Source organism: Pogoniulus pusillus, chromosome 26, assembly GCF_015220805.1.
Source record: "Pogoniulus pusillus isolate bPogPus1 chromosome 26, bPogPus1.pri, whole genome shotgun sequence".
Taxonomy (NCBI): domain Eukaryota; kingdom Metazoa; phylum Chordata; class Aves; order Piciformes; family Lybiidae; genus Pogoniulus; species Pogoniulus pusillus.
In genome coordinates, this window is record NC_087289.1 from 3,231,708 (window position 1) to 3,513,543 (window position 281,836).

A 281,836-nucleotide genomic window follows, 5' to 3' on the forward strand; every position below is an offset into this window, starting at 1 on the left:
GGACTCTTTCTGGCTCTGGGACATCCTTTTGTACTGAGCTTTGGTTCATCCAACGCAGGCAATGGCAGGACTTGCCTTGAGGCTGCAGGGACTGGCGTTGGTTACATTTGGTTTGGGAGCTGAAGTTCCTTTCCTTGGTGCTTTCTGCAACTGGAGCATTAGGTGGGCAGATCTGGCAGCCCTAGATGCCAAGCTGAGCAGACATCTACTGTGCCTGCCCAACTGTTGCAGAAGGATTAAAAAGGGGGCAGGGGACTTCAAATAGCAGCTCCTGACACTTTGGAGCAGTTCTTGAGGCAACAAACCTGTCCTCTATGGAAAGCATCAAGTGGATGGCTAGTAGCAGTGGTAGCCATGTGGTATGGCTGGGGCTTCACAAAAGCTGCTCTCTGCCTCCAGCCTCTTCTCAGCCTTCCCTTTCTGGCTCTCTTTTGCAGTCTGGGACCTCACCTGACTGCAGCCAGGGTTCTGTTCTAGTTGACAAGCTGTGGTGGTGCTTGCTAGTGGAGAACTTAAAGCATCTCCTGCTACTTAAGGTATTCCAGTGGAGCCATCCTCCCCTAGCTCTGCTTGCTGTGTAATACTAGTTAATTAAATCCTTGAATTCAAGTAAAGGCACAGACCTTAGAGCTGTGCTTTAAAGGTCTAGAAAAATAGACTTAGGACAGTAACTTCTGGTAGCTTAGAGCTCTAAGACCTCAGGTACCCAGGTCTTTCTGTCTGGGTGGTTGTGTGTGAATGATGTGGCTCACCCCAGAGCCACTGAGAACAAAATCTGTAGCTGCTCAGCCTTCTTTTGAACTCCTTTAGTGACAAGGACTGGTGGTTTTTTGGTACTTTGATTCAAACCTGCAGATTGTAAGTACTGGACTAAAAGCAGCTCAAAAGGACCATACATTCCCTCATCCCAATGTCTGATGTTCACTTCTGCTTATGCCTGTCCTTTGCTTTTTCCTCTCTGATGGCTCAGCGAACACTGTCAACCTGTCCAGCAGAGCTGAGGTGCTGCTATTTGATCTTGCTGGAGATCTACTACAGGGTGGTGTTTCCCTGTGGTGAGAGCCAGCACTTCTGAAGAGCAGAACAAACCCAGTTTTGCCTCAGGAGGTGTAGTTCATGAATGCACAGGACACTGAGGTGGAAGGCTGAGGCTGCACTCCAGCAGAGACGGCTGCAGGGCTCCTGCTGCTCTCCCAAGTTGCTGCTCACGCCGGTAGCGAATTGTGACGATAAGGTACCTTGTGTTACTGCTCCCCTGCACTGCGGGGTCAGGAGGAGATCTTTCAAAGGAAACAATCCCCACAGACCTTGGCCAGGGGTCAAAACAACAATGGGTTTAGTTTTTAAAAACGTTGAAAGGGACCTGCCACTTCCAATAAAGTAACAGAACGACTGAGGCTGCTGGAACTGTGTGGTGTAAGGGAAAGGCTTTGGCCAAGCTGCCTTTCCTGCTGCCTTCTTCCCTGCTGCTCTTCCTGCTCCATGCACACCCAACAGCGACCCATTGAGGTAGCTGTGCAAGAGGAGAGTGCAGCAGAAGGTACCCAAGAGGACATCTTTGCTGCTGCTGTACACTGGTGGTAAGAGGCGCATGCTCCAGAAGGGTAGCTCTGGAAAATACTTCAGCCCAGTCTATTTTCTGCAGTGTTCAGGCTCAGGCTCAGCTGTAAAAGCTGATGAGGATAGTGGTGTCTTCCTCATCCTCCCTTGGCAGTTGTGAGAGTGATTGAGCAGTGGCACAGGCTGCCCAGAGAGGCTGTGGAATCTCCATCCTTGGAGATAATCAGAAGCTGTTTAGTCCTAGAAAACCACCTTGCTTGACACTGCATCATCCAGTATCTGAAGGGGACTATAAGAAAGCCAGGGAGGGACTTTTTACAAGGGCTGTAGTGACAGGATGAGGGCAAATGGCTTTGAGCTTGAAGAGGGGAGATTTAAACTGGAGATTAGGAACAAAATCTCTTTACAGTGAAAGTGGTGAGACAGTGGAACAGGTTCCCCAGGAACGTCATGGAAGCCCCATCCCTGGAGGTGTTCAAGGCCACGCTGGATGAGGCCTTGAGCAGCCTAGTCTAGTGGGAGGTGTCCCTGCCCAGGGCAGGGGGCTGGAACTAGGTGATCTTGGAGGTCCCCTCCAGCACAAGCCATTCTGTGAATCTCTCTAGGTCGCTGCCACCCACAGCTATACTGAGTGTGCTCTTTGTTCTGGCCAGGAGCCAGGGCACCTCTCACAGCATATGCCAGGGCCTGTGTACTGTCCCTCAGCAAACACAGCCTGCTTCTGGGGGCTCCAGGGCCTCTTGCCACAGGGCTGTTCTGGCCCTAGCCTGCATTGCAGAGGGTATTTTGTCCCCTGTGCCAGGCTGCAGTCTTAGCCTTGCCCTGTTTCAGGTGGCGTTTGTCAGTCCCTTCCTCCCACCCTGCCCTGGAGCTGCTTTCCCACACTGGTGGCACTCACAGGCTCCATTGAAGGTGGTTCCACCACCTTCTCCACACAATTCTTACTCAGTACTGTCTCTGCTGCTTGATGCTGAGTTGAGCTTGGAAAACTCAGTAACTTGAACATGCTTAGAAAAATGTATTTTATATCCTAGCCCCAGGAATCCCTGCAGCAACTAAGGGCTGAGGTGTAGGGACCAGAGCCCCAGGTGCTGGCAGAGACCCTACTCCTGCAGAGCTGCTCTGCAAGAGGGCAGCAAGTGCATGGAAGAGTTCTCATGCAGGAAGAAAACACTCCTGCTGTCCTGCTGAGCAGCTGCTGTAGTGACCACGGCAAAGAACCAGCTGCCATCACCCAGGAGAAGCACTGAATGCAAAGACTCACCAGTGTGAAACCTCTTGGGCCTGAGGAAAAGCAACGCTGCAGTGCCGATGCCAGCCAGAGTGTGGCCATGGACTGGGAAGAAGAGGCTGAGAGAGTTTTATACCAAGATGCTATTTACTTCCAGCTGTGCTGTGCCTAGGCAGTCCACACGTACACACCTACAACAGGTAATTAAAAACCACCCAAAACCAGACAGCACTAATAAATTAAATACATTTAACTTAAATGGGACACTGGGCATGGTGAGGGGGAGTGAAGGCTGGGGCTGCAGCCACTCTTCTCTAGCATGCAAAGGCCAAGCACTCAGTCTGGAAAAATCCCTCTGGAACTCCATCCCAGGCATGTTTCAGACCATAACTTACAACAGCCTTAGACAACACACGCTCTGTCCTCCGTGGTCTGCCAGACCTCGCTACCCTCCTCTCCTCACAACACACAAACACTTGCCTGTTTCTTTCACTGCACCACTTCATTGCTCCTTCTACTACACAAACACTTTTCTATCTAATAAATACAAAAGCAGAGTCCCTAGAGCCCATCAAAGCCTTTTTGTGGCACTTAGCTCATGTCAGTCCGTCTGTGGGCGCAAGCAAAGGTGACTGCTTTACACAAATGGAACAAACCCAAACAGTTCAGATTTTACACAGAGGTTTAATGGAGCCCACAGATGCTACTGTTCTACCTGGCACCCACTGACTTCCTACACCTTCATTAGAAAGAGAAGATGGATCCCATCCTGAATCTGAAGGTATGAACAGGGACTTCCAGGAGTCTTTGCATGACATAAGCACAAGCAACAGTGACTTTCAGAGAAGCTTGTTCTCTTGTATTGCTTAAATGCTTTGAAAACATCAGCCAGATGAGGGTGGAGAGTGTGTTTGCCATCCCATGCCTTAAATAATGCCTGCTAGAGGATAAAGAAGCTCTGGAGCTGTGATACGAGAATAGCAAGTGACCCTCTCAGCATGCACCACGGCAGAGTTCAGAGCAGGGACCATGCACCCTACCTGTACTGACCCACAGCAGACCAAAACCTCAGCAGCCTGGCTGGGGTCCAGGCTTCCTGCTCCCCCCATGGCAGCTGCCAGCATTCTAGGAGAGCTGCAGTCCCTGTTCACGATGGATTGTTTAAGCTACTGCCCCTGTGGATCCCTCATTAGTCTGAGATGACTGTGCCAGCAGGTTGATGTTAGCAGCAGCAAGGCAGCAGTTGTACAGACAGCCATGCTGGGCATCAGGGGAAGGGACCTTTGGGGAGCCAGCAAGCCCTGGCAGCAGCAGCTGGCAGCCAACCACACCGCTGACAGCTGCTGTTTTTCTTCCACGTATGCTGAGCATCCAGTCCAGATGGAGAAACGAGGTGGCATCTGCCTTCAGGGCAGGCAAGAGTGTTACTTTACAGGTACAGCTGGGACAGTGAACCTTCCATGATGTGTGTACACTGGAGCTCTGTGGTTGTTAGGTTCTCTCCAACTAGGTTCAGCTGGAATAGACTTGGCCCTCCTCCCACACCCCTGGGAATGGATGTGATTCCCACCTGCAACTCCTTCGTTCCTCCTTTCCAAACCAGGTGGAAATGAGCCTGCTGTTTTTTTATCAACTCCTGTCTGCACCTGCCTCTTTTGGTGATGTCTTGCTACAGATCCTGCTCTGTCCTGCTTCAGTCTGTGTGACTGTCCTTCTCATCCTTTGGAGGCAGCAGGTTTGACCTGGCTGGAGAGCTGGTGGCTTTCTTGATCACCTCCATCCACCTGGCAAGAAAGGACACGAGAAAGGCTCAAGCCTTCAGGCCTGCAGTTAGGAGCTGTACCCCTCTTTCACCAAGCCTCACAAAACATCTCTTCCTTTCTTAACTCTTTTAGAAAACAAACTCTCCAGCTGAACAGCTTGAGGTGTGGTAAATAACACTGCACAGCCTGTGAGAGATGTTGCTCAGGATTCACTAGCTCAGGCTCCATCACTTGCCATAGTAGAGCAGAAACGCAGTAGAATTGTATTGAATGAGCAGTTCCTACCAAGAAGGGGTCTTAGGAAGCAGAAGAAAAGCACAAGCCATTGACCATCCTCATTCCTGCTCAATCCACAGCTTCCTCCCCCTCAGAGAGATGTTCCTCTTGTGTTCTTTTATACCCCAACTCCAGCTGTCCCTGCCTTGTAGGTGACATTTAGCATGACTTGGGCAGAGAGCTGAGTAATACAATCGAGTCTGTTCAGCATCTGTTGTGTTTAGTTCATTGTCACACTGAGCTGCACCAACTTTGATGCTAAAATTGCTGTTACTTAGGCAAAGGTCTTTGCCTGGGGCCCCTGGCCTGCAAAATCTGATTGGAAGCTGTGTGGCTTGCTACTTTAGTCTTGCCTCAGGAGTTTGAGACAAAACAGGGCTGGCTTCTGCTCACAAGGCTCCCTCCTTCAGCAGCTTCCTTACTGAGAATGTGCTGTAAGGTATTCAGGAGGAAAAAGGAGGGCTCTGGGTGATCACCCAGTGAATGACCAACACATCCCATAGCAGTAGAGACAGAGAAACCAGAAAGTTACCTCTCAAAGGTGTATTTGCTCTCAGCCCTGAAGAAGTACACGTGGGACTTGAACTGCAGCTTGAAGACGTAATCCTTGTGAATGCCATCTGCCTCGACAGGGGAGCTGATGGTGTAGCCCAGCAGCGGGAGGCTGGCCAAGGGGTAATCATCCTGCAAGAGTCAAACACCCCAGCTCTGAGGGCAAGGCATGGTCCACCCCAACACACCCTCCTCTGTGCTCTGTGGGCAAGGTCTTTGCACTTTCGTTCAGAGAAAGCAGCAGGAGGAACAGACTTTATCTTCTGAGAGGATTCTGATAGCTTACAATGAACCCTTTCCCCAGCTCCTTTCACTGTGCTTACAGAGCTCCTTGCTTCTAGTCCCCTGCCTGATGCTGCCTTATGGGCTCCCCTGTGGTTGCTGGACAGAGCAACAATGCTCATGAAGGGTCTGGAGAACAGGTCTGGTGAGGAGCAGCTGAGGGAACTGGGGTTGTTTAGCCTGGAGAAAATGAAGCTGAGGGAGACCTCATTGCTCTCTACAGCTCCCTGAAAGGAGGTTGGAGCTAGGTGGGGGTCAATCTCTTCTCCCTACTATCAGGTGATAGGACAAGAGGAAAGGGCCTGAAATTGTGCCAGGGGAGGTTGAGGTTGGAGATTAGGAAAAATTTCTTTTCTGCAAGCCTGGTCAGTAATTGGAACAGGCTGCCCAGGGAAGCCTGGAGTCACTGTGCTTGGAGTCACTGTCCCTGGAGCTGTTCAAGAAACATGTGGACATGGTGCTTTAGGACGTGGTGGTGTTGGGTCAGTTGTTGATTGAATGATCTTAGAAGCCTTTTCCAACTGATAGCCTCCTCACACCCTCTCTTTGGAGCTCCAAGCACAGATCCATCCCAAAAGTAGAAATACCCCTCCCAAAAAAGGTGCTCTCCAAGGCAAAGAACCTGGATAAAATAAAGAGAGCTTACTGGGCCAGTAAGATGAGAAGACAGAGGCTGTACTGCAGCACAGGTCACTACTGAGCTCCCACTGAAGGCACCATTGGCCTGTTTGTGCTGAAGGCCAGCAGGGAGAGAGATGGACAGAGACTGACCAGAGGCTGCTGATTCCCCCCTCTGCCATTAGCCACTGCATGAGGAGATGTTTTCTCCCTCACCCACAGAAGGTTAGGACCACTAACAGAACTGGAAACCCTGAAAGAAAGGCCTTAGAGAGACCAGCTTTGTTATTGACCACCTCCTCTTCCACTTGTTACTCTCCTTCCACCAGCAGTGAGCTGCAGCTGGAGCAGAAAGCCAAGGACCTCCAGGCTCCCCCTCCACTACAAGCATGGCCCAACAGCTGTGTTTGCTCACCTGGTGTGTTTTGTAGAAGAACAAGCAGAAGTTGGTGAAGACAACCCACAGTTTCTGCCAGCCATTGCTGTTCTTGAACTTCCTCAGCAGGTATCCAGAGAGTTGGTTCTAGCACAGAGCAGACAGAAAAGTACCATGAAGCCAACCACAGGCTGCTGTCCTTCAGAAGACAGCTACTGCAGGTAGAAAGCTTGCTGCTGCTTGCCCTAACTGCTCCTCCACTTCCCCCCATGCTGTAAAAGGTGACTGAGTGACTTTGTATCTTCAGTCCTCTAGTTCCCAACTGTCTCCTGACTAAACCAGTGATTTCTCTCCACCACCAGCAAGTTCTCCTGCCCTGGCATGGCTGAGCACTTGGCACATCTCAGTGCACAGGAGGGCACTGCACTGACCCATCCCTCGAGTCAACCATTCTGTTGCTGGAGACACAGGTCAGTGTAGTGCCCACCTGTGTGGTCAGAGGGATGTGACAGCCAGGAGGGCACCCAACCCTTCAGTATGTACAGGAACACCAGGCAGGACACACCAAGTGAGAGGGAAAACAACAGCAGAAGAGGAGAGAGAGGATGCCAGGGTTGTGGCCAAGTTATGTGTGGTAGCTCCACAAAGCTAAGCCCAGCAGGCTGCAGGGAAAGTTCCACCTTGGAGTCAGAGCTTCTGAGTGCTTCTGTGGTGGGACAAGGAACCTAGAGCACAGAATGGCAGCAAATGGAGCAGATGTGCTTGGAGAACCACTTTGGGAAGCACAAACTTGAGGAGATCCTGCATCACCAAGGCAAGGTTGTAGCTGCCCTGGCTGGCTGGGGCTTCCTCACGCCAGCAGAGGTAGGCTCAGCGAGCGAGCGCAAAGCGAGCGGCAGGACACTTTCCTTGGCATCCCATGGCTCCTCCCCACCAGCACACAACTTGAGAGGCATTTTTACCTGGATCATGCACAGGTAATCAGACAGGGATAGGCTCTGGTTCCGGTACCAACAAACATGGGTGATTGTGTTGGGCCGTTGGGCCTGGCCCAGCAAATAGCGAGGAGGAAGCTCTGGAGAAACAGCAAGAGAGCAGAAAACTGAGCAGAGAAAAGCAGGAGAGAAAGAGAAAAGCAGAACATTAGGATAAGAGAAGTGATGCAAGAAAGGCATCTGTTAAAGGAAAATGAATTGTGTGAAAAAATGGTGGGGTTAGAACACAGAACAGATGAGAGCAAGAGGGAGCTGCAAACCCAACATGTTCGACCTCTGGGCCGGCAGCTGGGCAGCCTCATCACCCAGGGGCAGAAGAGCAAGATGGTGCCTTCCACGAGGGAAGGAAGGCAGCCTCCTCCAAAAGAAACCCCTTCTTTGCCAGCTGAAGTGTCCCACTTGTGGACCCTATGCCATAGTTACACCTCTAGGACTACCTTCACTGAGCTGATGGGTAGGCTTTCTACATCACAACCCCCCAGGTGCTTCAGAGCCCAACTTCTACCTCCTTCCATCGAACTAAAAGTGCCCTACCAGGAGGGCAGGGAGGGTGGGAAGGTAAACACACAGGTGCAGCACCCTACCCCACTGCTGTCTGTCTAGCCAGTGACTTTCTTTTTCTAGTCTAGTTCTCCTCTTTCTGCCTAGTTGGTGACCATCTTCATGGTATTTTGGGTCCATCCCACTTCTGGAAGATTTCCATGCATGTGAGCCTCCAGGAAGGGGTCCCACCTGGCTGCCTTTGCCAAACTGCAGCCGACAGAGAAAGCATGGTGCCAGTGCAAGCAGAGCTCTGTGTAAGAGACACTGGTCTCAAAACCTGCAGGATTCAGTACCAAAGTGTGCTGCCAGTGCTGCATGCAGTTCTTCTCTCACATCAACATCCTAGAGTATCTCCACAGCTAAAGTAGCCAACATTGCAATCCAGAAGGATCACTCCCCTTACACAATGGCCTTATTAATGCTGATGACATTATAATGGTGTGTTGGCTTTCCATTAAGTCCTTACAGCCAAGTTCTTATGCATGATGAGACGTGGTGCTGAGGGGCATGGTTTAGCACCAGACTTGGTAAGATTAGAGAACAGTTAGGGGTTGGATTTTAAAGGCCTTTTCAAACCAAAAACCATTTATGATCCTATGATCAAGCCCTGCTGAGTGGTGAGACCCAAGGAAACTGCAGCCCAGCAAGGCACATCATAAATCCTTATTCAGTGTTAACATAATGCTGGCATAAAATGGTCCTTTCTAAGTTTGCTGCTCACACTTGCCATGAGAGAAGGGAAAAGAAGTTGTCCTCCTACTGAGCCTGAAGCACTCTCATTAATTCCAGGTATACTACAGCAGCTAACCAGACCTCAGTGCAGCAGAGCCAATCTCTGAAGGAAAACATCACGGACAGGTAACAGCCCCCAACAAGGCTGAGGAACAATCCAGTCCTCCAAGATCACAGACTGGCTTAGCTTGGAAGTGACCTCAGAAATCATCTACTCCAAACTCCCTGCCAGGGGCAGGGACACCTCTCAACTAGACTTGGTTGCTCAAGGCCTTATCCAACCTGGCCTTAAACACCTCCAGGGAGGAGGCATCCACAACCTCCCTGGGCAACCTGTTCCAGAGTCTCCCTACCCTTGTACTGAAGAACTTCTTCCTAAGATCCAGTTTAAACCTACTCTCCCTCAGCTTCAAACCATTCCCCCTCATCCTGTTGCTACACATCCTTATCACAAGTCCGTCTCAAGCATTCCTGTAGGATCTTTTTAAGTACTGGAAGGCAGCTCTAAGGTCCCCCCAGAGTCTTCTTTTCTGCTGGCTGAACAACTCCAACTCCCTGAGCCCATCCTCATAGCAGAGTGCTCCAGCCCTTGGATCATCCTCGTGGCCTCCTCTGGACTCACTCCAACAGCTGTGTCCCTTAGAGCCAGCGCTGGACACGGCCCTGCTGTCAGGAGAGGTGTGCATGCAGACACAGACATGCAGAGAAGGACCAACATGCAGCAGCCTTCTAGGGGCCTCTGCTCCCCCGCGGCTGCGGAAGCACTGCTGAGGAGCAGGGGCAGATGGAGCGGATGGAGGCTGAGCAGCAGCCGAGCGAGCCAGGACAGACAGTGACGCGGCAGAGTTGTGCCCGGCAGGTACCTCGACAGCCACACTGTGGTCAGTCATGGAGATGCTCGTGTTGCGGTACCAGCACACGTGCACGGTCGTGTTGGCACGGTGGTGGCTCTGCCTGTCCAAGGAGCTACGAGAGGAGTGAATGTCATCTTCGGACTCCTGCTCTAGAGACACCTCATCAGAGGATCCTGGGGGAGGAGAATTTGGCAGCGGTTTAAACGTGTGCAGCACAAAGAGCAAGAGGAGCTGCGATTCCTGGGAGAAACCTTTTCCTCTTGCGCTGGTCCAGGCCTAAAGCAGGTCAGCTTGGGTTTGTTACACAGCTCCTGAAGGCCACTCTGAGCAGATCATTTTGGCTTTCATCACTGGGCTCTGCTTGGGACAGCTGACTCAATACTGTGTAAAACAAACCAACCAAGATCCCCACGATCCCAGTTCAGCTGATCTGTAGCAAGGAATAGAGAGAAGCGCTCCAAGAAGGGACGCTCCACACTTCAGCACATCCATAACGCCACCAGAGATGGGCACAAAAGTGCTGGGCTATGAAAGCTGATCTCCAAAGACCACACACTTCTGGAGAAGAGAAACTGCTCTCCATGGTTAAACTGAGGCAAAACCCAGGGAAGAGCTGGGTAAGAAGTGTATCAAATGAACAGCTCTGCAGCTGGAGCATCTGCTGCTGCATCTAAAGCTAGCAGGAACATCAGCCTAGGAAGGCAAGCATATTGCTTTTGATTAAAACCAAACAGAAGCACAATTAACTCTCCACTGCCATATGAGCTACAAAAATATTCCATGAATGTCCTGGAATTCACAGCAGCAGAAGTGGGAGGACTTGACAACTGATGCTCTTCAGGAGGGCAGGAAGCATCACTTACTGTTGGAACGGCTGCACACTGAGTTTTCCAGAAGCATGTCAGATTTCTCAGTAGATTTCTTGGCCATTTCAATTGCCATGTTTAGGTCTTCCATCCACTTCCCCATCTCCAGGCGAGTACTGCAAGGCAAAGCGAATGGAGACCTCAGCCTGGAGCCCTGGCACAGTGCTGGGTTGCTGGAGGAAGGCACAAGTCACTGCCCAGTACAAGGAGTAGTCCCTCTCTATTGACTGCATTAAAGTAACAAAAATTCCTCCAGAGCATGAACTTCACAAGCAGGAAGCTGGCTTCACACAGCTTCCACCTCTATTTTCAAGCCTTGAATGCAGATTAAAATAACCATTGCCAATCTAGACTTTACAGCAGAGAGAACGAGCCAGAGGAGCATGTGATATCCCACTCCAGAGCTACTGGTTGCAGAAGAGGAATTACATGACCTAGATCTTGTTTTCTTCATACAGAGAACTTCATAGCCAGTAGGTTATTTCAAACACAAACCCATACTTCACTCCAAAAAGAAAGTTGCCTGAAGGAAGAGGACCTGAAGGTGTTTGGTTGACAGCCAGCTGAAGGTGAGCCAGCAGTGTGCCCAGGTGGCCAAGAAGGCCACCAGCATCCTGGCTTGGATCAGCAACAGTACAGCCAACAGGACCAGGGCAGAGATGGCCTCCCAACACTGGGCACTGATAAAGCCACACCTCGAGTACCAGGTTCAGTTTTGGCCCTTAGGGTGCTGGAGTGTGTCCAGAGAAGGGCAAGAAGGCTGCTGGAGGGTCTGGAGAACAGGTCTGGAGAGGAGCAGCTGAGGGGACTGGGGTTGTCTGGTTTGCAGAAGAGGAGTCTGAGGGGAGACCTCATTTCTTTCTGCAACCCCCTGAAAGGAGGCTGGAGCCAGGTGGGTGTTGGACTCCTCTCCTTTGCACAGACAAAATGGAAATGGTCTGAAACTGAGCCAGGGGAGGTTGCAGCTGGAGGTTTATGAAAAAGTTCTATCCTGCAAGAGTTAGAGATTGGAACAGGCTGCCCAGGGAGCTGCTGGAGTCACCATCCCTGGAGGTGCTCAAATGTGCAGACCTGGCAGTTGAAGCCATGGTGTAATGGCCTTGGGGGCGTTGGGCTGATGGTCGGACTGGATGATCCTGGAGATCTTTTCCATCCGAAGCAATTCTGTGATTCCACACTGGAAACAAGGCAACCCAAAAGGCAGCACAGCTTTTAGAGGGGATGGAGGATTCACCTTACATTTCAAGGAAGTAGAATCATAGAATCAAGCAGGTTGGAAGACACCTCAAGATCATCCAGTCCAACCTAGCACCCAGCCCTAGCCAGTCAACCAGACCATGGCACTAAGTGCCTCACCCAGGCTTTTCTTCAACACCTCCAGGGACGGAGACTCCACCACCTCCCTGGGCAGCCCATTCCAATGCCAATCACTCTCTCTGTGAAGAACTTCCTCCTAACATCCAGCCTACACTTCCCCCGGCACAACTTGAGACTGTGTCCCCTTGTTCTATTGCTGGTAGCCTGGGAGAAGAGGCCAAGCCCCACCTGGCTACAATGTCCCTTCAGGTAGTTGTAGACAGCAAGTAAAACACAGAGGGAGGAAGATGAGGACTTCTTTCACCCAGAGTGTCCATTGCAGTGACAGGGCTGATGCCATGATGACAGGGCTGAGAGCTTTGCAGCTGATACCTGTGCAGCTGTGTCCATGGGTAGGTGGCAGTGTAAGGTTTCCCCACAGGCATGGCCACAGTGTGGCTTTTTTACCTCTGGCTGCATTCCCTGTGTGCACAGCTGCTGCTGCAGGGCCATACATAGCACTGGGGTTTGCTTGGGAGGGGCTGTGGCACTTCTGTTTGGTTGGGTTGGGTTTTTTTTGGGTAACCATCTCTTTTTATTCCTGCAAGTTTTTCATTTAGCCTGGAAATCCCACACGTGGCCTAAGCCCAACAGCAGGTTTGTTTTTGTTGTTTGGGGTTTTGTTTTGGTCAGGTGCCATAAATAAACCCACCACCTTTGAACTACTTCTAAGCCATGACAAGGGAAAAATTATGTGTAGCTCTCCACATTTAAGAACCTTGAATCATAGAATGGTTTGGGTTGGTTATTTGTGGCCTCCAAAGGTCATCTAGTCCAACCACCCTGCAATCAGCAGGGACATCCTCCACTAGATCAGGCTGCTCAGAGCCTTGTGGATCCTGACCTTGAGTATCTCCAGGGATGGGACCTCAACTGCCTCCGTGGACAATCTGTTCCAGTGTTCCACTACCCTCATGGTAAAGAACTTGTTCCTAATACCAAGCAGTAAATCCCCCAGCAGCCCATTCCAGTGCCAATCACTCTCTCTGTGAAGAACTTCCTCCTAACATCCAGCCTGTATCTCCCCTGGCACAACTTGAGACTGTGTCCCCTTGTTCTGTTGCTGGGTGCCTGTGTGTTTAGATTTTGTTTTGCCCCCTGCTTCACAGCAGTTGTTTAAAAGCTGGCACCGGCAAAGTGGCATCCAGGAGGACTGCAACGTCACTGCTGCTGCTGAGTGTTTGACCACACAGTGCCATGAGAGCAACCCTTCCCCCCAAAGCACAGAGGAGTTTTGAAGTGTCCAGTCATGCATTCCTGAGGATGCATGAACCACTCCTCTGGCTCTGCACCTAACGAGCCAATAGGAACTCTTTGGAGCAGGCTGCCTATCAAACCTCCAGGCAACTGAGGAGAAGAAACATTACCTTGCTGCCACCACGATGGTTTTTTGTGCTGAGTAGATGGTGAAGCAGTGTGGCACAGCCCAGTCATTCTCACTCTCCTCCACCTGCAGAAAAAGAACAGCTTTTTCTCATCTCTGCTGGGTGAGTGATACTAAGCTGTCCTCCTTGGCCTGCTAGGAAATTGAGTCAAATATGATTACAACCCAGCTGCACCAAGTGCAGAACAGCTACTCTTTTATGAACACCACCTACTTCAAGTCTATTTTGGCTCTACATGAGCATCTCTACTGTGCACTTCTACAGCTGCAGCACAACACCACATCTAACAGCACAACAAGAGGGTTCTGAGCAGGTGGCAGCTTGATACTTACCGGCGGATCCAGCACTATCAGCTGCAAATCAGACACAGAAAGAACAGTCCCATTAGAACAGGGGAACTGAGCACACACTTAGGTGTATGCACAGTGGAAAAACACCAGGGCAAAGCTCTGCTCCCAGTTCAGCTTCTCACAGCAGTGTGAAGGTGAATGGTGACAAGGTGCTTGAGCAGCTCTGCTAAAGCCATGGAAAGAACAGGCTTATCAGCTCTAGACACCTTTGTGACATGCAGGTTGGGGCATGGAAGGTCCAGGCCATGGTCAGCAGCACCAGCAGGCTGCTGGCACTGTCCTGTGAGCATCTTGTGCCTTTGTTCCTTGTGCCCTGAAGGAATGCCTCACCCTACTGCAAGGAAAAGTCATTTACTTGACACTGTGATGCTGCTTGAAGCCACTTACCAACATGCCATGCAGAGGCAGATGTCCATGAATTTTGAACTGGTTTGTCCCTGTAACTCCCTTGCTTGTGTACAGCAACATATCTGAGAACTGGAAAAGGCAGGAAAGATACAATCAATACCAAGCAAAGCCTGGATGAGGCACTGCTGCCATGGCCTAGTTGACTGGCTAGGGCTGGGTGCTAGGTTGGACTGGATGAGCTTGGAGGTCTCTTCCAACCTGGCTGACTCTATGATTCTATGAATATTCTGAAGACAGCAAGCAGGGCCAAATACTTTGAGACAACTTTTTCAGAACCTGTTGTTGAAAGGTCACTGTAGCTGCATGAAAAAAGTGCCACTTCTTAAATCAACTGAACCTACTGTTTTTAACCTACTCTTTTGTTTACTTACAGAGAGAGGGAATTAATTTTTCAAGGCCTGTTACAAGCTGTGCTGTGAAGGAACCCAACTGAACAGACACTATTGTCAGGCCACACTCAACCTAAAAGTCCTTCAGAGGGAGTTTTAAGGTCCAGTTACTCATTCCCATCACAAACACACCTGGACAACAACTTTAACTTGAGTACTTTGGCTTTATGCAAACCAGAAGCAACACCTACCAGAAAGAACATCCTCTGCTGTAACCCCTTCTTGGTGAGCTTGTACAAGCAGCCTTCCCGGATAAACTCCTGCAGGGGGAAATGAAAAGTTAGGCAAAGCTTTGTCTTTCCCAAACACTGAGAATTTCAATGCTTGTTGGGTTTTTTTTCACCCCAAAGTACACAGATGTTGATTGGTGCCCAGCAGTGCTCGCTAACAGATTCATTAAACACCAGATGACATCTTTCCTCCTGCCCTGTAACATCAATCAACTTCTTGCTGCAGCAAGCATTTCAATCAACGAGGCAAGAGAAGGAAAGAGAACAGAGTTCCTCCTGGAGAGCAGCAGTTCACCTATTCCACTTACATCCCACTGCAGTGACTGCCATGCACGATGTTCCTGCACTTATGCTCAGTACATCTATCAAAAGACAACACAGAGAGGCAGTGACCACAAATATGTGGTTGAAAGGCACTTCCTGGCAGTAAAAGCAAGAGAGTCTCTGAAAACTAAGCTGAGGTGCTCACCCTGCCAGGTGCTGTGAGGTTGTCTATGCCAATCAAGTCATGCTGAAGCTCTGTCAGCTTCTGGAAGTTCTCCAGGCGGATCAGACTGTGCTGCAGCTGAGATGTCATTTCTGTCACTTCCTTCAGGGCATCTGTAAAGAAATGGGCACCAAGGGGGTGAGAAGAGAGCAGACAAACCCAGGCCACCCGTGGAAAATGGAACCTGAAACACACTCAAATTTAAAACAGTTGGAAGGGACCTACAATGATCATCTAGTTCAACTCCAAACATATTAGAGTGCATTTTCTAGCTCCCTAAGAGCAAAAAAGAGACTAACAAGGAACTTCAGAGTGCTTCCCATGCTGCTGAAGATTATTGTGTCTCCCACATTACATTGTGTAATTCATCATGTAGCCAAAAGTAAATTAGAGCAAATTATTTTTGCCAAAGATTACTTAATAAACAGATAGAATTTACTATACAAGCTCTTGACACTCCAAAGAATTTACTTTTGGTCACCACCCTCATATTGAAGAACTTCTTCCTAAGATCCAGTCTAAACCTACTCTCCCTCAGCTCCAAACCATTCCTCCTTGTCCTGTCTCTAGACACTCTTATGAAAAGTCCCTCTCCAGCCTTCCTGTAGACTCCCTTCAGCTATGGGAAGGCAGCTCTAAGGTCCCTGCCAGAGTTTTCTCTTCTCTAGGCTGAACAACTCTTGCTGAAGAAGAATGAGCTACAGAAGCACACTTTGACATCTGGCCTGTGTTGCTGCCTCAGGACATCACAGCTTCACCTCTGAGCTGAAAGCAGAGTTGGCTCACCCCTTTCCACCAGGAATCCCAAGCTGCACTAAGTGCAGGGTTAAGATGACCTGAAAGACTCTCTGCTGAAAGCGTGGTCAGGCTGCCCAGGGAGGTGGTGGTGTCACCACCCCTGGAGGCACTAAAAAAGCAACCCTGTAGACATGGCTACACGTAACATGGTTTAGTGAGCATGGTGGCATTGGGTTGATGGGTGGGTTTGATGGTCTTGGAGGTCTTCTCCAACCTTAGTGCTTCTATGATTCCTACAGGGTGTGGGCAGAGCTTTATCCATGGGCTCCTGCCTCACATGTGTAGAGCTGAGAGCTTACTCACTCCGGCAATCTGCGAAGTCTCGGTGCTCTGCTGTGTAGTGCTTGCAAAGTCTGCCCAGGATCAACTTGTAGTGCATCAGCCTTTGGATTGGTTTGAGCAGGAAAGTGTTGAGAGGCAGGTAGCAAACCTTCTGCAGCTCAAACTCCTTATAAACCATTTCCAGCTTCTTGAGGCGTTTGGTTGCTTTCTCCAGTTCTGTCAGGACCTCGTCGTGCTTCTGCAGGTAACTGGTGAACTCCTGTGGAGTCATACAGGAGATTACTTGGCTGTAAGGAAAGCAGTCTGCAACAGCTTGATCTGTGCCTGAGATTGCCCCAACCCAAGTGCAGGACCTTAAGAGTCATAAAATGTTAGGGCTTGGAAGGGACTTGTGAGTCCAACCCCCCTGCCAAAGCAGGATCACCTAAGGCAAGTCACACAGGAACGCATCCAGATGTGTCTTGAAAGTCCCCTGAGAAGAAGACTCCACAACCTCCCTGGGCAGCCTGCTCCAGGGCTCCAGCACCCTCACAATAGAGAAGTTTCTCCTCACCTTGAGGTTCCTGTATTCCAGTTTGCATCCATTCTCCCTCATCCTGTCCCAGGACACCACTGAAAAGAGACTGGCCCCTTCTTGGCACCCACCCCTCAGGTACTTATGAACATTACTAAGATTCCCTCTCAGCCTTCTCTCCTCCAAACCTGCTGGTGTTGAACTCCGTGGGGTTAGCACAGGCCCAGCTCTCCAGCCTGCCCAGGCCCCTGTGAATGCCATCCCTTCCCTCCAGCATGCTGACCACCCCACACAGCTCAGTGGGGTTGGCAAATTTGTTGAGGGTGTCTTGAGCACTTCTGAATCTGTTTCTGTACAGGGGAGGACTCAACTTGTGCAAACACAGGAGAGCTGATGAAGCTCATTAAGTAATCATGGTGTCCTGCTAATTAGCCAACAAACTACCACCTTGTCTGCAGATAATGTGCAGGTCACCAAGAACAGTGGTATAAAGCATTGCTGCAGCTACTCTGCTTGCTTTTTAACTTGTTTATCAACAACAACTGTTTGCAAGTCGCTTCAAGTTTAGCAGAAGCACCAAACCTTGATTGAGCTCTCATCTCTGATAAAGGGGGGGAAAAAAGACACTGAAATAACCCTGAGGTTCTTTGATTTGAATGCTTTACCTACCTTTAGAGCATGCATATTCCTGAGCATGATGTCTCCAATGCGCTGATAATCTCCTTTCATGTAAGCATTGTTTTTGCCTTCCCTGAAACACAGGGAAGGAGATGAAGTGAGTAGGCACAGTGCATAGGAGATGCAGAAATTCCAGTTTCTTCCCTCCACCTTTCAATATACTTCATAGGCTCACAGGATGTTAGGGGTTGGAAGGGACTCAAAGAGATCATCGAGTCCAACTCCCCTGCCAGAGCAGGACAATGCTATCTGACACAGGTCACAGAGGAACACATCCAGACAGGCCTTGAAAGTCTCCAGAGAAGGAGACTCCACAACCTCCCTGGGCAGCCTGTGCCAGTGCTCTGGGACCCTTACAGTAAAGAAGTTCCCCCTTGTGTTGAGGCAGAACCTCAACCTTGGAATGGGCTGCTCAGGGAGGTGGTGGAATTGCCATCCCTGGAGGTGTCCAACAAAAGCCTGGATGAGGCTCCTAGTGCCATGGTCTAGTTGACTGGACAGGGCTGGGTGCTAGGTTGGCCTGGATGAGCTTGGAGGCCTCTCCCAACCTGGTTGATTCTATGATTGAAGTGATCATTTCTGAAAAGAATTTTTCCTTCATCCTAAGCATGTTTAAATACAGACTACACATGGGTTTGGCAAGAGGATGGAGGAAAAGCTACCCTCCACTTACCAGAGTGACAGCCTTTGCTCAATCTCTTTCAGAAAGCCTCGGTGAAACTCATAGATTGGGTCTATGTTGGAGAAGAGCAAAGTCATCAGGCCCTCGGGCATGGCATTCTCCTTGAGCACTGCGCTGCGGAACCACTGCAGAGAGAGCAGAAACCCTGAGACGTGGCTCTGGGACACACATGCATGGCTGGCATCAAACGTGTCTGCTGGGAAGGAGGGGAAAGGGGGAGGCAAGAGGGAGGGGGCAGAAAAGGAGGAGGCAAGAGGGAGGGGGCAGAAAAGGAGGAGGCAAGAGGGAGGGGGCAGAAAAGGAGGAGGCAAGAGGGAGGGGGCAGAAAAGGGGGAGGCAAGAGGGAGGGGGCAGAAAAGGGGGAGGCAAGAGGGAGGGGGCAGAAAAGGGGGAGGCAAGAGGGAGGGGGCAGAAAAGGAGGAGGCAAGAGGGAGGGGGCAGGAAAAGGGGAGTCAAGAGGGGAAGGAAGATTTCGGGATGACATGACCTGAGCAAAATGTGCATTTTTTTCCTTGCCACCCATCACAAGTCTGAGGCTTATGATCAGACCTGGGCACAAACAAGTTTCTTAATGCAATGATGAGGTGGTTGGTACCAGCTCTAACTGACAGTCATCACCACATGGCCACCACAGCTGATGTCACAGCACTGCTTTCACTTCAGCATAGGTAAAACTGCTCCTTCAGAAAACCTGGGGAGCCCTGTGCAAGTCATTCAGTAGCTGGAGACATCCTGCTGCATATCACATAGAATCATAAACTGATTTGGGTTGGAAGGGACCTCTGGCAGGGACATGTGCATCTCAGAGCTCCTCTGAGGTGTGAGGTGTTCCCCCATCTTTGAGGGGACATGATAGGAAGGCTGTAGGAGGAACTTGAGTGAGATGGTGCTCACTGAGAAACCTCAACTGAAGGGACTCAAACCTTCTCTTTGCTGAAATTAAAACGTTAGCTTATGGAAAAGCAACAGTCCCAGCATCCAAACCTGGAGTGACAGAAACAAAAAGCCCTTCAAGAAGGAGTCTGAAACCTAAATAAGGGTTTGGGAAACCCAAACAACCTCCAAACAAGGAGTTACTTGAAGATTCTGGGATGAAGGAGGCAAAAAAGGAAAGAAAAAAGCTGACAAACTTCTCAAACCTCTCTGAGCCTCAATACCCTTTGCAGCTGTCATCTGCTTGTGCTGTCAGAAGGCACAAAGACAGAAGCTTCCCGAGGAATAGCAGAGGGATGATGGCTGGATTATGAACAGAGCTGACAGCAGTGACTGTCACTGAAGCTGAATGCAGAAGGTTTCTATGGTGCCTCTGCAGACAGCTTTCAGAAGGGGAGTTTGCCTAAGACATCAAAGTGCCATGTGCTGTAGCTGCTGGAGCTAATGGTAGAAGCCTACAGGAGGTATCTGCTCTCCCCCGTGAGGACCTGAGTAACAAGGAAGTTGACAGCTCCACAGCTCGTGGATTATGGTTTATCATAGGACCTCCTTTTTCTGTTACCTGGAAGAAATGCCAAGTTTTTGCAAATCAACAATTACAAATCTGTGAAGAAGAGGAAAAGCATTAAAGGAAGTTAAAGGCCCTTACCACTGTAATCACTTCCAGGTCCTTTAAGTAGGTCCGTTCGGTAGCAAGAATCTCCTTTGCTATGAAGTAGGCCTTGTCAGTTGGGTAGCGCTGGAGGGACAGGCAGCAGTTGGCAAAGCATTCAAACAGCATCAGAGACTCAGAGAAGTGTTTTGGTTGAAAAAAGGCCTCCAAGATCATCAAGTCCAACTGCCAACCAAGCATTTCCATGCCCACTAACTCGTGTCCAGATATTATTTGAATGCCACCAGGGATGCTGGTGAAAGGCTTGGAAAGGCTCCCTATAAGGAGCATCTCACCACCCTCACTATAAAGAATTTCTTCCTAATCTCCAGTTCAAATACCTTCTGCCAGCTCAAAGTCCCTTGTTCTGTCACTACAAGCCCTTGTAAAAAGTCCCTGCCTAGAGGCTGAGGGAGCTGGGGGTGTGCAGCCTGCAGAAGAGGAGGCTCAGGGCAGAGCTCATTGCTGTCTATAACTGCCTGAAGGGAGGCTGTAGCCAGGTGGGGATTGATTTCTTCTGCCAGGCAAGCAGCAACAGAGCAAGGGGACACAGTCTCAAGTTATGCCAGGGAAGTTCTAGGCTGCATGTTAGGAGGAAGTTGTTGGCAGAGAGAGTGATTGGCATTGGAATGGGCTGTCCAGGGAGGTGGTGGAGTCACCCTCCCTGGAGGTGTTGGAGTCACCCTCCCTGGAGGTGTTCAAGGCAAGACTGGATGAGGCACTTAGTGCCATGGTCTGGTTGAGTGGACTAGGGCTGGGTGCTAGGTTGGACTGGATGAGCTTGGAGGTCTCTTCCAACCTGGTTGATTCTATGATTCTGTAAGCATATCCTGAAGACCCTGAGTTGTTCCTGCTTTGACACCTATGGCACCCACAGAAGGCAGAGCCTGTTTTAACTCTCACTTTTGAATAAGCAAGCCCCAAGCTTGTGCAAGGCCAGAGCACTGTCCACATCTCAGGGAACAGAGAGGGAACAGTCACTTATGGAGAGAGTAGCTCCACCAATACTTGTTTCTGTTCTGGGGTATAAAAGGCAATTTTGAGTGTAGCTCCCTGCCATGCCAGAGCCATCAGCAGGTGTTCCTGCGAAAACAGTGGGAGGTGCTGCCAGCAGCAGACACCAAGAAAATCCCTACACCAAGAGGGCAGTGGAGACCTCTGCCACAACAGTGAAGACACACAGATCCAACCAAACCTTCAGCACTGGAGTCTGTAACACTCACCACAGGACACATCTGTTCTACCACCAAACACAACATCACCATTCAGTGCTCAGCAAGAAGAGCTCTCCCCACCTGAAGCCAACACAGCTCTCCCCAGCTCTCCCCACCCGAAGCCAACACAGCTCTCCCCAGCTCTCCACCCGAAGCCAACACAGCTCTCCCCAGCTCCCCACCCGAAGCCAACACAGCTCCCCCCACCTGAAGCCAGCACCTTTCTCTGGATGGCAATTCCCAGTCCCATCAGCATCTTACCTTGCGTTTCATTTCGTCATCCTCCTCTATCCTGGGACCGCCAGCATCACTGAGGACAGGACTCAGAAGAGGAGATGAACCCTGGCCAGCTGTGTTCAAGTTCACCTGAAAGACTGGGTTCAAGCCCAGGGGACTCTTCAGCATGAGGGAAGAGAGCTGAGAATGGTCCACTGGCAGGCCTAGGGAAAAGAGAACAAGAAGATGGAATGGAAAAGGAGAGAAAATGCTTTGGAAGATAAAGCATCTAAGACAATTAGCCACTGCAAACTTTAATTGCAGTCTCATTAAACAATGAGACTCATCCATAAGATAGACTTAGGTGGGCACCACAAAGCAAAGGGGAGTGTTCTCTGTAACCCAGCTGTCACTAACAGCACAGCAAGGAAAAGCAAACACTCTCACAACAGCATCCAAAGGGAAAGGACAAAGTGTTTACAGCATCCAGGAAAAAGTGCTCCAATCCTTTTGGATTTTGTTGAGCACCAGCAGAGGATGACACTGCAGCAACGAGTTCTTAAGTCTTCCTTTTTAAAAGAAGAATCACTTTTCACTCCAGGCAAAACTAGGACAAATCATTCTGCTACTCCCCACTCCAGAAGTTTATAGCTTGGTAAAACTACATTCAGAAATCTGGGAATCTCTGAAATGGGAGAGGAAAATACATTGCTACACAAAAAGGGAACATGAAAGAGATTTCATTCTGGCTCTCCAAAGTCTAGGAGCATTCATTACTGATCTCAAAGGAAAACAAGGCTGTAGCACTGAGCATGAACTGGATGCACCTTGCTGAGCAAACCCTGCCTGAAGCAGCAGTAACATGTCCTGCTGTGCCTTAGATCAGTAACTGCCAATCTCTCTAGCACATTTTTATTCCATCTGTGGACCCTCTGGAGCTTTCTAGCATGTAAGATACCATTACAGTGACTTAAAGCCTACAGACAGTAGCTGCCTTCCTCTTTTCTGCACGCTTCTTCAAAGCAGCACACAGAGACCCCTCAGGTCTTCACTGTCCAAGCAGTTCTCCTTTTTGGGACCAAACAAAGGCAACAGATGCTCCAATTGCTCACAGTATGCCCGCAAAATCCCTGCCTCCTAATCCTCCCTATGATAACAGACAAGCTTTGTCAGATCTGGGAACCGAACGGGTACCCAGCAAGAGCTGCAGTACCCAGCACCTTCACTGCACTGCTGGGACACTCTGCCAGGCTCTTAGCCCTCCCCCAGCACCAGCTGCTGGGTGCTGCCAGCAGAGAGCAAGGGTTACCTCACCTCGCCCAGGCGAACAGGAAAAGCAGCCCAAAGTGCCAACTCATCACTTTCCAGACTACTTAAAAGTCACCTCAAAAGGCGTTCAGGACCCCAGCAGCCCCCCCCCCCCGGCTATCTCCTGTCTCTGAACACAGCCACGGGACAACAGGCATGCTGGAGGAGGAGTGAGGAGCTGCTGGGGGCACTGCCGGCTGGAGCCGCTGCGCTGCCCGGCTCAGGCAGCAAAGGCAGGGCAGCGACAAGGGCGAGGGAGCCTGAGCCCGGATTTTCCCACTGACAAATGCAGGAAGCTAAACAGTGCTGCGCTCAGTCACCTGGAAGAGATTCAGATCACTGAGCTGGGAGTTAACTATTCCTGCTCTAGCCCTGCCGGAGCAGCTTCATTCCTGCCCCAGCCTTTCCCGCAGCCCTACTGCTTTACACAGCAGCACAGCAAAGCCACAGCTTCTGAGGTTTGTTTCACCTACACAGGGACAAGAGTTTATTGGAATTCTGCTTTTCCACCTCAGGAATGCGGAAACAACAGCTTCAGAGCAAGCTAGAAGCTTACAGGGGCGAGGGGCTTCTTTAAATCCTTGGAATTTAACCCAAACTTCCCCATTTTGTAACTTGCTTTGCTCCAGGACAGACCAAACGTTCGGATAAAAGGGGAGCAGAGAGGCTGTACCTTGTGACACACAAATTCCACTGCCTGCTCATTTCCATCGAGTTGTTGTGGGTTTTATCACCTCCATCGGGAGGCACTGACCATTAAATTCATGTCAGGCACTTGACCAGTGGGGCAAGAGCCCCAGTGCCCGGAGCCAGAGGGGCTGATGGCAACGAGAGGTGCATTCAGCTCCTTGAGAAGCCTGAAACAATGAGCAGACCTCAGGGAGGTGGCTGAACTTCCATCCTCTGTATGTGTTTACAAGACACAGAGATGTGGTGCTGAGGCACATGGTTTGGCATCACACTGGTTAGACTTGATGATCTTAAAGGTCTTTTCCAACTCAATTCTAACTCAAGATGATGAAGCTTTCCTCCAAGCCTGGGAGAGGGCAGAGAGATGTCTGTTGCATCTCCAGGGACAGCAGTGGCCTTTCTGTGCAGACCAGGTCCTTGCTGTCTATTTCCCCAAGATGAAAATATTAAAGAACCCAGCAAGGAGCTGTTACAGCTGCAACTTTTAATAGACTGTCAACTCAAATGGTAAATTCTGCAGAGAGACTTTCCCAGGTTCATGTGACTCCTGCAATCTGCCTTTTCTAGAAAGGCCTCTGAAGTGTCAGGGAGCAGCTCGGGTTAGCTTTTGGGCTAACATTTGTTTCAACGACTGATCTAAACTCCATTTGGTGGTGTAAGTTGGCAGGTGACACTATGAGCACACACTGAAATTTTCACTCCTGCAATCCAACAGCATTTCTCCAGTAGAGCTGGAGAAAGGAGCAGCAAGGAGGAGGCTCTCAGTCAAGCAGATTCTCTATTCTCCCAGGGAAGGATCCATGCAATAATCAGAGCAGCCATGGCTGCTTTCAGTGGAAAAAATCCCATAAAACTAGGTAGGAATCACAGAATGTCAGGTTGGAAGGGACCCCAAGGTTCATCTGGTTCAACCTTTCTAGGTGATGGTGTAAGCTGAAATGAGCTGGCCCAGATCCCTGTGAAGCTGAGTCTTCAAATTGTCCAATGGAGGGGAATCCACTGCTTCCCCTGGGAGATGATTCCAAGGTCTGACAGTTCTCAGAGGGAAACATTTTCTTCTGGAGTCCCCAACAGTAGCCTGTCTCTATCACTCTCTGTCTTTTCCACGGGACTCCCTGTGAAAAGGGAGTCTCTATCCTCCTGGTAGCCACTCTGCATACTGGTCCATGGTTATAAGGTCTTCCCTCAGCCTCCTCTTCTCAAGGCTGCACAAACACAGCTCTCTCAGCCTTCCTTCACTGGAGCAAAGATCGCTACACATCAATGATTTACAGTGGCATCAAACCCCGGTGTGCCACAGCCTTCCCTGCCTCGCAAGCAGCAGCAGCATCCTCCAGGCGTATGAAAAGAGACTGCTCTTGGAGAGGAATGTTTCCACCTTTCAGCATTCTGCACAGAGAAGAAATTTGTTCTCTGCATCTAGGTTGTAACCATCCCTGCATGTAACAACCATCCCAAATTCAGGAGCCTTGCTGTAAGCAGGAATCAGGGTTTCCAAGCAGCGACACGGTGAGCGCTCAGGGCTGCAAACCAGAGCCTCACAGACATGACAGTGCTCTGTAGGTGACCTACTCCTGCTTCCACATCACAGTCAGTCTGGTGTAATACACCACACAGTCAAAGATCTTTAAGAACACTAATACTTCTTAGTAGATTCCACCATGTAGTTACAACCACACGCTCTGAAACAATCAAAACCAGTTCCACAAAGAGACCAGCATGCATTTGGTTGGGGAAAATTGATCAGTGTCACTACAAACTCCTGTAAAAGCTCTGTATTTTGCATGAACACAGCCATGGAGCTGAGTGAGGATGCCAGTTCTTATCTGTCACAGCCACTGGACAATATTGTCCAACCAGTTTATTATTGTTTATGCTGCCTTCTGTCCAGGTATAAAACCTCAAAATCCTCTCATTTATAAACCTATAACTTACTACAAATGTTTGTCTGCTCTGCTTTTTACTGAGAGGATCTTTGGTGTACACAGATGTGAAGGTTCATTCTCAAATTTGGAAGAGAAATGTGTTTAGGGCATTATACAAGACCAGTCACAAGGAATTCATTAGGGGATAACAGAGCAACCTTCAAGCCAGCTGCTGTAGCCATGACCTTACCTTGTGTTTTCTTCAAGAGCACTCAAATCCCAGCCCTCTCACTACCATTATCACACTTCACACACAATTGTTTTCCTTCCCTTCTTCCCCTCAATGCATCTGTTTAGTGTCCAATATCCAAAATCCTTTCTTATTTGCCTTGCTAATAGAAATAGAGCAGATGTCTTCTCTAACCTGCCAGCCATTTTGCAGGGAATACATTTCTTTACTCTCTGCAAACTTCAAAGCTCTGGGTATGGAAGGAAAATTTCTGGAAGCCACCACCCAATGTCAATCAGCAATGCAAGAAAGGGCAAGGAAGCAAGCACACAGCAACCAGGTATGAAGTCTGACTTGTAGTTTACTACATTAGCATAAACCAGTTTTGTGTCCTTATTAAGGACAGCAGCAGGTGACAGCCTATGGAAATGAATCCACCTCCCTGATCAAGCTTTGACAGTAAGAAGCTGCTGATACACAAAATATTATAACTATTTCAGGGGAGAGAGAGGGAAGAGAGAGGGGTAAAACATAACTGTTTTCTAAAACCTCCTGATGTTCCAAAGGAAATCAGAGTTAATTCTACCACTAATGCCTCCTTGCAGAAAAGCAAAGTTTTTTGGAGCAGGTGTTTTCAGCAAATTAAAAAGAAAAATCATCCATTTAAACTAGCCCAGAAACCTGCTCAGTTTTCCCCATGCAAGCACTACTGTCTTCATCACAGCAAACGTTTACATGATGGAGGAAAAGAGGATTTACCCACACATTGGTCACTGCTTCCTGAGGAGAACTTCCAACCTCAAAAACAAGCAGTCACCTCCATCCCCCTTGCAATAAAGGACAAGCTTCCAGTGACAACAAACATGCAGGAGAGAGTTTGAAGGATAGACTTAAGTTTAAGAGCAAATGTCTCCATGAGAAGCATAAATCCTGTAATGAAATCTGAATTTCTACTCCCATTTGTAAAGCCAAGCAAAAGGGCTGCACAAAGCATCAACTTGAAAACCACAGAGCAGGATTTGCCCCCAGTTGGGCTCTTTCAACAAAGAAGCACAGGAGGAGAACTGCCTGGAGAAACCTGGTAATGAAACTCTAAGATGGCTTGGCTAAAAGAACAAACATTTATTCTATTTCAAACACAAGGGTAACCAAAAAAAAAGAAGCTAAAAAGCCCAGGTTGTAATTTATATAAAAGTTTTCCTCATTTTATTGCATGAACAATTAAAAATGATGAATTAGTACAAATCTGTAGGTTGATAACTGGCAATCTGAACAGACACAAAGATATAAAAAACCCCAACAAGTCATTCAATAAAACATTTCCTGGATAAAAGATAAAAGTTGAAGAGATCAGTTAAGAAATTCCAGCCCTCTTTTGTTTTCTTAACACAATCCTTTCCTGGAAAGAGTAGCACCTATTGAGCTGGGGAGTCACTGACCAAGGCAGGCACTGAAAAATGAGGCATTTGGTGTTCCTGACCCATCTGCAGGGCTGGTGCAGGCTCACAGCTGCCACCTGAGCAGCAGCAGAAGGTTTGGAAAATGAAGAGCAACACCTCCCCCACAAATCAGGCTCAGTTAACCATGCTCCAAACGTGCAACCTGCAAAGCCACAGCTCACCCAGGGGACTAATCCTATGAGCACCATGGGCAGGTAATCACATGGAATTTATGATAGAGATTTGGAGCTGTAAAGTCTCTCCATGTGATGCAGAGTGTCCATGTACACCCAGGTGCACATGGTGCAACGTAAGAGCTATTGGTGACAAGTGCAATGTAAGAGCTACTGAAAACTAGCCTGAAAATGGCACTGTTGATTCAAACCAACACCTGATCCTTAAGGCTGAGAACCTGTTGCAAAATGACAATAATGGGAATGACTTACCGACAGGTTGGCACCAGAAAGCACAACATTAGAATGACTTTTATTAGTGTCTCCAAGAATTCTTACCCTCCTCAAGACTTGCAACTGAATAAAAACTATCACCACAGGAAAAAAAAAAAAATCAACCACCAAACCAACCAACCAAAACCACCCCAAACAAAACCAACATCAAACCACCAACCAAAGGGAAAAAAAAACCCCAACCAACAACATAATCATATCCTCTAAAATCAACTACATTTAAATATACACAAAGGAAAGGGAGATTAATACTTGGTATTGTCCAGCAATTCTGAAATCAACTGGAAATTAAAGGAAAAGTAGTGAGCAGGTAAATTTTTATCACCCTATTCCCATCCTAATACCAAATATACAACAGGTACTACTGAAATCATAAGTACTTCAAAAGGCTAGTAAAGTTTACTAAGGTTCAGCCTGGTGGTGGATAGGTCAGAGACTATTCTATGACCTGTGTTTTGTGCAAATTAAAGAGTTCCAGTAACTGCATATGTGAAGGTCAGAGGTGCTCTGATATGTAGTGCTTTTTGGTGGTGTCCAGCAACAGGACAAGAAGCAGTGGACACAAACTGGAACACAGCAAGTTCCACCTCAACGTGAGGAGAAACTTCTTTGCTGTGAGGGTGCTGGAGCCCTGGAGCAGGCTGCCCAGAGGGGTTGTGAAGTCTCCTCTGGAGACTTTCAAAAGCCACCAGGATGTGTTCCTGTGTAACCTGCCCAGGGTGATCCTGCTTTGGCAAAGGGGTTGGACTCAGTGATTTTCAGAGGTCCCTTCCAACCCCTAATGTTCTGTGATTCCATGATTTAATGGATGTGTTTAAGCACAGAGCTGCTGGAAGTGCAAATACACAGGACTACAGGTGCAGATGAAATTACTCATCCAAGACACACATCTCTCAGTGTCTTTTAGTCACGCTGCAATGTGCCAGTTGAGTACAGAGTTAAAGCCAACAGCCTAACACATTTTGAAAAGCCACTAATGGTGACATGCTCCCTGTGGCTGTGAGTGGTTGCTAAACCAGGAGAAGAGAGAAGCAAAGGGATGGAAAACCGGCCTGTTCCACTTTAGAGCAGGAGTCTCACAGCTCTGCCTTCACTGAGCTGGTGGATGCAGTCTGGAGAACAAGCCTGGAAACTCCACTGGTTCCCCATTCTGGAAAAAGGTGGCACTAAACCCTGTACCTGGACTAGAAGGATACACACCTATAGACAAGCCCCAAAGCCTCCCCCAGAGCTGGGCAGGAAGCAAATGTGATGGAACATACCTGCAGAAGGGAGGATAGCAGGGGAAGGGGAGGACAACTACTCACTTGCTGTGGTTAAGTCAAGGTTTGTACCTAGGCTTTCATCTGCTCCTGCCACAGCTCCTAAAATTCTTTCTTCTCAAGGCAAGCATGTATGGGATACTCAGCAACCATCTTCTGAGTTTTCATGTATCACCTCCTCAGCTTTTGCTGTTCGGGGTCTGCAAGGGTCTCAGCTACATGGCTGGCACCAACTCCTTATCAGCCAGCTTACCATTCACCTTCTTGAAGGAATGCTCATGTGCTCAGGAGAGAAACAGAAATCAGTACCAGAACTCAGTGTTAACAGTACCAACACTGTGGAAAGAAACCAAAGCAAACTGTGAGGAGAAGCACTGAAAGCTTAGCAGCATCACTGGCACCTGAGACACAACCACCCAAGCTCACCAACCCCCTTACACTGCCCAAAGACAAACAATACAGAGAGACAATGCCATTCCTTCTCTCACCTTCTCCTGGCATCTCAGGAGACAGCTAGGGGAGGGAAAAATGCCTGGCATGGCTTTGTTATTCTAAACCAATTCACAACTGATACTCGAGTCCACTCCTGTCCCCTCGCTGCTTTTCTCTCCATCTCTAGTGGAAAGTGAATCTGAGCTGACTCCCCTGGGGCAAATGATGAAGAACCTTCTCTCACAGTTTTCTTGCCATAATAAAAACCTCTACTTACAAACTCCATTTTCTTCTCTTTTGTGCCTATCTAGGAAACCATGAATAAAACAACAGAGCTATGCACACGATGTCCTCAGAAGCCACACAGCTTGGGATATCAGAAAAGCCTAGAAAGAAACCATGGCAGCTATCAATTAGCAACAGCAAAGCTATAAACAGCAGGTAGCAGGGACACAGGCAGCAGCACTAAATTCTCACCCAGCCTGTGAGCACACCATGATGTGCAGGTGTGGCAGAGGACACTGCTGTATAGGTGCTGATCAGCAGTGTCTTTGTGCAACCATCCCAAATTCAGGTCTAGAGGAGTCAGACGATGTGAAGGATAAACGTTCCTGCTAACAACCATAACTAAAAGCTTTATCTGCACAGGTCCTCAGCAGAGTATGGAGCTTCCTCCACCCCCTCCTCACCTGTGCACCCACACATCTTGCTCTAAGCTAAAGGATGGAGGTTCTAGTCACTGCCATTGCTTTAGAAAACAAAAGGAGCATCATAACTGTTATTGCTTCTTTGGAAAAAACCCAAACCCTGAGCTTCAAAATTGCCAATAGATCTGTGTCACTGCAAAATACAAGAGAACCAGAGAAGATGCCTTTCCAAACTAACTGCAGGGCAGGAGAGCATGTTGGCAAGCCTTCTCTCAGCATTGCCAAGCATGCCTTGTTGAAAATACAGGCAGCTTGTTCCTAAGATCATTTGAAATCACAGAGAATTTACTTGGGTTTCTTCCCACATGAAGCAATTCTAAGACATTTATAGAGCATGCTTTTGATGGAAGCACAGAACATGAGACAGAAGCAGTTATATAGGAATAGCTGAATCCTGATTTTCAATTTCCTTCCTCCAAACCTTTCCTTACACATCTGTTGCTGTCACCTCTAAGACAGTTTGGAGACAGATCTCTGTCTTTTTGAAGTTACAGAATGGAGTTAGTTGTGGGAAAGAAATCATACAAGCCACCTAAAACCACCACCCTATCAGCTTTGGACACAACTGAAGACCTCCTCCAACTAACTGCCTGTTCAGAAATGTCACATCACACATCCACAACATCATCTCCACAGGTATAAGCAAAGTTACACCAAGATCCAGAAGACACATCCAACAGAAGGAAAAGCAAAGCAAAACAACCTGTCTCAGACAGCACTTATTAACAAAAAAGAGTAACCAAACTGCTGGCAATTCCTGGAGGTCCAAATTAATCCTCTGTTTTTAGGCTTCTCATGCAACAGCAGTGATTCCACTCAAACATGGTAAGCAGGACATAAAAGCAAGAGCTGCAGAGAGTAATCACACCTTGGGAAAAACTAAACTAAAAGAAAGGAGTGACTGAAAGAGGTCTGACCTCTTTGTGTTCTATCTTATGTTGAGAGGAATTCTCCTTTAGTTTGAGTTCTGGAAAATGATACTCATTTTTAGATGTTTAAATATCTCAGTACAGAATAAGGCCCTTTAAGGATATATCAGGATGACATAAGGATATAGCCAGATGATAGTTAAGAACGCTTATATGGTGTCCCTGCCCATGGCAAGGGGGTTGGAACTAGATGATCTTCAAGGTCCCTTCCAACCCAAATCATTCTATGAATCTATGAATAATAATGAGCATAAAGTTATAGCAGTAGCTGTAAGCTGCTTATTTTGAAGGCACTGATTGTACAAATGCTGCAAGGGGCTGGAAACTGGGTAACAAGGAACCAAATGGCTGAAGGAGATGATGCCTTCCATCACAAGGTTTTTGGTCATGTGTTTCAAATTCTTGCTTGGACAAAACCAGAATACTCTAAAAACCCCAAAACTATTATGAGATGAAGCTCTGAATTTCCATCAGGTTGGAAGACAGGAAGGACATTTCACAACTTGTACTGTTCCAGCTCAATAAACATTGCTAAATTAACCAGTTCAGTAACTCTCTTTCCAACCACACTATTAAGCTTACAGATGAAGCCTCATGTCAAAAGTCACCTAACTAAAACTCTGAGAGCAGTGAAGCCCTAGCTGTTGCCTGCAGTATTCAGTCACTCCTGATCTCAGTTCCTCAGAAAGATCACAGCATTTTTCTGAATGCAGCCCACACTTTAAAAAGTTAAAGCTATCACCAGGTTTACCATCACCTGCCTTCCACAGATTAAAGGGCACTTTTAGGAGTTAGTCTCTAAGCAATTTTATGCAGGGTGATTACACAAAGCAAATGAAGGGAAGGCAAAATGCAGTGGGGATGCTTTTAGAGTCTGTGCATATTATCTCCAAAGTGCTGCAGAGCAGAAGAGCAGTTGTTTGTTGCTGGACTGCTGAAGGCACTCCTAAGTCAGATAATACAATGATTGTCTTCACAAAGCAGTTTTGGCGATTGCAGCTTTAATTTGGTTGTGTGCACCTTCCTTCCTCTAAACTACCACCTAGGTTATTTGTTCTGTGAAGCACACCACAGACATGTTGCACAGGTTGATGTAAAACTTGCCTTCATAGCCAATCTGAAGACTGTCCCATTTTGGTTTGGATTGTGTAAACAAAAACCCACCTCAAAACAAGGACTCTCACCACAGGATAGCAGAACAGTTGGCTTTGCTGGATGCAGCTGCTCCGTCACAAGCATGTGGCAAAAGTGGGTGCTGAAGGAAGAGCCTACTGTATCAAACCCTGACAGATACATTTCCAGCCAAAGAAGTCCTTCAGTGCACTGCCATTTGTGATGTCTGCACGAGCCAGCTGATGATACTTAACTTCTCTGCAACCAGTGGGTCTTCCTAAAGGTAGTATTTTGTGAACATCGTGGCCTCTTCTAACACATTCTGGATGCAGTGCAAAGCACAGAATGCAGCACCAAAGCTAGGATGCTTTGAGAGAAACTGGAGCAAAATCATCATTCTTGTTGTGTTATGTAAAATCCAGCCCCTGGATTAGTGTTCTTGTTTAAAGTGACTGACATCGCACCCTTTGGACTTCTGAGCCTGAAGAGTGTAGTGGGATCCACCAGGAAAACCAAGCCTCACTCAATTGACATGTGTCTTCTCTGCCCAGTCTTCCTGGGTGAGGTTTTTCAAATTATTCTGGAAGTCAAAAGCAAAGTTCTCACTGGTGGCTTGAGCAAAAGGATTGCTGAAGAAGAGGTTTACATCCAGCGGAGCAGCGTTTTCGGAGTCCCACGAGTCCGTGTCTGTGCTGCTGGAGTCCTCCGTGGTGGTAGGTGGGTAGCTCAGCTGCTCCAGCTGGTCGATAATGTCTGTGAACTGGAAGGCTGAGCTGGACTCGGAGCGGACGGAGTAGGCAGGGAAGTTCACCATGGAGCTGGCCTCCGAGTGGTTGGCAGAGCTGTAGGTGTGCAGGGAGCAGGTTCCGTTGAGCGGCAGGTTCGTGAGGGAGCTGCTCTCCGAGCGGTTGTTGAGGAGGGAGCTCGTTTCGGATGGGCTCAGCAGGCTTTGCATCCTGCTCGCTTGGGCTTTCACCTCAAACAGCTCCGAGGTATCCGAGGGCCTCTCGTTGCCATTGAAATCGCTTCCTTCCTCAAATTCAAACTCATCCTCCGCGTTCATGTCCACGGCTTCGGTGGAGTATCTGTCAGGGCTTGAATGGGCAGAGCCTGCCTGCTGCTGAAGGAGGTCTGCACTGAAACCAGGAGACTCAGGCACCCGCTTGGGAAAATCAGAACCCTTCAGCTCTAAGCCACTGTACGCATAGGAAAAGGCCTCAGAGCCCCCAGCAAAGAAGGAAATTTCTGCTGGGTCATCATCAATGAACTCCTCTGACACCTGCAACTGGGAACTTGCCAAGGGGAAAAGAGGGGCACCCCGACTGCCATGCTGATGTCTTGGTTCAGCAACAAAAACACCTGTGGTAAAGTCATCCTCATCATTGTCATTTTTACACACAGCAGCCCTGCTCTCATCACTGCTCCTCTCTACATCTACATCTACACCACAATCACTCTCAACAACAGGACAAGCAGTGTTACAGTTTCCTGCAACACTACCAAACCCAACACCTTGGAGCACGGGAGATCCAGGCTGCTGCATCAGTTTCCTTTCCACCTCTTCTGCTGGTGCTGCAGTGTTTTTTTCTGGAATCCTTGTGTGTGGCACTTGGGGGTCCAATGAGGAAGGGTTGGTTTCTGCAAAGATGGTCAGGACAGGACTAGAAGTGGCCGATGAGTGAACTGAGTGGAAGGGGGCAGCTGCTGAGGCAGGAGACCCTGGGGTTCTCAAACCCTCAGTGAATGGGACACTCTAAGAAGAAAACAAAACAAAACAAAAGCAGAAACAGACACATAAAGAAAAATTTATAACACATATATCCAATGTGACATCCACTTCCCGATGCAGAGGGGTGAAGTGCTTCAAAAGAACTCCCTACACAGCAAACAAAACACTGCATACAGAAACAGATCCAGCAGCCTCAGCAAAGGGCAAGATTCTTGGTTTTTGAATTCTGATAATTGGATGGAAAATTAAACCCAGGTATTTTATATCCTCTGCTGAAAAAGGATCCACAAAGGAAAGTAACACAAAATGACAGCAAGATTCTGGGGTGCTTCCTTAAACTCTGATATGTTAACAAGAGCATTCAGTGAAATACTTGTTTCTTGCCTTGCTGTGGAAATAATCTACACAATCAACAAGACTTGCACAGAAAGCAGTTAGAGAGCACCTGAAGACAAACTAACCCTCTGAAGTAGTAACATACTAGAAAGCAAGATAGATTTGTTTCCAAGATAGATTTGTTTCAGTTCAGTTGAACTCTGAAAAGGAAAACACTACTCACTTTAGACTCCACTGGCTACAGCTATCAGAACTGATACCACCCACAGAGAGAAGAAAAGCTGCAGCAGGGACAAAGATCAAGCAGTAAAAGCAACTCGAGAGAAACATGTCACTTGGAGCACCTTTCCTGCACTATCACCTCAGGAAGCTGGCTGTCAGCTGCCCTGGCTGCAGTGTAGAAGGTGCAGCGGAACTGACCTGTTTTGGCACGTCTGTGTTGGAAGTGCGAGTGGATGCTCTGGCTCTGCTGTGTCTCCTGCAGAACAGAGAGCATCCTGAGTTTCCAAGACATGAATCGGCCTTCTCCCTTCCCCAGTGTTGAGCTACTGCCACTCTAGTAGGCAGCTGAAACACCTCAAGCTGTGTTTTATCAAGTTTTGTTAATAATGAGTACAAAATTTTAGAGCTGTAAATTAAACAAGTCAGAAACATACAGAAAAAGGAATCAAGACAGATTCTTCATACCACTGAAGAAAAACTCAAGAGCAATCTGGGGCAGAAGCTAAAACAGCACACTTCATTTAACTTCTTCCTTAGTCACAGGATTAAAAGATGTTAGGGGTTGGAAGGGACCCAAAGAGATCATCGAGTCCAATCCCCCTGCCAGAGCAGGACCATACAATCTAACTTAGGTCACCAAGGAATGCATCCAGACAGGCCTTGAAAGTCTCCAGAGAAGGAGACAGTACAAACATCTACAAATGAACAGCTTCAAAACCAGAATGAGCTCATGTGTACCAATTTCATAAACAATTTACAACTGAGTCAACCCTGTCATCTGTGGCATAAAAAATTCTCTGTCACACCCCAAAAAGTGGTCCCCTGCATCATACTAGATTCATTCTATGGCAACAGCTTACTAGAAAACTAACCTTTCCCACAGGAAAGCAGCTCAAGTGGAGTCCAAGACATGTAAATTAATCATTAATTAATATTTAAGAAATGACTAAATAATAATACTAGGTTAATGCAAACTTCTTCACACTCCTATTAAGTTCCTATAATCTTTGGAGTGAAAGGTCTGTGAAGAGTTTAGACAGGGTGGTTTCATATCAAAGCAAAAGACAATTTCATAATGAAAATGTAGCTTGTTAATGTAGTGATAATGCTTAGAAATGGTTACTTAAGGTCAGAGTTGCAGAACTCCAAGTTCAATTACATGCACTCACACTGATTGCTTCCATCTCTGCAGTCAGGTACAGACAAGTCCCCACTAAGTCTTTGAAACATAACATTGGTTTAGACAGCTGAGTCACACAGTGCCCACAGACTGTAAAATGCAAGGCTGAAACTTTCCTAAACTCCCTCCCATCAGCACTAAATCACATTGGTTTTATTCAAATTCAAGTCAGCTACTTCAGCTTTGAAGTAGACCTCAGTAACTGAGCAGTCAGCACATGATCATGCCTTCTCCAAGTACCACCAAGAAATGCTTAGGCAATAAGGGCACTGTGGGATTCTCAACTGCATTTCCCCTCCCCAAATTAAGTGCACTTACCTCTCATATGGGGTTTTCTTCATGCCACTGTCCTTAATATAATCCACCAGCTGCTTCTGTGTTCGTCCACTGTGAACCCACAAAAGTACAAATGTTAGCACAGAAGCACAGGATGGCTTAGGTGGGAAGGCACCTCAGAGATCGTGGACTCCAACATCCCCACCATGGCCAAGGACACCTCTCAATCAGACTTGGTTGCTCAAGGTCTCATCCAGCCCAGCCTCAAATACCACCATGGAGGAGGCATCCACAACCTCTCTGGGCAAGCTGTTCCAGAGTCTCAGCACCCTCACACTGAAGAACTTCTCCCTAAGATCCAGTCTAAACATACTCTCCTTCAGCTTCAAGCCATTTCTCTTTGTCCTGTTGCTAGACACCCTTAGTCACTCTCTAGCCTTCCTGCATGATCCCTTCAGGTGTTGGAAGGCAGCTGTAAGGTCGAGTGAACGAGAACCAAAGATGGAATGACTTCAGAATGCTTCCTCCTTTTGATCTTCTAGGACAGAAGGAATTTAGCTTTAACAAATCTGTTATGTTTCTCCCTACCTGTATCTGAACGATGACCCTCTGGTGAAGAACACCGCTTTAGCCTTTGGCTTTGGCTGATCAAAGAGCCTAAAGAATGTGTGATATTCCACACAGATTTTCCAGAAGTTTTTACACTCATCTCTACTTCCCATAAGAAACTCCAGTGTATCCTGATAGGGGCCCTGGGAAGAAAACACCAAAGTTAGGTAGCACATAAAATAGCATGGGAGGAGAAAAGGAGAGTGCAGGAAGTGCCACCAAAAAGGCTGAACTCCTGTAAGATGCAGCATTTTGCTAGCCTTGGGTTTATTTCTTTCTTTCTGTTTTACATTTACACATGTTTATGGCTACATCAAGGAGAAGCTGTGGCTGACACATAAAACTTAGAAATCTAAGACAACAGACATGAGGTGAGAAAAGATTTTTAACTTGAATGATGAAACCAAGCCTGCCTCACTAATGCTGTTTGATAAAATACCAAATTGCAGGGTTTTTTGGTAATAAAATGGAATATACATTACACTGACCAGCCCACTATTAGAGTAAAACTTACACAGACCTCTGGATGGAGTTTAATAAGGAATCTTTTCCTCTTGAAGCTAAGTTTCCGGACCTTTGACCAGTTGAATGTATTGATTTTTGTATTGCCCTGAATTAAAACAGTAACAGTTAGCTAAAACAGTCAAAAGCAGTTAAAACAGTTAAACAGTGATGCTGTGAAAAGCTGGCAAATGTTGCAGGAGTAAGAGCAGCAAATAAAACTCTGTTGGGACTACATGAACATGTGCACATGCATCACTCCCAAACCCTGTTGGATTTTGACTTCTGGCGCCAAGATTCCCTGACACAGCGACATCAATTCATCATTGTGAATGGTTTGGGTGTTACCTGCCCCCCTGCTCTTATGAAATCACCCAGACTTGACTCAGCCAAACTGGAAATTAAGGAATGAAGCTATATTTACAGCTTAGCACAATACACAGGCATATATACAGCTATATACAAAAATATACAAGTGAAAAAGTAATACAGAAACACAGCAGCCCTCCCAGAAACCAGAGTCCCCAGCAGGGGCTCCCAACCACCTTTGCACCTCCTTTTCACCCCTCTACCTTATCCCAGACTTTGCCTCACATTCAAGGCAAGTTTGGAAGATTGGCCAGGGAGGTTATAAAGCAGGAGGATTAGTTACACAGAGAGGGAGAAAGGTGCAGGCAGCCAGAGACACACAGCAAGTGTGTTAGCTATGTTTGTGTTCTTCTTTATATACATCTCAGCAAGCCCATGAGTGCAGCAGACATCACCACTGTTTCCTTTTCACAGCCTATCATCTAATTCTTCTCACCAAAATATTCCAGCTAGCTTCAAACTAGCAAATAAGCCAAGGTAACTGCCACATTCAGATGAAAGTGATGGTTAGACAATTGTTCTCCAGTACAAAGTGATTGAAGCTAACAAAGCCCACTGGTTTTAAGGAAGGTGGAAAGAATTTCTTCCTAATCTCCAGTCTGAATCTCCCTCCTTTCAGCTCAAAGCCATTGCCCCTCATCTCATCACAATGAGCCCTTGTAAAAAGTCCCTACCCAGCTCTCCTGTAGCCCCCTTCAGGTACTAGAAAGTTTCTCTAAGGTCTCCCCAGAGCCTTCTCTTCTCTAGAGTGAACAGCCCTAATTCTTTCAGCCTGTCCTTCAATGCTCTCCTTTCTCTACCAAGGACAAACTGCAACAAACAGTATTTTGGGGGCTTCAACGACACCCTCTTGAACATTCACAATTGCTACATGTAAAAATGGTCAGAGACAGCTGAAATGAAAATGAAGGACTGATTCCCAAGAGCTGCTAATGGAAGGACAGGGCCACGTATGCAGCACCTCCCTCCTGCCTCACCTGGAAGACCAGCACACCCATGTGTGAAACAGCCAGGCTGATTTTGGTGCCCTCACGGTCAGAGGCTGGGTGAAATCTGATGCCATACATCTCCAGTTTGCGAGCAATTTCAAGCACTTGAAAGTCTGATTCGGCTGGGGTCTGGCCTCTGTAATGAAGAACAAGAAAGTTTTAAGAACAATCCAATTCTGTAATCTTGCCAAGGTGGTCAATGCACTGAACTCAGGCACTACAGGAGATTTTTCTCTCTCATCTCTTTGAGCAGCTTTACTCCAAGTATGACACTGAAACTTCTGTAATAGAAGCAATATGCAACAGCAGTAGATGACCAATCTAAAATGCATCCCACAGATTTGAGGTATATTGTGACATTAACCAGTTCAGAGATTATCTAGGTCAGAGATTTTTCAGTTTAGGAACAATTAAGCTGAACAAATTCCAGTTTGATCCACGAACCTCCTTCTTCTGCTAAAAGTGACTGACAGAAGAGCAGCACAGCCAGCACAACAGAAACAAAGCAAATATTGCCATGGAATGCCCCATTTCATGAAGGGTTTCAGGACTACATCAGAATTGTTAAAATCATAGAACTGTTGGGGTTGGAAGAGACCTTTTGAGATCATCAAGTCCAACCACCCACCTGGAGCTCACAATCCCACCACTGCTGCTAAGCCACTGAACCACATCCCTCAGTACCACACTGATGTGTCTTTTAAATACATCTAGGGATAGGAACTCCACCACTTCCCTGGGCAGCCTGTTCCAGAGCCTGAGAACCCTTTCTGTGAATCACAGGATCACAGAATGGCTTTGGTTGCAAGGGATCTCAGAGATCATCTACTCCAACCTGCTTACCATGGGCAGGGACATCTTTCAACTCAACCAGGTTTCAGTGGCCTCATCCATTCTGACCTCGAGCATCTCCAGGGAGAGGGCATTCAAAACCACTCCGGGAAACGTGTTCCAGAGTCTCACCACCCTCATACTGAAGAACTTCTTCCTAAGATCCAGTCTAAACCTGCTCTCCTTTCAGCTTAACCCCTCTTGTTCTGCCACTAGACACCCTTATGAAAAGCTCCTCTCCAGCCTTCCTGTAGGCTCCCTTCAGGTACTGGAAGGCAGCTCTCAGCTCTTACCAGAGTCTTCTCTTCTCCAGTCTGAACAACCCCAGCACCTTCAGCCTATTCCCATAGTAGAGGTGCCCCAGCCTTTGGATCACCTTTGTGGCCTTCCTCTGGACTTGCTACCACAGCTCCACACCCTCAGTCTGCCCTCCTCAAGTTTGTATGACCCAATGAACAGTGCATCTCCAAAAGAAAAATCTCAGCCCTGCATGTCAGGGTGTCCTGTTGCACTCATCCTGTCTCTGCTCCTAAAAGGAACAGTCTGGAGCAGGGGCAGCTGCGGAGCAGTGCTGGGCAGCCCCTGCTGTGCCACAACCAGCAGCAGTTTCAAAGTCATTACCCTCAGATGTTAGCTACAGACTAATCTGCAGAGACCAGTCTGAAAGCAATCTGGTCTAATTTTGTTCATCCATTAAGCAGATAAATCTGCTTAATCTTCCCCAGGTCACTGGACAAACAGACAACCTACTACAAGTATTATGCTGCAAAAACTGCTGTCAGTGCAATAGGTGTTGAAGCATAAAGGTTCCTTACATAGCTCCAACTACATGAATACTGGGGCTGAGGTTAAAATATTGATCCAAAATAAATGCTGTTAAGTGGCTTACAGAGCATTTAAACCCAGGGATTAACAGAGAGATGAACTGTCAAAAGAACTGCAGGCAGAGAAATTGTTTTGACCAAGTAGCAACTTCAAGTTGTAGCTTTTTCTAATTCACAAACAATGGAAAGAATCTAAAGCACTGAGCTAGTCTGAAGCTAGCTGGAATATTTTGGTAAGAAGAATTAAGATTCTAGGCTGTGAAAAGGAAACAATGGTGAGGTTACTTCACTCATAGGCTTGCTGAGATGTATGAAAACAAGTACACAAACACAGATAACAGAGTTGCTATCTCTGGCTCTGGCTTCCTCCCTTCTCTCTCTAACCTGCTGTCTGTGTAACTAATCCCTCTGCTTCCTAACTCTCCTGGCTGATTCTCCAAACTTACCTTGAACATAAGGCAAAGTCTGGGATAAGGTAGAGGGGTGGAAAGGAGGTGTAAGGGTGGTTGGGAGCCCCTCCTGGGGACTCTGGTTTCTGGGAAGGCTGCTGTGTTTCTGTATTACCCTTTTAACTTGTCTAGTTCTGTCTATAGCTGTAGATATTGCCAATACCTGCTTGTGTATTGTGCCAAGCTGTAAACATAAAGCTCCATTCTAATTTCCAGCTCGGCTGAGTCTAGTCTGGGTGATTTTCTTAAGAGGTTGTGCAGTCTCTTTCTCTGGAGACTTTCAAGGCCTGTCTGGATGTGCTGCTCTGTGATCTGTGCTAGATTGTATGGTCCTGCTCTGGACTTGATGATCTCTTTGGGTCCCTTCCAACCCCTGACACCCTGTGAATGTGCTAGAGTCCTGGAGCAGCCTGCCCAGAGAGGCTGTGGAGTCTCCTTCTCTGGATAATCAAGATCCATTTGGATGCAATCCTGTGTGACCTGCCCTAGGTGTTCCTTCTCTGGCAGGGGAGTTGGACTCAATATCTCTGGAGGTCCCTTCCAAGCATTCTGATTCTACTGCTATATCCAACTTATCTTGCTCAGTGTAACTGGTATTTAACTCACACCATCTTAACATCATCCTATGATGCAGCATGCACGACCTTCACAAAGGAGTATCCATCAGGGCTATGCACAACCTTCACAAGGAGTATCCATCAGGGCTGTACATTACTCTTCACTTACACATGCTTTCTGTGGAACTCCAGAATCTTTCCTTCAATTCTCTCCTGGTTTGGCAAATACTGATTTGTTTTAAGGTGTTCTCGATCCTCTGCTTCATCGAAATCCCCGATTTCAGCTATTGCAGAAGACAAAACAATGTTAGAGTAAGGAAAAACAGTGGAGAAGGACAATGTCAGAAAACATTCCAGTCTTTGAACATCATTTGGAACATTTAGACTTCCTTACAATCAAAGATGTGAGCCTTCTAGAAGACCTGTGCCATGGTCTAAACATCTCTCCCTTACCTCGTACCTAAGCACTGTGTTTCAGTTTAACTTTTCTACATACAAGTGAAATAGTTACGAAGAAGCCTACTTGGGAAGAAGGCAAATGACATTTGAGGAATTATCCAAAAATAAACAGATAGAACACAGAGAAAGGAGTCTTGTGTGACTAAGTCTGCATCTTGAGTTTTGGTCTCCCCATTACATTTCCAGGCCTTTCAGAAACAACGTTGTGGATTTCACTGCATTATAGAATGGCTGTGGTTGGAAGGGACCTCAGAGATCATCTACTCAAACTGCCCTGCCTGCAGGGATGCCTTTTAACTAGACTCAGTTGCTCAAGGCCTCATTCAATGAGAGCTTGACCATCTCCAGGGAGGAGGCATCCACCATCTCTCTGGGCAACCTATTCCAGAATACCACCACCCTCATACTGAAGAACTTCTCCCTCAGATCCAGTCTAAACCTACTCCCCTTCAGCTTCAAACCATTCCCCCTTATCCTGTCCCTAGACACCCTCATGAAAAGTCTCTGTCCAGCCTTCCTGTAGGCTTCCTTCAGCTATTGGAAGGCTGCTGTAAAATTCCCTACAAAGTTTTCTCTTGCCTAAGCTGCCCTCAGCCTATCCTCACAGCAGAGGTGCTCCAGCCCTTGAATCATCTGACAGGGCAGAATGGTTTTTAAGCTGAGGGAGAGCAGGTTTAGACTGATCTCAGGAAGAAGTTCTTCAGTATGAGGGTGGTAAGACTCTGAAATATGTTGCCTTATAGATTGTGGATGTCCCCTCCTTGGAGTTGTTCAAGGCCAGGTTGGATGAGGCCTTGAGCAACCTGGTCTTGTTGAGAGGTGCCCTCTTGCCCATGGCAGGGGGACTGCAGCAGATAATCTCTGAGGTCCCTTTCAACCTAGGCCATTCTGTGATATAATACAGGAGAGGATTTAAAGAAAAGACAACCATGAATCAAAGGAGCAGAACAGCTTCCATGAGAGAAGACATGAGATGACTTTGGCTTGCCAAAAGCAAAGCAGGAGGCTGGCAGAACATGTGGCAGACGTATATAAAAAATCCCAAAGGGAATAAATAATCCTTTTAGAGCAATGTAACTTTTCTCATCATAAAATACAAAGCTACACTGTTAAATTAAAATGCAACACTTCAAAAAAGACATTGGCTTATAAACTTCCATAAAATTAAAGATGGGAAGCTGAAGTGTGCCAAAAATATAAGCAAATTCACAAATCAGACAAACACATGGAAGGAGAGTCCATCTAGCTCAACCAAATGAAGAGCTGCAGTCAGGTTTTGGCTTAAAAAGGCCAGATGCAAAGATTACTGGATGGCTGCAGCAAAGGAAGCATCACCACATGCTTGCTCCACTTTTGAAGACTTCCCCAGAGCATCTGCTATCAATTACTGTCAGAGAAAGAAGAGTGGACTAAATGAACTCACAGTCTTGTCCAAGGCAGCTGTTCTTGAAAAGCCAGTACAGGAAACAAGATAATAGAATAAAATTGAAAGGCAAATATTGGAGAGTAATTTATGTTAAAAACAATCAGATTCTTGCTCACTTCTTTTCTGATAGGGTGGAATCAAGCAAAGCAAGGCCAGATTCTGAGATTTGCTCTCTAGCTCCACACTGACTGCAGAGTGGAAAGCTTAATCTGCAAAATCATCAGCAGAATGTAATTGTGCTACTTACACAAGACAGATCTGCTCTTTCAATCAAGTAACTACTATTATTATCATTGTATTATTAGATTACAATGCAGAATTCTCTAACTTACAGCTATTTAGTTGTGCACAAATGAAGAGGTAAGTATCACTGAAGAGCTTTTGTTTCAAGCCAGCAAGGAGGCACAAGCTCCCCTTTCTGCAGCTGAGGTTACAGAGGACCATTACTTGGCTGCTGCTTGAGCTGATGAGGTGCTGTGAACCTATTCAAAGTTGGTAACTCTACTGCTGAACTTGCTGTGGTGGGTTTCTAGTTTTATTTCAGCCCAGTTTTTGTGCAGACTCATCATCATCAGCCTCATTATTTACAGATTCATCACCCCCCAGCCAGGGCAAAACGAACTGAAGCTGAGGAAGCAGAACAGCACACAGCAGCAGCTGTCTGGAAGATGAGTGCCCTGGTTTGCAGAGGCAGGGAAAGCAGACAACACACAAAAGGGCTGGTTCCCTGCAGTCTGCACAAAGCCCCAAATCTATTCTGTACATAAGCATCAACTGCTCCTCACCAGAGCTAGCCCTGATTATCTCAGTGATCAAAATCAACAGGTATGCTGCACATGCAGAACGAAATGCCACGAGACAGAAAACGCTGCTACCAAAAGCTTCTGTATGTTCTGTGCCTCGGTTTAGCAATGGCAACATCACCTGCTGGCACCACAGCTTGGTACTCACATTGCAGCAGGTGAGAGACCAGAAGAGCTGCTGTATTGTCACTGCAGGTCAATCGTTCCTCTGCCAAGTCTCTTTTGATTTGCAATGCAAACAGGTATCTGAAGAGAGAGTTTCAAGCACCAGGGTTACAGGTACCACCTCGACATGTGGAAGAACAGTAAAATGGCTGAGCAGTACTTTAGAAACCCAGCATCTCCTCATTCTTCCTCTCCAAATCCAAGGCAACACAAAAGTCTTGCTACCAAGAATGTTCAAATTGAACCAAATAAATCCAGCACCATTCAGTGAGACCTGGACAGGCTGGAGGGTTGGGTGGAGAGAAAGCTAAGGACACATGTAGAGTCTTGCATCTGGGAAAGGACAAACCCATGGAATGGTGGGAGTTGGGGATTGACCTGTTGGAGAGCAGTGTAGAAGAAAGAGACCCGGGGGTCCTGCTGGACATAAGGATGACCATGAACCAGCAATGTGCCCTGATGGCCAAGGCAGCCAGTGGCATCCTGGGGTGTGTTAGAAGGCTGTGGTTAACAGGTGAGAGAGGGTCTCTTCCCTCTCTGCTCTGCCCTGCTGAGGCAACATCTAGAATATTGTGTCCAGTCCTGGGCCCCTCAGTTCAAGAAGGACCTCAGAGAACTGCCTGAAAGAGTCCAATGCAGAGCCACAAAGATGCTGGAGGAGGTGAAACATCTCCCTGATAAGAAAAGGCTGAGGGAGCTGGGGCTCTTAGGTTGGAGGAGTCTGAGGGGTGACCTCATTCATGTTTATAAAGATGCAAAGGGCAGTGTTGGCAGGATGGAGCCAGGCTCTGCTCAGCCATGTCCAATGACAGGACAAAGGGCAACAGGTAGAAGCTGGAGCATAGCAGCTTCCCTGTGAATACAAAGGAAAACTTTTTCACCATGAAGATGAGAGAGCCTTGAGGCAGGCTGTCCAGAGAGACTGTGCCGTCTCCTTCTCTGCACGCTTAAACCCTCCTGGATGTGTTCCTGTGTGACCTGCCCTAGGCAGTCCTACTCTGGCATGGGGATTGGACTTAATGATCTCTAGAGGTGCCCTCCAACCCCTAACATTCTGTGATATATCAGCACAAACACACACACAGGAACAAAGAAGCAGAAGGAAAACCATGCTTTTAACGAGCCAGACTCATGAAGTAACCACAGGTGAAATTTTTAGCTGGAAATAATTTTAACAAACACTGAACTGGTGTTTATTTATCAGAAAAGAAAGATGGAAGACCATCACTTGTTCTGCTGCCTTGTTAGGGGGAGACTTGATGTGTCCTTGGGCAGCTTGATCTAGTTGGAGGTGTTCCTGCTGACTACAGGGGAGTTGGACGAGGTGACTTTGGAGGGTCCTTTCCAAGCCCATGTAATCTAAAGTGTGAACAGTAGAGCATTTTTTCTAGGTGGAAATGAAGTGTGGGCTTTAATAAATCATTTATTAAGCTATGTGCAGAGTATTTTAAACACAGGCTGTTAGTAATTTTAGGATTCTCTCTCTATCCCATCTCTTTTGACACCATGATGTCTGTGCAGGGTCTAATCTGCACAGTCTTCTGTTCTGAACAAGATCTTTTGAACGTTCACCTGCCAATACAGATTCATAGAATGGTTTGGCTTGGAAAGACCCTTAAAGATTATCCAGTTCCAACCCCCATGCCATGGGTAGGGATACCTCCCACTAGAATAGGTTGGTCAAGGCCTCTTGCAACCTGGCCTCGAACACCTCCACGGAGGGAGCATCCACGACCTCCCTGGGCAACCTGTGCCACTGTCTCACCATTCTCACTGTCAAGAATTTCTTCCTAACATAGAATCATAGAATCAACCAGGTTGAAGAGACCTCCAAGATCATCCAGTCCAACCTAGCACCCAGCCTGATCCAGTCAACTAGACCATGGCACCAAGTGCCTCATCCAGTCTTGTCTTCAATACCTCCAGGGAGGGTGACTCCACCACCTCCCTGGGCAGCCCATTCCAATGCAAATCACTCTCTCTCTGCCAACAATTCCAGCCTAGACCTCCCCCTGCACAACTTGAGACTGGGTCCCCTTGTTCTGTTGCTGGTTGCCTGGGAGAAGAGGCTAACCCCCACCTGGCTACAGCCTCCCTTCAGGTAGTTGTAGACAGCAATGAGGTCACCCCTGAGCCTCCTCTTCTCCAGGTCAAACAACCCCAGCTCCCTCAACCTCTCCTCAGAGGGTTTGTGTTCTGTCACACTGACCAAAACTGCCCTTGCTCAACTTTAGTGTAAAGTTCTGTTTGGAAACACATAAAATGTCTTCCTTCTCTTCTCCATATTTCAGTAGGTAAAGTAAACCATTTCCTTCAGAAAATACTTTACCTTGTGTATTCCTCTTGCAACTGGCCTGGGTCTGGAGGGAAAAACTTCACAGCAAGACGAAGCATTGTAGTCTTTGGTCCTGTAAGAGAAGTTAGCCAGTTCACAAAAGCTCTTTCTAAGCTCATTCACGTTCTGTTTGCCAACATGCACAGAAATCACAGAACCATTGAGGCTGGAAAAGACCTCCAAGTCCAACCATCAGCCCAACATCACCATGGCCATTAAGCCATGCCTCCAAGTTCTGTGTCCACACATTCTTTGAGCACCATCCTGGGCAGCCTGTTCCAATGTCTGACCACTCTTGCAGCAAAGACATTTTTACTAATCTCTATCAGCTAACCAGTCTGAAGTCTGTCACATTAAAGCCCATGAGAACATTTAACATTCCCCTGCTGCTGGCCTAAAAGCTACAAAGTTAACTTTATATCTATGTATATGTACTTAAAATCTATAACTTTCTGAAAAATCCAATCCAACAACCCAAAAATCCAAACCCCAAAAGACCAAAACAGAATCTCAATGAAATTTCTAGTGGGATACTGGAACAAGTTGCCCAGAGAGCTGGTGGAAGCCTCATCCTTGGAGCCATTCCAGGTGATGGTTAAAGTTAAAACCATCACCTTAAAGTGAAAAACACAAAACAAACAACCCAAGAATCCAATCCCCAAAAGACCAAATCAGAATCTCAGTGAAATTTCTAGTGAGATACTGGAATAAGTTGCCCAGAGAGCTGGTGGAAGCCTCATCCTTGGAGACATTTGAGGTGATGGTTAAAGTTAAAACTACCACTTTAAAGTGGAAAGCCCAAACCAAGCAAGCAAAGAAACAAAAACCCAAACCCAAACCCAACCCAACCCCCCACCATCCTGCTCTGTCTCTAGAACTGCTGATTCCTGCCTGGAGCAGCCTGCCCAGGTTGGTTGTGGAGTCTCCTCCTTTGGAGACTTTCTGGAATCAGGATGAGGGGCAATAGTCTGAAATTAGATGAGATTTAGAGTGGATGTTAGGAACAAGTTCTTGCCCACGAGGATGGGCTCAAACACCCTCACAGTAAATGTCATTTCTCTTAAAGGAAAGGCTTGAAACACAAACCCTATGAGGAGAGGCTGAGGGAGCTGGGGGTGTGCAGCCTACACAAGAGGAGGCTCAGGGCTGACCTCATTGCTGTCTGCAACTACCTAAAGGGAGGCTGTAGCCAGGTGGGGTTGGTCTCTACTCCCAGGCAACCAGCAATAGAACAAGGGGACACAGTCTCAAGTTGTGCCAGAGGAGGTCTAGGCTGAATGTTAGGAGGAAGTTCTTCTCAGAGAGAGTGATTGGCATTGGAATGGGCTGCCCAGGGAGGTGGTGGAGTCACCGTCCCTGGAGGTGTTGAAGACAAAACTGGATGAGGCAACTGGTGCCATGGTCTAGTTGATTGGCTAGGGCTGGGTGCTAGGTTGGACTGGATGATCTTGGAGGTCTCTTCCAACCTGGTTGGTTCTGATTCTTATTCTACCAGCTGACCTGATCTTTCAAGATATTTATCACAAAGAACTATATTCTCAGCAAGCTTCCATTCCACCCACTCCCTACTACATACTAAAAAGCTCAGCTCTGCATGCCTTAACAGGAACCACCATCATCCCTACCAAGTCCAATAAAGCACAACCAGTAAATCAAGTGGTAATTGTGAAAGGAACCCACATAAAACAGATGCAAATGAAGGAGAACTTCCTTTTTTACAACTACTTACTCCGGATTTGTTTAATAACAGGTTTCATAGGTTCCAGCCAAATCTGAAATGGAAGAAAAATTACAAACTGGCATTGAGATTTGTGTACAACATGGAAACATCAACAGTAAATTCCAACAAAACACTCATTTAGCAGTTTGCTCTTCTTCTTCACTGCAGGAGTGCAGCAATCTCTGTGCTTTAAAAAAGCTGTACTTAGCTATTGGAATTTACAGGAAGGACATGGAGCTGGTCCATAACCAGTGGCTAGAACACCTCTGCTATGAGGACAGGCTGAGGGAGCTGGGGCAGTTCAGCTTGGAGAAGAGAAGGCTCCAGGAAGACCTAAGAGAGACCTTCCAGTACTTGAGGAGGTCCTACAAGAAGGTTGCAGAGGGACTCTTTCCAAAGGCCTGCAGTGATAGGACAAGGGGCAATGCTTTGAAATTGGATGGGCTTTAGACTTGGGAACAAGTTCTTGACCATGAGGATGGTAGAACACCAGAACAAGGCCAGGCTGAACACAGCCTTAACTAACCAAGCCCAGTTGAGAGATGTCCTTGCCTTAAAAATTATTTAGTTCCAACCCCCATGCCATAGATGGGGACACCTTTCCCTAGACTAGGTTGCTTAAGGCCTCACCCAGCCTGGTCTTCAGCATTTCCAGGGAGGGGGCAACCTGTTCCAGTGTCTCACAGCCCTCACTATAAAGAATTCCCTCCTAACCTCCAGACTGAATCTCCCCTCTGCCAGCTTCAATCCACTCCCTCTCATCCTGTCATTACAAGCCCTTGTAAAAGGTCCCCTCCCAGCTCTCCTGTAGCCCCCTTCAGGAACTGGAAGGTTGCTCTTAATGCCTCCCTCGAGCCTTCTTTTCTCCGAGTTGAACAGCCTCAACTCTCTCAGCCTGTCCCCTGGGAGAGGTTCTCAGCCTTCTGATCATCCTCACGGCTCTCCTCTGGACTCCCTCCAACAGTTCCATGTCCTTCTTCTGCTGGTGGCACCAGAACTGGAGGCAGTCTCCAGGTGGGGGTCTCAGGAAAGCAAGGCAGAGAGGAAGAATCACCTCCCTTGTCCTGCTGCTCACACTGTTTTTGATGCAGTCCAACACAAGGCTGCCTTCTGGGCTGCCAGCAACCATAGCTGGGTCATGATGAGTTTGTCATCAACTGACACCCCCAAGCCCTTTTCCTCCAGACTGCTCTTGAGCCACTCACTCCTCACCCAGCCTGGATTTGTGCTTGGAATTGCTCTGATCCAGGTACAAGATCTTGCACTTGGCTTTGTTGGACTCCCTCCCCTCTGCCACATGAGTTATCATTCCAATAAGCAAAGCAGATCCACAAGAATCAAAGAGATAATCATACAGAGGACTCCAGTAGACTTTTGACACTTAAGCAACTGAATTCAGACAACTATTTTATGACAGTGGATTTGGCAGTGAACTGTACATACCCAGCAGGACTGTGTGTTCTGGAACTCAATCCCAAAGTAGTCTGATTCAATCAAATTCAGATGCTTGTAAACTTCTGTCAGTAATGTCTGCCCATAGTACTTGGACTAATGAAGACAAAAGAGTGAGGTTAAACATGAGTAAGTTTCCAATAAAGTAAAACAAAAGAGCTAAGGTATCTTTAGAAACTGTAGGAAAACACCTCAAAGGTTTGGCACATTATTCTTGCACTCTCACATGCAAACATCCCATGTGCAGGTCTGGCTCCACACAAACAGCCTTCACAGAATCAGAGCAACTCAAGTTGGAAGAAGCCACTGGAGGTCATTTAAGTCCAACTTTGAAGCAGGGTCAGCCATAAGACCAGATTAGATCAGCTGCAAACTATCTGCAGCTCCTTCAGTAAACCTGCAGCATTTCTTTGTCTAGCTGGACAGTGCAACCCTCCCTCACAGCTGCAGCAGGCAAAACCACACTTGTAGCAATCCCTTTGCTTCTACCAACAGCAATACTCCCTTCCTGGAAGTACTGAAGGCCAGGTAGGATGGGGTCTTGAGCAGACCCATGTAGGGACAGGTGTCTCTGCTCATACTAGGCAGGACAAGGAATCAGTAGGACAAGGAACAAGGGTACAAACTGGAACACAGAAGGTTCCACCTCAACATAGGAGAAAGTGCTGTGAGGGTGACTGGAGCAGGCTGCCTAGAGAGGTTGTGGGGTCTCCTTCTTTGAAGACTTAAAACCCACCTGGAGGTGTTCCTGTGTGACCTGCCCTAGGTGATCCTGCTCTGGCAGTGGAGTTGGACTCAATGATCTCTGGAGGTCACTTCCAACCTCAAACATTCTGTGACTGTGTGAAGGTCCCTTTCAACCCAGACCATTCTATGACGATTCTATGGCCACACATAACTTGCACACCAGCAAGACCTGAAAACTCAGATGCTTTAGGGGAGTCCAAGATGGCCCATGAAGGCTGCTACAGGGGGTGGTACCTGGCCAGAATTCCCCTGAGATGGAAAGCTCTGGTAGGTCCTGCATGAAAGCAGGAGCTGTGCAAACAGGACTTGCTTGGGGATAGGCTGGCTGCTGCCAGAGATGGCAGTGGCTGCTTGTCACAGCTCATGCAAGGCCATTGCTGATAGAATGAGCACTTGTCTTCTACAAAGCAACATCTCTGAAAAACCTGAACTGTTTTCTTCAGTAATGGCCAAAACAACACAAGATGGTAGCATTTGTTCTGTTAGGAAATCAACAGGAAGGCTGCAGCTGCCTGGCTAAGAAACCAGTGAGAAGCCCAACGCTGCCCTCTCACACCATACCATGCCTTCTCTGCAAGTCCTCTGTGACAAATTCCTCCTTCAAGAAACCCACTCACTAACCTTTTTCACAGTCCAGCTAGATGAAAAGCCACAAGACAAATGCCAGCAGAAAACAGCTGTGGTAATAGGGGAGAAAGCAGGAAACTTCCACAGTGCACACAAAACAGCTGCGCTCAGGTCTGCTTCGCAGAAGAGATGAGCTGGCTCTCAGCACCTGTGATTGCCTGGCTGCAGCAGCCAGCCACAGGAGGAGGACAAAGGAGGGGACTCTGCCCCTCTGCTCTTGGGAGACCTCACCTGCAGCACCACATCCAGTGCTGGGGCCCTGCTGACTGAGGAAGGACATGGAACTGCTGAAGAGGGTCCAAGAGGCCACCAAGATGATGAGAGGGTGGAGAATATGGGGACAGGCTGAGACAGCTAAGGCTGTTCAGTCTGGAGAAGAGAAGGCTCCAGGAGACCTTAGAGCAGCCTTCCAAGGGACTTTTTACAAGAGCTGGCAATGATAGGATGAGAAGGAATGGATTGAAGCTGGAAGAGAGGAGATTTAGATTGGAGATTAGGAAGGAATTCTTTATAGTGAGGGTGAGACACTGGAATAGGTTGCCTTGGGAGGCTACAGATGCCCCTTCCCTGGAGGTGTTGAGGATCAGGCTAGATGAGGCCTTAAGCAACCTGGCCTAGGGGAAGGTGTTCCCATTTATGGCACGGGGGTTGAAACTAACTAATTTTTAAGGTCCCTTCCAACCCAAACCATTTGATGATTCCATGAAATAAAATGCATTTAGGAACTCACATATCAGGCCATTAAAAGCACCTTTAAAACTTCTGCATCCTTTGGGATTATTTCAGCAACACACAAAAGCTACCAAGATGGGTAATGCATGAAGCAGAAGGAGGCAGCACAGTCACCAGCATTCATGCTTTACTTTGGATCATGGACAACTGCAGCACCAGGGTCTGGCAACACTGTGGTCAGCTGGGGGATTATGCAGAACACAGCCTGGGCAACTGTGCTACCAAGGACCTTTTTATTTGGAAAAACTGGAGTGCTGGAAGACTCTGCAGCTTTCACATCCAAGCAGGCACACAGTGCTGTAACTGACTCTACACCCAGAGCTTGTATCTTATAGCAGTACCAGGCATCAAAATACATTTGCAAGAGAACTAGGAGAATTTATTAAAACAGAGACACCCAACAGAAAGAACAGATTACTTCAGGTTAAAATAAAGAGAGGATTAGAAAGCAAGAAAGTAGTGAAAGTCCAGGAAATTGTTTCATGGCACTGAGATGCACAAAAATTCAAGAGGAATTCCTTCTTACAGGAAAAGGAGATTAACTGGGGATGGTTTTAGAACTGGGAAATTTAGCTAAATACCTGTGGACAACTTCTGAAAAACCCACTAAACCCCAAACTTCAGTGAGAAGAAGCTCTCTCACTGGCAAATCATAGAACAGTTTGGGCTGGAAGGGACCTTCAAGATCATGTACTCCAACCCCCCTGCCATGGGCAGGGACACCTGCCACTAGACCTGGTTGTTCAAGAACCCCTTCAACCCAGCCTTGAACACCTCCAGGGTTCCTGCTTCCTGGACAACCTGTTCCAGTGTCTCATCACCCTCACTGTAAAGGATTTCTTCTTCATCTCCAGTCTAAATCTGCCTTTCCCAAGCTTCAATGCATTCCCTCTCATCCTATCACATCTGAAACTGCTTTGGTGCATGTGGCCGTTGGAGCTAGATTTCTAGCTCGGACATAAGAACATTCAGAACAGAGAAACTTAGAAGTAGAAGCTCTGAAGGGAGAGGTGAACATTCTAGGGACAGGCCATATCATGGCAACAATGGATAAGTTAGCATCATTTCATTGGAGCATCAAGAGCTTCATGTCTAGAAGCACAGCTTGGAGCTTCCCCTTGCTGCTTCTGCCGCTTCAGCTGCACTCACTGCTATCTTTCCCCGCTGCTTTTGCTGTTTCGCCGCCGCTTGACCCCTTGCCCACCTTTGCTAAGGTTATTTTATTTCTCTAGTTGTTTATTTCTCCTTATACTGTTCTATTTAAACTATAGGAAATACTATTTCATTTTCCCCTGATTTCCAAACAAATCAAGTTTTGTAGTGAGTTTGTTCTACCGGGAGAGGGATCTACCCTAACCTGGGACAGGCGCATCATGGTGTGAACAGAGCCAACTGAATCCAAGGGGCAAAGCACAGAAGCAGAAAGGCAGAACTGTCTCATTCTCCTCACTCACACTTTCACCAGCACCAAATATCTCTAAGGGCAATCACAGGTGTGAAGCAGAGGTCAGGGCCCATTCACCTGGCACAAATACCAGTCCCCAGCTTACACTGTTACATGGGATATATGCTATACAGCTCCCCCAGCCTATTCTCATAGCAGAGGAGCTCCAACCCTTGGATCATCTTTGTAGCACTCCTCTGGACTTGCTCCAATAGCTCTGTATCATTCTCATGAGGGGGACAACAAAACAGGCTGTGTTCAGAGGCCATTCAGATGTGACACTTAGCAATATGGTTTAGTGAGAAACTCGGTAGAGTAGGGTCAATGGTTGGAGCTGATGATCTCAAGGGTCTTGTCCAACCTGAATGATTCTGGGACTCGGAAGCTGACAAAAAAGAAAGCTATACAGTGGGCATCTCTGTGTCATTGTTCAATCTGCATAAAACCAGCACAAAGCAGAATCCTTTAAGTAACTACTTAATAAGTGCACTTTTGACGTCAGGGCAAGAAGCTGCATGAATGCATCTAAGAAAGGTCCTGTTCCCCATACAAATTCAGAGCACAGCATACTTTCCATTCCAAACTTCTCAATTACTCTTTATATGCTGCCAAGATGACTGCTGATATTACTGAATTACTGAATTATTCCACACTAAAAAAGAACCAAACCAAAACCACTACACCACAGGGCAAAACCACAAAGCAAGGAGGCTGCTAACAAAAGCTTTCTCTGGTTACATAGATCCAGCTGCACTATCAGGCTCTATCAGAAGGCTGTCCAAGATGATTGCAGCCTGCATCAGGGCTCCATAACCCTCACACCATTCCTGGAGGTGTTTAAGGCCAGGCTGGATGAGGCTCTGGGCAGCCTGATCTAGGGTAGGGTGTTCCTGCCCATGGCAGGGAGGTTGGACCTAGCTGATCCTTGTGGTCCCCTCCAACCCTGACTGATTCTATGATCTCTAGAGGTCCCTTCCAACCTCTAGCACTCTATCACCCTATGATACAGAATGAAGTGGCCACTGACTCCAAACTTCAAACACCAGCTGACCTTGAATTTGATTACAGATTCTCTGCAACTGTTGGAGTTAAAAAAGCATTCAGCAAACATCTTATCTGCATGAGAAACAAGAGTTTATAGTCACTGGGAAGAAGTTTACATCATCACCCATGAGTGGCCAACACAGAGCATCCCACAAGCAGCCAAAGAGAAGCACAGGCATGAAAAGTGAACTGAAACTGATCTAAGATGTAATTCACCATTCACAGATTGATTCTTCTGTCCAGTGGGTGCATGTGAGTGGTCATCCCAGTGCAAAAGTGATTCTTTATCTTCTGGCAGTTTAAACAACTCACATTGGGCAGCTAAAGGCAGTAGTTACAACGGAGTTGTTATTTCCTCTCTTGACCAGAAATATACAAACATTTTGGGGAGTTTAGAGCTCTGTTTATCTAAAGCCCTTTTCTAATCTGTTAGATCTCTGTCCAAACGCAGAGGGAGACATCAAAAACACCCTCAAAACTCCTTATTAATAACTGTCATTAAGGCTGTGTCTAAACAAGACCTGCATTTATGACTCCAGGGTGCTGTTTGAAGCACAGCTGTTACAAAGAAGGAAATAATGCATGATAGCAAGAGATACCATTCATTAACTTTTTGTTTTCATGGCTAAAACAAACCCACCTTGTCTAGTTTTCCATCTGCATGAAAAGTATTTTAGTGGAGAAGTAAAAAAACAGCTGTTTCATTGTACAGCAGTTTATTAGTTTTGCTTGGTATAAGTAACTCAAATGGAAATGGGCCCTGCCTGCTCACAGAAATGGGCATCTAGTGACAAGACATTCATAGAATGGTTTGGGTTGGAAGGAACCTTAAAGATCATCTAGTTTCAACCCCCTGCCATGGACAAGGACACTTCCCACTAGAGCAGATTGCTCAAGGCCACATCCAACCTGGCCTTGGCCACCTCCAGGGAAGGAACAGCCACAACTTCCCTGGGCAACCTTTTCCAGCATCTCACCACCCACACTATAAAGAATTTCTTCCTAATCTCACGTTTAAATACCCTCTGTCAGCTCAAAGTCCCTTGTTCTGTCACTACAAGCCCCTGTAAAAAGTCCCTGCCTAGAGGCTGAGGGAGCTGGGGGTGTGCAGCCTGCAGAAGAGGAGGCTCAGGGCAGAGCTCACTGCTGTCTGCAGCTACCTGAAGGGAGGCTGTAGCCAGGTGGGGGTTAGCCTCTTCTCCCAGGCAACCAGCAACAGAACAAGGGGACACAGTCTCAAGTTGTGTCAGGGGAGGTCTAGGCTGGATGTTAGAAGGAAGTTGTTGGCAGAGAGAGTGATTGGCACTGGAATGGGCTGCCCAGGGAGGTGGTGGAGTCACTGTCCCTGGAAGTGTTCAGGAAAAGCCTGGATGAGGCACTTGGTGCCATGGTCTGGTTGATTGTCTAGGGCTGGCTGCTAGGTTGGACAGGATGAGCTTGGAGGTCACTCCTAACCTGGTTGATTTTAAGATTCTCTCCTGTAGCCTCTTTCAGGTGCTGGAGGATGTTCTGAGGTCTCCCTGGAGCCTTCTTTTCTCCAGGCCAAACAGCCCCAACTCCCTCAACCACAGGGGAGGTTTTCCAACCCTCTGACCATCTTCATGGCTTCCTCTGGACCCTTTCCAGCAGTTCCACGTCCTTCTTTGTTGCAGACACCAGAACTGGATGCAGTGCTCCAAGTGGGGTCTCAGCAGAGCAGAGCAGAGGGGCAGAACCACCTCCCTTGTCCTGCTGGTCTCAATCCCAGGTTTCAGGTGCTCAGCTAAGCAGTATTTAATATCACTGTCCCAGCATTTAACAGTAAGTTTCAGCCTCAATTATTGTATTTTTTCCTCTAATACACTGTTTAAAAAACCCTGTGTTTCAAATAGATGTTTTTGGTTTATTCACTCAATAAGTGGTCTCAACTACAGGTTATTTTATTACTACAGTACTTCCTCCATGGAGTTGTTCAGGATGAGGCACTGAGCAACCAGACAGGATAAGAGGCAATGGCTTTGACATGGAAGAAGAGACATTTAGAGTGGAGATTAGGACGAAATTCTTTTGAGTCAAGGTGGTGAGACACTGGAACAGGTTGTCCAAGGAGGCCATGGATGCCCCTGCCCTGTAAGTGTTCAAAGCTAGGTTGGATGAGGCCCTCAGCAACCTGTTCTAGTGGGAGGTGTCCCTACCCATGGCAGGGACTTAGAACTAGACAACTTTGAATGTCCCTTCCAGCCCAACCCATTCTATCAATCTATGACAATAGCAAAACCAGTTTGCACTGCATTTAACAACCTAAAGAGCATCGGACGCACAACCTGGGATGTCAGAGCTTTTTGATTCTCTTCTACAAGGTCCTCCCACTGGTTCACACTCCTGCAGCCCCTGCTTACAGAAGACAACAATCCTCACTTCTTCCAAAACTGGGTCAACAGCTGGGAGTCAACCTGGCAGGTAGACAAGGTTTGTGAAACATCTACTCCTTCTCTAGTCACCGATAGGTATTCTTTTTCCCAGCCCAGTGAGTAGAGCCCAGCTGCCAGCACACCCAAGGTCTTGCACCCAAAGCAATTTCCTTCCCTCTGCACAAATTCAGCTAGCCTACATCTACACCTTGAAAACACATTTCTTTTGTTAAATAAGGTGTGGCACAGAATTCCTGGGTGGCACTGATCTCCACTTTGCTCAAATATGAAAGCTGCAAAACCAAGGAGACATTTCTGTTATGTTATTAAGCTGCTGGTTTGGCATAGGCACTCTAAAAGAAAAAGAAATCATTCTAAGACTCTTTCCCCTCCCCAGATTGTTTGTTCTAAGATTTCAACTGTTGGTTCATTGTGAAGTATGAGGTTTGTTTTTCAACAGAACACAGCCAGGCAAAAGATTGACAGAAAATAAGCCTCTGGCTCATTTAATTAAGGTTTGCTTTAAAATCTGTGATCATTTAAAAGGTTCAAGCAGTGTTAAAGCACTTTGCTGCCAAATGAACCAGCTCTACCCAACAAACATGCTTTTCCAGAGTGACTAGACTTGCCTGATGCCTGAAAATAGGAAAACAATAATTTGTTGACATGAGAAAAGATCTCCAAGAGGGAGGGAACAATGTGAATGAGACTGGGAAATGTGTTCTTAAGAAGACAGCAGGTAGAGACAAAAAAAAATGGTCCAAAGAGTGCTCTCATGCTGAAATACCTGTAGCAGTGAAAATAAAACATGTTGTGCTCAGAGAAAACAAAACCAGCACCAGAGCTAAGCATTCTATCAATGTGTGGTCCCCAGGCACAGAGGAGCCACATAAAAATTAGTGAGCATCGAGCAGAGCTGCTCAGTCAGTTCCATTAGCTGGAGAGAAAGACACCTGGAGAAGAGGAGGCTCAGGGGTGATCTTATTACTGTCTACAACTACCTGAAGGGACATTGTAGCCAGGTGAGGGGTGGCCTCTTCTCCCAGGCAACCAGCAATAGAACAAGGGGACACAGTCTCAAGTTGTGCCAGGGGAGGTCTAGGCTGGATGTCAGGAGGAAGTTCTTCACAGAGAGAGTGATTGGCATTGGAATGGGCTGCCCAGGGAGGTGGTGGAGTCACTGTCCCTGGAGGTGTTGAAGCAAAGCCTGGATGAGGCACTTAGTGCCATGGTCTGGTTGACTGGATAGGGCTGAGTGCTAGGTTGGACTTGATGAGCTTGGAGGTCTCTTCCAACCTGGTTGATTCTATGATTCTACACAAGCACCACTCCTCAACACCTCTGCTTCACACACTGCTCTTCACTACCTGGAGTACAAATAGGTCACCCAAACTAACCACATCACAGAAAAGAATTTCACAGGATGTTGCTGCTGGAAAATCTGGCACCAGAGTTGATACTTCCTCGTAATTAAACACTCAGATGACAACAGCAACAGCAGCAGCACGGAAAGCAACTGCTTTGGGGTGGCTGATCCCACAGAGAGGTGGCAGTAGAAATGCCAGAAGATTGCACTAATGGTGATGCTGAGACAGTTTTTACAACACATACTATTTCCAGCAACCTGCAAAGGGCCAGAGAATGCTCACTGGGAAGAGGATTCAGCCTCCTCAGCTGCTGCATTAGGTTACCTGCCTTATTTCAAGACCTTATATAACTTGGTGGCTGAAATAAGCAAGGACAGTTATGCATATGTGTTATATATAAGAAAATGTAATTCATATGTATGTAATTTGCACATAAAAGGTTTAGTTATAAAGACTGCCTGCCGTCAAAAGGGGCAATACTAAGAAAAGTGTGGCCAGCAGGTTGAGGGAGGTTCTCCTCCTCCACTGCTTTGTCCTGGTGAGACTACATCTAGAGCACTGTGTCCAGTTCTGGGCTCTCCAGTTCAAGAGAGACAGGGAACTACTGGAGAAAGTCCCACAGAGACCATGAAGATGTTGAGGGTGAATGGAGCAGACCTCTGATGAGGAGAGCCTGAAAGACCTGGAGTTGTTTAACTTGGAAGAGAGGAAAAGACTCTTGGAGGCACCTTATAGCTGCCTTCCAATACCTGAAGGGAGCCAATGGGAAGGCTGGAGAAGAACTAGTGACAGGACAAGGGGAAACGATTTGAAGCTGAAGCAGAGTAGTTTTAGACTTGAGAAGTAAATCTTTTATAGAGGGTAGCCTCACCACAGCACAGCTTTGTAAATATTCCATTTCTGTGATCTCCCTCTCACATGAGTAGGCAACTTGCCCTTGCCAGAGGTGCAGCTGGTTGAAAGGAGAAGCAGATGACACACAGGTATGCCTTTGCAACCCTGCTGATTGCAATTCACATTCCCAAGGCTGTGCTCCTCTGATTACTGCTGGGCACCAAGAGACACATCTGTGATCAAGGCCCTTTGTGCAGCAAGACTAACCTAAAATTCCTCTGTGCTGCCTCTCAGCACACTGCAATTCTCTAGCTGCCCTTAGAAGGCTGACAGCTGTTTTTTGGGGTACTGCTGGTGCAAAGCAGTAAATTGTTTTTATAACACAATTGAAGCACATTTGGTCCAATTTAAAAATGAACACTCCCCCTCCCCCCCCAAATGTCTGTCAATAAAATGGCTGCAATTTTACTTCTCCCCACCCAATACCACATTCCTACATTGCATCAAAAAAGTCCATCCCCAAAGACAAAATAACAGGTCTAAAAAAAAAACCCAAAGCAGTAGAATTAACAAGTGCCCAAATTGCAAAGCTTCACTTATGCTCTTTTTAAACCCTATGATAACTTCAGATAGTGAATTACTAACTTTCTCTTCTGAGGTCAGACAAAAATAAGCCCTAAGGCAGCTTATTTTCCCTATTTAGGAGAGTCAAAGCAGAGCAATGACAAACATCTGGCTATGATTCTTTCTGGAATTTTGACTATTTCTTCTCAGCCAGGGAAGAAAAACACTGAGCTGACTAACAGCATCTCGATTCCTTCAGCACACTGCTTAATAGGATTCAGAAGCAGCCTGTCCTCCCACTTCCCACATATTTAAGCTGTTAATACTTTTACAGCACAGAGCAAGGAAAAAAGGCTTTATGAAAGGAAGGTCTAAGGAGGGGAAGGGAGAGCAAGGGCTAGGCAGCTGGTGCCAGAGCCTGCCTGTGTTGGAGAGCCCAGAGCAGGCTGCCTCGTCCTGCCGCAGCCAACGAGGCTCTGGGCTTTGCCACAGGAAGAAGAGCCTCTCTGAAATGCCATTGCACAGGAGATGTTTTGCAGTGCCCACAGCACACTCTCCATTTTTAACAGACAGATTTATCTTAGACTTGCACAGTAACAGCATTTTAAGCTGCAGAATTCCTGCTTTGGTCCCAGTGAAGTCCTCATCCCTGCAAGGAGTTACTGATAAGCAGCACTTCCAGCGTGCACAAGCTGAAAACAACTCTCTTCCAAACCACAGGAAGTCACAAGGCATATACAAGCTGCTGGATTGTTTCCTTCACTGCCTCAAAAACCTCCCGTGGGCCCAGCCCAGCTCCTGATTTGGCTCCCCACTGTAACCAGTCTTGGCTGCGTGCTCCAACAGCCAGTGGTAAAAAAGGGACATCTGAAGAAGTGCCATTCTCATGACACCTTTTTAATGGCAAAGTCCTGGCAACTGCACAGAAAGCAGAATAACTAAGCACAGTTATTTTACTGTAAACACATGGACAGACAGAAAGCAGAGTAACTAAGTGCAGTTATTCTAATCTAAACACATGGAAAGTAACTTTGTGCTTGCAATAATGCATTTTGTGAATTTAAATCAAGCAAGGAAGAGTTCCATAGGTGGCCAGCAAAGACAGTAGCACCGAGGGACAGAGCAATTACCAAGTGAGCTTAGTATCAAATAAGCCACTAAAGTATTGTGGTAATACAGAATGACAGAATCAGACAGGTTGGAAGAGACCTCCAAGATCATCCAGTCCAACCTAGCACCCAGCCCTAGCCAGTCAACCAGACATGGCACTAAGTGCCTCATCCAGGCTTCTCTTGAACATCTCCAGGGACAGTGACTCCACCACCTCCCTGGGCAGCCCATTCCAATGGCAATCACTCTCTCTGCCAACAACTTCCTCCTAACATCCAGCCTATACTTCCCCTGGCACAGCTTGAGACTGTGTCCCCTTGTTCTGTTGCTGCTTGCCTGGCAGAAGAGCTCAACCCCCCCTGGCTACAGCCTCCCTTCAGGTAGTTGTAGACAGCAATGAGCTCTGCCCTGAGCCTCCTCTGCTGCAGGCTGCACACCCCCAGCTCCCTCAGCCTCTCCTCACAGGGCTCTGCTCCAGGCCCCTCACAGCTTTGTCGCCCTCCTGTGGACACCTTCCAGTACTGCAACATCTCTCTTGAATGGAGGAGCCCAGAACTGGACACAGCACTCAAGGTGTGGCCTGAGCAGTGCTGAGTACAAGGGCAGAAGAACCTCCCTTGTCCTGCTGCCCACACTGTTCCTGAGCCAGGCCAGGATGTCATTGGCTCTGCTGCCCAGCTGGGCACACTGCTGGCTCATGTTCAGCTGCTATCTACCAGTACCCCCAGGTCCCTTCCTTCCTGGCTGCTCTCAGCCACTCAGTCCCCAGCCTGGAGTGCTGCTAGTACTAAGTTTTACATGTACACCAGTAAACTCCAAAACAGATATGATTCTATGATTCTATATAAGCCTTGAGATAATGATACTTAATAAAAATAGACAGCAAAGGGGAAAATAACAAACAGAAGTGCAATTTAACTTAAATATAATTAAAACAATTCTTCACCGCACTGAGACTTCATTTCAACTCTGCTCTGACTGAGAAAGGCTGGATCAGATGATCCTTGGGATCCTTTCTAACCTGACATTCTGTGATTCTGTCTCTGATGTGGAGTTCCCTCCTTTGAATAACTTCAAAACCCATCTGCTTTGGCAAGGGGGTTGAACAGAATGATCTGCAGAGGTCCCTTCCCTGCCTCCCACCATCCTGTTTGAGAAGCCTCATGAATGGCACCAGAGTATAAACATTTCCCTCCAAGGCCACCCAGCAGTGCCAGATGGAGAGGGCCACATGGCACAGCACTGCAGGCATGTGAAACATGCTCCAGCTTTCTCATGCTCAGTAACAAAAGGAGAAAAGGTACAAGCACCTTCAAGAAACTGAGTCATGCCCAAGAAACAACAGGCCTGGTGCTTCAAGAAACTGAGTCATGTCTGGGAAACAACAGGCCTGGTGCTTCAAGAAACTGAGTCATGCCTGGGAAACAAGAGGCCTAGTGGAATACAACAAAAAAACCCAAAAGTCCCAACAAAATGAAAAAGCATTTTCCTAAATCCTAGCTTCACACTATGAGGTGTGAGCCTGGCTCATGCAGAAAAACCTCGAGGGCATGGTGAGACTGCAGGACAGAACAAAATTCCCAGTACAGTCAGTTAGTATCCTGGGCTGCATCAGAGGGACTCTGGCCAGCAGGGCAAGAAAGGGGACTCTGACCCTTTGCTCTTGTGAGACACGACCTCGAATGCTGCATCCAGTCATAATAAAGTCTCAGAGGTGTTGAAGCAAGTCCAGAGGAGGGCCACAAAGAAGATCCAAAGGCTGGAACACCTCTGCTAGGTTGAGGATAGGCTGAGGGAGCTGGGGTTGTTCAGCCAGCAGAAGAGACTTTGTAGGGAATTTTAGAGCAGCCTTCCAGTAGCTGAAGGGAGCCTACAGGAAAGCTGGAGAGGGACTTTTCATAAGGGTGTCTAGAGACAGGACAAGGAGGAATGGTTTGAAGCTGAGGAAGAGTAGGTTTAGACTGGATCTGAGGAAGAAGCTCTTCAGCAATGAGACTCTGGAACAGGTTGCCCAGGCAGGCTGTGGATGCCTCCTCTCTGAAAGTGTTTAAGGCTGGGTTGGATGATGCCTTGAGCAGCTGAGTCTAGCTGAGAGGCACTGCTGCCCATGGTGGGGAGGTTGGAGAGGATGATCTCTGAGGTCCATTCTGTGATTCCATGAAAGCTAAGGTGAATTCAAAGCAATGTAAAGCTAACTCATACTACTGATGTGTTTTGTTGAGAAGCAAGTTGCTTCACTATTTCTAGGAAAAGAAAGAACACATTTCTGTCCTAAAAGCAACCCCAAAAAACCCAACAGCACAAAAGAAAACAATTTAGCCTAAGTGTTCTCATCGACTAAAACAGGCAGGCAGACCCAGATGACTTTGCAGAGCACTAAGAACTGTACTGATTTTTACAGTGGTTATTGCAGCTCTACAGAATTCATTCCCCAGTAGGTGGAAAGAAAGAAAAATTCACCTACAGGATAATGTACAAATATTTCTCTCTCCCTCATTTGCTTTTATGTTCAAGCAGAAGGAGAAGAGGAAGTACAGGCAGTTGAAGAGGAGCCAAGTTCTCCTTACACGGAGTTTGGTAAACTTGAAGCATAATAATCTAAACTTCTTTTTTGAGGGCACTTCCTCATTGCATAGAGCATAAATCACCTAATTAATGCAAGGCCATATATTTCCTATCCAAGGAACACCATAGAGACTAAATATTAAACATCACATTCTGGCAGCAGTGCCATCAGATGTCCTCTAAGGTTATGCAAAGAGAAAACTGGGTCAGAGAGGCAGACCTCCTAATCTGCCTATCTACAGACCATGGAATCATAGAAAAGAGCCTGGCACCTTTATCTTGGCACCCCCCCCTCTCAGATATTTATAGGCATTAATAAGATCCCCTCTCAGCCTTCTCTTCTCAAGACTAAACAGGCCCTAGTCTCTCAGCCTTTCTACACAGGAGTGTGTAGAAAGGCTGAGTTCCAGTCCCTTCATCATCTCCATAGCTCTCCACTGGACTCTCTACAGCAGATCCCTGTCTCTCTCAAATTCTGGAGCCCCAAACTAGGACACAGCTTGCATTTTTTGACATCACTACATGTGTCCACCATGTCTAGGTGCTGTTGGATGAGAAGCTGGACATGAGCCAGCAATGGGCATTTGGAGTCCAGGCCAGTGGCATCCTGGGTTGCATCAGAAGTGTGGCCAGCAGGTTAAGAGAGGTGATCCTGCCCCTCTGCTCTGCTCTGGTAAGACCTCACCTGGACTGCTGTGTCCAGCTATGAGACACTCAACACAAGAGAGACATGGATCTGCTAGAGAGGGTCCAGAGGAGGCCAGGAAGACGATCAGAGGGCTGGAGCATGTCTCCTTTGAAGACAGACTGAGGGAATTGCAGCTGTTTAGCTTGGAAAAGAGAAGGCTCCAAGGAGATCTCAGAGCTGCATTTCATTATCTGAAGGGGACCTACAGGAAGGCTGAGGATGGACTGATCAGAAGGGCTTGTGGTTATAGAATGAGGCAATGGTTTGAAACTGAAGCAGGGTAGATTTAGGCTGGACATCAGGAGGAAGCTCTTCACAATGAGACTGATGAAACACTGGAACAGGTTGTCCAGGGAGGTGGTTAAGCACCATCCCTGGAAACATTCAAGATCAGACTTAATGTGGCCCTGGGCAGCCTGATCTAGCTGGAAGTGTCCCTGCTGACTGCAGAGGAGTTGGACAAGATGACCTCTGAGGGTCCCTTCCAACCCAATGTGATCTGTGAAACTAAAAAGAGAGGGAGCCAATGATAAGATGTAGAAAAGGGTCAGGCAGTAGCAGCTGAGAGGTACAACAGCTGAACAGGCTGAGTCTTACTGCAACACGTGAAATGGAGTTGGGAAGGCTAAACCCAACAAGAAGGTGATCATGAGAATGAAGGTGTGAGATGAGGTGGTCCTAGATGACAGCAGTTTCAGCTGTTCAGATAAACAGCCCCACCCTAGAGACTCTGTACACAGAGTGCCTGTAGGAGATGGCCCACTCTAGGAAATGAAGGAGCAAAAGGTCAACAGAAACCACCTCACTGGTCAGACAGCTGAGACTGGAGCATGAACCACAGTGGTCCAAACAAAGTAACAGTGTCAGTGAGCAATTGATGGAGTTCACCATAAACATGCAGCTTGATGCTGACACACAAATATCCAAACCAGGTCTCAGCAGGCAAAGGCTGATTCTATTCAAATCTAAGAGACAGTCAAGAGCTGAGACAATGTAAAGAATGGAGCCAGAGCTGAACATGCATTCAGAGATAAGACTGAAAAGAAAGTGCTGTGGGGTAAGACAAGTGATAGAGGATGGAGCTAAGCTGAACCTGCACTGGAAGCTAGAGAGCAATGAAGATAACTGGAAGGGTAGAGAGTCAAGACTGCTCCAGCAGGTGAGGGAGAACCAGGTCAAGACTGTTTCCAAGGAGATGGCATCCACAACCACTCTGGACAACCTATTCCTATGTCTCACCATCCTCACACTTAAGAACTTCCGAAGATCCAGTGTGAACCCACTCTCCCTCAGCCTAAAACCATTCTCCCTTGCCCTGTCCCTAGATACCCTTATGAAAAGTCCCTCTAAAGCCTTCCTGTAGAATCCCTTCAGGTACTGGAAAGCAAATCTAAAGTCTCCCCTAGAGTTTTCTCTTCTCCAGGCTGAACAGCCAGTGTTTTCAGTCTGTCCTCATAGTAGAGGAGTTCCAGACCTTGGATCATCTTTGTGGCCCATCTCTGGACTTGTTCAAACAGTTCCATATCCTTCTTACGATGAGGAGACCAGAAGTGGATGTAGTATTTGAGGCTGGGTCTCACAAGAGCAAAGTGGCAGAATCACCTCTCTCAACCTGCTGGCCACACTCAAGTCAATTTGATACTAATGCAGCAGATGAGATAGCTCAGCATCTTCACCAGAGCAGAGCTTTTTCTAACAGATTTTTAGGCAAGCCAAAGCCTGAGCAAGGTTAATGCTGAGAACAAAACAAGAATCTGAAGAACAAACATTTTTTTTAGAAGAACCACTCCAATTTGGTTTTTCTTCAACTCTTAATTAAGCAAGTCTACTTTTTAGCACAGATTTTCAGCAACACTCTCACCCCCCTGCTGCCTCCTTCCCAGTGTGGCAAAACCCAACATCTTCTAGATAGGGGGCAAGTGTACCTAGAGAGGCTACAAACCACCGAAACAACGAACAAGAAGTGGTAACTAATACAAACCCCTCTTCTGCTCTCCCAACTGCAAATCAAAGCTGCAACTAGCTCAGGAAGCAACACCAGAAAGTCACTTGGTGTGTGCCCCCCCACAGCAAGTGACAGTTAAAAGTTTCTTGATAAAGTATGTGCCTGCAGTTAAGGTCTGTTAAAAACACAAAACACCTGGTACACCTAAAAGACTTCAAAACCCAAGCTCTGCTGCTCCTTGAACTGCTTGTAATTAGGCAAAATCCAACAGCAACCCGTGCTCTAGATATCACCTCAAAGCCTCCCTGCCCTGCACAGCAGCAAATCCTCTGATCTTTACATCACCAGAGGTGAAGTGCACTTGAAAGCAGGTGTAAACCTCTCTTACCTCAATCTCAAGCACTTCCACCGTGTTGTCCAACATCTTTATTTTGATGGGTAAGTCACGCTCATGACTCTTGGCAGGTGATGATGCCATTGCAGTAGAAAGGTTCTGTCCTGGCTCCAAAGTGCTCACTCCTGTGGTCTTTTGGACACCCAAACGAGAGCCAGGAGTCTGCAAGACTCTGTATGTTCCTTCTATCTCTCCCATCTTCCAACAACAACAAGAAGAGAGTAAAGAAACCTGGAAGAAAAAAAGTAGGATTACATCCTGAAAGATGTAACCAATATCCTGCATGAAAACACCACCCACTGAAGCACAATCACACACCAAGTCCTTATTTAATGCTCTTCATAATGTCATCAAAATTACCAATAAAGTTAATGAAACTGGCCAAAAGTCCAGCTGCTGGAGGAAAAAAATAAGTGACAAACGGCCCCTAAACTGTTCCAAAACCTGATTAGGAAATAGGACACTGAATTCATAGAATCACAGAATAGCAGGGGTTGGAAGGGACATCTCTGAAGATATTGAGTCCATCCCCTCTGCCACAGCAAGATGGCCTAGGGTAGGTCCAAGAGGAATGCATTCAGGCAAGTCTTGAAAGTCTCCAGAGAAAAAGACTCCACAGCCTCTCCGGGCTGCCTGCTCCAGGGCTCCAGCAGCCTTACAGCAAAGAAGTTTCTCATGTTGAGGTGGAATTTTTTGTGCTTCAGTTTGTATCCACTGCCCTTTGTCCTGTCATAGGACACCACTGAAAGACTGGCACCTTCTTCTTGACATCCACCCCTGAGATACTTATAAATGTTCAAAGATCAACTCTCAGCCTTCTCTTCTCTAGGCTAAACAGCCCCCAGATCTCTCAGCTTTTCCTCATCAGACAGGTGATCAACCCTTCCTCAGCCTCACAGCCCTCACTTGGCCTCTCTCCAGTATTTCCCTGTCACATCATGCCCTCTGCCCATCTTACACACCAACATGTCAATTCCCAGTTAACTGTTCTGCAAATGTACCTCCCTAAACCAGGTCTTGTGCTCACAGCACAAGAAAGGCCACATGGAGCAGGCAGTGGAACGTAAGCCAGGACACTGCCACTGACTTTGCTGCCACATGAGACTGCACCCCAAGATAACAGGAATAATTAACTTTCTTCATCTTCCAAAGTGATGACTCAGTCAAAACCATAACTGCTCCAACCCATGCTGGCAGCTCAGAGCCTTCATAATGCAGATTCCTGCTGCAGATAACAGTCCTTCAACTTATTAGCAAACCTCTGCTGGATCCAGATTAAGTCAGTGAGTAAAAATCTCAATTACAGACATCTACACTAGTTCAAGTAGGCTGACTCCTACACGAGCCTTACATTCATGCTTTCGTGGCAGTTGTTTGTAGAGCAAATGTTCCATTTCACATGGGGAAAAAAAAAACCTTGCGTGCCTCTGCCCAGCTCTTCTGTGCCATGGAAGCAGCAGCAGGATCTGCAGGTGGACTGCAGCAGGCTGCAGTGGCAGAGAGTGCTGGAGGCAGCAAACTTCCCCCAAATGACTCCAAAATATGGTTAGGAAATAGGACACTCATTTCATAGAACCACTGAACAGTAGAGGTTGGAAGGGACACCTCTAGAGATCATCAAGTCCAACCCCTCTGCTAAAGTAGAATCACCCAGGGCAGGTCACACAGGAACAAGTCTAGATGGGTCTTGAAAGTCTCCAGAGAAGGAGACTCCAAAACATCTCTGGGCAGCCTGCTCCAGGGCTCCAGCACCCTCATAGTAAAGAAGTTCCTCCTTGTGTTGAAGTGGAACTTCCTGTGCTCCAATTTGTGTCCATTGCCTCTTGTCCTATCACAGGGCACCACTGAAAAGAGACTGGACCCTTCTTCTTGATGCAAAGAAGGTGGTGCTAGTCCAGGACCTGGCAACGAGGCCCTAGGCAGAAAATCAGCCAAAAACCCAACAGGCTCCTGGCTGCTTTTGTTGCATTTCCCCAAAACCAGGCTAGGTCTGAACAACTGGCAGCATTTGGACACCAACACTGGGACAACCTTTTGCACAGCCACCACACTAGAACCATCCAGTGAAGTGTCAGGTGATTGTTTGGTAATGAAGGTGTTTTGTGCAAAAAGGAGAGAGGCAGATCGCAAAACATCTCTCTGTCCCTCTACACTTTGAGTAGGTAGGCAGCCTACTCTGGGGATTTAAATGGAGCCAGCCTTACCTGTACTAAGAACTGGCAGGGGAGGTTAGGTTTCGATCCTTGCACACTCTGAGGTTGGTGAGACACATTCCCAGCTTGCAGACTGGTGAGTTTCAACATTACACCTGAGGTTTTACTCTTCTCATTTTATAGTTTCAGACCCCTGCACAGGTAAACATGTCACAGATGTCACCTAATTACACCTACTGGAAGGCTTGTTTGTCTTAGTGGACTCTCAGAGTCCTTGGGCTGTTGCAGAGCCCTGCCTGAGCAGCACAGCTTGCAACCACCACAGAGGTGCCTCCAGCCTCCTGGCTGATGACACATATGATGAGAAAGATGATCTCAATCTTAAAAGTGTGCACACACTGTCCAGTGCCAGATCTATCTCCTGGTAGGAGGAAAAGTGAGCTTAGGAGGCTTGGCCTCATGCCCTGCCAAAGACACGTTTGAAAAAATACCTACTTCTGGACTAGTCCCCAGACAGCACAGAGATAGAGCTCCATGGAATCGTTTGGCTTGGAAGGGGCCTTAAACATCATCCAGTTCCCAGCCCTCTGCCATGGGCAGGGACACCTTCCACTAGACCAAGTTGCTTAAGGCCTCCTCCAACCTGGCTTTGAACACCTCCAAGAAGGAGGCATCCACAACCTCTCTAGGCAACCTGTTCCAGCATCTCACCACTGTCAAGCATTTCTTCCTAATCTCCAGTTTAAATCTCCTCTCTTCCAGCTTCATTCCACTCCCTCTCATCTTGTCATTACAAGCCCTTGTATAAGGTCCCTTCCCAGCTCTGCTGTAGCTTCCATCAGGTACTGGAAGGCTGCTCTAAGGTCTCCTTGGAGCCGCCTCTTCTCCAGGCTGAACAGCCCCAGCTCTCTCAGTCTGTCTCCATAGGGGAGATGTTCTGAGTCCTCTGGGCTCACTCCAGGAGTCAGATGTCTCTACTGTGCTGGGGGCATTCAGATTTGAAAGGTCTAAGGAGCATCTGGTCAGAAAACACAATGTGCTCCCCTGGAAAATCAATGCCCTGCCCACTGTGTGGCTGTGACCATCTCCCCATGCCACATCCCGTTCCCTCCCCATGCATGCTACCAACACCATCACAAGTATTAAAAATCACCCAAATAGCCTGGCCTCCCTCAGCTGCCTCCAAAAACTGACCTGTGAGGAGTATTAACAAGCCAAGCACTACTTCCAGTTTCACCATCACTTATAGTTACAGATCAATTTTCATGCAAACAGACTGCATAGAGCATCTCTCAACAAAAACTGCTGTGCAGTTCAGGCTGTTCAGGCAGCACTGCAGTCCAGGGAGCTGACTAAATGACAGGCAGAAGGAAATCAAAGAGTAAAGCCTGAGACAAGCTGCAAGTACCAGGAAGAAAGAGAGGTTCTAAGGGCAGAGCAGAGAAAGTGTCCAACAGTACCGAGAGCCTCCTACCCCAGGAGAGCCAGAAGAAATGAAGGTTCACAGATTGCATTAGGTGGAAAAGGACCCCCAAAGGTCGTCTTGTCCAACTCCCCTGCAGTCAGCTGGGGCACCTCCAACTAGATCAGGCTGCCCAGGGGCACACTGAGTTTGACTCACAGATTGCATAAGGTTGGAAGGGACCCTCAAAGATTGTCTTTTTCTAGCCTCCCTGAAGTCAGCAGGGACACCTCCAACTGATCTTGAATGTCTTCAGGGACGGGCCCTCCACCACATCCCTGCACTGCCTGTTCCAGTATTTCACCACTCTCATCGTGAAGAGCTTCCTCTTAATGTCCAACCTAAATCCACCCTGCTCCAGATTCAAACACTGCCCTTTGTCCTACCAACACAAGCCCTTCTAAACAGTCCCTCCCCAGACTATCTGTAGGTCTCCTTTGAACATTGGAATGTAGCTATAAGGGTCCCTTAGAATCTGCTCTTCTCCAGATCTCATCTGCCTTCTCACCAATGTGAAATAAAATGCCACATTACCGCATTCAGGTTGAAAAAGACCTGTATGATCATCAAGTCTGATCATAAATCTAACATTGCCAAGTCCACCACTGAACCACATTCCATATTAGCAGTTCTAAGAACAAAAAACCTTCCCTGCATTCACTCATGCTGAAGATCTTCACACTGAGTGCTTACTCCGATTAATTTCCCATCAAACCTAAATTAGGTCCCTGAGGCTCAGTGACAGAATGACTGCCACACTCAGCCCCACATTACAGAGTCATGGAATGGTTTTGGTTGGAAAGGACCTTAAAGATCACCTAGTTCCAAGCCCCCTGCCTTGGGTAGGGGACACCTTCCACTTGACTGGGTTGCTAAATGAAGAAGCAGACAGACTAATATGTAAAAATTTCAGGTAGCTACCTACGTCTTTTGTTGCCTTTTATAAATAACTTCAAAGTCTCAATGATTTTTATTTTCCACTTAGGTGGAATAAACTTATTTTTCAGAAGCAAGACAGCATTTTTCAGCTAGCAGCAGGTCTGGAGGGGCAGCCTTCACAAGACACCAAAGGCTTTCAAATGAGCTGCTCCAAGGACGGTGCCTCTAAGTCAGTGAAAACCACTGCATGCCACCCCTTGCCTCTGCAGAAGCCTGGGCTAAAGTAATGCCAGGGTCCCAGCTCTCCAGTGTGAGCAAGACGATCTCTGCCTCCCAGGAAAAGGGATCTACCTACACGCGGTGGACTCCAAAAGGAGCAGCATGGAAGTGCTCTCAGCAGGAGCTCTCAATTCGGCTCCCCTTCAGCCCACCAGACGCAAACCTTCCTCTGTTATCCTTTTCAAAAGGCAACAGCAAGCTGCCAACATCGCAACGCCGAGGGGGCCCCAAGGCATGCACCGAGTCCAACGACTGCAACCCAGAGGGACGAACCCCAGGAGTGTCCCAGGGACTTCCGAAGAGCCACCTCTCCCCGGAGCCCTCACTCCTGCTACAAACAGTTCCTGTCACAGCCACGGAGGGGTCGCAGCTGTCTCCCGCAGCGCTGCATGGCTGCGGCCAGCAGCACCATGTGCCAGAGGCCACAGGCTTGCCTGGAAGACGGATGTGCAGGACGGGAAAGAGAAGAACTGGCCCTGCCAGAGCAGTGGGGCTTCAGGAACGCTTCTTCAGGAGATCACGGGCAGTCAGCGGGGTGCGTCAGCGCTCACAGCCCCCTCACAGCCCCAGCCCCAGCCCGACGTGCGCGGGGAATGCGTGGCGGGGAGGCCGATGGTGAAGGGCTGGGCGCAGGTGCTCCAACACTCCTGGCCACGGAAGCAGCGGCGGAGCCGCCAGGCCAAGCCCCGCGCCACACAACCGGGAAGGCGCTTCCGACCCCCCGCCAACCAAAGCCCCTTGTGCTGGGGCCAGAGAAGCCAGGACTGCGGACCCCGCGGCGAAGCGGCCAGGGCCGAGCCGGGCTCTCTTCCATCGAGGCTCCCACGCGAAAGCCTCCGCCCGGAGCTGCAACTCACGACAGCGCCCGACGCGCCCACGGAGCCGACCGCGCCGAGACGGACCGGGCCGAGCCCGACCAAGCCAAGCCGCCAGCCCGGGGCGCCACTCGCCGGCAGCCTCGTTCCGGGGCCCACCCGGGGGCTGCCTCCCTCACTTCCCACCCCCGCCAACCCGGGCCGCCGAGCGGCTGTCAGCCAGCCCGTGCCGCCGCCGTGCAGGACGCCTCGAAGAACGCCGCACCTCACCTCGGCGCCGAGGGCCAGGCCAGCGCCGTGCCGCCGCCGTCCCGCCGCAGAGCCCCGGCCCCGCACTGCCTGCCCGCACTGGCCCGGCGCCGGCCCCGCCCCGCGCCACCATTGGCCGCCCGGGCCCGGGGGTTCCGGTGACGCCGACTCGTCTCGCCGTGAGCCTGCGCCGCTGGCAGCGGGATGGGGTCCGGTGGCCGGTCGCAGAGCCCGGGCGGGTTAAGGGGCGGCAGGGTGGCGTCCTCCCCGCCGGCTCAGGCACGCAGCGCTGTGCCGCACCGCTCGTCCCGTCCCTGCAGCAGCCTAAAGTGCTCCGTAGGGTTGTCTGAAAGGAAAAAATCTAAGCCCCAAAGTGTATTTCTCCCTCATGAGGAAGGCGCTGGGAGTGGGGAGCTTTAAAAGAACGCTTACGCCAAGTCCTTTCCTGCTGGCTGTAGGCATCCCACCCCCAAACTGCCAGAACAGCATCATCGAATCATTAAGGTTGCATAAGACTTCTAAGATCATCAGGTCCAGCTGTCAACCCATCGCCACCATGCCTGCTAGAGCATGTCTCCGTCTGCCATGTGTACACATTTTTTAACACCTCCATGGGTAGTGGCTCCACCGCTTCCCCAGGCAGTCGGCTCCGATGCCTGACTGCTCTTGCAGCAAAGGAACTGTTCCGAAATATCCAATCTAAACCTGGTGCAACTGGAGGGCGTTTGTTGGCTACAGTTGCTGGAGCAGGTCTGGAGAAGGGCAATAACACTGGTGAAGGGTCTGGAGAGCAGATAGGTGAGGAGCAGCTAAGGGAACTGGGGTTGTCTAGGCTGGAGAAAAGGAGGCTGGGGGAGACTTCATTGCTCTCTACAACTCCCTGAATGGAGGTTGGAGACAGGGGAGGGTCAGTCTCTTCTCCTTAGCATCAGGTGATAAGAGGAAATGGCCCACAATGGTGCCAGGGGAGGTTTAGGTTGGAGATTTAGGAACTATTTCTTTCCTGCGAGAGTAGTCAGACATTGGAACAGGCTGCCCAGGCAGGTGCTGGAGTCACCATCCCTGGAAGTGGCCAAGAGATGTGTGGACATGGCACCTGGGGACATGGTTTAATGGTCACGGAGGTATTGGGTCAATGGTTGGACTGAATTATCTTAGAGGTCTTTTCCAACTGAAATAATTCTATGCTTCCGTGATTTATTCTTATCTTATCACTTGTAAGGTACAAGGAAGAAGGGGGACACAGAACAGCTGGAGAAGGACATTTTACAAGGGCCTGTAGTGACAGGGTGAGAGATAATGGCTTTTAGCTGCAAGAGCAGAGATTTAGACTGGAGATTAGGAAGAAATTATTTAGTGAGGGTGAGGAGACACTGGAACAGGTTGCCCAGGGAAGTTGTGGATGCTTCCTCCCTGGTGTCATTCAAAGCCAGGTTGGATGAGGCCTTGAACAACCTGGTCTAGCAGCAAGTGTCCCTGCCTATGGCAGGGGACTGGAAGTAGAGGATCTTGAGTTCCCTTCCAACCCAAACCATTCTATGCTTTTAGAGAATTCCATTTGTAAAGCCATCTGTGGTTGAAACAAACTGTGGAGCTTTCACTGCTGAAATGAGTGTTTCACTCTCCTGCTTTGCCTACCATTTGCATTGCATTTCTATAGGGAATGAAAATGTAGTGCTACGTTTTATTTGCAGCTGAAGCATTAATACAGTTTCACATCCTTTAAAGTGCAGACACTTCAGAGGCATCTTCACTTCAATCACTTTAACATCTAAAAAGAGAACAACATTTTTCTCATGAAAAAATAAAAGCAGCTGTGGCTAAGATGGAGAACAAATCTGCTGTGATCACTTTAAAAGCAACATACAGCAATCAGAGGGAGGAAGCTGTAATTATAAAGATGGTAAAGTCTTTTGGAAAAGACTTTTAAGATCATTGAGTTCAACCATTTTCTAACTCTACCAAGTCTGGTGCTAAACCATATCCCTCAGCACCACATCGTATCTCATCTGTCTTCAGAAGCATCAACTCCCTGCTCTTAATGCATAAGTGCATATTCATAGAATCATAGAATGGCTTCCATTTGAAGGGACCTCAGAGATCATCTATTCCAACCTCCCTGCCATGGGCAGGGAGACCTCACAAATAGACTTGGCTGCTCAAGGCCTCATCCAACCTGGCCTTGGACACCTCCAGAGAGGAAGCATCCACAACCTCTCTGGGCAGCCTCTTCCAGAGTCTCCCTACCCTTGTACTGAAGAACTCTGTCCAAAAATCCAGTCCAGACCTACTCTTCCTCACCTCAAAACCATTTCCTCTTGTCTTGTCGCTAGAAAAGTTCCTCTCCAGCCTTCCTATAGGCTCTCTTCAGGTACTGGAAGGCAGCTCTAAGGTTCCCCTAGAGTCTTCTGCTGGCTGAACAGCCCCAGCTCCCTCAGCCTATCCTCATAGCAGAGGTGATCCAGCCCTTGTATTATCTTTGTGGCCTCCTCTGGACTGGCTCAAACAGTTCCATGGTTTTACTGCTAAGCTTATTGCTTCTTACTGCTCTTCTTGCAAACCTTTATGGCTTACACAAGACTCAGGTAGGGTACTGCACTGAGACGACCCAGCAATGAAACACACCTAAGGCTCAGTGTGTTTAGGTGTCCACAGACCTAGTAGTTCTGTTTCTACATGCAGCTCATTTCCAGTCTTTCCATCCACACAGGCAAAAAGAACTATTTTCCAACACAGCACGAGGAGTTTAGCAGGATGCACAAGTATTCCTCCAAGACCAGTTTAGCTGCTGGGAACTTGAACCTTAGGAAGTCTCTCCTTTTCATACCTGCATTCTTCAGGGCAGACAATATATGCTGATGGCACCTGGCAGCTATCACTGCCTAGATGCTAAAACCTTTCTGTAACACACATCCAAGTCACTGTAACAGGAGACTCAGGCCACAAACACACGTGGTACCACTTGCCACCTTCAGTTCTTTCCACCAAAAGCAGAGGAAGGGACAAAACTGAGTAGACTCCACTGTGACAAGGCAGAGACAATGCTAGCTCTGCCCTCAGTTCTCACTGAATCATTGGCAAGGAACAGCCCATGAAGAGATGCTGTGATTCCCACTAGCAACCAAACACAGCACAGATAAATTCTTTACAGAGAAGGTGGTGAGACACTGGAACAGGCTGCCTTGGAAGGTTGTGGGTGCCCCTATCCTGGAAGTGTTTAAGGCCAGGTTAGTTGATGCCTTGAGCAACCTGGTCTAGTGGAAGGCATCCTCCCCCTGCAGGGGATTGGAACTAGATGATCTTTAAAGTCCCTTCCAAGCCAAACCATTCTCTGAATCTATGAATCAAAAAATAGGACATACCTTCTCAAGCTGAACCTCCTTTCTACACACTCAGTCACATACACAACTCCTCAGCAACTGGGACACCAAAACCATGCTTGAGACGTGGTGTTTGATGAGTGGATTTGAAATGTAGGAGTTGGTTATCCAACCCACTAGACATGGACTCAGCAGCATGTTCTTCACTGCTATCCACAAACACCTCCAAGTTCCTTAAATTCCTTAAACAACTAAAGGTGTTCAAAGCCAGGTTGGATGAGGCCTTGGGCAACCAAGGCTAATTGAGAGGCATCCCTGCCCATGGCAGAGGGGTTGGAGTAGATGATCTCTGAGGTGTCTTCCAACCTAAGCCATTCTATGATTCCCTTAACTCCCATGAAGGGAAATTTTCTGCCCATCCAAGGCAGTATGCCTGAAGCATTTAGAGGAGGAAGAAGTTCAGAGAACAAAGCTAGAAGAGGAAGAATGTCATTAACACATGCAAGTCACCTGTTGCTATTGAGAGGACACAGCGCCAGGACAAAGTACATTTTCATCCTTGTGAGATAAAAAGTGCTAATGAGCTGTAACTCATTCACTCAAAGAACACTGCAGGTGATCTACACCACACTCTCCTCTTGGCCTGAGTGGAACAATTAGAATTACCTTTTACTACACTGATGTCAGGTCTTCTTTTAATCACCCTCTGGATGTGGGTGGAGGAAGTCCTTCAAAGCAGACTTCTAATCCAACCAAGACAAACAGCAGCTGGAAAAGCTTCTTCCTGTTCAAATTCCTCATCTGCAGACTGCAACATGATGCCTATTGCTAACTTTGGTAGCACGCAGGAGGAAATGGGCTTCAGTTGAGGAAATTGAGGGGAGGTTTAATAGAACCATAGAATCATAGAATCAACCAGGTTGGAAGAGACCTCCAAGATCATCCAGTCCAACCTAGCACCCTATCCAGTCAACTAGATCATGGCACTAAGTGCCTCATCCAGGCTTTTCTTGAACACTTCCAGGGACAGTGACTCCACCACCTCCCTTGGCAGCCCATTCCAATGGCAAATCACTCTGTGAAGAACTTCTTGACTGGAAGAGTGGTCAGGCACTGGAACAGGCTGCCCAGGGAGGTGCTGGAGTCACCATCCCTGGAGGTATCCAAGAAATGTGTGGTCATGGCACTTTGGGACATGGTTGTCCCAAAGAGAGTCCCAGAGAGCTTTTACAACTGAACCAATTCTACGATTCTATGAAGTGCTTTGCAGATTGCAATGTCCTGTGCAGCAGAAGCAGACAGGAGACCACTTGTCTTGTCTCTGGCTTGCCCTCTATACTGACTCAGACATCTCATCAGTCTGGGGTCATGGACTGCAGAATCATTGCTCAGCCTGTCTCATCAGTGGGAACAGCTTCTCTACTTAGCATCTCAGAACTCCACCAGACCACTTCTCAAATAGAGAAACAAAGCATGTTCCAGTGATTACTGTCAGGTGTTGCTGAGTACCTACACCTCACTCATACCCCTGATGGTGGGAAAACATGCAAAAGAAGAGAGTGAAATTACACAGTTTGATTGGTACACTCACTGTCAAAAGCAAAGCTCAAAAGAGCAAAGCCAAATTGAACAGGAATTGTTGGATAAGCAGAGATTTGTTCTGCACTATCAGGACAAATCATGACAAAAATCCATCCAGGAGGGCCATGAAGATGATCAGAGGGCTGGAGCACCTCTCCTATGGGCACAGGCTGGCAGAGTTGGGGTTGTAAAGCCTGGAGAAGAAGAGGCTCCAAGGAGACCTTAGAGCAGCCTTCCAGTACCTAAAGGGATCCTACAGGAGAGCTGGGGAGGGACTTTTTACAAGGGTCTGTAGTGAAAGGATGAGAGGGAATGGATTGAAGCTGGAAGAGGGGAGATTTAGACTGAGATTGGGAAGAAATCTTTTACAGTGAGGGTGGGGAGACACTGCAACAGGTTACTCAGGCAGGTTGTGGATACCCCCTCCGTGGAGGTGTCCTTGAGCAACCTGGTCCAGTGGGAAGTGTCCCTGCCTGTGGCATGGGGGCTGCAACTGGATGATCTTTGAGTTCCCCTCCAACCCAAACCATTCTGTAAACCTATGATTTTTCCTGAGCTCTTCCACTCAGACTCTACCTAGCAATTACATTGCCCTTTAAGAAGCACAAAGTCCACCGGCCTCAGCCCATGACCCACAATTAAAGTGTCAACATTACCCAGCTCTCTGGAACCCGCCTGGGCACTCTCACGTACAGCAAAGGTTTCTGCCAGTCTGCTAACAGAGGAAAGGGGTGGATGCAAGCCCTTTTTTATGCAATCTCCTACTTTGCCTTTCATAGTTGTTCGGGTATGCCAAATTAGCTCTCCCGGGGAAAGTGGCAATTAGAGCAAACAACTGGAGCGGGGCAGATGCCCGTCCCTGCGCACGCACACGGGCACTTGCTCTGCAACTCCCTGCAGCCTGATTAGGGCTCTTGTCTAAACACGTTTCTCCTACCCGGGAGGTTCAGTCTGTAGCCGGCAGCAGTCGTGAAGCAACAGGACAGAAGACGGAGAGCAAACACAGGCTGCAAAGCTGCGGAAGAAACGCGGCTGCTGAGCCCCAGGGCCGAAGCGAACGTCCGGGCGCTAAGTGCCCGCGGGGCCGCCCAGCGCCTCACGCCATAGGCGCCTAGCCGCATGTCGCCCCCGCGTGGTGACTGCGGCTCACTGCAGAAGAGCAGAGCTGCACTCACAGCTGCCCGCAAGCGGCTTTCGGCTCAGCCCCAAGAGCTTTTGCTCTGTGTGAGTTCTTGGGCTGCAACAGCCTGAGCAGCCTCTGTGCCCCAGCGCTCAGGGCTGGGGCTCACTTTAGGGGCTTGATCAGTGATCTGGATGGGGGGTTTGAGGCAGCCTCGGTAAGGATGGAGGTGGCAGTAAATTGAGCAGGAGTGCTGATCTGCTGGAGGGCAGGAATGCTCTGCAGAGGGATCTGGGCAGGCTGGCTTGATGGGCTGAGGTCATTTCTGTGAGGTTTAACAAAGCCAAGTGCTGGGTCCTGCACCTGACTCACAACAACCCCACGAACGCTCCACTCTCATTGTGAAGAACTTCCTCCTAATGTCCAACCTATATCCACCCTGCTCCAGTTTCAAACCACTGCCCCTCGTCTCATCACCACAAGCCCTTCTAAACAGTCTCTCCCCAGATCTCCTGTAGGCCCCCTTCAGATGCTAAAGCGAAACTCTAAGGTCTCTCTGGTGCCTTCTCTAGGCCAAAGAGCCCAACTCTCTCAGCCTGCCCTCATAGGAGAGGTGCTCCAGCCCTCTGATCATCTTTGTGGCCTTCTCTGGATCTACTCCATCAGGTTCATTTCTCTCTTGTGTTGTAGAGAGAATGGCTTTGAGTTGGAAGAGGGTTGATTTAGACTGGAGATTAGAAAGAAATTGTTTACAGTGAGGGTGGTGAGACACTAGAAGAGGTTGCCCAGGGTGCAGTTAAGGATGCCCCCTCCCTGGAGATGTTCAAGGCCAGGTTGGACTAGGCATTGAGCAGCCTGGTCTGGTGGGAGGTGTCCCTGGCTCATGACAGTGGTCTTGGAACTAGACAATCTTTGATGTCTTTTCCAACCCAAACCATTCTATGATTCTATGAGAAAGAAAAGCAGGTGTAGTGCTATTTCACAGACAGGATAATGTTTCTTTTTGTTCTGAAAGAAGCATCCATCTGCAGACACGAACCACAGATGGGCATGGCAATTATGATACTGCCAATTAAACCTGGCTTCAGCTTTTCAGTGATGCTCTCCTCCTTTCAGTGATGCTCTCCTCCTTTCAGTTACTTTCAAAATGAGGCAACCCAACTGTAGACTGCTAGCAAAACAGTGATTCCTCATTCTGCTCCCAAAATCAGGAATATTGTTTGTGCCAGGAAGCAGAGTGGGCAGCTCCCAGCTGCTGCTGGAAGGCAGAAAGCAAGCAGAGCCCCGGGCTGCATACAGCTGGTGGACACGTGTGTGCCATTCCCGCAGTGCTCTTCTGGCTTTGAAAGCAAAGCAGGCAGCCTAAAACTATCTGCTGGTCATGAAAACAGGATGAAACAGTTTTCTTGCTCTAGGGACAAGCTTCCCAAAGCCAGCAAGTTAACCCCCTCACTGAAACCCCACTGGAGAGCCAGAGCACGTGTTCTCTTCAGGACAAACAAGCTCTGAGCTTGCAGCAAACACAACCACAGAAACAGCTTGACCTAGGTTTTAAGGCTCTCCCTTATGGAAAGGTTTCTGCAAAGTAAAACTTCATCAAAAACATGAAAACAAGAGAAGAATTGCAAATTACAAGGCATAGGAGTGGGCATGTTCTGAACAAAGCCTTTTACTGTCAGTGCCTTTCCCTTTTTTAAATAAATATGCTGTTGAAGCAGCCCAGTGGCTGCTTTAATGAGCATTTTGCATTAGCTCTTAAGGTGTGTTTATTTACTCACTCTACAGAATAAGCTGAGCTATCTTGACATAACTTGGGAGTTCTTCCATTTCCTGCATGGGAATTTTCCCATGAATTTTTGGCTTGTGTTTATGAAAAAAGAGGTGATTCCTTCTCTTGTTTCTCAGTAAAAACCAGGACAGCCAGCCTGAGGCATTTTGAGCACAATATCTCAACACAGCAAAGTTGCAAATGGCCAGCATGTCTTGCAGCTTAGATATCTCTGCCCTTTTCACAGAGTGGTAGAGGTTGGAAGGGACCTCAGAAGATCATTGAGTCCGACCCTTCTGCCTGAACAGAGCCACGGAGAGTAGGTGACACAGGAATGCATCCAGGAGGGTTTTGAAACTCTCCAGAGAAGGAGACTCTACAACCTCTCTGGGCAGCCTGCTCCAGGGCTCTGCCACCTCATGGTAAATAAGTTTTTCCTTACGTTCCTGTGGAACCTCCTATGCTCCAGCTTGCACCTGCTGCCCCTTGTCCTATCACTGGATGTCACTGAGCAGACCCTGGCTCTGTCCTCCCGACACTGCCCTTCACAGGCAGTGAACGAGGTCACCCTTCAGTCTCCTCTTCCCCCAGCTAAGAGCCTCAGCCCCCTCAGCCTTTCCTCATCATGGAGATGTTCTACTTTTGCTTTACCCTCCTCTATGTGCCCTACGTAGTTGAGCAGAAGTTGGTATCTGGCAACATGGACCTCTCACGGAACACAGCCACACCTCAAATCCAACGCACCAAGCACAGGTTACATCACCACAGAAAGTATGTGCAAAGCTGAGGATCCAAGGAGGGAAACTCTGAGATAGAGCATAAACAATTAACTGCATCAGTCCTACAAAGCCTTTGATACTGTGTTTCAGGCAAATGAGCAGGAGTAAGGCACAGGCTTGGCAGAATTAGGAGCTCTTTTCCTACCAAGGATCTAGGTCTTTCCCACAGCAATCAAAGCACTGCACTTCTTGCTTTGTGGGGCCTGTTGCTTACAGTTGAGTGGGCGGCCTGCATGGCCTCCTCTAGCCAGAGGTGGTTTCCAAAATGCCTCTTGTTCTCTGTCTGAGATAGCTGGACACCTCCTCTGTCTTGCTCGATTTACAGGCTCTCATTCCTGTGGGTGGAAGTCAGCTTAATTTGTCTGCTGCATTTCAAGCACCGAAACCAAACCTGCAGCTCCATCAGATCTTCCTGTGCTAGACGCTGTAGAAACTCCCCACTGCACCTGAAACTTTGACACACCCTTAGGTGGCTAGGAGCCAGATCCAGGCAATCCCATTGTGTCTAGGCAGCACTGGCCACAAAACTGGCCATCAAACCACTCCTTCAACAAACATTTTCTCCCTCATACTTTCTCCATTTTCAGTTTCCAGACTTGACCCAGAATCACGCCAAATCTGACTTTGCTGCACGTGCTGTCACCTGGTTACTGGCACAAAAGTCACAGTGTCATTCAAGCCTTCTTAAAAAGGGCACACCATTCTGACCCTCTGCTCTGCTGAGACCTCACCTGAAGTAGTGTCCAGCTATGGGGCCCCCAACACAGGTCCAGAGGTGGGCCACAAATATGATCAGAGGGCTAGAGAACCTCTTCTGCAGGGACAGGATGGGAGAGTCAGGGCTGTGCAGCCTGGAAAAGAAAAGATTTCAGGAAGACCTTAGAGCTACATTTCAATATCTGAAGGGGTCCTACATGAAAGGCTGAGAAGGGACTCTTTAGAATGGCCTGCAGTAATAGGATGAGGGGCAATGGTTTGAAACTGGAGCAGGGTAGATTTAAGTTGGACATGAGGAGGAAGTTCTTCGCAGCGAGAGTGCTGAAATAGTGGAACAGGATGCCCAGGGGGATGGTTGAAGCTCAGTCCCTGGAGATATCCAAGATCAAACTTGATGTGGCCCTGGGCAGCCTGATTCAGTTGAAGGTGTCCTTGCTGATTGCAGGGGAGTTGGGCAAGATGATATTTGAGAAACTCTTCCAGCTCAGTGCAATCTGTGAGTCTGTGAACGATGAAGAGATCTTTCAGAGTACTGAGCTCTCTAACAGCCTCCTTGCATGCTCTGGCAGCAGGATGCCACACAAAGGACAGTAGGACACAGGTAGAACAGCAATGGCTGGTCTAGCTCACAGAGAATACCTATCTGGCTGGTGCACTGGTGCTATCTGGGCTTCCAGAGAACAAGATGTGCTGCAGCCCAGCACCACAATGAAGCATTTCCACAAAGAGGCAACCAATAGGGTGGGAACAGGGCTCGAGACAGAAGCTCTTAGCTCATTTTAACTCTCCTGAGAAATGCACCCTGCAATTGTTGCCTGTGGGAAAAGCTCTACAGCAAGTTGAATGATGAAGTGGTTTAATTACCCAAGTGAAACCTTTCCTTGTGCTGCTGGAATCATTCATGATCTTCTTTATGGCTTTCTCTCGCTACCTGTCAGCAAGAATCTGGTGTTAATCATTTTGTGCACTATTCCACACAGAGTGTTGGGAAAACAGCATTGAGATCAGACTCAATGTGGCCCTGGGAAGCCTCATCTAGCACGCCTTGAGTGCTGTGTCCAGTTCTGGGCTCCTCAATTCAAGAGAGATGTTGATATACTGGAACATGTCCAGAGTAGGGCACTAAGGCTGGTGAGGGGCCTGGAGCACAGCCCTGTGAGGAGAGGCTGAGGGAGCTGGGGGTGTGCAGCCTGCAGAAGAGGAGGCTCAGGGCAGAGCTCATTGCTGTCTACAACTACCTGATGGGAGGCTGTAGCCAGGTGGGGTTTGTCTCTTCTCCCAGACAACCAGCAACAGAACAAGGGGACACAGTCTCAAGTTGTGCCAGGGGAGGCCTAGGCTGGATGTTAGGAGGAAGTTGTTGGCAGAGAGATTGGCATTGGAATGGGCTGCCCAGGGAGGTGGTGGAGTTGCTGTCCCTGGAGGTGTTGAAGAAAAGCCTGGATGAGGCACTTAGTGCCATGGTCTGGTTGACTGGCTAGGGCTGGGTGCTAGGTTGGACTGGCTGATCTTGGGGGTCTCTTCCAACCTGTTTGATTCCATTCCATGTATATGCCATCCCTACGTGTTTATCTGCAGTACTGCCAATGCACTGCAGTCCCTCCAAAACAAGCTTGGGTTGATCAAGGAAATTAAAATGAAAAGAAAACCTGTTGCAGCATGTGAGCATTTAACTCAAACCCCTCTGGTATCAGCAGTTATCTCCAAAAATCCAACAACAAGGACACAGCCTCTGTGCTCTTAATCTGTAACAGCCATAGGGATGTTGTTTCACAGAAGATCAACCCTAAATTATTTTGGATTATCAAGGACACCCTTTCACTGTTTCCAGAGATAAAGCACAATTAACTGGAGGAAAAACAATCACCCTTCACACTTAAAGCACCACCTAATAAGAAGCTTCATTACACATTAATGTGATAAGCAAGATACTTACAAGTGCGGTGAGAGAAGCTGAAAAACAAGATCCCATAGGTAGGACTTCAGCAGCTCTGCAGACATCCACAGGTAAATGCAGTGCACTAATATTTTGCCTGGAGAAAAGAAGGCTGTCAGGGAGACCTTAGAGCAACCTTCCAGTATGGGGCTACAGGAGAGCTGGGGAGGGAATTTTTACAAGGGCCTGTAGTGATAGGACAAGGGGCAATGGCTGAAGAGAGAAGATTTAGACTGGAGATGAGACAGAAATTCTTGACATTGAGGGTGGTGAGACACTGGAACAGGTTACCCAGGGAGACTGTGGATGCCCAACCCTGGAGGTGTTCAGGGCCAGGCTGGAGGAGGCCTTGAGCAACCTGCTGTAATGGAAGATGTCCCTGCCTATGGCATGGGGGTTGGAACTAGATCTTTATGGTCCCTTTGAACCCAAACCGTTTGATCAATCTATGAATATACTTAGAGCATACAACATTTAATGACCATACTTTATGCAGGTTCAATCAATATATCCTCTTTCAACCATCTCTATATTTCTCCTTAATATAAATTAACATTGCCAGGCTTGATTATAAGAAAGAATCATAACACATACCTACCCCCCAACAAAAAAAAGTGTGTTTTAGCATTTTCATTTATTGTAACTTTGACTAATGGCAGTACATAGAACAGAGTTTTGTACCAAGAACAGGTGGTTTTTTTGCTACCAACTATAAAAGTCTGCAAATTCAGAAATCTTTTTACTCCTAAAACAAAAACCATTACAATGCTACAACAGAAAAAGAACTGTAGCCAGTTCAGCAAGCTACCAAAACCATCTACCTTTTGTCTCCAAGCCTTTCTTCTACTGGTAGTTGAGTTTGTCTGAAATACAACCTGAGAAAGCTACCCTCAACTTTTCATGAAACCACTAATTCTAAGGTCATCACAAGATTATTCCAAGGTCATCACAAGATTGGATGAGGTCTTGGACAATCAAGTCTAGTTGAGAGACATCCCTGCCCATGGCAGGGGAGCTGGAGTAGATGATCTCTTAGGTTCCTTCCAACCTGAGTCATTCTATGATTCTATAAGGAAAAGCAAAGGAGACAGACCTTCAGAGACTTCAGGAGACAGACCTTCAGAGACTTCAGGAACACTACAAATAATTGCCCCAAAGACTTGGGAAGAAGCAGCAATTATCTGTCTTAAGCATTTCACTTAAAATGGCCAAGTGCCACAACCTTGTTTTTTCCTGTTAAAACCCAACACAAACCAAAAGCCACACAAAAATATTTCTCCTGCTAGAATTTGGAGATCAAAAATGATTTGCCTGAGAATCAAACAAAATCCTTTATCCCAATGAAAAGATTTTAAGATGCATGATATGATTTCATAAAGTATTGCTTAAAATAATTCCACAGGTAGTGACCAAACAGCACTAAATGCAATGTGTTTCTGTGCCTGTGTTAGGAAATACAGGCAACTATCAAACCCAGACACAAGTACAAGCAGTTCCTCTGTGCATACACTTTAGATTTCACAGTTTTGATTCAAGTATGGGTTCAGAGCACTGCTGCAGCTTACCGTACCCTCCCAAGCTTAGAGATCAAACGTTGCTCTCCTTGGCAAAGCCAAGAGCAGCTGAAGCATGCTGTGTTCAAACATTTAACAGTGAGATGCCAGACAAAGAGCTCAAAAGTGGACAAATGCTGCATTGTCAGGAAAAAAAAAAACACCACAAGGATTTGTGGCAATGGAGGAACAGCAAAGCACTGTAGGAAGATTTTTCTGTAATTTTATGTCAATCCACACAGAAACACCCAAAGATTTAGAAATCTCTAAGGTCTGGTGGAGTGTTTTCTGCCAGTACTGCCACAGGTGCTTTTGGAGAAGACACTAAGTTAGAAGTAGCTGGTTTTACATCTAAGGTTTAGGTGTTGCTGTTTGACTTAACACTTCTGTGCATCTCAACATACCAAAAAGGTTCTCATGGTCTCACTGTCAGGAAATGTTGAATGAGATGTGCAGGACTTTGACAGTTGTTGCATTTGAGGAGAAAATGGAGCTCCCTAGCAAAGGATACAAGGCAGGATTTGACAGAACAGGACTCAGGGGTGCAGGTGGATGAGAAGCGGGACGTGAGCTAGTGCTGGATGCTTGCAGCCCAGAAGGCCAGTGGCATCCTGAGCTGCACCAAGAAAAGCATGGGCAGCAGATAAAGAGAGGTGACTCTGCCCCTCTGCTGTGCTCCAGTGAGATGTTACCTGGAGTACTGTGTCCAGCTCTGGAGCCCTCAGCACGGGAAGGACACGGATCTGAGGGAGCAGGCCAGAGAAGGGCCACAGAGATGTTCAGGAGGCTGTCCTGTGAGGACAGGCTGAGGGAGCTGGGGTTGTTCAGCCTGGAGAAGAGAAGCTCCAAGAAGACCTAATAGCAGCCTTTCACTACCTGAAGAGAGCTAAAAGAAGGCTGGAGAGGGACTGTTACCAAAGGCCTGTAGAGATAGGATGAGGAGCAATGGTCTGAAATTAAAGAGGAGCTTTAGATTGGATGTTAGGAACAAGTTCTTTACCATGAAGGTGGTTGAAGACTAGAACAGATTGTCCAATGAGGTAGTTGAGGCCTCATCCCTGGAGATATTCAAGGTCAGGCTTGACAAGGCTCTGAGCAACCTGAAGTAGTGGAGGATGTCTCTGCTGACTGCAGGGGGGTTACACTAGAAGATCTTTGGAGGGTCCCTTCCAAGCCAAACCATTCTATGATTCTACAATTCACATTTTTAGAAAGATTCAACTATGAACCAGCTCATAAGCAGTAGTTTCAGGCAGGTAAAAATGTCAGCTGCTTAGCAGGTTTATATTTAACCTGGCCACCTAAGTACCACTGGAATGACACATTAGCTGCAGAAATTCTCCAAGTTTTCTGAAATCCCATCCCTGTATCTTCTTAAGGCCAGGCTGGATGTGGCTCTGGGCAACCTGATCTAGTGGAAAGTGTCCCTGCCCATAGCAGGGGGCTTGGAGCTAGATGATCCTTGAGGTCCCTTCCAACCCTGACGATTCTGTGAGTAAAAAAATAATATAGAAGTCACAGCTGCACCTGAGCACAAGTAAGAGTAAGAAGTTGCCATTCTCTTTTGTAACTGTTGAGATGATAATACTCTGCCACAGATCAGATTAGGAGGTCTGATTGCTGGCTTTAATGAGAAGTGGTGGAAAAATCAGCCACAGTGCATCCTTGCTTACCCACTTCTGCAGTTGTTATCACACACTGCTGATATACTGGAACAGGTTGCCCAGGGAGGTGGTGGAGGCCCTGTCCTTGGACACATTCAAGATCACACTTGACCCTGTGGCCCTGGGCAGCCTGACCTAGTTGGAGGTGTCCCTGCTGGCTGCAAGGGAGTTGGACAAGAGGACCTTTGAGGGTCCTTCCAACCTGATGCAATCTGAATCCGTGATATGTAGCACAAGTCTAGTTAAGCTAAGAAACAACCTACTGGTGTCAAGGAAAGTGACCTTGGCCTAAAACCAAACCCAAAGAGTCACTTCTGAAGTAGTACTGCTAAATCCATCTTGAAGCAAGAGCTGAAAACATAGTTAGGTAGACTTTTAAAGGAGAAGTGTGCTGGTATAGATTTTATACTACAAGTAACAGTTGGCAATGTGCTAAAAGCAGTATGGAAATAATCATTAGGAATTAGGATATAGGAAACACTCATGCATAAAAAACTGCTGTGGAGTGTTTATCTCATTTAACAATTTCAATATTACTCAAATTTATTTGGCTAGAGCAAATAGCAGGACTAGTTCTGCTGTCCCTCATCATAAGATGGACACAGAGCTGTTGGAGAGAATCCAGATGAGGGCCACAAAGGTGATCCAAGGGCTGGGGCATCTCTGCTGACAGGATAGATGGAGGGAGCTGGGGGTGTTCAGCCTGGAGAAGACTTTGGTGGGGACCTTAGAGCTGCCTTCCAATATCTGAAGCAAGCCTACAGAAAGGCTTAAGAGGGACTTTTCATAAAGGTGTCTAGTGACAGAACAAGGGGAAATGATTTTAAGCTGAGGGAAAGTAGATTTAGACTGGATCGGAGGAAGAAGTTCTTCTGTACAAGGGTGGTGATACTCTGGAACAAGTTGCCCAGGGAGGTTGCAGATTCCTCCTCCTTCTGGGTGTTCAAGGCCAGGTCAGATGAGGCCTTGGGCAACCAAGTGTAGTGGAGAGGTGTCTCTGTCCATGGCAGGGAGATTGGAGTAGATGATCTCTGAGGTCACTTCTGACCTAAGCCATTCCAGGATTCTATGACTGATTTGTGCTCACCTACAAGACACTCTAGAAGTTATCTACAATAGAGGGAGAGATTTGAGGCAAACAATAAAGAGTACATGTCCCTCGAGGTTATATCTGAAGGAAATAAAGCCTGTCACACAAAATACAGTGTGAGTCTCAAAGAGACATTTCCTCTTATTTCTTTCCTTAAGACACGAGGCATGGTGGCAGTTTTACTGGATACTTGCAGAGGCAAAGGAGATCATCTACACTAAGCAGAGACAGGGCTGCTGGTCTCACAGACACATATCTGTCAACACTGCATGGATTGAATGTTGCAGGGATCCTTACTGAGGTGACTACAGCATGCCACTGGACAAGGTGTCACTGCCACTTATTTATTTCTAAATGTAATACAAAGTTAAAAGCAGGGAGCTAATAAAACCAGATTTAAAAAGGACTGAAAAAACAAACCCCTAATGTTGTACCAAGCTAGAAAAGTTTCAATTTCTACTTTTGTATCCTAATACAATGAAAACCTGAAAATAAACTCAGTAGAAGAATTACTAAACAAAGCCAAAGTCAGCTGTGTAGACTATATAAAAATACCAAGAGATTACATGTTGTGAAATACTTATCACCAAAGTGACTGCAATGCATTTCCATCTTAAACTCTAAACCAAACTCCCAGTCACGTGTGGAGCAAAAGGCATCCTTTCTGCTGGAACACCACCACAACTCAACTCCAGGTCTTCTTTCAGTCAGAGTACAAAATGTTCTAAAAAGAGGAGCAAAAAAAAAGAAAAGAAAAAAATAAAATCAGCTGAATTGTTACAGTTAGAAACCTGAAAGCCATGTAGGCATTTCAGAAGTCACAATGAAACAGCCACTTTGGCAGCAGTTTGAGAATTGCCTCTTTACACAATTTCAAAGACTCCTTCTGTGACTCAGGCCAGCATATATTGTATAGCCTTTGGGAAAACTTCTCTCTCCCTCCCCTTCTCTCTCCCCTTGTCTCTCTCTCTCCCTCCTCTGTCTCCCTCCCTCCCTCCCTGTCTCACTCTCTCTCCCTTCCCCTCTCTCCCTCTCTCTCCCTTCCCCTCTCTCCCTTCCCCTCTCTCTCCCTTCCCCTCGCTCCCTCCCTCTCACTCTCCCTACCCCTCTCTCTCTCCCTCTCCCTCTCCCTCTCCCTCCCCCTCTCTTTCCCCCTATCTAAACTGCAGTATGCTGGGCTGCATGAAGAGGAGTGTGGCCAGCATGTCAGGAGAGGTAATTCTCCCTTGTGAGACCCCACCTCCAATACTGTGTCCCACTCTGGTGTCTCTCATAGAACTGTTTGATCCAGAGGAGGCCACAAAGATGATATAAGGACTGGAGTACCTCTGCTGTGAGTATAGGCTGAGGGAGCTGGGGGTGATCAGCCAGCAGAAGAGAAGACTCTGAGTGGACCTTAGAGCTGCCTTCCAATACCTGAAGGAAGCCTACAGGAAGGCTGGAGAAGGACTTTTTATAAGGGTGTCTGGTAACAGGACTGGATCTTATGAAGAAGTTCTTCAGTACAAGGGTGGTAAGACTCTGAGACAGGCTGCCCAGAGTGGATGTTCTCCCCTGGAGGTGTTCAAGGCTAGGTTGGATGAGGCCTTGAGCAACCTGTTCTCCTTGAGAGGTATCCCTGCCCATAGCAGGGAAGTTGGAGTAGATGACCTCTAAGGTCCCTTCCAACCTAGGCCATTCTAGGATTCCATGATACATTTACACACAGAACCACAACAATGTTTAGCTTAGTTCCAAGCCATTTAACTTCACAAACAGCAGCTAAACCTTTAAGACTAGAAATGTCTGAAACCTCTGCAAACCCAGCTTGTAAGCATTTTTGGAAAGCTTATTGCTAACCACAACAATGAGCAGTTAAAAGAAAAACCTTTGAAGTGGCTGTTTAAACACCTTACCAGATTAGACAGGGTGTCCATGAACTGCAGTGTTATCTCCTTCTCCACTTTGCATCTGCAGCTGCATCTGTGCCTGCATCCTAGCAATCATCTCCTGCATGCGACGAAGCTAGAAAAGTAGAACAGAAAAACCCTGCAGCCTAATCTCACTTCAGAACAGGATTCCTTGCTGCCACCACAACATTGATTCTTCATGTTAAACAGGGAACATATATCTGCATTAACCTCATCTCCCCTCCCTGAAGGTGTTCAAGGCCAGAGCAGATGGGCCTTGAGCAACTTGGGTCTAGTGGGAGGTGACCCTGAATGGGGGTTGGAACTAAGATGATCTTTAAGGTCCCTTCCAATCCAAACCATTCCACTTAGTGCCATGGTCTAGTTGACTGGCTAGGGCTGGGTGCTAGGTTGGACTGGATGAGCTTGGAGGTCTCTTCCAACCTGCTTGATTCTGTGATTCTATGATTCTGCCTTGTGCTTCATGTCTCCACTTCAGTCTTTCTGCTGAGTTTTTGCTATTCACTGGACTTTTTCTAGTTTTGGCTACATTCTTTTTGGGTTAAGGGGACAATGAGAACACTGTTAGAGCTTTGCATTATGGATTTATCACAGTGGCAGAATAGGAAGTTCTGTTTCACTCTCTATTCCTGACAATTGCTACCATTGTTTCCTACTTCCCTGCAGAGCTGAACAGACTTCTTCCCTATCTGTAATTGCTTTCTTCAGAACCTTCCTGACAGGAGGGTGGCTCTCCCTCCTCACACAACATGCAGCATCTCCATCACTGATAAGCACACTGAAATCAGGCATTTCACTAGATTCCACTGGTTTCAATAAATCAGTATCCTGAGGCTCCTCTACACCTCTTCATGTTCCATTTTCTAATGAGCCTTAAATAACTTTGTAACAGCAAATTCTGCTCTTGCCTTTACCAATGATCAACATCACATAAGTAATTTGATCTAAATAATTTGATCTGAAGAACTGTCAAAAGATTAAAAAGTCTCCCCATAAATAAAGGCTACAAGAATAAAAATCCTCATAGTAGAGTTCTGTTATCTTACTTCAGCTTCTTTTTCAAGCAGAATCTGGTCTTTATTTACTTCTTCTTCCTCTATTTTCCTAAAATCAGAAGAATATTGTCAGTAACATGCATGCATATGCATGATTTAAATCCTCTGAACACTAGCAAAGACTTAGTTATTTTAGATTCCATTACATCTAAGACTTTTGTACATATCTGTTGGATAACAGGTACCAGAACTTGGCAAAAGCAGGGGTTAGTTTTTGCAGCTTGAACTTCAGAGGACAGGGGGAAAGGGTAAGTCATTTTGCCTGAGGAGAAAGCTGGATCTGCAGGCCAACCTACAAGCAGAGAGAAACTAACACTCCTGAAAACTGCCCTGGCATGTGACAAAACCTCTGTCAACAGCACGATGGAAAAAGCTTTGCAAAATATACCAAACCCACTGAAATGTGTCATTATGAAACCCTCTAGTGGTTGGAAAAAGAGAAGCAACTGAAAAATCTAAACCAGGAAGCACCCAATTTTCCACAAGAACTCACAAACTCAACTTTACCAACCCTGTTATTTTAGTTTCAGAGGGGGTGTTCTGCCTGCCTCTCTTAGCAGGAAAGCTGTGCCATACCCACCAGGGCTCAAAATCAGGTTGAAAGACATTCTCCTGTGACTGCTACACCAAGAACATGATTTATGTAGAGCATGTTTAATAAAAGCACAGAAGGTGGTCTTGAGTTCTCTCTTTTTAAAGGTGCAGCCCATTAGTTAATTCTGAAAAAACTCCTTTTCTTTAACATATCAGCACTGACCTACCTCACAGATTTTCAACCACCACTGCCCTACTTACCTCAAACATTCCCACCCAACTGTAGGAAAGCTTTAAAAGAAAGCAGAGATCTAACTACACCTTTTTAATTCCACAACTCTCTCTGCAGATTTAGGTAATGCTTTTATCTTAAGTCTCAGCATAAGCTGGTTGACTGGATTTGGTGCAGACTGGAACTGCCAAATCCTAGCAATGAAATGGTAGGAGGGGGCAGACACTGAGGGAGAAACCAAACAATGAATTCAGAAGAGGAAGACACAGCCTGTAACCACAAGACACCAACCTGCCACCACGTTTGAGCCTCTCAGAGCGGAAGTTCTCGTAGTGAAGATCCTGGGTAACCTCCTGGAGATCCTGCATGTGAGTGCTGGAGGAAGAAAAAGAAAGGAAAGATAAAAGACACCTGTGTCACATCAGCTTGCTTAACCAGCTCTCACATTCAGCACTGTATTGAGTCAGTGTGCTCAGCATGTAAATCCACTGACATGCTAACTTAGAAGCTACTTTAAGATGAATTGATGCAGTTAAAGTCACATAAAGAGACCACCTCAAACCCTGACATAAGCTGAGCTCCTGGGTGAGACAAGTGATGAAGCACTGCTGGGTAAGGGGGAATAGCAAAGCTTGACAAAAATCTACCAGTGGACTGTGGATGTCTACTGCTTTGCAGATATTTATCTACAAACAGAGACATTTAAATAAGCATGAAGTGTGTAGCAACCAGTTTTATGTTCCCAGGGATCTGCAGAGCAATCCAACACAGTGTCTGACAACAGAATTAGACAAAAGATTATTTTCACTGAATAAATGATGTTGGAAAGAACCTATGGAGCCTCTGTGGCCCAACCCATTCCTAGGCCTAGGCCAGCTAGGTCAAGTCTGCTTGTGGCCTCCAAAGATTCCACAACCACACCAAATGCCAATACAGTGTTTGCATAGCTACCTGGTGATAGTTTTTAGACTATCATAGAATCAACCAGGTTGGAAGAGACCTCCAAGCTCATCCAGTCCAACCTAGCACCCAGCCCTAGCCAGTCAACCAGACCATGGCACCGAGTGCCTCATCCAGGCTTTTCTTCAACACCTCCAGGGATGGTGCCTCCACCACCTCCCTGGGCAGCCCATTCCAATGGCAATAATTTAATTGGGATATACATAATTTAATTGGAATCGTCTCACTTACATTAGCATGGTCCTCAGCTTCAGAAAATCATTATGTTCTGGATTCTCCACTTCAACAACACCCCATGGGTAGAGTCGGCCTCTAACTTTTTTACCTTTGGCTTCAATGAGTTGATTGGATCCCACTACACAAAATGGAATGCTGGCCTGAAAGCCAAAATGTAGAAATTACTAGTGAGGAATCAGAACAAGGAACTCCAAGAATGATTCTTGCTCTGCTCAGCACTGCACACTACAGTACTAAGTTTGTAATGCTTTTAAAACAGGAATTATCAGCATCATCTTCCAGATCGGGAAGATGAGCCACAGAGACACAGGGACTTGCTCAAGGTCTCATGGCAGGTCACAGGATGCATCTTATGATAAAGCCAGTTGGGCAGCCTGAAAAAAGTACAGTGTGTTAGATTCACAGATTGGGTTGGAAGGGATCATTAAAAGTCATCTTGTCCAACTCCCCTGCAGTCAGCAGAGACACCTCCAAGTAGAGCAGGCTGCCCAGGACTGCATCAAGTCTGTCTTGAATGTCTCCAGGGACAGGGCCTCAACCACCTCCCTGGGGATTCTGTTCCAGTGTTTCACCACTCTCATTGTAGAGAACTTCATCCTGATGTCCAACCTAAATCTGCCCTACTCCAGTTTCAAACCATTGCTCCTCATCCCATCGCCACAAGCCCTTCTAACAGTCCATTCTCAGTCTTCCTGTTGGTCCCCTTCAGATATTGAAATGCAGCAGAGCCTTCTCTTCTCCAGGTTCAAGAGCCCAAATTCTTTCAGCCTGTCTTTGCAGGAGAGGTGCTCTAGCCTTCTGATTACCCTCCTCTGGACTTGGCCCAGCAGGCCCACGTCACTTATGTGCTGGGAGTTGCAGAGCTGGACGCAGTACTCCAGGTGAGGTGGCACCAGAGCAGAGCACACTGCAGAATCACCTCTCTTGACCTGCTGGCCACACTTCTTTTGATGCAGCCCAGGATGCCATTGGCTTTCTGGGCTGCAGGTGCCCACTGATGGCTCATGTCCAGTGTCTTATCCACCAGTGTCCCCAAGTCCTTTTCTATAGGATTGCTCTCAATTTCATCATCCCCCAGCCCACAGATCCAGTCCACGAAGTCAGTCCTACCTTTAGCAGTCTGGTCTGCTCTTTAAAATCTTCATCTTCATCTGATTCTGCATCAGGCAGGTGATAAATCTTGATGCCATGCTCTTCTATTTCATCCAGAATCTGAGATTTAGAACACAAGCAATTGAGTTAGCACCCAGATAGAGTCAGTACTTCTAAATCCTGAGGTCAAATTACTTCACCAGTTAGACACAGTCTCTTCAGAAACATGGACCTATATTACAGAATGGAATCTCTCTGTGAATATTTGCTTTTAAACACCATTATTTCTTAATGATATTCAACAACTACTTGGCACAGATTTTCAGACAAAGAGCAGTGTTCAAACAACACTGTCATTTGTGGATAACACATAAGAAATTCAAGTTCTTTCAAACCTTTGCAGCCTGTTTAAACTACAAAACATCAATTCAAGAGAGATGTTGAGGTGCTGGAAATGTGTCCAGAGAAGGGCAACAAGGCTGGTGAAGGGCCTGGAACACAAACCCTATGAAGAGAGGCTGAGCTGGGGGTGTGCAGCCTGCAGAAGAGGAGGCTCAGGACAGAGCTCATTGCTGTCTACAACTACCTGAAGGAAGGGTGTAGCCAGGTGGGGTTGGTCTCTTCTCCCAGACAACCAGCAATAGAACAAGGGGACACAGTCTCAAGTTGTGCCAGGGGAAGTCTAGGTTGGATGTTGGGAGGAAGTTGTTGGCAGAGAGAGTGATTGGCATTGGAATGGGCTGCCCAGGGAGGTGGTGGAGTCACCATCCCTGGAGGTGTTGAAGAAAAGCCTGGATGAGGCACTTGGTGCCATGGTCTGGTTGACTGGCTAGGGCTGGGTGCTAGGTTGGACTGGATGAGCTTGGAGGTCTCTTCCAACCTGGTTGGTTCTATGATTCTATGACTTGGAAGTTATAATTGCTTTGAGCAGCCTAAAACTCTTTGCTCTTGCTTCTGAATTACTATATGGGACTATGGGTGACAGTGTTTAAAAACGTATCAGAGTTACAAACACAGCAAATATTTTTTTCCCTCTGTCTTTGTGACTGCTAAGAATGGTCTCTGCAGCTGGGATCCATTTGTCATGAACCCAAATTTGCTCTCTAAAATAAATTCATTTCTGCAGAATCCTGGCACAAAATGTCTGTCAAGCTGAAGTATAGGTCTCTATTTTGATTGTAAATTGGGTAAGATAAGTGTAAGGATATTCAGAATCATTGAGAAAACTGCAGTTGAAGTATTAAATACAATAGCTAAGAGTGGACCAAATGTGCCTTCTGGCAACTTAATTCTAACACTTCTAAATTTCATAGTTGTTATTCACTCATGATGGTTTGTTTTGCTGTTTATCTGCCCATAGCAAGCACAGTATCAAGTCCTGCAAGACTGAGAGCTGGGCTGGAGAAGAGAAGGCTCCAGGGAGACCTTAAAGCAGTCTTCCAGTACATGAAGGGAACGACAGGAAGGCTGGGGAGTGACTGTTTAGAAGGGTTTGTAGTGACACATTGAGGGGCAATGGCTTTGAGCTGCAACAGGGGAGATTTAGGCTGGAAAATAGGAAGAGATCCATTACAGTGAGGATGGTGAGACACTGGAACAGGTTGCCCAGAGAGGTCATGGTCCCTGGGAGTGTTAAAAGCCAGGTTAAGATGAGGCTTTGAGCAACCTGGTGTGCCCATGGCAGAGGACTGTAACTAGATGATCTTTAAGGTCCCTTCCAACCTAAACCATTCTGTGACTCTATGAATGTGTAAGAGGTCTTGTCTGTGGAAGAAAAAAACCCCAGGAATATATCAGAAGAAGGGAAGAAAACCAATTGCAGAATCAAAAAAATCTCTGAAAATGCAAATTTTCAATCACCAGAATTCTGATTGGGTAAGAAAAATATGCATGTTACAGATGCAGATACTCATCTGCTTTGTGACTGATGAAAGAGGTAAGTGAGCAATTACCATCAGCAAGTGCATTTAAATGTTTGAGCAAAGACTCAAATTTCACCTCTATTGTAATTGTCAATGCAACCAGGCTGCTACTTTGAAGGCAGCATTTTAAGGACACTTTCAGAGTTGAATGCATAGCAACTGCAAGAAGGACACTGAGGTGATGGTCCAGAGAAGGGAAATGAAATTGGTGAAGGGCCTGGAGAGGAGCAGCTGAGGGAACTGGGGTTGTTTAGTCTGCAGAAGAGGAGGCTGAGGGAAGACCTCACTGCCCTCTACACTTCCCTGAGAGGAGGTTGGAGTGAGGTGGGGGTTGGTCTCTTCTCCCTAGTATCAGGTGGTAGAAGAAGAGAAAATGGCCTGAAATTGTGCTAGGGGAGTTCCAGGTTGGGAATTAGGAACAATTTCTGTGCTGCAAGAGTGGTCAGCCATTGGAGCAGGCTTCCCAAGGAGGTGGTGGAGTCACTGTCCCTGCAGATGTTCAGGAAACGTGTGGACTTGTACTGCAGGATATGGTTTAGTGGCTATGCTTGGGTTGATGGTTGGAGTCAATCTTAAGATTGCAATGCAATCTTAGCTGCAATTGCAATCATAGCTGCAATGCTATGATTCCATAAAGAATTTATAAAGCACCAAACCATGTTTGAAATAGAATCATAGAATCAGTCAGGGTTGGAAGAGACCACAAAGATCACCCAGTTTCAACCCTCCTGCCATGGGCAGGGACACCCTACCCTAGATCAGGCTGGCCACAGCCTCATCCAGCCTGGCCTTAAACACTTCCAGGGATGGGGCCTCAACCACCTCCCTTGACAACCCACTCCAGGCTCTCACCACTCTCATGGACAATGTTACACGGTGCATAAGATTGTACTTTATTCAGCTGGAACGAAGTGATGTCGAATGAGAAAACCTCTCTCCTCAGTGATCATAGAATCAAACAGGTTGGAAGAAACCTCCAAGATCACCTAGTCTAACCTACCACCCAGCCCTATCCAAGCAACTAACCATGGCATCATGTTGCTCTAAGTGAAGTACAGCTTTTACTGGCAAGCTAGAAAAGTACTCACCCGTTTCTTCAGCCTTTCTCGCTCTTTCAGACAAAGTGTGTCAGCTTTTGCAATCACTGGCACAATGTTTACTTTGTTGTGTATGGCCTTCATAAACTCAACATCCAGAGGCTTCAGGCTAAAATTGAAATACAGAAAATCTTAAATCTAAATTGACAAAAGACTTAAGGCGAACATTAAAATGGTTTTTAAAGTTAATTTATTTTTAATTAAAGCTACGAGTTCATTTCACACCAGCAGAGATCTCTCTCCTTACACAGGGAGAATAATAGAATGGTTTAGGTTGGAAGGGACCTTAAAGATCATCTAGTTACAACCCTCTGTCATAGGTATTGGCACCTCCCACTAGACCAGGTTGCTCAAGGTCTCATCCAACCTTGCCTTAGAATCATAAATCATAGTCAACCACATTGGAAGAGACCTCCAAGATCATCCAGTCCAATCTAGCACCCAGCCCTGTCCAATCAACCAGACCATGGCACTAAGTGCCTCATCCAGTCTTTTCCTGAATACCTCCAGGGACAGCAATTCCACCACCTCCCTGGGCAGCCCATTCCAATGCCAATCACTCTCTCTGCCAACATCTTCCTCCTAACATCCAGCCTAGACCTCCCCGGGCACAACTTGAGACTGTGTCCCCTTGTTCTGTTGCTGCTTGCCTGGCAGAAGAGACAAACCCCACCTGGCTACAGCCTCCCTTCAGGGAGTTGTAGACAGTAATGAGGTCCCCCCTGAGCCTCCTCTTCTCCAGACTAAACAACCCCAGCTCCCTCAGCCTCTCCTCATAGGGTTTGTGTTCCAGGCCCCTCACCAGCTTCGTTGCCCTTCTCTGGACACCTTCCAGCACCTCAACATCTCTCTTGAATTGAGGGGCCCAGAACTGGACACAGCACTCAAGGTGTGGCCTGACCAGTGCTGAGTACAGGGACAGAATAATCTCCCTTGTCCTACTGGCCACACTGTTCCTGACAGCTCCTACAGGGAGGGGACATCCAGAGACTCCCTAAGCAACTTGTTCCAGTGTTTCATCACCTTCACTGCAAATAATTTCTTCCTAATCTCCAGTCTAAATCTCACCTCTTCCAATTCCAAGCCATTGCTCCTCAGCCTGTCCCTACAAGCCCTTCTAAACAGTCCCTCCCCAGATTTCTTGTAGCCCTCTTCAGACACTGAAAGGCTGCTCTAAGCTCTTCCTGGAGCCTTCTCTTCTCCAAGTTGAAGAGCCCCAACACTCTCAGCTTTTCCCTCTATGGGAGGTGCTTCAACCCTCTAATCATCTTCGTGGCCTCCTCTGGACCTGCTCCAAGAACTGTCCTTGTGCTGGGCAACACACCCAAATCATTCCAGCTCTTCTAGTGCTACCTTACGTAACAGTACTCTACTTCTGAAAATCTAAATCAGAAGGCACAAACCAAGCCCCAAAGTAAAATAATTTAACCATGCAAACAATGGAGAACCACTTACCCATGCCCAAAGGGCGAGATGAAATAGAAGCAGCAATGAACTCGGTTGTCTATGATGTGCCTTCTGTTCAAGCCGCTCTCGTCGTGCAGATAGTGCTCAAACTGCTCATCGATGTAAGAGATTATGGTCTTAAAACTGTAGAAAACAGATGGAGGCAAGATGTCATGCTCCTTACCACATGCTCAAGGGTTTTAGTGATGTTTCAAAGGTTATACTAATACACTAAGATGTCCTGCTGATCAACCAGCCTGCTGATGGACAAAAATCCATTGAGTGGTGCTGTAACAGTAGGACATGCATCTTGAATTCCAGAATAACATCCTCCTGCATGGGTTCTGGGATTTTATAGTAAGATAAAACATACACCCACCAGCTTCTGCAGCACATTTCTCGTGGGTCAGTATTTCTCTTTTCACTAACATTCATTATTGTTGTCTACAACTACCTGAGGAGTGGTTGTGGCCAGCGGGAGGTTGCTCTCTTCTCTCAGGTGTCCAGCACCAGAACGAGAGGACACAGCCTCAAGCTATGTCAGGGGAGATTTAGGCTGGAGGTGAGGAGAAAGTTCTTCACTGAGAGAGTCATTGGACACTGGAATGGGCTGCCTGGGGAGGTGGTGGAGTCGCCGTCCCTGGGGCTGTTCAAGGCAGGACTGGACGTGGCAGTTCAGGTTCAAAGAAATCTCCAGAGATCATCCAATCCAACCCTCCCACCAGAGCAGGATCATAGAGTAGAATCACAGAGTCAACCAAGTTGGAAGAGACCTCCAAGCTCATCCTAGCACCCAGCCCTGTCCAATCAACTGGACCATGGCACTAAGTGCCTCATCCACTCTTTTCCTGAACACCTCCAGAGACAGTGACTCCACCACCTCCCTGGGCAGCCCATTCCACTGCCAATCACTCTCTCTGCCAACAACTTCCTCCTAACATCCAGCCTGGTTTAAAAAAAACCACAGAATGGTTTGGATTGGATCACAGAATGCACTGGGTTGGGTGGGACCTCTAAAGGTCATCTAGTCCAAGGCCCTCACAGTAAGCAGAGACATCCCCAACTAGATCAGGTTGCTCAGAGCCCCATCAAGCCTGGTTTTGAATGTCTCCAGGGCCTCCACCACCTCCCTGGGCAACCTTTTCCAGCATTCCACCGCCCTCACATTAAAGAACTTCCTCCAAATTAAACCTATCCTGCTCTAGTTTCAAATCATTCCACCTCATCCTGTCACTACAAGCCTTTGTAAGATATCTGTCCCCAGCTTTCTTGTATGCTTCCTTCAAGTACAGGAAGGCTGCTACAAGGCCCTCCTGGAGCCTTCTTTTCTCCAGGATGAACAACTCCAACTCTCTCAGCCTGCAGGATCATCTAGTCCACTCCCCCTGCCATAGGCAGGGATATCTTTCATTAGGTCAGATTGCTCAAAACCTCACCCAACCTGCCCATGAGCACCTTCAGTAATGGGGCATCTACAACTTCTCTGGGAAACCTGTTTCAGTGTTTCATCATCATCACTTTTCCTTATGTGCAACCAAGTCCTACCCTATTTCAGTTTAAAGCCATTGCCCCTTGCCCTGTTAGTACAGGCCCTGATGATAAGTCTCTCTCCATCTTTCCTTCCATGTATTTAAAGGCCTTAATAAGGTCTCTCTGGAGCCTTATCCTTTCTAGTCTGAACAACTCCACTCTCTTAATCTTTCTCCATTGCTCTTCCAGACTTCTGACCATCTTTGTGGACCTCCTCTGCATCCATTCTAACAAGTGCTGGGGGCTCCAGTACTAGTTGCAGGTCTCAGTGTAGAAAGGGAGAATCACCTCTCTCAACCTGCTGGACACATTCCTTTGGATGCAGCCCAGGATACAAATGGCTTTTGGTGATGCAAGTGCAGACTGCCAGCTCATGTCCATTTTTTTTGTCCACCAGTATCCCAGGGCTGCTCTCAGACCACTCATCTCTCAGCCTGTATTGATACTGAGGATTTCCCCAACTCAGGTGCAGGATCTTGCACTTGGCCTTGCTGAACTTCACGAGGTGTGCATGGCCCCACTCCTCAAGCCTATCGAGGTCCCTCTGGGTAGCATTCCTTCCTCTAGTCAATCAACCATACTCCTCATCTGCAAACTTGCTGTGGGTGGAATCAATTCCACTATGTCATTGATCAATACATTGAAGAGCTTTGGTCCCACTATGAACCCTTGAGGGACACTACTCATTCCTGGTTCCCACTTAGACTGTGAGCCACTGCCTGTAACTCTTTGGGCACAGCCATCCCACCAATTCCTTATTCATCTAAGTCTGTTCATCAAACACATCTCTCTCCAATTTAGAGGAAAGCATGTGATGGAGACTATATGAAAGTCTCTCTGTAAGATAGATGACATCATAAGAAGGCCACCAGATTAGTCAGGCACAATTTGCCCTTGGTTAAGCCATTAAGGGTTGTGCACAAACATCTCCCTGTCTTCCATATTTTTCAACATATCTTCCAGGAGGATCTAGTTCATAATCTTACTGGACACAACAGTGAGACTGACTGATCAGCAGTTCCTAGGATCCTCCTGAAATAAATGAAGCAATATTTCCCTTTTTTCCAGTCACTGGGGATTTTGCCTGACTGCCATGACATCTGAAACATGGAAAATGGCGTGGCAACTACATCTGCCATAGGTAACCTGATGGGATGTGATGCATCTGGCTGGGTCCCTGTGGTTTCACAGAATCACAGAATGTTAAAGGCTTTGGAAGGAACCTTGAAAGATCATTGAGTCCAACTCCCCTGCCAAAGCAGGATCACCCGGGGCAGGTCATGCAGAAACAAGTCCAGATGGGCTTTGAAAGCCTCTAGAGAATGAGACTCCATAACCTTTCTGGGCAGCCTGCTCCAAGGCTCCAGCACCCTCACAGTAAAGAAGTTTGTCCTCATCTTGAGGTGACACCTCCTGTATTCTAGCACAAACCTGTTGTTCCTTGTCCTATCACGGGGCAATACCATGAAGAGCCTGGCACCTTCATCTTGACACCCATCCCTCAGATATCTATAGACATTCCTAAGATCCCCTCTCAGTCTTCTCTTCCCCAGACTAAAAAGCCCCAGGTTTCACAGCCTTTCTTCACAGGATTTCTCCTGTGATGTCCCTTCATCATCCTTGTAGCCTCCGCTGAACTCTCTCCAGTCCCTTTTAAGTTGGAGAGCCTCAAACTGCACAGAGTATTCCAGGTGTGGTCTCACTAGGGGAAAGTAAAGGGGGAGGAGAACTTGTAGACCTGTTGGACATGTAGACCTGCTGAACATGTAGACCTGCTGGACACACTTTGGAAAAGACCAATCATAACTATAGCTCCACTTCATTTATTCATTCCACTTACCACTGTTACCCCACCTTGAACAATGATGAAATGGGATACCATTCTTCATCCACAGCTCAATACCTTTGTGTACTGTGTGTAATACTCTGTGTATAATAACATAACAATACCCTCTGCACATACCAGTCTCGACAGTTGATAGCATCGCCATAGCCTGGTGTGTCCACAACTGTCAGCCGTAGCTTCACACCTCTCTCTTCAATCTCAACTGTGGAGGCTTCAATCTGCACAGTGCGTTCAATCTTCTCTGAAAGACAAGAAACTTCATCTTTCAGAACAGAATCTGTAGGACTGTCATTTTGAGATAAGCTCAAAAGATCTAACTGGCAGATGCAAGCATGTAAATATAGTCTACGCAGATTACTTTCCAAGCTTTGACAATTGCTAGACACAATACTTCAGTTGTTCAGATTTTCTTAAGTGTATGAGATTTCATATTTGCCTCTAATGTGATGTAGAAACTAAGGCAAAAAGGACTGAGGAAAAACTGTATGTAAGCAGCAATTTGGACAATACTAAATTACCTGTAATGGGTTCATTTTTGATGGCTGAATCATCAGCTAACAGGATCAGAGAATGTTAGGGGTTGCAAGGGAGCTCCAGAGATAAATCCAAGTCCCCTGCCAGAGCAGTATCACCTAGGCAAGTCATATAGGAGCACATCCAGGTGGGTCTTGAATATTTCCAGAGGTGACTCAACAACCTCTCTGGGTAGCCTGCTCCAGGGCTCCAGCACCCTCAAAGCAGAGAAGTTTCTTCTCGTGCTGAGGTGGAACCTACTGGATTCCAGCTCAAATCTGTTTTTCCTTGCCCTGTCACTGAGCACCACCAAAAAGAGCCTGGCACCTTCATCTTGACACCTGCCCCTCAGATATTTCTAGACATTCCTAAGACCCCCTCTCAGCCTTCTTTTCTCCAGGAGAAAAGAGCCCCAGGTCTCTCAGTCTTTCTTCATAGAAGAAATATTCTGGTCATCCTCATAGCTCTCCTCTGAACTCTCTCCAGCAGACCTCTATCTCTCTCGAACTGGGGAGCCCCAAACTGGACACAGTATTCCAGGTGTGGTCTCACCAGAGCAGAGTAGAGGAGGACGACAACCTCCCTGGACTTGCCTGCCACACTCTTCTTAATGCACCCCAGGATGCCATTGGCCTTCTTGGCCACAAGGGCACATTTGTGTCCCATGGATAACTTACTGTCTACTAGGACTCTCTCCAAGGATAAACTGGAGCAAGTCATTCAGCAAGTACCAAAGAGGGGGGAAATAGTGATTCTTCTATTTTTTTACAACATTTTCTTTGACTGGATTACAGTGCAGTTAACAGAGCCCACTGTAAAGCTTCCCTGCCCTCTAGCAGATCAATTCCACCACACAGCTTGGTGCCAACTGCAAACTTCCTGAGGGTGCACTCAATCCCCTCATCCAGATCATTAATAAAGACATTAAACAGGACAGGCCCCAGGACTGAATTATTTCATCTAGAAATCAATACTGAGTATGACTGAAATCCAAAGATAAAAGCATTCAGTTCCAAAACTCACTGAGAACAGAGAAATCAGAACAAAGGTGTTCTTACCAGCAGCTCCTGGGATGATTCTTTCTGGGTAGAGATCTGTCAAGAAGAGGCTGTTTATTAATGTAGATTTTCCCAATCCAGATTCACCTGTGAATCAATATGAATTCAATTTATTTACATAAGTAATTTCAGTTGCATCTAGACAGTAAGATCTGATTAACTAGAAAATCTACAACTTACAGTTTTGCTTTAGGAAACTTTATAATCAAAAAGCTGAATAACAAGTTTTACATCTCAGCTTTATAATACACTTTTCTCAGAGCTTTCACTGATGATTCAGTGAGGCAAAGTACAAGGTACTGCATCAAATTTGGGGCAATCCTAGATATCAGTACAGACTGGGGGAAGATGAGATGGAGAGCAGCCCTGCAGAAATGGACCTGGAGGTGCTGGTGGAGGAGAGCCAGTGATGGACACTTGCAGCCCAGAAGGCCAGTGGCATCCTGGGCTGCATCAAAAAAAAGTGTGGCCAGCAGATGGAGAGAGGTGATTCTGCCCCTCTGCTTAGCTCTGCTGAGACCTCATCTGGAGTACTGTGTCCAGCTCTGGAGCCCTCCACACAGGAAGGACATGGACCTGATGGAGCAGGTCCAGAGAAGGGCCATGAAAATGATCAGGAGGCTGGAGCACCTCTCCTATGAGGACAGGCTCAGGAAGCCTGGAGAAGAAAAGGCTCCAGAGAGACCTAGTAGTGGCCTTCTAGTACCTGAAGAGGGCCTACAAAAAGGCTGCAGAGGGATTGTGTTGTGTCTAAAGGCCTGTAGGTATAGCATGAGGAGCAATGGCTTGAAATTAGAAGAGATTTAGATTCTCTAGTTCTTTACACCACGAAGGTGGAAGAACACTGCAACAAATTAAACAGCCCTGGTTCCAGTACCAGCCTGAGGGATGTCGCTTGTCTACATTTGGACATATTCTAAGTGCATTCAATGAAAGATAATGTGAAAAACTATGATAAAATTCTAGAAATTAGATTATGATAACATAGCCTTATAGATATCTGACTGGATAAAAGAGTCAGTTATGATCAAATTCTAGGAAGATAAAAATAAGGATCAACTCTGCCCAACACAAAAGACAGAAACAGGATAAAAGCAACACTAGGACACTGATTTGGCAAAGGCAATGAGAGGCTTGAAACCAGACTCTTGTGGTAACTACTGCAGTCCAAAACACTCAGCATTTAAACATCTCTTGTCACAAAGGTAGATTCAGACTAGAGAGTAAGAAGAAATTCTTTAGAGTGAGGGTGGTGAGACACTGAAACAGGTTGCCCAGGGAGGTCAAGATCTAGGTGTCCCTGCTCATGGCAGGGGGGTTGGAACTAGACAATCTTTAAGGTCCTTTCCAATCCAACCCATTTCTATGAATCTCTGAATGTACTGCCTCATCTTTCCTCCTTATTTTCACTGTGCTCTCTCTTGGACAAATCTAACACACAAATAGGATTTACTTCTTGTGACACCAAGTAATAAACTAATTCTATTAGGATACTTTTCACAAAAGCCTGTTTCAAAGGTTAGGCTTACAGAGTTCAACCAAAATCAGAAGTTACAGCTCCTAAGCAAATAGAGTAAACCAGTAAAGATACAGACCCAAGCATGATTTGGGATCCTATCTAATAACATCAACTTCTCAGACCATTGAAATATTTTTGCAGGCACACCAGCTTTTTCTTTCTAGTCCAGATATCAACACAGATTCTCCATGAAATACTGAACAGAATTAAACATTACAAGTGCTAAAAGAAAATCAAGACCAATTTAGGAACTAAGTTCACATCAATAAAACCAATTCTCATTCTTCTCTTACAACAGCATTCAGAAGGTATGGGTACAGCAGAGTTCAGATTTTTTTGAACTTTATAATCATAAGGAAAATTTTAAACAGAAATGTCTCCTTAATGCTATTCTTTTAATCAGGACAAAAAAAGTAAACAAAGATTGCATTCAAATGCAAAACTAGTTATAAATTGTCTTCCAAATGGAATGCTTAGATCCAGTAAAACAGAAGGAAAGAAGCAATGATCACTGGAGTGCACAACAGAACTCCTTCACATCACCCACAAAACCATTAATATATTCAAACATGGCAGATTGAGAGGTGATTCTGCCCCTCTGCTCTGCTGAGACCTCACTGGCAGCACTGTGTCCAGCTACGAGGCCCCCAAGATAAGAAGGACATGGACCTGATGGAGCAGGTCCAGAGGAGGGCCACAACGATGATCAGATGTCTGCAGTACCTCTCCTATGGGGACAGACTAGGACAGTTGAGGCTGTTCAGCCTAGAGAAGGTTCCAGAGAGATGCTAGAGCTACATTTCAACAGCTGAAGGGGACCTACAGGAAGGCTGTGGAGGGACTGTTTAGAAGGGCTTGTAGTGACAGGACAAGGGACAATGGTTTGAAACTGGAGCAGAGTGGATTTAGGTTGGACTTCAGGAGGAAGTTGCATACTGTGAGGGTGGTGAAATACTGGAACAGGTTGCCCAAGGAGGCAGTTGAGGCCCCATCCCTGGAGATACACAAGATCAGACTCCAGTGGTCCTAAGTAGTCAAAAATACTGGAACAGGTTGCCCAGGAAGGCAGTTGAGGCCACATCCCTGGAGATACACAAGATCAGATTCCAGTGGTCCTAAATAGTCAAAAATACTGGAACAGGCTGCTCAGGGAGGCAGTTGAGGCCCCATCCCTAAAGATACACAAGATCAGACTCCATGTGGTTCTAAGTATTCTGATCTGGTTGGAGGTGTCCCTGCTGACTGCAGGGGCACTGGACAAGATGCCCTTTGAGGGTCCCTTCCAACTCACTGCAATCTGTGAATCTGTAGTTGGTAATGTGGAAAACAATTGCCCCATGAATTAATAAACCATAAAAGAAAGCTAAATGCTTCAGTAGAGAACAGCTTTCTGATGCAAGCTAAAGGCTTAGAGAAGTCAGGGCAACATTCATTTCAATGCCACATTCCCTGTGAGCAAGTGCTCACGTTGAGGAAGATCATAAAACATTTCCTTACCAACCACCATGAGAGTAAACTCAAACCCCTTTTTCACAGACTTGCGGTGAACCTGATTGGGAAGGTTTGCAAATCCAACATAGCCAGGGGTTTCTGGATTGGTAAACTGAGCAGGCTGTTGCTAAAATAGAAACAAAACAAGACAATGATAAGCAACCACTCAAGATGTACTTGTTTGTGTAACTGCTTTCTGCAGTTATTTCAAATGATTTGAGTCTACATGACAGAGAGAGAGAAATCTACACAAGTGTTTACTCAACAGTTTCCCAGTGAAGTCCAGGAAGTCTGAGAACATCCTTCTTTTAAATGGTTCTTACTCAAAACACAGTAGCAGAGTGGAAGTTCTGATGAAAATGCACTATCATAGAATCATAGAATCAACCAGGTTGGAAGAGACCTCCAAGATCAGCCAGCCCAACCTATCCCCCAGCCCCATCCAGTCAACTAGACCATGGCACCAAGTGCCTCATCCAGTCTTTTCTAGAAGACCTCCAGGGATGGTGACTCCACCACTTCCCTGGGCAGCCCATTCCAATGCCAATCACTCTCTCTGTGATGAAATTCCTCCTAACATCCAGCCTATACTTTCCCCAGCACAACTTGAGACTGTAACACCCAAACCACTACAGCATGTTCAAGGCCAGTCTGAATGGGGCCTTGAGCAGCTGAGTGCAGCTGTGAGCCAGCCCTGCCCACACCAGGGATGTTGGTGCAGATGACCTCTAAGGTCCTTTCCAACTGAAGCCATTCTATGAATTCTTATTTATCACCCACAACTTTAGTGAACACATGACCCTTAAACATGATGAAAGTTACACTTTCTGCCTTTGCAGTAAATTTAAAAGCTAAACACTTGTTTCACATTGTTACATTAGAAGACAGAAATCTTATTCTTACCTTGGACATTTTTCAGGAAGGTCAGGAACAAATCTAGAAAAAGAAGAAGTTTTTTTTTAGCTTATTAAAAACTGTACAAGGAAAAAAAAAAAACAAAACAAGTGAAAAGCCCAACAAAGAACAACAATTTTCTATCCACTGTTGCACACTAAGTTGAAAAAAGAGCAGATGTCCAGATTAGACACCCAACTATTGAAACAATATCAGCTGTTTCAGAGTGCAAGTACTTGATTTTTCAGAACTAACAAGAGGCAGAATTTACAGAAAGCATTGCTCTCAAACAATTCAAGCAAGATGAGTGTGGGGTGGCAAAGGCACTAGATACACAGCAAACCGTTTTGATGCCTGAAGAAAGTAAGGTCACATTCTTTCCGGAAATGAAGCAAACCAAACACACTGCTTCAAGACATCTTGCTACTTACAGGAAACAACTTTGAAAAGCAAAGGCGAGAAGGGCAACAAGAGGAGGAGGGCAACAAGAGGAGAAGGGCAACAAGAGGAGAAGGGCAACAAGAGGAGAAGGGCAACAAGAGGAGAAGGGCAACAAGAGGAGAAGGGCAACAAGAGGAGAAGGGCAACAAGAGGAGAAGGGCAACAAGAGGAGAAGGGCAACAAGAGGAGAAGGGCAACAAGAGGAGAAGGGCAACAAGAGGAGAAGGGCAACAAGAGGAGAAGGGCAACAAGAGGAGTAGGGCAACAAGAGGAGAAGGGCAACAAGAGGAGAAGGACAGAAAGGGCAAAGAGGACAGAAAGGGCAAAGAGGACAGAAAGGGCAAAAAGACCACCCCATTCCAAAACCCCCCAACCCAACTCATGTGTAGTATCTTTTCCACCCTCTTTCCTCTCAACATTTCCTTTCATGCTCAAGTGTTCTGTAGAGTTGACAGCTTCAAAAGGAAACATTTTCTCCTCCTCTTTCATCTGGACGCTTGCAAACTCAACCATTTTAACTTCTGAGGCCAAGTTAAGATTTTCACATGCAGCTGCATCACTTTGAGGGAAAAAACAAACCACAGCTTGCATCTAACAAAGATAAGAGTCTCTTGTCAAACAAAGACCTGCTGACACAAGAGAACTACCATGATAACCTGCACCACTTCAAGAGACCGCATAATTTACTATAGCAACATAAAGATGTCAGCATATGCTGTATCTTCAGAGATAAGCACTCGAGCTCTCCAAGACAGTCCCTAGCTTGGCTTACCCTCTAAGCAAAATGTTGTTTCCACTCACAAAGCCATATCTTACCTACCTAACTCACTTCCAGTTTTATTCCACAGATTTCATAATATCAGTGACTGATTCTTCCCATCTTCCAAGCAGAGTTTTGTCAGTGAGTTCAGCTTCAAAATGAAATGACACCAAATGGCCTGAGCATACAGCACCCTTCCATCAGAAAGCCATCTTGAAGTCATGAGTAAACCATCTGACCCTCGGTATAGAAAAGCTCTTCTTTGAGGAAGGCTTTTTGGTGGGAGTGACAGACTAAAGGTGCAAAACATTGAAACAGTTTAGTGTCATTTCACTTGAATCCAGGCTTGCTGACAAAAGCTGGAATCCTGATTACACAAAGAGTATATAAACTGGATAACATGCTTCTCAAGTGAAATTTCATGCTAAAAATAAAACCCAGTATCTCCAGCATCTGTATTTCAGTCAAGAAGCTGGTCTATGACCTATAAAGTATTCAACTACTAAAGAGGTTATCTGTGAGACCTTTATCACTGTACAAAATTGCTCTGATGGGATCTCTTCCTTCCAAGAGTGCTTCCTGCTGAGTGATGTCATTGATCTCTGCTTAAACCATTCTCCATGAGAAATTTGCAGTGCCAAACAAAACCAGATCCTGCTAGAACACAGAACATTCTTTTAGCTTGCAAGGCTTGTCTATCACCCAGCTATTTCTCAGAGGCAAGCTAGGAGGCTCCAAGAAGCTCAGGAGAGTATTTATGCAGATGGGGCTGCATTTACATTGCATTTTAATACATAGATCAAGCACAGAAATCTTTCAGGAAAGATCTTGAAGCCAAATTCTTCTCAGCGGTGTCCAGTCACACGAAAAGGGGGCAATGGATACAAACTGGAACACAAGAGGTTCGATGCAAGTGTAAAAACCCTAAGTTATTCACTCTGATGGTGCCAGAGCACTGGACTAGTCTGGCCAGAGAGGCTGTGGAGTCTCCTTCACTGGAGGCACTGAAAGCCCGCCCGGACGTGCTCCTGTGTGATTGAGTCTCAGTGATCCTGCTTTGGACGCTTCCAATCCCCACCGTTCTGTGACTGCGATCCCTCCCCCAGCACTCCCTTCAGGGCAGCTGCTGAGCGTTCCTTCAAACGCCGGAGCAGTCTTGGAGCAGTCCTAATTTTCCTCTGGAGCTGGTCAATCATGTTCCTCACCCTGTGGTTTCAACAGCCCGGATGGAGTTTTCTACGATAACGTCCTCTGAAGCATTATATGCGAACAGCATCGGAGCGATTCCCTCAGCCGGTGTCTAAAAAGGGAACCGCACCTCCGAGGCCCTCCCGTCGGCGGGTCGCAGCCGTTCCGGCCGCCTAGGCGCCCACAAGGCCCTGCGCTGAGCGGAGGCAAGCAGGCTGCTATCCATCCTTTCCGGAACCTCCAAGCAGCTGGCGGCCCAAAGTCCCTCTCAGCCCGCTTCCTCCGCACCAGCATCCCCTTGACAGCCCTCCCGGCCGCCCCGCCGCCTTCCCTCAGCTTCGGCCCGCCGAGCGCATCCCGCGAGTCTGCCCAAAGCTTTCCGGAGAGTCCCCGGAGATCTGGGGACGCGGCAGTACTTTAACGAGTTTCCTGAAGGGCCCCGCAGACGGACCCCAGCACCCCAGACCCAGGGCCGCAGGAAAGGAAAGAAGGAGCCCCGCTCGCCCCGCTCGCCCCGCTCCTCGCCTCACCTGCCCGCGCCGCACGCAGCCAGAGCCCAGCTCCGCTCCCGCGCACACCGCCGGGGGAAGGGAGGAGCCTCCGCCCCGCCCCGCCCCGCCGGGCTGGGCCCGCCCTCAGGGCGGGGCCTGGAGCTCCGCGCAGGGCCCGGTGCGCATGCGCCTGCCCCGTTCCCATAGCAACCGGCGGGCCGAGGGTGCGTGTGGGGAGGTCACGCACAGCCTGCTTCGTTACCAAGATGGCGGCGGGCGCCTCGCTCTCCTACCCGGCATAGGCTTCGCTGCGGGCCTACTAGAGGTAAAGCTGCTCCCGGCGCCCGGTGGTGCCGGTCGTGTGGGAGAGCGGCTAGGGGTGGGGAGCACCTCAGGTAAGCGGGAGGAAGATGCGGGTTAGGACCTGGGCCCGGGCCCGGCTGTGCGGCCGGGCGCGTTCCGCCGCCTCCAAGAAGATGGCGGCAGCAGTGAGGCAGCTCCGCAGCCGGAGCGTCTGGCGGGCGCCCGGCTCCGCTCTATGGTCTGCGCCCTCCCCATTGGCGCAGGGTGCGCCACGTGCCGCCGGGGCTCCCCGCACCTCCTGCCTCCCCCTGCCGGGACGGGGGGCGAGGGCCGCGCCGAGGGCCGCACCGCCCCGCACTGCCCCGCCGGCCTCTCCTCGCCGCAGGCTTCGCCCGCTGCCGCTCCCTCTGGCAGTGTCGCCCTCCCTCCCCCGCCAGGCTGCGTCGGCGACAGAGAACGCTCCGGTGCCAGACGAGGAGCGGGCAAAAAACATGAGTCATTCCCTGTTTCACCTCCCTGCATCGGCCGCCAGGAGTGTTCCTGGGCCTCTTCTGAGGGGACGGAGCCCAGGAGGGCTCCTGTGCCCCTACCTATAATAGCACAGCTGCGGTCCCCTTCCCCTCTTCGGCATAGTGGCAGATCTTGCCCTGTGTCCCGAGGCTCTCTCTGTTTCAGACTATTTAGGGTGCGAGCTTGAGTGCAGTAGTCTTTTCTTGCACAGCTGCTGGGCCCAAAAGCTGATGCTTCGGTGGTAGACTGCTCTGGAGAAGGGTTCCTGCCTCACCTGTGGCTCTTCAGGTGAAGCCAGTTTCTTTTGATAGAGCAGAAATTCTGCCTCTTCACTGAACTGCTCTCTAGCCCTGTGTTACAGTTTCATTGCAGGTTATTTATAGAACAGGCTGATCAGCAGTCAAGCAGGACTACAGAGGGTTAAGTTCAGGGAATTTATGACTCTTGGGTGCAGCTTGGCTATAGCTGAAGTGGCTTGACACATAAGTAGTGCTTCCCATGCTGGCTTTCCACAAACGGTAGGAAGGACTCCCAGCTGGCAAGGATAATTCCTTCCACTGAAAAATGAGAAGCAGGAGAGCAGGTCATGCTGGGAATGTTAGTAATAGCAACAGCAATTCACTTATCACTGATTAGATGAGCCAAGGTCTTTGAATTCACAGCTCTGGTTTAGAATTTTAATCCAAATTCACAACTCTCTGGCTGGAAAGTGAATGTTAGAGATACTCAGTTGCAAGGTGTGGGAAGAAGTCTCTTCCTAAACTGTTGGTAATGAAGAAACACTTGGATCTGTTTTATTGCATTTCTTTCTCTTGAATCTCATGATTTAGTCTCTATTATTCCTAGTGTTGCTGTCCAAAAGCTACACAATTGTAGTCAGTTAGAAGACAATTTCATAGGTTAATTAAAATGATTAGTTAATGGCTTTTTTCCTGCCATCTCCCCTTCCCCTTCCCATTCCCCCCTGAAATCAGACTGGAAAGCAGTGTTTTGTAGGTGGATTGGATATCCCTCTGGTACAGGAGTATACATCACAGGTAAGGAGACATGGCAGGAAAGGAAGCAGTGACACAATTTGTAGCTGTGTTTCTGCTAAACCTCTTATTTCCCACCCTTTGCATGTTTAGATGTAAGCTGTTAGAAGAAAAAAAACCCAGTCTTCCTGTTTGTTCATGACCTAGCTCATAGGCAGGGCCTCCCACATACTCAAACCACAAAACCCAATGCTTTCTTCCAAAAAAGTCTACAACAGTGTAGTTTTTCACAGATCAGAATGACAGGCACAGGAAGAGCTCTGTCTGCATGTGGAGGTAGCAGTATCCGGAGGCCTGTCTAGTGGAAGAGGCACTGTAACTTGAGCTTTGCCACTGTAGTAGCAAAACTTAGCAAGCCTAGGTCATGCTCAAAAGATAGTTTTCTAAGTGGCTTCTGAGAAACAGTTAAGAAAGATTGCCCAGTGTTTGTTTATGTAGATAAATTGTTAGGGTATTTCAGTCCTGATAGACACATACTCCTGTCTCTGCTTTGTTCTAAGTTAAGCTGGGGTGTTTTTTTATTGTCTTCTTTCCCTCTTCTCCCTCATTTCTGCTTGAAAAGGTACATAATGGTGACACTACTTCCTAAGTATTGCAGGTCATTATCTTCCCCCCTTTTTCCTGGTTTCACTTCTCTGGACTGGGATGATGACAGAGGAGGGCTGCCAAGATGATTACCTACCCTCGGGGGACCGGCTGAGAGAGTTGGGGCTGTCCAGCCTGGAGAAGAGAAGGCTCCAGGGAGACCTTAGAACAGCCTTCCAGAACATGAAGGAGGCTACAAGAAAGCTGGGGAGGGACTTATTTTATAAGGGCCTGTAGTGATGGAACGAAGGGAAATGGATTCAAGATAGGAGAGGAAAGATTTAGACTGGAGATTAGGAAGAAATTCTTTACCATGACAGTGGTGAGACACTGGGGCACATTGCTCAGGGAGGTTGTAGGTGCACCCTCACTGGAGGTGTTCAAGGCCAGGTTGGATGATGCCTTGAGCAACCTGATCTAGTGACAGGTGTCCCTACCCATGGCAGAGCATTGAAATTAGATGATCTTCAAGGCCCTTTCCAACCTGAACCATTCTATGATCAGGTTTCCCCTTCATCAGAAATAGTATCATAAAGTTGCCATGATGTGGTGCAGCGTGATGGTAACAATAGTAACTTACCTTTGGCAGTGCAAGGGAAGTTGTTCTTAGTCAAGTAGCAAGTTTTTTTTTCACCCAGTTCATGTTAAGCTTCTTCTGAAGACACTGTGGTCTATTGGAGGAGAGATCTGTAACCTTGGATGCCATAGCCTGTTACCCATGTCCAGAGCATGTCAAACTTGCAACGTGGGTCTGTGTAAGAATGATGTAACTGTTACTTGTGTTAAAATATGAAAACAAATGGGGAAGAAATAGAAAAGTAAAAGGCAGCCACAGGATTTGGCCTCTGTTCCTCTTCCTATGTTACCCTAACCTTGAAAGAAAAGAGCATCAGTCTGTATTATGTACTGTGGTGGGTTATGCTTGTGGGCTTCTGTTTTGCTTATTGGTTATTTTTGGGGGGTTGTTCTAGAAACTATTTGAGTGGTGTCCATGTTACCAAGAGGTTGTATTTATTGTGGGCCATGAGACTACATTTGGCCTTAGTAGGGCCTATTGGGTGAGGAATTGCAGAGGAGCTCAGGAGATATCTGGAGCTGATCTCCAAATCCCAGGTGCTCATGCCTGAATGCATGCTACCAATGCTTTGTAAATTGTTACTCTCTATGTTAGCATGTAAATAACTTGGGTACATTTATACCTCACAGTACTAATTTGTTGACTTCAGTTGATGCAAAAGTCTATTTGATTTAATCTGTATGTAACTGGCCTTGGGTTTTGCCTCTATGTTTTGAGGAGGGCTGGATAAAAGGTGGGGAGTGTGCATTTGTGTATAAGAAAGGCAGCTGGGTTCCTGCTTGCTACTCTAAATCAAAATAGAGATATTTCAGGTGGCTGGAGGGTTGAAACTTGTGACATGTATGGTACTCTTGCCTCAGTGAAGTCTCTTTAATTGCTTTTCCTAGCAGTTGTTGGACTTGGGAAGCCCCCCTCCCATCCTGGCTCTGTCAGGAGCAACATGGAAAACCATAGAATGTTAAGGTTGGGAGGGACCTTGGAAGATTGAGTCCAAAGCTTATGCTAGAGCAGGATCACCTAGGGCAGGTGTCACACAGGAACACATTCAGGTGGGTTTGGAATGCCTCTAGAGGAGGAGACTCCTCAGCCTCTCTAGGCAGCCCGTTCCAGTGCTCTGTCACCCTCATAATGGAGAAAGCTTTTCTTTATGTTCATGTGGAATCTCCTATGCTCTGGCTTGCACTCATTGCCTCTTGTCTCATTGTACATCGCTGAGAAGAGTCTGGATCTATCCTCCTGAAACTTGCCCCAGTGCCAGGAGCTCCTGAGCAGGGTGATGGTCAGGAAGAGGGAAGTCTCAGTTCAGTGGCTGTGCGGGTGTGAAGGGAGGGCTGACCTTGGCCACAGCTGCCCATGCTGTGGGAGCTGGCTGTGTTGCTGAGGCAGAAAGGGAGGCATGTCACTCTCCTGTGTGGACCAGAGGTTGAAGCAAGGGACTGTGTCCAGCTTCAGTCACAAAAGAGCTGCTTGTAAAACAGTGGGCAGAAAATAATCAGGAGAAAATGTGGCCCACAAAAGGCTTGGTTAAAGAAAATCATGAGTTTAACTTCAGTGGAAAACCAGAAGTGGAGGAAGGGAAGAGATGGAGCAGTAGCTGTAGGACACGAAGAAATGGTGCTTCACAGGAGAAGTTTTGCCTTGAAGAGCAATAAATAGCACAGCGATAGTCATGCAACCTCCCTTAAATTGTCATCATTTAATTCAGTTGTGAAGTGAAATGGATTTGTGTTGATGCAAAATGCAAGGAGTACCAGTACCAGGTTCTCTTGCACTCAGCAGCTCAGCGCCTGGAACTCTTTTCCAGCAACAGTTCTGTCATCTTATCTAAAGATTTATTTTCAACTGATTAAGAGCCATGTGATAAAAGTTTGTGGATGGAACTGAAAGATTTATTTAGCATTAATGGAAGAAAATCATACAAACAAGACAACCTCAAACCAACAAACAAAATTCCAGAAGTGACTTGTATATAAACCCAGAATCAGAGAATGGTAGAGGTTTGAAGTGACTTCTGAAGATTGAGTCCCACCCCCCCACCAAAGCATGTTCACCTAGAGAAGATCACACAGGAATGGGTCCAAGCAGGTTTTGAAAATCTCCAGATATGGAGGCTCCACCACCTCTTTGAGCAGCCTGTTCCAGTGCTCTGTCACCCTTAAATTATAGAAGTTTATGCCTGTTACCCCGTGCCCTGTCACTGGACACCACTGAAAAAAGCCTGGTCCCATCCTCCTGACACCCACTCTTGAAGTATTGACCAGCATTGATGACATCCCTTGCCTCAGTCTTTTCCAGACTAAAAATCCCCAATTCTCTCAGTCTTTCCTCATCACAGATGTGCCAATCTTTGTATCTATTTTCTGTACCCTCTCCAGCAAGTCCTGGCCTCAAAATGAGGAGCCCAGAACTGGACACAGTACTCCAGCTGTAGCCTCACCGAGGCAAAGTAGTGGGGGAGGAGAACCTTCCTTGACCTGCTGGCCACACAAACGTGTGTCACAAATGTAGGTGATTCTGGCCAAAGCACCTAGGCAGATAACTCATATGTGCCATGCCATGCAGTGTTCCTGCACAAGAAATATCTGGGGAGAAAACCTGGAAGGGAGTGCTGAGGTCAGGACAGTAGATTCTGGTGTGCTGTGGCTGTGCATTTAGTGGCCTTATTATCTCGGCAGCTAACTAAATTTCAAGGAGGGAAGACTTGGAACCCTTTTCTGTTTTGACTGACTTTTCAGCTTGGAGGACTCAGCCTTTTCACTGTGTTAAGCTGATAATTGCTGGTGGGGGTCTCTGTCAGAGCTTGTGAAAGTGCTGTGTGACCTGTACACAGGCCCAGGTGATAAGATGCTTATCAGGACTGTGGTTTCACAGGAAGGTTACTGGTATGATACCTCTCAATGAATATCATGAGGCATTGATGGCTAGCATTCACACAACTACCTCTGGCATATTTTTCTTTAGGGACTGGACAAATGGAATAATCTTTTGGCATTAGTCAAATGCCAGGCTTGGTTTAGAGTATTGGCACGTAGCACGAGCATCACTACCCTGTCACTTTCCATACCCCCTAGATTTGCTTGGCTTGCATTTCAAAGTGGGATGGCTACAAAATCAGCAAAGATGAACACTGACTGCCCTGACAGACACTGCTCAGTTCAGGTGGTACCACTAGGACCACTTGCTGGTTCTCTACCTGTTTTTTCTGGTACCATGTTGCTGTTTCTGGCACTGAGAATTTAACTGGATATTTCACAAAATAAACTGGATATTTGCCAAGGATAAGTGACAAAGCCTAGGCCAGGCTGTGTGACAGGAACCAGGGACATTGAGTATGGGATGGGTATGTTAGTTGCATTAGGAAAAAGGAAGAGCATAAGAGTCAGAGTTGATGCAAGGAAGATTTCCCCACTGTCAGAGATGGAGGCAAAGCCAGAGAAAGCCTCAGTGGGGTAGGAGGGGAGGAGCAGCCATAGAATGAGGCTTTAAACATAATCTAGTTCCAACTCCCTGCCATGGGCAAGGAACACATTCCGCTACATCAGGTTGCTCAAGGCCTCATCCAGCCTGGCCTTGAACACCTCCAGGGATGGGGCATCCACAGCTTCTCTGGGAAATTTGTTCCAGTGTCTCACCACCCTCACTGGAAGGGTTATCTTGCTAATCTCTGGTCTAAATCTCCCCTATTCCCGCTCAAAGCCATTGTCCCTCTTGTCCTATCACTACAGACCTGTAAAAAGTCTCTCCCCGGCTGTCTTGTAGTCCCCTTCAGATACTGGAAAGCTGCCCTCAGGTCTCCCTGGAGCCTTCTCCAGGCTGAACAGCCCCAACTCTCTCAGCCTGTCCTCATAGGGGGGTCCCTGATCGTCTTTGTGGCCTCATCTGGACCTGCTCCAATAGTTCCATGTCCTTGTGCTGGGGGATGTAGTACTGCCGGTGGGGTCTCATGAGAGCATCCTGGCAATTGCAGCCCGCTGGAGAGACAAAAAACGTGGGCTGTCTGACCTCACCTGCCCTTCCCAGAGAGGGGAGCATGGATGTGTTCTTTTGCAAACCATTGCACAGCAGCGAGTAAGCTTACTGTTATCTCTGTTTAAGTGATAAAGCTGAACGTAGACCTGCATTGGAACGGCTGAAAGGCGGACTGAGGAATAACTCCCAGAGCAGGCAGGGTGAGAGAGTGTAGATGGGAACATGCTCTGGTTGAACTGTTACTGTGTCTGTGCTTTTGTTTGCAAAATGACTCTTTGAGCAGTTAAGGAATCTTGGAATGTTAGGTGTTGGAAGGGACTTGGAAAGATTGACTCCAACCCCCCCTTGCCAACACAAGGTCACCTAGGGCAGGTCACACAGGAATGCATCCAGGTAGGTTTTAAATGTATCCAGAGGAGACTGCAACCTCTCTGGGAAGCCTGCTCCCTGGAGTTGGTATAGCCTGAGGGGAATTGCAAGGACCCTTGTAATCTCTGGAGAACAGCAAGTTGGAGATACGTGACTATTGGTTAAAAGTAGAACTGGTTGAGTAGCACTGAGACAACTTTATCAGTGAAGTTCTACACCTCTTATAAACAGTTTAATGACGTCAAAATACTGAATTAATGTCTCTGCTTGCAGCAAAATTGTGGGGACAAATGAGAGCAAGCAGTGAGCATTCAGAGATGCTTGGAAATTTTAAGACGTGTTAACCCCTCTGTTTTATTTGCAAGCTGCTGTTGCTCAGGGCACTGTTCTGTTAATCCACAAGACAATAGCATTGTGTGGGTGGAGGACTGCACAATGTGAGGTATGACAGCAAAAAAATTCATACCCAAAGTGGCACTTGGAGTTCAGCCCTAAGAGGAGCAAGGTGTGACTGCAAATGATTCCGTTATGAAAAGAGGTTTTAAGTGTAAAATAATATTATTTATACCAATTAGTGGGAATAGTTTTCCTCTGAGTCCTCTCCCTCTCCTCTCTCTCTCTCCTTTCATAGCAGGCTTAGAGAGGCCTTGCAGATTTGGAAGCGAAGAGTGTCTGGTTTTTTCACTGTCAGTTTAGATCACTGTGATGTAATTCTGCCCAACACATGAAGAGCCTTTTGCTTGGCCTAGTAGAGATTAGGAATTAACGCTTGTCTGTGGATATGTTGAGCCCCTGTTGCGTATGCTATGAATAGGATAAAGGGAAGACTCTGCTTGAATAATGAGGGCCCTATCATCACTTCAAGTGGCAGCTGGAACCAGATACTCGATACCTTCACAGAGGAATTGTTGTCAAACTGAAGAGCTTTTCATTTTCAAGTTTAAATTGTTCCTTCCCTCTCCAAACAAAGCACTACCCTCCCTGCAGGTTTAATTCTTTCTTTTTCTTGAAAGGTTTTTTTAATTGTTTTGCTTGGGGTTGTTTTTTTGTCACGATAGTGATAACTTTTCTGGGTCCTGTATTCAAACTGCTTGTTGTAACCGAAAGCCAGAAATAAAGGGGGTTGGGGGAGGGGGAAGAAGTACAAAATTGGAGAGTCTTGTGAAGCCATGTGATTTTTGGGAACTGGAACTCAGAGGAAGACATACCAGAGCACATCCAAAGTTTATAAAAACGGAGCTCAAGCCTTCTCTTAAGTCTTTGTTATCCAATAAACGTCTCTAAGTGAGGAATCTTAAAAATCTTGCAAGGAGTCATCAACAACCTTGCTTAAAAATCGCTATGTCCTCACACTTTCCATACTTGAGTAGCAAATTGTCCCCCTACCTCATGATAGATGTCATTTGGGACATTTCATTCGGTTTGCCAGGTCTTGTAATTGTGTTTCATTTGCTGTGTAAATTGACCTTACAGAGTCTCTGGTTGTGACCACTGTAGACTGCTGTAAGCAGGTCTCTAAATTCTGCCCTGTAAAACAGCAGCCTAAGAGGAGCAAGGGTCCCTTCCAACCCCTAACATTCTGTGAATCTGGATTTTAGGGAACGTGATGGCATGTTCAAGTTAAAGGTTGTACTGTGTCCAGTTCTGGGCCCCTCGATTCAAGAGAGATGTTGAGGTGCTGGAAGGTGTCCAGAGAGGGGCAATAAGGCTGATGAAGGGCCTGAAACACAAAACCTATGAGGAGAGGCTGAGGGAGCTGGGGGTGTGCAGCCTGCAGAAGAGGAGGCTCAGGGCAGACCTCATTGCTGTCTACAACTACCTGAAGGGAGGCTGTAGCCGGGTGGGGGTTGGTCTCTTCTCCCAGACAACCAGCAACAGAACAAGGGGATACAGTCTCAGGTTGTGCCAAGGGGAAGTATAGGCTGGATGTTGGGAGGAAGTTCTTCACAGGGAGAGTGATTTGCCATTGGAATGGGCTGCCCAGGGAGGTGGTGGAGTCACCGTCCCTGGAGGTGTTCAAGTAGAGACTGGATGAGGCACTTAGTGCCGTGGTCTGGTTGACTGTCTAGGGCTGGGTGCTAGGTTGCACTGGATGATCTTGGAGGTCTCTTCCAACCTGGTTCATTCTATGATTCTGTGATCAGCTTTAAACTGCTAAATACGTGACAGTTCATGTTAAAAAGGGGAAGTTTAGGGATTCCAAGTCCCTTTTCTGTCCAAGCTACCTGATCTGTAGTGCATCAGAACTCCTGGCAACGTCTCTCTAAGTTTAAAAAAAAAAGGGGGCAAAAAAATTTGCCACGTGTTCATTTTATATTGCAGTTGCCAGGGGAGAGGGAGTAAGAGACACTGAAAAGGTAAACAAAAGAACTTGAACCCGGTAGCCAAAGGAGAGTGAAGCGAAAGCTTCCATTTGAAGAACAGAAAAGAAATAGTCTGTGCTTTGTTCTGTGATATTTCTGCAATCCTCACTTTTTGGGTAACTGATATTAGCAGGCTTTGGGAAGCAGAAGATTTAACTGCAGTACAGGTTGAACAGAGAACAATGCTGTAGCACCACACTGAAAGTGTGCGTGATGTGTACACAGTGTGGTGGTAATTACAATTAGAAAAGCAGGTTCAGAGCAGCATGAAGGCCAAAGCTGAGATTAAAAGGTTCTGCCTGCCAGTAAGAAACTATTTTTTTTTACTGTTAGGATAATCATGCAGTGGAATGGGTTGCCCAGAAAGTTTGTGCAGCTTTGAAGGTTTTCCAGACCTGACTGAAGAAAGCCCTGAACACAGTGGTCTGACTCTGCTTTGAGCAGGAGGTTGGGCGTCTCACCCCAGAGACTCAGACCTGCAGCCTGGTTTTGAATGTTCTGAGATTCTGTGATTTCTTCCAGTTCTACTCTGTGCTATTGCCACTTTCCAGGCAATGTATTTGGGGTCTTTATTTTCCAAATCTCCTTTCCCATTCTTGAGTCAACTTAGTGTTTTGCTTTACTGTGAACCTGTAAAGCAACACAAAAAAAATATTTCACTTTGTACCCCCAGATTAAAAAAGTAGTCCTCTTCAAAGTGTTTGTTTTCTCCCTGAAACTTGTTTCTCCTTTGACAATCAATTCCTAAAATGTGCCTATAACATTTTCTGAAATACAGGTGTGAAATTTGCCTCTGTCATTCTTGGTCTGAATAGATTACTTGTTCTTTCATCCTACTCCATTTTAGCTTGGTTGTTTGAAATCCTAACTTCTGAAACCCAAGTTAGATTAATCCAATTTCTCTCCACATGCAAGTGGAAGGATGGTCACTGACCTGTCTGCTGTGGCTTCCTTTTGCTTTGCTTTTGGATTGATTGTATTAAACTGTCCATTGACTTTCATCCTCATCTCCAAAGTGGCATTTGTTTTGTCATAGCATCTGACATCCAAGAATCACAGAGTTGACAGAGTAATTGCAAATGACCATGTATGCACAGCCAGGGCAACCCAGAGAGTTTCATTGGTCAAGTCTCCAAATCAACAGCAGAACTGGTTTATCTGCATGAACTACCAAATCTAGTTTTCTTCCTGTGTCCCCACGTCAAGCATACATATCTACCACTTAATTAGCAGTTTTTCTTCCCTGCAGTCAGAAGGCTTGAAGCTACTTGTGCACACTGGGACTTAGACCACAAGACTGTGTTGCTTTTTCTTGCCTATTTTGCTTGCCTCTTCATAGAGCACACCGGAAGGTGCAGTGGATATGTATTTTGCTAGCTGATGGTTGCTTAATTTTGTTGTCAGAGTGACCAAGAAATAAGTCTTTTAAACAACTGTTTTGGCCTGAGAGGCCTGCTGAAGTTAGCTACCTGCCTTCAGTGTCTGCTCAGATCTTCTGCTTGTGTAAAATAACTGCCCTTGATAAACAATGTGGGTTTACCAGGAGAATTATAGAATGACCTAGGTTGGAAGGGACTTAAGAAATCATTTACTCCAACCCTTCTGCCATAGGCAGGGACATCTCTTAACTAGACTTAGTTGCCCAAGGCCTCATCCAATCTGACTAGGGAGGGGACATCCAGAGCTAATCTGGGCAACCTCTTCCAGTCTCGCCACCCTCATGCTAAAGAACTCCTTCCTCAGATCCAGTCTAAACCTACTCTTCCTTAGTGCAAAGAGAAAGGCAAGTGATGCTGCACCTCCTTGGTACACCTTGTTTATACCACCTGGTCCTGTGTGAGACAAAACAGGTGCAGTTGCTGATCTGCCTTCCATCTCCCTCATTTCTTCATGTGACAAAATAGCTGGAGTTGGGATTAGTGTGTAGGCCTCAGGCAGGCTTTTTCTACCAGCAGTTCTCTACAGGTAGTTCTCTGCCTTCTAGTGGAGGGTGTCCCTGACCATGACAGTAGGATTGTAACTAGATGATTGTCAAGGTCCCTTCCAACTATGAATCTGTGACTCTGAGTATTTACAGTGGGCATTTGAAGATGGTGGGGTTGCATTAAGTACAGCCATGGAGCATAAATTAGCCTACACAATCTGTTCATTTTAGTATTGATGTGTGGTACGAGACTTGCAGCCTCCCTGCAAGTTTTCTTTGTAGCAAATAAAGTCTGGTCCTAAAGTCACTGAGACTTAAGCAATGTGGTTTTGCAGCCAATCATTTTTTATGATTAAACTCTTTTCATTCTCATAGTCAAACTATACAGATCTTTCTGCTCTCAACTTCAGTTTGACAGAGTTTTTCCCATAGAAATAAAAACATTCTGTCTTAAGATCCAATGGCAAGCCAATAGTGATAGCTTTAGAGCTGAAAGGCATATCTTGCTTTGGCTAAGAACCCCAGCACTCTGGCATATGAGTGTTCTGCATCCTCAGTGCTCTGGCACTTCTAATATGAGCCAAAGTAGTCCTCTACCTCTTCTCTCTTTGTGCCACTTGGTGTAGGAATGTGCTGAAACAGATGCTTCCAGGAGTAGATCTTTTGTGGTGTTCTTTGACTTTGGTGTGTGGGATAAGCACCCAGAATGCAAAAGGGATGCTTATTTGTACAGTTACAGAAATCTGGAGTTATATTTAACAGGGAAGTCACAGCACACACTCTTTGGGGCATACTTGGGTTGCTTTCCAAATAAGGCTTGCAGTTTCTGGCAGGAAAAATAGGGATCGTTTAAAACAACAGCAAATAAGAACAGGCTAGAAGAAATCCTTTGCAAAATCTAGTTTAGCTGAGAGTGAATGTGCCAGGAAAGGCTAACCTTTTTGTGGTCCTTGCTCTAGTGGTTTAAGGAACTGAAATTTTCCTCTCCTTTCCCCAGGAGTCCTGGGGTGGCGTGATTGTGGAAAGCTTCTTAACTCCACAGCTTTCAGAAGCACTGGTGAACACGTGTTTCAAAGAAAACAAACTCCAAACTTGCCCAGGGTCGGTTTTATCTCTGTGTGTTTCATAGTTTTGCTGGTCCCATTTCTGTGTCCTCCCTCAGATTGGTGACGTGAGCTGCCAGTTTGATAAGCCACGGAAACTATATGTTGCTCAATCCTTCACCCTTTCTGTTGCACATTGGTTCTCGTTTTGAGAGGCTGCCCTTTCAGTTGCTCTCACAGGTAATGAAATTGGGGTCTGTCCTAATGCTGCCAAAATATGGGATGCAAAAGGGAGAGGAGCAGGTTAGTGTTTATTCAAGGGGTTGGCTACCTTCTCCTGTCTCCTTTCCCCGTAGGTACCAAAGGTTCCTCTGTCTGGCTTAGAGAATGAGCTGGTTTATACACATCTTCATTACACATTCTTCTTTGGGTTTGTTTGTTTTGATGTGAGAGTGCACTTCTAGGCAAGTAGACAGAACAGGTACCAAGCAGCCTTCTGCCCCTGTGCCACTGTGTTGTTGAAGAAGAGGGGTTGGGTGGGAAGCAGGTGATCATTGTTGTGGTGGCAAGAGAAGCAGCAGGTTGAAATAGACATCCTAGCACACTCTGTGCTTTTGTCTATGCAGAGCCCACTTGTGTTTACTGAAGGTGGGAGGAAAGGTGAGCTTTCTCCCCAACTACCCTTTTCCTCCGGAAGACAGTCCTCTAAGGACAGTAGGCTGTGACAGGTTTCCTTCAGCAGAAGACATTTGGGGGTGATAATGCAGCGAGATGCTCTGTGCCTTCCAGTGACTTCTGGGTCTGGCAGGATTCCCTCTCACTGCTTGCAGCTGCAAATGAAGGGAGAAGTACAGAAACACGTGGGGAAGATTCCCTTTGAAACAGTCCTGGAGAGAAGGCTGTGATAATAGCCAGAAATCCATCATGTCCTAGCAACCCCAGTGGCTGCAGCAACACGACATAGAGTAGGAGAGAGGCATACATTTTTCCCTTGGGCAAAAGGTGGCATGTCCCCATAGAGGCCTATCTAAAGCAGATAATGAGAGGGAGGAGGATGGTGTTTCTGTATGATGCTGGAGATTGTGATGTTCCTCTGGTTCCACTGCACAGGGGACTGAAATAATTACCCATGTCAGAGTTAATTGGACGCAGTGAAGTTAGGGTGTTGAAAGGAGGCTGCCTGCTTTGTGCTGGGGACATAAACATGAGGAAGTGAAAGCAGCAGAAAAGCACTGTGCACCTCTAGACAGGTTCAGAGTTCTAGGCTTTAAATTCCGAATGCTCACCTCCTGCACTCCCAGCTGCTGCCTGGAAGCAGAAACATCTCAAGTCTGGAGGTGCTGCTGTTTGCTTGGGTCCCCAAAACTCTGCTTTTATAAGAGCCACCTCTGTCTTGGTAGGCACTGGCTTGCTTGTGTGTTTTACCGGCTGCCACTGGTGTCCACAGCCAAGATGTGTTTTGTCAGATGAGCCTGAGCCAGCTCTTGGAGCCTCTGTGACGTGGCAGCAGTGGTTGCTGCCTCTCCATGCAGCAGCCCTGTGCTTAGAGCAGTGTCCTTGTGTCTTCCTGGAGATCCCCAGACTGAGGAGCAGCCGGGGTGGGGCGAGGTGGATCATCTTAGTGGTTGGGCAGGCAGTGTGTCAACTCTTAATGACTGTTCCTCCCTTTAACATCCTGATTTCACCCACAAGTGTGTGTGTGTATATGTGTGTTTGGTTGGTTGGTTTTTTATTTACAGTCACAAATGGTTTGTGTCTGAAAGTGCTTTAATGATTTCTTCCCAGCTGCAGAATTAAGAGGAAAAGCAGCAGTCTCTTATTCAATAACAATAAATAGCTATCATTTTACTTAAGGCTAGATACCATCCATGTTTCCATACATATAGCACGTGAATATCTCAAAAACTGGCTGCATGTCATCAAAACCAGCTCTTCTGAAGACCAGAAACTGCTGTGGTCTGAGCTCCACAAAGCAGGTTCCTTGCAGTGAGTTGAGCCAGGGTCTGAGAGAGAACAAGGTGTGAATGAGAAAACCAGTCACTAAACCAGTCACTAAGTACCAGTTATGAATGATGAGGAAAATTAACCCTGTGTAGGAAAATGCGCAGAAGCTGTGCTAATGCAAAACTCATCTCACATTCCATGTATTTTTACACCAATGTGACTTCCCTTCCCCTGAGCGTGCAGGGATACTAATTAAAAACATCTATATTGCACAAACTAATAAACATCCTCTCCCCAGGAAAGGAGGGTATTGTGCTTGTTGCCTCGCCTTTCCTCTCCTTCCCTCAGCCCTATTTTCGAAGTGGAGAATGGAGTAGGAAGAAGGGCTGTGGGAGGGTGGAGGGTGTTTTAAAAACGTTTTTACCTTGTTCTTTGCCCCTTCTCCTGCCTGCACTCTCAGCAAGGGGTAGCTGCTGCTCAGACGTGAACTGTGCAGGAGCAACAACCGCTGGCTGGGGCTGAAGCCTGTGTGAGACGGGGCAGAATCCCCCGCCGCTGGTTGCTTTCCGCTGCCAGCTGTGGGTTAAAGGCTTATCGGAGCCCTCCTGAGCTCCAGCTCGCTAACCTTGCGTGCAGCCGGCCTCAACCAAGGCCCCTTATTTTCAGCTCTCGGGGAGACTGAACCGACTCCGGGACAGCAGTGAGGCTCGGGCTGTCGCTGGGGCCAGCCGTGCCCCTAGAGTTCTGCCGGAGCCGCCGGGGCTCCCGTGCTTTTTCTGCACGGGAATGCGGTGTTGGAGGGAAGGCGGCTGGGGGCTTTCCCGCGGGTGGCAGGCTGGGGCGGAGAGCGGACGGCTGTTCGGGCCGGGCCGCTGGGCGCTCCGCTGCGGCGGGCAGGCGGCAGGGCGCCCCCGGCGGCGCGGGGTACGCGTGGCGGCCCGGCCCCGCTGGGAAGGGGCATGTCCCGCTGACGTGCGGGCCCGGGATTGGCAGCGGCCCGCACTATATAGCTGCCGGGGCGGGCGCCGCGCTGCTTTCCCAGGAGCTCTCCGGTTCTCCAGCAGGGCGGGCGAGCGGGCACCGGCCGGAGTGAGTCACGGAAGGACGGCCCCGCGGCCGCGGCGCCGACGTGGAGGCTGGCGGGGCGGGGGGAGGGGGGCGGCCTGGCCCGGCGCAGCCTCACTTCCTTCTCTTGAGCACCGACGTGTCGGCGCCGCCGGAAAACTCCGGGCCAACTTCCCGCCGTCCGGACTGGGCAAAGTCTGGCGGGGGCCGCTGGAGGAAGAGGCCACTCGGGGCGGCCGGCGGTGGGAGGGTGGGTGTCCGGCCACAATGCTACGGCCTGGGCCGGTGTCGACCCGGCTGGGCCGGTCGGCGACAGCTGTCGGGTAGTGCCAGCGTGCGGCCCCGGCTTGGGGCCGGGCTACTGGGGACGCTGGGCCCCGCGGGGCGTGTGGGGAGGGGGTGACCTGAAGGCGCGCATGGTGTGGGCTCGCTCACTAGGGGCAGAAGGGCAGTGGCGCGGATCGGGGTTGGCCCCACGTCGTCCGCGGCAACTGGAGGGTTTGCGCCTGACATGAACCAGAACGGTTGGCTGTGGGCGCTAGTCCAGCGCCGGATCAGCCCATGGAGGGCCGATGGCCGGCAGCCTTCCCTCGCGTCGCGGGGGCCCAGCGGCCCCGCTTCTGGCGTGACCAGAGGAGTGAGCGATCCGGCCCCGCTGCCTGGGCCACCAGTGGGGGTGAGCGGGCGTCGGGGAGGTGCTCACACCGGACGCGGAGCAGGCCGTGCCTGCCCAGCTTCGCGCCCCTGCCTCGGTGCCTCTACTGGCAGCTTCTTGGCGACCGCGGAACTGTGGCTGCGGCTTGTCACCGGACCCCTCACGGGAGCGCCTTTCCACCCGCGTACGTGACGCGGCTGCCACACTGGCCTGCAGCTTGGAGGAGGACCGCTTCAGGCTGCTCCTGTCCCGCCTGCCGCGTTTCCGGCCCGGTTCCGGCACAAATGATGGGCCGGGGCTCTTCCCCGTGCCGCTGGTCCTCTCCCGTTTAGCCCCAGCGGGGGGCCGTGGGTGACAGCAAGGCCCGGCTGGAGCGCTTTAAGGGCGCCGCCCCGCCCCGCCGCCCCGCCCCCGGTGCCGGCAGTGCTGAGGTGGCGCTGGCGGCGCCGCCCGGCACGGCACGGTCTGGTCTGGGCCGCGGAGCGCAGCGGCCTCCTTGTTTTGGCCTGGCTTTGGCGGTGGGAGGACGTGGCAGGGGGATCGTCTTCGCCCGGGCTTGGCGAAGGTGGGTGCTGCCCGGAACGCGGTGGCAGTGCCGACCAGGGCAGGTTCCGGGTTCAGTCTCTCCCCACGTGGGACGCACTGCCCGAGGCCGGCGGCTCCTCTCGGTGAAGCAGCGCCGGGGCCTGTCCTGCTCGGGGCTGGCCAGTGGGATGCAGAAGGCTGCAGGTTCTTGTTGGCTGGGCTCAGGTGAGCAGCTGAGCAGACACAGAACACCTCCTGTCCAAGGGCCGCAAAGGGGGTGGTGGCGAGTGTAGCAGACAGGTCATAGAGTTTGTGGAAGAATAAATATAAAGGACAGGTCCGATCTAAGTATGGCAGCAGTTAAGGCACCACTTTCAGACGTTCTGCTTCAGGAATTGGTGGCAAAGACGACACTGTCTTGCTGCGCAGCAGCTGTTTGCAGACTACACAGCCCCAGATCTTTCAGCCTTCAACTACACCAGATTTTAGCTACCTCGATTGACAAAATGCTAATCCTTCTGTCAAATAAGCCATAACTGACGTTTCTGTTCACAACCACTGATGGCACTTGCCCTGTAACTCATGACTTTGCTTTTGTTTCTTTTTGTACAAGTGTTTCCAGTGTGGTTAGGTCTGGCCCTTGCTGGAGGTTATTTTTAGGATCATTTTGTTCTCTTTAAGTGCACTCTAGACTTCTGAAACTTCTTTTGGCACACAAAGCCAGCAGTGTAGACAGCTTCTAAACTAGGCAGTTTGAAACCTGTTGATGCAGTCAGCCACATGCTGGCATGGTGCATCTGTAACCTTCGTTTGAAAACCTAAAAGCGGTAAGTCAAGGAGATGTAGACTCCAAATGCAGCACCTGAGCTTCTGGATTTGACATTACATTTTAAATACCATTCTGGTGGCTGTTGTCAATTTTGGCCAGAGATTAATCCCTGAGGCCTGCAATATTCCAGATGTTTGGGGTTACTGGAGTTGAAGAGCGTTTGTTCTTAGCTTGCTGTATGGGTGATGAAACAGAAATTCATATGGAGAAATGCTGCCTCTAGCTTTCTCTTTGAATGTCTAGGTGTGCTCTGAGGTGGAGGCTGCAAGCAAGATCTGTACAGTTAGTGTGGACACAGTGAAACCAGCAGCTGTGCATGGAGATTGTGGCTGCCTGGCAGGTGTTATATATTGGATGTCATTTGTTGGCTTCTGGTCTTTACATTTCTTTTCTAAGGATTAGAGCAAGATGAGCCAGGTGGTACTTTATTGAGAAATGAGAGTTACAAGCACACCCACGCTGTTAGCAAGGCTCTACCTAGGGCTTGGCAGCTGCTTGTGATGTCTAGGGTGCTTCTCACTCTTGCCCTTGTTCCTGTTTGCAGCTTGCCATGAGGTGGTGGCACACTTGAGCCGGAGGAGCCAGCAGCAGTCTGCAAGCCTTGCCAGAGCAGCCAAGACAGGCGTTGCACTGCTTTCCTTAGTTCTGTGGGAGCTCAAGACATGATCCTGTATTGTGGGCATGTAACCAGTGTTACACAGTGGTGTGAGGAGATGCTAACCACCCTTTTCTGTAGAGCAGTAAATGTCTTGTAGAGCCTCTGCATGCTGCAGCAGCTGTGCTTTTCAGACAGCACGGCTAGCTGGCCTGGTAGCTGCTCCCTCCTAGTAGCAGATCGTTACAGGATTAATTGCAACATTACAGCTCTTGCTTTGATACAAAGCACAGGTGGTGTTGCCTTGTGCCTGATAAGAGGCTTGTTGAAGTTGGGGAAAACATTCTGGCCTTGACTAAGGTGCATATCAGGTTCATGTAGCCCAGATGGATTACTGCTGTCCTTGTTCTTCCTTCCAGCCTGCTGCTGTTGCCTTCCTTCCCTTGCTGTGTCATAAGCATGATGTGAGACACAACATCAGCGACACTATGATTTGGGAACCTTTTCTGGCATGTTGGGAGATTAGAAATGGCAACTGTCATTTGCTGAAAAGTGCCTGAATTCGCCGCTGGGAAGGTTAGAGCAGCACTGCAGGACTTGTGTGGGAGATAGGCATCTCTTGTGCTGAAAGCACTCAGAAGCACTGAGAGTGGAAGCCCTGCAAGAGCATGGGTAACCACTCCAGGTGTGGGGAGCTGTTGTGCATTTGGCAGAGCGTGTGCTGTGCTGGCTTTTACATTTTTACTCACATTCCAAAACACTTTTTCAGTAACTCTACAGATCCAGGGGATGTAAAGCTCCCATCAACAGTGTAACATTTTTCCTGGTTCCATCTTGTGTGTGCGTCTAAAATAGTCCGTGCAAACCAGCGTGGGTTTTGTTCTTCAGACTTAGGCCTGGAAACAGAATTCACTGTTTGGTACAATAAAAAAATGAAGAGGTGGACTGACCAGCAGCTATGTGTGGATAGCCCTGAGTGTTTGACTTAGTTTGTAAGGATGTCTGTGTTGATTCACCCAAGCTCCAATAAACTACATTCCTAACTTCTGACTGATGGCAGTGATGTTGGCAGGTTTTCAGGTTGCTAGTTTTCTCTGACTAGATGTTGATGCTATTGCTTACAACCCTGAAATTTCATGTCTGTCTTGCACATCTGTTATTAATTGGCTATTTTTGCCTGTCACTGGATGTCTGCTTTTGTAGCCAGTGCAATGAAAGAGTAGCTACTCCAAGCTTCCTGCTGTGAGTTTTAAGTAGATAGTGGTGTTGCCTGTAGCTCTGGTAAAACATGACTGTTAAAGTGCGATGAGATGTAACTCAGTGTGAGTACATTTTGGACAGGGTGCAAGTTTGAAACAGTATAGATGGGAGTTTTGAGAGTTCCAGCAGTGGGAATGTCATGTTTTCCTGTTGTCTTGGAGCAGTCACATCATTTGAATTGTAATTTTTTTTCCTATACAGCAAAAGCTGGCAGGCTGACAAACGGGCAGCTTACAGGACGGACTCTCTGGCTACTGACCATTTAGCTGGTAAGTTCTTATTTTGGGAGAGCCAAAGGTCTTGCTGCTGCTAAGCCTGCTTATCAGAGTGGCTTTCTGAGTGTATCCCTAAGTCAGTGGAAGTTCAGGCACCTAAGTAAGTCTCTTTCAGGAAGAGGCAGCATCCTGAGTCCTTTTTTGGTTTCTCTCCAGGGTTACACAGTGGTCTTAGACTGGCTGTCCAGATATTTGAATACTTACTTTAAAACTGCACACCATAGAATCCCAGGATTATTTCTGTTGGAAAAGAGCTTTAAGATCTTTGAGTCCAGCCCTCACCATTAACAACTGAGAGAATAATGAGAGTACACTTTAACAACAACTGCTATCGCCCTTTCCAGTGACCACCCTAGATTGCACATCCTCTGCTTTCTTAAAGAGGAGCTGTTGCTTTGATGACCACTGTGCTGTGAGGAAATATCCTTCCTGAGTTTCTGTTTGCTTCAGCAAGAGCGCTGGGCAGCTGTCTGGCAGCATAGGTGCTTTTCAAGAGGCAGGCTGGGAAGGTGCTCAGCAGCACATGCTTTGTCTTCCTGGAGTGACTTCTGTGCATCTCGAATGGTGTTGGTAACAGTGCTGCCCCTTCTTTCTCTCCCAGTGGCATACCCGGATTGTGTGTGGGTGGGAAGTCGACAATGAGCTCCGTGGCAGTTTTGACCCAGGAGAGCTTTGCTGAACACCGCAGCGGCCTGGCTCAGCAGCAGGTGAAAGGTGAGAGAACAGAGCTGAGTTCCTGTGAGGTTCCTCTGAATGCAGACAGCGCAGGCAAGCTTCCTTGCTGTTACCCAGACTCGTTTCCATATGTCTCTTTCCCTGCAAGCTGCACAGCTCAGGAGTGGGGTAGGCAAGCCTCAGACCTTTATAACGTTGTGGCTGGCAGTGCTGTCAGCCGTGGGATGGGGGCATGTGCAAGGGTGGAACGATTGGTTACAAGACAGTCTGGTGGGAGCAATGTGCTGGGCTGTTGTTGTGTTCCTTTGCTCAGCCAGGTGCTGGGGGAGGGCAGCATAGCTTTACTGACTGACTTAGTGATGAGTTTCAGCACCCATCCTCCAGCTGTGAGCTGACCTACTTGGCATGGCCCAGTGCACAACTGAGTTGAACATAGGATACAAGCTTTCCCTGGACTCTACCCTAACTATAGTGCTTCTCCCTATCTTCCTCCTGAGTGGATGTTTGTCTTACCTGCTTCAGATCTGCAGCCTTCCTCTGTTCCTTCCACTTCTTTCTGCTCAATCTGTTCTGTAATCAGGGCCCTCTTGACAAAGCTGATAGTAACAGTACTGTTTGCTGCCATCATTCACTTGCAGATTCATGTCCTGTGTCTGTACTGCCAGCTCATACAAGGTTGGTTGGTTAGCATCTTCTGTGGTCCATACTGCGCTGAGGTCCACTGCGCTCTGGACTTGGCTGCTCCACAAGCATAACTGTAACAGGATTAATAACAGTGCACAAGTCATTTGCCCTCCTGTGTTAGTAGTGCTTAAATCCAGTTGCACTACCTACAAATAGGGACGTTTCTTAAGGGAGAGCATGTCATTTACCCTGTGTGCTTCGCTCCAGTTACAGCTTTAAACTCTGAAGAAGAGAATGATCCTCCAACCTACAAGGAAGCCTTCCCTCCGCTCCCAGAGAAAGCACCATGTTTGGAAGCTGCCCAGGAACCTTCTGGGCCCTGGAGCAAAATCCGACCAATAAAGGCTTCTGTCATCACTCAGGTTGGTGGGAGTGGGTGTCTTATTCTTTCCTTTTCCTCTCTCTTAAAAAGTAGGTGAAGTCAAGCCTTCTCCAAGTATAAAATCCTTAGTGTGTCAGATTGAGGCCTCTGCTGTGCTTTACCCTGAGGCATGAGGAGGACTGGAGCTGAGAGCTAGGACTGCCCTGGAAGGAGGGAATGTTTTGGAAAGCTATCCAGAAAATACTCTGCATCCCTGCTCTGCAAAGAGCTGGAGCAGACCTGAAGGGAAGATTGCAGAACTCAAGTAGTGAGCACTAAAGCATTAAAGTATTTCACTCAGAGCACATACTTTAGGAGGAGCAGACCGCCTGCTGCTATGCTCTCATGCCTTCTCTGGTGGCAGCTTGGGGTCTCCACTGAAAAGGCTGCTGGCTTATGTTGGTTTCAGTATGCCAGTAAAGTTCTGTGTGGCAGAAAGAGAGGGATTGGCAGTCAAAAGTGTACAGACTGCTTGATGTGCCCTTGTGAAGTGACAGAGTGGTTTCACTTGGAAAAGACCTCTAAGATCATAGAGCCCAGCCATTATCAAACTCTGCCGAGGTTGGCACTAAACCATGTTCCTCAGCACTGGATCTCTGCCTTTTTGAACACATCCAGGAATGAGGATTCAACCACCTCCCTGGGCAGCCTGTTCCAGTGTTTGAGAGCCCTCCCAACAAAGAAGTTTTCATCTAATATACAACCTAAACCTCCCCTGGTGCAACTCGAGGCTGTTTCCTATTTTCCTATCACTTGTTACTAGGGAGAAGAGACTAACAACCACCTCACTCGAATTTTCTTCATGAAGTTGTAGAGAGCAGTGAGGTCTCCCCTCAGCATCCTTCTCTCCAAACTAAACAATCTCAGTTTTTTCAACTGCTCCTCACAAGGTTCTTCAGACCCTTCATCATCTTCATTGCCCTTCTCTGAAACTGCTTCAGCCCCTCGATGTCCTTCTTGTAGTGAGGAGCCCAAAACTGAACCCAGTACTCAAGCCTCACCAGTGCTGAGAACAGAGGGACAATCATTGCCTTGGTCTTGGCTCATGTTCGTCTGCTGTTGATCAGCACCCCCAGGTCTTTCTCTGATAGGCAGTTTCCAGACACTCTGCCCCAAGTGTTCCTGGGGTTGTTGTGACCCAAATGCAGGATTCAACATTTGCCCTTGTCGAAGCTCATGCTGTTGACCTTTGCCCATCAATCCAGTCTGTCCAGGTCCCTCTGTAGAGCCTTCCTACCCTGCAGCAGATCAACACTCACTTCTTCTATCTGTCCTGTACCTGAGCAGGTCTTTCATGTGCCACTGGAGGAGAGGAAATACAAGGACATGAATCAGTTTGGAGAAGGTGAGCAGGCAAAGATCTGCCTTGACATCATGCAGAAGACAGGAGCTCACCTGGAGCTGTCTCTTGCGAAGGACCAGGGCCTTTCCATCATGGTCTCTGGTAAGCTGGAAGCAGTCATGAAGGCTCGGAAGGAGATTGTCGCTCGTCTGCAGACTCAGGTGAGGGCAGCTAACTGTTTCTCTTTTCATCTGTGCTCATCCTCAGACTTGCCAATGTTCTGAGACCCTTGGGTGTGTGTGCTCATGAGTCGGAAAGGTGTTATTAGATGACTAATTCAGCTTTGCCATATGTTTTCAAAGCACACAATTGGCAATTTGGAATGGAAACGAGGTTTAAAATAGGAGTCAAAGCTAATTACAGGCCATGGTGTTGCATGGAGGGTAGAGTCTGCAATCTTTGAATACTTGAACTGCAAACAGTGACTTTGTGCTGAGGTGCTGGTGAGGAGAGGGCCAGGCCCCTCAGATAAAGCAAGTAGTGTGTGCTTTCTTTGAGGATGTGGAGGGATGGGAGAAAGAAAAACAATGGAGAAGGTGTCAAGCCACAACCTGAGAGTTTCAGGTCAGGATTCTGGATTGCATAACTCAAGTAACACTAGTAAGGAGCCACAGCCCCATTGGTTTAGATGCTTCTTCTTCTATCCTCTATGTTGATAATCAAGGTGGTAGGTTATTAGGATATCAGCCAAGTCTCATAGTATGTTTTAAAGTGTGATGTCAAAGGTAGTTAATGCAGTAACTGCAACAGTAAATACCATGTCTGCTTAGTGTTGTTTAGCCTGCCTGTCACACCCTGCCAGAGGGAAGAGAAAGGGACAAACCCTACATACTGTGCATCTGAAATGTAGTTCAAGTCCTACTACCACAGATGCGTGACCCACTGTTCTCAAGTATACCTCCTCCTGCCCTGGCCCCAGCCTGAAAGATGTATCTGTAATCCCCATTTCTGTAGTCTTGGGTGGCTTCAGTACATGGACACAGAGTAGAAGAGTTGTAGCAAGTGATCTTTTTTTCTTGTTTTATTTTGGGAGGTTTGTATCTTTTTTCCATTGTAGCTTGAATTTGAAGTCTTAATTACTATTAGTAGCTGCATATTGACAGGCATCGAGAGTATGGTAGCAATCATCAGCTGTCAGGTCAGTAAACATGGTGAGAAGAGAGTAAGTCAGGAATCCCTGTTACAAACCAAGCTTTCAGTGGTAGACTGGGAGAAGCTCTTGGAACCCCTTTTCCAAGGGGGTCCTTCTAGAAGCAGTCCCAGGAACAACCTGTGCTACATTGAGAAACCTTAGTAGCAGTAAGCATCTCCTAACTGCCTGCTGGGATGGGTTTCTGGTGTTGAATTTCTGTTTCCTAGGAGTCAGACTATGTGTCTTGTTCTCTGTAGCCTTAGCAGCAGGTGTCTAAGTTCAGATAAACTCCACCTATGATCCATCATCTCAGTTGCTGTCCGGCACTGCTCTCGTGCCTTACACTGGTGGATGGGCACCTCCTGGTCTGTGCCTAAAGGCATTTTCTAATTCAGAGTACTGCTGCTGTGTAAACAGAAGTATTTTGAGGCAAAGAGGTCTTTTTAGACTTCTGGAAAACAGACACTGTAGATCAGCTGCTCTGGTACTTTACTGGGAACAACCTTCTGGGAAAGCATTGTGTTTGCTCCTCAGGGATACCACTAAGCAGCACCTAACTTGCTTTCCCTGGCCCTGTTCCTGCAGATCTGCCAGTGCTGGCAAGGATTCTTACAGACGCTTGGTTCGTGTGTTGCAGGCTTCAGCGACAGTTGCCATCCCCAAGGAGCACCACCGTTTTGTCATTGGAAAGAATGGTGAGAAGCTGCAGGACCTGGAGCTCAAAACTGCAACCAAAATCCAGATCCCCCGCCCGGATGACCCCAGCAACCAGATCAAGATCACTGGCACTAAAGAAGGGATTGAGAAGGCCCGACACGAGATCTTGCTTATCTCTGCTGAGCAGGTACTGCAGTGCTGCCATCTCTCTCATGGAGTTAAGCTGGACAACCATTTTGCTTCTCCGTGGTGTGTCAGATGTTTGTAGCCACCGTGGTCACAGTCAGTGGCTAATGTGTTAGTCTGAACAGAGCCATATTCTGTGCTGTACCAGTGCTGCCCTCAAGTTCTGCAGCTCAAGTCTCAGAAGGTATGCAGCCAGAAAAGTGTGGTTTACATTTGGAGTGAACCCAAGTAGGTGCCAGCAGAGATGAGATCGCAGAGGTGAATGTCATAAATCATCATCAGCAGCAGCAGTGTTTATAGGTGGAAGGAGATGGAGATCTATAGGCCTGCAAAGTGAGAAGGGTGCTTTGGGCCAATGTTAGGCCATGTAGCACTGGCAGCTTAGGTGACAGGCTGCACCATGGAGGGTAGCTGCAGTGAGGTGTGCTCTGGGCTCTTGCAGGATAAGCGTGCGGTGGAGCGGCTGGACGTGGAGAAGGTTTACCACCCCTTCATTGCTGGGCCCTACAACAAGCTGGTGAGCGAGCTCATGCAGGACACGGGGACGCGCATCAACATTCCTCCACCTAGCATCAACAAGACAGAGATAGTCTTCACAGGAGAAAAGGAACAGCTGGCCCAGGCCGTGGCTCGTGTCAAGAAGATCTATGAGGAGAAGGTATGGATGGTCCATGTAGCTTCCCATGCCTGCTCATAGTCCCTGTTCCCTTCTCGTTCTGAAGCATCCCTCTGTGGCCCCTCCTTACATCAGCTCTGGCTCAGAAACCTTTGCGGTACATGGCCCTAAATCATCATCACAGAATGGCTTAGGTTGGAAGAGACCTTACAGATGGTTTACTCCAACCTCCCTGCTGTGGGCAGGGACACCTCTCAGTTGGGCTTTGTTGCTCAAAGCCTCACTCAATCTGGCCTCCAATCCACAACCTGGAGCAACCTGTTCCAGTGTCTCATCATCCTCATACCGAAAAATGTCCAGTCTAAACCTACTCTCCCTCAGCTTCAAACCATTCCCCCTTGTCTTCTTGCTAGACACCCTTATGAAAAGTCCCTTTCCAGCTTTCCTGTAGGTAATGGAAGGCAGGTATTGGAACCTTCAGGTATTGGAAGACAGCTGTAAGATTGCCCCAGAATCTTCTCTTCCCTAGGCTTCTCCCATCTCCCATCAGCCTGTCATCATAGCAGAGGTGGAGCAGCCTTTGGCTCATCTTTGTGGCACTGCTCTGAGCTCACTCCAACAGTTCCATGTCCTTATTTCCTCACTGAGAGTGGAAGTTGTGGGGGTACTGCCAGGGAGGTGGCAGATTTTTCACTTTTCAGTTTCATGGCAATTAGCAGAAGGACTCCCCTGGCTCATCTTCACTCAGGTGCTATTAAGGAAGGAAGTGTGAAGTCTACAGCAGTGGCCAGTTGCCCATAGTGAAGTTGCTACTGAGCAGTGAATTTTCCTCCAGTTTATTTTCCACAGCCAACATAGCTGTGAATATCCTTGTTGAGCTGTTTCTCCTCATGGATTTTGTGAGGTCTGGATTTCAACAGAGATAATCAGCTTACAGCCTGTAGCCTGCATGCATTTGCATTACAGCACTGCCTGGGGGACAGCTGGGGATGGAGCCCTCTTGTACCAGGTGGGGAGTGTGTGTATGATCTCCATGTAGAGTCCCAGGGAGCTGGACACAGAATGCTGGGCTTGTCCTTCACCTCTTTTGAGCAGGAAGTTTTCTGTAGGCAGAGGCCCAACAGGGGCTAGGGTTTTGCAGAAGCACTGTGCTCACCTTTGCTTTGTTCTTGCCTGAGTGCAGTTTCACTGCACCTTATGACTCTTGTTGCTCTTCCCTGCCCCGCTGTAGTTAATGCCCTACTGCTTCTGCCCCTGCAGAAAAAGAAGACTACTACCATTGCAGTGGAGGTGAAGAAGTCCCAGCACAAGTATGTCATCGGCCCCAAGGGGAATTCCCTGCAGGAGATCTTGGAGAAAACTGGAGTCTCTGTCGAGATCCCACCCACTGACAGTAGCTCGGAGACGGTGATACTGCGAGGCGAGCCCGAAAAGCTTGGGCAGGCATTGACTGAAGTTTATGCCAAGGTACTGAGCCTCCTGTGGAAGTCCCAGTAAGATACATCTGTCAGCACTGACAGGGAGAGGGAAGGTGTCTCTATTGGGCTGTCAGAGATGCAGCTTAGAAGTCAACGCTGAGGGTGTGGCATGGGAACTGGAGCTGAATTTTTATGATGTCTTCAGTCTGTCCATCAGACACCTTTGCTTTTCTGTCCTTCAGGCCAACAGTTTTACCGTCTCCTCGGTCTCTGCCCCCTCTTGGCTTCATCGTTTCATTATTGGAAAGAAAGGACAAAACCTGGCCAAAATAACTCAGCAGATGCCAAAGGTATGGATGAGCTGGTTAGCTTAGCACCCTCTGCAGTACAGTCTAGTTTAGATCACTCTGCATAAGAGAGAAATGTGTTCTAGCATGGAGAGAAATGACACAGATCTGAAAGGGGAGCCAAACACTCAGCCTATGTTGTTCTCATGTCTTGAGCCCTTCAAAGGAAGCTGTTTGTAGAACTAGTTTGAGAAGTAATGGAGTAGTATACCTGCAAATGCTGACTTCAGTGAGGCTTCTCCATGGTGAGTTAGATGAATTCTAGAGAAAAGTTAGGTGAGTAACTACTTCAGGACTCCAGGACAGCACCAAAACCTTGGGCTCTAGACACTGAATGCTAAGTTGCCACCTTCTGAAACCATGGGAATGACGTGTACTTTGTAGGAAGAAAACCACCCCTATTGGCAGGGGCTTGGCTAACAGCACTGACCTGGCTTGTGTCTTGGAAAACTCTTCATGGATTCATTCCTTTGTCTCAAGGTTCATATCGAATTCACTGAAGGAGAGGATAAAATCACTTTGGAAGGACCTACAGAAGATGTGAACGTGGCTCAGGAACAGATTGAAGTTATGGTCAAGGATCTGGTAAGTTGGTGCTACTAGTTCTGGGGTACAAGAAATGAGGGGAAGAAGGGCAACAGAGCAGAGCTGCTGAGTACCACGCACTGTCTTGTCATGCTTAACAGCTCGCAGGAGACAAGCTGTGTGGCAGACGGGCAAAGCCTTTGATTACAAACCTCACCAATGGCATTCTTAAAGGATCTGCAGAGGTGTAGATAAGAAGGGTTCTCTGTCAGTTGGCTTGGAGAGTCATCTGAGTCCCTTTTGAGTGTTTAACAAGCGTTCTGCAGCTGAACATGAGCCAGCAGTGTGCTCAGGTGGTGAAGAAGGCACCCTGGCCTCTATCAGCAGCAGTGCAGTCAGCAGGACCAGGGCAGTGATCGTCCCTGCAGTACACAGCACCAGTGGGGCCACACCTTGAGTGCTGGGTTCAGTTTTGTGCCCCTTGTGACAAGAAGGATGTTGAAGTGCTGGGGTGTATCCAGAGAAGGGCAACAAAGCTGGTGAAGGGTCTGGAGAACAGGTCTAAAAGGAGTGGCTGAGGGAACTGGGGTTTATTGTGGAGAAGAGGAGGCTGAGAAGAGACCTCATTGCTCTCTACAACTCCCTGAAAGGAGGTAGGAGTGAGATGGAGGTCGATCTCTTCTGCCTAGTATCAGGTGGTAGAATGAGAGGAAACAGCCTGAAATTGTGCCAGGGGAGGTTTAGACTGGATATTAGGAAAAAAATCTTTCCTGCAAGAGTGGTCAGGCATTGGAATAGGCTGCCCAGGGAGATGGTGGAGTCACCATCTCTGGATGTATTCAAGAAGTGTGAACATGACACTTTGGGGACATAGTTTTAATGGCCGTGGCGGTGTTGGGCTGATGGTTGCACTCAGTCATCTTCAAACTGTTTTCCAACCAAAACAATTCTATGATTCAAGCTTCAGTAGGCAGTTCCTAAGGGCATAACTGGGGAGGAGTGGTGAGCTGCCTTTCCTAGCCCTGTGCAATTCTTTCCAGATCAACCGGATGGATTATGCAGAAATCAACGTTGACCACAAATTCCACCGACACCTCATTGGCAAGAACGGAGCTAACAGTAAGTGGGAAGCCTTCCTAATCCCTCTTAGGCTCAGACTCCTTGTGCTTAGTAGATGATATCAAGGGCTCTGTAGTTCATCCCAGTGCACTGTCTTCATCACATTTCCTCTGCTTTTACTGAGTAATGTTGGTGCAAGGAGATAGATGGACAGTGAGGCTTTGGAGTGGTTTTAATATCTGAGTGCATCTTGGGAGGTGGAACAGTGGTGGGATTACTTTGCCATGTCCTGGAGGAAAATGATTTTTTTTTAGATGGAAAATTGTCAGGTTTGATTTGGGAGTTCTGATTGTTTGGTTTTTTTAAGTTGCTGTATGTGAATTGTGCTTTAAATTGGGGGTGGTAGGAATGTGCTTGCTGAGTTTCTCCTCAGAAAAGAATTTGGGATTAGAAACAAATTCTCTTCTGATCTAAATGTGTGCTGTCTGGGGAAGAAACAGTTGGCTCTGTAGATGCCACAGTGCTTATTTGTACAGGTTCTTGCGTGGCATAGATCTGCTCTCACTTAACTTTAGGGTGAAGAAGCACTTTCCCATTTCAATCCCACCCCACCAGCCCTTTCTCAGAGGCTGGTTTACTTCTTAAACAGCTTCTAAGCAGTGATAATCAAGGTACTTGCTTCCAAGTCACCACAGTCCTTGCCTTGAAGTTAACAGGATTAAGGACCTTTATAAGGTGTCTGTGCGCATTCCTCCGGACAACGAAAAGAGCAATCTGATCAGAATTGAAGGAGACCCACAGGGGGTCCAACAGGCCAAGAAAGAGCTGCTGGAGCTTGCTTCCCGTATGGTGAGTAGGACCTGATCTTTGGCAGACCACAGGGTTTTAGCTGTTATGTTCCCTTCTAACCTTCTAGTGCCCCTTGCCTGCTAAGCACGTGGATGTCATGACAAGTGGGAGTTCCTCTTCACAGATGTGTTCTGTTATTCCCTTGGATATCCCTCTCTGTCAACCTAGAATGACTATTGTCTAGAGGAGGAAAGTGGAACAATGCTGGCAAGTAAATGTCAGGCAGCAAACTGGTGAATAAAAAGTTCAGCTCTTCTGCTGAACACTCAATGCAAACTCTGTTCCTGTCAGGAAAATGAACGCACCAAGGACCTAATCATTGAGCAGAAATTCCACCGGACCATCATCGGCCAGAAGGGCGAGCGCATTCGGGAGATCCGGGAGAAGTTCCCAGAGGTAAGGCTCTGCAGGAGGTGAGGAAGGAGTATTTCCTACTGAAGAAGCAGACAAGTAGTTGCTGAAGTTCATAAATGTCATGGCTTTGTGTCTAATATGTGTAGGAAGAGTAGTTTTGGCCAGGGGCTGCGAATATGGTTACCCTTTTCCAAATGGAAAAGGAGATGTGCAGCATTTCCTCGAGGCCTGCCTGTGGCTGACACAGCAGTTCCTGCATTTGCTCGAGTTCATAGAATCATAGAATAGAATCATAGAATCAACCAGGTTGGAAGAGACCTCCAAGATCATCCAGTCCAACCTAGCACCCAGCCCTAGCCAGTCAACCAGACCACGGCACTGAGTGCCTCATCCAGTCTTTTCTTAAACACCTCCAGGGACGGTGCCTCCACCACCTCCCTGGGCAGCCCATTCCAATGCCAATCACTCTCTCTGGGAAGAACTTCTCCTAACATCCAGCCTATACTTCCCCTGACACAACTTGAGACTGTGTCCCCTTGTTCTGTTGCTGGTTGCCTGGGAGTTGACTGCACTTGTCCACCTCCTGCAGGTTATCATCAACTTCCCAGACCCTGCGCACAAGAGTGACATCGTCCAACTTAGAGGCCCCAAAAACGAGGTGGAGAAGTGCACCAAGTACATGCAAAAGATGGTGGCAGACCTGGTAAGGGGGACTTCGTTGTGCTGTTCTCTCCTGCATGCCTGGGTAGTAGTCCTGAAGTAGAGCAGACCTGTATTGGCTTAGGTAGGGCTGAAACGCCTCCTAGCAAGGGAGCTGTGGCCACTGTTGTGACTGGCTGGAGGTGCGGGGCGATACCTGTTATTTAAGGGCTATATGCTTGTTTTTGCTCATATCTCATATATAGAACTTCCTGGAGCCTAAGCCTACTGTCAGAAGCATGCTTTGGCAGTTCCTGGGACAGGACTTCACTTGTCATAACAGTGGAATTTTCAGATGTTCTCTCCTTTCTCCCTTAGGTTGAAAACAGTTTTTCTATTTCTGTCCCCATCTTCAAACAATTCCACAAGAACATTATAGGAAAAGGAGGTGCCAATATCAAGAAGGTGAGATGTCTTCCCTCTCTCCAGGCCTCATTATGGTCACTTACTGCTCTCTCCTGCTCATTGGTGACATCAGATCACAGAATAACAGGGGTTCGAAGTGACCTCAAAAGATCATAGAGTCCAAGAAGGAGACTCCACAACCATTCTGGGCAGCCTATTCCAGGGCTCTGTCACCTCCCAATGAAAAAGTTTTTCCTTATGTTCACGTGGAACTTCCTTTCCTCCAGCTTGCATCTGTTGCCCCTTGTCCTGTCACTGGATGTCACTGAGCCTGGCTCCATCCTCACAACACTTGCCCTTTACATCTGAATCAACATGAATGAGATCACTACTCAAGTCTCCTCCAAGCTAAAGAGACTCAGCCTGCCCCCATAAGAAAGATGTTCCACTCCCTTCAGCATCTTTGTGACTCTCTGCTGGACTCTTTCAAGCAGTTCCCTGAAGTCTGTCTTGAACTGAGGAGCCCGGAACTGGGCACAGTATAGATAACCTCCAAGAGCCTTATTCTGACATGGCACACCTCTGAGAACTCTTTTTTTTTTCCTTTTGCTAGATCCGTGAAGAAAGCAACACCAAAATTGATCTCCCAGCAGAGAACAGCAACTCGGAGACAATTGTTATCACAGGCAAGAGAGCCAACTGTGAGGCTGCTCGCCACAGAATTCTTGCCATCCAGAAGGAGCTGGTGAGTGAAACGTTTGGGCTGATGCAGATCAGGGGCTTTGAAAATGCTGCTAGCAGATGTCAGTACAGAAGTGCTTGCATGGGGGCAGAGTTGAGGGGACAGGGAGCAGGCAAATGTGAATGTCAGCCTGTGAGTGTGACAGCTCATGTCAAGAGTAGCCAGTCTCAAGCACCTCTGGTCAGGTGTTTATTACACACAACTTTGTGAAACTTCTAGTAATGAGGTGGTTAGAGGGTAAGCAGGGTGGGTGCAAACCCATTTTAGTAGCTTGGCTTACAGTCTGGCACTGTCTTCTCTTAGGCCAACATCACAGAGGTGGAGGTCTCTATTCCTTCCAAACTGCACAATTCCCTTATTGGCGCCAAAGGCCGCTTTATCCGCTCCATCATGGAGGAGTGTGGTGGAGTCCACATCCACTTCCCTACTGAGGGCTCTGGCAGTGACACAGTGACCATCAGGGGCCCAGCCCAGGATGTGGAGAAAGCCAAGAAACAGCTGCTGCACCTGGCAGAGGAGAAGGTGAGCCTTGTCTGCTAGGGGAAGGTGCAAACCAATTTGGCTCTCTGTTTCTTTTTGAGTATTGAGGTGATCCCCTTTGTCTGCTGGGAGGCCTCTGGCATCAGACAACCTGATCCTTTTTTGAGGGATTTCAGGCTTCCCTCACAAGGGAGATGTTCCACTCCTTTCAGCATCTTTGTGGCTCTGCAGTGGATCTTTCAAGCAGTTCTCTGAGGTCCTTCTTGAGCTAAGAGGCCCAGAGCTGGACACAGTGTTCCAGATGTAGCCTCAGCAAGGCAGACTAGAGAGGGGAAGGAAGAGAACCTCTCTTGACCTACTAACCACATCCCTTCTAATACACCCCAGGATGCCATTTGGGCTCCTTGCTGGCTCATAGTCAGTCCTTCTGACCACCAGGATCCCCAGGCCCCTTTCCTCTACACTGCTTTTCAACAAGTCTCCAACCTGTACTGGGGCAGGCCCTTGTCCCTTAGGGAAGTGTTTCCTGCTCACATTCTCACTGTCATGCTGAGTTAAGTTTTCAGCCTCCCGAACACTTTGGGGTCCCGTTTTCAGTGTAAGGCATCGTGTACCTGCTTGATTTTGACAGCGTGCTTCATCAACTTTGCTCTTGCAGCTCTGGGTGGGTGCAGGCAGCACCTTGTTGTTGATGTGCATTGTCTGTGTGTATCTGACTCCTTTCAGCAAACCAAGAGCTACACCGTGGACCTCCGTGCAAAGCCAGAGTATCACAAGTTCCTTATTGGTAAGGGTGGTGGCAACATCCGTAAGGTGCGTGACAACACTGGGGCCCGCATCATCTTCCCCACCTCTGAGGACAAAGATCAGGAGCTGATTACTATCATGGGAACTGAGGAGGCTGTCAAAGAGGCACAGAAGGAGTTAGAGGCCCTCATCAAGAATCTGGTATGAAATACTTCTACTTTCTCACCTGTCGCTCCAGCAAAATGTAATGAATCAGTGTAGAGGACCTCCTTGCCCTAAACCTGTCTGCTGCCCTTCATATGAGCCCACAAAGATCATCCTAACTTGTTGGGGGAAGTTGGAAACTGATTGCTGTTGAGTGCAGTGGAACTCATGCACCAAAGCAGGCAGGACTGACTGACTGTCATCTGCTGGCAGGATAACGTGGTTGAAGACTCCATGGTGGTGGACCCCAAGCACCACCGCCACTTTGTGATCCGGAGAGGGCAAGTCCTGCGTGAGATCGCAGATGAGTATGGCGGTGTGATGGTCAGCTTCCCCCGCTCTGGCACCCAGAGCGACAAGGTCACCCTCAAAGGAGCCAAGGACTGTGTGGAGGCAGCCAAGAAACGCATCCACGAGATCATTGAGGACCTGGTATGTCATAGGAAAACTGTTCCTTTTATATTTTGCTGTTCCAGCAGTGCCCTCCTTTGACCCCACTGTACAGGCAAGCTGTAAAGGAGCAAGTCTCACAGTAGTTTGGGGATTTGAAACTTTGCTGTCAACTTTAGAGTCTGCAGATGTCAGTTCCTGGCATGAGGAATGACAGCTGACTCAAAATGGCAATGCTGCAGGAAGCAGTTGCCTCCTTTGACTGTTCTTTGGTGTTTAGGAGTAGAAATTGGAGACCTTTGTTTGGTGTACTTCTAGACATTGAGTGAAACCTCCTTGTGCCTTTCCGTGCCTGGTACCGGGCAGTGATTGCTGTCTGTGCTGTTAATAATGGCTCTTGGAGGCAGCCAGTTGTGGACCCTGTTCTCTTCCCTTTCCCCTTTTATCTTTTTCCCTTCTTCTAATGTTTCTAAGCCTTCAGGGCAATTGAAAGCTTGAGCTTTGGACTCAGAAGCCTCTGACATCATGGGTTGGAGGCAGCCTTCATTAAGAGATCCTCTGCTAACTTCTCTGAGAGGAAAGGTTTTTAGGAAGCTTTCAGTTCTTCCCCCACTGGCAAGAGTTCCCTTTTCTAACTCCTCTCTATATCCATTATGGATTTCACCAAACACAAGCATCCTATTTACTGCTGTTTAAGAGGCTGCATCACAACAGAGCAACAATTCTGCTGTCTCACAGGAAGCTCAAGTGACAATTGAGTGCACCATCCCCCAAAAGTTCCACCGCTCCATTATGGGCCCCAAAGGATCCCGGATCCAGCAGATCACCAGGGACTATGGTGTCCAGATCAAATTTCCTGACAGGGAGGAAAATCCAGGTATGTCCATGGATGCATGTTCATGTGGTAGCTGGAGTGACCAAATGAATAGAGCATAGTGTGACCTACACTCCATACCAGTGGAGATGTTCTCTTAAAATCTATGGAGAACTGACCATAAGTGTTCCCTACAGTGTCCTTGAATCTGGGCTTAGCATCAACCTTGTCCCCTTTGGAAGAGGGGACACTTTGAGGAAGTAAAATGCAGACCTGGGGCATCTGAATGTGTTCTTGCCACAGGGTACAGGCAACACAAGGACCTGTACAAATGGTTCTGCAGATTTACCAAGGTCTCTCTGAGCTCTGCTGCTCTCCTTTGCTGGATGTACTGAATCCAGCACAGCTGGAACCTGTTGAGTACTCTGGCCAAGCCCGACCCTTCCTGCTCCAGCTTCCAGTGCTGTGCTAGTGAACATCTCTGAGAGAAGAGCTGACAGCCTCGCTTGTTGCCTCGCCTAAACAGAAGACTGCAGCTTCTGTTTCTGTAGTGCAACTGCAGATCCTTCCCCTATAGTCAGAGGCAGTGTCAGTGCTGTGCAGGGAGGTGTGAAGCAGAGTGTGTTGGTGTCCTGCACATGCCAGGTCAAGCCATGGCAAGCTGCCTGTGCTAGGAGTGGCCTCCTCCACAGCAGTCTGTAGTGTCTGGTCTCTTGTGGCAAAGTTCAGGCTGAGGACGTGGAGGGGGGCATGGTAAGCAAGGAGGGGGCTCTGTGCATTTGATGTGAGACTTTCCGTGTTGCCAGCCCCTGTTGCAGAGCCAGCTGTGCAGGAGAATGGTGAGGAAGGTGGGGAAGGCAAGGAGGGGAAGGATGTGGATCCCAGCTCCCCCAAGAAGTGTGATATCATCATCATCTCTGGGCGCAGGGAGAAGTGCGAGGCAGCCAAGGAGGCACTGCAGGTAGGTGGCTTTCTGAGCCCCTTAGTCCTCTCAGGTAGTGATGGCCTGAGGGAAGGAGTTCATTGCAGGCTTTATCATAGAATTGTTTTAGTGGATAGAAACCTCTTAAGATTATTGACTTCAACCTAAGACCACCATGGACATTAAAATATGTCCCAAAATGCCACGTCCACGCATTTCTTGAACACCTAGTGGGTGGTACTAAAAGCTGCTCAGTTAAGGTGGCATTCCAGTTGAACAACAATGCTAACTGTAGAGGTGATCTGTAGTGCTCAAGGGAAGTTCTCTGCTCTGTGATTTGATTGAGCTTGAATTACAGTGCCTGACCTTGAAATTGTTGGAGCTTGTAGGCAGCCCTGAGCTGCTTGCCACAAAAGCATGATGTGCTTGTTTCATGGCAAGCTCACCTCCACCTCTGTCACCATAAAAAGCTGGAAAGAGGAAGAATCTGATTTGAGGCTGAATCATTCTAGCTTTGGCCAACCTTGCCATGCTCCTTTGGTGATGTTTGGAAACCAAGGATATGAAACTAACCTGTTTCCAGAGGTTAGATTGCTCCTTTGGGAAAGATGCTTTTGACACTCCAGAGGTCATCTTGGTATTTGCAGCTCTTCTCTCTTCCTGTACAGTTTGTATCTAACAACATGTTCTTTTGGGCAAGAATGCAGCAGGCCAAAAGGCAAAAAAAGAAGTCTCTAAGTTGGTAAACTGTGCTCACTCACCTGCAGGCTTTGGTTCCTGTCACCATTGAGGTAGAAGTTCCCTTTGACCTTCACCGTTACATCATTGGCCAGAAAGGAAGTGGGATCCGCAAAATGATGGATGAGTTTGAAGTAAGTTGTTGCCCTTCTTCTGTCTTCTCCTCTGTCTTGGACAATCTGTAATGGCTGTGTTTTGTGGTGGTGGCAGTCAGTTGAGAGATGCTCAGGACTGTCATTGTTTGACCATGGACCATGTCAGGAGAAAAGGAGACTGTGTGATGTAGTCTCTGGCTCAGGCCTTGGCAGGGTTTCGTGCTGAAGCTGTATGATCGGTGTTGGTGCTGCTGAATGTTTCACGACTTGTTTGCTGCCTACAGGGATTCCTCATGAGTGTGAGTGTTGTTCTCCTGAGCCATGGGAAACAACTCTGCTGTGCTTCCCTCTTTGGGAGAGTGCCCCAGAAGCCCACAAGGATTCTTGGGGCTGCTGCAGGCTGCCTGCAGGCAGTGCTACTGAATGTGTATTTGCTTCCTAGCCTCTCCAGGCTGGCACGGGCACTGCTGAGTGCTGAAACAACCTGATAATGGTTGAAGAAGCAAGGTTCTATACCATCTAGACCTGATCCCAAACAATTGAGTGTAGGTGGTCCTGCTTGAGCAGTGGGGTTGGACCAGATGACCACCAGAGCAGTCTGTTTGGAATCTGGCCTTAGTGGGGAAGATCCACGAGATGCCAGCCTGCAGTGATGGGCACTACAAGTGGTACAAAACCATAACCACTGCTTGTTTCTCAGGTGAACATCCAGGTCCCTGCTCCTGAGCTGCAGTCAGATATCATCACTATCACTGGGCTGGCTGCCAACCTGGACCGTGCCAAGGCTGGGCTGCTGGAAAGAGTGAAGGAACTGCAAGCTGAGCAAGAGGATCGGGTAAGGCCTGTGCCTGTCCTTCCCTCCTGCCAAACAAGGCTTCCACCTCTGGGTGTCCTTTCAGAAAGTGCATGGACTCCTGGCACTCCTCACCTTTTAAGAGCACTCTTAGGTGCTGTGCAGGGGTAGAGTGCTTGTAAGTTTTAGCAAGAACTGACAGGAAGGTTTGGGATTCTGCTTTGGATAGCTTTGGACTGTTAGAGGCTCTGTCATGCTTTCATATGCCTTCAAGAGATGGCAGGGTGGGAACCTCACTGTGCTAGGAATCTTCCTGTGCCTAATTTTATTGAATCCCTGTCCCAGCTCTGAAGAAATAGATGAAGTGTGAGTTGAGATAGTTGTTTGCTACGTGTAGTTCCCTGCTGAACTTGGTGAAAGCTCAAGGCTCCAGCAAATAGTTGTGTTGGATGCTCTTGTATAGTCACGAACGCTCAAGTATGACCCTGCAGAATTTGTTCCAAGCATCTCAAATGCCAGAAGGAAACGCTGGGACGTAGATGGACACTCCTGGACCAGCTGTGATGTGTTCCCTGCTCTGGTGTATCTGACTCTGCTTCTCCTGTTCCAGGCCTTGCGAAGCTTCAAGCTGACAGTCACTGTGGATCCCAAGTATCACCCTAAAATTATTGGGCGGAAGGGAGCAGTGATCACCCAGATACGCACAGAGCACGAAGTCAACATCCAGTTCCCTGATAAGGACGATGAAAACCAGGTGAGAGGTTGAAATGCAGTGTAAAGAGGGCTGCTGATTCTCTGTGAGCATAGGAAGCAGAGCATATTCTCTAGGGCTCTGAACTCCCTCTGTTGCCTTTGGGTAAAGTGAAGGGTAAAAGAGATGAGCAAGGAGGAGGTTTGCTCAGCTGCATACCAGCCTGGTCTCTTTCACACTTCCCTGTACCCCAGGCCCAAGACCAGATCACCATCACTGGCTATGAAAAGAATGCTGAGGCTGCTCGGGATGCTATCATGAAGATTGTTGGCGAGCTGGAGCAGATGGTCTCTGAGGATGTGACCCTGGACCATCGTGTTCACGCACGCATCATCGGCGCACGCGGGAAAGCCATCCGCAAAATCATGGACGAGTTCAAGGTGAGTGCTGGGCTGATGTGGCACAACTTGGGCTGGGTCTGGTTGGCACTGCTGCTGCTTGCTCATGTGCTGAGAGCTTGGTAGCAGCTTGGTGCAAAGGGCTGAATTTTGGAGTGTCAGGCTCTTGTGGTCTTTGGATCTTATTCCAGTTGAGTGTCTCCATCTGGATCAGATGCAAAGGAAAAGCCAGCGCTGTCCTGCTGGCCTCCAGCTCTGCCCCTCTGTGCAACCCTTTTAGTGGGTCTCTTGCAGACAGGGTCCTGTGTGATCTTTGAAGAGAGGACATGGCTATGTCAGCTACTCCAGTTACTGCAAGTGGACAGCCAGGTCTCTTGCTGGGGGCTCTGGAAGGAAACTGTACTCAGGCACCCCTCAGCTTGAGCTTAACTCAAGGAAATACTCTGGACCCTGGAGGCATTCAAGACCAGACTTAATATGGTCCTGGGCAGCCTGTTGTAGTTGGAGGTGTCTCTGCTGACTGCAGGGGGATTGGACAAACTGACTTTTAATGGTCCCTTCCAACCTGATGCAATCTGTGAATCTGGATTTATTAGTTTCTCGAGGCCACTGTTGATTCCCTTGACCTTGGGAATCATGATGCACTCTCAGGTTTTCAAAAGTGACAATGTTTGACAAACTTTGACTCTGGGCAGGGCACCTTTGGGGACCTGTTGGCTGGCTGTTGTTGAAATGAGCTGTTCCTAAATGAGCTGCCTTAGGTTTTGGTCCTGTTTTATGTGGCTTCCTTGCTCCCATCTGGAAGGTGAGCTGTGAGAGAGTTCAGTGGCTGTGTGCAGGTAGTGCACTAAGCCAGCTCCATATAGTAGTTGTCAACCAGGAACATTCTTATCTGTGGAGGAAACAAAGCTTAGTGTGCTTCATGCTCATGGATTGGTGGTGAAATGGCTTGCAGCAGTGTGAGAACACCTTATGGAGTAATAGAACTGCTTTGGTTGTAAAACACCTTGAAAATCATTGAATCCAACTCAACACCACTATGGCCATTAAGCCACGTCCACATGTTTCTTGAACTTCCCTAGGGATGGTGACTCCAGCACCTCCCTGGGCAGCCTGTTCCAATCACTGAGCGCTCTTGTAAGCAAAGAAACTTTTCCTAATTTCCAATCTAGCCCTCCTCTGGCACAATTTCAGGGCATTTCCTCTTGTTATGTCACCTGATATTAGGGAGAAAAGATTGACCTTCACTTCACTCCAACTTCCTTTCAGGGAGCTGTAGAGAGCCAGGCCTCCCCTCAGCCTCCTTTTCTTCTGACTAAACAACTCCTCTTCAGATCCTTTGCCAGCTTCACTGCCCTTCTCTGGGCTTGCTTCAGCACCTTAGTGTCCTTGTAGTGAGGGGCCCAAAACTGAACCCAGTACTCAAGGTGTGGCCTCGCTAGTGCTGAGAACAGGAAGAGATCACTGCCCTGGTCCTGCTGGCCACACTGTTGCTGATCAGTGTCAGGAGGCAGGTGGCCTTCTTGGCCACCTGGGCACAGACTCTCTCCTTGGAGAAACAGACTTGTGGCAGTTGAACAGATCAGGGCTTTTCTGTTCTGTCAATCTAACGAGAAGGGTGAAGGGGAGCCAGTGATTTTTCAGATCTAAGTCGTGGTCTCTTGCATTGCAGGTGGATATTCGCTTTCCCCAGAGTGGAGCTCCTGACCCCAACTGTGTGACTGTGACAGGACTCCCTGAGAACGTGGAAGAAGCTATTGATCACATTCTCAACTTGGAGGAGGAATATGTAAGTGTTCAGCAGGGGCTTAGCAAGGATTTCCTCTGCCACAGAGCTGAATGTCTGAATTATCTCCATGTATCTCCTCTGCCACTGCATGAGAGAACTCAAGCCCTGTGCAGGTGGCAGTTGGCCCTCATCTACAGCTGTCCCTCAGTCCAAGTGGGCACTGAGTGCCAGGCTGTGCTCTGCAAAACAGTGTAAGGGCTGGCTCTGCTGTCCAGGAAAGGACAGTGAGAATGCTGGGATCCCAGCAGCATGTGCACCTACTTGCCTTGCTACAGCTTGCATCACTTAGGGGTTGGTGGCCCTCAGACTAGTGCAGAAGCACTGTGTTTGGTCTTTGTAGGATGGAGTGGTGACCTTGGATGGGTTGCAGCATGGTGAGGGGAGGGGACTGGCTACTGTTATAACTTTTGGAAGAGCTGTCAAGATCCCCCTGCTAACTAGATTGTCACTGCAGCTTGCAGATGTAGTGGATAATGAGGCAATGCAGGTGTACATGAAACCCTCTTCACACGAAGAGTCCAAGGCTCCATCCAAGGGCTTTGTGGTGAGAGATGCTCCCTGGGCCACTGTCAACAACGATAAGGTGAGTGCTGCTTCTGCTACAAGCCTGCCAAGGACTTACTTTGAGGTCTGTCCCTCCTATCTCTGCTGGGAGCACTGAGCACCCTCCCTGCTGTGGTGACAGAGAGAGCAGTGAAGGGCCCTCCTGCTCCTTGTGGTCTGTGCAAGCTGAGAGCAGGCCTGAGCTCTGTCTCTCCGTCTCCTGAAGCTGTCTCTCTCTTCTCACTCAGCCTGACTTATGGAGCTGCTGGGCAATGGGGGACCTTTACCAGAAAGTGTCTTGCCAGGTCCTGTTTGTTTTAGCAGTAGGGATGTGGCCTCAGAACTCAGGACTCTTTTGAAGCACAGAACTGGCTCAGTGTTTGCAACTGCAATCAAGCTGGGAGCTGCCACAGTGCTGCTGTGGGACTGGCCTGCCCTTGCTCCTCCCCACTGAGTTGCTGAGGTTGGGCCTTTGGAGCCCTCAATCCACCTGCCATTTGGCTCCGATCTGCACACTGCTAAATGTCCTCTCTAGGTGGCTTGGCTGTCTGCTGCCCAAAGGACACAATGATCACTTTCAGCACCTGCCCCTTAACTCTGCTGGTAGGGCGCTAGAAACGCTGCACTCCGTGCAGGAGCTTAACTTGTTCCCTTTTTGTTTGCTCTAGGCCCCTGACATGAGCAGTTCTGAAGACTTCCCCAGCTTTGGGGCTCAAGTGGCCCCCAAGACTCTTCCCTGGGGACCCAAACGATAATGACCTGGAAGCAGAAACTCCTCCAGCCCGCTGACCTGACACTAACCTGCCACAAATACTTCTGTCTGAAATCTGACCCAGCGGCTGGAGCAGAAGTCACTTGCCCCAAGAGGTCTCCTAATGGTGTCTGGAGTGCTAGACCCCATCCTGCTCCCCTCAGCTATCACTGTGGCTAGGACCCACCCTCATCTCTTGATAGATATTCTTTCCTCCTTTGGAACAAGACTTCCAGTCAGATTCAAACACTAAATGTGTGTGTTTTTGTTAGAAACTTCATAATTGACTCAAAGTGGCTAAGATTTGCAGCTCCCCAAGCGCTGGCAGAGCAATCTGCTCTCTTGAGCATGTCTTACTAGGCATTCTCGCCTTCATTAGGAGACCTCCTTTACTGTGGCTAGGAATCTACTTCCTGTCTCATGACCTCAGGAAATAAATTTCCTTGACTTTCTAAAGCCAAAACGTTTGCCCTCTTTCCTTTGTGTTTATCCCAGGCCTTGCCTTACCTTACCTTTGTAGTGTGCAATCAACTTTTTTTTTTCCCCTTTTAACTGCCAAACGTTCATTTAATGCTGACTGTGGGGAGAAGTTGAGATAATCTTAAAGGTCAGACATGTGCTTTTTAAAGGAACAAACCCCTCAGTAGGCTTTAGAGGCAGCAGAGGTGGAAGGGGCTGGAACAGCATCTGGCTGCTCTGGTCAAGGAGACAGCGGCAAGTGCAGCGCGTGGGGAGCGTGCCCCTGGTGCCCATGAGGCTTCCCGCGCGTGATGGCAGAGCCCCGCTAGCTGCCACCTTGCCTTGGTCAGCCTTCCCAGCAGCCAGCAGTGTGAGCAGGCAGCCGAGCCAGCAGCTCACAACGGTACTGGATGGGACAGGTTTGGCTCACCAAAGCTGCTGCAGTGGCATGGCCCAGGAGAAGCTGGTGGGAAGCACAACCTTGAGAAGCTGCAGTCGTCTGCTAGCACTGCAGCACCTAGAGGTGAGCGGCAGGGACGCCTCTTGCCGCTGCCTTCTTTCTACCTCAAAAGTCAGTAGGATGGCAGCCTCTCAGTGTAAGTGGGTAAGCAGCTGTTCCAGCTCTTGCCCTGGCATGCAGAGCAGAAGACTGGAGGAGAAGCAGGAGGAGCCTTTTGACTCGGAGTGGCTCCTCTGGAGGCAAGCTGAGCATGCTGATGAAGAGGCAGGCTGTCAGTCAGAAACCTGGGGCTGTTTGCTGAGCTATACCAGTGCCAGCCCCAAGGCCATAGGTGCAGCCTTGCCCCTAGCTGCAGGGCTTGTGAGTCAGGTTTCTGCTCTGGTGGCACTGAGTGGCACTCAAGGCCTGGGGCATTGAGCCCTCCCTGAAGCCTCCATCCATCCTATGGGCAGTAGAGGGTGATCTGTGTTCTGTCCTCTGGGCCACTTGCACCTAGACCCTGCCACCGCTTGCTCAAAGGGAGCTGTGTGTCCAAGCTCCTCCAGCCACGTCTTTGTGGAACGAGGCAGGGAGCATGGGGTCTCTGTTTCCTCCTGTCCCTGCCTCAGTCCTACAGAGACCAACAGTCTGAGCTGTTGGTTATCCCAGCTTCTTCAGCTGTTGGACAAGCCCGAGGCACTCCTCCTTAGTGCTGCTAAGGAGCAAAGGCCCAGACCTCCGGCAAACTGAGCCCAGTGTTCTTGCCTCTCCCTCTCTCTGGCAGGCCTAACAGGCCACTGCTTCTCCTTCCTGCACCAGCTCTCCTTGGAAGAGGCTGCTGTGCAGAAGTTGAACCAAAAGCTCACAGTGTGCTCCTTAAGTTTGAGAAATGACTGAAGCTAACCAGGGCGTGTTGCAGGGCAGGGTGGCCTTGCCTCCTGCAGGGGAGACAGAGTGGGTCAGACAGAACTAGGGTGACACCTTCCCATCTGTGTCTGTTACAAATTGATGGTCCCCATAGTTTAGGTCTGTCCTACATCACCAAGCCTATCGCCCCCTTCTTCCTCTTTATGCCCCCCCAAGCTCTCCCCAGTTGCACAGCTAGGCTTGAGTTACATTTGGGGCACCACCCTCTGGGCTCGTGCCCCATAGCCCGACCCTCCACTCTAAAGAAGGTCATGAAGTGATTGTACCTAGTACTGTCCCCCCCAGCACCCTCCTTCTGCAGCAGACTGTGGCATGTGTCCATTTCCTCTTTGACGTCTTCCATATTGTACGTTTCCATAGCAATGATCCCTTGGCCTTAACTTTGGAATCTGGAGACTATATGCAAACATGTAAAAAGGCTCATGAGTATGGATGACACTGGAATTTTATAGATTCTAAAATAAAACCTGAAACAGCTTGGAGTGTCATGGATATTATTTCTGGTGGTGTCTCAAGAGCCAAGGCAGCCCTTGCTTGGCCAGGCTTTGCCCCTCGCAGGAGTTCCAGCCTGTGTGCATGAGCCTCTGCTGCAGTCACATCCCTCTTGTGTTGGGAGCCCCAGAGCTGGACACAGTACTCTAGGTGAGGTCTCACCAGAGCAGAACAGAGGGACAGAATCACCTCTCTTCCTCTGCTGGCCACGCTTCCTTTGATGCAGCCCAGGATGCCATTGGCCTTCTGGGCTGCATGTGCCCATTGCTGGCTCCTGTCCAGCTTCTCATCCAGCAGCACCCCCAAGTCCCTTTCTGCAAGGCTGCTCTTAAGGGCTGCTGTGCAAGGCCACCAGCAGCAGCTAAAGACAGAAACGAGGACGACTGAAGGGCTGTGCTCCTTCTCCTCCATCCACGACAGGGACACTTTCCATGGTGAGAATTGCCCCTTCAGTACAGGGCTGGCCTCATGCTGCATTTCAGCTCTGCAGCAGAGCACCTGCACAGCTTTGTGTCCCCAGCTGTGTCGCCTGCTGCCCAGGATTTGCTAAGCTGAGCTCACCTTGGAATTGGTGTGTTTAGCACCAGCAGTCCCCACCCTGCTGCATCTGCCCCTTTGAACAAGTAAAGCCTTTGATTCTTTTAGCTTGCTCAAGCTGTGTCAGTGCTAGCACTTGCTGGGGGCCTGGAAAGTGAGGGAAACCTGACTTTTGCCAGAGAGTTCTAAGTTAGGGTCCTGGGGCTTTGAGACAGGCAGATACTGCAACATGACAGGCAGCAACGTTTATTTGAGCTCAAAGAGATTGATACAAAGGGAGAGCAGCTTCTTTTCCAAGTTCTTGAGAGCTGATGTTCCCTGGTCTGTCCCACACAGCTTGTGGCAGAACTGACTTCTGAACCTCTCCATGCTTCCCTGTGTCACCTGTAAATGTGTGATCAGCTTGCAGTTACCCTTTAGATGGTCAAGGTTGGTAGTGTGCTGGAACACACTACAAACTGGAGGGAGACTAAAAAGGCTGATTAAATAAATGATTGATTACTTCTTAAAGTGGGCTTCTGTTGGAGAACAGCGCCCAGAGATTTTGTAGGGTAGAGCCTGGGCCACAGAAGTGCCCCAAATCCATTGTGAGGGGGAGGGCAGAAAACAGCACTTGTCAAATGTGACACTTTTGGAGACGAGGGTCTGGTACAAACCTGGGCTCCTTGCTCTTCCTCAAACACTTCCCGGCGCAGGTCCATGAGGATTTCCACCAGCTGGGTCACCTGCACACGGCAAACCATTGCTTTCAGCCTGCTGGCTGAAGGGGGCTCAGAGTTGTTGCCACTCCTGAGCCTGGTTTCTGCCCAGAAAGCTGCAGCTGAAGCTGCTCCTCCCAGCAGCTCCCACACCAGTGTTTGCTGAGGAGAGGATGCAGCCAGGTACCTGCCAACAGCACAGCTCAGGTGGGCCCAGAAGGCTGACAGAGGGCAGACCACAGAGCTCACCTTCCCTGTTGCCTCCACCAGCACCTCCAGGGGAAGGCTGTGCTCCTCTGGCAGGCTGAGGAGGAGGCCAGCAAGCTCTTGAGCAGCAGGAGGCTTGGCTGTGGCAACTCGCTGGCCACCCTGAGGGAACAGGAAGACAATGTAGGTCAAGTGGATGTTGTCAGCACTCACCTCCCAGGCTGATCTCAGCCAAGGCCAGCCGAGGTGAAGCTCCTGGGCCACACTGGCTCTAAGGCCCTGCTGTGGGTCTGGTCCCTGCAGAGCAGGCAGGCCACTGGCCACACTCACTCTTTCAGCCCCTCCACCTTCTCCTGCCTGCTGGGCTTCCTCAAGGCACTCATCCACTGCTGGTAGAGGTCCAGGCTGAGGAGCTTGGAGAGGATCTTGCGCAGCAGTCCTGCAGTGATGCCAAGGGCTGGGCGTGAGGCTCCAGGCACTGCTGCCGGGGGTATGGGCGGCATCCTCGGCACTCGCTCCTCAGCAGGTGGCTGCTTTGCCACCCTCGCAGCTGGCAGCTGCTGGGCTCCAGGGCAGCAGGCTTCACCTTCGAGAGGGCGGCCAGCAGATGTGGGGCTGGCTCTCCAGAGGCACCTCCTGCCGCTGTCCAGGGCCTCCCGCAGCTGCCTGGATGCGCTCTCACTGGCCGCCAGACGGAAGATCCCCTCCGTGGATGGCCCCACCTGGTTCAGCAGAGCCAGCAGGTCCTGCAGGGGACAGAGGAACAGAGGTGGCTGCAGACAGGCCCTGGGGCAGAGGACCACTCCGCAGGGACAGAAGCATGTGGAGATGTCTCCACAGCTCTCCCTGGGCCAGGACAGAGAGGTGGCTTGGAGGCAGGGGATGTTAAGGACAAGCTGGCACTGAGCCCAAGCCCCACTCGAGGTCCCTGTGCTGGGGACAGCAGTGTGGAGGGGGAGCCAGTAGGATGGGGATGGGGAAGCCCTGGCCAAGCTTACTCACCTGGATGGGCTTGGGCAGGTGCCCTCCTGGCTGCAGAGAGTTGTCAGCTGCTGTCCAAAGAGAGCTCCGCTGCTGGCAGAGGCCAAGGGCCTGGGAGCCTCTGCAGACACTGACGTCCCTCGCTAGCCACAGGGCCACGGCAAGCCCCTCCTGGTGCTGCGGGGCCCAGCAGCTGCCAGGGAGAGAAGAGCAATCAGCTGCTGAGGAGAAGTGCCAGGGGAGGTGTAGCACAGCTTCCCAGCACTGTCCCCCTGCCACCCAGCACAGGGGACAGAGGAGCAGGGAAGGGCCACCCTGCCCCAGGCTTCCTGGGCTGGGCAAGGAGAAAGAGCAGGAGGTGAGAAGTGATGCAGCAGCTACTGCTGGCCAGAGCAGCCTCTGGGGCCAGAGCTGGATCAGGAGGGACAGTGACAGTGTGGTGGCCACTCAGCTGCTTCAGCAGCAGCTTGATGGAAGGCAGCTGGGTCACTCGGGCTCCCTCCACTCCCTCGGCTGGCCTGTGGGTGGGGAAGGGGCAGAGAAGGAGCTGGGTGAGGCCCCAGCTGCCCATTCTCTCTCCTGCCAGCCCGGGTTAGTTTCTTCTCTGCGATGGCCTGCATGGCAGAGGGGAGCTTACACTCTTGGCTGAAGGAAACGGTGTGCAAGTTTTAGCTGTGCTGCTCACCTGTCTAGTCAAAAGACTCCTTCCCCCTTTTACTCCTTTATCAGCTCATGTGATGCTAACTGGAGAGCTGTTGAGGTAGAATCCTCAACATCTGTCAGGGCAAAGCTGGCAACGCATGCTGCACGCAGCCACTGACACCGGACACACTTAGCGGTCCTGATCTTAACCCATTTCGCTTGCCGAAAGGTAGCCTGCAGCGTCCTGAGCTGACGGACACTGCTCAGGGCGGCTGCGGCTGACAAGTCCGGGCCGTGCCGCAAGGCGGCGCTCACGGCGCGCCGATAGGGCAGCCAGGCGGGCAGCGATGCTTGCCTGAGGGATACATAGAGGTAGGGGACAAATCCTGGCACCCCCTGCACGGATTACCCTGACACCCCTCAGCCTGATGCACCTGCGTGGGCTGCATCTGCCCCTTTGGACAAGGGCTGTGACTGGATTTTCCCGCCTTTCTGCTTCTACAGAGCCTTCTGGATTACAAATGTTGAGACGCTGAGCAGTGAGTAAACCAACTCTCTTTCTTCAACTGTGTGAAAGGTTACGCTGAACCTTGAAGCAGCAGTTTGTGCTGCAAGACTCTCTCCAGTTGTTTAAATTCCCTAAAACCTTTCCTAAAATCACTGAAACCAATCTGATTGAATATAAACATTCTGCCAAACTGAGCTTCACCAACCGCAGAACAGAATCTGTGTGTCTGTGTTAACTGGAAAGAAGCCTGGAGAAACTTTCTTTAGGTATCTAATGAACGATTTAATAATGTATCTATGGGGCGCGACCCAATTCACTGCTAATACAGAACTAAGCACCTATTTAACATGGGTAAAGGGCATTGTTTTCTAAGGCTGGGCAGACCATGGAAACGCTGATGGGTTTGGTGCAGCAAGGGAGAGGAGACAGTGAGGGGAAGGGTTCCTAAGTGGAAAGGGAGCTTTTCTTTGTCTATCTACCCGAGGGATATGGTGGAAAGTCTAATCGCTGGAGGACTACGGAACAAGGGCGGACAAGAGATAGCAGTTCTGGTGCAATTCCTGCTGCGCCTCCTGCTCTGCTTCCTGATGTTCTTCGTGATCTTTGTGGCGCCTTTCGTGATGTTCTTCGTGCTCTGCTTCCCGGTGTTCTTTGTGGTCTTTCTGGCAGTCTTTGTGATCTGCTTTGTGGTGTGCTTCCTCCTGTATTTCCTGCTGTTTGTGGTGTTCCTCCTGGTGTCGTTCTTGGTGCCGTTCTGGGGCTCTCAGCTTGCTGTAAACTTCGAGTCTGCTTCCTTCTTTCTCTCCTCGCTTCACTCAGCTTTTTGCTCTTGATGTAATCCTCTTCTTCATGCATGTAGTCTTTAAGAAGTCCAATCTGCAAGTACAAGCACGTGGCGTCAGAAACATCTCCCTTCTATTAAAACTTCACACTTTTAGCAATTCATTTCTTTCCAAACTGATTGTCACTGCAAAAAGATAGAAACCAAATAAATAGAGGAAGGCACCTCCCATACATCTGGCTGGAGCAGCACTACCTGGTCTCACCATTTTACTATTGTTTGTTGTTCCTTTAGCTTTGTCTTTAAATGGCAGTGAAAAACAGCCATGTTAAAAGGAAGGGATGCTGAGGAAATTAAATCTCAACTAAGTTTTTTCTTGATAAGGAGAGAGAACAGAAGCTTCTGGCAATTATATGCCAAAAATCAACACATGGAGCAAAACAGAACAAGGGGACACAGCCTCAAGTTGTGCCAATGGAAGTACAGGCTGGATGTTAGGAGAAAGTTCTTCACAGAGAGAGTGATTGGCATTGGAATGGTCTGCCCAGGGAGGTGGTGGAGTCACCGTCCCTGGAGGTGTTCAAGTAGAGACTGGCTGAGACACTTAGTGCCATGGTCTGGTTGACTGGCTAGGGCTGGGTGCTAGGTTGGACTGGATGATCTTGGAGGTCTCTTCCAACATGGCTGATTCTATGACTCCAGAAAGGCATTTGCATGTCTTTTACTTCTCACATCACCAAAGCCTCATTGGAGCTCTACTTAGAGACTTCAGGTGTTGGATTGAGTTTTACTCCCTAACAACTGCCCTCTACAACCAATTAGCACACTACCCCAGATGACAAAGATGAAAGAAAATTATCAACCAACAATTCAGCTTTTGAGGTTAGAGGGTTTTTTTGCATTAGATAACCACAGGAGACTATTAATATGAACAAAGATCAAGCACAGATGCTAAAGTATGTAGTAAATATGTATCTGTGGCTAGTGCCTGAGCTCTGACAGAGTTGAAGGCACACAGTCAGCTTTTAAATGGCACCTACTTTTTTTTCTACCTTTTGAACAGCTCTGACTCAGGTGGACATTTCCTCCCCAGGGAACTATATACTCCTCTACCCTTGGCTGCAAGTTTGTACCTTCAGGAGTTGATTCCACACGCGCTGGTTATCAATTCTTCCTCCAAGGGTGTCCATGGCATCTGCCATTAGCAATTCCAGCTGCAGTACCAAGAGAAAAACGATCAGGGTGGAATTCACACAGAAATAACTTCTCTAAACACACAGATTAAAAGCTAATTACAAAACCATTTGTATGCCGATGATTTTACTACTCATCTTTTACCACTGCCACCTCATCTCTGCTTCAGCCATTACTCTCTCTTATTGTGGGTATAAAATACTTAATGGGAAATAGTCCCCTGGGAATTTTGTATTTAAGCCTGTAGGTTTTTAATGCAGTAAATGTTTGCACTTTGTAAAGGAAGACTTAGGCTGTAAATAACAAAGGCTCCTTATTTCACTCTTTAGCTGTCTGGGATATTCTGTGTTGTACAGGAATGCTTTTTAGTGTTTTCTCCCAAGGCTAATGTAGCCTAATTTAAAGCAGCATGTAAAACCTCACAAGTGGGCAACACTAAAGCTGAGAGGCTTTTACTGTAGCTGGAAGTATCTAGCTCATTTCCCCCTGCTTTTACTATGCCTTTGCTCTATCAGTGAAAATTGCACTCTTGTAAATTCAGTGTGTTTTAGACTTTAACTGTAGGTGATAATAATCATTTGGCTTCTTTGGCATTTTCTCTCACACCATTTAACTGCCTTGCAGTGTGGTAGGGAACAGTCCCTACTGGCATAAGAGCAGCCTGTGCCATGCAGGCTGGTGCTAGTGGGAAAGGTAAAGCCCATTAACTGCTCCCTGGTGAAGTCACTCTGCAAGTTCTCACTGGCAGTCATGTGCTTTAACACTGTCATTCCTGAAATTCCTAAAGTATTCTATCTACCAAAGAACCTGAGCCTCCATTTGCACACAGGGACTAAAGAGCTATTTTAGAGCAGCATGACAGGACTAAGAAAAAGAAATGCATGCTGAATGAAGCTATTTTCATGCTCTGGATGGGGTAACTGGTAGAGGTTTTCTGCTTTTATTCTTTTAAAAACCATTTTCTACCTTGGGCTCAGTAAATCAAAACATTTATGTGTTTTGTTGAAAGGTTTGCAATCTGTCACTTAAATCTCCTGGCACAGACCCTTGTTCTGCCCAGTTCTACCCTTAAGAGACTGAAGACCTTTGCCTTGTGTGACCTAGAGCCTCCAAAAATCTCTCCAGGGAGGTCAGGCTTCTGATTACTCCATGACAAGATACAGGCAACAGTGTCAGGAGCCTTCTGCCTAGTGTGTGAGGTACAGAAAATATTGTACCCTGGAGAATAACCTACCACTGACATATGGACCAATAACTCAAGACCCTGTAGCCAGCCTTGAAATGTAGGCTGCTGAAGTTTAATACTAGAAAATGTGCATCAAAAGGAGAATGTCTTTTAGTAACACAGTTTCTCAGCAATGTCGTTTCCCCTTCTCTCTAGGCCAGGCTTCAAAGCCTGGCAACCACCTCCTGCAGTTGCAGGCCGCTGCTCGCCTTGCCCAAAGCAAGCTGCTGTGAAGCTTTCATTGTACAGAGCTTAGGAACTCTGCAGGACTGCAAACAAACATCGAGGGACCTGCTTGAGGAAAACCAAGAGTTTTTAGTGAGCTCAAGTTGGATCATACAAATTGGACTGCATTTAAACGCAGGGACTGTGGAGGGACTTGGTTTTTTCTGCTAGAAGGCTTACAATTTGCATGTCCCTGAGCTCCCTCCCTCCCCCATCTGAAAGCCCAGCAGCCTGGTGGAAGAATAACCACACAGGACTTGTGCCACATCCCCTCCCAGCCTGGCTCCCTGCCTCTGAAAGCCAAAAGAAATACTTCCCAGTCTGGTATCCTCCTGACTGAGGTCCTGCAGGTAGGGAAGGGTTGCTATCTCAGCCAGCACTTGCTCCAGCAGTTGGTCTCGTTTCTCCAGGCTCTGCATGCGGCCAAAGAGGCTGGCCTGCTGCAGCTTCTCTATTGCACGGGAGCATGGGCAGGGGTCCTGTTGGATCACAAAAGCAGCTATGTTAGAGGAGAGCCATGGAAAACACACCTGTCCCTTCAGTCCTGTGCCTTGAGGCCTATCACAGTATCACAGTATCACACAGTATCATCATACAACCCCAAGCAGCACTACAGGCTGGGGACAGAGTGGCTGGGAAGCAGCCAGGAGGAAAGGGACCTGGGGGTACTGGTAGATAGTAGGCTGAAGATGAGCCAGCAGTGTGCCCAGGTGGACAAGAGAGCCAGTGGCATCCTGGCCTGCATCAGGAGCAGTGTGGCCAGTAGGACAAGGGAGGTTATTCTTCCCCTGTACTCAACACTGGTCAGGCCACACCTTGAGTACTGTGTCCAGTTCTGGGCTCCTCAATTCAAGAGAGATGTTGAGGTGCTGGAGCATGTCCAGAGAAGGGCAACGAAGCTGGTGTGAGGCCTGGAACACAAACCCTATGAGGAGAGGCTGAGGGAGCTGAGGGTGTGCAGCCTGGAGAAGAGGAGGCTTAGGGGTGACCTCATTGCTGTCTACAACTACCTGAAGGGAGGTTGTAGCCAGGTGGGGGTTGGTCTCTTCTCCCAGGCAACCAGCAACAGAGCAAGGGGACACAGTCTCAAGTTGTGCCAGGGGAAGTATAGGCTGGATGTTAGGAGGAAGTTGTTGGCAGAGAGAGTGATTGGCATTGGAATGGGCTGCCCAGGGAGGTGTTCAAGAAAAGACTGGATAAGGCACTTAGTGCATGCAAAGTGGTGTTAACTAAACTGGGTACACTGTTAAATCATTAGAACTACTAAAATCCATTAGAACTCCACCTAATGCAATTCACTGAGCACTTCTGGGCAGAGAGGGAGCATGTGCAGCATCAATTACCCACCAAAAAGCATGCATCATTCACACACACACAGACTGCTGCCACCACACACAATGCACCCCAGAAACTGAGCTTTATACTCACAGTTAGCTTGGTGCTTCTTATAAAATCCATTGCTGCCATGACCTTTTGCCCAGTGCTTTTCCAATATTTCTCTGCTTCTTTGTCCAGGAGAGTATTGAAAGGTGCAGTCTGGTCTATGAAATCAAATCACAAAACCATATCCAGTGTTTATTCAGCTACGTTTTCCATGATGGACCTAGCAAGATGATAGGTAAGCTGGAGAGGGAGAGAGGATGACAGGGAGAGCTGTCTGGACAGTCAAGGCTGCTGACACAGTGAAATGGGACTTGAGGACACCTCTGAGCTATGCCAGGTATTAAGCAAGTTGGAGTACCTGAAAGCATTGACAGTTTTCTACTTGTCCACTTTTCCACGAGTTTTCCAACAGTTTTGCTTCTGAAACCCAGCGTCAGAAAGTGCAGCCTGGGAGATCCAGAGAGCCACTTAGTTGATTTTGGCAAGATGTGAAATGCCTGAGGATCTGGAACAGAGGAACAAAAATTATTGCTGCTGTCACATTTCTTTTGAAGAACAATAAAGGAGGCGTGAAATGTAATCCAGAAAGCTTGCCAAAACAAAGGTGCCTAAACCAACCCACCCAGCTAAGAGTGGGGTTTGAAATTCCAGACTTTGCATCCTTTCATATCCATCTCTTCACAGATTTTGCATTTTCCCCTTTATCTTTCTCAATCACCAACTCAAAGCCAGGTGTTACTACGGTTAACTATGTTCCAAGTCACCAAGTTAATGATAGCAAGAAATGTCTTTTATCCCCCTGCCTCTCTTTGCCAAAATATCGTGCCCATTTCTCTTGAAACATGGCTGCAGCCACCAGAGTTTCAGCCTCTGTTTGCTCTAGGAGATGCTATATGAGTTTGTGCTACCAGATGACACCAGGCTCTACAAAGCCCTGGTTCACTCTGGATCCCACTTGTCTTTAATGGGCTAAAGGGAACCTGGCTATCTACTCCCATTCTTGCAGCTGAGATGCTCTCAAAGGTGGTGGTCAGTCCATTAGTGCTTGTAGAGGGGAGGCTATTTTGGGGGAAGAAGGCTGTTTTGCAGAGATGACCATCAGTGACTGACTGAAATCCAGAGAGATCAGCAGGAACTTGGCTCTCACCGTCACCACGATACATTGCAAATCTATCTTTGAACAAAAGATTAGTTGCAATAATGAAATTCAACAATGAGACATGGGGCTTCATGGAGACAAAAAATCATCTTGCAGCAGGATGCCTGTTCTTCACCTAAGTACTGAACTGATTACCTAAAGCATGTACACTGACAGAGCAAACCTCAGAAGTTAACTACCTATCCTCCAGAAGTTTAGAAATGCTTAAGCTCAAGCTCCAGACTCTCTCAAACTCTTTCTAAGTCAGCCACAGAGACACACAGCATACAGTGCTCATGGGCATGTGAGGTCTGTTACCTGTATAGTGGTACTGCAAGTATTCAGGGTTCTTCTCAGCAAAAGTGTGCTGTATCTTGCTTATTATGCTTTGAGCCTTTTTTTCTGCCTCAGATGGTGTGTACAGAACTGAAAAAGATGACTCAGTAGTGATGGCTTCTTCAATCATAGCCTAAAAAAGGCAAAGAAATCACACATTTCATCTCACTTAATGGCTACTGTTCCTAGTGATATTAATGCCTTATGTGGGCAAGGTGGCCAGATCCACTCTGGAAGGCAGAAGAGTCTTCCATTGCCCATGGCCCAAATGCTGCACTCCCTCTGGAATGGACTTTAGCCTCATTGGAAGTGGGGGGTTAAGGCTGGGACACCACTGGCAGTGAGGAGTTCCTACAGCCATAAGCATCTTCCAGCAAAGGGTCAAGTTTGTAAGAGCTCTCCTCAGCAAAAAGGGGTACCCTTAAACTTACATTTGTGCTGATGTGGCTGAAGAGCCATCTCACATAAGTATCACTCAAGAGACCTGTGTCATTGAAGTCAGTGGTCTAGTCCCCTCATAAGTGGTCTTTGTAGACTGTGGTCTTGCCTAGCCATCCTTCATGGAGCACTTTAGGTTCCTCTGAGACCATCTATTACAGTCATTTTTCCCTCCCCTTCCAGTTGAAGAGTTTGGAAAGGTGTCAGAGGATTAGTACCATTCAAGTTGCAAAAGGAAAGTGTCACTAAGGTAGGAAGACTTCACCAAAAAAATAGCTTAGGGGACTGTACAATATCCAGAATGAAACTTTGTAGCAGTCCATAAAATTGAAGTATGAGCCAAGGGTTAACAAGTTTGAATTTTGCCCTTAAAATTAGCCCAAGAAAATCGACTTCATTCTCAATGCAGTAGTACTGCCTGGTGCCCTGTGGATTGAGATGCCCAAGAGCTGCCTTTGTTGGCAGTCTTTCAAGCAGCAATCCTTCATTTTGGTCTTAATAATGAGATGAGCACCTCCTTCCTCACTGAGCTCTCAATTTCTTACCTGCCAGTAGTATCTGATGTACTTGCTTGTATGGCGTTTAGTGCCTCCTCTCAGCCAGTAGATATAGTCAGCAATCATGGTGCTCCTGATGGCAAAAGCAGAGGAAATGAGTGTATGGGGAGAGAAGGATGGCTACAGCAAAATGCAAGGCAGGGAACAGGAAAAGAGTGTACCATGAGGTTTGTATCAAAAGATTACACATAACTTCTTCACAGAGAGAGTGATTGGCATTGGAATGGGCTGCCCGGGGAGGTGGTGGAGTCACCATCCCTGGGGGTGTTCAAGAAAAGCCTGGATGAGGCACTTAGTGCCATGGTCTAGTTGACTGGCTAGGGCTGGGTGCTAGGTTGGACTGGCTGATCTTGGAGGTCTCTTCCAACCTGGTTGATTCTATGGTTCTGTGATTCTATAACTCTCAGTCTTTGTCCAACTTTAAGACCAGCACTAGTAAACATTTTTCAGTTAGTGAAACTGTCTGCAAACTCACAGCCCTACCTTTTCTTTGGTCAGCTTTTGCATCTTTTGCTCTCAGCAGCTATCTAATGAGTGTAACGTAACACTTGGGTCTAGTTTGTCTTTCTGGTTTTTGCTTTAGAGTATTTGTGAGGCAAATGTTGTACATTTCTGTTAGGACAGCATGAACATGTGTAGCACCCTGCAGCACAGCTGCCTGAGAATATCACTTGTCTATGGCAAACTCAGGCATAGTTCACCTTTGATTAAACTACTTGTTACTAAAGAATGCCCAAACTGAGAGTAATCTGCTACCTTGCTACGCAATTGAGTATGCTTTAGTACTCCCACTGTAGAGAAGCAGAGAAGGTGAACAAAGCATTCAGCTTTGCCAGCTTGACCTGGTGATGATTTTGAAGAAAGCCCTTCACTGTGTCCTGAGGTGCAGAATGGAAACAAACATGCAGCACAAAGCTGAGGAAAGGCTTCAAACACATCTGTGACATTATTCTGTAACTTTGGTCTACTGGAGGTCGTCCACAGAGCTTCCAGTTTCTGTGGCAATAGCAATAGGTAGTTTCTAGAGTGTTGGTGGCCTCTTCTAGCCACCCATTGGAAGGAAGGAACTTTCAATCAGCTAAGATATCAGGAAGCTGCTAAGTGACAGAAAATTACCTTTGCTCCTTACTTCAAGTGATCTCATCTAGATCTGCAGGAAGTAGTAAGAGAAGGCCTCAGTCACTACCATGTGATGTTATCCCTCTGCAGACCCACTGTTTGGAAAGGGTTAAGTAGAACTATTTCTTCAGTGTAACAGGAACATAAATATTTAGATGAGCTCAGAAGCTGACCCATGGCTATTTGAGAGCTCTAATGCCTGAGATACAAGATGCAAAATAAGCTACTGCTTTCTTCTTGAAGACCTTTCCTATTTGCTTCTGAGATTCGAAGGGGAAAGTGATGTTTATAAGTGGAGTAAGAAGGAGCCAATCAATGTAATGCAATTATCTTGTTTGAAAAGTGAACAAATAATAACAATTAATTTCTAAACAGCTCTATGGATCCTAAATACATTCAAAGTCATTACTTTGACATTTGAGAGTCACTTGAAAACCCCTACATGATGAGAGACAGAGCTCCAGAACATGAGCAGGAGTGAAATTACTGTCAGGACCTGGGGGTACTGATAGATATTAAGCTGAAGATGAGCCAGCAGTGTGCCCAGGTGGCGAAGAGAGCCAATGGCATCCTGGCTTGCATCAGGAACAGTGTGGCCAACAGGACAAGGGAGGTTATTCTTCCCCTGTACTCAGCACTGGTCAGGCCACACCTTGAGTGCTGTGTCCAGTTCTGGGCCCCTCAATTCAAGAAGGATGTTGAGGTGTTGGAGCATGTCCAGAGAAGGGCAACAAAGCTGGTGAGGGGCCTGGAGCACAAATCCTATGAGGAGAGGTTGAGGGAGCTGGGCCTGTTTAGCCTGGAGAAGAGGAGGCTCAGGGGTGATCTTATTACTGTCTACAACTACCTGAAGGGGCATTGTAGCCAGGTGGGGGTGGCCTCTTCTCCCAGGCAACCAGCAATAGAACAAGGGGACACAGTCTCAAGTTGTGCCAGGGTAGGTATAGGCTGGATGTTAGGAAGAAGTTCTTCACAGAGAGAGTGATTGGCATTGGAATGGGCTGCCCAGGGAGGTGGTGGAGTCACCGTCCCTGGGGATCTTCAAGAAAAGCCTGGCTGAGGCACGATGGTCTGGTTGACTGGCTAGGGCTGGGTGCTAGGTTGGACTGGATGATCTTGGAGGTCTCTTCCAACCTGGTTGATTCTATGATTCTATGACACTCACCTGTATTACTAGCCCCAAATTGTGGCAAAAATTAATGTCACCTGTGCATAACACCTGGATGTTGCTAACTGCTGCAGCATGCTGGCTAGAACTGCCTTTTAAACATTTCACCAGTGAGCAGCTAAATGCACAGGGAAGCTGCTACAAAACCCTTCTGTCCTGCCAAGCACACCATCAGATTGATGATGAGCTACACTTCTGCGTTTGCTGCCGTTTCTGGGTCATGAGCTCGTTGCTAGAAAGCAGGATTAAGCTTCCTGCAGGGAAAATGGCACTTGAATGAAGAGTAAGTTTCTTGTTTTTATTATTGCCTGTCCTCTGGATGGTAAACCACTTTCTGTGTTGTATGGAGATTGCTGCACAGTGATAACAAACGTTTCTTGTCTAATGGCAGCTGCCATGTAGAGTAAGGGCACAGAGGTTGCTTTACCAGTGTGAGGTGAGCAATGCCTGGGGAAATGAGCAAGCCCTTAAAATGCCAGGGCATGCTCAAAAGAACAGGCTGCTGAGTCCAGCAAGATCTTGGACTCCCTGTGGCCTGATGTGAAGCAAGTGCCCGTCCAAAGGGACAGGCTGCACAAAGCCAGGAGCTGTGGGAGCCCACGGGGCCTGTGTTAGCTTCACAGCTGAGCAGCTGGAGAAGAGATGGGAAGCTGGAACGAATTGGCTCTGACAGTGGTGCCATGATTCAGAGCTCTGTGGTCTGTGCTTGATCTGGGCTCTAGCTGGTGCTTGTTGTGCTCTTCTGTGTGTCTTGGATCTCATGCTCCCTGGTAGGTGTCATAACCTCGTACGTGCAGCATTCGGCTTGAGTTCTGGTAGGGGATGCGGAACAAAAGGGTATTGAAGGCTCCCTCCTGCCTCTGAGAGGACCCTGAGTGAGTTACTGTGTGACACTGGGGCCAGTCTTGGCTATAAAGAGTAATGCATGTGGCACAGAACTCAGAGCTGGTCGTTTGGGATAGGTTGATGTGAAACAGAGGCCGCGTGGAGCCTCGTTGGGACTTTGGGCGCTCTCAGCCCTTCTCAGAGCTGCTGTCCTGTGTCGGTGTACGAAGCGCCCTGTCGGCGCTACTCTGGAGAGAAGAGCGTCGCAAACGCAGCGCAACTCTCCGAGCCTTTGCTCGTGTGAGGCAGCAAAGCGGGCGCCGCCTCTTTCCCTGCTCGGGGCGGCCCCTCGCCCGCCGCAGCGCGGTCCCCTCGGCGTCGGGACCCTGCTCCGTGCCGGAGCCGCCTGACGGCCAGAGCGGAGCTGCGCTGGGGCGGGCGGCGGGCGGCGCCCAGCGCGGGGTGCGGCCAGGCCGCGGCTCTGCCCTGGGCCTGGCGGTTGCCGCCATAACGGTGCGGAGTAACGGTCGTGAGGAAGCGCAAGGTTCCAGGGGGGAGCTCGGCGTTCGTGGGTGAGGGAGGGCAGTTGCTACGACGGCAGACTTGAAGATGTTTCTATAGAAATGGCTTTCTTGGTTTATTTCAGGTTAGGAACACTGAAACAGTTAGGAGAGAGAATGAATATAAACTTCTCTCTTTCTCTTTTTCCTCCCAAGAGTAAAGCTAGGCAGGTGCAAAGGCAGGTAGCAGACGTGATGGTGGGTGCAGGCAGGGGCAGGCTGCCTGAACTGGAGCACTCTTCCAATAAAGAAGTTGTTTCTGATGTCCAATCTAAGCTTGTCCTGGCACAGCCTGAGGATATTTCCTCTCATTCTATTGCTAGTTACCTGGGAGGAGAAATCAATGCCCACCTCGCTGCGCTCTCTGCTAGTTGTAGAGAGTGAGGTGGTCTCCCTGCAGCCTCCTCCAGGTGAAAGCACCTCAGTACCCTCAGCTGCTCCTCCTAAGGCTTGTTTTCTAAACCTTTCACCAGCTTCATTGCCCTTTTCTGTACATGCTTCAGCTCCTCAATGCCCTTCTTGTAGTGAGGAACCCCAAACTGAACCTAGTATTCAAGATGTGGCCTCAAGAAAGAGTGTCCAGTTCTGGGCCCCTCAATTCAAGAAAGATGTTGAGGTGCTGGAACATGTCCAGAGAAGGGCAACAAAGCTGGTGAGGGGCCTGGAGCACAAATCCTATGAGGAGAGGTTGAGGGAGCTGGGCCTGTTTAGCCTGGAGAAGAGGAGGCTCAGGGGTGATCTTATTACTGTCTACAACTACCTGAAGGGGCATTGTAGCCAGGTGGGGGTGGCCTCTTCTCCCAGGCAACCAGCAATAGAACAAGGGAACACAGTCTCAAGTTGTGCCAGGGTAGGTATAGGCTGGATATTAGGAAGAAGTTCTTCACAGAGAGAGTGATTGGCATTGGAATGGGCTGACCGGGGAGGTGGTGGAGGCACCGTCCCTGGGGGTCTTCAAGAAAAGCCTGGATGAGGCACTTAGTGCCATGGTCTAGTTGATTGGTTAGGGCTGGGTGCTAGGTTGGACTGGATGATCTTGGAGGTCTCTTCCAACCTGGTTGATTCTATGATTCTATGATCAGTGCCAAGTCCAGGGCTGAGGTTTACTTGCAGATTTAGTTTGCTTTCCAGGTGAGGGCGGTATTTAGATGTTATGTGTCTTTTAATAAGAATGTCAAAAAGCTGAGTTAGCTGTACCACAGCTAATAAGATCCTTAAACTTCTTCCTGCCTTAAGGATTGCTTACCTCTAGTCTCTGCAGTCAGATGAATGAGAGTTGTTTGTTCTGGCAGAGGGACAGGCAGTCTGTTTTACCCTACACGTATACAACTACTTTCAAGTTACTGGTGTTCTAACTGGTGATAAAAGAGCTGTCTTAAGCTTTTCACAGAACCCAGTGACACTGTTAAATCTGCACAGCATTTTCATTAGCAGAAAGATGAGAACAAGAGGACACAGCCTCAAGCTGCGCCAGGGGAAATTTAGGTTGGAGGTGAGGAGAAAGTTCTTCACTGAGAGAGTCATTGGACACTGGAATGGGCTGCCCGGGGAGGTGGTGGAGTCGCCGTCCCTGGGGCACTTAAAGGCGGGATTGGACGTGGCACTTGGTGCCATGGTCTAGCCTTGAGCTCTGTGGTAAAGGGTTGGACTTGATGATCTGTGAGGTCTCTTCCAACCCTGATGATACTGTGATACTGTGAGAGCTCTACAGCTTAATGAGAAAAAGAAGTTAAATCCCTTCTGTACTTACAACTCCAGATTTCAGGTAAAGAGGCAGCCTTATTTTTCTGTGAGTTAAATAAAATGTTCACCTTACTGCTGATTCAAGGCTATTCAGTGTTCAGGATAGTCTGCACTATTTTAGTACAGTGCTTTCATGCCTTATTGCTCATCTGGCTAGACCTTCTCTTGCAGAGGTGTAACAGGCAGCTGTGGGGTCACAGCCCATGGGCTTGGTGACTTCAAGGACACATAGGCTCTGATAATTCTTCTTTTAGGAGCCTTGAGGCTCACTCTTGGGTGCATGCTCCCTTTATAGCACTTATGTCCTTGAAAGTAAGGGTTGGTGGTTTGTCTGCTCTGTCCTTAGAGTTCATCTGGTCCCCTGAGCTGCTTCCACAGCTTGTGGGTACCCCTGCACATCTGTCTCTTCTTTCATCCTTCCCTAAGGTAGTAGTCCTTTTATTGGCAGGCAGAGTGATGTCTTCTTGGCCTTCTCCAAAGACATTTTCTTGGGTTTGGGACAGATGTGAGCTGAGGGCCCTTTCCAGCTTCTACCACTAGCATCCATCTTAAATGATGAGCAAAATGACTCTTTTAGTCTCTTGCCTAATTCACACTGTCTGTTCTGCCATTAGTTAGCTAATGATTTGTGACATATTTTCTGAACAGTCCCCTGTGAGTGTCTAATGTTAGTAGTAAAGGTGCTAAGTCCCCACTGCATTTCCTCATGCATTTCTGTCATGTAAGCATTTTAAGTGGTTAAAAACTTCTGCTGCGTGATGGAAAGGTAAAGATTTTGGCAGCAATAATGCAGGCACACAAGCAGAGCTTGCAGGCTTTCTTCCTGCCAGCAGTTCCCGTTCCCACCAGCAATCCCCTCATCTGCACACAGGCTGTATTTTGCAGCATCCCACAGTATACCCTGAGATCTTGGGGTTTGGTGGGGTTTTGTTTGTTCTAAACTGTTACTGTCTTCCACCCGCCCTCCACTTGGAGTACACCTGAGCTTCTGCCCAAGGTTACAGGGAAACCAGGGAGTAGCAGATGCTTGTGTGCATGTAGCTTTAACCCCAAAGCAACCCTGGGACCTGATCAGGGCCCATCCCCGTGCCCAAGAACAAGCAAATGCTCCTCCAGGCATTAGCCTGAACAGCAGCTAGGGACATCATTGGGGCGATTCATGCTGTAGCAAGTGAGAGGATTGGAGCTGTGCTGCATGTGAGATCATATACACAAAACCAAGGCAGAGCTCCCACTGATTTTGGAAAAGCCTGGATAGGAGATGATGTCTTTACTACTGAGAGCTGGACTGAAAGGGATGTAGAGGACCCATTCGAAATCCACACCCAGCGGCATACCTTGCAGCTTCCGAGTATCTTCCTAAGGCCCTAAATGCAGCAGCTTGGCGCATGTGGCTCTGGAAGTGTGCTGGATTCCTACTAATGCTCCTTTAAAAGAGAAGAGAGATGGCTAGGTTGAGATTTCTCTCTCTTACATTGTTAATCACAGCTTGATTATTAGCAGCTTTTAAGGTACATGCTGTATACACTTCCTCTCTACAGCTCAGCACTCTGTGTCTCAAATGCAATATGAACTCTCTCTCAAGAGCTGTGATATGTGAGCAGCATTATGACATTTTTGTATTGAGGTTTTATCATAAATGCAGTTTCATTAGGGGGTTGTGTGTTGTTCTAGAAAATAGTTCCTGTGGAAATAGTCTATATTGTAGGTGACATAAGGAAGAATGCTACAGTCCAACTTCTTCTTAACCCCTAGCTCCACGAACATGAGTGAGAGTTGTCTGACCCATCTACCTGGATGACTGTGAAATCCTTTCTGTAGAAATGATAAGTTCTGTGTGGGTGAACCTTGGTATGTTTCTTAACCCCTTAACCTCAACAGATGCAGGTCCAGGTGTATCAAATTGCAGGCTTCAAGTTAATATCAGGGAAAAGCTGGAAGGGTAAAACCAGCATAAGCTAAGTAGTTAGACTTGCAGGCAAGGTAGCACTGTGATGGGAGGGAAGGGAAGAGTGACAGCTCCTTCTGCCTGAGGTGGGCAGGATTTTGGTGGTTGTGGGTTTTTTGGTTTGGTTTGTTTTTTTAATAAACATCTCATAGTCTTTCTTACTTCCTTTGCTTAGGCTCCCCTAACAGAACCCTGAATCTGAAGGGAATATGTACCTGCTGGATGTGTCCTGGGAATGTAGAACCTGTTCTCTAACCACTGATGGGCGTTCAGGCCCCCAGTCCAGATACTACTTGAAACTAATCTGAAGGATGGACTCCCACAAACTGGACTTGAGGTAGGCATAAGTCTACAAACAAAAAGTGCTCGGGAATGGGGAGGGGATGAATAGAGACAGGAGATGAATGCCTTGTCATGACTTTGCATGTAGCTAAATGAACCTGCCGCAGTGAAGGCATCACATGTCTATACCAATGTTATTCTTTACCACTGTCTCCTGTGCATTAGGCAGAATCATGTGCCACCTCTTGTAACTCTTGTTACAAGTTCTTGTAGCTCTTCTTTTGTAGATCTATTTAAGATGATTGCATGAAAAATATCTCACCCTGTGCTAATTGCAATGTCCATCTTAATACATCTCATAGCAGGGTAATGGAGCCCTCAATGAAGTGTGCCCTTAACAAACTATAGTTATGCCTGAGTGGTAATGAAAGGCAGCACAAACCCCAGCAAAATCCTAACTCACCTGAAGCTAATAGGAATTTCATCTCCACCATGTCCAAGTTTTGTTTCTGGCTTATTTATGCATTGCTGGTGGTGCTGGTCTTTGATGTGGATTGCAAGAGAGCCCATGAGGAATTATATAATGAAAATAATTTCAAGCCGTCCCTGCCCTAATCTTGCTTGAAAAAGATCAAGAGCTTCTAATATTGTTACTGTTTTATAAGGATATGCATGTTTGTATTTGTCTGGCTTCAATCTTAAAGCTCCTCTCAACTATGTATGTAACTCACCTGCTCATCCTTACCTAGTGAGCTATCAAAGCAGTAAAGGCATGGATGACTTTTTGTAGTTCAGTGTCTTAAATTTTGAGAATCTAAGCATCAGTGCTTTGTGGAAGTTGTGTTTAATTGGTGCTTTTTTCCCCTTGTTACTAGACTGATCCTTCCTGCAAAGGACTGTTCATAGTTTTTGTTATTTCAGCCTTAGCAGTGCATCTAATTAATATTTATTCTTACCTGTGTGCATGAGTCAGAGCATCACTGGGCCTATTCATTTTTAAGTAGCACATGGCAAGCTTTGTCTCAATAAAACTGGCAATGCTGGAAATATCATCTGCAGATGCCTCTGAGAGATCTTCTACAGAAATGCCTCTGTTGAAAAGCTGTATAAGAAACAAAAATCAAATTTACTACTGTTATATTACCCCTTTTGTTAGGGAGAAATGTGGTCTGTAACTGATAAATGGAGAAAACTGAGTTCTAAGTAAAATATGTCCTGACTTTAGCTAGCACCACAAATGCATGTGAACATTATGTCAAGTGCAGTTCACTGTTCCTTCTGGAGAGATAAGAAGCTAAAATCTTAAACCCACTGTTAGAAGTGAAACTATTTCCCCCCATTTTTAAAAATAAAGGCTCAACTTCAGGCTCCCAAAATCTGTGGCTGTCTGAGATGGAGATTGAAGGAGGAGTCTCAGACTCCACACTAAAGTGGACCTTCTGTTTAATCAAGGGATGAAACCTTTTGCCCAGTAGTGCATGGACAGCTGGGGTAGAGTGGGAACCACCCTGACTTTAAGATGTTATTTGTCACTGATAAAGCTGGAATTAAAAACAAAAAGAGAGTTGTAGGATTGTTTAGTTTGGTTGGGTTGTTTTGTGTTTTTTTGGGGGGTGTGCTTGTTTGTTTTGAGGGGTTTTTGTTTGTTGTCACTGTATGGGACTGAAATTCCCCTCAGGCATAAATACAGGTGGAGAAAATCTGGAGAGAAGTCTGAAATCACCTAAAATCTTTTGTTGTTGTTATTGTTCTGCCCAGTGCCCCCTTCCTTCTATGACTCATTTACACCTCTTAGTTTCACGTGAAATCTGGAAATTGCATCTCAGGATTTTCAGGACCCCCTACCCATCCCAGGTTTGTGCTCTTGCTCCCTGTGATATTATTACACCCAGTCAGTGTAATGACAGCCTTCCATGTACTTTGCTGTGGTGATTGTACTTTGCTAACCTCATACCTCAAGAGCTCCTGAAAAGTGCTCCACAGCTGCTGCATAGTTTTTATGTCTGTAGCAGGCTCGGGCTTGGTTGAGGTTGATGTGGAGCAGTTTGTTAATGCTGGGCAGAGTGCTGCCATGACTCACTGATTGTGTGCTGGCAGACACGGCAGGGTCAGCAAACTCGAAGGAAATGTCCTCATCGGTGTAGACCAATCTCTTCTCTATGGTCTTCATGGTTTTCAGACACTCACTGATGGGATGGAGTGTTGGGATGGAGTCATCATTCCTCTGATTTTCTGCTGCTTCACCCCTAGGGCCAGGTATTGGAACATGAGGCAGGGGTGCTGGGATGGACTCCTTGACAGGCTCTGAACTTGGTTTTAATTTTTTGGCAGTTGGTGTTTCCTTGTTTTGCAGTTTCCGTTTATGGCTCACTTTGACTCTGTAACCTGTGGACTCCTTGCCAGACTCTGATGGTGATTGTTCTGGTTTTGCAGAGGGTTTTTCAGCCATCCTTAGAATAACAATTCTGAGCTTCAGCAAATAAAGTATTCTAGGAGAAAACATAGAAAAGTTAAGAGTACTCAAACTCTGCATAGCCCAGAAAAAGCATGCAAACGATTTCTGCACTAGGTATGTTGTAGGCACAATGCTGAGAGACAGCTCTTCAATAGTTAGTCATTCTCAGACTTGCTGTGATTACTTTCCTGTGTAAAATGTAAGGCCCCTTAAGTATTTTTGATAGCTCTTGGCAGTGGGTGTTTATGTAAAGCAATGCCAGTGTAGCAGTCTGTTCTACCTGTGAGAAGATAGGAAGAGCCTGGCTTTCAATCAAAAGCAAAAGAACCACACCTCTGTGGAAGGTATCATTGTAAACAGCTTTAATGGTGGTCATCTTTCAGAGTGGTTTGTTAAGCATAAGTACTCAGCCTTTAACCTTGTGTAGTTGTTCAGTAGACCTCCATTTAGCACCAGTTTAATGTACTTGGCTACAGGTACAGACTGCACAAAGGAAAGATAGATGATAAATGCATTTCTGTTCAGCCAGAAACAGATTTTAAACAGTAAGCAACTTGTTGAATCTTATTGAGGGCCATACAGAATGTGATGCTGTGCTGGTAAAAGCTGCCAGGTGTGCAGGATGCTGATGGATTGCAGCAAACCTTTATTGATTACAGCAAAGGACGTTAGGCAATGGGCAGAAATTTATAGAAAGAGGTAAAGGGAAGAGGCAAAGGCATTTTAGGTCCTACCAATACTGAATGTTACTGTAAATAGGCTTTCAAATATTTGTTGTCTTTTCTCCCTTCCCCTGGCTAAGACAGTACTGTCACCAGCCCTGAATCAGGGGAACTTGTTGATTTTGCTGGTTGTTCACAGTCCTCAAGCTGCAAACTTTACTGTGGAGAAACTTAACTCCTCCTTCTACAACTGCAAGAGAAGGGGCAAGAGGTGAGGGGATAATTGTGTGATTTAAGGTAATTTCAGCAGTGTGCTGAGCAATCACAGCTCCTGCTGAGTTCTGTGAGGGTAGAACACCACTGGCCCTTCCCAGGTAGCACTCAGCACTTGTCAGAATAGAGCTCAATGGAATCCTATTTCAAGCAAGCTATTTGGAGTGGCAGCAGTAAAGCAGCTGGGAAAGGCTGATGTACTTGCATCTGGCAGCAGTTTGACCTGTTTGTGAGACAGTCAATCCCTTTTTAAAACAAACCATAGCACAACCTAATGATTGGCAGCTGCATTTTTTGGTGCTGGCTTCAGCACCAGCTGAGGGAGTGAGCAGGATGATTTTGGTGCCATGCCATACCTGCATAGCCATCTGTGGTGGGAGCTGAGATACCTGAGTGGACATGGCTGCTGTGTAACCAGGTTGAATTCTGGTGATAGAAAGGAAGAGGGGGTTTTGGGTAGGTGGCAGTGGAGATTATTGAACGAAGTTCATTACTTTAGGTAGAAAGAGCAGTGTCTGGGGTGTAAGTTTGGTTGAGGTGAAGAAAAGCAAGAGCTGCTCGGTCGTTACTCCCCAGACCGCCAAGCATGGAGGTATCGGTACCGGCCAGGAGCCCTCGGTTCCTTCATAGGACCAGCTGGGCTGCAAGCAGCGAGGCCACCGCTAGCTCAGGAGCCCCACATGAGCGCGGTCGGTCCGCAAGGGGGAGAGCTGTGCAGGGGAGGAGCCGAGCGGCGGCTCCCTCACTTACCGACCAGGACGCCCTCTGCTGGTGGCAGTTGCGCGGTCTCGCAAGCACCGCTCGTGTGCAGCCCCACGCAGCGCGACGGGCGTAACGGCTGGCCCGGCACTGCCCCACATGCCGCTGGCCTCCGTGTCCCTAGCATCCCTGCCACTCCTCGTCCTGCCTGCTACCACCCCTGCGCTTGCATGGTGAGCCCCCAGGTTTGGCCATGACGAGCTAAGATCAAAGGGGGCAAACCTGTGCTGTAAATAAGGCCTTGCAGTGGGTGATGGCTCTACACAGGCTAACAAATTTGAAGCTGGTTCTAAATTCAGCAGAGCTTGTTACTCTACATTTCCTAGTTGCCAATGAAGGTCTCATCCATTTCTTAAACCATTTAGAAAAATGTGCATCTTCACAGGACAAAAAATGTGAGACCAAATGAGAAGCAAGAAGTCCAAAAGGTGAAGCAATCAGCAGGCTTATTACAGACACTGTCAGGTTGTTCATGGCCCCTGATTTAAATCAATAGTAAAAAAAGGTACTAGTGCAGATGGACTGCTCATAAGATGGATTCAGAGTCCAAACAGCACAGTTTTTAAGGCCAAGCATTCCCTATACAGCAATGTTTGAACCAAATGCTTTTTATGGAAATTCTTCAGAGAGTGATTGGCATTGGAATTGGATGCCCAGGGAGGTGGTGGAGGCATTTAGTGCCATGGTCTAGATGACTGGGTAGGGCTGGGTGCTAGGTTGGACTGGATGATCTTGGAGGTCTCTTCCAACCTGGCTGATTCTATGATTAGTTCCTATAGGTGTGTGATTATGCACATGGGACCTGATTCACAGGATAGCTTCTTTCTTCCTTGACAAAGCATAGATGTAAAAAAAGCCTAAAAAGGTTTGTGCTGGTTAAAAATATTCAGTGTCCTCAACTGTGCCAGGGATGCTAAAGGTAGCCTTAAATTTTGATATTGAGAAACCAGAGAATACAATCACTCATTTTCAGAAGGACCCAGACTTGACTTCTCATACAGGATCTAAAGTTGATCTAAGTGGTACTCCTTTTCCTTCTTAAGAATGGAAAAGCTATTTTCCTGAAGGCAGCTGCTCTTAAGAATGAGCTGCTGACTTGGTCTCTATTCTCTGTCTCTCTACTTGTGGTGTCTTGGAAGATTTCTTCTAGCAAAACCCACTTCTATATATTTGATACATCTGTGGGTAAGAATATTTAAGCTGATTTTTGACTAATAAAGTTTCAGAAATGAATGCAGGAGCTGTGAAATTGACATGAAATTAAAGAAAGAATAGTTCAGTAAATGCAAATAAATGCAGAAATGAATATTTTAATCTGAATTCATGACTAATGCCAAAGGATTCCCAGCAAATCATGAAATGTGGTGATGACATAAAAACTCAATGAGAATGTAAAATTCTCTATGCCCTAGTTAAGTGATGCCAGCAAGCTGATTTTAGGAGGGTACATCAGAATAATTTCTTTGTTCTTTTTGAAAAATGATTCTTTCAAGGTTTGTCTTTGTTAATTTTGCCTCAGAATGTTGGAGTCTTTTGTTGCTGTGCTTTTGTATCAGTTCCTGCATTTTACAATGTGACAACCACAGTCAGTGGATGTATTCCCATTCTGCAAGTTATTACGTTAATTATACTGAGAATTGACATTCCTGATTGCTGCTTTTTTGTGTGTGTGTGCTAAGAAAGAAGAGTGAACTTTTAATTTCTACTTCAGTTTTCCTGTGATCTCACTGTAACTCCATTTATTCTTCCTTAGGTGATCCTTCCTGTTTGAGGACAATTGAATCCAAAGCATGTCTGAATAAGCTCTAGTTTCTGTAGCACTGGAGTCACTACATCTTACTATTTTGAAGGTGAGATAATTTAAAGGAGGTAAAGTATTTCCTGTTCTAGTTATATTTGTACTGTCCAAACAGCTTCCTTATTTTAGTGTTCTTGGGAAATCACAGAGAGAGAGTGATCATTACCATCTTTCTGAAAGCTGAGAGTACAAAATTGGCATAGGTTTTTTCTTGAACTAACATATACTTTGAGAAGCTCTGAGAAAATGTGCTTGGTTTTTGGTTTGCCTGAGGTGGGCAGGCTTTTGGTGGCTGTTCTGTTTTCTTTTAATAAACATCTCATAGTCTTCCTTACTTCCTTTGCTTAGGCTCCCTTAACAGAACCCTGAATCTGAAGGGATTGTGTGCCTGCTAGATGTGCCCTGGGAATGCAGAAGCTGTTCTCTAACCACTGATGGGCGTTCAGGCCACCAAGCCAGATACTTACTACTTGGAACTAATACGAGGGATGGACCTCCACTGTGTGGACTCAAGGCAGGCATAGGTCTACAAACAAAAAGTGCTCGGGAATGGGGTGGGGACGAATAGGGACAGGAGATGAATGCCTTGTCATGACTTTGCATGTAGCTAAATGAACCTGCCGCAGTGATGGCATCACATGTCTATACCAGTGTTATTCTTTACCACTGTCTCCTGTGCATTAGGCAGAAGCATGTGCCACCTCCTTTTGTTGTTACTCGTCTTTTGTAGATCTGAGATGACTGCATGTAAAAAACTCTCACCCTGTGCTAATTACAGTGTCCATCTTAGCAGGGTAAAAATCAACGGAGCCCTCAATTAGTGAAGTGTTGCTGGCAGGACATGTGTGCCCTTAACAAACTATAGTTATGCCTGAGTGGTAATGAAAGGCAGCACAAACCCCAGCAAAATCCTAACTCATCTGAAGCTAATAGGAATTTCATCTCCACCATGTCCAAGTTTTGTTTCTGGCTTATTTATGCATTGCTGGTGGTGCTGGTCTTTGATGTAGATTACAAGAGAGCCCATGAGGAATTATATAATGAAAATAATTTCAAGCCATCCCTGCCCTAATCTGGTGTTCAAGTGTAAGAAACTGGCAATGGTAACAATTTACTAATCACTGCTATAGGTTTGGTGTATTTTAAACTCAGGAATATGGTTTGTCTTGAAGGTGCTCAGTAGATATCTCTCTATATGTGTGAACATAGGTACATCTTTGATAGCACATTTATCTTGGAAAATAAGTAAATTGGGTTAAATAATGTGTTGCAATGAGATTCTTTGGTAGCTTCCATAAGATCACACATGCTGTTCCCTGCCAGGCTGAAAGGGCTAAGTTAGTTGGACTCGATCAATAACCTGCCTGATTTTTATTATTTGTTATTCATTTGTTGGCAGAGCAATATTTAATTATACTTCCCTCTTTGTGGTTTTAACCTGGAGCTATTTAAAATGGCAGATCAGAGGGACAAACCTGAAAAGGCAAGAAATATTTAATTAGTGCCTTTTCATTTAAGTAATCAGCCTGATAACATCACTGCATTGCACATCAGGCACCTGGCACATTGAACACTAACTGCATCCCAGAAAACGTCTGCTAAGGAAGGCTACTTCTGAAAACAACTTTCAAAGCTGGTAGCAAGTGCCACACAGGGCTGAAAGCAAACTGCTTTTTGTATATTGCACTGTAATCTGGTCCTTGCAACTGGTAGGCACTATCAAAAATACTACAGGAAAACAGTGCAACAAAGAACCAGTTAAGGGTGGGTTTGTCTCAGTGAAGAGAGGAAAAAAATGTCACTATGGAGAGGAAAAGGAGAGGGGATTTTCTCTCAATGATATGATTTCATGCAGCATAACTTTCCAGCTTCTGTTCAAAGTCACACTGACACCCTGGTATGCAATTTCAGTCAGCGGTGTAGGGACTGTATATAACCCCCCTGCCTTTTATTGTTAATGAGATTTGTGTAAATAACTTGCTAGAAAACATATTGAAAAGATGTAATTCCCTACTAAATAGGAAAACAGCTGTCAGGTAGGAACTAAATGTACTAGGCTTCCCACACTGTGTTCTGCAATGGATTACTCAATAGGTACGTATGAGAGTTTTGGCATGTTAGCTGCTCTCTGTGCTGTTAGCACTGGATTCTGTAATAGCAACGTGTGTGCAGGGCATATTTGCTATCTTGAGCATATTACTGGTTATACAGTACTGGCTGAGAGCCAGATATACCTCAGACATGCTAACTTAGGAGAAATGAGCCTTATTTCTATCTGAAAACTGCTGCTTGCCAGAAAAGGGGGAGTGCTGTCTATGCCAGATGAACTTACCAGGCTGCATGGGGCATGGTAGGGTGGGGCTCAGCTTGCTCCCCCCAAATTTCTCATTGAGTTTATCTTAAACCCTGTCTGTGTCTAGGCTTTTTGCAGGAAACAGAGGTACATGGAAGGGATTTGGTGACTTGGTAAGGCAAATAGAGTGCATGTAGGGGAAAAAAAAAGACACTAAAGTGGACCTTCTGTTTAATCAAGGGATGAAACTTTTTGCCCAGTAGTGCATGGACACCTGGGGTAGAGTGCAAACTACCCTGACTTTGAGATGTCATTTGTCTCTGATGATGCTGGAATTAAAAACAGAGTCATGGGATTGTTTTGTTAGGGTTGTTTTGTGGTGGGTTTTATTTTGTTTTTTTTCGGGGGGGGGGGGGGGGATGGGTGATTTTTTGTTTTCACTGTATGGGACTGAAATTCCCCTCCTGCATAAATACAGGTGGAGAAAATCTGGAGAGAAGTCTGAAATCACCTAAAATCTTTTGTTGTTGTTATTGTTCTGCCCAGTGCCCCCTTCCTTCTATGACTCATTTATACCTCTTAGTTTCATGTGAAATCTGGAAATTGCATCTCAGGATTTTCAGGACCCCCTACCCATCCCAGGTTTGTGCTCCTTGCTCCCTGTGATATTATTACACCCAGTCAGTGTAATGACAGCCTTCCATGTACTTTGCTGTGGTGATTGTACTTTGCTAGCCTTATACCTCCGCAGCTCTTGAAAAGTGCTCCACAGCTTCTGCATAGTTTTTATGTCTGTAGCAGGCTCGGGCTTGGTTGAGGTTGATGTGGAGCAGTCTCAATGCTGGGCAGAGTGCCGCCATGACTCACTGATTGTGTGCTTGCAGACAGCACAGGCTCAGCAAACTCGGAGGAAATGTCCTCATTGGTGTAGACCAATCTCTTCTCTATGGTCTTCACGGTTTTCAGACACTGACTAAACAGCTGTGTTGGGATGGAGTCACTGTAAGTCTCTAGTACTGCTTCTTCATTTTCTTTGGATAGTTTCTCATTGTTTTTCTCATGCCTGTTTGCAGCTTGCTTTGGCTACATCGTTCCTCTGATTTGATCTCTTTATCTCTGCCAGGTTTATTCTTTCCTTGGTTTCTGGTGCTTCACCCTTAGGGCCAAGTATTGGAATGTGAGACAGAGGTCTTGGGTAGGACTCCTTGACAGGCTCTTACATTGCTTTTTCATTGTTTTCTGATTTCCATTTATGACTTGCTTTGACTACATCACCACTCTGGTTTGTCCTGTTTCTTTCTGCCATTTTTATGCTCTCATTTTCTGCTCCTCCACTTCCAGGGTGGAATATGGAAGTATGAAAGAGAGGTGTTGGGATGGAATCATTGCCAATCTCTAATGTTGTGTTCTCTCTCAGCTGGTTCTTCTAATTCCAATGTATGACTTACTATGATTATATTATCACCATCATTTTCATTGGTGCTCTTTTTCTCTGCCATCTCTTTATTTTCTGCTCCTCTGCTTTCATAGGGGATTATGGTAGAATGAGATGGAGGTGTTGGCATGAGCTCTTTGCCAGCCTTTAATGTGTTTTCTTTTTGTTCAGCTGATTTTTGTTGTTTTCTGAATCCCATGAAACACTTCCATTTGTTCTCTTTTCCTCTAAGATTTCTAGTATCACAGTAGGTTTGACTACACCATCACTCCAATTTGTCCTCCTTGTCTCTGCCGCTTTTAATCTCTTGTTTTCTGCTGCATTGCCCCTAGGGTGAAGTATGGGAGTATGAGACAGAGGTGTTTCTTCAGTTTTCCCAGGTGTTTTCCCAGCCATCCTTACAATATGCAAGTATGAGGCATGGATGGACTCAGTGCCAGTCTCTGACACTGTTTTTAGCTTTTTGGCAGTTGGTGTTCTGTGGTTCCCAATGGTGAACTTCTGCTACTTCCCTATGGGAGTAGGAGGCAGAGGTGCTGGGATGGACTCATTGCCAGTCACTGATGCTGTTTCTTCTGTTTTCCTAGATGTTTCTCCAAACATCCTTACAATATGTGAGTATGAGACAGGTTTGGACTCATTGCCAGTCTCTGACATGGGTTTTAGTTTTTTGGCAGTTGTTGTTTCATTGTTTTCCAATTTCCTTTCATGACTCACTTTGCGTAATCATTCTGCTTTGTCCTCTTTTTCTCTGCCTTTCTTCCTCTCTCCTTGTTTGCTGCTGCTCCAGCCTTTGGGTGCACTACAGGAGCATGAGGCAGAGGTGGGGTGGACTCCTTGCCAGACTCTGATGATGATTCTTCTGTTTTCCTGGAGGGTTTTTCAGCCATCCTTACAATACCAACTTTGAGCTTCAACAAAGAAAGTGTTCTAGGAGAAAACATAGTGAAGTTAGAGTACTCAAACTCTGCTTTGCCCAGAAAAAGCATGCAAACGATTTCTGCACTAGGTATGTTGTGGGCACAATGCTGAGAGACAGCTCTTCAATAGTTAGTCATTCTCAGACTTGCTGGAATTACTTTCCTGTGTAAAATGTAAGGCTCCTTAAATATTTTTGATAGCTCTTGGCAGTGGGTGTTTATGTAAAGCAGTGCCAGTGTAGCAGTCTGTTCTTCCTGCCAGAAGATAGGAAGAGCCTGGCTTTTAATCAGAAGCAAAAGAACCACACCTCACCAGGAAGGGGACCTGATGATTGTGTTTCTTACTCTGAAGCAAGTTCCTTACACTGACCATTCAACAGCAGTCCAAGTGGACTCATATGCTGATACTGAATGTTCTAAAAGTTGGACAGATGAGGCATCAGGAAATGGAACAGGCTAAGCTATAACACAGCTTTTCCCACTATCAATCAGGTTAAGGAGAAAAGTTTCGCACGAAGTGAGTTAGGCTGTCTGAGAGAAAGGATGGTCTAGGTGCTTGTCAGCTCTCTCTCAAAGGATATCCGAGGTTCCTTAAGCCTGTTAAGCTTGCATAAAAGAGTGCTTATGGTGGGAGGCTGTCCTAAGCAGGGATGGTTCAGTCCCTCAGCTGCTTGTCCTTGGCAGCGCAAGGGGACTCTCTCTGCAGGAACTGTCAAGGCAGGAGAGGACCCCAAGGCGGGCAGCACCCCAATAGTTATACCTTTCCTAGACAAAGAGTCAAGTTACCACTTCGTAGGTGCAAAGCACACAGCCAGTCACCAGCCTGATTCTGGCATAGACATCTGCACAGGTCACCCCTCCTGCTGGAAGGGCCCTTTGCTTCCCCTTTCTTCAAGCCTGCAGGGCACCACTTTCACTGGTGCTCTTCTTCTCTGCCATCTCCTCGTTTTCTGCTCCTCCACTTGCAGAGTGGAGTATGGCAGTATGCAACAGAGGTGTTGGGATGGCCTCATAGTCAGCCTCTAATGTTGTGTTTTCTTTTCTCTCAGGTAGTTCTTCTAAATACCACGAATTACTTGCTATGATATCATCACTTTCACTGGTGCTCTTTTTCTCTGCCATCTTGTCCTCTTGTGCTCCTCCACTTGGAGGGTCGTGTGTGGGTGGATGAGGCAGAGGTGCTGGGATACACTCAGTGCCAGTCTCTGATGCTGTTTCTCTTTTCCCAGATGTTTCTCCAGCCACCTTTTCAATATATGAGACAGGGATGGACTCATTGCCAGTCTCTGACATTGTTTGTAGGTTTTTGGCAGTTGGTGTTTGTTGTGGAAGGTCCCAATTATACCTAGAATACATACCCATGACATACCGTAAACACCTGCTTGAATGTTCACCTGCCCTCTCCCCCCCACTTCCTTCCTGGGTGGAAGAAGCACGGGAAAGCAGACAAAAGCATGGCACTTCTGAGTCCACCAGGGGCACCGTATTTCACCTTGCTTTGGTAAACACAGGTGCTTGGCATGTGCATCTCCCTTTTTTGGTGCAGTAACCTAGGACAGGTTCTAGGGATATTTGCTGCTATTGGTCACAGACACTCGTCCAAATGCTTAAATGCCTTGACAACTTGTCTGTTTGCTGCTGCTGCTGCCTTTGTTTCGTTCACTGCCTGCTTGCCTTACCTGCCTTTGTGTGCCACCACACTTTGTACCGCGCGTACCTGGGGACTTGCCTCCCCATGAACGGAAGGCCCTCACGCTGCTTGTCTGAGCCGAGGGACTGAAATGGCTTGCCCTAGGCTGGGATACAGCTGCCCACTTGAGCTCAGCCAAGCCCGAGTGAGGTTGACTCTGGCCGAGTCTAGGCAACAACCTACCAACGTGAGCGGAGCCTGCCAGCGCCCCGCTCCGGCCCTAAGGCCGACTCCTTGCTATACACCGCACCCGATCGCACTGCTCCAGCCCACAGCCTGGATCCTGCCTTGCCCAGGTGACTGACCACTCCGATCACCACCTGAGAGCCACGGAGGATGTGCCTCGTGTCCATGGACTTTCTCTCACAACGTGCTCAATATGAGCTATCCAAGCAGCAAAACCTCACTCGCACCATCACCACGTGGAAGGCCGCCCGGTGGCTGGGACTGTATTTTAACTCGTGTAGGCTTTGGGACTGCAACCTGTACTGTTGGATTACACATACTGAGACTCTAAGCAGTGAGTAACTCTCTTTTCTGAAGTCTGTTAACGTTTATGCTTAACCTTTAAGCGGCAGTTTGTGCTGCAAGACTCTCCAGTTAGAAACGTTTTCTAAACCCTTTCATTATTGAAATTTAATCTGACTTTATAGATACATTCTGCAAATTACTTTTACCAACTGCATAATAGAATCTCTCTGTGTTAATTGTTAATAAGTTTGGGGATATTTTCTTTAGATAGTTAATAAACTACTTAAGATTTTTTATTTCAGCCTCACTACAGTTCACTTCTAACCCAGATTCAGCTCCCTCCTTAACAGTGTTTCATTCTTTTCCAGTTCCCTTTTACGACTTACTTTGACTGTGTAATCATTCTGATTTGTCCTCTTTTTCTCTGCCTTTCTTCTTCTCTCCTTGTTTGCTGCTGCTCCAGCCTTTGGGTGCACTATAGGAGCGTGAGGCAGAGGTGGGGTGGACTCCTTACCAGACTCTGATGATGATTCTTCTGTTTTTCAGCCATCCTTACAATACCAACTTTGAGCTTCAACAAAGAAAGTGTTCTAGGAGAAAACATAGAAAAGTTAAGAGTACTCAAACTCTGCTTTGCCCAGAAAAAGCATGCAAACGATTTCTGCACTAGGTATGTTGTAGGCACAATGCTGAGAGACAGCTCTTCAATAGTTAGTCATTCTCAGACTTTCTGGAATTACTTTCCTGTGTAAAATGTAAGGCTCCTTAAATATTTTTGATAGCTCTTGGCAGTGGGTGTTTATGTAAAGCAGTGCCAGTGCAGCAGTCTTCTTCCTGCCAGAAGATAGGAAGAGCCTGGCTTTTAATCAGAAGCAAAAGAACCACACCTCTTTGGAAAGTATCAACAAACCATAGCACAACCTAAAGATTGGCAGCTGCATTTTTCAGTGCTGGCTTCAGCACTAGGTAATTTAGGAAATGATGATTTGTCTTCACTGTGCAGTGCAACAGAGCTAGTCCAGCTAGCCCCAGCACCAGCTGAGGGAGTGAGCAGGATGATTTTGGTGCCAGGTCACGCCTGCATAGCCGTCATGGTTGGGACCTGTGGCCCTGCAATAGATGGCTATGCTGTGTTCTGGAGGGGGAAGACAAGACTTTCACAGCCCTTTGGCTGGGCTGTTCACTCACTGTCCTATAGAGCAATGACATTTCAGTGTCTACTTCAGATAGAGGTTGCAGGACCTTTCCTCTGGGCAGCCACATAGTACTGAGGAGCCCTGAAGGAGCGTAGGTAGGCAAACCCCTCTGTCTAAGGGTGTGTGGTATTAGTGGGGACGGGAAATTGTCTGGACCCAATTATTTTGCTGTGAGACTCTCTAAAGAATGTTAATTTGCCATGGAGTAAAAAACAGCAGGGAGCAAACTGTGAAATGCAGACCAGTAATTTTTTAGTGACTTAAGTCACATTTCGCTGGTGGAGCAGCACCTGACGTGAACTTTGCTCTATCAGCTTGCTTTCTGCTGCTCCTCTTGTACTTTCAGGAGTTGGAGCTGCTTAACCTGCCTCTGGGTAGTGCAAGGGAAGCACATTCTAACTCGGGCAGGCTCTCGCTGCTCCCAGCCTCACCAAAACACACTGCCGGGGAAAAGCTTGGCGAAAATCCCTATCTTTGGCAGTTTTTTCCTGAGACTTTGGGTGAAATGTCTGCCTTTTTTAAAGATTCGGGAAGAGAGCGGTACCGGGGCTGGCTCGCCCAAGTCTTTCCCTGCCCCTTGGGGCTCTGTCGCTCGGAGGAGCCCTGAGGGGCGCAGGGCAGCGGCGGGGGCGTGGCGTAGGTGGGCGCGCGAGGGTGACGCGGCGGGGCGGGGCGGGGCCGGGCGCGCGGGCGAGTTAAATGCAGCTCTGAGGCCTTCTGGCTCCTGCTCCAGGCTGAGCAGCCCAAGCTCTTGGCAGCTAGTCCTGGTAAGAGAGGCTCTCCAGCCCTCTGACCATGCAAGGGCCCTCTGGCGGGCTGAGGAGGAGGCCAGCAAGCTCTTGAGCAGCAGGAGGCTTGGCTGTGGCAACTCGCTGGCCACCCTGAGGGAACAGGAAGACAATGTAGGTCAAGTGGATGTTGTCAGCACTCACCTCCCAGGCTGATCTCAGCCAAGGCCAGCCGAGGTGAAGCTCCTTGGCCACACTGGCTCTAAGGCCCTGCTGTGGGTCTGGTCCCTGCAGAGCAGGCAGGCCACTGGCCACACTCACTCTTTCAGCCCCTCCACCTTCTCCTGCCTGCTGGGCTTCCTCAAGGCACTCACCCACTGCTGGTAGAGGTCCAGGCTGAGGAGCTTGGAGGAGATCTTGCGCAGCAGTCCTGCAGTGATGCCAAGGGCTGGGCGTGAGGCTCCAGGCACTGCTGCCGGGGGTACGGGCGGCATCCTCGGCACTCACTCCTCAGCAGGTGGCTGCTTTGCCACCCTCGCAGCTGGCAGCTGCTGGGCTCCAGGGCAGCAGGCTTCATCTTCGAGAGGGCGGCCAGCAGATGTGGGGCTGGCTCTCCAGAGGCACCTCCTGCCGCTGTCCAGGGCCTCCCGCAGCTGCCTGGATGTGCTCTCACTGGCCGCCAGATGGAAGATCCCCTCTGTGGGTGGCCCCACCTGGTTCAGCAGAGCCAGCAGGTCCTGCAGGGGACAGAGGAACAGAGGTGGCTGCAGACAGGCCCTGGGGCAGAGGACCACTCTGCAGGGACAGAAGCATGTGGAGATGTCTCCACAGCTCTCCCTGGGCCAGGACAGAGAGGTGGCTTGGAGGCAGGGGATGTTAAGGACAAGCTGGCACTGAGCCCAAGCCCCACTCGAGGTCCCTGTGCTGGGGACAGCAGTGTGGAGGGGGAGCCAGTAGGATGGGGATGGGGAAGCCCTGGCCAAGCTTACTCACCTGGATGGGCTTGGGCAGGTGCCCTCCTGGCTGCAGAGAGCTGTCAGCTGCTGTCCAAAGAGAGCTGCGCTGCTGGCAGAGGCCAAGGACCTGGGAGCCTCTGCAGACACTGACGTCCCTCGCTAGCCACAGGGCCACGGCAAGCCCCTCCTGGTGCTGCGGGGCCCAGCAGCTGCCAGGGAGAGAAGAGCAATCAGCCGCGGAGGAGAAGTGCCAGGGGAGGTGTAGCACAGCTTCCCAGCTCTGTCCCCCTGCCACCCAGCACAGGGGACAGAGGAGCAGGGAAGGGCCACCCTGCCCCAGGCTTCCTGGGCTGGGCAAGGAGAAAGAGCAGAAGGTGAGAAGTGATGCAGCAGCTGCTGCTGGCCGGAGCAGCCTCTGGGGCCAGAGCTGGATCAGGAGGGACACTGACGGTGTGGTGGCCACTCAGCTGCTTCAGCAGCAGCTTGATGGAAGGCAGCTGGGTCACTCGGGCTCCCTCCACTCCCTCGGCTGGCCTGTGGGTGGGGAAGGGGCAGAGAAGGAGCTGGGTGAGGCCCCAGCTGCCCATTCTCTCTCCTGCCAGCCCGGGTTAGTTTCTTCTCTGCAATGGCCTGCATGGCAGAGGGGAGCTTACACTCTTGGCTGAAGCAAACGGTGTGCAAGTTTTAGCTGTGCTGCTCACCTGTCTAGTCAAAAGACTCCTTCCCCCTTTTACTCCTTTATCAGCTCATGTGATGCTAACTGGAGAGCTGTTGAGGTAGAATCCTCAACATCTGTCAGGGCAAAGCTGGGAACGCATGCTGCACGCAGCCACTGACACCAGACACACTTGGCGGGCCTGATTTTATCCCATTTCTCTCGCTGAAAGGTAGCCTGCAGCGTCCTGAGCTGACGGACACTGCTCAGGGCGGCTGCGGCTGACAAGTCCGGGCCGTGCCGCAAGGCGGCGCTCACGGCGCGCCGATAGGGCAGCCAGGCGGGCGGCGAAGCTGGGCAGGGGATGGCTGCACACAGCTGGCTGAATACACAGAGGCAGGGGATAAATCCTGACACCCCCTGCATTGCCTGATGAAGGAAAGGGAAGTCGTTCTTTGCTACATGCCAACTGTGTCATTTCACTAGCCAAGAAATGGGAATCCTGGGTCAGAGGTGCAGCTGGGAGAGCAGACACCACCACTTGTCCTGCTGACGTTCTGAAGAGGAAGGTAAGGTGACCCCAAGTGGAGGAGGTAGATGGGAGCTGACTACTGATGCTGAGCCCTTCCCCTTGAGTCTGCATCAGGAGATGGGATACTGAGCAGAGAGAGATTTCCACAGGTGTGCTTTAGTTAGTGGGCCACAGCATAAAGCAGAGGATAAATCTTGGCTTGCTCTGTTTTGAAACATAAGAGAAGGTCTCACTTTAGAAAGAGAAGGGCGCATTCATCAGTTGTGAGCCCTGGAGACAGAACCACTGGCTGGGTCAGGCACAATGGAGAGCAATAGGACTTGGGGCTTGCTCAGCTTACAGGAACCATGCCAGAAAAAGGTAGCAGTCTGATCTCAGGGCTGCTTTTTGCAGAAAGGATGAAGCAGGATACACACAGTGCTCTTTCCTGTTTTAAAGGGACTTGAGATAGCTAGAATGATGCATAAAGAGGAAAAATAAAACCTGTTAAGTCTGGGAAGCTGCAGATGCGCTTCTGCTGGTTGTCCCTGGACCCCTGTGTGCAGGATATTTCCCAGAAATCCTGCAGAAAAGAAATCAGTAAAATGCATGGCAAATAGCTCCACAAGAGAGGGAAGGCCAGAGGAGATGTCAGCTGGCTCCTCAACAGGCTCCTGGAGCAGAGGCAGGGCCATGAGCAGCCTCCTCCAAAGCAGCCATTTAAACCCCCTCCAAAGTGTGATGTGGATAGCAGTCTCACCAAGTAAGCCACTTCCTCCTGGGTGCATGGCTGGCTTTTCCACTGGTGATTGCTCACATTAAAGGTGGCTGCAAAGCAAGGAGAAACTGAGCTCAGATTTGCTAGGAGATTGAACTGTGGTGCACCCATTCCAGCAGATGCCCCTTTCCTACCATCCTGGTGGAGCAAGCATGGTTCTTCTAGGTGGTGTTCAGCCTATTTGCAGGTATGCAAGACAGGCATGTGATTTACTGACCACACTGACGTCCAAGCAGGCCAGGACTGCTCTCAGAGTGTGGAGTCCCACCTGGATTTGGACACTACACATTGGTGATTTTACCTGAGGTGTCTGATCTACACACACCAGCTCCAACTTGACAGCAATGCACACCTGAGGCATTAGAAAGCATCCTCCTGCTTCGACTCTGCATTCCTAAACAGACTGGGGAAGCTGTCCTTAGCAATCCCAGATGTTGCCTATGGATGTCGACACCCACCTTCGAAAGCCAGTGTGGATGAGGTTGGAGTAAAAGGAGCCCTGCAAGAAACAGGAGCACAGAAAAGCTTCAGCTGGGGTTAGAGAGTATTTTCTCTCACAGTGAGGCTGAGCCAGTGGGTGCCTCCAAGGAGAGAGGAGACTGTTCAGGGTGCTCCTTTATTCCTTGGCAGCAGAGCAAGTGTATCTGCTAATGAATAGGACTCTTAGAAAAGGCAAGGAATTTTTTTCCTCCCTACACATATTCAGAGGAGCAGAGAATTTTTTGTTGTTGTTGTTTTTCTCTGCTCCCTCCTTGTTGAGATTCTTTCATTTGTGATTTCTAATCATCATTCTGCTCTTCTTTCTCGCCTTTTTTTTCCACTCCCCATTTGCAAGCAGCCCCCTGGGCTTGGCATCACTCCAGACCAAATGAACTCCAGGAATGGGTTTTTTTTTTTCCCTCTCCTCTTCATTCCCCACCACCTTCTCCTCCCTATTCAAACTGAACTTGTGGACAAAATAAACGCTGGCACTAGGTCATTGTCCTTCCCCTCCCCATCAGAGGATTCTGAAAGAGGATTAAACTAATCTCATACATGGACTCACTCCTCCATGCTGGCCTGTACTCCTGCCATGCAACGAGATGGCATAAAGTGCAATGTCCCAGCAGCATGCTTCTGCAGTAACTTCCTGCACAAAGGTGGCAAAAGGACTGATACAGGAGTGGGTGGTTCTGTATTGTTCAGTCACCACATTTAAAGTTTTGCCTTGATTTATAAGGGGGAATAAAAAAAGAAGCCTGGAAGCCACAGTGGGGATGGACAGTCTGCCCAAGCTAATCATTCACAGAGAGAGTGATTGGCATTGGAATGGGCTGCCCAGGGAGGTGGTGGAGTCACCATCCCTGGAGGGGTTCAAGAAAAGCCTGGATGAGGCACTCGGTGCCATGGTCTAAGTTGACTGGCTAGGGCTGGGTGCTGGGTTGGACTGGCTGATCTTGGAGGTCTCTTCCAACCTGGTTGATTCTGTTATTTAAGTGCATCTGAATTGGCTCGTTTGTTAATTAATACTTAAGCAAAGAGCACTGCAAGGTGTGTCATGATGGGGGTATACAGAGGGTGGGATTTTCTGGACTCTTCTCCCAGCTCCAGTGTATGCAGATGATTGGTACCCACAGCACCCTCCTGGTGATGCCTGCCTGCGGTGAGTCTAGCATCAGAAGCTTCAGAGTGCTTCACCAAGGAAGGCAGCCTTCACTGCCCTGTTCAGCAGGCAGGGAAGCTGAGGCACTGAAAGGTAGAGTGACTCTCACAGGCCCACCCTGGGAAACGTGTTAGTTACTTCAGTGCTTTAGTTGCTGAAAATACCAGCTCACTGCTGAAAGATACTAAGGTTCATCTGCTTGGATAGCTGTAATGAAATAAAACTGGTGAGTTACATGTGCAACTCCATCATGCTTCACTGACTTGCACAAAGCTACTCCTGCCCAAAGAGGTCTAAACATTTGGCAAACAATAAGGCCCCAGCTCAGAGTGCTGAAACGTGCAGTTGATTCCTGCAAGACAACATGACTTAGATGCAGCACATTTTAAGTGCTGATGGGTTTACGTAGCAAAATTAACTCAAGACTTCCAAAAAGTTAGGTAAGGAGGAGAGACATAAATGCACAAATGACTGAGGATCATAGCTTACTACTGGTGAGCACGTGCAACATATTTCTGGCATGCATTGACATTCATTCAAGGCTTGAAACACCAAGGTGTGGATGTATATGATCTAGTATCAGATTGCTGCAGTAGGCAACAGCATAATCCACAAGGCCACAGATTGAGGACAAGCTGTAGAACTCTGGCAGGTAGGCTTTGCTGTGGCTGTGCTGCTGCAAAGGTAGCTGCTAATGTAAAGCTCACCTGCATAGCCAGGTCATTCTGGTGACCCTGAGTCAGGAGCAGTGGCTATGCTGTTCTGACACAGACTGTCTTCTGCATCTCGGAAGGGCATTTAACCTCTCTGGGCTACATCTTCTCACTTCCAGGGGATGACAATCCAGACAAGCACATCTTCATATCCTGCTCACCACCACCTTTTTGCAAGCAAGGTGACAGAAACAGACAGCTTGCTGGGAAAAAATCAGTGAAGAAATGCTGAAGAAGCAAGAAGCAGCAAAACATGGGTTTAAACTGGAAGAGGGGAGATTCTAAGTAGATGTTAGGAAGAAGTTCTTTACAGTGAGGGTGGTGAAACACTGGAACAGGTTGCCCAGAAAGGTTGTGGCTGGTGTTCAAGGCCAGGTTGGATGAGGCCTTGAGCAACCTGTTCTAGTGGGGTGTCACTGCCTATGGCAGAGGGTTGGAACTGGATGATCCTTGAGGTCCCTTCCAACCTAAGCCATTCTGAGACTAGAGGGTAAACCACTTCTGACCCATCTGAGACAGCAAGTGCTAAGGCACCAAATTCTCATTCCTGCCTCAGACGCTCAGTTGATGGCTGAACAGCTCTAAAACAATGCACAGATAGCAAAACAATTCCAGTCACAAACACTCTGGCACAAATGCTTAGGTGGTTTGTCGGTGAGCAATTAAATCCTGCTCTGAATAAAAATGTTAAGAATGCACCACATTGTGGCTTTAAATAGCCTCTTGTTGGAGAGATTGGTCTGGCTGCCAGCTCACACTTGGGTAAACGCTGGGATTCTCTGAATGTCCATCGGGCAGTTGCATCACACACTGAATAGTTTGGCATTACCTCATGCCTTAAGGGGAAGACAGAAGAAAATGGACCAGCAGCCTGTTTTCTCTGTCTACTTATTTATTTACTTTGGTGAGGGCCTTTTTTATTTGCTTGAGGGGCATTTTTGTGTTCTTTTTCCTCCTGGGCTGAGGGTAACTTGAGTGCATGGTAATAAAAAAACAACCAAAAAACCCCGGTGGTGAGGAAAGTACTTTGGGAAGTGTAAATGGAGATGTGGAAGGCAGGAGGGAGAAGGGAAAAACGTGAGTCAAAGGATTAAATCCAAATTCCAGTCTGGGACTTTTTAACGAAGATGGAATACTGACTAGTTGAGCAAATTAAGCTTTCTCAAGGGGGTCTGGGGAAGCAATTGGTTTCTTTCCAAGCAGAAAATGCCATTCTTCTCCATCAGTACCAGCAAGAATAAGAGAGACAAAACACCCCCAACCCTGCTCTGAGAAATCTGAAAAGTTGGGAGAGTAGACAAGGACAAACAAGCAATTAAAAGGAAATTGCTTCTCCCTCCTCCCCAACCTTTTCTTTTTTCCCCGAATGAAAGTGGAAAGAATTGATTAGGGGGTCAAAGAGAGGAACGACCAAAGAATTGCATCATGTGCAGTGCCACGTGAAACAGCCACTCTGCTCCACCAGGAGCTGCAGTGGTGAGGCCAAAGGCCTGCGGGAATGGGCAAAAACTCAGTTCTTGACATGTTTGTGCTGAATCTTCTTCCCACCTCTGAACCTTCCTTTGACAGTAACAGTTTTTCTACCTAAAATCAACCAGGTGAAGTCACTGAATATATTTTCATAGAGGTTGATTACTGTTGTAACATGCCACCAGCATTTCATTCTTCCTTCTCTACTATCTTTCTCACTATGGTTTCCTAGAGGAATAGCTTCTGTCCCAGTAGAGCTAGCACACACCAACCAACAGCTAATCAGATCTTCTCAAGCTGCACTGGGGGGGCTTACCTTAGAATCACAGAATCAACTGGGTTGGAAGAGATCTCCAAGATCATCCAGTCCAACCTAGCACCCAGCCCTAGCCAGTCAACTAGACCATGGCACCAAGTGCCTCATCCAGGCTTTTCCTGAACACCTCCAGGGACAGCGACTCCACCACCTCCCTGGACAGCCCATTCCAATGCCAACCACTCTGCCAACAACTTCCTCCTAACATCCAGCCTAGACCTCCCCTGGCACAACTGGAGACTGTGTCCCTTTGTTCTGTTGCTGGGTTCCTGGCAGAAGAGCCCAGCCCCAACCTGGCTACAGCCTCCCTGCAGGTAGTTGTAGACAGCAATGAGCTCTGCCCTGAGCCTCCTCTGCTGCAGGCTGCACACCCCCAGCTCCCTCAGCCTCTCCTCATAGGGTTTGTGTTCCAGACCCCTCACCAGCTTTGTCACCCTTCTCTGGACACCTTCCAGCACCTCAACATCTCTCTTGAATTGAGGAGCCCAGACTGCATTTTTGGTATTAGACAAAACAAATGCTTAAAAAGACCTAACCATCTGTGTATCAGAAAACAGGTCGAGTTTTCATCACCTCCAACTGAAACTTCACTTGACAATGTTTAAGACCATGTTATTTTTTAATCACATTTTTAACTGAAGCATTTGTGGTTGATCTTTGCTGAAGCTAATGCATTTATCCACCTGAGACAGTCGCCCTGCACAATATTGATTTATACAATTGAGTGATGTTATAGACAAGTGGCTTCATAACCCATTTTCACTGCCATGGGGAAATTCCTGGGCAGGTTTGAGGAGAAGACTGCTGGACTGCACTTGGCTTTCATTTTACCTTGTGACTCTTTCACTCAGAAGGGACAGTTTCAGTAACCTAGAGGTCCTGGCTAAATCAGAAGGATGGTTTCTCAACTTGTATGTTCCAGGCTTTGGCTGGTACTAAGGCAACAGCTAAGCCTGGCTGGGACATTTTCATTATACTCTCAGTGCTTGAAAACAAACAAATTTGTATAACACACACAAACAGTCTTTTCTAATCTCTTCTAATGGCACTCTGAAGACCAGACTGTCAATTGTCCACTGTGTTCTCAACAATTTGCTAATGATAATTAAAGATGTCCAAAGTTTGCCAACTATTTCAGCACTATTTAACCAAGAAGATAAGAGTTCGGGAGGAAGGCAAACAAAATGAGCCCGGTCCAAGAAGGAGAAGCCCATTAGGGCATAAAGATAGCAAAGGCAGAGTAAAATGTCCTCTGAACTACACAAGAGGTACACAGAGAGATGATGCCAAAACCCTGGAATGAGATTACAAAAGCTGGAGAGTGAGTGGATTCTTTCTCCCCCGTCTCTCTATAGGATTCCATCCCAAAGAAGTTGCTCAGACAACGGCAATCCCCTAGTGTGCTACTTGTGTACAGATCTGTGCTGCAGTAAAACTGGAAGATCAAAATGGGAGTTTGTTCCATCAGCTCCTTAAGTGCCCATTTCTGGAGGAAAGGACCACATTTCCTCCACAGCTTACAAGATATTGGGCACACAGCACCCAGAGAAGAGCGGGCAACTGCCAACTGGAAGCACAGCTTTTGCTGTTCTGAAGTTCTGCTCAATTAAGAGCCCTGTAGAAAGTCTTCATCTGGAGAATCTTACAAGATCATTCAGTTGGCCACTAAAGCTATGATTTTGCACATTATTTTTAGCAAGTTCTCCTGTGCCATTAGATAGAACTTGAAGGACACCAACCTATGGTGCATTTTTTCTGTGGCAGTGACCGCAGCAGATGACCAAGAGCATGCCTGTTTCATTGGGAGGCCAAAGTCATTGTCTTGCAGAGAGCACAGCTTTCCCTTCTGAAAATCATCATCCCTTGCACAAGTTCTGTGATTCACTGTGATCACATGCCTGGTCCCAGAACTTTCATAGAGTTTCATCAAATCCATCCTTTCTGTGAGCTCCGTACATGCAAAATTGTCACTGAGACCTCTTGGTACCCCTTCAGTACCTCTTTTTATTTCTACTTTCTTGTTGCATTATTTTTTTAAACCTCTTTGTTCTCTTCCAACCTGGTTAATTCTATGGTTATCTGAGTGCACATGAAGTTGTTTAGAGCAGCACACCAACATTCCTAACAGAACAAATTGTCAATGTGGATAAGACCCTTGGACCAAAGGTGAGGAAATCTTTGTAGGGAAGAACAGTCTTCCTTCATAATTCAAGGAACATTATGTTCATAATTCAAGGAGGTTTTATGCCCATCCATTTTCAGAGATGTCACATTCAACATCTGCTTAATTCAGGACTGAAGTTCCAGTGACTTCAGCAGCAGTTGCTTGGCAGGTTTATATCCCCTTTCTGCGAGAAAAATAGTAATTGGACTTCCAGCAGCTTGTCCTCCACATCACTCTCCACTAGAAATCCAGACAGCTTCTGAACTAGAATCTCAACTAGAAACTGTGTTGATCCACTGCCATTTTTCATTCAGTGAATGATCAACCTCAGCCAAATAAACAGCTGCACCTAAAAGATTTCCCAAGTCTGTAACAAAATAATGTGCAAGGTTTCTCCTTACTGTAAGAACCAATAAAGCAAAACTGTTCTAATGACTAGCAAAGTCCCTCTTGTGGAAATAAGGACATTTTTTATGTAGATTAAATTTCACTTGTGCACAGAATGGTAAGATTCATTGCTTAGTAAGAAAAGGGAATGGCATAGAAACTCACATCTGAGTGTGCATCTATACACATTAGCAGGGACACATTAGCAAAGCAGAACGTGCTAGCTGGCTGTGTTTCTGCACAAGCAAGGTAGAAAGGGGAGGAAAATGATCCTTGAGAAGGAAAAGGGTAAAACCCAAACAAACCCAAACACACAAATCCCCAATGAAATAACATAACAAAGAAATAAACAAATCTCAAACCCATAAAGCTTTCCTGGCTGACAAACAAATGTGTGAATGTCTGCAGCTGGCTCTCCAGAGGACCTGGAAGAGGAATCACAGAATCAACCAGGTTGGAAGAGACCTCCAAGATCATTTGGTCCAACCTAGCACCCAGCCCTAGCCAGTCAACCAGACCATGGCACTAAGTGCCTCATCCAGGCTCTGCTTGAACACCTATGGAGACTCCACCACCTCCCTGAGCAGCCCATTCCAATGCCAATCACTCTCTCTGGCAAGAACTTCTTCCTAACATCCAGCCTAGACCTCCCCTGGCACAACTTGAGACTCTGTCCTCTTGTTCTGTTGCTGCTTGCCTGGCAGAAGAGACCAACCCCACCTGGCTACAACCTCCCTTCAATTAGTTGTAGACAGCAATGAGGTCACCCCTGAGCCTCCTCTTCTCCAGGCTAAACAACCTCAGTTCCCTAAGGCGTTCCTCTTAAGGTTTGTGCTCAATGTGATGGTTTGAGAGGTTCCAGGTTATTCCCTCCAGACCTCTGACCAGGGCGGGGAGAAATCCAGAAAGCAGGAGAACCTCAGTCCACAGCAGTGCTTACTCGTGGTGCATTTGACTTAAATCAAGCAGCAGGCTCGGCAGTGACAAATCAGAACATAAGGTGGCATTATTTCCCTTCCTTAACTGTCTGCAGGGCCCGAGTCCAGATCTACAAACGAGATATTTGGTGCTTCAGAAACAAAAGCACAAAGCAACTGAAGTCTGTACCCAGATGCATTCTGAATACCAGCCAGAGCCAAATCCTGACTCCTCTGCAACTTCAAGTTTTCCCTGTACACCATGTGCATAAAGTGGTCTGACTGAAAGCATCACTACTAAACTCAAAGTGCTTTCAGTCTACAGGACTTCAAATCCATTTGAAAATCTGGACTTCATTTGCATCTTTGACTTAGTGTTCAGCTGTGCTTTCCAAAGAAATAGGAAAGCAGCTGAAAACAATACAGAAGCTCGGTCTGCTTGGTTATTTACTTTCAGTCCTCACAGAGAATGTGAAACTGTGGTGGTGGTGGTTTGGTTTTGTTTGGGTTTTGGTCAAGAGAGTCTGTGCCTGAGATGTACAGCTACATACTACAAAACGGGGAACCAACTTTTCCTTTGTCTCATCCACCCTTGGTGATGTGTTTAGATTGAGAACCACCTTTTGTGTCCTGCATCAGAGTGATAGTATGACTTCACTCAGTGCAAACCTAGCAACTACACAAATAAGCAGAGAGAGACACAGGAAGGCAAAAGGCAGCTCAAGTGGTGACTGCTGGGTTTGCAAAGAATGCACCAGCCCAAGATCTGGCAATGAACACTTACTCAAAGAACATCCTAGCACCCTTCAGAGTTCAGCATTCATAGAATCAACCAGGTTGGAAGAGACCTCCAAGATCATCCAGTCCAAGCTAGCACCCAGCCCTATCCAGTCAACCAGACCATGGCACTAAGTGCCTCATCCAGGCTTCTCTTGAACAGCTCCAGGGACGGTGACTCCACCACCTCCCTGGGCAGCCCATTCCAGTAGCCAATGACTCTCTCAGTGAAGAACTTTCTCCTCACCTCAGGCCTCCTAACAACTTCTGGATCCCACTCTCTTCCCATCTTCCTGCAACTCTGAAGGGCTTCTTTGATCAGGTCCATTCATCCAGGATCAACACCTCCAGGAAAGCAGCCTCTGTGGCAGACATCTCAGTTTTGTCTCATTCCATCGCCAGGAGTTCCCTGTCATGGTTATTAATCATAGTCTCATTGACAGGGCACTGAACTGTCTGGAGATGAAACTTCACTTTCCCATCCAGAGCTCCCCAGGTAGGACATGGAATTTGTTTCATCTCTGTATATTCAAGAAGTGGAGCATGTATGGGGAGTGAATTAACCCCAACTTCAGGTTGGTGTCCCTGGCTCTGTTTAATTAAATCTGTCTTAAAACCTCCTAATCCCAAAGTAAAGACTTAATAATGTCCAAGAACCTCTTTTTCCTTACAATACAGTGCTATAATCTGCTGAAGGCTTAATATTGAAATAAACATGCAGCAACTCTACCTGACCTGGCCAGCACAAAGACCAAAACCTACACAACCAACACCAGCTTCTCCTGGAATGGCAAGCACCACAACCATTGTATGTCATTAGACTAAACAGATTTTAATGTCACAAAAAAAAGTGTCAAAAGATTGTCAAAAACATAAAAATCAGGAATGGAAGCAAAAATCAGGGTGTAGAGGTCTGATACTTTCTCTGAATATGCAGGGACCTGTTCTCTTAGACTGAAAATGGCAAAACCTTGGAGTTTGGGTGTTAGAGAATCACAGAGCTTTAGAGGTTGGAAGGGACCTCCAGAGATCAAGTCCAACCTCCCTGCCAAGGCAGGATCCTCTAGGGTAGTCTGCATAGAAACACATCCAGTAGGGTTTTGAAAGTCTCCAGAGGAGGAGGTTCCACAACCTCTCTGGGCAGCCTGCTCCAGTGCTCTGTCAGCCTCACTGTAAAGAAGTTTCTCCTCATGTTGAGGTGAAACTTTCTGTGTTCCAATTTTTAGTCATTGCTCTTTATCTTACTGCTGCTGACCAGTGAAAAGAGATTGGCCCCATCCACTTGACACCCACCCCTTAGATATTTGTATACATTGATCAGATCTCCTCTCACTCCTCTCTTCTCCAGACTAAACAGCCCCAGACATCTCAGTCTGCCTTCATAGGAGAGATGCTCAAGTCCCCCAGTCATCCTCGTGGCTCTCTGCTGGACTCTTACCAGCAGGTCCCTGTCTCTCTTGAACTGGGGAGCCCAAAACTGGACACAGCATTCCAGGTGTGGTCTCACCAGGGCAAAACAGAGGAGGGAGAAGAACCTCCCTAGATTTGCTGGACACACTTTTCCTGATGCACCCGAGGATGCCATTGGCTCTCTTAGCCACAGGGGCACATTGCTGGCCCACATTCCTTTGAGTCTTGAGGCACTGACTATAACCCCAAGCCTGTGCTTTACAGTGGCCAGAGAGAAGCTTTGGTCATGCTTTTCAGTTTTGGTGGGAAATTTGGTTCTGTGATTTCCTCTTTAAATGAGTGAGATTTGTTTCCACTCAGCCCTAGATCAGAGCTTTATTCTCTGCATTAAAATACACTTGTCTGGATTTGGGATTCTGATACCAGAAATGAAAGAGTATTGCAATGTTCATCTCAGCATTCATTTAGTTCCAAGAGGAACAAAACCATCATCAGAATTTTAGAAGGCAGCTTGCAGAATGCAGAGTGACTCTACATGGGACCTCGAAGGAGGCAACCACATCAAGAGAAAATCAGTGTGATACAGCACTGGGGAAGAAAGACAAGAGGAATGAAAGCACAGATGTACAGAGTCAGCAAGACAGACTGCAAGGACTGCCAGCTCACACTCAAAGTGATTGATGGTAGGTAGACCAATTCCTATTGCTCTTCTTTTCATATCCATGGTTACATCCAGGTCCAAATGAAGAAACCTACAAGTTCCAGTGCTTTTCCCTTCTTAAAATCTCCTGCTACGCCTCGGATGCACAAGACAGGGAGAAATGTAGAAGACTTGGACACATCAAATGTTGCATCCAAAGAGAACCTGCAGCATATGGAAATGCTTTCTATTCTTTCTTTCCTTAAGAGGATTATTTTCAGCAGGGCCTGGCTGGCGTCTGCACCAGAGCTAAGCACCACTGACCACGCCAGCCAGCCTTGCCTGCCTGTCAAAGGGTTTCATTAAGACTTTGGTTCCCTGTAGCTCTCATGGTGGCTTGCACGTGCTCACTAAATATCCAGCATCCACCTCCAAGGTATTTGCTGATACAGAAATCTCTTCTTGCCCCCTTGCCCCTCCTCCCAAGAACCCGGGGCCACAGTGCAAGTCACCATCCCGCTGAGAGATTTTCATTACAGAAGGATGGGACAACGGACTCAAGCTGGACATGTATTATCAGAAAGGCAAGAAACTTACAACTGTACATCACATCTGCTCTCACCAAGCCATCAAGCCAGCTAAGAGTGCACTTAAAACACACAGGGCAGAACAAACTGCAACAAAACCCTCCTCCTCCTCTGCTGCTTGTGTTGTGGAACAAGCAGAATTGCTTCTCTGGACCATCTCCGATTGCTGCTGCTGCATCAGCTGCAGAGCCACATCATTGGTTGGCACCTTGGGGCCACTGCCTGGGCTTCCCCAAACCTTATAGCTAAAGAATTATTCCCATGTCTTAAAGACAAACATTTGTCTTACTTCTTTTCTAACCTATCTTGCCTCAAAGTCTGCCCCTGCTCTGCTCCCTCAGACTGCCAGAAAGAGGTGAGGTACATTTGGCTCAAGACAAGGCAGTCAAAGGACAGCCTCATCTGTTTTAGATAACATCACAAATACTTAATCTAGTTTTGAGTCAAAAGTGAGGATTTTAACCACTAAGGTCCTTTGCATCCTAGGAACAAGGCACAGCTCTACCCCTCAGGTAAGCATCAGGACTTCCAGCAGCATCATTCAATGAATCTACCTGGGAGTGAGCTGATTCCTTTCATTTTATTTCTCTGTTACCAGTTGGCACCAAAGCAGGAGAAAGGCTTTTCTCTGACTGTACAGATCTATGCAAGGCATTTGGATTACAAAGCATAGCACATAAAAATGCATATGCTCTGTCAGAACAATCATCACTTCTCAAAAAACACACACAAATCCCATTCAGTTAAAAGCACAGATTCTGGCTGCAATTTTACATGACTAACTTCTGTAGCAGCAATTAGAGCTCAAAGCAGAAATGAAAGCATCAGACACGCTGAACACAGCAGCTGATGTGAAACTCCCCACACTTTACCCAGTGTTTCTCACACATGAGCCATGCTTCTTCTAGAGCTGTTCAGTAACAGAGCCCAAAAGGTAGTTTTAAGTTGGGATACTTGGAAAGAGTTTTTTTTTCCCCTACAGAGAACCACTAGAAATCTTCTGATGAAAACTCAATCGTTTGGAAAATAAGAACTATCCAGACTTTAGTGCTTTAGACTTGCTTTTAATTCTATCCCAATTTGCATTCTGCTGCTACAGAAGCCATACTCCACTGCTCTTTATTTTGAGGACTTTTTATTTTATTTCCCCCCCCTCTTCCCTCCTCCTTTACCCAATATTGAGGAAATTGAAGAACTCAGAAAGCATTCATAAAACTGATTGTTTTGGGAAGGGATGTGGAAAAGTGGCAGCCTGTAAATTGCTGGATCACATCCAATAAGATAGCTTTGAATTTCTACACTGCAATACACCTAGGAAGGTCAAAGAGACTATAAATATGTTTATTTCCTACTTGAATATTGGGGGGGAAGTCCAAAATATTTTAAATGGCTTTAAAAAAAAGAATCACTTGATTCTTTCTAAAGCTGCAACATTTATTCACCAAGAAGTGTTCAGAGAATAAGAATCAACCCCTCCAGAAGTACTTAGGAAAGTACACATCCACAAAGCAGCATTGCTGGAACTGTCACAGCAGTCACACCACTTATACTGATGGATATCAATGCACTAACAACTTCTCCTTGTTTCCATAACCACTCAGTCCTTTACCAAAGGAACATAAAGACTATTTAAGCTAATGCTTGCAAGCTAGGAGGCAAAGTAAGTCTTAACTCTAGGGTTAAATTAAGGGTTCCATCTTCTAGCAAAACCAAATATCAAAGCAACATGATAATCTGACACATTTCTGTGTACAGGAGCTGCAGTAATGAGTGCATATACTGCAGCTAAACATATGCCACAACTTGCCAATATAAACTTTCATTCCCAAGTGGCTGGATGCAGTGTGCCTGTAATCTAAGTTAAATATGAGAGCATCTCAGTGACAGAAGGGCTGTTTCATGACTAGTGACTGCCTTAGGTGGCTCAAGGACTACTTCACCTGTCTCTCTGACACTGCAGCATGTTTTTGAGAGCACAGACTAGGGCTGCCATCTCTCTTGAATGTCTTTGTCTGACCCACATGGCAGCAAGCCCAAGGAGAGTCAATCAGGACTCAGTCTTGATGCGTACTCAAGTCTGGACAGGATCCATAAGCACAGCAAGTTCAGCCACAGGGTAGGGGCATGGCACACCATTTGATAATGCTGTCTCCAAGGACTTCTGAGACTCAGCCCAGTAATTCCCAAGCATTCTGAGTTCCCACCTCTAAAACATAGACAGTAAATAACACTTAGAAAGAGCAGCCTGAAGTTAGTGCTCGGCATGAAACGTTCAGTTTTCTGATCAAATCTTGAGCTGCTGCACTAATAATGTAATACACATAAAGAGGGGCCTGAAAGCTCTATGTCACAGCATCTTAACCTCCTGAAAACTCTGGGTTTTGGCCTTACCCTTCTCCAAATACATGTTCTCTAAAGTCACTGTGAAAATCACCTTAAAATGTGCCCTGCCAGTCTAATAACCTTTAAGAAACAACTACGAGGGTTGCTATGAAGGTTAACCCTGTTAGAAGGGTTAAAGCCCAAGCCCACAGTGGAGATCTTTTAAAGAGTATAAAGTTATATAAGGTTATGTGTGTGCAACCCATGCATAGTGCCTTTGTCTAAATCTCCTGCATTACAAACAAGTCTCTATACCATAAGGGAAAGCCACCAGTCTGAACCCTCACTGCAAGCAGCACCATATTCTGCTTTATATGCACAAAGCCCAGCGTAAAAGCAGATGGAGGGGCTAGTTGTGTTAAGCCCAGGTGATTATTTCACAGGTTTGTGGTTTTGTTTTACATTTTCTTTACCAGCAAAGTGTCCATTAAGTTTTCTGAGTGCAGAAAGCAAAAGGAGAGGAATTTGTGAAGTCGGTAGTCCATATGGCTGGTAGCGAGTTAATCTGCGTCTAAGCAGCAGGTAGCATGAGCCAGGCTGTCTGTTGGGGTTGTTAGTAACCTAGGGGCAGATCATGGAACAGCAGGGAAGAGGATAAACTCAGCCTACAAATACAGTCAGGAATGTGGCAGGAAATTATTTTTGAAAACATACTCTGAAGCATAATAGCAACATCAGACAGTCAAGACCATGCGTATGAAATCTATCCGGACACAGGGCACACACCAGCAGTGTGCAGATTGGGTGGATGAATCTGTGTCCACACACTCAAACCCACACTCTTCAAATAAACACTACATGCACAGAACACATTGACACAAACATTGCTTTCCCCCTACGACTCTAAGCATAAACCAAGACTATTTTCTTTGCTTGTGCTTCATGCAAGCCATATGCCAAATAACTAATAATTAATAAGAATCGTTTTCTAAAGCTGTGTCAACACCACAGAACAAAAGGTAGAATTAGCAGAAGCTGAGAGGTCCACACAATGAGAAAACAAATTAAAAGGGGGGGAAAAAAGAGAAAGTAATCCCCAGGTTGTAAGAACAGCACAGGAGAAAGCGTTTGCACTCCCAGTACAGGCTGTAACATGTGACAGATAGCCAAGAACCAGGTGGCAGAGGGACACAGGCTAAGACAATGTGGAACAGATTTGTTGGGTAGACCAAAACAAGATCTAATTCCATTCTCTAATTTAATGTTGAAAAAGTCACTCAGTAAGAATTTTGATGCTTTATTCCCCTCAGTCTCCACTGTTCAAGACAACGACAGAACATCAAATTACTGTCCAGACTGGAAGGTTTTGGTTTAGTCATCCTTTCTAACTCACTGCTAGCAAAACCCCAGATAACATGAAACCTCCAGCTAACACCACCTTTGGATGAGAAGTGGCAAACATTAGACAAGTTAGGAGGAAGTTCTTCACAGAGAGTGTGATTGGCTTTGGAATGGGCTGCCCAGGGAGGTGGTGGAGTCACCTCCCTGGAGGGGTTCAAGAAAAGCCTGGATGAGGCACTTAGTGCCATGGTCTAGTTGACTGGCTAGGGCTGGGTGCTAGGTTGGACTGGATGATCTTGGAGGTCTGTTTCAACCTGGTTGATTCTATGATTCTAAGTCAAGCAACACAACACCACATATCTGGGTAATCTGCCCTTATTTTGAGGAGAAGGGGTGAAAGATAATCAATCTTTATGAAGATGTAGATACAACAGCACCAATGCACCATTTAGCTCTACAATCAGGAACAGTGGCACTGGTCAGGCCACACCTTGAGTGCTGTGTCCAGTTCTGGGCTCCTCCATTCAAGAGAGATGTTGCAGTACTGGAACATGTCCACAGGAGGGCGACAAAGCTGTGAGGGGCCTGGAGCACAGCCCTGTGAGGAGAGGCTGAGGGAGCTGGGGGTGTGCAGCCTGCAGCAGAGGAGGCTCAGGGCAGAGCTCATTGCTGTCTACAAGTACATGAAGGGAGGCTGTAGCCAGGTGGGGTTGAGCTCTTCTGCCAGGCAACCAGCAACAGAAGAAGGGGACACAGTCTCAAGTTGTGGCAGGGGAGGTCTAGGCTGGATTTTAGGAGGAAGTTGTTGGCAGAGAGAGTGATTGGCATTGGAATGGGCTGCCCAGGGAGGTGGTGGAGTCACTGTCCCTAGAGGTGTTCCAGCAAAGCCTGGATGAGGCACTTAGTGCCATGGTCTGGTTGATTGTCTATGGCTGAGTGCTAGGTTGGACCAGCTGATGTTGGAGGTCTCTTCCAGCCTGGCTGATTCTATGAAAGAATCTTACCAAAGGTAACCTAGTGAAATGCAAGAGAAGGAATCAGTAGGTAGGAGAGTAGATCTGAGGCCTGCATACATCAAACTCTAGCAACTACAGGGCATTGCCACGTCCTTTGCTGACACAGGTCTGCACACACTGCCAGTCCTGTCCCAAAGATCAGTGGTACTCACGAAGCAAGTGTCATAAGTGGAATACCTCTGTAGATAATTAGCACAGCTACACACAAATCTTTTTCCTCATCCTTAACTATCATGCTCCACCTTAGTCACAATGTGCTCCCAAAACACTATGTGTTAAGTCTCATCTGAATTAAGCTGCACGTGGGGAACGCAGCAAATAAACTGCTGTTGAATGTTCTTTGACCTAAAAGTGCTTTCCACAAGTCCTCAAGTTCCACTTTTCTCCCCTTCTTCAGGTTCAGATGCCCTGCATCAACTTATTTCTTTACACAGTCTCTGCAGCTTGATGCCTTTAATTTGTAGTCGTTCTTCTGCTCCATCCCAGATCCTCAGAGTCATCTTAAAGATCATAAATAATGGCACACTGGTCTTGCACTGAATGCAATATTGATTTTAGTACCTTAGCTCATGTGTCAGAAAATTCCTTCCTCCCTCCTGCATTTTCTCCTCCTCCATTAACTCTGTGTTCCTGCAACAGGTCAAAGAACTTCTCTGCACTGTGACCCACTTGGTTTTGTTCAGTCAGGAGGAAAAAGTGGAGAAGCAGCTCTTCAGAGGGCTGGTTACAACTCTTTGTGCCACTCCTGCTATCACTCACACACGCACACAGAGTGTGTGGGGACACAGTTTGACCTTGCAGGTAAGTTACTTTGCCAGTTGACCAGCTGGCATTGCCTAAGATGCCCAGAGGGAAATAATGTTGAGATGCTCAACACTTCCATGCTGACTGCACAGCTCCCATTTCTGATGGCCCAGGAGTGCTTTGCTCTGCTCAGTTCTTTAAAGAACAACTGTTGAGTTAATGGGGAGGTTTTGTGCATGCTAATTATAGCAGACAAACCCCCATTGTTTGTGTTCAAGGCTGGGTCACACTCTGTTGTTACAAAGCTTTTGTAACTCTACTAATGTCTTTAATGTAAGCTCCTATTAATTGTATATTCAACTTAATTCTTAAGCTCAGTGCTAGTGGATTGCACTGGCCAGGCAGCTGACTGCAATTACAGTGTACTTATAGTGTGCTTAACCCACATTTATAAACCACATTAATTCTCATGATTCTCTTTTAATTTGGTGCACGATTGACAGCCTTTCGCTTTTGCTCCACAGATCAGCTCCAGCATGAGTGGCAGCCAAGTAAACACAGAGTGTTATCCAGCTAAGAAGACTCTCTCTTGCTCAGGAAGAGAGTGTTTCATTGAGTAATTGGAACTACACTACTGCTCCAGCTCTCTGGAAGTCTTCTTTTTTTTCTTCTATGTGTTGGCTTATTAGAAATCTTATTTCCCAAAGAGACACCCTGTCAGAAGGCATAAACAGGAGTCCAGGGGAACTGCAACTACCTGAAGGGGCACTGTAGCCAGGTGGGGGGTGGCCTCTTCTCGCAGGCACCCAGCAACAGAACAAGGGGACACAGTCTCAAGTTGTGCTGGGGTAGGTCTAGGCTGGATGTTAGGAGGAAGTTCTTCACAGAGAGAGTGATTGGCATTGGAATGGGCTGCCCAGGGAGGTGGTGGAGGCACCGTCCCTGGAGGTGTTCAAGGAAAGCCTGGATGAGGCACTTAGTGCCATGGTCTGGTTGACTGGCTAGGGCTGGGTGCTAGGTTAGACTGGATGATCTTGGAGGTCTCTTCCAACCTGGCTGATTCTATGATTGCCAAAGCTGCTAAGACACCTACAGCCTTCAAAACAGAGTTTCCCCATCCATGAAGTTCCAGGCCACTGTGCAGCATTTCAGCAGTTCTAGAAGCCAGATGAAGTATTTCATCAATGGTTTCAGAATGGTTTTGGGCTGCATCTAGAAGTGCTTTTTTTGCCTATACTGAACACCTCCGAGAAGCACTGATAAAATCCAGCATGTTGCATAAATCTGGAGAAAAGCCAACACCTCATTTACTCTGTTGGCTGTCAGCCTGTATAAACTGCCATTTTTGAATGACTTAAGAGCACTGAGGCATACAGGTCTTCCTGGTGCTACTGCCATGACTTATAATAGGATCAGGGTGCAAACTACTTATGTGCTAGAAAGGATAAGATGAGGGTGGGCCACACAGAAGTGCAACATATTGGAACTTCAGGATGACAGTTGTGGTTTGGCTGTATCCTGTACCATCTCCACTTCCCTGACACTGCAATTAGCAAGTAGCTCCTACCTAGAGATGCTTTCCTGAGTAACAAATCATCTTCACCTGCAGATCCTATTTTTCCTTCCTTCCTCCCCCTTTTTTTTAGCTCTCCAGGAAATAATAAAGAGAAAATGAAGAAAGTCCTGTGGGGAGACACTAGAAAGATCAGTGCTCTGGAGAGGTGCTGGAACATGTCCAGAGAAGGGCAATGAAGCTGGTGAGGGGTCTGGAACACAAACCCTCTGAGGAGAGGCTGAGGGAGCTGGGGGTGTGCAGCCTGCAGAAGAGGAGGCTCAGGGGGGATCTTATTGCTGTCTACAACTACCTGAAGGGAGGCTGTAGCCAGGTGGGGTTGGGCTCTTCTGCCAGGAACCAGCAACAGAACAAGGGGACACAGTCTCAAGTTGTGCTGGGGGAGGTCTAGGCTGGATGTTAGGAGGAAATTGTTGTCAGAGAGAGTGATTGGCATTGGAATGGGCTGCCCAGGGAGGTGGTGGAGTTGCTGTCCCTGGAGGTGTTCAAGCAAAGCCTGGATGAGGCACTTAGTGCTGTGGTCTGGTTGACTGGATAAGGGCTGAGTGCTAGGTTGGACTGGCTGATGTTGGAGGTCTCTTCCAGCCTGGTTGATTCTATGATATCATTAAAGAAGAAGATAATGTGGTGTTTGCTGTGAAGAAGATTTAAGGAAGGTATCAAATAGGGGAAAAATTGCTTGGAGAGGAAAGAGAAATAATTTTCTGTTCAGGGAGCACAGGACATGAAGCAATGGACTAAAATTGCAGCAAAGATTCTTTAAATTAAGCATCAAGAAAAATCTCTGCAAGTAAGAACAGTGCATGCTGGTTGGCAAGAGGGGTTCTATTCTCTCTTACCCCCCTCTCCCACTCAGAGCTGGCTAGGCAAATAGCCATCAGGCACAGCTTAAAGAGCAGCTCATTTTAGGGCATACAGACAGGTTTAATGCCTTCCCAGGCTTTCCTACAGATCTCTTTTTCCATTATTCCCCTAACCTTTATATTACCTTGCTTTGTCTGACTTTTTCTCTCTTATTAGCATTTCAAGGTGGTGGAGTCACCATCCCTGGTGGTGTTCAAGCAAAGCCTGGATGAGGCACTTAGTGCCATGGTCTGGTTGACTGGCTAGGGCTGGGTGCTAGCTTGGACTGGATGAGCTTGGAGGTCTCTTCCAATCTGATTGATTCTATAATTCCATAAGTGGCAATATCACTCTTACTATACAACTTACCACTGATACTCAATCCTTCTCTCATTTGTTTTTCCCCCTCTTGAAAAAGATATCCATTTCAAACCCTCTCTATTTACTCACATAGCTACACAAATAAATATTCTCAATAAAAATATTCTTTGAGATAGTAAAATGCTCATTTCCAACCCCCCTCATTTTTGTTAGGTTCCCGGGGGGGGGGGGGGGGGGGGGGGGGAATGGCATTTTAGATGATAGTTTTCAGCAAAAAGGATTTAATCTTTGACTTATCCTAACCTGAAGTAGTGGTTTCGGTGTTCCTTTTATTGTTCCTTTTAACCCTTTCTTGCATTAAGCTCTCCATTAGCACATCATTTAAAAGTAAAGCAACCCAAAAGGTGAACATGCATTTTTGGGAAAACAAAGCCAACCAAACTATAGAGACTGCAGGTGTTGATCTTGTAGTCAATGCTAGCCCAAAATCCATGCCCACGAGTGCATGTTTAAACACACACCCAATACCCAAACTTCACAAATCCAGAACTCGCTTAATCTCTGTTTAACAAAACTCAAACAGGGAAGCCCTCTGTCCCCAAATGCTGCTCTGCCTTTATCCCAACAGGTGGGCTTTGGGCTTCACTGTAGATGTGATTATTGCTGCCCAAGTCTTTGCCTTTCTCTGGGAGCCACACTCTTTATGCAGGATGACTCATTAGCCTCCAACCCCAGCGGGGAGCTGGCATCCAATTAAGGAGCTGACAGTCCTCCAGTGCCTCCCACTACTCCTCTAAGGCTCTGTTTACAAACACAGGCTGTTGTGCCCATAAGGGAGGGAAAGTTGAAAGTCCCCCTGCCAGGCCAGTTTGTTCAGAGTCTTCAGAGCCCTTTAAACAATACCTTTGTAGGGTAAAGAGTGGACATACTGCTTGCAGCAGGATGCAAGTCAGCCTAATGGCTGCATCTGTGGTTGGCGGGAAAGGGAGCAGCAGTTGGTGTCGAAACAGGAGCATCAGGACACAGATCTGGGTTTCAGCTGGGAAGCCAAAGGAGATTAGCAGACAAGGAAATGTTGCTGAATTCTGCACGGGAACCCACCTAAAGAGTTTGTCCATAGTGATGTAAAGCTCTCTTAGGCAAAGAGATAGGCTTTTGAATATAAAATTACATGTGCAACAATATTTGTAGAACAAGGAGACAAATCACTTCAATGATTCACAGTAAAGAAGCTCCAAGCTCCTCACACACTTGAGCAAGAACAGGGTGTTACTCACAGGGAACACAGGGACTCACTGCAGAGCATCTCTGCCTTTGATCTGATTGTCCTGGTCTCATTTGTGGGCACTGCTTAGATTTCCCCCCCGCCCTTTCAGCTAGCTCCAAAGAAAGTAAAGTGCCCAGAAAACTATGACCTCTGCTGCCCAATTTTCATTTGGCACCAGCTAAACCAAATGACTGTTCCTACTCAGGTAGCATGAAGTTGTTGTTCCAGGGCAGGCATCTAAAGTCAGAAAAGCCCCAACTAACTTGGCCCATAGGAGATCTGCCTAGCAGCAAGTCTGAAATTTGGCTTCAAATTTACATGTTCTTGAGTATTTACAGGATTTGGGGATCATGATCTAAATCCCAATCTTCATCTACAGCTCTCTTAGGTACAAAAATCACCAGGCTGATCCAGACACCGAGCTAAATTTATTTGATTTTAACATAGTCTTATCCTTTGAAACAACCTGCACTTGCTCCAAAGCAAAGAATTGGCTGCTTTTCCATAGTGAGGAATGATGATACTGCCTTGAGAAGGCCTCTGTTCCATACTGCTTTGCTGGGTAAACAATAGAGCACAGATGGAACTCAAGAGAAACAGAGAAGCACCAGATTGTGGCTCCTAGCTCCTCCAAAGTTGTTTTGCACTCTGCAGAGCAGGTATAAAGTGTTATGTTTGGCTTCAGCACTGCTTCCTTCAAGATCCTTCACACACACACTGTTAGAGTGATACAATGGACTGACTTAGGTCTTTGTGTAATGTATATATCACAACAGAGATGCTGACATAGAGATTTCAGTAAGAAGTAGCTATTTCTTTGTAGATTACACAGTAGGCAAAGCTTCAGCCAGAGAAGGTGCTCGCAGGCAAACAGAAAGCAAGGCTTTGGTCAGAAATCCACTGTCAGAACAACTTTAACAGCCCCAAGAATTTATCCCTCCACCTCCTCTAGATGACAACTAGAAATTAACAGCTTAATACCTTGAATCTGTACTTCAAGTTACATCAGTGCTTCCAACCTGCAGCAGTGCAGTTCAAGCAGTAGCGATTCCATAGCCTCTCTAGCTTATTGTGGTTAGTTGAGTTTCATCCCCTTCCCTCATATTGAGTTGGAATGTAACTTGTCTTACCTTCTGACCACTCTGAATCTCTTCACTGTGCATGGAATCATAGAATTAACCAGGTTGGAAGAGACCTCCAAGCTCATCCAGTCCAACCTAGCACCCAGCCCTAGCCAGTCAACCAGACCATGGCACTAAGTGCCTCATCCAGGCTTTGCTTGAACACCTCCAGGGATGGTGACTCCACCACCTCCCTCTGGGCAGCCCATTCCAATGCCAATCACTCTCTCTGCCAACAACTTCCTCCTAACATTCAGCCTATACTTTGAGACGAGTTGACCTCTCTTCTCTGTACTCTCTCATGGCAGTGGTAGACTGCCATCAGACTTCTCAGCCCTCCTCTCCAAGCTAAGCATACCCAGCTCCCTCACCCTCAGCCTCCAGACCAGCTCAGTGGCTCTCCTACTAGAGTCTCCAGTTTGTCAACAACCTTCTCACACTGTGAACAGCAGAGTTAGATAGATCACACAGTACTCCAGACTGAGCTTTACCAGTGCCTAGTAAAGGTCACTAAGCATCTCACCCAGTCTCTTGACTGCAGCCTTACTACTACATCCCAGTATACAGCAAGCCTTTTCTGCCCACTTTTGCTTTGTCTAGCTAGCTGTACAACAGCCTGTTCATTGGATGTGTCAAATCATAGATCCCTGGAATCCTTTCTGATGCCTGGTACTAAAATTGCTGTCTTTCTGTGCTCAGTATTTCCAATCAAGCCAACTATATGAACCTTTAAATTCTATTAAAAGTCTTGACAGTGATACACCCACTTTTCCTGGACACCATGTACTCTCATTAAAAAAGCCAAACCTCTAACCACACTGGTTTAAATCCTGTGGCACAGCCCAATTCATCTGTGAAAGACCAACAGATGGACAGAGACACCCTCCTCCCCCCCTTAGCTGGTATGCTGTGTTCAGGCTACACATGCTGACCACTCAGTGTGGATGAAATTGAAATCCACCTTGATGAACTTCCTAACAAGTTCTGTGTGTCTCTCTCCTTGTTCCTCTACCAGTCGTGCTCTCTGTCTAAATTTCCCTCTAATTAATTCCATATTAAGCCCTGAAAGTCTGCAGGGACCTCTCAGGCATCCCTTGTCTCTTTCTGTATGGACCTTCTGGGTTCCCAGTGATAAGCCCACTGGTAAAAAGCAGACATCTGTGCAGCAGCTCACAGGCTGCAATTTCAGGTATAGCATGTGTTGCACCTTGAACTACTGTCTCGTTTCAGGCCCCACCATTGAGACCAATTAAGTACAGAGCATGCAAGGAGCCAACCGAGTGTCGCGTGCTGACTACAACTACAAGGACTTAGAGGCCACAAATCTGTTATTACCAAGCTGTTCCTGACAGCAGCATGCTGCCTTCTAACAAAAAGAATAGATTAGGATCAATCAAGTCTCCCTCCGGCTTGTCAGTGGGACTTTGGACCACACCTTCCACCCAAAACTTTCCTCTTCTCTTCTGAACACCTAGCCAGATCCAGGCTAACAAGGTGGCTGCTGAGTCAAGCATGAGCTGGACCATATGTTCATAATTAGTTAACTTCTTGCTTTGTCACTAGAGGCACTATCAATAAATCAGCAGCAGCCCATAGTGGCCTCAGGAGATGCAAGGAGTCACCCGCAGCCAGCACAGAGCCCTCCCCTCCGCACAGGCGGCCGGCCGCATTTCAGTCCAGCTGCGGCATTGTGCCCCGAATTAACTTCATCCTCAATTTAAAAAGCCAGCATGAAATCAAGAGACTCGAGAGAAAGAATAAAGAGAAAGAAGAGGAAGGGGTGGGAGGAGAGGGAAAAATCCCAGCAAGTCAACTAAAAACATCTGATGAGTGACAATCGCATGCAAAGGATGGCCTCGCTTAAGCTGTTGCTGCGAGGCTGCTTGCTGGCAGTACGTTAATGTGCAAAGCCACTCTGCCTCTTATTCCCCAGCACTGTGGTTGAGGGTTTCTTGTTAGATGCTGAAGGGGAGACCCAGGGGTATACTTGCTTTTCAACCGGTAAACCACATCGCCAAATAACAGCCTAGCTAGTGAGTGAGCAGCAGGCAGCAGCATGAGGCTGGGCCAGGCTGGCTGCAGCAGTGTCTCAAGGGGAGCACACCGCACGCAGCACCGCCTGCAGCTGCATGCCTGAGTGTACAGTGATGGCACTGGGGTACATCCTGTGAACAGCCTCATCTCCAGCAGAGCACATGGCAGTCAGCTGTGATCACTGCTTCATCAGTGAAAAGACCACTGGTGGTCCAGACATGGCACACTAAAACAGCTCCTGTGTTTTCGGCTTGCGGATACCACATTGAGCTCAGACATTCCCCGACCGGGGAAAGCACATGGCAAAACAGAATGAGCTGCCCAGGGTGGTGGTTGAGTCACCAACCCTGGATGTGTTTAAGGGTCGTTTGGATGTGGTGTTTTGGGATATGGTTTAAGGTCAATCTTGTAGAGTAGGGTTATAGGTTGGACTTTGTGATCCTGAGGGCCTTTTCCAACCTGGATGTTTCTGTGATAGTCACTCTGACTGGCATTAGGCAGTGCAGACTTCTAGGAAAGCAATCCACAGTGCTCGAGTCCAGAGCCTGCCTATCCTGAGGTCCCACCCTTGTTGACTGCAGGCTTACTCAGGAAACCCACTGTCACCCACAACTACACACTGAAATGCTTCTAGTGAACTGCTGGTGCCTGCCTGGAGGTTTAGCTAAGCCAAGCCTGTGCTTGCAGTGCTTCCACTGATAACTTTTATTTCGGTATAGGTGCACCTGTAAAGGTTGTTGCTGAAAGGTGGAGGAAGGGCTCTCGTCCTCTGGATCTGATGGAGCCTGTGAAGATGCAGCCGTGAAATAATTCCTGTTCCCCTGTTTCTGCTCTTTCTGCACCAGCCTCTCATCTCTGACAATCCCAGCCCTTCACCAGTTTTCTCAGGCTGCATTGCTGCTCTGCTTATCCCACCTGCCTTCTCTCTGCTTTCCATAACTGCTCCCTCCTCTAAGAAAATCTGTTGCCCTTGCCCTTCTAGTCTCCTTTGCAGGAGATGTTGGCTGCTTATGCTAGCAGGCTTCTCTCTTCTTCTCAATGATGGAGAGTAGGCTGAGAAGGCACCTTCTCTCCCCCTCTTGAGTGGAACTTCTCAGATTCATCTGTTCTTTTCTGTCCTGTGTACATGCACACACAAAGCTTGAGAAATCAAATCAATCAACCATCCCTGGGGGGCAAGAGAGGCTCAGGCAAACCCCAGAGAAGACTGTATGGAGGATGTGATGACAGGTCTAGTCAGTACTTCTGAAAAGTCTTGGAAGCTGCTGCCTAAAGTTGGAAAGACTCAGCCCACAACCACCTGTACAGGATTCAGGAGTGCTCTGAGCCCATGAAGACAAGCATACCTCCAATCTCTTGCAGAGGATGTGAAGACAGGAATTCATGACACTTCACAGCAAAAAGCAAGCAAGAACAGACTTCAGTGGTCTGAATACAACTACTAAAAATGTCTCTTAGGTCCTGGCTTACAGCACTCTTAGATATCACAGCAAATATTTACTGGATAAAACCCATGAGCTGCTGCTAGTGCAGAAATAAGGGTCTAGACCCTATCTCAGAGAGGAGTGATATAATGGATATGTTGGAGCCCTGGTCTTGGTTGCATACTCCCTCTTTACTAGGAGGTCCTGCTTTGACAGGCTGGAGAGGTAGGCACAAGCCAACCTCATGAGGTTCAACAAGATGAAGTACAAGGCCCTGCAGCTGGGTTGAGACAATCCCGAGCACAAATCCAGGCTGGGCAGTGATTGGCTGGAGAGCAGCCCTGAGAAGAGGGACTTGGGGGTGCTGCTGGACAAGAAGCTCAGCAGGAGCCAGCAGTGTGCACTTGCAGCCCAGAAAGCCAAACAGAGCCTGGGCTGCAGCAGGAGAAGTGTGGCCAGCAGGGCCAGGGAGGTGATTCTCCCCCTCTGCTGTGCTCTGCTGAGACCCCACCTGGAGTACTGCATCCAGCTCTGGAGCCCCCACTACAAGAGGGATGTGAAGATGCTGGAGTGTGTCCAGAGAAGGGCCATGAGGATACTCAGAGGGCTGCAGCAGCTCTGCTGTGAGCACAGACTGAAAGAGTTGGGGCTGTGCAGGCTCAAAGATCATCCAGTCCAACCTATCCCCCTGACCTCCTTGCTCCAGGCAAGGGCTTTTAAAACACTGAGTGAAGCTTGGCCATAACTGAGAAAGCTGAGCAGTCACAGTGGTGTGGGGTTGGTTTTGAGGGTATTGTTTGATAGAGTATATGAAAGAGTGACATGAAAGAGGGAGAAACATTGAGACAGAGAGTTACAACATAAAGTCTCATCACTTAAGGAGAAAAAATAATCTATGGCATGGACTCTTTTCTCAAGTCTCACAGCTCATTACTAATAACTTGCTGATTCTTTCTCTGACATGACCTTTTCTGTCACTGGCAGACTTGAATTCAAAGAAAACTTTTTTAATTTCATTTTTTTCCCCCTGAGAAGGTTCTTTTTCAAACCTGGCCATCATTAAAAAGAAAAACAATAATCAGATGTATAAAACCACAAGAAGATAAGAGAGACATCATTGCTTTTTACAGAGTTCCTTGATCTTTTCATTTTGCACTAAGTAGTCTGTCAAAGCCCCCCCCCCCCCCCCCCCCCCCCACCTTTATAGGGAAGACAAAAGCAAAGCCCCAAGCAGAAACAAGCTCCATGAAACCTGATTAGCACAGCCAAACTCCCATGCTGGTGAAATGTGATGGCAGTTTGAGCCTATGTGCTTTTAAGAACACCACCAAGTTACAGACCTCCAGGAGGTGTAGTGCAAAGTATAACCTTTGGGTTTCTACTCATACTCCTGCATCCCTATAAAACTGACTGAAAAGTCAGGCTCTCCCCTTCCCCCCCCCCCAGTCTCTATGCTCCTGGGAAAGATGCCCAGGTTCTTATCTGCTGCAGAGGAGTGAGGTCTGGTTGTCAGCCCTGGCAATGCTGCCAGCTAGCCCTGGAGGCTGCCAAGCCGAATTTTGTGCTGCGTCACAAATGCTTTTGGTATAGGGGTAGAGAGGGGAGGGGGCACTGGGCCCAGGACATTGCTTTGTGTGTGAAGTTTTGACTGTGTTAAGCCCAGGTTGAAGGACTGAGCCAAGGCTGAGTATGAATTTGTGTATTTCATATGAACTGTAACATCACAGTATATAAAATTGCCTGTCCATTGAGACATTCCAATTCTCCAGTCTTGCATCAGGAAGTTTGCAGATGACACCAAGCTAGGAGCAGGTGTTGATCTGTTGGAAGGTAGGAGAGCCCTGCAGAGGGACCTGGACAGGCTGGATGGGTAGGCAGAGGCCAATGGGATGAGATTTAACAAGGCCAAGTGCAGGGTTCTGCACTTTGGCCACAACAATCCCAAGCAGCACTACAGGCTGGGGACAGAGTGGCTGAGAGCAGCCAGGAAGAAAGGGACCTGGGGGTGCTGGTGGATAGTAGCTGAAGATGAGCCAGCAGTGTGCCCAGGTGGCCAAGAGAGCCAATGGCATCCTGGCCTGCATCAGGAGCAGTGTGGCCAGCAGGACAAGGGAGGTTATTCTGCCCCTGTACTCAGCACTGTTCAGGCCACCCCTTGAGTGCTGTGTCCAGTTCTGGGTTCCTCAATTCAAGAGAGATATGCTGGAAGGTGTCCAGAGAAGGGTAACAAAGCTGGTGAGGGGCCTGGAACAAAAACCCTATGAGGAGAGGCTGAGAGAGCTGGGGGTGTGCAGCCTGCAGAAGAGGAGGCTCAGGGCAGAGCTCATTGCTGTCTACAACTACCTGAAGGGAGGCTGTAGCCAGGTGGGGTTGGGCTCTTCTGCCAGGCAAGCAGCAACAGAGCAAGGGGACACAGTCTCAAGTTGTGGCAGGGGAGGTCTAGGCTGGATGTTAGGAGGAAGTTGTTGGCAGAGAGAGTGATTGGCATTGGAATGGGCTGCCCAGGGAGGTGGTGGAGTCACCATCCCTGGAGGTGTTCAAGAAAAGCCTGGCTGAGGCACTTAGTGCCATGGTCTGGTTGACTGGCTAGGGCTGGGTGATAGGTTGGACTGGCTGATCTTGGAGGTCTCTTCCAACCTGGTTGATTCTATGATTATTCTCTTGCCCCTTTTTGGAGCAACAGAGCAGTCTGCCCACTCATTAAGGCACAATAAATGTCATTCAGCATCTAGTTCAGCCCACAGATGTTCTGCTTTCCTGTCTGGTCTCTCTTCAGCAATGAACATAACTTTATTGTTGCACAGAAAAACAAGCAAGCAAGCAAACAAACAATAAAACCCCACGCTAAAGACCAACCAACCAAACTACAAATGAACACACACACAAAAAAAAACCCCACCAAACCCCAAAATTCATCTAGTCCAAGTTTGGAAATCACATGGAAATATGCATGCCTCAAGATTACCTGACCTCAGGCTCAAGTTTTTGGCACTGTATTTACATAATTGTCTTTGAAAGTCACCTTAAAAGGTCTTAGAGATGAAAAAGTTAAGCACAGCTCTTCAAATTTTGAGGTTTGGAGTGTAATCTCCTCCATTTACCCTGCTGAACACCACCTTGAAGTGCCCGGGAGGGATGGATGCTAGCAAGCCCTCTAGTGTCCGCCTCCAGCCTGCTTCTATAAAACACTGACATCCAGCAATGCATGAAACCCCTAACATTAGCAACAAGGTCTCTCTCCAAATTCCTGCTAGCAAACCTCATCTTTGCTCTTAAAATCGTCCATGATTAGTGTTACTCTCAAAAATAAAACCTCTAGCAGTCAGAGAGGGCAGTTCCTCAGTAAGAGCATCTAACAGTAACCTTCTCATCACACATTTGGGGTAAACAAAGAGAAAAAAAGTGAATTATTGATGGCCACTTTGCAGGCCAGCAGCCAACCCAGAAATGAGCACTGTAGAGCCTTTCAGTTTCCCAGTGAAGCATTTTGTTCTGCAAAGCCACAACTCCTTTGTGCTCGAGGCACCAAGTATGCTTGCCCAGACTCTTCCCTGCAGATTTGTATCTCCTGGGTGCTGGAGATTACAGCTAGGTCTAAGCCTTATCACTGAACTCAAACCCCTTTGAAATTTGAGGAATAACAAATCAACATCCAACAGCAGCATGGCAGATTAAATTAGTTCACTTCAGGTGAACCTATTGCTTTTCAAACAATACATCTTCCCATCTCTAAAAGGGAAGTCAGGTCAACACCCGAGGAAAGGGTCCAAACATGCATGTCAAGAGGCTAGCTAGAGATATCAGCCACTGAGAGCTCTGTGGCTGCAAAGAGGTCTCACTTCTGTCCAACTAGAAAGGGAAAAGAAAGATTAAAGAGAACCCACAGCAGCTTCTGTGATGCTCAGTAGCTGTCCTTTAAGTCTCTGTTCCTTGCAGTCACATCAAGACACTAGGATGCAAAGACCTTGATCCAAGAGGAAAAGTGTCCTTTCCAAAGCTTGCTCCATTGCATGCACTAACCTCTTCTTTCTTTCCCTGCTGTACTACTGCAGTTTGCAATGGAATCATAAAATTACTGTAAGGCATGGATGAATCCTGCCCTCTCATCCAAGGGCAGTTAAACCCCAAGGATTTCTCTTGTTCCTTATTCACTCTCAGGCCTTTTTACACAATTTTGGCACAGTACAAAGCTGCCAAGTGGATGCAAACCTCCTCCCCCCCCACCCTTTTCACCTCCAGGGACACAAAGTATAAGGAAAAAAATAAAATGAAATAAAAATCCTGTTTGCAGTTATTCTCCACTGCACATCACTGCTGCAAGAGACTGGACATTGCCCTTGAAGTGTGTAAACTTTTGCCTAAAATTCAATTTCAGAAGAATTCGAGGGAGAAAACAGCTCTGATGTGTTTTGAATGGAATTCTTCTCCCTAAAAGGCTTTGGGATTTGGAAGACATTTACTCTTTTAATCCATTATATCAAAATCATTGACAAAATCACAATGAAACATTTTGTTCCTCACTGAAAACAAAAACCAAGGAGGGAAAAAAAGAAAAGAGAGGGGAAAAAAAAATCTCTCTCAGAGAATTAAAAAGCATTCAGGTTTCATTCCAACGAGCTGGGCGTCAGGACCTCAGCATTCTTCCAGAAAAGAGATTATTGTCTCCAGCCAGCTCCAGTGTAAGCCTGTAAAATCCTCTGCCAATCTTTTAGATGAATTACCAGCCAACTAATTCCTTTTCATCACCAGTTCATCGAACACTACCTGCATGGACTAGGAGCTGGACATTTCATGTCTGCAGAGAGAGCTGTTTCACTAGAGGATCTCCCTAGTGACTTGCTGGTTTGACTCAGCCTTTGAATGGCATGCACAAAAACTCTGACTTCTTTCTCAGCTTGTGACAACACCACCCTTCACCTTCTGACCCCTGACACATTTCCACACATCCTAAGATCCTTCTTTCCTCGTTGATTAGGGAAGGCAATGCTATACAGCTCTGCGACAGGGAGATGCCCTCACATATATTTACTCAAATTGGAGATCTCTGCCAAACCTCCCAACTGCCAGCCAAGAATGGAAAGTGCCCAGCTCTACACCCAAGGAGAGATGGAGAAGAGCCAGACTGCCAACTCCTGAGCACCAGCCAAGAGGAAAAGCGCTGTTAAATAGGTGAAGCCCAGTACATAGGTATTGGCAGTACAGTGCACACTGGGGGAGCTCACAGGCCAGGTTATGAAGCAGGCACATATATGCATCCGTGGCTGATTAGATAGAGGGTCCCATTCAACTCTGCATCTGAGCCCATGAAAATTCATCCTAATTTGGATGAAACTCCCTAGCTAAGCCGTTGTTGTTGTTTTTGGCAGGTCTCCCTCCAAAATAGTTTGATTTCAATAGAAAACACCATGGAGAAAACCACAGCTTTTCAGCACACCAGTCCCTCTCTCATAGACTCAGCAATTCCCCCAAACCCATGCTGGTCACCACTCACAACACAGACAAGAGAAACTGTTTCTATCATCTCTTATTTAACCATAGGACTGCCTCAGTGCATTTGTTTACACTGCTGAATCACTCTTCCTGAGAGTAAAAGGTTACTTCACTGCAGAAGTCTAGGCTGGATGTTAGGAGGAAGTTCTTCACAGAGAGAGTGATTGGCATTGGAATGGGCTGCCCAGAGGGGTGGTGAAGGCACCATCCATGGAGGTGTTCAAGAAAAGACTGGATGAGACACCACCTGGCCACAACCTCCCTTCAGGTAGTTGTAGACAGCAATAAGGTCACCCCTGAGCCTCCTCTTCTCCAGGCTAAACAACCCCAGCTCCCTCAGCCTCTCCTCCTAGGGTTTGTATTCCAGTTCCAAAGCAATTCAAGAGGAACTCAGTGTGATAGTTATCAATTTGGATTTTCATTATGTTAGGAGTACAACACACACAAACTGATCAAATAATATCCATTACTCAATTTAACTCTCTAGATCACTAAAACATGTTAACCTTTTCATACTGCTGCTAAACCACAACTTATTTCCTTGAAAGAAAAGCCAAGCTTTTTTTTTCTGAACACAGACAGTTAAGGACCAGTAATATCAAATCTCCTTCTACAGGTGTATCAGGGATGTATCTCAACCAGAAAACACAGAAATAGCATCACACATACCTAAATGCACAGTGTACCTTAATTACAAACCAAACCAAGGCAATGAAGCCACCAAGAGAAATGTACCCAGCTTCTGTTTACTCACCTCTCTCATTGTAGGAGCTGCAGGTAAACTCAGAAAGGTTTATTATAGGTTTTCCATCTTGAAATCACCTGTTTAAATTGAAACCCCACAGATGCTAGGCAGCATAAGAGAACTGGACCCCCAACAGCACTGAACACCCAACCTAAGTAACTGCATTTTGCAACCAATCAAATCCACAGGTGTTTTATATTGCCAGCTGGCAATTATTCTAAAACTAGAAACTGGTGTGAGAGTGGTGAAAAAGGAAAACTTAGCCCTAAAATGTAGCAGGGAGAGACAAGGGAGAAAGATTTGCAAACACTCCTCTAAAACATTGGTGTATCACGCAGCAGACTGAGTGAACTTAGTCATCCACCTACAAGGCTGGTTAATGTCAGCTGGAATATTCTCTGGGATGGGTCAGTTCTTGCAATATTTATGTTGGGGAAGATTGTGAATAAGTCTGTTTTCTTTCTACTGAAAAGCAAAGGAAAAGACTTTATGTGACAGCACTTCCCAAAGACACCACGGCACTATAGAGGGAGAAGAAGTGTAAAAAGTAAAGCAGGAGTCTGGCACAAGGACAAAAGGGATTATACCTGCTATGAATACACTCAGATTGGAAACCAGAAAGTGTCTAGCCATCAGAGCTCGGAGTATGGTGTAGCCTCACAGTGGGGATAACATAAGGAAAATAACCTAATTAGTTTTAAGAGGGAGATTGAGAAGTTTAAGAATGTCTCAACAGCAGGGGACTGGATTTGGGAAGTGCCTTTTAGTCCTGCATCCAAGGAGGAAGAACTGGGCAGAGAACAACCAGAACTTGTGCTTGCACAGATTTCCATTCAGAACCATTCTTGAGAATCAGTCTCATCAGGTTTGATCCATCACACCTTTAGTGCACAAACACTGCCAAGAGTGTTTGTAACTGCAAGTGCCAAATACCTGTGTGTACCTGACTATAGGTTAATACAGAGTTATTAACCTAGCCTCTATTTTGCCACTGATATACTAACCATTCATAAGAGAGATGTGAAGCACCATAGCAGCAACATGGCAGGCCAGGTGAAGAGGATTTGAGATGGGTCTGGACACTCATGCAGGTGTTAGCATGGAAAGTAATACATGGTGAGAGTAAATCCAGGATAAAAGCTTAATTAAGCTATTTGTAATGATGACTAGTTTTCTTTTGTGCACCATCTCTTCTGAAAGCCAGTTCACAAGAGTCCAAATACAATTTTAGGGCTATATCTGTGTAAGAATTATACCAGAGATTATCTAAGGGTTTTTGTTTGTTTGTTTGGGGTTTTTAATCTGAAGGATTAGCTTTGTCACTGTCATTTAAATCAGAAATAAGAATCACATCAATTAAAGAAGAAATGACAAAGAACACATGGGAGTTAACATACCACAGCACATGTTAATGTATCCAGTGTACTGTCACAGAGCTATGACACTAAAAGTGAAATCCTTTCTCCAATGAAGCACAGTTGTGATAAACATCCCACCCCTGAACTTTATTTCCAGTGTAAGAAGACCAATCTGATAGTCTTTTATGATGGCATAAGTGGATGGATAGATGCAGGGAGGGCAGTGGATGTGGTCTACCTTGATTTCAGCAAGGCTTTCAACACCATCTCCCACAGAATCCAAGCTTAAGAAGTGTGGATTGGATGATTGGACAGTGAGAAGGATTGAGAACTGGTTGAAGGACAGGGCTCAGAGAGTTGTGGTCAGTGAGGCAGAATCTAGTTGGAGGCCTGTGGCTAGTGTCCTTACAGCAACAGAGCAAGGGGACACAGTCTCAAGTTGTGCCAGGGGAGGTCTAGGCTGGATGTTAGGAGGAAGTTGTTGGCAGAGAGAGTGATTGGCATTGGAATGGGCTGCCCAGGGAGGTGGTGGAGTCACCATCCCTGGAGGTGTTCAAGAAAAGCCTGGATGAGGCACTTAGTGCCATGGTCTAGTTGACTGGGTAGGGCTGGGTGCTAGGTGGGACTGGCTGATCTTGGAGGTCTCTTCCAACCTGGCTGATTGTATGATCCTGTGGCAGTGTACCTGCAGCAAGTTTGCCTATGACACAAAACTGGGAGGAGTGCCTAACACACCAGAGGCTGTGCTGGTGTTCAGTGTGAACTGGACAGGCTGGAGAGTTGGGCAGAGAGAAATCTGATGAAATTCAACATGGACAAGTGCAGAGTCCTGCATCTGGGGAAGAACAGCTTCATGTATCAGTAGAGGTTAGGAGCTGACCTGCCAGGGAACAGCTCTGGGGAAAAGGATCTGGGAGTCATGATGGGCAACAGGCTGACCATGAGCCAACAATGTGCCCTTGTGACCAAGGACAGTGGCATCCTGGGATGCATTCAGTGTGGCCAGCAGATCAAAGGAAGTTCTTCCTTCTCTTCACTCTGCTCTGGTGAGGCTTCATCTGGAATACTGCATCCAGTTCAAGAAGGACACAGAATTACTGGAGAAAGCAAGCAAATAGCCACTGAGACAATTAAAGGAGTCAAACATCTACCTTATGAGGAAAGGCTGAGAGAGCTGGGTCTGTTTAGCCTGGAGCAGACTGAGGAGGGACCTCATTAATGTTTACAAATGGCTGTAAAGGGTGAGTGTCAGGAGGAAGGAAAGATTCTTCTCAGGGGTGTCCAGTGAAAGGTCAATGGGCAGTGGGCACAAACTGTAACAGATGAGGTTCCATATAACCATAAGGATAAAATTCTTCACTTTGGGGGCAGAGCACTGGGACAGGATGCTCACAGAGATTGTGGTCTCATCTCTGGAGGCATCCAAAACCTGCCTGGATGTGGTCCTGGGTAATTTATGCTAAGTGAACCTGCTCTAGAAAGGAGGTTGGGCTAGATAATCCTCAGAGATCCCTTCCAATCCTTGCCCTTTCCTGTGATTCTGTGAAGTGTTGCATTAACAACCACAAGCAGTAAGAGCTCTGAGAGAGGCTGCCTCTGATGAACAGGAGAAGAATTAGCAGGTAATTGCTACTTGGTTTTGTTTTACATTACAGATGGATGTGTGATCGCTACCCTGATCTGAAGCTCATCTATCATTGTCTGCGACATCCGTGCTGCATTGTGCAAAATTAGCTCTTCTTTCTTCCATGAACAGCTTTTGTCTTTCCCTGACAGTCACCCAAACATCTTGCCAAACCTGTGAAGCTCCTGGGCTCTGATTTGGTGATCTTTTACCTACACACCACCTTTCACTCCCCAGCACTGAAACCATGGTACTGTGTGACTGGACATTAATTCCTTTGACTCAGAAACCAAAGCAGTGCACAAACCCAAATCAACATGACACCAGCTGCGCAGAAGCAGCAAAGGTTTTCTCCATACCTGCTTTTCAAAGTGTGTGCCTTTACTCCTCCCACCGCTTCTCAGAGGCAAACTGCATGCCTGAGCACAGGGCTCTGCCAAGAGGAAATGGAGACAAGAGCCACCAGCATTGTGCCAAGCAAAGGGCTCTGTCCAGGAGCAGCCATGAGCCAGCAATATTCCTCCACACACCCACACAATGGAGGATAGAAACTTTGTCCACTCACTGTCCCTCCCTACATGTAATGTTTAGGAGCTCAGCACTCCTCTCTCTGTACCTGTGCTTGCAGAGATGAGCTATGAAGTGATCCAGGGGTGCTAACAGGGGCAGCTGAGCATGCCCCGTGCAGGGCAGCTCTCCCAGCTACGAGCTCCTCTGAACTCTGCCTCCACCCCAGGGCCAAGCAGGCACTTCCCGAGGCTGGCTGGGCCAGGATCAGGGCCAGGATCAGGGCCATGCAGCCGAGGCAGCCGGCGCAGAGCAGCTGGGTCCAGGCTGCAGGAGCACCTGGGCAGCAGCCACCCACAGCCACCACCCACAGCAGCCACCCACAGCCTCCACCCACAGCAGCCACCCACAGCCACCCACAGCTGCCACCCACAGCTGCCACCCACAGCCGCCACCCACAGCAGCCACCCACAGCCGCGACCCACAGCCTTCACCCACAGCAGCCACCCACAGCCGCCACCCACAGCCACCCACAGCTGCCACCCACAGCCGCCACCCACAGCAGCCACCCACAGCCGCGACCCACAGCCTTCACCCACAGCCACCCACAGCCTTCACCCACAGCCACCCACAGCAGCAACCCACAGCCGCCACCCACAGCCACCCACAGCCGCCACCCACAGCCGCCACCCACAGCCGCGACCCACAGCCTTCACCCACAGCAGCCACCCACAGCCGCCACCCACAGCTGCCACCCACAGCCGCCACCCACAGCAGCCACCCACAGCCGCGACCCACAGCCTCCACCCATAGCCGCCACCCACAGCCGCCACCCACAGCCACCACCCACAGCCGCGACCCACAGCCTCCACCCATAGCCGCCACCCACAGCCACTCACAGCCTCCACCCACAGCCGCCACCCACAGCCACCCACAGCCTCCACCCACAGCCACCCACAGCCACCACCCACAGCAGCCCCCACAGCCACCACCCACAGCCACCCACAGCAGCAACCCACAGCCGCCACCCACAGCTGCCACCCACAGCCTCCACCCACAGCCTTCACCAACAGCCGCCACCCACAGCAGCCCCCACAGCCACCACCCACAGCCTCCACCCACAGCAGCCATCCGCAGTGCCACTGCCTCTCTCCGCAGGGCCAGGCGCGGGGTGATGACCTGCCCGGGCTCCCTCCTGGCCCATGGCCTGGCCTGGCACAGTGTGGCAGCTGCCTTGGGCGGCCCCGGGTGGAGGTGTCCAGAGAGACTGCGGGGACTGGGCTGGTTCCGTGGGGTCCCTGCGCCTTGCCTAGGGCCGCTCCGGGCCTTGGGGTGTTCTCCAGCTGCTCCTGGCTTTGCCTGCCTTGCCGCCCGGCTCTGGGGAGGCTGCCCACCAGCCCGGCTGGGCTGCTCTCCTATCCCAGAGCCTCTGCTTCGAGGTGCAGGCCGCCTCGAGGCTGAGCCCTGTGTCTGGGCATGTGTATGAGCCACCCCAGGGCCCTTCCCTGGCATATCCTGGCCCACCGAGTCCCAAGGAAGCAGTCCTTGCCTGGTGTGCGTGGCTGGGGGAAGAAGCCAGCGCTACTACAGCACCCTAGGAAGCTCCTGGAGGCAGCCCAGCAAAGGACAAAGAGGCTAAACCGAGCCAAGGGAGACTGCACTGCGCCTCGACCCCGTTTGGCCATGCCTCATAGGGCTTGTGTTTCTTGCTGGTGAACAGGTGCAGACTCCATCAGACATGCAGGAGAGGCTTTGGTGCCCAAAGTGGATTAGAAAACGTACTGCGCAGAGCTGGGGGTTAGCAAAGCTAAAGAGTGTCCCAGGGTGTGGTGTGGATTTGGAGAGTGAACCCTCTTTAGAGTACCTCTGTTGAAAAAACAACCCCCACAATGTGGGGGATGTCAGTGATTTAATTTGTCACAGCTGCCAGCCTAACCTCGAGGAGCAACCCAGGAAAATAGGGCAACAATAAATAAAATGGAAGGCAAGTCACAGTCTCACAGTATCACCAAGGTTGGAAGAGACCTCACAGATCATCAAGTCCAACCCTTTACCACAGAGCTCAAGGCCAGACCATGGCACCAAGTGCCACATCCAATCCTGCCTTGAACAGCTCCAGGGACGGCGACTCCACCACCTCCCCGGGCAGCCCATTCCAGTGTCCAATGACTCTCTCAGTGAAGAACTTTCTCCTCACCTCCAGCCTAAATTTCCCCTGGCGTAGCTTGAGGCTACACCTCTTGGGGTTTATTGTCCCTTTATTGTGTCTTGCTAATGGGGTAGCATCACTGAGCACCCTCCAGGGGAAGAAAGGAGAGATCTCCTCCTTCTGCCAGCCTGGCCTGCCTTCGGCCCAGCCTCACCCTCAGATGGCTGCAGTGTGTGTCCACAGGCAGGTCAGGTTACCTCCTTCAACAGCCCTTGCCATGGCTGGAGGCAGAATCCTGACTGAACAACTGCTCTACTAGAAGCTTTCTTCCCAACATCCCCATCACATGGAAAGACAGACCTGCAGTGAAGAGCTGATTGTTCTGAATTGTAATTTTTTTTTCTCTGTGAAGAACTCCAAGGATGGATTTTAACTGCTGTGGAAATCTGATGTGAGTTAGAGGTGACTGTCTGCAGGCAACCTCTGTCCTTCACACACCTGCATATGGCTGTTGCAACATCTTATGCCACTGTCACAGCATTTACATCCTGACATCTCCTGGAAGTCAGGGGCTTGACATAAAACTAATACTCAGCATAGTGAGGCATTTGCAGAGGCTTGTCATTGTGGACTGTATTGCTCTGAAATCTGCACTTTCCTCTTCAGAACTGTCCACAGAAGTGCTCTGAAGCATATTTGCTTCTACACACCCCTGGGAAGCTGTGGAAAGCCCACTCCCTCAGCCAGGTATGTTGGACAAACTTGTTTCTTCCTACTGAATTTTAGAACTGCAAACAAAGCTTGAAAAAAAAACAAAACAAACAAACCCAAAGAACCAAGCTAAAAAAAAACCCACAACCAACCTCACCAGCAACAGCAGTAGCCCTGCTCTGAACGTGTGGGATGCTTCCCTGGATTCCTTCTCACTTCCTGGAACGGAACTCAGGCACACCAGTTTAATGCTGTCCTGAAGTGCGTGGAGGCTTTTTTCCCCCCTCTCTCTCTCCTTTTCTTTTCCCTCCTTCCTTGTGTTGATTTGTGGGGCCAGGATGACTTTGATTTCAGCAAGTTTGCTGTTTATTCACGTCACAAGTTTGACAGCTTTGCACCAAATCAGATTGCTGGGTTTCAGGAGAGCTCTGAGGCGTCACTGGGAGCTCCTTTAGATTAAACTCGCCTCCCCGGTCTCCCCCCCTCTCCCCCTCCTTCAGAGCCATTTAAACCTCTCTGGGGCTTTAACAGAAACGTGCTCCCAAGACCTGCCTTTCACTCTGCCACTAGCATGGTAAGTGCTTTTTGCATTTCTCTTGACCTGAAGGCAGAAAAGGAGAACGTGGTCTTTGCCTTGGGGGCTTGCAGTAGGTTTTGCACTCAAAGACAGAGAAAGAAGAGGGTTCTCCTCTACCTGCAAGAGCAGTCTCTGCTGCTCTACCTTCCCATGGGTGAGCAGATTCCCTTCTTGAGGCTCCAAGCTCTGCCGTTGCCTTGCAGAGATTTAGAGCTGCTGCAGATGGGACTTGGAGGAGGGAAAAGGGGTGAATCCAGAGACAACCTCAGGCTTTGCTGCTGTGCGGTCTGGGACTTCTGTGGAACTGCAGGGGCAGAAGAGAGTGCGAGTAGCCTGGAGGTGACTCTGCTGGCTTTGTGCTGCTTTGGAGCCGAATCAAGCCCCCAAGGTGGGAGGAACGAACTGGCCAAGGACAGCCTGGGTCCTCTCTTCACCTTAAACCCACTCAGAACCATAGTATTTACCCCAGGGATTGCAGGAAACTGAGCTGCCTTCCTCGCATACCTCGCATAGCGGAGCCCCTCTACTGCGGGGGGCTGCGGCGGGGACAGCACTGACCAGGGGAAACAGCGGCGCTCTGGGATGCCCCTGGACGAGGTTTAGGGCGGGGGCTGTGCGGGTCCCCAGGTCAGAGCTGCGAGCTCCCACCGGGGCAGGCGGCCTCTGGTAAGGGGTCCTCTGCGACAGGTACCTGGGCAAACCCCGGCTGGGACAGAAGCGAGAGGGGAACGCTTCACGGCGGAGCGGGGACCGGCCCGCGCTGCTGGGATGCTTCTCGCCGGTATGCGGCGGGGCCGGAGCTGGACTGGCACCGCCTCCCCTCGGGGCCCGCCGCAGGCTGGGGGCTGGTGGGGACGGGACGGGACGGGGGACGGTCCGCAGAGCGCGCCATCGCCACGGGCCCTTGCCTCCGCAGAGCACCGGCCGGCCGTGCCCGCAGCCGGACTTCGGCGGGGACCCGGACTTCGGCGGGGACCCGGGCTGCGCCTGCCCCTGGTCCGCCCCCGCCGGGGTTTCCAAGGAGACCTGGGCTGCCGTCTGCGCCGCGGAGTCGCCGCACAGCCAGGGCCGGCGGGAGGCTCGGCCGCCTGGTAAGTGCGCTCCTGCTGCCGCCGCCGTCGGGGGCTGGGCGAGAGACGAGGAGCGAGCTAACCCCTCGAGTCTGCTCCTCCCAGGGCAGTCCTGCAGCCTACAGCTCGGTGCCCAGGACGCGGCGTGGCGAGGAGACCAGCTGTCCTCTCAGCTCTACCGAAACAAGCAGGTAAGGTGCTCCGTGCCCCTCAGCTTGCCTCCCGAGGGTCCTGAACTCCCTATCGTGTAGCACAGCTTCTAGGCTGGTTCATGGCACTTCTGCCTCTCACTGGCACGTGTGTGTGAAGCTGCTGTATTTGGGTGGGCTTGGTTCCTTGCTTGAAGTATTTGTCTCCCCCACGTTGTGTGCTGAAGATGGGGTTCCACAGTGATAGCTCTTCTCTTGAGCGTATTGCACCAGCTGCCTCCGTGCTAGAGCAGACCATGGGCATGACGTAGGAATCCCTCAGGCTCTTACGATGCAGGTCCTCGTGTGCACACATGTGTATCCTCCTGAGTCCAGCAGGGTTAACTTCGTGAGAAATGATTCCATCAGGATCAACCATTTTGACGTACAAGAGTTTCCTTTTTACTTTATTTTCTCTCCTCTTTCCTTTTTTTTATAAATCCCATCAAGGGCCAGGAGAAACTCTGAACAGTCCTAGATAAAGGAACCCTGAACCTGAACAAATATCTCTGATCAAATACTTGAAGTCATATCTTGACACAGCTGATGGGTATTAATTTCCTAATGCAAAGGCCCTTGGAATCTAGACACCAGTGTACTTTTTGCTCTACTTCAGTCATTTTAATCTGTGCTTTTCATCCTGTGGTCACCAGATGCCTGGGGGTCCTTGGCAGATGATCTTTTGTCCTCCTAAAGGATTCTGCAGACCTATGATCAGAAGGCAAAAAGAAATATTTGTTAATATATAGAGTTTCCATGAAAAAAGTGTTGGGCATCTGCAAATCAACACCAGCCTGTTCAGATCGTGGGACCAACCAGGCGTTATCCCAGCTCTGAATATGTTTTGGCACAGTAGGGTCCAGGACTGGAGAGATCACTGAGTACTACTGTATCACAAGGAAGGGCAGCTGCATCTTCCTTCTGTACTTGATGTACTTAAGTTTTTAGTCTGCCTCTCCTCCTTTTGCTCATAAGCCATCCATAAATGGGAGTGAGAGGGGTGCAAATGGATGCCTACTAGCAGCTGCTGTCATGCCCATGACTGTTTCTGGATGTTAACAGGGCTACCTGTGATTCTTTTCTGTCATTTTCCCCATGGTTTCAGTGTTTCTTTTCAGAGTAATCTTCTTAAAGTCTCACTAAAGAATAAAGGAAGTCAAAAGTGAAAACTGAACAATCATGCCACTTAGATTTACAGAGACAAGAGGCTGGAGGAGGTTGGTTGAGCTCACAAAGCAAACACCCAGATCATCAAATTGAAGCAGCCTGTACCATAGGGCAGTTGCTATTAAGTTACAGAGTCAACACCTATTCATCAATAATCTCTATTCCACAGCTTCAGGATACCTTGCTTCAGAAGGAAGAGGAACTTGCTAGGTTACATGAAGAAAATAGCAACCTCCGACAATACCTGAATTCTGCCCTGATTAAGTGCTTGGAAGAGAAAGCCAAGGTATTGTGTTCAGAACTGTTGTACAGATGTGTGGGGGAGAAAAAAGGTGAATAGGTACATGTCACTAAAATATATGGGAAGTCTAAGAGTGCAGACAACCTGCAACATGAGATCTATTTAACTTCACAGAGCTGCCAAATTACTGGTCATGGATCTAAGGTGACAGATTCCTGCAGGAATGACATCCTATCAGCTCTGACTGTGGAGACAATATAGCTCATGGCATAACTTCAGTGTAGTCTATAAATAAGTGAAGTTTATAAGCAAGGTAAAATGATTCCAGCTAACACATTTTTTTTTTCTTCAATGACAAGTTCAGCTCTGCACATACGTTTCTTGAATATTTTGTCAGCTGTCCCTTTTGATAAGGATTAATTTTTCCCTTTTTTGGGATGTTTTGAGTGCTTTCTGATACATGTTTCATTGTGTCACCTTCCAATGATGTTTGAACCATTTGAATGAGAATATTTGTCTTCTATTTCCTCCAAAACTCAAACTCGTAAAGTCGTGTGGGTTTTTTAGGAGCCGAAATACAAAGTGAAACGCTTTAAGTAGGATGAAACATTCTGTTAAGCTCAGTGTGAAGGCTGCTACAGCCCTCACCATGTCGTGCTCCCCTGATAAATGCTGCTGGCAGCAGCGGCACACAGAAGGGCTGTGCAACCAGGTGGGAGCTCTCCTTTCACACCGTCCTGAATGAGAATGCCATCAAAGCACAGACCTTGTTGACGTTGTCAGATTCTTCTCTTCCAAGCACTAGGTTGTTGCAGAGACTCTTACACACAAGATAGTTGATCATATCCATATGTTTAAGCACGGGATGGAAGAAAAAGTGTTTAAGGATCATAGCAACCATCTTGCACATCTAAAATCTGAGATCAGAAACACCTTGGTTCCAGGTAACTAGAAATTCAGATTTCAACCTTCTCTCTCCACCTTTTTTTTATAGAAGCTGCTATCCTGCCACGGGCAAAAGAATGGTGCTATTTTCAAATCCACCAAGAGGAGATTAAAAGAGGACCACTGCTTTGCTCCTCAAGAAACCCCTCATGCTTCCAAAGCTAGAAGGAGCCTCTTTAATCAATTCACTGCCTGTGAAGAGCAAGCCAGCCCTGCTGTAGACAGCTGGGTCTTGCAGACTTTAGGATTAAAAGATGTCAACACTATTGATGAAACTTCAGCTAACTACAGTGCCCTGACCTCAGACCTTGGAAAAGACAGGTACAGCCTGAGCCCTGGTGAAGCAACAGACTATGACCATAGTGAGAGAGTGGCAGCAGCTTATAGCTGCAGCCGTGTGCCTCCAGCCAGCAGCGGTACTCAAGCATGCAGTGAAGACTCTTGCTTCCTTCCTCAGTTTTCTTCAGCACCATGTGTCTCCTCATCAGTGCCAAGTGTTTCCTCCCTCCCAGCCTGTGGGTTGCCTTATTTGGCTGGGAGTTTGTCACCCAATAAAACAGAAGTGGCCTTCACCACATCTCTGAGTCCTCACCGCAACGTGAGAACGCACACCTTCCACCAAGGACAAGCCTTTGTGCGCAGAGATGATGATGGAGGGTGGAGGTTCACCTGGGTGCCCAAGCAGGCTGAATAAAGCACCTGCTTTGAGGGTCAGTCATAGGGGATATAGGAGACAAACTTCATCTTGTATTTGATATGAGTTCTGGCATCAAAAATGAGCCCCTTAGGGCTTTGTCAAATGCTACTGTATCACTCCTCATTCCCTCCCAGATTTTCACAAGTATGGCTCCAGATTGCACCAAGACAATTATCTGCCCCAGACCAGATGTACAAATTGAATCCACTTTGCTTGTGCCTGTGTCAAGGAACATTCTTTCACTTGCTTCATGGTTTCCCTATCATCAACTGGTAGTTTCCAGGCTGGAGTGCTTTTAGCTTTGATAATCACTCTGACATGCACCAAAGTAGAAAGCATTTTAGGAATACAGTTTGGAAATGGCACCTCTCTTACAGGTGACAAAGCATACGTTGGAGGCTGAGGATCAGCAGTTTGAAATGATTTGTATCTCTCTTGGCTACACAAATTGCCTTGGGCTAAGGCAGCAATGGGCTGACCTCCCTGCTGCTGCATGGTGCTGCCATATTCTTTGATGATGCCTCAGAATAAGCAGGATTTGCTTCTGTTGCCTGGAGGCTACTTAATCACAAGGGGATTTTCTCAAGGTGTCATTAGGAGACTAATGTGTTTACTGCATTGTGTTTTAAAAGTGTTTTTACCTGTCAGATAAAATGATTTTATAATGTTTGAGCCCTGGAACAGGAACTAGAATTGAAGGTGCTGTAGGGACCCTGCCATCACCAGCCAAGGCCTTCATCCAGTGTATTAATAGCAGAATTTTTTTTCATCTGTGGGTAATGTCCTTTTGGAGCACTTCTTCTGCAAAGGCTGCATGCCCTTTGCCTGCAGCATCCCACAAATCTTTTGATGGATTTTATTCCATGTTCACCTGCCTTTGTTGGAGAGAGCCAGTCCTGGCTTTGCAAGCAATTACTGTGGCTCCAGTGGGACATTTTTGCAGCATCAAGAGCTGCAGTTGTGCAACTGGAGATTTTCTTTCTAGGGAATAACTTCTTGACCTCTTTGTCCTGATATCTGAGATCACACAGAGATTTATCAGCAATTAACATCAGCCTAGAGTTAGGACTGCTTCCTCTTCCCATAACTCCATGCTCCCTATGGGAAATGTTTCTCCTCATTTGGGGAGGCTCAGTGGTTAGAACATGTCTATGGGGAACCACAACCTTCAACACCAGCTCATGTCTCTGTCAGGCAGTAGCAGTCTGATGATGAGACCATCACTGCCTTGACAATGCTTAAAAATTCTATGGAGAGAAGGTGCTCAAGCACTGCATGAAACTTGACTTTCAGTAACTCTACTAATGATGTGAAGTCAACTGACATGAAGCAAGCTCACCTGTCATGTTTTGCCTTACCTTTGTTTTCTGTTTTACAGTACTTTGATGCCTAAGTATTGGAAAAAGAGTGGTTTGATTATTCTTGCTTACAGAATGGTCCCAGTGACATTAAAGAAACACTTCAGTAAATGCCAGAATTGAGGATTTCCTTCCAGTGGCTTGTTTTCCTATAGAAAATGAAATAGTCCTATATTTTTAAAGGATAAGGGAAAAAAAAACTCTTAAAGACTCTGACGTGCCTTAGAATTGGCAATATTTGGGATTCCCCATCAGGAGCAGTAGTGATTCCCCAAAAGACTTTTAAATAAACAAACTCTGTTGTTTTTCTGAGTAGTTATTTTAAAGTCAGCCCTGGGGCAGGCTTACACAATAGGTAATTGGAAAGCATTGATTGTAGGCATTATTGCACTGGATTTAAAACAAGACAGAATAAACAATGCCCATGGAATAAAGACAAGTATTTGGGAGTTTTGTATAGTCAGTAAAAACATGGCCAGCTGATGGAGGCTACTCAGATGAGACCACTGTTTGTGTAGCACTTTTCAGTGAAAGCAGAAGCAAACTCCTGTCCTACAAACAATTACTTTCTTTCTCAAGGTACTCCATCTCTCTTCATCTCCTCATGTCCTACTATATAAAGTTGCACTGAAGAAAATACCCCTGTCACTGGAGTTCTTACTGGGGTGTGTGGCAGCTTAGAAGATGCCTGATCTTAATGTGAGGTGGTGGAGTCACCATCCCTGGAGGTGTTCAAGAGAAGACTGGATGAGGAGTCACTTAGTGCCATGGTCTAGTTGACTGGATAGGGCTGAGTGCTAGGTTGGACTGGCTGATCTTGGAGGTCTCTTCCAACCTGGTTTGTTCTATGATTCTATGACTGGAGACCTGGGGGGTAAATAGCATGCCAGGAATAGACAGCATGGCCAGAAGATTACACCAACTCAGCTGCAGATGCCACATCAGTACAGAAACATCTGCCTCTGTTTTCTAACCTTATTGAATGCTGCTACTTGCATATTCCACTGTTACAAACTCAGCAGCAATAAGAATTACATTTTCTTGTCAGCAAACAGGAATTTTTTTTTCCTTTCTTTTCCCCCCACCCCTTTAGAGAAAGAAGGAGCAAAAAAAGCTTTCCACCTGTTTGACGTTTCTCCTTTCCACATTCTTCTATCACTGCATGTGAGAATGCCTCCTGCAGAGAGCCAGAATAGAAGTGCCAGATCCTTGGTACAACCTCCAAGTAGGGCTTCAGTAGGAATGAACAGATGCTTTAAACTTTGCCAGCTTTTTGAAAAGGAGTAACTGGGCCCTTGTCTCATTTCAAATAAATTAGAGATGTAAGTGAATAGCTCAATGAATAATTTCCCTGAATGAATCATCTTTCCCTGTAGATTCCTGCATTTTACTCAGCATGAAGGTGTTGAATCCTGGGGCAGGGATTTTTGTCTAAAGCTCGTTTAGGTAGAGGGCCCCACGGTGCTGTCCTGGCAGCTGATGGGTACTCCTGACCTGCAGGTGAAAACCTAAAGTTCTGGCTTAGATAACTGCTTGAGCAAAGGTTTCTGCGTTAGTGGTGCTGCTGATCACAGTAGGAGAAGGAGCACATTGGAGAGGAAACAGAAATATCTCAGAAGCATTTTAGCAAATAGCTGAGGGTAATTTGGCTTTCCCTGGTGGCATCATTTGAACTGCTATTTCCTGAGTCATCACGAAGAACAATAGAATCATAGCTATTCTGTGCCTAGCACTAACCCACAACAAGCAGGGTAGAACCAAGGTGAGGAATGACACCTCTCTGGGGCTGGGTTTTTTTTTGTTTCTTTATAATACTCCAGCTGAGCTCAGTGTTGCAATGCTCATTCAGGGCAAATCCCAGTGACCAAATTGTTCCTTTAGATAAGTGTTGCTCAGTTGCGCACCCAGACATGCAGCCGTCGAGTCCCGCTTCCCTGGCAGAGGCCTCAAGCCCTCGCAGGTGCATCGTTCCGCAGCCGAGGGTGCATCGTTCCGCAGCCGAGGGTGCATCGTTCCGCAGCCGCGCTGCCGGCCCGCTCGCTGCCTGGCCCCGGGCCCTGGCCAGGGTCCTGAAACGGCCGCGCCGCACCCTGCCCTCGGTGCGCAGGTGCGGGAGGCTCCGAGGGGGCAAGCAAGCGTCCTGCTCACTGGAGCCAGCCCGCAGCAGCGGAGCCCAGCGCTGCGCCACCCGCAGCGGCTAAGGTGGGCGGAACAGCCCTGTCCCGTTACCAGCGGCTGCCGGCGCTCGCAGGACTCTCTCGGGCAGGGTCTTTGGGGGTAGAATGACTTTGCTTTAACCTCTAGGTAGTACCTGCCCAGCGCCGTGCCTGCAGTTAAGGGACGGGGAGGAATGCTGTGTGCGCACAGGGCTGCATCCCCGGCAAGCACAACTGACAGCTCACAGGTACGAGCAGTGCTGGGCTGCCCTGCCCAGGCTGGGAGGGATCTGAGTAACTGGCAAGCTCATTGCAGAGGCTGCATGCATGACCAGGTTTTCTGCTACATATCACAGTGTGGGGAGAAAGTGTTCTCCTGGAAGTGCAGTATTTTCCCCCCAAAGAAGGAGATTATCAACTGGGACAGAGAAACCAGGAAACCTGTGAGACCTTTAAGAAGCAGCATCATTTGTGACTTCTGAAGCACTGCATGCTTTACTGAGTATCAAGCTTGGTAACAGAAAGAGTTATTACTAGAGAATTAAGATGTTAATCACTCCTTGTTTCAAGATTGTGTAGACTATCAAGACAGCACCACAGGCTTCACTGTACTGGAAACTGTATTCAAAATCTTAAGCACTCCACAGAGAACAGAATCCTCATTACTAGAGATTCCCAAGCAGCCTCCCTCTTTTCTAAAAGGTTTTCCCATGTTACACTACTATAAGGAAGACCTGAAATAAAGAAAGAGTTTCTCTGCTTTCCCCCAACATTCACTCTGGAATTACACGGCAGGATGTTGGTAAAATGGCTTTTAGTAATCAACTGAGGATAGGCTGAGGGAGCTGGGATTGTTTAGCCTGGAGAAGAGGAGGCTCAGGGCAGAGCTCATTGCTGTCTACAACTACCTGAAAGGAGATTGTAGCCAGGTGGGGCTTGGTCTCTTCTGCCAGGCAACCAGCAGCAGAACAAGGGGACACAGTCTCAAGTTGTGCCAGAGGAGGTCTAGGCTGGATGTTAGGAGGAAGTCGTTGGCAGAGAGAGTGGTTGGCATTGGAATGGGCTGCCCAGGGAGGTGGTGGAGTCACCATCCCTAGAGGTGTTCAAGACAAGACTGGATGGGGCACTTGGTGCCATGGTCTGGTTGACTGGTTAGGGCTGGATGCTAGGTTGGACTGGATGATCTTGGAGGTCTCTTCCAACCTGGTTGATTCTATGATTCTATGAACAGACACAAACCAGTAAGAACTACCTTGCTGCTGCTGCTCTCCTGTCCTTTGTCCATCTAGCCCTGTTTGCAAGCCATTGGCACAAATTGTCAGCTTCCCAAAATGGCAAAAATAAAAGGAAAACAGATGCAGCTAGACAGCTTCTAGGCAGATCCAGGTGTCCAGAAAAGTTGACATCTCTTTTAGTTCTAAAACCACACTGCTCCAAGATGTGCATAACTCCTGTTTCACACTGCTGATCAGGTCTAGACAGAATCCTGGCCTGACAACTCTGTAACCCAGTTCAGACCAGTTAATGGTACTGTAAAACAAGAATCCAGCTCAGCAATATTCATTCAGCAGTGATAACTCTTGCAGCCACATTGAATTCCAGTTACTTTGCCTGTTATGTGGAATGAAACAGACCAAATAAGAATGGCAGGATCCCTCCCTGCTTCAAGAAACAAGGCTAATAATTTTAATTACCCATGGGTGAGGAAATATTTAATGATACCTTTCTGCAAGTGAATGGAGAAGTCCTGATTTAACACTGGTGCACATTGTTTAAAGCTGCCAGCTTGAGTTTTCCTTCAAAGATTGATACGAACCTGGTATTTGGTGTTTTCCTTGCCTTACCTGAAGCAATCAGCAGTACTGCTGTAAGGTGCCATGTTCCTCCACAACAATTGCTTCATTTCAACAGAAGTATTTTGCTGAAATAAATGGGTCATTTCTACACTCTGCAAAAAAACTGAACTAACCCACTGGAATCAGCATGAGTTAGTCCTGCCCTTGAGAATAAAATGGAGCTGAAAGGGTTTTAAGAGCTTTCACTGGAATGAAATATCATTACCTCAATGGCCCTGTGGCCATTTCAGAAGTATATAAACATTTACTACCTATCTGTTAGCCATTCAATTACTAAGATCTTGATACTGTGTAAATATTTAACTACAATAGAGGATATAAATCAGAGCAAGTGATTCTGTTTCATTCCACTGGTGGCAGTAAATCACAGGCTATTCAGACTGCTGGGCTCCACCCAGAGAACTGTGAGCTCAGGCAGACATTATCTGAAGTTTCCTCTGAAGCAAATCTTAGTTTAATTCGGACTTCACAGGGAGATTAGGAGTATACCTCAACTCCAGAAGCCAGGAGCACTTCCAGACATTTTTACTATATTATGCAGGAAGGGAGAAGCTACCAGAACCCAACTAATTCTTGGGCCAGTTTTCCAGAAGATGTGGCCAGAACACACTAAAGTGCTGGGAGAGCAGATCATAGAATCAAGCTGGTTGGAAGAGACCTCCAAGATCACCCAGTCCAACCTATCACCCAGCCCTATCCAGTCAACCAGACCATGGCACTAAGTGCCTCATCCAGTATTTTCTTGAACACCTGATGCTATTGAGTTTAAGACCCTGGACACTAATGACAGGCAACAAAGAAAAGGAGTGGCCACTAAATTCTGTTTTCATGAATTTCCTGGAACAGGCAATCAGATAGATCTAAACAGAATTAGAGGCAGCATCACAATGAAGCACAGGGATCCAGGTTTCTTGCTGTGGCAAAGGTCTGGGAGCTGCCATAGGAGCAACCATTCCATGTGCTACTAGTCCAGGGATGAAATGATGTGGTCCTCATCACAACAGGAACATGAGGTTAATTGCACCTCATTCCCTTAAATTCTCTGCAGTTTGAGTCATGGTGCCAGCCCTGGGGCCAGGACAATGGGTCACATTTCTCCCCCTTTCTTTATTCTCACATCCTTTTTTCTGTCTGTGCTGTTCTCTCTCATCAAAAGACTTCAGCCAGAGAGTTTAATGTTACCCCAGCAGCTTACAGAGCTGTGCTCCAGTTTTTAAAGGGACACCAAGGAGCTGATCACAGTCTCACAGTATCACCAAGGTTGGAAGAGACCTCACAGATCATCAAGTCCAACCCTTTACCACAGAGCTCAAGGCCAGACCATGGTACCAAGTGCCACATCCAATCCTGCCTTGAACAGCTCCAGGGACGGCGACTCCACCACCTCCCCGGGCAGCCCATTCCAGTGTCCAATGACTCTCTCAGGGAAGAACTTTCTCCTCACCTCCAGCCTAAATCTCCCCTGGCACAGCTTGAGGCTGTGTCCTCTCGTTCTGGTGCTGGCCACCTGAGAGAAGAGAGCAACCTCCTCCTGGCCACAGCCACCCCTCAGGTAGTTGTAGACAGCAATAAGGTCTCCCCTGAGCCTCCTCTTCTCCAGGCTAACCAATCCCAGCTCCCTCAGCCTCTCCTCGTAGGGCTTGTGTTCAACTTTAGAAAACAGAGTAGGAGAGGTATGGTGTGCAATCCTATGGCAACATGGCATTGCCCAGGCACCTCACCCGAGGTCTCTTTATCCTTTGCTTTGCTCTAGGAGTATGAACTTTAGCAGAGAGGAAAACAAGGCTTGCTCACAATTAAAACTGGAAAAAAAGAGAGAGAAAGAGAGCGAGGCAGAGAGAGGGAGAAATGAGTTTCTCTCCAGCATTTTATGGCGTGGGGTTTATCCTCCCTGCTTGCAGGCTACTTCTCGCCAGTGCCACCTGGTGGACCCTAGCTCCGCAGGTCTGCTCCCATGAGGAGGAAGAGGTGGCTGCAGCCAGAGGACCTCCTGGGCAGCTCAGATCTCCAACAGAGCATGAGTGCAGAAAAGGCAGGCATAGCCTTTCCCCCCACACTTTTCCAGGAGGTGCGGGCTCAGCCTGGGACTGCTGGCAGTGGAAGTTAATCTGCCTCTGCAAGTGTTCATTAGACAGAAATTTCTCTTTGCCTTCCCTCCTTCTCCATTTGGACCACGTGCAGGTACAAGTTTAGCAAGTGGCTGCAAGCCCCAGAGCATACAAACAAGCTTTGTGCAGCATCGTATTTTGGGTTTCTCTGCCCCTCTTGTGGCCTCTCCTGGCTAAAGTCAAAGAGACACTGAAGCATCCAAGTAAATCAGCCTATTGCATTTTCTCATCAGCTTAAAATGCTCTCCTTGGTGCCAAAGAAATGACAATTCTCTGCATAACCATGCTTGCAGGATAGTTGCATTGAAGTTATTTCTTTCTGCCTTGCCCTTTTGAAAGGCATTGTTGGCAGGGCATCATGTCTCCAGACTCTCAAGCCCAGTGCACTGTACTGAGCACACAAAATGAATGCATGGCTCTGACAGAGTGCATGAATCTGCTCCATGAGCACTTTCCTCCAACCATGGTCTTCCTGTGAGAGGTCAAATTAATTGTACCTTAACTGCAGCTGCTAAATAAAACTCTGTCAGAAGACAGGAGCCTAAATGTGCTTGTGTGTAGCCACTCTATGGGTTCAAGCCACAGGGCTGAACACCATCAACCGTCCTGAGCTGAAGACCTTTGGGGCTGAGTGATTCACAGTAACAAGAGCTCTGAGCTGACAGTGGTGACTCAGCCCTCTTGTGTGGCTGGAGCAGAGTGGAGAGACAGACAGGAAGGCTGGGATTGATTTTGGGATGGCTGGAGGAGATCCTAGGATGGTACAGCTGCTCCTTAGCCTGTGATGCAGGTAACTTATTAACGAAGAAGCAAACCCAGTATCCCTGCCAGTCATGCATTACACACTCCTCTGCCCTACATCTGAGCAGTTAAAATCTTCACAACTGCTTCTGTCACTAGAAATGCTCTGCCTGCCTATGGCTAACCATGGCACTTCACTCTGCTCTCTTCCACAGCAACAAGAATGGGGCATGGAATCCCAAAAAAAACCAAAGGAGGGCACGAAAAGTGTGGTGGAAATGACCAACATCTCCTACAATCACATTAATCAGGGTAAAGCCTCCTGTAAAAAAGGCAAAAAGTGGAGGAGAATCATAGAATCAACCAGGTTGGAAGAGACCTCCAAGATCATCCAGTCCAACCTATCCCCCAGCCCTATCCAGTCAACCAGACCATGACACTAAGTGCCTCATCCAGGCTTTTCTTGAAGACCCCCAGGCACGGTGCCTCCACCACCTCCCTGGGCAGCCCATTCTAATGCCAATCACTCTCTCTGTGAAGAACTTCTTCCTAACATCCAGCCTATACCTACCCTGGCACAACTTGAGACTGTGTCCCCTTGTTCTATTGCTGGTTGCCTGGGAGAAGAGGCCACCCCCACCTGGCTACAATGCCCCTTCAGGTAGTTGTAGACAGTAATAAGATCACCCCTGAGCCTCCTCTTCTCCAGGCTAAACACCCCCAGCTGCCTCAGCCTCTCCTCATAGGATTTGTGTTCCAGGCCCCTCACCAGCTTTGTTGCCCTTCTCTGGACATGCTCCAACACCTCAACATCTTTCTTGATTTGAGGGGCCCAGAACTGGACACAGTACTCAAGGTGTCTTGCTCTGACTGTTGCCTGAGTCCAAGCCACCACACATGTGACCAGAAGCAGCAGTCAAAGCCTAAGTAAAGGGGAGCAATATTTGTACTCATTTCTTTCCTGTGGATTCGATGTGCAGCCCACTCAGGAGTCTGCTGTTCATTTCAGCACGGATGCACTGAGCAGTTTGTGACGCACTGCACTGCTTGGCTCTGCCAGCTCTGCTGTGCCTGCCAACTTTTGTTGAGAAGTAACAGGAGGTCACACATGGTGTCAAAAAAAAAAAGAAAAAGAAAAGAAAAAGCCCAACTACCCCTGGCACAGCACATAGAAAAAGGCATTGTATTAGTGGCAATGAATTCAGACCTACTGATGGTGGAATTAATGAAATCCACGGCTGGCACACTCTGTGCATCCCAACACAGGCTGAAACAAACAAAGCCAATGTGCTGGCCACTAGCCCAAAGGTTCAGCAAACCATCCTTGTCCAAGGCAGCTGGAAGCACATTACCTTCCCTGACAGGCCCCAAAGTGGAGAAGGGAATTTCAGTACTTAACCAAGACCTTTCCTCTCTGCCTCTAAGGCAACGGGAAACCAAGAGACAAGGAGGTAAGGCAGGCCACATCTTGAGTGTTGTGTCCAGTTTGGGGCTCCTCAATTCAAGAGAGATGTTGAGGTGCTGGAAGGTGTCCAGAGAAGGGTGACAAAGCTGGTGAGGGGCCTGGAACACAAACCCTATGAGGAGAGGCTGAGGGAGCTGTGGGTGTGCAGCCTGCAGAAGAGGAGGCTCAGGGCAGACCTCATTGCTGTCTACAACTACCTGAAGGGAGGATGTAGCCAGGTGGGGGTTGATCTCTTCTGCCAGGCAAGCAGCAACAGAACAAGGGGACACAGTCCCAAGTTATGCCAGGGCAGGTCTAGGCTGGATGTTAGGAGGAAGTTGTTGGCAGAGAGTGATAGGCATTGGAATGGGCTGCCCAGGGAGGTGGTGGAGGCACCGTCCCTGGAGGTGTTCAAGCAAAACCTGGATGAGGCATTTAGTGCCATGGTCTGGTTGACTGGCTAGGGCTGGGTGCTAGGTTGGCCTGGATGATCTTGGAGGTCTCTTCCAACCTGGTAGATTCTATGCTTCTCATGGAAGAAGGACAATGAATGATGCTAAAGCATTTGGTGATTATTTTACTTTTGCTTTCTTAAGGTCTTTTTAATTTAGCTGTAAGAGAACATTTTTCCCTTCAGTTCTTATTCGCCCTGAAGTAAAAACTTAGGTCCTGAGCAAATCATTCACTTAATCTTCTTTCCTCTCCTGAGTGGTTTTCTACCCCTTTTAGGAAATCCTCAGACATATTTCCGTTTGCCTTTGTCTTTCCACTATTTTTATGTTAAGCAATTTAAGGATACATAATACTTCAGTACAAGGACAACACTGCTCAAAATAAACCAGTGCTGCATCAGGGACTTGGGTAGGTGATGTCCATCCTTGGAGATAACCAAAAAGTGTCTGGACAGGTCCCTGAGAACCCAGATCCAACTCTGAAGTTACCTCTACTTTGAGATGGAAGTTGGACCAGACAACATCTGTAGGTTTCTTTCTACCTCTAAACCCACACTTGATCAACCATCTCCTCATGTTCTACCTGCCTACAAGTGAAAATGATACAGCACTTGCCTGCCTTGGACTAGGGGTCAGTAGCTAAAGCATGATGCATCACTTTCCCTTCTCCCCTGTCAGATATGGTTATGGGATTTTCCTTATAACCTCACCCTTCCTTCTGCCCAAGTGCATCTGGGAGCAGAACCCAGGAATTGCAGCTGGCCACTACCTTCCTTTAGACATCTTAAAGAGCAGCCATTTGTGGTGGTTGCTCTATTAACCCCAGCTGTATGCTCACTGTCTTTCAAGAGAATAATTCAACCCCTATTGTCTAAAATATAACTGGATGCACCAAGGCAGGCATGTGCCAGGGCCAAATCTTCTAGCAGAAACATCCACAGATCAAAAAGACTCAATTCATTCCTTTCCTAGGGTATTTTAATGGGATTCTTTAATGTTTAATGTGAGTAGAATAATTGTCTCTTGCTATCCCCCATTAACACAGATCAGAGGCACCAGTTGCTTAGATTCCACTTAATAATTCCTGGCTGGTCACTCAACCAATAGGTCCAACACTGGAAGAAGTCTATGGAATTGGCAGCTTGTCCTCTTGCACTAACAGGCCATTAGCTAAGCATAGATGTGACTCTGTCATGGTTCAGAGTCCAAGGGCAGGTTTTTGCTCTCTTCTGGTCAGTGGTTATCCCTATGTAAAAAGCTTATATAAAGACTCTATATTGCAGCAGTATTTACAACAATGTGGGATGTCATTTGGCCCAGGCTGTATGCTGGGCCTTTGCTGTGGAGCAGAAGTCCTCTTAGGGTGTTACACCTAATGCTTGCCTTCTGCAAAGTAGGCTAAGTCCATCAGGATCTCACACTGATGCATTTCAGAGGAGAAATTCCAAGTAGAATCATAGAATCAGCCAGGCTGGAAGAGACCTCCAAGATCAGCCAGTCCAACCTAGCACCCAGCCCTATCCAGTCAACCAGACCATGGCACTAAGTGCCTCATCCAGGCTTTGTTTAAACACCTCCAGGGACAGCGACTCCACCACCTCCCTGGGCAGCCCATTCCAATGCCAATCACTCTCTCTGCCAACAACTTCCTCCTAACATCCAGCCTAGACCTGCCCTGGCACAATTTGAGGCTGCATCCCCTTGTTCTGTTGCTGGTTGCCTGGCAGAAGAGCCCAACCCCACCTGGCTACAGCCTCCCTTCAGGTAGTTGTAGGCAGCAATGAGCTCTGCCTTGAGCCTCCTCTTCTCCAGGCTAAACACCCCCAGCTCCCTCAGCCTCTCCTCATAGGGTTTGTGTTCCAGGCCCCTCACCAGCTTTGTTGCCCTTCTCTGGACACCTTCCAGCACCTCAACATCTCTCTTGAACTGAGTAGCCCAGAACTGGACACAGCACTCAAGGTGTGGCCTGAGCAGTGCTGAGTACAGGGGCAGAATAACCTCCCTTGTCCTGCTGGCCACACTGTTCCTGATGCAGGCCAGGATGCCATTGGCTCTCTTGGCCAGCTGGGCACACTGCTGGCTCATCTTCAGCTACTATCCACCAGCACCCCCAGGTCCCTTTCCTCCTGGCTTCTCTCCAGCCACTCAGTCCCCAGCCTATAGCGCTGCTTGGGGTTGTTGTGTAGAGTGAAAATGATTAGTGATTTACTGATGTTCAGAGGTTCCCCTGAGCTCATAACACTGCAGCAGGGCAGCACTCCTCATCAACTCCAAGCAAGCCAGTTGTCTACCACTGGCAAATGGAGCTGCAACAGCTCTTTGAAGATACAAGAGGCAACCATAATGTGTACTGAGGCAACCATAATGTGTGCTGATAAAGCCAACAAAGCTGGGACCGAGGCCTTTTGTTTCCCTTCCTCTGATGCCAAGGAGAGGAGCGTGCCCGGGTCTGCAGAGAGAGTTCCCACTGAACAATGTCAGACACACGCCACTTTGGAGGTTTGCCAGCCCAGGGCCACCCCAGTGAACTCATGCTGCGAGGCAGAGGCAACACACAAAGACCAGACCCAGGTTATCACAGTCTTCTCAGAGAGGGCTAAATCAACCATTTGTCATCGTTGTGTTCATTCTCTATTCTTGTTTCTGTGCAAGTAGTGCTTGCTAACAAATAGAGGGAGGGAAGGAACAACATGAATACCTGGGACTGGCTAAGCTGAGGGACAAGATGATGAATTACCAGCATGGCTGGCATAACTCCTGTTCTTCCTTCATGAATTTTGGACTACTTATTCCTTCAAATATCAGAGCTTTGATTTGTTACTTGCTGTGGTGTAAAAGATTGGTTGCTTGACACCTCTCTTCTGTCAAAAAGATAACAAGAGAGCATCCACCTATAGAATCATAGAATCAACCAGGTTGGAAGAGACCTCCAAGATCAGCCAGGCCAACCTATCCCCCAGCCCTAGCCAATCAACCAGACCATGGCACTAAGTGCCTCATCCAGGCTTTGCTTGAACACCTCCAGGGACGGTGCCTCCACCACCTCCCTGGGCAGCCCATTCCAATGCCAATCACTCTCTCTGCCAACAACTTCCTCCTAACATCCAGCCTAGACTTCCCCTGGCACAACTTGAGACTGTGTCCCCTTCTTCTGTTGCTGCTTGCCTGGCAGAAGAGACCAACCCCACCTGGCTACAATGTCCCTTCAGGTAGTTGTAGACAGCAATGAGTGCTTTGTCTCTGTCTTGCACAACTGAATCCCCAGAGGCTCCCTTTTACAGACTTGACTTTGAGCAGTCCAGCAATCTCTCCAAGTGCCCTAATGGACTGAAACTAATATCAGATCAGAGTCTCCATGCCTACTGCCAAAACACCTTTTGCATGTGAAAGGCTGGCATGAGGTATACAAGCAGTGAAGAAGCAAAAAACTAAATGAAACCAGATAAAAACAGTGGGGGAAAAAAAGAGAGGATAAGAAGGCAGAACTGATTTTGCATTTGTTTCTGATGCTGCTCATTTCTCTTTAGTGAAGAAATTCCATTATCAGATTTGCCTCCTGACTGTAGCCTTGAACACACTTGGAAAGTAAGAGCTCCCTGGCACACAACCAGCAGCTGAAATGTGCCAGCAAGGCCAAAGGACAGAGACAATCCCTGTCTATGCAGAAGACAAGGGGTCCTGAACACAGACACACACACATGCATGTTAAAACACACAAACCTCTGATTTTCCATTCTTATCCAACTGTTATGTCCACTCCCACCAGAGTCCTGTGGGGTCTGAGGACAGAGAGCACATCTCAGATTCTGTCCTGCATCCAACCCAACTGCTCAGATTCATTCCTGCATCCAACCCAACTGCTCAGATTCATTCCTGCATCCAACCCAACTGCTGAATGAGCCCTCACCACAGTTGATAAGTGTGTGTTAGCTCCACAGTTCTAGTCCTGCAATCCTATCACACATTGAGCAATCAATGACTGATAGAACAACTAAAAAAAAAATACAAATATCAGGATTCAACCTGGAGTGACAGAGGAGAATGGACTCATTCCTGACACATCCTGCCATATGCCATTGCAGACAAATCCACCTGAGCATGAATTGGGATGTCAGAATAAGTCCCACGAAAGAAACTGACCAACTTAGACTATTTAACAAGTTTTCCTGTTGGGAACATAGCCTCTCTGTCCCTAAAGAAAGCTGATCCACAGCTCTGGCTAATGACAAGAGCAAGTAGAGAACATGATGCACCTACATAATTCCATGCATGCAGCCCCACAAAATGATGAGTTGTTACCATCTACCCATAGAGAAGGTGGAAGGCAGTGCCAGGTTAATGCAAAACCAAGGAGTGGGCACTTGTGGAAGCACGTGTGTCAGTTGTGTAATCTTGGATCTGCTCAGTTCTGCTACCAGCCTTTTAATTAGCTGCTTCCTTGTTGACACTAGGTCTGGTTGAGCTGTTGAAGAACAGCAGAGTATACTAGAGACTCTTCATTGTAGCAGCTGAAATGAGTACAAACAAGGAAGCCAGCACAAATCACTGGCACACAAATCGCCATCACTACGCACGACATGCACAGCAGGCTTGCCCCCTTACCCTGTGGGGAGAGCCTCAAATGCTGTCCTCTCCCTGGGAGGGGATGCAGGATAGCAGGTCTAAGATCTACAGTCAAGTTGCATAGGTAGAGAAGAAGGAAAGAAGAGTCTCAGCAGGACTGTGAGTTGGTGGCGTGAGGTCTGCGTCTCAAGAGATGTTAACATGGGTTAGGCAGTAAGGCAACCTCTCAGCCTGGCTCTGACCTCCTCCCTCTTCTGTCTGATCTCTTTAGTATCCAGGCTATCTACCCCTGCCCACTACCCTAGTTTCTGGGTGTCAGCAAAGGAGGCTTTGCAAAGATTTCAAACACTTTGTATTATCTTTGCTTCCTGCTTGAGGGGGAAGTAGGAAAGAACTGTAAAAGTGAAAATGCAGCACAAAGTGGTCTGAGGGGAGCACCTAATGATGGGGTCAGAGCTGCCATGCTGGGTGCAGAGCCACACAGGGAACAAAACCCTGATGATCCTGGGCCTCCCATGCCTGCAACTCCTTTCTTTCCAGTTGCACTGGGAAACCTCTGACAATGAACCTTCTCTTTAAAATGCTACATTCTACTGAACATGAGGAGCTTAAGAACTAAAAAATTTCCAACAAATCTCCCTGCCCTGTTACAAATTCCCAGTAAATACCTGGGAAAGTAGTCAGCTGAAGCCCTGAGTGGATAGGTGCACTGAGATTCCAGTGCTCAAGTGAAGCTTTGCCTGTCAGGTCTTCCTGAGATGCTTAGACCTCATCTGCTGAACATTTCTGGGCTTTTCAACCCTCTTTTCAGTCCATGGAAACAAGCTATGATAAAGCAATCATAGAAAATGTGTTTTTAAACTGCCACCTCCATTCCCTACTGCTGGATGTCCTCAGACATAGCTCATCTATGCAGAGGTGAAGCTGCTTTGCTTTTAATTATTCAAATAACAACATCTGTCTGAAAGGCTTTAACATATAAACTGTGATAAGCCTGAAGCTGATCACTGCACGATGCCTGATCAAGAAATGAAGGCTGAGGTGCAAAACCTCATTTCTCATTGCCATCTTCTGGTCAGAATGGTGTAGTGTATTTTCTTGCTGAACCAAGATACAGAGATTCAAGACAGGTCACAAACGCAGCTCTGGTTTGGCTGCAGTCCTGTGCTAGTGTGCAGCAAGTGTCCAAAAGCAGCTGTCCAGCATTTACTGTCCATCTGTAACAGCTGCTCAAGAAGGGAGGTTATTCTGCCCCTGTACTCAGCACTGCTCAGGCCACATCTTGAGTGCTGTGTCCAGTTCTGGGCTCCTCAATTCAAGAGAGATGTTGAGGTGCTGGAAGGTGTTCAGAGAAGGGCAGCAAAGCTGGGGAGGGGCCTGGAGCACAGCCCTGTGAGGAGAGGCTGAGGGAGCTGGGGGTGTGCAGCCTGCAGAAGAGGAGGCTCAGGGCAGAGCTCATTGCTGTCTGCAACGACCTGAAGGGAGGCTGTAGCCAGGTGGGGTTGGTCCCTTCTGCCAGGCAAACAGCAACAGAAGAAGGGGACACAGCCTCAAGTTGTGCCAGGGGAAGTCTAGGCTGGATGTTAGGAGGAAGTTGTTGGCAGAGAGAGTGATTGGCATTGGAATGGGCTGCCCAGGGAGGTGGTGGAGGCACCTATTGAAGCAAAACCTGGATGAGGCACTGGGTGCCATGATCTGGTTGACTGGATAAGGGCTGAGTGCTAGGTTGGACTGGCTGATGTTGGAGGTCTCTTCCAGCCTGGTTGATTCTATGGTTCTATATTGATAGACATTGATTAAATCCCTTCTCAGTCTTCTCTTCTCCAGACTAGGCAACCCCAGGTCTCTTGGCCTCTCCTCATCAGGCAGTGCTTCAGTCCCCTCATCATCTATGATTCCAAGTGATTCTCTGAAAAACCATTTCTGTTTGCAGGCATTTGAAAGCAAAACTCACTAAAACAATTTCTTCAATGGCATTTATACTCCAAGTACCATACTTCAGCCATGTTTGAATGGTTACCAATCATTTCAGCACCCTCATCATGCTTACTAAAGTGAACCCAGCCTTTAAAAACTACTCCCTGCAGACTGGAGGACAAGGAGAAGTTTGGATGCCCTGTACCTGCCCTGTGGCCATGAGTCACAGCATAATAGGGAAGCAGTTGAATATTTACACATCACACCTTTTGAATGTATAATAATTTTGACAATTTTTGGCCAATCCCCAAGCTTTGCTCTCTTTAGCCTTTAGTTAAACAAGCTAGAGGGTTTAACTCTGAATTTAAAAGAGAACAAACAGAAAAGAGCAATGAACAGAAATAAATTTAACCAGAGAGAATATAATATACAAGGATAAAGGAGGAAAACCACAAACATCAGAGCAGTAGATTACTGCAAACACCAAGTGCCCTGCTCCTCTTGCAGAAATACACCTGATGGGGTCAAGAAGTGGGACAGGGCCAGAGAGCTGCTCCAGGTGCACTGGCACGGTCTGAAATTCCTCCTCAGAGTGGCACAACATGGGATGGGCTTTTTCACTTATGCTTTCCCAGACACATCCTCAAACAGTTTGAGAAAGTCCTGCCTCTGAAACACCACCACGTGCAGGCAGCGAGGGGGCTGCTCACGCAGTCTTCTCCACCCCTGGGCTATTTCATCATGTGCTGCTGGGACAGGGCTGATAAGTGTTTCATAGAGTCAGTCAGGCTTGGAAGGGACCACAAGGATCATCTAGTTCCAACCCCCCTGCCATGCCCAGGGACACCCTACCCTAGAGCAGGATGGACAGAGCCTCAGCCAGCCTGGCCTTAAACACCTCCAGCCATGGGGCCTCAACCACCTCCCTGGGCAACCCATTCCAGCCTCTCACCACTCTCATGCTCAACAACTTCCTCCTCATGTCCAGTCTGAACCTGCCCACCTCCAGCTTTGCTCCATTCCCCCCAGTCCTGTCACTCCCTGATAGTCTAAGAAGTCCCTCCCCAGCTTTTTTGTAGCCCACTTCAGATCCCAGAAGGCCACAAGAAGGACACCTGGGAGCCTCCTCTGCTCCAGCCTGCACAGCCCCAACTCTTTCAGTCTGTCCTCACAGCAGAGCTGCTGCAGCCCTCTGAGCATCCTTGTGGCCCTTCTCTGGCCATGCTCCAGCATCTCCACATCCATCTTGTAATGGGGGCTCCAGAGCTGGATGCAGGACTCCAGGTGTGGTCTCACCAGAGCAGAGCAGAGGGGGAGAATCACCTCCCTGGCCCTGCTGGCCACACTTCTCCTGCTGCAGCCCAGGCTCTGCTTGGTTTTCTGGGCTACAAGTGCACACTGCTGGCTCATGTTGAGCCTCTCACCCACCAGCACCCCCAAGTCCCTCTCCTCAGGGCTGTTCTCCAGCCACTCACTGCCCAGCCTGGATTTGTGCTTGGCATTGCCCTGATCCAGCTGCAGGACACTGCACTTGGTCTTGTTGAACCTCATGGTGTTTGATTGTCTCAGCCTGGCTGCTCTTTTCTGAGCTGCAGGCTGTTTATTTTCATCTCTTGATTGCAATAGCTTTGGTGTGTAGCTTGGTTAAAAGCAGCATTACAAGGTCTTTTACCATGACATCTTTTCAAAGGCTCATATTTTCATTTCATATTTTCAAAGGCTTGTTTATTTTCTGAGCCTTGGGTTCAAGCAACATCCAAGTGTGCATTTCTGCTTTACAATCAAGCAGCTTGATAAATCTCTTCTCAGTTTGGATCCCCTCTTAATTATTTGCAATGTTTCATAGACAAAAAGGTGGATTATCCAAATATATATAACTGTATTTGTTCACAGAGTCTATCTGTGTTAACTTTGAACTATTTTAGAGAGCCATCAGGGTGCTGAAAGCAGGTTGTGTGCACAATCAGATTAAGTCTGTCTCTGTAGATGTTTATACAGACATCAGTCTTTAATTAAACTTCTTTTTGCCCACCAGTGGCCCTGCTTTTCTAGATAAGAGTATCCAAAGTATTAAGGTATCAAAGTCCACAAAAAGGATTCCTGCTGTTAAAACTCACTGATTTGAAGGGTGGAAACATACAGCAATTCCTCCCTGAGTATCTGAAGAGAAAAAAAACCTGTGTTCAGATGTGGCAGATCAGCAACATCAGCCTCCAAATGGATCAGATCTGTTATGGTCGATGGCACTGTTTAAGTCTCAGAGCCAGAGTTACCGATTAAAGCATTCAAGCCACATCTTAAGCATCCCTGCAAGGTGCTTTTACATCTAGCAAGAGCTGTTGTTTTGTGACTTCTTTAATTAAAAAGCCTGGGCCTTGAATTACTTTTACTAGAGAAGGAAAAAATCCTATCACCTGTGCTTTTCCACTGAGCCTGCAGAGCCATTAAACAGTGATAAGAAACATGTCTTAAGAGACTAAGTAGTGGTGAGAGACCAAGCTGAGAGTTATTGGGGCTTTTTTCCCCCCCCTACTTATTCACACAGTATCATCAGGGTTGGAAAAGACCTCAGAGATCATCAAGTCCAACCCTTTACCACAGAGCTCAAGGCTAGACCATGGCACCAAGTGCCACATCCAACCTTGCCTTGAACTGCCCCAGGGACGGTGACAAAAGTGAAATATTTTTCACTTGTTCAGCCCTGCTGTGGTAGGCTAATTAGTGGACTTCATTCATAATGAAAATGTAATTAGTAATAATTAATAAAGAGGACATGGCTTGCATAAGAGCATACACAGGAGGACATCTTGCCAGGAGACTGCTTACAGGACACCTCTTATTGGCACTGTAATTATGACTGTCTGCTCCTTCTGTTGAAAGGAGATTGTAGCCAGGTGGGGTTGGGCTCTTCTGCCAGGCAACCAGCAACAGAACAAGGGGACACAGTCTCAAGTTGTGCCAGGGCAGATCTAGGCTGGTTGTTAGGAGGAAGTTGTTGGCAGAGAGAGTGATTGGCATTGGAATGGGCTGCCCAGGGAGGTGGTGGAGTCACCATCCCTGGAGGCATTCAAGCAAAGCCTGGATGAGACACTTGGTGCCATGGTCTGGTTGATTGGCCAGGGCTGGGTGCTAGGTTGGACTGGCTGATCTTGGAGGTCTCTTCCAACCTGGCTGATTCAATGATTCTATGATTTAGGTGCCACTGACTAAGTGGTTTGCAAAATTGTTTTAAGACACTTAACAGTTCTAAACTGTTTGAATCTGCCTCTCTAGTAACACTTTGCATGGTGGGATGCTACTGCATGTGTCAAGCGAAGAACCAAAGAGATAAGACCTAGAGACACCAATGGGTGCTGGAAAAACTGCAACCATGAGCCAGAACAAGTTGAGGTGGTTGAGATTAATCCAGGGGAACAGCTGAAGCTTTGAGGAAGGGCAGGAGGCCTCTCTGACCATATGCAAACAAACAACATTTGGATGAAGGAAAGGAATTTTACATAACAATTTAGAGCTTTCACAATGTCTTAGCAGCAGCCTGATCCTCATATCTGCAGTTTGGCATTGCAGTGCATTCTACACTGAGGTGGTCGAGCACACATGAACTGTGTAGAGGCAACTGGACATGTGCAGGTGGCCTGTGGAAAGTACCTATATACTGCACAAGTTCAGCTTTCAGGTAGTAAAATAGTTCAAGATCAAACCAAAGACTAGGCAGGGAGGGTGCAGGGAAAGAAAAACAGAAGGCATAAGAAGAGGAATTGGAGGAAATCAGGGAAATAAGAGAGAGAAGATGACAGCTCATAAAAAAACAGTGCCTTCCCTTACAGAACATTACAGCTGTAGCTGTGAGGCAGCTTGATGATGCATCAAAGACTTGAATGCCCTGGGATGTCTGTGCAAGCACTGCCTAGAGAGGCATGCAGCAGAGTGCTGTGGTCTCCCCACAAACTGCTACCAAAGCAAACAGGACACACTGAAGCCTAGCACAGAGACCTCTCCCTTGAGAGCTGCAGTCCTTAGCCTCGTTCTCTGATCTCAGATCATTTTAAGCAGCTTGTTCTGAACACAGGCATGAGGGTTCAGATTCCTGTCGAGCAGCATAAGAAATGCATGGACTACTGCAGCTGAGGCAAGGGAGATGCTGGCACTGCAGCCTCTATTGTTGGTACAGAAAAGGCTCTGGTTTTGTCTCAAAAGGCAGTAGGTTGATTTGAAGACATTTTCTCTTGCAACAGCTCATCTAAGTCATATGACTGAACACAGTTTGAAACCAACTCCAGTTTTTCAACCCCCACAGTTCTTCCAAGAACTAAAACCTTTGCCAACCTGCCTTGCAATTATGAGGTTCTGTTCCTACTCCACAGCTAATTTTTTTCTCACTGGAATTAATAGAAATGCTAAAACCTCTTCAAGTAATACATGAAGTCAACTTCTGCTGAGGGTTCAGGAGAAGGCTTTCTTGGGCTGGTTTGGAAGTGTCAGAGTAAGCTTTGGAGTCAGAATTACTTCTGGCATTCATTCTTCAAGCACAGTTCCTAAGAATGGCAGGCTGTGATCAAGACTAAGACCACTTCGCTTCTCCTTCCCATACCACAGGAGCTGCTCTTTCATCAGAGTAAGTTTTGGTCCCTGTATCTCTGACTGAAACTGACAGCAAACTCTTATACATGTGTGTCCTTTTGTACATACATACACACACATATTTTGTACATATGTACAACAACAGTGAAAAGAGCAAGTTCATCTCAAATAGTTCTAAGAGCAGGACAGGAGCTGTGGGTTAAACAATCCTGCAGGCATTCACAGAAGTAACCCTAACTATTTATTCTCAACCATCCTCTGCTTTCTGCCAACACACCTCACCCACCTTTGCACTCTGCCAGTGACAACAGCATCACCTTTAGAATAGGATCTATTATTGGTAACTCCTGGATTTCAGCCCTCTCTGGTATGTGAGCTTACGAAAAGCCAAACAAAGGCATTGGGAGCTTGGATTTTATCCTAGTAACTATTTACATTACAGCAACACCTGGAACTGTGACCATGACTACACAAAGGTAGGTGCTCTCTGTGCGGTCTTTGCCAAAACCAGTTTGAAATGCTGAGTCCTGGTTAAGCCTATTCATGTACTACTAACATCTTCAGGGGTCACACACCTGATCTTCTTTCTGCCAAGACTGACTCCAGTGAATGCAGAGTCCTCTTAAGGGCCAGTTTCCTTCAGTACACCCAGCTAAGGAGCATGTGAAAGAGGCACTAGTTGAGAACAGGCTGCTACAACTATTCCTTCTCAAAGTGAAGTCTGTAGGAGCAGTATATGCCTTAACCCACTTCTATCACAGCAGAGAAGAAACACTGGAAGTAAAGGCACATCTTTAATACACTCACCCACTTTGAAGACTGTCTGGACAATTCCATGGCTAAAACAGCAGATGCAAAAGCTTCAGCTACTGCATAGAGATCTTCTGCATCCAAGAGTGTTTGCAAGGACCAGCTTTTAGCACAGGGATCTCACCAAGCAAGACTCCATCCAAAACACTCAAGCAAAGCAGACCTTGCAGGTTTCTGAAACCTCCTCCTTGCTCGTTACCCATCATATTAACCCATCCTAGAGAGAAGCTGATGCAGCTGTGGCTTGGCTGAGTAAGCAGTTGCCTCTGTAAGTGTAGTGAAAGCTCAAAGACATTAATAGAAAGCTCCTTTGCTGTGATTGGAGTGGACTTTGAGTCATCACACATCAGCACCTGTTGAGCTGGAAGCCACAGGAACATTGTGCACTGAAGAAATCTTTCCCACCACTCATCTAGGCGCTGGGTTAAAGGTTTCATTTGCCACTGCTTTCCTCTCCAGAGACCCTCATTTTAGCACTTTCACACATGTTGCCCATTAGCTCCAGACATCTCTTAGCTGGTAGCATATGGGGAAACAGCTCTGATTTGTTTATTTCCAAGTAATTTACCCCCAAAATGGTCTACATCTGTTTCTGGTTGTTTTCAGGTGGAATTTGTTCATACTTTCAAATGCAAAATGAGATTAGCTATCAATATCCTGACATGTTGATGAAGTGCCACGTGGAGATACACTAGGCACAAAGGTCACCCTGCCTACCCTCCAATGAGCTGCTGTGAAGACAAGTTTGGTTTGAAACAAAACAGTTCTCTTGGTTTTGGGAATTAAAACATATGTTGGAGCACAAAAGGAGAATTTTCATGATGGTACTGCCAGAGCAAAGCAGAACTGACTCCTCAAGCCAAGAAGAAATCTTCAGCAATGCCCCCAACCTTTGGGGGAACTATTTCACACATCAGCTTTCAAGTGACAGAGTTATCTATACCTCCACCAGCTTGGTACATACAGAGACAGCAGCGACACCTTGCTGGTGAGCTGCCACTGCTATCTCAGTGCCTGCAGGGATGTGTGTACACAACAAGTCAGAGCTCCCTGCTATTCTGATGGTGCTCCCTTTTTCTCCAGTGAGACATCTCTCTCTGGTGTGATCCAAAAGAACTTAACAAGTGGGAAATGGAGGAAGAAAAGTGTGGCAATGCAACTGAAACCCATTTCGCCACAGAGGAATCCAGTGCACCCTCAGCAAGTTTGCAGGTGGCACCAAGCTGTGTGGCACAGTCAACTTGCTAGAGGGCAGGGATGCTATCCAGAGGGACCTGGACAGGCTGGAAAGGTGGGCCCAGGCCAATCTCATGACATTCAACAAGGCCAAATGTAAGGTCCTGCACCTGAGTCGGCGCAATTCCAAGCACAACTCCAGGCTGAGTGGCAAATGGCTGAGAGCAGCCCTGAGGAAAAGGATCTGAGAGTCTGGGGTGAGGAAAAGCTCACCATGAGCCTGCAGTGTGAGTGCAGCCCTGTGCTAGTTTGAAGCTAGCTAGAATGTTTTGGTGAGAAGGATTAGATCACAGGCTGTGAAAGAGAAACAAATGGTGATGTCTACTTCACTCACAGCCTTGCTGAGATGTGTAAGAACCAGAGCATGAACATAGATAAGATATATGAGTTGCCCAGGGAGGTGGTTGAGGCCCCATCCCTGGAGGTGTTTAAGGCCAGGCTGGATGAGGCTGTGTGCAGCCTGCTCTAGGGTAGGGTGTCCCTGAGCATGGCAGGGAGGTTGGAACTGGCTGCTCCTTGTGGTCCTTTCCAAGCCTGACTGATTCTATGATTCCATGATTCTCAGAAAGGCTTCAGTGCCTGACTAAGCACATCACCATGCTCACAGCAGTAGTCTCCTCACTTCATCTTGAGCAAAAGAAAGTGTGTGGGAGAAATGCTGTGGAGAACCTGGGTCAGAGAAGGAAAGCAGTACTTAGAAGCATTTGGAGAATGAGGACATGGAAAATAGCCAGGAACAACTTCCAGAAATTGTCTCAGGAGATCATTGCTTTATTCAATGCCTCTCATGTCTGCCAGCCTGGTTCTGCATCAGCCCTGAATGTGTCCATCTCAGTATGTGCAGCTAACTTGGTAATTTTTAACTCATGGCACTAATTGAAATGTTATTGAATGTGATTAATTAGAACTGGAACAAGCCTTTAACAAAGGGTTTATCAGATCCCTTTCTGCTCCCTCTAATGACTCACTGCTTCTCAATGGCTTCAAAACTTGCAAATTGGATATGTTTATACAATCCCTGGCAGGTTCCAGGTACCTGAACTCCACTGGAACCTGCTGCCTTATGGGCATGATGCCACTGTAGGCAGCCTGCTCCTCCTCCACCCAAGTATGAGCCACCTGGTGGGCCAGGGTTTTAGCTTGTGCATTTTCATCTCCCAGAGTGCCAAGACTGGCTCAGCAGACCACTACTAGGAGCTGCAGCACTCAGGTCAGATTAACTGAGCTTCATAGCAGAGGAATGTGAAGAACAGCCTGTCTAGGCTCCTGGATTTCAATGGGAACTTAAATCCTAAGCACAAAAGAGGGTCTAAATATCTTTGTGACACAAATACTGTGGCAGAAGGTTTAATACTAAGAACAAATATATTAGAATGCCATCATAGCTCTGCAGAGGTGCATGTATGCACACACAGGCTTACATACACCTTTGTCTCAAGATCAAGGCTTTCTGTGCTTCTTGTGATATTCTTCATCTGGTAACATCATACAACACTGAATGCCCAGCCAGACTGTGCTTGGAATAGTAAATGTAGTTTTAAATGGGCTTGAGCTTGGCATTTTTTATTTCACAGTATCACAGTATCACCAAGGTTGGAAGAGACCTCACAGATCATCAAGTCCAACCCTTTACCACAGAGCTCAGGGCCAGACCATGGCACCAAGTGCCACGTCCAATCCTGCCTTGAACAGCTCCAGGGACGGCGACTCCACCACCTCCCCAGGCAGCCCATTCCAGTGTCCAATCACTCTCTCAGTGAAGAACTTTCTCCTCACCTCCAGCCTAAATTTCCCCTGGCACAGCTTGAGGCTGTGTCCTCTCGTTCTGGTGCTGGCCATCTCTTCCTCTGTTTATCCTCTGGGGAAGCAAGCATCAAATACTTTATATCAGAGGTGCAGTGTCACTGTGTGTTAGAGTTTGTTCGTTGTTGTTTGCTGATGCTGAATTTATTACTTCTGGTAACACCTTAAGCATCTTTAGTACTCTGTATTGGCATGAACTTCTGCAAGAATTGACACACTGACATTCCCCAGTGGTAAAATCCTTTGTATCATACCTGGCAGACATTTCCTATCTCTCATATTTTAGGGAGGACAGTGAAGGTAATATGTATTTCTTTCTACTGTTTCTATTACAACAGTACAATTATTGGCTAGGCCTGGGTGCTAGGTTAGACTGGATGATCTTGGAGGTCTATTCCAACTTGGTTGATTCTATGATTCTATTTTGGAAGCATTGGGCTCAAATGTGGATTCAAGAGGGAGAAAATAAACACACAAACCAACCAAACCAAAACCCCTAATGTCAACTTTCCAAGTTTGGAACAAATGAAACAAAAAATCCTCCTGGTAATCCTGAGTGGTAATTTCAGTCAATGTTGTAGAGCAAATGGTAACAAAACCTGGCAGCAGTGTTTGAGCTGTTTCCAGTTCTCTCATGCTGAGCTTTGGGTGCCCATCTGTACACACACATTAGCATTTTCCTGAACCAAACAGGTTTTGAGAGGATAAAAAGGTTGAAGCAGGGGAAATAGGATAGGGATGTTATCAGATTAAACAAGATACTTTCACTGCTGCTCCACTTGTAGATACAGCACACTTCAAACCAGCTACTAACTGCCTTGCCTTGTGGACTTCTGTGCCAAAAGAAGCTCAGATTCCTGCCCAGGATGCTGAGGCAACCAACCCTTAGCATCATCTCTGCAGTATTGTCACACTCTCAGGTGTGAATTTACCCATCTCTGCATGTGTGCCTGGGAGGTTTTAGGTATGATTGTTTTCGCAATGCTCTGTCAAAAGCCTTATCTCTCCTCTGGGGTTGGAACATACAGCTCCTGTGCAGCCTGGTCAAGATCTGCTCTTATGCTTACCATGTTTTGACCAGGCAGTGCTGAAACTTTTGCTTATTGCCAGCTATTTAAATTCCTTTTCCTCCCCCCCTCTTTCCACCCAGCAAATACTTCCCCAATCGAAACACAAAGAGTTATATTGTACACAACCTTTGAAACGTGCACTTAATTTTCAAGGAGGTTGCTTCAAGCAGGGCAGCATACTTGCAGGCGTTTTGATCTAGTAAAAAGAAAGGGGAAAAAGATAATGCAATGGTGGGGAACTGAAGCATGACTTTTCTGATGTTTGTTTTTTTTCTGTGCCAGCAAAGATTCAATAGTGCGGAGGCTTTGCCTGCGAAGTCATTCTTTGCCTTCCCTCCCTTTCCATCTCACCCTCTCTCAGCTGTAGTAGCTCTTTATCCTCATGATGGTTCCTGAAATGCCTCATTTGCAAAATAAAGTATCACCAGCACCTGTTAGGTAAAGGCATTCAGGGCCAGCCTGATGCTGTAACCTCTCCACAGGATAAAAAGAGATTAGTGAGGTGCTTAGGTGGGAAACTACCCAAGTTGCAGGAGCTGGTGGGTGTTGAAAGATGTATTTCTTCTTTCGGTCAATTATAAACCACTATGTTTGCAGAGGCCCTACGTAAGCTGCTGTGGCTATTCAGGTGCACTGGATTGCTTATTTTTGCTAAGTTCAAATATGCCCTCAAATCTCAAGGCTGTACACTTTGAGTTTCAAGCTCTGTGTTGGTAAAGAATTTCCACGTGCAGATCTCATGGCTATAAGGAAGGTTGGATGAGTAATTCTTGCCCTATCAGTTTTCCTTCCATGAAATCTGTGTCCAGAAAGACCTGGGGGAAAAATGGGCAAGCTGAGCACAGTAAAGCTCTCTGCTTGCACACCAGCTTGTATGTGACTATGAACTATGTTCCTGGTGGACAGCTGAGCACAGTAAAGCTCTCTGCTTGCACACCAGCTTGTATGTGACTATGAACTATGTTCCTGGTGGACAGCTGAGCACAGTAAAGCTCTCTGCTTGCACACCAGCTTGTAGATGACTATGAACTGTGCTCCTGGTGGACAGCTGAGCACAGTAAAGCTCTCTGCTTGCACACCAGCTTGTATATGACTATGAACTGTGTTCCTGGTGGACAGCTGAGCATAGTAAAGCTCTCTGCTTGCACACCAGATTGTAGATGACTATGAACTATGCTCCTGGTGGACAGCTGAGCACAGTAAAGCTCTCTGCTTGCACACCAGCTTGTATATGACTATGAACTGTGTTCCTGGTGGACAGCTGAGCACAGTAAAGCTCTCTGCTTGCACACCAGCTTGTATATGACTATGAACTGTGTTCCTGGTGGACAGCTGAGCATAGTAAAGCTCTCTGCTTGCACACCAGCTTGTATATGACTATGAACTGTGTTCCTGGTGGACAGCTGAGCATAGTAAAGCTCTCTGCTTGCACACCAGCTTGTATATGACTATGAACTATGTTCCTGGTGGACAGCTGAGCACAGTAAAGCTCTCTGCTTGCACACCAGCTTGTATATGACTATGAACTGTGTTCCTGGTGGACAGCTGAGCATAGTAAAGCTCTCTGCTTGCACACCAGATTGTAGATGACTATGAACTATGCTCCTGGTGGACAGCTGAGCACAGTAAAGCTCTCTGCTTGCACACCAGCTTGTATATGACTATGAACTATGCTTCTGGTGGACAGCTGAGCACAGTAAAGCTCTCTGCTTGCACACCAGCTTGTATATGACTATGAACTGTGTTCCTGGTGGACAGCTGAGCGCAGTAAAGCTCTCTGCTTGCACACCAGCTTGTAGATGACTATGAACTGTGCTCCTGGTGGACAGCTGAGCACAGTAAAGCTCTCTGCTTGCACACCAGGATCTCCTGCAGGATTTAAACAAAAAATATTGAACCAAGTTAGATGTGGTGCTGAGGGATGTGGTTTAGAGTTAGAGAGTGGTTGGACTCGATGATCTTAAAGGTCTTTTCCAACCAGAACCATTTTGTGAGTCTGTGATGGCTTCTACTGAGGCTGTCTGGACAAGTTAGAACCATGAAGTCAGATATCTGCCACCATTCAACTGTGATTACACATGCCAGCCCCTGCAGGTGACAGAGGGTAGAGGATAGGTATCCTGGGTGCCAATGGCACACCACTTGAGTGTGTCATACCCTGCAGATTTAACAAGGGGATAGAACAAGGTAGATCCAATGAATTATTATATCCTCAGAGTTGTTACTGACCCTTTATATTTTAATTACCAAGAATTTCCTTAAGAGTCCTACAAAAAGAACATTTAAAACATGGGGTTACTGAAGAACATGTCTTAACTGAAAGCAAGCTTTCAGCCAAGGAGGTTTTAGGCAAAAGATCAGAACTATTGACCCTTTCCAGACAGAGTTTACTTTTTTTAATTAGTATTAGAAAATATTTCAATGAAAAATATACCTCCTAGTGCCAGGTGTCCTTACCCATGGCAGGGGAGGTGGAACTACATCATAGAATCAACCCGGTCAGAAGAGACCTCCAAGATCCTCCAATCCAACCTAGTGGCACAGATGTAAAGTGCAGCCACATGTGGCTGCTGGCCGCAGCTGGTAGCTCCAATATTCACAGTGCAGCTCCTCCATTCAGCCCAGCTCCTTCAGTTTACTTCTCAGTGACTGCTGTGAGCTTGAAAGAGGGGGTGGTGGTGAAATATTTTAAGGTGGTAGTGATTATTTCTCATTTAATCCCTCTGCCTGCCCAGCTCTTTCAGTCTCAGTAATGCTGATTCTTTCACTAAGCTAACCTCTGGCCTGGCTGCACTCCCCAGCTGGAGGCTGACTCATACCATCTTTGCTTTAAGATCATAGAATCACAGAATTAACCAGGTTCAAAGAGACTTCCAAGCTCATCCAGTCCATCCTATCACCCAGCTCTATCCAATCAACCAGACCATGGCACCAAGTGCCACATCCAGGCTTTGCTTCAACACCTCCAGGGACTCTGACTCCACCACCTCCCTGGGCAGCCCATTCCAATGCCAATCACTCTCTCTGCCAACAACTTCCTCCTAACATCCAGCCTAGACCTCCCCTGGCACAACTTGAGAGTGTGCCCCTTGATCTGTTGCTGGTTGCCTGGGAGAAGAGACCAACCCCCACCTGGCTATGATCCTTGAGGTCCCCTGCAGGCCTGACAATTCTATGATTCTATACAGCAGAGCTAGACATAAAATTTTGTTCTGATTTTCAGCACCATCATGAATTTCCTTTTAAATATTCATGGTGGCTTACAGGTAAAAATCTGAGGATAAAGTGGTTCTCTTTTATAACTGAAATAGCAGCTGGTATCAGATTGGTTGGTGTGCCTGTGTACAAGAGAGACACACAGAGGAAGAGATTTGCATTCAATAATTGTATGGAAAGTCCCAAGGAATAAATCAAGAAACCTTTCACAGTCTGACATTGTAAACTCAGCATCACAGAATGGTCTGGGTTGGGAGGCGTCTCCAAAGGTCACCTCCTCAGCTCACTTCTGGAGGATACTAAGTTCTTGGGAGTAGCAAAATGGTAGAGGTAGTAGCTGCCTTTTTACCTCCACATCCCCTGACTCAGCTCAGCGAGGGACATGCTGCCTGGCAGTCACTACCTGTCAAGCAGCCTGCACAGCAGTTTGTGAGGATCAGACAAATCAGCCTGTCTCTTCTCTCCCTCTCAGAAGATTCAGACTCAGTTGGTTGGACTTGATTTCTTTGTCACCACAAAAAGCAAAGTGCATACATCTCTTAGAATCACAGAATCAACCAGGTTGGAAGAGACCTCCAAGATCATCCAGGCCAACCTAGCACCCAGCCCTAGCCAGTCAACCAGACCATGGCACTAAATGCCTCATCCAGGCTTTGCTTGAACACCTCCAGGGACTCTGACTCCACCACCTCCCTGGGCAGCTCATTCCAATGCCAATCACTCTCTCTGCCAACAACTTCCTCCTAACATCCAGCCTAGATCTGCCCTGGCACAACTTGAGACTGTGTCCCCTTGTTCTGTTGCTGCTTGCCTGGCAGAAGAGGCCAACCCCCACCTGGCTACAGCCTCCCTTCAGGCAATTGTAGACAGCAATGAGCTCTGCCCTGAGCCTCCTCTTCTGCAGGCTGCACCCCCCCAGCTCCCTCAGCCTCTCCTCACAGGCTTTGTGTTCCAGGCCTCTCACCAGCCTTGTTACCCTTCTTAGGAATCAGATCAGAAGGTGGGACTGGCGCACAGACAGCCAGATGCAGCAGTGAAGAACACTTAATCCCGCTCCTAACAGCACAGCCTTGCTCACAGTATGCCCCTCTAATGCTGTGGTTGCTGTACTTCAGGCAGCTCTGACAAATGAAGGATTTAATTAGTCATCTGAGGGGGCAGTGGATGTGAAGGGGATGGGAGGTGAGGAGATGCAGGGATTTGCACCCATGTGATGCTCAGTGGGTTGTTGTCCTTGAGGCTAAAAGATGAGTCATCATCCTTGCTGGGATGCTGATGCTGCAGGTGGACAGGATCATACCCCAAGGGTTAAATGTTTTCATGATAAATTGCATTATGAATGTGTGGAAAATGTTCTGGCATGAAATTTCATACAATGCAAAGCCACTCTTGAACTCCTGTGGTGCACAGAGGTCTATCAGAAGAAACACAGATTTGCTTCTCAGGGCTTCCCAGCCCCAGCAATTCAACATATTGTACAAATGAGAACTTTACTCACATAGAAAGAAAAAAGACTGCTCATATTTTAAGCAATGCCTACCTGTCACAACAGGAAAAAATGGCATTTCAGATGGCTTGAGGGTGCATGGGTGACAGAAAACACACACCTGTCCTCTGGCTGAATCACAGAATAGAATCATAGACTCAAGCAGGCTGGAAGAGACCTCCAAGATCACCCAGTCCAACCTAGCACCCAGCCCTGGCCAGTCAACCAGGCCATGGCACTAAGTGCCTCATCCAGTGTTGTTTTGAACACCTCCAGGGATGGTGACTCCACCACCTCCCTGGGCAGCCCATTCCAATGCCAATCACTCTCTCTGCCAACAACTTCCTCCTAACATCCAGCCTAGACCTCCCCTGGCACAGCTTCACACTGTGTCCCCTTGTTCTGTTGCTGGTTGTCTGGGAGAAGAGCCCAACCCCACCTGGCTACAGCCTCCCTTCAGGTAGTTGCAGACAGCAATGAGCTCTGCCCTGAGCCTCCTCTGCTGCAGGCTGCACACCCCCAGCTCCCTCAGCCTCTCCTCACAGGGCTCTGCTCCAGGCCCCTCACAGCTTTGTCGCCCTCCTGTGGACACCTTCCAGTACTGCAACATCTCTCTTGAATTGAGGGGCCCAGAACTGGACACAGTACTCAAGGTGTGGACTGAGCAGTGCTGTGTACAGGGGCAGAATAACCTCCCTTGTCCTGCTGGCCACACTGTTCCTGATGCAGGCCAGGATGCCATTGGCTCTCTTGGCCACCTGGGCACACTGCTGGCTCATCTTCAGCTCCTAGCTACCAGTACCCCCAGGTCTCTTTCTGCCTGGCTTCTCTGCAGCCACTCTGTCCCCAGCCTGTAGTGCTGCTTGGGGTAAACCAGCACTGCTGGTGTAATTTCTTGCTGTTATTTCATGGCTTATGCTGGAAGTGCATAGCCATGAAGCCTTCAAACTCACTGAGGATCATCTGTGGATTTTCTAAGATTATGTCTGCATTAGCAAGTGGGCTGCACCATGAGGAGCAGAGCCATGGGCCAGGACAATTTTTGCAGAGAACCTGACATACAAAATAAATTATTTGGTGGTTTAGCTATTGATTGAAAAAGAAAAATGTTTTTAATTCCTGCTATCCACAGGCTGGAACTAGGGATTGATTTCAGATAAACTGCACCCAAAGGGATACTAATTCAAGCATCCTTAGGATGGCACCACAGTGCAAACCAATCTTCTTCCAAGGAGAGCTTCTGATTGGAACTGGAATACTGATGCAGACACATACTCAGGTCTTCATCTTTTTTATTAATGGATCTATAGTCTCAATTTTGTCACTCTTGTGACAGGGTGAGAGGGCATGGCTTGAAGCTGCACCAGGGGAGGTTTAGGTTGGATGTTAGGAAGCACTCCCTTAGAGAAAGAGATCTTCTGGATCTCACACAGAATTTTAGCATCCACAGCATCCTCGTGGGGGTTGCTCTCTTCTCCAAGGCAACCAGCAATAGAACAAGGGGACACAGTCTCAAGTTGTGCCAGGGCAGGTCTAGGCTGGATGTTAGGAGGAAGCTGTTGCCAGAGAGAGTGATTTGCATTGGAATGGGCTGCCCAAGGAGGTGGCAGAGTCACCATGCCTGAGGGTGTTTAAGGAAAAGATTGGGTGTGGCACTTAGTGCCATGGTCTAGTAATGCGGTGGTGTTAGGTTATAGGCTGCACTTGATGATCCAAGAGGTTTGTTCCAGCCTCAATAGCTCTGTGATTCTGTAATCCATATTCAGTAAGAAAATCACAGGTGGCAATGGTAAGAAAAAGCCTTGAGCATTTGTGCTCTTTGGGACCATATCAGATGAGGTGGTGTGGTTACTAATGATAGGAGACAAATAAGCTTTGCTCTGCCTTGATCTCCAAGGTTGCTGATTTATCAACCCTCCAGCCACATGTAAATCTAATGGAAGAAGCAGCCCATCTTGTTGGTGAGCCTATTTCTCTTCCTGTAAATCTCACCTTGGAGAGAGTAGGGAGGTAAAAAAAAAAAAAAAAAGAGGGAAATGACTCAGAAAAAGCAAAAATTAAATAAAACATAAACAAAAAATTAAGTATGGGGTAAAATCAACATCACTATTCATTTGTCCTAAGTGCAGGAGATCAATTAAAGAATAGAGATCTCTATCTGGGCAAAAAAGTGCATCTAGCAACCTTCTTCCCCTCCACTGAAGTAGGAAATGTGTAGTTTATGACCAGCTGGGACAATCTCTACTGAATGGCTTTGAGGCAATAAATCACAAGAGCTGGTTTGTCCACATTTCTTTCTTTTCTTCAGTCTGTTTGGCTAAATCTCCCACAGAGAAAGTTACACCAGGCAGGGGATTCAGCAAAACGCATGAAAAATGCACTCTGCTCACCTACAAATTCTTCAGCTCTGGCCAAGCTCCAGTTGTGGCTTTTATACAAGACAATACCTTTCTGCTCTCCTTTCCCCAAATCCTAGGAGGGCAGCTGTTCAAACATTTATCATTAAATGTTTCAAAATAAAGAGGAGAGCTTACTGGAGCACAATGATGCTATTTGAGCCCTCGAGTTTTGTTTCCGGGACCTATAGAACACATGTGGGTTTGGGTGGGGTCACCCCCATAGTCCCACAGTTGGCTCACTTTGCTCACATTCATGCTAAATACCTCACTAATTTCCCCCCCTCCCCTATATGTTCCTGAATTTTTTCAGTTAAAGGAATTGTGTTGTGATTTCTGTTGCTGCAGCAGCCTGTGGAGCAGATGAAATGACACTGAGTTTAGCAAGAGACTCAGCTCCAGTGGCTGGACATCCCCACCATGGTTGAGATTCAAATCACAGTATCACAGTATCACAGTATCACCAAGGTTGGAAGAGACCTCACAGATCATCAAGTCCAACCCTTTACCACAGAGCTCAAGGCCAGACCATGGCACCAAGTGCCATGTCCAATCCTGCCTTGCACAGCTCCAGGGACAGCGACTCCACCACCTCCCCGGGCAGCCCATTCCAGTGTCCAGTGACTCTCTCAGTGAAGAACTTTCTCCTCACCTCCAGCCTAAATTTCCCCTGGCACAGCTTGAGGCTGTGTCCTCTTGTTCTGGTGCTGGCCACCTGAGAGAAGAGAGCAACCTCCTCCTGGCCACAACACCCCTCAGGTAGTTGTAGACAGACATTGTCTGCTGTGTTTGGGGAGCTGGTACTAAATAGATGGAGCTAACCCTGGAAGGAGGAGGGTTTAAAACCAGTTGATGCCTCTCACAAGGAGCAATTACCATGTTTGAGAACATAATTAAAGGTAGAGCCTCAGAAGTCTGGCTTGACTGCAAAGTCTGTGTACAAACATAGGCTTTTCCTTTTTCTTCCTTCCTATTCTTGCCTCCTGTTGAAGTGAAATTCATTAGATCTTTGCTTTAGAACCTACAAACCAGAGAAGGGCAACAAGGCTGATGAAGGGTCTGGAGAACAGGAGGAGGTTGCTCTCTTCTCTCAGGTGGCCAGCACCAGAACAAGAGGACACAGCCTCAGGCTGTGCCAGGGGAAATTTAGGCTGGAGGTGAGGAGAAAGTTCTTCACTGGATTTAGGCTGGAGGTGAGGAGAAAGTTCTTCACTGAGAGAGTCACTGGACACTGGAATGGGCTACCCAGGGAGGTGGTGGAGTCGCCATCCCTGGAGCTGTTCAAGGCAGGATTGGACGTGGCACTTGGTGCCATGGTCTGGCCTTGAGCTCTATGGTAAAGGGTTGGACTTGATGATCTGTGAGGTCTCTTCCAACCTTGGTGATACTGTGATACTGTGATCAAATCCAAAGCTGCAGCAAAGACCCACTGTGCTGGGTCCTTCACCTGCATCAATGAGAAATTGAGTCAGAAGAGAGCTGATTTGTTTTCTTGCACTGCTTCCAACTGTTCCTCATATCCATTCTCTCTAATTCCTCTCTTATCATAGAATCAGCCAGGTTGGAAGAGACCTCACAGATCATCCAGTCTAACCTATCACCCAGTCTCAAGGTGTGCCAGGGGAAGTCTAGGCTGGATGTTAGGAGGAAGTTCTTCCTAGAGAGAGAGAGATTGGCATTGGAATGGGCTGCCCAGGGAGGTGGTGGAGTTTCTGTCCCTGGAGGTGTTCAAGAGAAGGCTGGATGAGGCACTTAGTGCCATGGTCTAGATGACTGGCTAGGGCTGGGTGCTAGGTTGGCCTGGATGATCTTGGAGGTCTCTTCCAACCTGGCTGATTCTATGGACAAGCAGGCTCCAAAAGGGACAGCAGTCAACTCGGTTCACAGCAGCATACCAAGGACCACTGCCAGTGACCTGCCAGCCTGGCATGGCTCAATGATCTAAAAACAGCAAACTGTCATTGCCACTTGCAGAAGTCCTCTGGGCTTGTGCATCTCCTTTGTGCTCTGGAAACATGGTTTCATGAATGCTTGCCCCTTGAGAAGGTGGATTATGGAATGCCAGTGTGGACTGCCTGGCATGGATTGAAGGCTCTGCAACTGCCTGTTGCAGCAGAAAACAACAGTAGGGCCAGATTTTCTACACACAGAGCTAATCTGAGTCTCTGTTTGCTTTCCAACAGCCAAATTTCTTCAGCCTGGGTGGCTGAAATGAGGCAGCTAATGCTATACTTAATGACCTATTTAATGGCCCATTTTCCAGAAGTGATGAGTGTCTACAGTTATCCCTGTGCTCAGCATGAGCTGTGGCTGCTCAGCAATCAAAAAGTCCAGAGCAGGCATTCAGAGGCCTCCATTTAAATGGCTAAAAGTACAAAAATGCAGCCTTAAATCCTTGTTCTTCCTGCAGTAAGGTCAAGTGTAGATATATCAAACCAAAATACAACCTCCCATTGACTTTCATGGGACTCTCAGTGTGAGATGAGAGATTTGATCCTTCCCAGAGTAGCTCAGCAAGTACTGCATGCTCTGGTGCCACTCTGCATCACATGGACCATGTGTACTGCCCACAGATAGTCCACCAGTGTCCCCTGAGACTCTCAGTAAGAGGTGGTTACCTGCTGATGCAAATCTCTCTACCTATTGCCTGGAAAGTCCTGGCTTTTCCAAGCTCCTTCAGGTTGTGGTAGACCTCCCTTGACAGTTAGATGCACTCTGATTCAGAGATTTCAAGGTAATAAAATCTCAGATAAATGCTTCTATCTGGGACATTTTCAACTCAAAAAGCAATTACCAATTTGCATCAGCAAGGCCTGAGCACAGGTGGTGTTGGTTTGGCTCAGGGTTGGTTGTCCTAACTTGCCTGAGGGGCTATTTTCAAGCTGGCTCTCCACCTCAGAATAACATTCTATGGATTGAAAAGCCTTCCCCATGCAAGAAAGATATGCTGGTGCTTTGGGAAAGGAAAGCCTGCTGCTCATATGAAATCCTTTGTCAGCCCAGTCCAGGCTCTTTCCATCTGGAGCTCAACCTACCTCCATGGTGCCAGGTACACCTACCAACAAACTGTTTCTGCCATGTAAAGTGGCCCATGGTGACCACCACCCTCTACATGGAATCAACCAGGTTGGAAGAGACCTCCAAGATCACGCAGTCCAACCTATCATCCAGTCCTAGCCAATCAACCAGACCATGGCACTAAGTGCCTCATCCAGTCTTGTCTTGAACATGTCCAGGGATGGCAACTCCACCACCTCCCTGGGCAGCCCATTCCAATGGCAAATCATCCTCTCTGTGAAGAACTTCTTCCTAACATCCAGCCTAGACCTCCCCTGGCACAACTGAGCAGTCCTACATGAGCAGAACTTAGCAAGTGGCAGAGTATGGAGTGATGGAGAATGGCTGCAGACAATTTTGTTGCACAAAACTTTCTGGCTGAGCTGTTTGAAAAAAAAATGGGGGGTGGGAGGATTAGGTCTGTGAAGAACAGGAGTTCTTTTACATGTTTCATCCCAAATTGGAACACTTCTGGCCAGCAGATTATGAAGCAGAACAGCCAAATGTTTCTGCTCTTAATTTCAGGAGGCTCAGTGCTCACTAAGAGGCTGAGAGTCAGGTAGTTCAGTAGCTGAAGTACTAAGTTTGAAGAGTCAGGGCTTATTGCTCTCCAAGCACTCTCTAAAAACATTTCAGTGCACATCAACATGAAAGTGACTTACTTTGGGGGCAATATCAGCTGATTTTACTACTACACCTAAGATACCTAAGATTCTGCTGGCAATTTGGGTGGGTTTTCTCAATATGTTAAGGATGTTAAGAAAATGTTTCTGTTGCCCTGGATTTGTTGTCTGTAGGTTTCACTCCCCCTGTGTTCTCCTTTGCCTTCTCAGTCAACTTGTCCTTGACTAGCTTCACAGTGACTTCAAGGGGTAGTTCCTGATCAGCCACTTAGGATGAATGACTTAGCAATTTTCCAAGCCACTCTCACTTAGGAAGAGAAAAAAATAGGCAAGAGCATGGCAGAGCTACTTCAACTCACAATGAACTTGTTGAGGATGAAAAGGTGGCTTCAGCTTGTTGCCTCTGTAGCCAAAATGAGGGGACATGGTATGAAGCAACCAAGTAGTGTGGTCAAGAAAGATAAGAGGAGGTGTGGTGGTTTTTTTTAACCACATAATGCCCAGATAAAATCTGAAGGTCCCTAAGGGCTATCCAGGGGCAAAATGCAAATCCAAGGAGAAATCTCCATGTTATCTACAAAGGTCCAAGCTCTGCATCCTGAATCATCTGAGCCATAGCTGTCTGGGAAGATATTCTGGGGAAAACAACTCAATGTATTTTTCCCTTGGCATCTCTTAGCAGCAAGATACATGACTGGATGAATGTTGGACTACAAGAATCCTCACCCTGCCTTTATAAGATGCTCTTATATAATCTAAACAAAGTTATAGATGTTAACAGTGTGTTTCAAAACCAGAAACACCCAAGAATTGCTGTCTCTGGGCCAACTTAGAATAGTTTAGGTCGGAAGGGACCTCAGAGATCATCTATTTCCAACCCCCCCACCATAGGCAGGGACACCTCCCACTAGGACAGGTCACTTAAGGCCTCATTCAACCTGACCTTGAACACCTCCAGGGAGGGAGTAGCCACAACCTCCCTGGGAAATCTATGCCAGTGTCTCACCACCCTCACTGTGAAGAACTTCTCCCTAACATCTAGTTTGAATCTCCCCTCTTCTGGTTTAAACCCATTACCCCTCATCCTGTTTACACCCATCACTCTCTTCCAGTTTAAACCCATTACCCCTCATCCTGTTTACACCCATCACTCTCTTCCAGTTTAAACCCATTACCCCTCATCCTGTTTACACCCATCACTCTCTTCCAGTTTAAACCCATTACCCCTCATCCTGTTTACACCCATCACTCTCTTCCAGTTTAAACCCATTACCCCTCATCCTGTTTACACCCATCACTCTCTTCCAGTTTAAACCCATTACCCCTCATCCTGTTTACACCCATCACTCTCTTCCAGTTTAAACCCATTACCACTCATCCCTCCCCAGCTCACCTGTAGGCCCTCTTCAGATACTGAAAGGCTACTACAAACTCTCCTTGAAGCCTCCTCTTCTACAAGCTGAAAATCCCAAACTCTCATAGCCTGTCCTCATAGCAGAGGTGCTTCAGCCCTCTCTAAGCATCTTTGTGGCCCCGCTCTGGACTTGCTCCAACAGTTTGATGTCTGTGTTCTGTTGGGGGCTCCAGAACTGTACACAGTTAATTATGTTCCAAACCAGGTAAATCAGTAGGCAAGTTGAGACTTAGTGCCATGGTCTAGTTGAGTGGATAGGGCTGGGGGATAGGTTGGACTGGATGACCTCGGAGGTCTCTTCCAACCTGGTTGATTCTATGATTCTATGACTGATACAGTTCTGTCCCTACAGATAGAAGCCCACACCAGAGCAAAAGGCAAGAGCCAGGTAACCTCCCTTTGGGCTGCAGCGTTGCCTTATGGAGACCTGCTTTGCCCTCTAGTGACTGTTAAGCACAAAACAGGGATTTTTTTGCACCTATCTATTACAGCTAATAAAAATCGGGTCCTGCTACATCTGCTTGCTGGCAGACAAGCAGTGGGGTTGTTCTGACTTCGGTCTAATTGAGAATAACCCTCTCCCGAGGCAACCTGGTCACTGCTGTGTGAGAGGCATGCAGGAAGGAGCAAAGGAAGGAGATGCTCTTCTGAGAAGCTGAGAACAGGCACCCTAAACTGGGGAATGAATGTCCCAGTCAATTGTAAAGGAAAATCCTTCAGGGCTGGTGCTATTTCTAGTCTGCACATGCCTTGGAACTGAAAAGAGGCTATTTGGGGGAAAAAGGAATGGATGAATAGTGGAAGCAAAAATAGTCGCCCCACATTCCTTACCAAAGCTGTGTTGCCTACAAGCTCTTTGGAAACAACTGGCAATTCATCAGAACATGAGCTCATGTTTGGTGATCTATAGGGCCATACATCTATGGTCTGTGTAAGAGACTATTAAAAGAGCTTGCTCCAAATAATAATAACCCAGATCTTTGTTTAAACAGTAGGAAAGGAAGAGAAGGACTAGAGTAGATAGCTGCAATTGCTGAGCTGTAAGGAAAGCAAACTCTTTGAAAACACTGTCTAGAAAAAGAGAGTATTGAAAACTCCTTTAAGCTTAAGAATAAATCCTAATAGTCTAGATTGTGAAAATGCCAGTTGGGTTTTGCTAAGAAAGACTTCTGCTGCAATCTAAGCTAGTCCAAGAAAGCAAATGGAACTAGATCCCTTCATAGCACAGAAATGAAAAGAAATAAAATTCACATTTGGAAACTCTCAACCAGTTAGCTCTTGTGGCCAGAAATTAGGGGCGTGAGCTTCTGAGGGAAAAATTGGCACCTGTGTGTGTCCAGTACTTGCATGTGGACAGGACTGGGTGCTAGGTTGGACTGGATGATCTTGGAGGTCTCTTCCAACCTGGTTGATTCTATGACTCTATGATCCATGCTGGATAGCCAGAGCCCAGCATCAGTATTTGCTTCTGTAAGGATGCTGATAAGGGAGGTTATTCTGCCCCTGTACTCAGCATTGCTCAGGCCACACCTTGAGTGCTGTGTCCAGTTCTGGGCTCCTCCATTCAAGAGAGATGTTGCAGTACTGGAAGGTGTCCACAGGAGGGCGACAAAGCCGTGAGGGGCCTGGAGCACAGCCCTGTGAGGAGAGGCTGAGGGAGCTGGGGGTGTGCAGCCTGCAGCAGAGGAGGCTCAGGGCAGAGCTCATTGCTCTCTACAACTACCTGCAGGGAGGCTGTAGCCAGGTGGGGTTGGTCTCTTCTGCCAGGCAACCAGCAACAGAACAAGGGGACACAGCCTCAAGTTATGCCAGTGGAGGTCTAGGTTGGATGTTATGAGGAAGTTCTTCACAGAGAGAGTGATTGGCATTGGAATGGGCTGCCCAGGGAGGTGGTGGAGGCACCGTCCCTGGAGGTGTTCAAGACAAGACTGGATGAGGCACTTAGTGCCATGGTCTAGTTGACTGGCTAGGGCTGGGTGCTAGGTTGGACTGGATGATCTTGGAGGTCTCTTCCAACCTGGTTGAGTCTATGATTCTATACACAGGATTCACTGTCACAAATTGCTTTCTAGGCTGCAGCTGGCCAGACTCTGCTGAGCCATGTCTGTGCTGGGCTCTGCCATGGATTATTGGCTCCATTAATGCCAGCAGATGATTAGGAGCAGGCTCATCTGACTTTTAACTCCAAGAGCTCCTACTTGCAGTGTTCCCTTTCCCAAACTGGCTTGCTCTGCAAAGAGGCTCTCTTCTCTAAGAGCTCCTGGCTCCAGCAGCCACTAGATGGCATCAAGTAAGGCCATGCAGAGGGTGCTCCGTTCCAGCATGGCCCTGATTTTGCCAAATTTGGTTTAAAATGAGTAAATTCGGGAGGCAGCTGTAAGATACGAGATGATCTGACATGGGAAAACTCTGGTCACCTCATTCACTGTCACCTCCAATGCGTGCAGATGCCTGCCCACGCTTAGCTTCACCATCCCCCAGGACTTAATGCAGACTGTCCTGCTGAAATCACATCAGGCTGAAAATACTGATCACAAAACCAATCCTAACACGAGTCCTTTGAGGCTTTTAAAACTTACTTGCTGTTATTTGACCTTCTGGAGTGGCTGTTTGATAACCCACTGTTCAAGATCTTGCTTCTGATAATGACTAAGTGCTTCACAGGAAAGAAAACCACAGCAGCAGATGTTTGGTAGTCACTTGCATGTTAATTTGCTACAGATCTTAGTAGCTCATAACTGATTTAGATCTGGAAAGCTAGAACTGAATCACTTGATTATCACTGATCACGTTTTTTAAGCTGTTCTTAACAGCTGCAAGAGGTAGAGAAGCATCAGGCAAGGCAATCCATAGCTGTCTGAACAGTGGCAGCTGACAGCCATCCCACAGAGCAACTCAGGAATGCCAAGAAGACATAGAAAGGATTCATCAGAAGCACCTCTCACCATCTTTGTCATCCTTCTCTGAACACATTCCAGTATCTCAGCATCTCTCTTGAATGGAGGGGCCCAGAACAGAGGGCAGAGGGGGGCTTGAGGGACTAGTTCTTTCCAGGAGCTGGGGTCTACAAGTGATTACTGAGCATCCCATCATTAGTGCTGAGCTGATAACGAAATGAAAACGACCTGTCATCAGGGATCTGATGAAAACAAGTGTGTCAAACCTATCTGAATGCCTGGAGAAGGGGAGGGACCTGACAGCTTGAGAGGAAGCCAATGAGTGTGACCCTAGCTTGACAGCAATAACGCTTTCAATGCTTTTCCCCCTCTGCCATCACACAAACCAAGGAATTAAATTCTACCCACCATGAGTCATGGGCACTGACACTGAGCAGGGAAGGGCTAATATTTCTGTCATTCCTCTAGTAGATTTGCATCCCAACATTTAGCATCTAATGCCTTCTTTCACCATAATAGGTGAGGCTGAAAGGATTAGTGTAGATCAGAAAATAGCAAGGAAAACTATTTGAAGGGAGAGATAGCCCAGAACAAAAGGCTGCATCTCACTTGCAATTTATTTTGACTAATTTTATATAGATATATTTATTTTATAAGGTGTTTATAAGCCCTCTGTACTTCTATTACAGTTTGAGCCTAAACCCACCTAGGCTACATATGCATTCAAGCAGTGAAGTGCATTTGTGAGCCAGATCCATTTTCTGTGCCCAGACCTACGTGTCCAGTGTCAGCCAAGGGGTAAATCTCCTTCTCCTTCCATAGGCTATTGCAATGCACTCTACAACATGTAGAGAAAGAAAGGATTTCTAATTTTGAACTACAATCCAGCTAGGATGACCTACTGCTGCTACCCCCAGCTTCCAGGGAGAAAGATATCATACCTTGGAGGGGTGCAATGTTTCCTGATCCTCTCCGCTGTAACCTCCCTTTGAACAGGAAGGCAGACTTAGCTTGGCAGAGACTGCATGACAAGATTTGACATCTAAATTGAATGTCCAGGCCTCAAATTCCTAGCATTTGATTGAAAAGTCATTAGGATTGCCTCTTGGTAACTTATGGGTTGTAGAAGTGGCTGTGTGCTCCTCCAGATAAGGGCTTCTTTGTGCGGTGTTGTGTAACGGCTGCCACAGGGTTGATGTGGGTCAGGCCATAAATAACTTCTGCAGAAATATTTTTAGCAAATACTTTCCAGTCTCTTGAGATACACTGGACAGCTTGAATTGTGTGTCTCTGTGCGTGAAGTAGGTGTGGGAAGCCAGAAGGGCTCCCATCAGGAGCACAGAGCAAATGGCGCAGTGCTCCCGATACGCACATTAAGGCAATAGGAGCTGACGCCTCCCTGCAAGAGCATCCAGGGCAAGCAAGGCATCTCAGAAGAGCTGCCTTATCAGAGTGGCAAGAAGTCTTGTCCTGGGGTAGAAATGTGAGCAAACCCAGGGCTCATGAAAGGTGGATGTCAGCAGGAGTGCCCCGAGCAGGATGATCCACTGCCAAGCCCCATGCTGCCATCCTGCCTGAGAGGCCCCCTGCAAGCCATCTACTGACGTGTCTGGGGTGTGCTTAATGCAGAAGGAAGTGCAAATTGGTGGTTGCCTTGCCTGTGAGGATAACCTGCCTTTCAGGCTGCACCTGAAGGGCACTGTCTGAGTCTATCTGTAGAAAACATCACTAATCTCTGTAGGTGACTGTCCAGCCCTGGCAACATAGCAAGGGTTAATGGGGAAGTGCAGTTGCTAGAAGGCTCCAGCTACAAGGAAAAGAAATGAACCCGTCACCCTCTTCCAACCTTGGTGATACTGTGATACTGTGATACCCTCAAATCTGAAGCTGGATATCAGCAGCTCAGACATCTCTGAAAATGCAGAATAGGACAAAATAACCTACTCACAATTCCCTCCACACTCCACAGGCACTTCAAAAAGGTGATATAAACTCCCAGTGTGTTAGCCTATACCACCCACAGCTGATGGCACCGTGGGAAGGTACAAACCAGCTATGGATTTCACAGGTATTTATCACTACTGATTGTCTGATTGCTTCTGTGCAGAGCAGCCCATGGGCACAATATGGGGGTCTTGCAAGACTCTGTCTGTGTCTCTTCCAAACCAAATAGGCCAGAAAAGAAGGTGCAGTAAATAGGCAGAAAAACAAAAGGAGGAAAAAAAAATAATGAACAAAAAAAAGGAGTTTGTGTTGATCCAGGCTAGGATTGTCCAGAAGAGCCTGTGCAGTGCAACAGCTAGCCTAGGGGAGCTTCATGACAAGAGCAAATTCCATGAAAACATGGAGAAGGAGAGGGAATCAGAGTCATGGAATCTTTTCAGTTGGAAGGGACCTTAAAGATCATCTCATTCTAACACTCTTGCCATGGGTAGGGACACCTACCACTAGACCAGGTTGTTCACCCTGGTTTTAAACACTCCCACAGGGATGAGCCATCCACAACTTCACTGGGCAACAAGTTCCAGTCTCACCATAATCATAGTAAAGGACTTCTTCCTGATGTCTGACCCAAATCTACCTACTCTATCACTAAGCTCACTAGTCAGAACATCTGTTTAGCATGTAAGTAGACACAAGGATGAACACAACACAGCACTATTATCTACACACCTTTGTAAATACAAGGAACCTGAGCCCCCAAAGTTCAAAGAAGCTCATTCTGCAAACAGCAGGGAAGCATCAATGTGTTTGCCTTCAATCTTTCCATATAGACACTGCAGAAGATGCATTTCAACTGAACAAACTAAGCTTAATGGATGGGAAATTTATCTGTCTGCTTTGCAATGACATCTCTGTGTAACCTAGGACAATTATCTAGGACAATGTACCTGGCAAGACTCTGTTGCCCACCTGCCACTGTTTCTTCTCAGAGGAGGCAAGTCATGCTTCACTGCAGCCATCCACAGGAAAAGTAATCTTTGATAACCTTCACTCCATAGCCTACTTCCAAAGTAGGTATATGGTGATACACCTACACTCAGCCTTGCTCCTCAACCATTTCTGTGAGGGCTTGCTTGCCTAGCTAGCTCCCTCTTCACAGAGAGAGTGATTTCCCATTGGAATGGGCTGCCCAGGGAGGTGGTGGAGGCACCATCCCTGGAGGTCTTCAAGAAAAGACTGGAAAAGCCTGGATGAGGCACTTAGTGCCATGGTCTAGTTGACTGGATAGGGCTGGGTGATAGGTTGGACTGGATGATCTTGGAGGTCTCTTCCAACCTGCTTGATTCTATGATATTCAGACACAACTGAAGCAATTAATAGGCACTTGGCTGATTAGTTAACAGGTGACCCTTAAGGGAGTTGTTGGAGCCAGCAAATGGAGTTGCTTCAGGTGGGGCTTGTTGCAAGGATTCTTCCTGTCACCTGCTAGCAATGTGACTTTATTATGAGAGAGACTTTTACAACCAGGGATGAGAGGTAGCAGGAACTTCTAATTATGCTCAGTTATAAGGGGGAGGAAGGTTACAGCATATGGTGTTTAAAAAGAAAGGCTGAATGCCAACCTGAGAGGAAAGCAATGAACAATCAAATAATGCAGTAGCTGTTCCAAATAAGTTATAAAGGTGACAGCAGCTAAGGGGATCTGCTGCTAAGGTGACTGTCTCAAAAACAGCTCGAGAGACTGCTTTTGGGCAAGGTGGTCTCTTTATTCTAGTGCTTCTGTAAAAGCATTGCCTCAACAGAGCATAATAAAAGTTACCTTTAGCCTGTGAAATGAGTAGTCAGAGTTTTACTCTACAGTGCTATGATGGAGAGCTGCTGACTTCCTTCCCAACAAGTACTGCATCCCTGTAAACGTAATGAAAAGAAAAATTCATCATAAATAAAAGTTCAACTGAAAATGGCAGGATGAATACAGGGTTTTTGGTTGGTTTCAGTTGGAATAATGTGTTCTATTTGCACTGCCACATCTTCCTTTGTTCCATCTCCTTTCATAGCATCACCTACGCGAGACTAAATGTGAGCTGCCCACCGAACTGAAAGAGCTGCTGACAGGAGGTGACACCCTGCAGGCTGCTCAGATCTGGATGCTCTGGCATTATGTTGGTAAGTGGCAGACAAGTGTCTGCACACAGATTTGGACCACCCTTGCTGATGAAGTCACTGCTCAAAAGCATCTGTTGTACTGACCTCTTTGCTGTGTGCTCAGCCCAACTGGAGAGACTCGGTTTACATTCAGGAAGCTTCCTGTCAGGTGGTGTATGGCAGCTGGGACCAAACAGAACAAGAACAAGACCTCTTTAGAGTAGAAGGTGTCTCTTGGCATCTGTGTAGTACCTGACACACTCCCTCACCTATGGAGGATCACAGAATCACAAATGTCAGGGGCTGGAAGGGACTTCAAAAGATCATCCAGTCACCCCCCCTGCCAGAGCAGGATCACCTATACCAGATCACACAGGAACACATCCAGGTGGGTTTTGACTATCTCCAGAGAGGGAGAGAAAGAATGTCCTAGAGACCGAGTTGCCCAGGTACTGCTACAGCAGAGAGGTATAAGGCAGGAGGCAAGCTGCTATATGTCAGTGAGGAGTAAGGGAGAGAAAACAAGCAAGCAGGTAGGCTGGAGTACAGCCAGACAGCGAGTCCAAGCCACCTGCCTTGTCTGTCTCCCTCTAATAGTCAGGCTGGTGTGCAGAGCAGCTGGAAATACTTGGATGCTGCTTGCATGCATGGCAATGGTTATCAGGAAGCTCCAGATACAGACAGACAAGAAAGAGGAGTAGCTAAATTAGGAATGAAAATGGAAAGCTAAATCACCTTGATCTAGTTACAAGGTGGTGACCTTGGGTCCCCCTTTGTCATAGAATTCCTGTAAGACAAATTGCATGCTGTTAAGCTGGACTGAGCAAAGTCTTAAGCTTGGAGTGAGCTCTGGGCAACTTCTCAATGATGTCTGTGTGTAGGAGCTTGGCAGGAGTGAGAGGACTTGTGGAGGAGAAGTTTGGCTCACTGATAAGAACAAAGCAAAAGAGAGATGCAATGCCTCAGGGGGAAAAAATGGCAGGGAGGGGGGAGAAGGTAACTTAGCCTTGAGTCTGATTTGATATGTGCCGTAAGAACCAATTATAAATACCTAGAGTGATATGAATGGATTCTGCTGACATTATTGGCATTTATTAAACTGTATCTTTTAAGACCTCAAGGGAAAAGGGAACATGAAGCCAAGCAAGCAAAAAGCTAGCACTCAGCATTAATACAGCAGCTCTGTATGGGGGCTGATGTTTATTTAAGGAGCTCTGTGTTGACACAGAGCAGATACCCTCACTTTTCTCCATCCAGGTCCAGCTTTGTGTCAAATGCTGGGCAAAAGTAGACCAATTGAGCATTTAGTGTTTGGGTGAATCAGGAGTCTGGCAGGACTGTGCTGCTGGAGTGGATGAAACCAGCCTAAGTGAATGCAGATATTCAGGGCCAATAGCCAGACATTTGTTGTTTGTTTGGGTTGGATTTTTTCATGTGTACAAATCTGAAGGGTATAGTGAATGAGTCTGAAATGGTGTTTGACTCCATCAGGATGTTAAACGCAGGTAAAGGAACCTGTGCCAGGGAGCCTGGCACTGAATGAGAGCAAGCAGCTGCTCTCTCGTGAGTCACCACAAGTGGAGCAGATGCTTTTGAGGCAGAGATGTGAAACAAGATGATAGATGTTACTCTTGCCTGCCTCCAGAAGGGAGCATGCAATTAAAAGGTGAGCATGAATGGAGTAGAATTTTCTCTCACTAGCAACTCTGTTGACTGAGAGAGTGTGAGCAAATCGGAAGGCACAGATTACTGTCCTCAGAGACATCTCCATTGCTGTTGGCAATGTAGAAGAGTGTGATGGTTTGGGTGTTACCCACCCCTCCACACTTTGGAAATCACCCAGACTAGACTCAGCTAGATCTGGAAATTGAATGGAGCTTATATTTACAGCTTAGCTCAATATACAAGCAGCTATTTACAGTATCTACAGAAATATACAAGGTAAAAGGTAATACAGAAACACAGCAGCCCTCCCAGAAACCTGAGTCCCCAGGAGGAGGACTCCCAACCACCCTTCCACCTTCCCCCACCCCTCTCTACCTTACCCCAGATGTTGCCTTGTGCTCAAGGAAGAATGGAGGGTCAGGCAGGGGGTTAGGAAGCAGGTGGATTAGTCAAAGAGACAGCAGGTTAGGTTAGAAAAAATGCAGCTCACAGCCTGGACAAAAATTGTCTCCCTTCTCTATGTTTGGATTCTTGCTCTTATACCTCTCAGCAAGCCTATGAGTGAAGTAGACATCACCATTGTTTCCCTTTCACAGCCTATAATGTAGTTCTTCTCACCAAAACACTCTAGCTAGCCTCAGACCAGCACAAAGAGGAATGAGGTAGTAAGATGTTACCCACAACTGAGTTCTTGGACCTAATACACAAACATGACTGAGATTTGAGGAGCTGATATGGTCTGATATGAAAGAAGATGATTTCCTTCTAGCTAGCTGTAAGAATATAGCTGGAGGCTTTTCAGTTGCTGGAGGGCTGGTTGAGGAGCTCATGGCATCACACATGCCTAATTCTTTAACAAGTCTTGGAAGTCTGGGAAACTGCAAACACTGCAGACTGAGAACGCTTAGGCAAGTATGCAAAAAGAGAGCAAGTTGGATAACCAATGCAGCTCTGGTGGTGTGTTCAGAATGGGAGCTGGTTCTCAAAGGAGAACACTGTTTGCATTTAAGTTGAAATGTTTTCAAAGGGTCTAGTCTCAACAAAGCATAGAATCATAGAATCAACCAGGTTGGAAGAGACCTCCAAGATCATTCAGTCCAACCTAACAGTCAGCCATATCTGCCCCTTTCCCTTTTCCCCCCAAACACAGAGCACCTGGGTTCTGTTGGAGTCTCCTCCCACCCCAGGTGTGAGCACTTTGCTCTCCCTGCCCACTCCCTATTTAATGGGCCCCAGGAAAGGCAGTGCCTAAGCTTGCCCAACTGGGCAGAGGGATCCTCCTGATCCTGTCATCACTGGTGAGTACCCATGGTGCGCACTGGGTGGCTGGTGAAGGGGACTCAAAGGCCGGGGGGCCTGGTGCTGGCCCCCCGGTTCCATAGGAGTAGGCTTCATTCTGATTGTAGCATCACTCCCAAGTGCTGGCTGGGTCTTTGCACTGAGGCTGAGCTCCTCTACGTTCAGCTGCTTCTTTCTGCTCACTTGTAAAGCTGACAGGAATGAATCTGTGCGATGTTTATGAGAGGCATGGAGGAAGCCTGGCAATGAGGGGTCAGTTCCATCAAGGCAAAGTAAGTTCAAGTGCCAATATTTACATCCTATACCACTGCTTCACTTGCCAAGTGGGCAGTGTATTTAGCAGCTCCCAACTTGTGCCACTGGTGCTTTTAAGTGAAAAATCCCCCCTGAAATTCCCAGTAAATCAGTACTAGAACTTGCAGAGCTGCTGGCAAAGTGTCAGCCTGTCTGAAGTCAGTGTTTTACAGGCTCACAGTATGTTAGGAGTTGGAAAGGACTTCTGGGTATCATCTAGTCCAACGTGTTTGCTAAAGCAGCTGGTCACTTAAAGTATGTTGCACAGGCTTACACTCAGACAAATTTTGGAAGTCTCCATTTCACAGCAACTGCCTTTCAGTTCCAGTCCCCTCAATCTCTGTAGCCCTCCTCTAGCAGCTCCTTGATTCTTGAGAGGTGAGAAGCCCAAAATTCTATGTTGCCAAATTAAACATTTAGAGAATACACAAATCTGAGGCCAAGTAGTGCAAGTGAATTCATGCTGATGCTGCATATACTACTTCCAGTAATACACTTATTTTGGAGAATCTGTTTCATAGTAAAGCTGTGGAATGCACTAACCATTGAATATCCTGGTCAGATAAGGACCTAAGATTTGTTTGATCTTCACACATTTAGCAGCACACATCTTCCTACTGTATTGAGGGACACCTGAGGACAGCCTTCAGCACATAAGTAAAGGACAATCCATCATATAGCTGAATGAGTCATAGAATTGTAGAATCAAAGTTGGAAGAGACCTCCAAGATCATCCAGTCCAAACCATCATCCAGTCAACTAGAACATGGCACTAAATGCTGTAAGCAAAACAGAAGTGCAATACCAGCATGGTTTTGACACATTTTGAGCTGTGCTTAAAGAAAACAAAAAAGTGAAAATATTTTTATGTGAAAGAAAAGTTTAAATGTGACAACCAGCAAGAGAACAAGGGGACACAGTCTCAAGTTGTGCCAGGGCAGGTCTAGGCTGGGTGTTAGGAGGAAGTTGTTGGCAGAGAGAGTGATTGGCATTGGAATGGGCTGCCCAGGGAGGTGGTGGAGTTGCTGTCCCTGGAGGTGTTCAAGCAAAGCCTGGATGAGGCACTTGGTGCCATGGTCTGGTTGATTGGCTAGGGCTAGGTGCTAGATTGGACTGGATGATGTTGGAGGTCTCTTCCAACCTGGTTGATTCTATGATTTCCACTGTTACCTAGAGGCCATTAGTCTGTGGAAGGTGGATGGTGTCATGAAGACCCTGAACAGACCTAGCTAAGCAGTGAGACTCTGTCCCAGGATTTGTTACAAGAGCAACCAAAACCCTGGATCCATTTGATAGGTTGGGAAAAGGGTGGCAAAATCACACCAGCTCTGCTGAAGCAACAGGAGAAGCAATGGTACTTACCCACTGGCATTTGTTCCTTCCTGAAGAGATGACAGTTTGCCCCAAAAGGCAGGAGCTGGCCAGTTTGTGCCTCTGCTACAAGCTCCAGCTGTTGTTTCCTGCATCTTTAGATTGCTGTAGATGACCCACAACCAAGTAAGGGCAAAGTCTGTAAATAAAAGCTGTTTAAATGACAACAAATAACAAACATGCTGACTCTGGAGGTTGACTGATGGCTAATTATTTGTGGTTTGCAGCTCGTGTTTTCAGCTCTAGCAGACTCATTGACATCCCACATCTCCTTGTAAGCAACCAGAACCATTTAACCATGTAATGGTATTTTAATTATTCCTCACAAAGCATTCTGCAATTTATCATCTTGCTTTCCAAAGACCTTTTTCCTGCTCCTCCTTTTTAATCACAGAGAAAGGCCACATATGGACAAAACTTTCTGAGGCATTTAGAATGTGTCTGTTTGAAATTACAGAGAAATCCATGCCTGGAGAGTTTTCTGGAGTCTGATTTCTAATTCTTATCAGCTAGTGTGTGTGTGTGTGTGAGGCTTTGCCCTTATTTTCTTTAGATTGATTTAGCTCCATGGTATTTTGTTTGTTTCTGTTTTCTTGGGTCTGCTGCAGCAGGGCTGTTAGGATTCAGCTCACAGAGACTTGTAGCAGGAGAGCTGCCAGCTGTGCTTGATCTCAGAAGGATCAAAAAAGTCAGGGCAACACTGGGGAGAGGGGCTGCTGAGGGAAGGCAAATGATGTGCGAGTTATAACTGGGCTTCAGCACGACTGAAATGGGTGAGATGTCTCCCCTGCCTTCCTCACACCTCCAGCAATTTCACTAGGGCTGCACTTGAGGTCATGAGACAAGGGTCTGTCCTAAAGGTCACAGATTCTGCACCCCAAGGGTTCATACTTTCAAGGCAGACAAGAAAAATCATTACTTGCCAAGCTGAGAGGCAACAATTAGA

General features: G+C 47.6%; 7 protein-coding genes and 1 long non-coding RNA gene across 21 annotated transcripts; 3 read left to right on the forward strand and 5 right to left on the reverse strand.

Annotated features, from left to right (window-relative positions):
- Nucleotides 1-2,915: 2,915 nt before the first annotated feature.
- Nucleotides 2,916-71,289, reverse strand: FARP2 (FERM, ARH/RhoGEF and pleckstrin domain protein 2). Of its 5 annotated transcripts, none has more exons than XM_064165702.1 (27): nucleotides 71,205-71,289; nucleotides 65,341-65,577; nucleotides 48,887-48,991; nucleotides 47,453-47,495; nucleotides 45,718-45,796; nucleotides 43,372-43,469; nucleotides 40,705-40,819; nucleotides 37,863-38,010; nucleotides 36,536-36,625; nucleotides 35,995-36,158; nucleotides 35,449-35,517; nucleotides 34,149-34,206; nucleotides 33,176-33,416; nucleotides 21,268-21,446; nucleotides 19,790-19,879; nucleotides 18,199-18,332; nucleotides 17,517-17,598; nucleotides 16,355-16,592; nucleotides 15,236-15,366; nucleotides 14,728-14,796; nucleotides 14,127-14,216; nucleotides 13,372-13,454; nucleotides 10,646-10,764; nucleotides 9,792-9,955; nucleotides 6,698-6,805; nucleotides 5,363-5,514; nucleotides 2,916-4,575 (listed from the first exon to the last, which is right to left on the reverse strand). In XM_064165702.1, exons 2-27 carry the CDS (start codon nucleotides 65,542-65,544, stop codon nucleotides 4,485-4,487), a joined length of 3,144 nt encoding a protein of 1,047 aa, XP_064021772.1. In that variant the 5' UTR covers nucleotides 65,545-65,577; nucleotides 71,205-71,289; the 3' UTR covers nucleotides 2,916-4,484. The 5 variants fall into 5 exon arrangements, with proteins under 5 accessions (XP_064021772.1, XP_064021773.1, XP_064021771.1 ...); XM_064165703.1 differs by lacking the exon at nucleotides 9,792-9,955 and adding an exon at nucleotides 7,621-7,733 and having other exon boundaries at nucleotides 36,530-36,625; XM_064165701.1 differs by having other exon boundaries at nucleotides 36,530-36,625.
- A 15,745-nt stretch (nucleotides 71,290-87,034) lies between these two features.
- Nucleotides 87,035-109,047, reverse strand: SEPTIN2 (septin 2). 2 transcript variants are annotated; one of them, XM_064164754.1, is made up of 13 exons: nucleotides 108,967-109,047; nucleotides 106,057-106,089; nucleotides 105,160-105,280; nucleotides 102,144-102,230; nucleotides 100,690-100,813; nucleotides 97,206-97,340; nucleotides 95,742-95,859; nucleotides 92,750-92,851; nucleotides 91,634-91,779; nucleotides 90,734-90,817; nucleotides 89,668-89,725; nucleotides 88,607-88,715; nucleotides 87,035-87,435 (listed from the first exon to the last, which is right to left on the reverse strand). In XM_064164754.1, exons 2-12 carry the CDS (start codon nucleotides 106,063-106,065, stop codon nucleotides 88,611-88,613), a joined length of 1,089 nt encoding a protein of 362 aa, XP_064020824.1. In that variant the 5' UTR covers nucleotides 106,066-106,089; nucleotides 108,967-109,047; the 3' UTR covers nucleotides 87,035-87,435; nucleotides 88,607-88,610. The 2 variants fall into 2 exon arrangements, with proteins under 2 accessions (XP_064020824.1, XP_064020825.1); XM_064164755.1 differs by lacking the exon at nucleotides 108,967-109,047 and adding an exon at nucleotides 108,454-108,642.
- A 112-nt stretch (nucleotides 109,048-109,159) lies between these two features.
- HDLBP (high density lipoprotein binding protein) lies at nucleotides 109,160-152,400 on the forward strand. 2 transcript variants are annotated; one of them, XM_064165651.1, is made up of 28 exons: nucleotides 109,160-109,252; nucleotides 128,679-128,746; nucleotides 129,354-129,466; nucleotides 130,319-130,473; nucleotides 131,760-131,975; nucleotides 133,584-133,790; nucleotides 134,232-134,447; nucleotides 135,666-135,872; nucleotides 136,066-136,173; nucleotides 136,651-136,755; nucleotides 137,736-137,814; nucleotides 138,464-138,603; nucleotides 138,895-138,999; nucleotides 139,547-139,660; nucleotides 139,975-140,061; nucleotides 140,615-140,746; nucleotides 141,047-141,265; nucleotides 141,950-142,171; nucleotides 142,388-142,606; nucleotides 143,303-143,441; nucleotides 144,185-144,333; nucleotides 145,062-145,172; nucleotides 145,834-145,968; nucleotides 146,537-146,680; nucleotides 146,872-147,057; nucleotides 148,688-148,804; nucleotides 149,259-149,387; nucleotides 150,016-152,400. In XM_064165651.1, exons 3-28 carry the CDS (start codon nucleotides 129,391-129,393, stop codon nucleotides 150,100-150,102), a joined length of 3,804 nt encoding a protein of 1,267 aa, XP_064021721.1. In that variant the 5' UTR covers nucleotides 109,160-109,252; nucleotides 128,679-128,746; nucleotides 129,354-129,390; the 3' UTR covers nucleotides 150,103-152,400. The 2 variants fall into 2 exon arrangements, with proteins under 2 accessions (XP_064021721.1, XP_064021722.1); XM_064165652.1 differs by lacking the exon at nucleotides 109,160-109,252 and adding an exon at nucleotides 124,608-124,637.
- Nucleotides 152,401-153,195: 795 nt separating this feature from the next.
- Nucleotides 153,196-156,337, reverse strand: LOC135187207 (rho GTPase-activating protein 20-like). Its single transcript, XM_064165776.1, has 8 exons — nucleotides 156,327-156,337; nucleotides 155,704-155,835; nucleotides 154,860-155,031; nucleotides 154,444-154,603; nucleotides 154,188-154,296; nucleotides 153,900-154,019; nucleotides 153,609-153,677; nucleotides 153,196-153,336 (listed from the first exon to the last, which is right to left on the reverse strand). The coding sequence occupies exons 1-7, from the start codon at nucleotides 156,335-156,337 to the stop codon at nucleotides 153,674-153,676; spliced, it is 708 nt and encodes a 235-aa protein (XP_064021846.1). The 3' UTR covers nucleotides 153,196-153,336; nucleotides 153,609-153,673.
- LOC135187208 (spermatogenesis-associated protein 16-like) lies at nucleotides 156,096-175,160 on the reverse strand. The gene is made up of 11 exons (XM_064165777.1): nucleotides 175,051-175,160; nucleotides 172,865-173,399; nucleotides 171,867-172,012; nucleotides 170,018-170,107; nucleotides 163,254-163,338; nucleotides 162,253-162,403; nucleotides 161,155-161,301; nucleotides 160,842-160,954; nucleotides 159,732-159,892; nucleotides 157,903-157,984; nucleotides 156,096-156,864 (listed from the first exon to the last, which is right to left on the reverse strand). The coding sequence occupies exons 1-11, from the start codon at nucleotides 175,158-175,160 to the stop codon at nucleotides 156,460-156,462; spliced, it is 2,025 nt and encodes a 674-aa protein (XP_064021847.1). The 3' UTR covers nucleotides 156,096-156,459.
- A 1,657-nt stretch (nucleotides 175,161-176,817) lies between these two features.
- On the forward strand, nucleotides 176,818-178,120 carry LOC135186755 (uncharacterized). The gene is made up of 2 exons (XR_010307092.1): nucleotides 176,818-176,909; nucleotides 177,206-178,120. It is a non-coding gene; the product is annotated as an uncharacterized LOC135186755 (long non-coding RNA).
- Nucleotides 178,121-182,259: 4,139 nt separating this feature from the next.
- On the reverse strand, nucleotides 182,260-219,904 carry LOC135186753 (rho GTPase-activating protein 33-like). 8 transcript variants are annotated; one of them, XM_064164746.1, is made up of 6 exons: nucleotides 219,764-219,904; nucleotides 186,584-188,989; nucleotides 185,965-186,327; nucleotides 185,407-185,743; nucleotides 184,053-184,256; nucleotides 182,260-182,850 (listed from the first exon to the last, which is right to left on the reverse strand). In XM_064164746.1, exons 3-5 carry the CDS (start codon nucleotides 186,165-186,167, stop codon nucleotides 184,209-184,211), a joined length of 588 nt encoding a protein of 195 aa, XP_064020816.1. In that variant the 5' UTR covers nucleotides 186,168-186,327; nucleotides 186,584-188,989; nucleotides 219,764-219,904; the 3' UTR covers nucleotides 182,260-182,850; nucleotides 184,053-184,208. The 8 variants fall into 8 exon arrangements, 1 of the variants encoding a protein (XP_064020816.1); XR_010307090.1 differs by lacking the exons at nucleotides 182,260-182,850; nucleotides 184,053-184,256 and having other exon boundaries at nucleotides 184,966-185,743; nucleotides 185,912-186,327; nucleotides 186,584-188,295; nucleotides 188,473-188,540; nucleotides 188,843-188,989; XR_010307091.1 differs by lacking the exons at nucleotides 182,260-182,850; nucleotides 184,053-184,256 and having other exon boundaries at nucleotides 184,966-185,743; nucleotides 185,912-186,327; nucleotides 186,584-188,295; nucleotides 188,473-188,540; nucleotides 188,792-188,989.
- Nucleotides 219,905-228,694: 8,790 nt separating this feature from the next.
- On the forward strand, nucleotides 228,695-231,396 carry GMNC (geminin coiled-coil domain containing). The gene is made up of 3 exons (XM_064165430.1): nucleotides 228,695-228,743; nucleotides 229,129-229,391; nucleotides 230,341-231,396. The coding sequence occupies exons 1-3, from the start codon at nucleotides 228,695-228,697 to the stop codon at nucleotides 230,983-230,985; spliced, it is 957 nt and encodes a 318-aa protein (XP_064021500.1). The 3' UTR covers nucleotides 230,986-231,396.
- Nucleotides 231,397-281,836: the final 50,440 nt, after the last annotated feature.

What these genes read in the sequence shown, in the direction of transcription:
- FARP2 (XM_064165701.1), bottom strand. Translation starts at nt 65,544, where the DNA reads ATGGGAGAGATAGAAGGAACATACAGAGTCTTGCAGACTCCTGGCTCT. An exon ending in TGGGTGTGCTGGTCTTCCAG is followed by an intron (nt 36,626 to 37,862) that starts GTGAGGCAGGAG and finishes GTTTTAATTCAG; the next exon opens with GGCAATACAAAAATCAATAC. An exon ending in AAGAAAACCCCATATGAGAG is followed by an intron (nt 34,207 to 35,448) that starts GTAAGTGCACTT and finishes TCTGTTCTGCAG; the next exon opens with GAGACACAGCAGAGCCAGAG.
- SEPTIN2 (XM_064164754.1), bottom strand. An exon ending in GAGAAAGGCTGAAGAAACGG is followed by an intron (nt 92,852 to 95,741) that starts GTGAGTACTTTT and finishes TCTAAATCTCAG; the next exon opens with ATTCTGGATGAAATAGAAGA. An exon ending in AGCAGACCAGACTGCTAAAG is followed by an intron (nt 91,780 to 92,749) that starts GTAGGACTGACT and finishes TTTGGCTTTCAG; the next exon opens with GCCAGCATTCCATTTTGTGT.
- HDLBP (XM_064165651.1), top strand. Translation starts at nt 129,391, where the DNA reads ATGAGCTCCGTGGCAGTTTTGACCCAGGAGAGCTTTGCTGAACACCGC. An exon ending in TGCTTATCTCTGCTGAGCAG is followed by an intron (nt 133,791 to 134,231) that starts GTACTGCAGTGC and finishes GGGCTCTTGCAG; the next exon opens with GATAAGCGTGCGGTGGAGCG. An exon ending in TAACTCAGCAGATGCCAAAG is followed by an intron (nt 136,174 to 136,650) that starts GTATGGATGAGC and finishes CTTTGTCTCAAG; the next exon opens with GTTCATATCGAATTCACTGA.
- LOC135187207 (XM_064165776.1), bottom strand. An exon ending in ACGCTGCAGGCTACCTTTCG is followed by an intron (nt 155,032 to 155,703) that starts GCAAGCGAAATG and finishes TCTCCCTGGCAG; the next exon opens with CTGCTGGGCCCCGCAGCACC. An exon ending in ACCTGCCCAAGCCCATCCAG is followed by an intron (nt 154,604 to 154,859) that starts GTGAGTAAGCTT and finishes TGTCCCCTGCAG; the next exon opens with GACCTGCTGGCTCTGCTGAA.
- LOC135187208 (XM_064165777.1), bottom strand. Translation starts at nt 175,160, where the DNA reads ATGTGGGGCAGTGCCGGGCCAGCCGTTACGCCCGTCGCGCTGCGTGGG. An exon ending in TAAGAAGCACCAAGCTAACT is followed by an intron (nt 159,893 to 160,841) that starts GTGAGTATAAAG and finishes GTGATCCAACAG; the next exon opens with GACCCCTGCCCATGCTCCCG. An exon ending in AGTCAGGAGGATACCAGACT is followed by an intron (nt 157,985 to 159,731) that starts GGGAAGTATTTC and finishes CTTGGTACTGCA; the next exon opens with GCTGGAATTGCTAATGGCAG.
- LOC135186753 (XM_064164746.1), bottom strand. Translation starts at nt 186,167, where the DNA reads ATGAAGCCTGCTGCCCTGGAGCCCAGCAGCTGCCAGCTGCGAGGGTGG. An exon ending in TGGACCTCTACCAGCAGTGG is followed by an intron (nt 185,744 to 185,964) that starts GTGAGTGCCTTG and finishes CTGTTCCCTCAG; the next exon opens with GGTGGCCAGCGAGTTGCCAC. An exon ending in ACTTGGGCGAGCCAGCCCCG is followed by an intron (nt 184,257 to 185,406) that starts GTACCGCTCTCT and finishes GTTTTCTCCTAG; the next exon opens with AACACTTTCTTTGTTGAAGC.
- GMNC (XM_064165430.1), top strand. Translation starts at nt 228,695, where the DNA reads ATGAAAAAAGTGTTGGGCATCTGCAAATCAACACCAGCCTGTTCAGAT. An exon ending in AACACCAGCCTGTTCAGATC is followed by an intron (nt 228,744 to 229,128) that starts GTGGGACCAACC and finishes CATGCCACTTAG; the next exon opens with ATTTACAGAGACAAGAGGCT. An exon ending in GCTTGGAAGAGAAAGCCAAG is followed by an intron (nt 229,392 to 230,340) that starts GTATTGTGTTCA and finishes TTTTTTTTATAG; the next exon opens with AAGCTGCTATCCTGCCACGG.